The sequence below is a fragment of the Onthophagus taurus genome, chromosome 6 (assembly GCF_036711975.1).
Source record: "Onthophagus taurus isolate NC chromosome 6, IU_Otau_3.0, whole genome shotgun sequence".
NCBI classification, from domain to species: domain Eukaryota; kingdom Metazoa; phylum Arthropoda; class Insecta; order Coleoptera; family Scarabaeidae; genus Onthophagus; species Onthophagus taurus.
In genome coordinates this window covers 348,604-634,714 of record NC_091971.1, presented here as the reverse complement: position 1 = coordinate 634,714, position 286,111 = coordinate 348,604, and the positions used below count along the sequence as shown (strand labels likewise).

At 33.4% G+C, this 286,111-nt stretch overlaps 27 protein-coding genes, 4 long non-coding RNA genes and 1 other non-coding gene across 53 annotated transcripts in view; 15 read left to right on the top strand and 17 right to left on the bottom strand.

Annotated features, from left to right (window-relative positions):
* The window catches only part of LOC111419770 (calmodulin-regulated spectrin-associated protein patronin), a 22,048-nt gene extending 15,265 nt beyond the window's left edge, over window positions 1–6,783 (bottom strand). For 8 of the 10 annotated variants that reach the window (XM_071196658.1, XM_071196665.1, XM_071196660.1 and 5 more), the window contains exons 1-6: window positions 6,368–6,782; window positions 1,897–1,992; window positions 1,601–1,816; window positions 1,317–1,550; window positions 1,011–1,261; window positions 492–598 (exon numbers count right to left, since the gene is read on the bottom strand). In XM_071196658.1, the coding sequence (XP_071052759.1) occupies window positions 492–598; window positions 1,011–1,261; window positions 1,317–1,550; window positions 1,601–1,816; window positions 1,897–1,992; window positions 6,368–6,502 (1,039 nt within the window). In that variant the 5' untranslated portion in view covers window positions 6,503–6,782. Of the gene's footprint in view, window positions 1–491; window positions 599–1,010; window positions 1,262–1,316; window positions 1,551–1,600; window positions 1,817–1,896; window positions 1,993–5,427; window positions 6,071–6,367 lie in introns of those variants that run through there. The other 2 variants (XM_071196667.1, XM_071196659.1) reach the window with 2 other exon arrangements.
* A 501-nt stretch (window positions 6,784–7,284) lies between these two features.
* Window positions 7,285–9,501, bottom strand: LOC111419775 (glass bottom boat). The gene is made up of 5 exons (XM_023052640.2): window positions 8,778–9,501; window positions 8,232–8,424; window positions 8,025–8,179; window positions 7,780–7,962; window positions 7,285–7,720 (listed from the first exon to the last, which is right to left on the bottom strand). The coding sequence occupies exons 1-5, from the start codon at window positions 9,151–9,153 to the stop codon at window positions 7,389–7,391; spliced, it is 1,239 nt and encodes a 412-aa protein (XP_022908408.1). The 5' UTR covers window positions 9,154–9,501; the 3' UTR covers window positions 7,285–7,388.
* Window positions 9,502–9,742: 241 nt separating this feature from the next.
* On the top strand, window positions 9,743–11,951 carry LOC111419774 (Dihydrouridine synthase 3). The gene is made up of 4 exons (XM_023052639.2): window positions 9,743–10,052; window positions 10,108–10,403; window positions 10,456–11,246; window positions 11,324–11,951. The coding sequence occupies exons 1-4, from the start codon at window positions 10,018–10,020 to the stop codon at window positions 11,930–11,932; spliced, it is 1,731 nt and encodes a 576-aa protein (XP_022908407.2). The 5' UTR covers window positions 9,743–10,017; the 3' UTR covers window positions 11,933–11,951.
* LOC111419776 (transmembrane protein 242) lies at window positions 11,920–12,599 on the bottom strand. Its single transcript, XM_023052642.2, has 3 exons — window positions 12,459–12,599; window positions 12,158–12,396; window positions 11,920–12,099 (listed from the first exon to the last, which is right to left on the bottom strand). The coding sequence occupies exons 1-3, from the start codon at window positions 12,517–12,519 to the stop codon at window positions 11,974–11,976; spliced, it is 426 nt and encodes a 141-aa protein (XP_022908410.1). The 5' UTR covers window positions 12,520–12,599; the 3' UTR covers window positions 11,920–11,973.
* Window positions 12,600–12,876: 277 nt separating this feature from the next.
* On the top strand, window positions 12,877–14,411 carry LOC111419784 (WD repeat domain 82). Its single transcript, XM_023052650.2, has 2 exons — window positions 12,877–13,515; window positions 13,572–14,411. Exons 1-2 carry the CDS (start codon window positions 12,967–12,969, stop codon window positions 13,971–13,973), a joined length of 951 nt encoding a protein of 316 aa, XP_022908418.1. The 5' UTR covers window positions 12,877–12,966; the 3' UTR covers window positions 13,974–14,411.
* LOC111419783 (aspartyl-tRNA synthetase, mitochondrial) lies at window positions 14,118–22,118 on the bottom strand. Its single transcript, XM_023052649.2, has 7 exons — window positions 21,954–22,118; window positions 21,604–21,897; window positions 21,072–21,547; window positions 20,775–21,024; window positions 20,415–20,720; window positions 14,932–15,144; window positions 14,118–14,863 (listed from the first exon to the last, which is right to left on the bottom strand). The coding sequence occupies exons 1-7, from the start codon at window positions 22,002–22,004 to the stop codon at window positions 14,519–14,521; spliced, it is 1,935 nt and encodes a 644-aa protein (XP_022908417.2). The 5' UTR covers window positions 22,005–22,118; the 3' UTR covers window positions 14,118–14,518.
* Window positions 22,119–22,313: 195 nt separating this feature from the next.
* On the top strand, window positions 22,314–29,107 carry LOC111419785 (RNA polymerase II elongation factor). Its single transcript, XM_023052651.2, has 3 exons — window positions 22,314–22,563; window positions 22,971–23,358; window positions 23,408–29,107. Exons 1-3 carry the CDS (start codon window positions 22,495–22,497, stop codon window positions 23,830–23,832), a joined length of 882 nt encoding a protein of 293 aa, XP_022908419.1. The 5' UTR covers window positions 22,314–22,494; the 3' UTR covers window positions 23,833–29,107.
* On the bottom strand, window positions 24,224–28,901 carry LOC111419786 (lethal (2) 34Fc). Of its 2 annotated transcripts, XM_023052653.2 has the most exons (4): window positions 28,581–28,901; window positions 28,320–28,445; window positions 27,996–28,090; window positions 24,224–24,359 (listed from the first exon to the last, which is right to left on the bottom strand). In XM_023052653.2, the coding sequence occupies exons 1-4, from the start codon at window positions 28,899–28,901 to the stop codon at window positions 24,290–24,292; spliced, it is 612 nt and encodes a 203-aa protein (XP_022908421.2). In that variant the 3' UTR covers window positions 24,224–24,289. The 2 variants fall into 2 exon arrangements, with proteins under 2 accessions (XP_022908421.2, XP_022908423.2); XM_023052655.2 differs by lacking the exon at window positions 28,320–28,445.
* An 851-nt stretch (window positions 29,108–29,958) lies between the features above and the next one.
* LOC111419777 (RNA polymerase II subunit RpII18) lies at window positions 29,959–30,530 on the bottom strand. The gene has a single exon (XM_023052643.2). The coding sequence runs from the start codon at window positions 30,418–30,420 to the stop codon at window positions 30,025–30,027; it is 396 nt and encodes a 131-aa protein (XP_022908411.1). The 5' UTR covers window positions 30,421–30,530; the 3' UTR covers window positions 29,959–30,024.
* A 205-nt stretch (window positions 30,531–30,735) lies between these two features.
* LOC139430042 (putative protein MSS51 homolog, mitochondrial) lies at window positions 30,736–32,232 on the top strand. The gene has a single exon (XM_071196635.1). It carries the CDS (start codon window positions 30,827–30,829, stop codon window positions 32,150–32,152), a length of 1,326 nt encoding a protein of 441 aa, XP_071052736.1. The 5' UTR covers window positions 30,736–30,826; the 3' UTR covers window positions 32,153–32,232.
* LOC111419780 (DNA-directed RNA polymerase II subunit Rpb4-like) lies at window positions 32,224–38,473 on the bottom strand. 2 transcript variants are annotated; one of them, XM_023052647.2, is made up of 3 exons: window positions 38,202–38,473; window positions 32,508–32,688; window positions 32,224–32,445 (listed from the first exon to the last, which is right to left on the bottom strand). In XM_023052647.2, the coding sequence occupies exons 1-3, from the start codon at window positions 38,266–38,268 to the stop codon at window positions 32,271–32,273; spliced, it is 423 nt and encodes a 140-aa protein (XP_022908415.1). In that variant the 5' UTR covers window positions 38,269–38,473; the 3' UTR covers window positions 32,224–32,270. The 2 variants fall into 2 exon arrangements, with proteins under 2 accessions (XP_022908415.1, XP_022908414.1); XM_023052646.2 differs by lacking the exons at window positions 32,224–32,445; window positions 32,508–32,688 and adding exons at window positions 36,713–37,244; window positions 37,295–38,147 and having other exon boundaries at window positions 38,202–38,413.
* Window positions 38,474–38,704: 231 nt separating this feature from the next.
* On the top strand, window positions 38,705–46,227 carry LOC111419779 (uncharacterized). Its single transcript, XM_023052645.2, has 5 exons — window positions 38,705–39,062; window positions 39,135–39,755; window positions 39,860–40,027; window positions 40,088–40,309; window positions 44,536–46,227. Exons 2-5 carry the CDS (start codon window positions 39,174–39,176, stop codon window positions 45,253–45,255), a joined length of 1,692 nt encoding a protein of 563 aa, XP_022908413.1. The 5' UTR covers window positions 38,705–39,062; window positions 39,135–39,173; the 3' UTR covers window positions 45,256–46,227.
* Window positions 46,228–46,649: 422 nt separating this feature from the next.
* Window positions 46,650–48,345, bottom strand: LOC111419778 (regulatory particle non-ATPase 3). Its single transcript, XM_023052644.2, has one exon. It carries the CDS (start codon window positions 48,249–48,251, stop codon window positions 46,761–46,763), a length of 1,491 nt encoding a protein of 496 aa, XP_022908412.2. The 5' UTR covers window positions 48,252–48,345; the 3' UTR covers window positions 46,650–46,760.
* A 386-nt stretch (window positions 48,346–48,731) lies between these two features.
* On the bottom strand, window positions 48,732–50,263 carry LOC111421218 (uncharacterized). The gene is made up of 3 exons (XR_011640698.1): window positions 49,785–50,263; window positions 49,453–49,707; window positions 48,732–49,097 (listed from the first exon to the last, which is right to left on the bottom strand). It is a non-coding gene; the product is annotated as an uncharacterized lncRNA (long non-coding RNA).
* A 588-nt stretch (window positions 50,264–50,851) lies between these two features.
* Window positions 50,852–131,529, bottom strand: LOC111419771 (diacylglycerol kinase eta). Of its 5 annotated transcripts, none has more exons than XM_071196630.1 (14): window positions 131,199–131,529; window positions 129,181–129,291; window positions 73,838–73,918; window positions 69,722–69,864; window positions 69,464–69,659; window positions 66,378–66,469; window positions 66,109–66,311; window positions 62,548–62,744; window positions 61,462–62,471; window positions 59,838–61,144; window positions 55,375–55,747; window positions 55,129–55,316; window positions 54,297–55,078; window positions 50,852–54,242 (listed from the first exon to the last, which is right to left on the bottom strand). In XM_071196630.1, the coding sequence occupies exons 1-14, from the start codon at window positions 131,334–131,336 to the stop codon at window positions 53,946–53,948; spliced, it is 5,118 nt and encodes a 1,705-aa protein (XP_071052731.1). In that variant the 5' UTR covers window positions 131,337–131,529; the 3' UTR covers window positions 50,852–53,945. The 5 variants fall into 5 exon arrangements, with proteins under 5 accessions (XP_071052731.1, XP_071052732.1, XP_071052733.1 ...); XM_071196631.1 differs by having other exon boundaries at window positions 55,375–55,696; XM_071196632.1 differs by lacking the exon at window positions 73,838–73,918.
* On the top strand, window positions 78,400–78,938 carry LOC139430043 (uncharacterized). The gene is made up of 3 exons (XR_011640611.1): window positions 78,400–78,463; window positions 78,523–78,709; window positions 78,762–78,938. It is a non-coding gene; the product is annotated as an uncharacterized lncRNA (long non-coding RNA).
* A 546-nt stretch (window positions 131,530–132,075) lies between the features above and the next one.
* On the top strand, window positions 132,076–133,986 carry LOC111418470 (transducin beta like ebi). The gene is made up of 5 exons (XM_023051011.2): window positions 132,076–132,256; window positions 132,316–132,881; window positions 132,937–133,089; window positions 133,142–133,333; window positions 133,386–133,986. The coding sequence occupies exons 1-5, from the start codon at window positions 132,199–132,201 to the stop codon at window positions 133,884–133,886; spliced, it is 1,470 nt and encodes a 489-aa protein (XP_022906779.1). The 5' UTR covers window positions 132,076–132,198; the 3' UTR covers window positions 133,887–133,986.
* Window positions 133,959–135,031, bottom strand: LOC111418471 (tRNA-uridine aminocarboxypropyltransferase 1). The gene is made up of 2 exons (XM_023051012.2): window positions 134,767–135,031; window positions 133,959–134,712 (listed from the first exon to the last, which is right to left on the bottom strand). The coding sequence occupies exons 1-2, from the start codon at window positions 134,965–134,967 to the stop codon at window positions 133,978–133,980; spliced, it is 936 nt and encodes a 311-aa protein (XP_022906780.2). The 5' UTR covers window positions 134,968–135,031; the 3' UTR covers window positions 133,959–133,977.
* A 190-nt stretch (window positions 135,032–135,221) lies between these two features.
* On the top strand, window positions 135,222–143,532 carry LOC139429962 (uncharacterized). The gene is made up of 5 exons (XR_011640560.1): window positions 135,222–135,496; window positions 135,631–137,705; window positions 137,771–137,980; window positions 142,176–142,583; window positions 143,514–143,532. It is a non-coding gene; the product is annotated as an uncharacterized lncRNA (long non-coding RNA).
* A 13,073-nt stretch (window positions 143,533–156,605) lies between these two features.
* Window positions 156,606–156,677, top strand: TRNAM-CAU (transfer RNA methionine (anticodon CAU)). Its single transcript has one exon. It is a non-coding gene; the product is annotated as a tRNA-Met (tRNA).
* Window positions 156,678–163,602: 6,925 nt separating this feature from the next.
* LOC111418472 (zinc finger protein ichor) lies at window positions 163,603–173,959 on the top strand. 2 transcript variants are annotated; one of them, XM_023051015.2, is made up of 3 exons: window positions 163,603–163,960; window positions 168,355–168,424; window positions 170,905–173,959. In XM_023051015.2, exon 3 carries the CDS (start codon window positions 170,955–170,957, stop codon window positions 172,470–172,472), a length of 1,518 nt encoding a protein of 505 aa, XP_022906783.1. In that variant the 5' UTR covers window positions 163,603–163,960; window positions 168,355–168,424; window positions 170,905–170,954; the 3' UTR covers window positions 172,473–173,959. The 2 variants fall into 2 exon arrangements, with proteins under 2 accessions (XP_022906783.1, XP_071052746.1); XM_071196645.1 differs by lacking the exon at window positions 163,603–163,960 and adding an exon at window positions 164,241–165,938.
* A 13,533-nt stretch (window positions 173,960–187,492) lies between these two features.
* LOC111413949 (filamin-type immunoglobulin domains fbug) lies at window positions 187,493–224,104 on the bottom strand. Of its 2 annotated transcripts, XM_071196653.1 has the most exons (14): window positions 223,596–224,082; window positions 219,038–219,280; window positions 218,764–218,987; window positions 218,404–218,709; window positions 218,060–218,348; window positions 216,569–217,990; window positions 216,106–216,273; window positions 210,202–210,582; window positions 203,852–204,703; window positions 199,084–199,305; window positions 196,277–198,891; window positions 187,978–188,865; window positions 187,741–187,920; window positions 187,493–187,647 (listed from the first exon to the last, which is right to left on the bottom strand). In XM_071196653.1, exons 1-14 carry the CDS (start codon window positions 223,936–223,938, stop codon window positions 187,516–187,518), a joined length of 8,265 nt encoding a protein of 2,754 aa, XP_071052754.1. In that variant the 5' UTR covers window positions 223,939–224,082; the 3' UTR covers window positions 187,493–187,515. The 2 variants fall into 2 exon arrangements, with proteins under 2 accessions (XP_071052754.1, XP_071052756.1); XM_071196655.1 differs by lacking the exons at window positions 187,493–187,647; window positions 187,741–187,920; window positions 187,978–188,865; window positions 196,277–198,891 and having other exon boundaries at window positions 199,212–203,180; window positions 223,596–224,104.
* A 333-nt stretch (window positions 224,105–224,437) lies between these two features.
* LOC111413942 (alpha-tocopherol transfer protein-like) lies at window positions 224,438–228,997 on the bottom strand. Its single transcript, XM_023045089.2, has 3 exons — window positions 228,563–228,997; window positions 228,385–228,503; window positions 224,438–228,334 (listed from the first exon to the last, which is right to left on the bottom strand). Exons 1-3 carry the CDS (start codon window positions 228,856–228,858, stop codon window positions 227,835–227,837), a joined length of 915 nt encoding a protein of 304 aa, XP_022900857.2. The 5' UTR covers window positions 228,859–228,997; the 3' UTR covers window positions 224,438–227,834.
* Window positions 228,998–229,072: 75 nt separating this feature from the next.
* LOC111413941 (uncharacterized) lies at window positions 229,073–253,616 on the bottom strand. Of its 3 annotated transcripts, XM_071196657.1 has the most exons (7): window positions 253,038–253,616; window positions 252,938–252,982; window positions 247,238–250,798; window positions 229,904–230,063; window positions 229,727–229,845; window positions 229,437–229,675; window positions 229,073–229,389 (listed from the first exon to the last, which is right to left on the bottom strand). In XM_071196657.1, exons 1-7 carry the CDS (start codon window positions 253,462–253,464, stop codon window positions 229,135–229,137), a joined length of 4,806 nt encoding a protein of 1,601 aa, XP_071052758.1. In that variant the 5' UTR covers window positions 253,465–253,616; the 3' UTR covers window positions 229,073–229,134. The 3 variants fall into 3 exon arrangements, 2 of the variants coding, with proteins under 2 accessions (XP_071052758.1, XP_071052757.1); XM_071196656.1 differs by having other exon boundaries at window positions 247,238–252,982; XR_011640626.1 differs by lacking the exons at window positions 229,073–229,389; window positions 229,437–229,675; window positions 229,727–229,845; window positions 229,904–230,063 and adding exons at window positions 239,194–239,390; window positions 239,446–239,699 and having other exon boundaries at window positions 247,238–252,982.
* LOC111422179 (piggyBac transposable element-derived protein 3-like) lies at window positions 230,246–233,609 on the bottom strand. Its single transcript, XM_071196671.1, has 2 exons — window positions 232,443–233,609; window positions 230,246–232,312 (listed from the first exon to the last, which is right to left on the bottom strand). The coding sequence occupies exon 2, from the start codon at window positions 231,919–231,921 to the stop codon at window positions 230,680–230,682; it is 1,242 nt and encodes a 413-aa protein (XP_071052772.1). The 5' UTR covers window positions 231,922–232,312; window positions 232,443–233,609; the 3' UTR covers window positions 230,246–230,679.
* Window positions 238,470–239,878, top strand: LOC111413940 (alpha-tocopherol transfer protein-like). The gene is made up of 4 exons (XM_023045087.2): window positions 238,470–238,730; window positions 238,793–238,952; window positions 239,003–239,124; window positions 239,172–239,878. Exons 1-4 carry the CDS (start codon window positions 238,580–238,582, stop codon window positions 239,663–239,665), a joined length of 927 nt encoding a protein of 308 aa, XP_022900855.2. The 5' UTR covers window positions 238,470–238,579; the 3' UTR covers window positions 239,666–239,878.
* Window positions 253,617–254,110: 494 nt separating the features above from the next.
* Window positions 254,111–261,540, top strand: LOC111413939 (Zinc finger MYND-type containing 8). 3 transcript variants are annotated; one of them, XM_023045086.2, is made up of 9 exons: window positions 254,111–254,659; window positions 254,743–254,912; window positions 257,300–257,384; window positions 257,451–257,631; window positions 257,689–260,330; window positions 260,381–260,881; window positions 260,936–261,028; window positions 261,085–261,160; window positions 261,216–261,540. In XM_023045086.2, the coding sequence occupies exons 1-8, from the start codon at window positions 254,111–254,113 to the stop codon at window positions 261,091–261,093; spliced, it is 4,230 nt and encodes a 1,409-aa protein (XP_022900854.2). In that variant the 3' UTR covers window positions 261,094–261,160; window positions 261,216–261,540. The 3 variants fall into 3 exon arrangements, with proteins under 3 accessions (XP_022900854.2, XP_071052770.1, XP_022900853.2); XM_071196669.1 differs by having other exon boundaries at window positions 257,680–260,330; window positions 261,088–261,160; XM_023045085.2 differs by having other exon boundaries at window positions 257,680–260,330.
* A 4,021-nt stretch (window positions 261,541–265,561) lies between these two features.
* LOC111413936 (probable pseudouridine-5'-phosphatase) lies at window positions 265,562–266,515 on the top strand. Its single transcript, XM_023045079.2, has one exon. It carries the CDS (start codon window positions 265,666–265,668, stop codon window positions 266,452–266,454), a length of 789 nt encoding a protein of 262 aa, XP_022900847.2. The 5' UTR covers window positions 265,562–265,665; the 3' UTR covers window positions 266,455–266,515.
* A 557-nt stretch (window positions 266,516–267,072) lies between these two features.
* LOC111413934 (ATPase WRNIP1-like) lies at window positions 267,073–268,787 on the top strand. The gene is made up of 2 exons (XM_023045078.2): window positions 267,073–268,395; window positions 268,447–268,787. Exons 1-2 carry the CDS (start codon window positions 267,168–267,170, stop codon window positions 268,764–268,766), a joined length of 1,548 nt encoding a protein of 515 aa, XP_022900846.1. The 5' UTR covers window positions 267,073–267,167; the 3' UTR covers window positions 268,767–268,787.
* Window positions 268,788–271,327: 2,540 nt separating this feature from the next.
* On the top strand, window positions 271,328–272,602 carry LOC139430058 (uncharacterized). The gene is made up of 3 exons (XR_011640628.1): window positions 271,328–271,644; window positions 271,700–271,994; window positions 272,058–272,602. It is a non-coding gene; the product is annotated as an uncharacterized lncRNA (long non-coding RNA).
* A 770-nt stretch (window positions 272,603–273,372) lies between these two features.
* Window positions 273,373–274,669, bottom strand: LOC111413947 (isocitrate dehydrogenase [NAD] subunit gamma, mitochondrial-like). Its single transcript, XM_023045093.2, has 3 exons — window positions 273,996–274,669; window positions 273,667–273,947; window positions 273,373–273,616 (listed from the first exon to the last, which is right to left on the bottom strand). The coding sequence occupies exons 1-3, from the start codon at window positions 274,652–274,654 to the stop codon at window positions 273,381–273,383; spliced, it is 1,176 nt and encodes a 391-aa protein (XP_022900861.2). The 5' UTR covers window positions 274,655–274,669; the 3' UTR covers window positions 273,373–273,380.
* Window positions 274,670–274,729: 60 nt separating this feature from the next.
* On the bottom strand, window positions 274,730–280,844 carry LOC111413946 (pickpocket protein 28-like). Its single transcript, XM_071196449.1, has 9 exons — window positions 280,282–280,844; window positions 280,113–280,233; window positions 279,916–280,064; window positions 275,917–276,029; window positions 275,499–275,858; window positions 275,354–275,444; window positions 275,180–275,302; window positions 275,029–275,120; window positions 274,730–274,977 (listed from the first exon to the last, which is right to left on the bottom strand). The coding sequence occupies exons 1-9, from the start codon at window positions 280,842–280,844 to the stop codon at window positions 274,796–274,798; spliced, it is 1,794 nt and encodes a 597-aa protein (XP_071052550.1). The 3' UTR covers window positions 274,730–274,795.
* Between the last annotated feature and the right edge of the window lie 5,267 nt (window positions 280,845–286,111).

Genomic DNA, 286,111 nt, shown 5'->3' with positions numbered 1-286,111 from the left:
CACAATATTATACAAATAACCAAGATATCACAACATGTTTTTTAGTGACTTAAGAAAAAACTATTGTTGATTTTTTTTTACCTACTTAAATAATTCTAAAACATTGAAATCTTTTTTTTTCCTAACTTAATTGAAATTAAATTAAATTAATAAAAGAATTAAATAAAAAAAAACGTGTTTAAACAAATCTTAATAAATCAATAAACATAAATTACAATTTGTAAGCTAAACAACTAAGCTAATAAGCGTTTTTATGTTATAAAAGTTTTATTTGACCACCACCGAAAAAGTGTTTAATTTTCTTATAAAAATGTGGTAATTATTTTCAAAATTATTCAAACAAAAAAAACAAAAATAGAGGTAAAGAGATAAAAAGCTAAAAGAAATTTTTACTAAGCACAGAAATTAGCAAATTAACATAAAAAAGGGGTATTATAGCAAATTAATAACTATTATATTCATTATAAGGTGGTTAAATTATAATTTCTTACCCATTGACATTTTTTCAGATCCTGGATATCTTACACATTTAATTGGATGTATTTCTAAAACGTTAAAGAGATCCGCTAAAAAGGCTACTAGGGTGGTTTTCATTGACCTAAAATCAAAAATATAAATTAATATTTATCAATACACAAATAAGTCCACTAAGTGTATCAACTGGACAAATTTTCATACAAATTTTAACTTGATTTAATTTACTCAAAAATAACCAAACCGTTTTTACTCCAAAAAATCTATAGATTGTAATGGTAGGTCTTCAAATAATATTCTAATCATTGATAACCTTGTGATAATTGCAGACAATTAAATTTAATCGCTCCGTTACTGAATACTACATATTTACAATTTTAAATTAGCTTATTAGAGTATGCAACAGCAGTAATAACGCGGAGACGCTCTACATCCAACCAACAGGTTGCGTTAGAACGGTATATTGGTCCTTAAAATGAGCCACCTTGTCCTTTTGAAATACTTAGTGGATTCTCACAGGATATAAAAAAATATACCCTCTCATATATGTAATATCTTCTGGCAGCATATGAAACACCGAACTTTGCAAACACCTATTACAAAAATCTTGAACCAGACTTAAATTATGAAGACTTTCCGATATTGTGGGCAGTCGAGACACTTTTATTGCAGTCCAAGGAAGCTCATCAGGACAATAATACGATAATAAAGCAGCTAAAGCCACACCGTCGCATAAATCTTTCATATCTTTCAATTGGGGAAATTCCGGAGGTCTTAATCTATCTCCCTAAAAATAAAATAATGTTTAAAAATAATTGATTAGACGAAATTAATTTATTTACCTCTCCACCGTTCGTAACACCAACATTCAAATCTTGTTGTATTTTTTGTTGTAAAGCATCGCATGTATGCGAAACCCACATCAAAAGGCCTTGTTCATACGTGTCCGGTGTTTTAACTTGGGGATATTTTCCGCTGTGACTAAAACGTTGTATTGCCGCCAAAACTCTATCCGAAGTGATCACCTCTTTCGCGTATAAGGTCATTATTGATTCTATTACAGCCATGTGTGCGTTCTAAATAAAAAAAATATAATTACTGTATTAATTAAAAGAAACATGTTTACCAGTCTAAGTGGATTAGTTTGAATTAAAGTGGTTTCTGTAAGCGCTGAATTATTCGGTTCGGAAACATAAACACCTTTCCTAGCTAACGTTTGCAAAATTGACCAGTGATTGAGGTTGTGGTAATTTGGATCCGAATAAATATTACCCAATGCCATACAGTACATTTCCGCACTCGCTAAAGCTCCAACTATATGAGGTTTTAAATGTTCTTGATTCTACAAAAGAAACACGATAATTTACCGGTTAAAAAAGGAATCTTGAACCAAGGATTTTTCCTTTTTGTTTTAAATCTTACCTCGTAATCTCTGTAAAAAGGTTCGCTAAGATTCTCGGGTACTTTGTTGTTAAACGCTTTGGATAGTAACCATTTTATCGCAGCTCGTTGTTTCGCCTAAAAATAATTAAATCCATATTATTGTACTTTATTAATAAATTAATTAGTATCGATTAATAAACATAAATGATTTATTTAATCGCCGAAGGAATTGATTTTCTAAACCGCAACCATAGCTATCGTATTGCAAATCTTTAAAGAACTCGTCCGGCCGGTTAATTTGCACTTTTTTACATTAAAGCCATCCAACGTGGTGAGCTCATTGGAATAAATAAACTCCAAGAACTTTGCAGCGGTTAAACTTCTAACGATCAGGAAGTGTAGACTGGCAATGTATTTATAGAGATAACTACGGGAATGTTTAGCGTACGAGAAGAGTTTTGCGAAGAGGTCAACAAAATTTCCATTTTTCAAAAAACGTATTGCTTCCAATTCGTAACTAAAAATTAAAAAATTCCGAACAAAACATCATGACAAACACAAAAATAAGCAAAGAGAAATAATATCCAACAATAGGTAATAAGTACGCCCCCTTACGCATTCAACAATCCGCTCTTTATTCTTGTTTAGTAGAGATCTTAAGGCTTACATAACCTAGAAATTTCAAATTACCACCTGTTATAACCAGAGGCGAGAAATCAATAATTCATCTTCTCGAGTATCTTCGAAAGTTTTAATAGCTGTTGTGGATACAACAACTATTTATTGTCCAAGTTGAGTAAATAATATTTAACTTCAAGTTATAATCAAAAAGAAAATGATACAAAACATAAAACGTCAGTTAAAGTGGGCGCGATTACAGTTTTTTTTATTAAGAATTGACCAGATGTCGCGACCATAAACAGCGAGAACCTTCAAGGTGATGACCCGAAAATTTTCTCATTTGAATTAACGTGCCATTGTGATGACGTGCATTTGTATTGTGTCAAAGAAAAGAATTGCAATATGAAAAAGGAATGAAAGAACATTCGTTTCTTTAAGTATGGAGAGAATTTGGAGGAAAGATGTTTTTGGAGTGCTCAATTTGTTGACCTATTTCCGGTACATTCGATTCGATTTGAAATTGATGGGGAAACGACGTCGTTTTCGATCATGTTTATTTATTGACTGAAACGACGCGTGCAAAACTGGAAACGCCTCGGAATTTCAAGAATGTTTACGGAGAGTAAACGGAAAGTGTGAAAGCTACAGAATGGGCCAAAACTGGAAACTGACAATCCTTTTTTTTTTAATGGAATGATTTAAGAAAATCTTTTTCTTCAATTTGTTTCAAGAAAACTTCATTTACGTACGAAAAATTCTTTTAAAAATAAATCACAATTAACTTATTTTTGTTCAAACTTGAACGATTTATCGAGAGCGTCCTTTAAATTCCACAAACTCCAGTTTCGTGTCTTTCTTTTCAAAACTCTTAAGAATTAAGAGGGACTTAAATTATTACATCCTTACCAACGCTCATAGAATTTTACGTTTATAAAGAGCCAAAAATCTCAAACTATTTTTATAACTCTAGAATTAGAATTATATTTACATTTTGGTTATTCATTTTAATACAAAGAACGAAATTGTTTAATAAAAATAATACATGAAAAACTAATAATTTTCATACCCGTAGTTACGAAACTACTATACACTTGCACTGTTCGACATAAAATGTAACATAACTTAATAGTAGAGGCATTGGATAGTTTTATAAAGGAAAAGATTTGCTAGGAAAAGGAAACGTCCTTATGATAACTCTGAGTTTCAGTCTTATGAGAAGCAAGGCTATGGAGCCAGAAGGGGTCTTAAGCACAGAAAAATTTTCAATAATAATTTTTTATTTTCTGATGAGAATCAAAGGATTCCCTCAACATCAAAGCACGAAATTTTTTATAAGCACGGTTAAAATACATACTTTTCAACTTTACTATGGTGGTCATACTCAACAAAAGTTGAATTGTGTATAACCATTTTCTATAAAACACATTTTTTTTAAAAGCTTCAAACAACTAAACGTTTTCTCGCCAATTCGACGTGACAATTTACTAATGAATGGTTATAGTTACCTTATAGAGCCAATCTTCTTCTGCTACATTCATCTCATCATCTTTACGACCTCTACGTCGCCTAAAATTTGTCTTTAATCAAGACTATCATCGGTTTTATGACAATATACCGTCTAAGCGCAAAATAAGAATTTACTTAAACTACTTGTTTGTTGCATCTACTGTTTTCACAAACTTGTGCGCTGAATAGTATATTTCTTTATATGTATGTAGTAGAAGCTGCACTTTCTATGGCGACCATGTCAATAAGCAAACGAAGTGATCATCAATGACAAATAAGATAAGCGTAGACAATAGTAATAATATGTTTCTTCAAACATTAAATTGTACTGTTAAATTTAGTTATGACAAACTTATGAAACTATTATTTTTAGTCAAAAATTTTGAATATACTTGCTAAGTAGATTCGTAACTTTTATTAAACTATCATTCATTTTAGTAGCACTAATTTTTTTACCTTCTCTTGCTTCATCAAGAAAATTGTACAAAATTTTCTTATATCACCAACGAAGATTTAACGCAATGGGTTGATGACGTCATCGGTCGCATTAAGTCGCTTGGCGAGATGTCAATCTGAGTCAGTGATTTAAATGTAATTTTTGAAACATCGAAATTTATGACGTCAATTTGCTTTGATTCATTAAAGCAATAAGTAGATGTTTTAAATACCTTCATATAATTTTAGTCGTTAAAAATTGTAAGATGATATTTGTAACATGACAAGTGACATTTCTAACCTGTGATGTCAATTTTTTTTACATACATATAGTTCGTTTTTTTCTATAATACTTGTCAATGTAAATTATTTAGGGTTTCTATAAATTTTTAGATAAATACGATTTTAACGAAGTACATATTTGTTGTAAAAACGTGCTACAAAGTAATTAATAGAATAAAATACCTTTTCTAGGTAAATAAATGGCAAATAAACACCCCACAACACTTTTACTGCACCTTTTCTTTTTGAATAACGAAAGCTCAAACGTCAATGTGACATATTTACTTCAAAACATGATAAAACAAAACTCCCGGTTAATTTTGCCAACTTTACAACAAATTGATAGGTATTATAGAAAAAAAATGAACTATATGTAACTGTTATTTTAAAACATGAAATTCTGAAAAACAACTTCAATGCGAATTAATAGAAAGCACTGCGATGAGAAAGAAAGTAATTTTTACCAGCAATAAACTTCTCAAACTAAAGAGGAAAACTTAATTATAACAACCTATTGTTAATTATTATAGCGTAAGAGTGTACGGTGTGAACACAGCCGTTATTATCCACGATTTCCTAGCTATTAACCGCAAAATAGTTCTGCCTAAAGCCCAAGCTAACGGGATTTTAAAAAAATCATTTTTCTTTTCGTTAAATTTAACCGTACTCTATTTATTCATTAATTCAAAAACCGAATCTTATTAGAAATTCTAAAATCGGACTCACCGTGTACGTGATCAAAGAGACGCAAAGTTCCGATTTATTGTTATCGAATTGGGCAGAACACCCGGTCAAAGAACTCACAGTTGCCACACTCAACACCATTTTATAAGCAAGTTATTAATTTTTAACACCAAAAAGGAAATTCATGGTTGTCGTCTTAGTACAGTTGATACAATAACATTTTTACTTAGTTCCATTACACCTCCATTCGGTAACCAAGACATTTATCGACTGTAGAACGCGAATCGAGAGGTATACACATTTTCTTACTTGAATTCTGAGCTTGAATCAAGTGTATTTGGGTGGGGAGAAAAAGAATAATTTTAAATTTTCACCATTTTTAAAAAAAACGATTAAAGAATTTTTAATAAACAATTTAAACCGATCACGATAATTTATTGTGTTATACATCAAGATTAATATAATAAAAAAATACATTTATGTATTTGATTCATTTTTATTTTCAATAAAAAACAATAACTAAACTTTCTATGTAACTTTGAACAACGAAACTTGAAACACCTCGTGTGTGATACGACCCACGTGCTATTTATACGATCTCTGCATAAAAATTAACATAGAATTTTGTCCGGGATCAATTAATTTCTATTCGTCTTAAAAACGACGATCCCTTTTAATAAATATTACATCACATATATCGATTATTTACGCCAAGTGTGAGACCGGTGCCTTAAAAACCTAAGACTGTTAGTTTTTGAGTTGCGATAAGAAGATAACGGGAAGAGAAACACAATAAATAGCTTTGGGACCTTAGAGAATGACTCACAGATACATTTAGAATGAATTTTTGTGAAGGACGAATATATCGAATTAAATAGGGTTAGGAATGAGATAATTTTGGGTCAGCTGATTCTTATTTTACAACTTAAATATAGTTCTGCCGATATGTTTACTTAAAAATATTTAATTTCTTACTTCTTACCTGAGTGGTATCATAAGTATCAGGCATTTCATCGGACCGTTTCACCTCCGGTCGGTCCATTTCTTCTACGAATTTCGTTTCGCCACTTTGCTCGTTATTTCCTTTCTTGAATATCTTCGCAATAGCACTCCACATTCACAGAAAACCGTGCAGAAAACGAACCTGCCTACAGTTTCCAATGTCATAGCCCAACCTACGCAACTTCAGATACCTCTCCGAATAGACACTCACACACATGCAATATACGATTATTGGGACTTATTTTTTTTTCGCTTTAACGTACACTACATCTAAAAATTAATCGCGAGACAGTTTCCTGATTAAACATAACGGTTAAATCGGCGAGATGAACGTGTGTTTACGGCTAAAAATCGCCTATTTTTTTGACAAGTTCGGGTTGTCATTGTGAAAAAAAAAACCGATAGCGCACCTATCGGCAAAGTTGTCAAGTAATTTGGTGTCAACTTTGATTAAAAACAAAATTCCCTGTGATTTAATTTTAAACAAAAAGCATTTAAATGTTAATTATTAAAAAAAATGTTTTCTTTTAATTTTTATTTAAAGAAGTTAAAGGTTTATCTTATAATTAAAGGTTATTTATAATCGTTTGATTATTAAAAACTAATCGGTATCGGTAATACAGATTCCCATAATTTAACATCAAACTCAATTTTAAAATTAAATTACCGGGAAAGTCTCTCAAGACGGCTAAACCCGAATGATTCTAATTCTAGGTCTTGTGTTAGTTCTAAAGTTTTGCACTAACACTAGACCTAGAACTAGAAGCAATCGGGTTTAGCCATACGTCTGAAGACAGTTGCATTTTATGTGGGACAAAGTAAGTAGGTTTCTATGGAAATATATTTTTGTATATTGCATCTTAAATGACATTCACTGTATAAATAAACAATCTCAAAATTATTTTATTCTTTATTATACATCTAAAAAAATTAGTATATACATAAAACTTAAATATTAAGTAGTCAATTACAAATTAGATACAATACAAAAAAAATCCAAATTAATGACAACCGCAGCTTTTAACAACCATATTCTTGTATCGTTTAAGTGTAACATTCGTGAGATCTGTGTAATAAAGTACAGATATTGGGGTGAGTTTCGTAGGAGCGCAACACGGTTTTGGATATTTTACAGGATTTGTTAAATGGGCCAACGTTTGAACGATCGCGTGATTCGTTGCATTCATATGAGAATTTAAAGGAAATTTGCAATCTCCATCACAATAATGTGCGGCATAACCCACAGGAGCAATAATCCAATCTTTCCATTTTAATGTTTCAAAGCTGACATATAAAGTACGAATTTTACAATTTCTCCCATCGCTTGTTGTATCTAAAAACAAAGGATGGTTTTTGATAAACTTATTTTATTAAGCTGTTATTATTTATTACCGAAATTTTGAGCTGCTCTTTTCATTATAGAGCGATACTCAATTGTATCAACTTTTTTAATTGATCTGGTTGGTCTTACATTAATCGGTTTACTCGATTTAAAGAAGGCGACCATAAAAGGTTGGGATTCTTCCTCAGCTTTTGAAATTGTTAATCCTATATCTTCAGGACGCACATCATGACCTAAAATAAGAAATAAACAAAAATTTCTTTCTTTTGGGTTAAACTTTTTTTAAATTTTTTACCTGGTTTATCATGGGGATGAACAGACAGGTAAAATCCTTTATTTGATTGTGGTAGCGCCACCCAGGTAGACAAAGACTGAGTAACGTTTATAGCCACCCAACCTGAATAACCTGCTGTTACATTTACTGTGCCCACAAATTCCAATTCTCGTTCCCTATATAAAAAATAAACGATGAAAAAAATTCAATACAAAATTTTTTTATTACCCTTCTGATGATTTCGCCAATTGATAAGCAGTTACTGCGTAAATCGTTTCTGAATTGGTTATGTTTGCGTTGAAATTTGGTGTTTGAAATATTCTCAATTCCGCCCCAAGTATTGTGTTATCGAGAGGAACCGTTGACACATTAAACCAAAGACGTTTTCCTCTCTCATGACGAACCCCTGATATTCTACGATCTAAAAACAATAAATTTGGCGTTAAATGTGTTAAGGATAGAAATTAAATTAAAAAATAATAGATGGCACCATCTTTTTTTGGGACTAAATTTGACACCTAACATCAAATTTGACAGGTGTAATGACGTTTAAATTACTAATTTTACTTAATTATGTTAAAAAAATAACTTTGATGGAAATTTTGATCATATCTTAATGATTTAACAATAACTTCGATTGTATCCATTGATCTTTGACCCATTCTCTTTCATTTAAATTGTTATTTACTTTATATCAGTTAATAAATTCTACGAAGTTAAATCAACGTTTCGCTAGAATCTTCGCTTTATCCTTTCAATGTTATTTATACTTACTGCTATTTTCAAAAGTCATAATCACATCGCTTTCATCAATCGCTTTCTCCTCTTCTCCGCTCAAATTCAAATCGACGCTTCGTTCACGTCGTTCATGATGATCCTCGTAGTTTTCTTTATCCAAAATATTCTTATAAACGTCCATCATGAATTTTGACGCGGATTTTGTTAACGGCGTATTATTAGCACCGCGTCTTGGTCGATTTGGTAAACCGAGCATGTGTAAAATTTCCAATTCCATGTCGCGTTTTTCTTGTTTAGTTAATGCACGATCAATCGATGTCTGATCGTAACCGTTATCGATGTAAATTCCAGCGGGAACGTATGAAGAGACGTAACCAAATAAAAATATAGCGTTTAAGAGTATTTTAAACATTTTTCTTTGTAATTTTTTTTAAAAATGCCCTTTTTATTCTAGCACAAACTTTTAAGTGAAGAATACACACGACGAACGATTTTTTAATCGAATAAATTAACGCCAACGCACTGAAGCACGAGAGGAATTTTCTTTTCGCGTTTTATTATTTAAGACTTGAGTTGGACTGAGAAAGACTCTTGTTGAGAACTGCTCAGAGACTGGTTTTAGTGCCCGAAGCAACCAATGAGAGTTGGTATCCTTGGGATTTAATACACAGGAAACTATACCTGAGACTATTTCTTCTTTACAAAAAAAATATTATGAAGAAACGATTTTTCAAGAAATCCACTGTAAGAAGCGTTTCATGCAATGAACGAGAACTGAACATCAACGCTGCTCGATTAAAAATAGTCGCCTTTATTTATTTTGAAAAGAAGTTTGTTTATGCTAACCGATCGCTTATTTGATCGCCTTCATGGAAATGTTTGAAAACTTTCCGACTACTTTAAATTAGCGTTTAAAAATATCAAAAATTCTACTTAATTTTGACGTTTACTTTTTGACTCAAACGTCATTAAAATAAGATAATACCAATATAAATTAAACGAAATGATTCTGTTTTAACAATTCAACCGACATTTTTTTAAACCGTTATATATCATTTTTAAGCCACAAAACAGTTTGAATTCTACCCAAAAATCAAAATTAATTAATGACAAATTTAAATTTAATTTGACATATTTTAAAGTACCATTTTTGACTAATAGATGGCATAACCTTTAAAATCAAACTCGCGTGTTTTAATGTCAATTTAATTTTTTTGAGGTTATGTATTTACCTTAAAATCAAAATAGTATTTGAAGCGATTTATATTTTAAGATCATGTCAAGTGGAGGTGTTTGTAAAATAAAACCAGAGTAAGTAAAAAAAGTTAACAAAGATTTCTGCATTTATCTGTTTTGTAACTTGAAGATTTGTGATACGGGAACATCCCAAAGAAGTTGCAGAAGAATGTGTATCAATCCCTACATCTAATAATGAAGCGGAAGAACCCAGCGCAAAGCGTAAAAAATTATCGAAATATGAAAAGAAGAAATTAAAAGGGCAAAATAAATCAAGGCCTGCGTTTCGTTGCGATAAATCTTTAGAATTATGTAGCACACTTATGAATCTTCTTGACGGAGAAAATATTCCTGCATGCCCAAGAAAAAATTGTCCGACGTTACATGATATTGATGAATACTTGGAGAAGAAACCACAAGATATAAGTTCGAAAATTAAAAATTTTTTAGTTTAAGTTATTTTATGTAGATTTTTTAGATGAAACATGTTATAACTTTGAAATCCAAGGTGAATGCAGCCGAGGTTTAGGCTGTAGATTTGGGAAACAACACATAATTAATGGAAGAAATATAATTAATACTCCTAAAAAGTTAGAATGGCAAGAAACTGGATTGAAAACAATAAATCAACTTAAAAATGACGTTCAACAAGCATTGCGTAAAAGAACCTACAATTTCGAGATAGCTCAATCAATTGTTGAGTATAACAACAATAAATATCGTCAAGAAAGTAATGAAAGAAACGATCAAAAAGTTCAAACGTTAGGCGCAGTTACCGACGAAGACATCATTGCCCTTCTTAAACGAGAAAAGAAAAAAATTGATTTTAAAAATAAATTGGTTCTTAGCCCATTAACAACAGTGGGAAATCTTCCGTTTAGACGTATCTGTAAAGAATATGGTGCTGATGTTACTTGCGGAGAAATGGCTATGTGTTCGGCTCTTTTACAAGGAGCTCCTCAAGAATGGGCGTTGGTTAAACGACATCAAAGCGAAAATATTTTTGGGGTTCAATTATGCGCCAATAATCCATATTTATTCGCAAAATGTGGCCAATTATTAGAAAAAGAAATCGAAGTCGACTATATTGATGTTAATTTAGGTTGTCCGATTGACTTGGTTTACAGAGAAGGTGCTGGTTGTGGATTATTACGTAGACCCAAAGTTTTAGAAACATGTATTAGAAGCTTATGTGATGTTTTAACAATTCCTGTTACAGTTAAAACTCGAATGGGAATTTATAATAGTGAAAATATAGCTCATAATTTAGTAAGTAAAATAATTTTGAGGTTATGTAACATTTTAGGTTAGGTAACCATGGTAACTGTGTGATTTTGAATTTTTAGGTTCCTAAATTTCAAAGGTGGGGTGCAGCTGCAGTAACAATTCATGGACGAACCAAAGAACAACGTTACACAAAACAATCCGATTGGAATTACATAGAGGAATGTGCTAAATCTTCACCAGAGTTTCCAATAATTGGAAATGGTGATATTTTGTGTTACGAAGATTACAAAAACGCATTCATAACGAGCCCCAGTATATCCGCTGTCATGATAGGACGTGGTGCTTTAATAAAACCGTGGATTTTCCAAGAAATTAAGGAACAAAAACTTTTTGATATTTCTAGTTCAGAGCGATTTGAAGTTATTAAAAAATACGTAAATTATGGATTGGAACATTGGGGTTCAGATAATAAAGGCGTTGAAACAACGAGGAGATTTTTACTTGAATGGTTATCATTTTTGTATCGTTATATTCCCACTGGATTGTTGGAATGTCCTCCTCAAAAAATTAATGAGAGGCCACCATATTTTAAGGGAAGAGATGATTTAGAAACTTTGATGGTGTCACCTTCCGCTTCTGATTGGATTAAAATCAGTGAAATGTTACTTGGGAAAGTTCCGGAAGGATTTCAATTTTTACCAAAACACAAAGCTAATTCGTATAAATAAAAGATATATTCTAATTTTACTAACATTATTTTCATTTATTACTACTTCCTTGTTGATAAATATTCCATTAAATCATTTAATCCACTAAATTCAGTTCTACCTTGAGGAGGATTATTTTTTGGGATTGTTGGAAGAGCGGAACCAACTTTATGTCGAAAATCTTTCATCTAAAAATTATTAAAAATGATTACTTAATAAACGTAATAAATTTATTATTTTAAATACATCTTTTGCACCGGATATTTTCCAAATTGCATAACATAACAATCCACAACCGGTAAATGCATACAATGTCCCCCAACCTAAAGCTCTTAATGCTAAATTAGCCCCAGTTTCTTGCAATTCTATAGTCGCAACAACTCCTTTATTGAAATATTTGGGATCTCGTTTTCTAGCTGCCGCTAAAGTCGCTCCGAAACCTACAAAGGCAGAAACTCCACTCACGGTTGCTAAAAAAATCGCCGCTACAACAAAAATAATTGTTATTATTTAATTAATTATAAAAGTGAATGCTTATTTTTTTAACCTTTGACTCTAAATGCTTTATCTTCGCCTTTTTGTATTGATTCATTTTCATTTTGGGACATTTTTACGATATTTTAGGTTATGATTTATTAATTTAGGTTAAGTTTCATTCACATTGTTTTTGAATTAAAAAAATCATATTTTAGCATAATTGAGGTTTGAAATATTAATTATTAAACAGTTTTTTCAATTAAACATAAAAGATTATGCGAATTTAATGATTTAAAAGTAAAATGTAATAAATATTTTAAATGTATGCTTTGAAGTTAGTTACAAATAATTGTTGAAAATTGGCTATATAATAAATATATTGTTGAAATTGTATTTCTTAATGGTATTTATTAATGGCAAGAAATTAATCATAACAAATTAAGTAAAAAAGCGTTCCTTAATTGTGTTTAAAATTCGCACATATTCCACCAATTGTCGGCCATATTTGTTGTTTGTGTATAAAAGCGTGTTGTGACAAAATATAAATACTGGACTTTTAAACGAATTTCAATAAAGAGATGAAGATGAAACTGGTGGAGAACGTCGTAAGGAGTTTCCGAGTGGCGAAGGTGTTCCGTGAGAACACCGACAAAATAAACAGCATAGATTTTTCCCCAAACGGCGAAACATTGATATCTTGTAGTGAAGATGACCAAATTGTTATTTACGATTGCGAAAAAGGCACACAAGTCCGTACAGTTAATAGTAAAAAGTACGGGGTTGACCTCATACATTTCACCCATGCCAAAAACACAGCAATACACAGTTCAACGAAGGTTGATGATACAATTCGATACCTTTCTTTACATGATAATAAATACATCAGATACTTTCCTGGACATACAAAAAAGGTTACTTCCTTATGTTTATCACCTGTTGAAGATACCTTTTTATCAGGTTCATTGGATAAAACATTAAGGTTATGGGATTTACGATCACCGAATTGTCAAGGTTTAATGCATTTAGCAGGAAAACCTGTTGCTGCTTATGATCCTGAGGGGTTAATTTTTGCTGCCGGTGTAAATTCCGAATGCGTTAAATTATATGATTTAAGGTCGTTCGATAAGGTACAATAACGATAATATTAAAAATATAATTAATTAAAATAATAATTTTTTTTTAGGGACCTTTCGTTACTTTCAAATTAACCCAAGAAAAGGAATGTGATTGGACGGGTTTAAAATTTTCTAGAGATGGAAAAACGATATTAATCAGCACAAATGGCTCAATTATTCGTCTAATAGATGCTTTCCATGGAACCCCACTACAAACTTTTACAGGACATTTGAACAATAAAGGAATTCCAGTTGAAGCATCCTTCAGTCCAGACTCTCAGTTCATTTTTAGTGGATCAACAGATGGTCGAATACACGTTTGGAACGCTGATACAGGATACAAAGTTTGTGTATTAAATGCCGATCATCCAGGTCCTGTACAATGCGTTCAATTTAATCCAAAATATATGATGTTAGCATCTGCATGCACGAACATGGCGTTTTGGCTGCCTACTGTAGATGAAACTTAAATATAATTCTTTCAAAATGTTATGGGTCTGAAAGAAAAGCATTTTGATGATTTTTAGTTGTTGAACTGAATTAAGAATAAGAATATATTTTGTAAGAGATTTTATGGTATAAATATGTTTAGGATAGGATAATTTAAAAAAAAGTTTGATTTAATAATTACAATTATTATTGTATACATATATAATTATTGGTAATGTTATAAATTAATATTTTTTTGTGTTTTAATATTAATTTAGTTAATAATACGATAAGATGAATAACACACAGAATATTTAATGTCAAAATTGAGTTATCCGTATTATGTACTTTGTAGTTAGGAATAATTATTACTTTTAATTATTACTTCATGTGCTTTTCAATCAGACAACTCCGAATTTGCTGTTAAATAACTGCCAAAAGCCTCCCAATTTTAAAAATAAACTTCACATCTTTTATAATCTTATTTGTTTATATTTTGAGTCTAATCTTAAAAAAATCCTCACAATATTTGTACGAATGACATTTTAAAAGTGCACTTATTAAATTGGTTCCTAATTATTATTTTTTAATTATCTATACTTTTAATGTGATAAATACGTTTATCCTCATCACTGATAGAAGATGGAGCCCCCGATAAAGGATCGCGCCCCTCAAAAGTCTTTGGAAAGGCAATAACATCACGAATACTGGTTACGTTTAAAATAGTGGCTAAAAATCGATCCAAACCGAGGGCGATTCCACCATGAGGTGGACACCCAGATCCCAACATCTCAATAATATGCTTTAATGAATCTGGGTTGATATTTAGCATGGTAAAGATATCTTGTTGGAGTTGTGAGTTATGGATGCGAATTGATCCACCACCAATTTCGTTACCATTTAATACCAAATCATATGCAAGTGACCTAACCTAAAAAATTTAAAAAAAATCGTTTAAAAATGAATTTGAAAATAAAAACAAGATTTTTTTATGGTTACTTCTAATGGATTAGTTTGCAGTAAATCAATATCTTCTGGATGTGGCGCTGTAAAGGGGTGATGAACGCAATTCAAACTATTTTCTGTTTCACCTTCTTCGAAAAGAGGAAAGTCGTAAACCCACAACATATGCATTCCTTGTTTACGAATTTTGTGACCTTTTTCTTCCAAAGCATTTACATAATCCAAACGAATCTTTCCAAGTAATGATACCTTACACACAAAAAAAAGCGTTTATTAACGCTGATTAATGTTAAATTAATCATAATGTTAACGTAAAATTCTAGTTTTACACTAACACTCTTACTAAGTAGAACTAACACTATACCTAAAACTAGAATTAGCCGCACGTCTCTAAAGACGGCTAAACCCGAATGATTCTAGTTCTTGGTATAGTGTTAGTTCTAGTTTTACACTAAAATTAACACTATACAGTAAGACCTTGTTTAACGCTACCTCGATTAACGTTGATTTGGTATAACGCGGTTTGTTGAAAACCTTAAAAATGCTTAAAATATAGCCGGATTCAAATTATTGCAGCATTTCATTGATTCGTATACATTTGGGAAATCTTGGATCACAAGATTGGTTCCATTCAAAATTGATTTACCACACATTTTTGTCCATCTATAAAACGTTACTGTGAAATAAATAATTTTGAACCAAAAGCTCTATTACTACTGTAAGTCCAAGTCATCCCATCAACCTGTCGAACTTAAACACTTGCGTTCCAACACTACGTCGTTAATTCAGCTAAAGGACCAGGGAGTTATTGCAAATTTTAAGGCACATTATCTTCGTCGTACATTTCAACAATTTATTGATAAAACAAAAGGTGGTGATAAAGAAACAACCCAGTAAACAAGAAACCTCTGTGAAACATTTCAATTTTAACGTACAGTGAATTAAATGAAACATCTTAGAACTACGTTTCATATACGTGACAGATACGATTTTTACGAAACGTATCTAAAGATATGTATCAAATACATTTCAGTAGAAATATTTATGAAATATCATTAAAATATGTAGCAGAAACATTTCATTTGAAACATTTCGCTACAAATGTGTCTGAAACATGTCTGGAATATCTTCAGCACCGCCTGTGAACGTATGTACAAACATTAATTAATGTTTGTAAACAGAACTAACCTAAGGTAACATTCCTTCACGGTTTAATTGACAGTTCAAAAGAAAACTTCACGCTATAATTGCCATTACTAATTGCCAAAGAAAACTTCACGCTATGATTAATGTTTGTAAACAAAACTAACCTTACGTAACATTCCTTCACGGTTTAATTGACAGTTCAAAAGAAAACTTCACGCTATAATTGCCATTACTAATTGCCAAAGAAAACTTCACGCTATGATTAATGTTTGTAAACAAAACTAACCTTACGTAACATTCCTTCACGGTTTAATTGACAGTTCAAAAGAAAACTTCACGCTATGATTGGCATTACTAATTACTAAAGAAAACTTCACGCTATAATTAATGTTTGTAAACAAAACTAACCTTACTTAACATTCCTTCACGGTGTAATTGGCATTTCAAAAGAAAACTTCACGCTATAATTGGCATTACTAATTACTAAAGAAAACTTCACGCTATAATTAATGTTTGTAAACAGAACTAACCTTAAGTAACATTCCTTCACGGTTTAATTGGCATTTCAAAAGAAAACTTCACGCTATGATTGGCATTACTAATTACTAAAGAAAACTTCACGCTATAATTAATGTTTGTAAACAGAACTAACCTTACGTAACATTCCCGATCGTGACTACGCCAGAAAACATGAAAAAGCGGATAAGAAATGCATGCAGAAATAGTATCCAAGAAAACCTTTTAAGATGTAAAGAAAGTTTTAGTAGAAGGGTTAATAAATATATTGAAGTGGGTGGGGAAATATTTGAACATTTATTATAAATTTTATACTTGTTGATTAATAAACTATTTGAATAAAAAAATTATTTAGATTTTGTCTCACGTTAAATGGACCAACTGTATGTATGGATATGTAGTTTTGTACTTTTATGTAAGTTATTCAAATTTTAGTAAAATTTCTTAATCTTGAACAATCATAAAAAAATTCTCATCTCAAATTAAAGACTATGTTTCAATTAAAACACATAATAATGTGACTACAAGTAAAGAATACCTATTTATTTTTTAAAAATCTTATTGCTATAAGTGAGACCACATGTTGTAATATTCTTTTTATCAAGAAAAAAGTGTAGTACATCTTTTGTGGTTTTTCTTTATAAAAAGAATTTTACAACTAAGATAACCTATATCCTATAACCTACTCTTATAACTAATTGTAAGATAAAAAAAAATGTTAAATAGGTGTTCTTTACTTGTAGTCTGAAGAAGCTGGGGATCTCTGCGGAAACATCACAAATATATGTGTTTTAATTGGAACAATCTCGTTTGAGAAGAAAAATTTCTTTAGGTTAGTCAAACATAAACAGAGATAAAAAAATCAAAAATACCGCATTAATATGGCTTAAATTTAACTTTATATTTAAATGACCTACATAAATTATTAGAATGTTTATGTTTAATTTGTTTACAAATAAGAATTTTATTTTAGTTACCAATTTAATATATTTTGTATAAATATTTACTAAATATATTTAATGCATATCTACTCTTATACTTACTTTATTTGTCCTAATCAATGAGAAAACAGAATCGTAGAAATTATTGATTGATAATTATGAAATTTGGCACAGTAGGCGTAAGTAATAAGTATAGCACTTCCATTATTAGTTTTCCTACCTTAAGGTATGATTTTGTTGCAGCATCCACCGTCTGCGCCCCGGGTGGTATGCTCAGAAATGCTTCCTCAGCATATGCATGTGTTCTGATGAAGCATGTATGAGCATGTTGTCTGGGATGCAGATGCTAAAGGCCAACAAAATTATATCTTCAAGTTTTCTGATACTAGTAATGTAATGTAAACGTAAACAAAACATTTCAGAAATAATTCAAAACCGTTATTGAAACATTTTAGTAATGTACCGTAATTGTCAACTGTATGTTGCAGAAACATTTCAATAGAAACGTTTCAATGAAACATAAAAAGGGCCGGACATTAGCAATTTCAGAAACGTTTCACCTATGTTTCAGAAATATGTCGAAGAAACATTTCATGTTTCAATAATATGTATCAGAAATGTTTCTGAAACGCAAATTTGTTTACTGGGAAAAATTATGCAAATTTTAGAAAAAATATAACATCCTGGATGTCATAGGATCAGATATCAACAATTAATCATTGTCTTAAAATAAAATATCTAAAACAACTCGTTGCTATGGTTACGCATGGCTACTGATATTTTTCTACCTCAAATGAATGGAAAATGATGAAACTTTAAGCCAATTTTTCTCGAAAATTTTCTTATGCAACTAATATTAATTTTGACTGTACCAAATTCAGAAAAAAATCCTCTTTCATATTCCGTAATAAAAATGGGGGATTGCTATTTGAAAAAAATAGCAATGACGTCATAACTAGCTTAAAAATGGCGGAAAACATTTAAAATCTATACCAAAAAATTGAAATTCTTAGACCCGTCTCAGAGTTTCTCTATAAACCGTTTTTAATTGTTTTAACGAATTTATCCGCTACTTTCGGGAAGCACTGTACAGGGTGGTTCAAATTCGATGTCCGAATAGGCTAACTCGGAAACTATAAGAGTTAGAAAAAAAGTAGCTTACATGTCATGATCTCGTTTTAAAAGTTTAACATATTAGAATGTTACATATTAGAAAATAAAGTAAATTTTATATAAATTTTTAGTAGAATAATTTTTAGTTATAATACCGTAATTTACAGGAAACTGTAAATTTAATTTCGTCGACGACACTAGATGGAAATTTTATAAAAAAAGTTTATTTTTAGCTTTATTCTAAAACAATCAGAAATAGACCTATCTAACCCCATATTTTTGTAATCAGAAAAAAATAAAGAATTTAATAAACGAATAATCAGTGGTTGTTTCCATTTAAAAAAATGAAAATTGTCATGATATCTCAAAATCTAAAACCGAAAAAATTTTTTTGTCTACATCATCAAATTCTCTGTAAAAAAGTGTCCATATAATGTCTTAGTTATAATACTCCACCTAGAATAATAACGAAGATAATTGCACTTGCTGGTTTTACGATATTTTCAATTTTGGCCTCTAGGGGAAAAACAAAAGACAATAGCGCTATGAGGTTTTCGGCATTAGCAGTTTCTCGAAAAACGAGATCATGACATGGAAGCTACTTTTTTTCTAACTCTTATAGTTTCCGAGTTAGCCTATTCGGACATCGAATTTGAACCACCCGTACACAGGGTGATTCACATAAGAACCGACACAGAGCAGGGACATGTAGAGGACAATAAATTAAGATGATTTAGCGCAATTTATCTCTATACTAAGTTGTTCCCCTGAGGAGTTATAGGCCTTCAAAGTTGGGCCTTAAATTTTTAAATCATTGAATATCTTCGTAATACATTAAGCTAGAAACACCAAATTTGGTATACATTATGAGTGTACTGAAGGTATTAATTGGTAGCAAATTGAGACCAATTATGGCATTTCAAAGGGTTGATTAAGGGTGATGGTCTCCTAAATTTTGACAGATTTTTTTAACCTTTTTGGTGGATTTAACACATTATTCCTCATTTCATGTGAAATTTAATTCTAAAACTTTTTTTACTCTTATTATTTTTTAAAAAACATTGTCGTTTTCATAGAAAACTCAAATAACTAAAGACACGTATTTCGTTAATGCTACATAAATCATCGAAAATTCAGTAGTCGGCTGTGAAATTTTACGTCAAACTTGACAAATAGGTTATAAAATTATTTGACAACAAGGTTTTATAACCTATTTGTCATTTTAAGTTACATTACGAAATAAGTGTCTTTAGTTATTTAAGTTTTTTAAAAAATAATAAGAGTAAAAAAAGTTTTAGCATTAATTTCCACATGAAATGAAGTAGTAATGTATAAAATCCGTCAACAGGTTAAAAAGATCTGTCAAAATTTAAGGTACCATCACCCTTAATCAACACTTTGAAATGCCTCAATTGAGTTCAATTTGCTACCAATTAATACTCTTGGTACATTCATAACATATACCAAATTTGGTTTTTCTAGCTTAATTTATTACGAACATATTGAACTTTTTAAAAATTTAAGAGCCAACTTTGAAGTCCTATAACTCCTCAGGTGTATAACTCAGTATAGAGGTAAGTTACTTTAAATCAACTTAGTTTATTGTCCTCTACATGTCCCTGCTCTGTGTCGGTTCTTATGTGAATCACTCTGTATATTATATTTTTGCAAATGTTTATGTTATACAAAATAACATAAATTAATTTAAAATTAAAGTATAGCGCTCTTATCTTCAGGAACGCATCTACCGCGCTAAACGAGGTCTTACAGTATTTAACAATACATTATTATTATAATTCTTACCGCTGCCTTTTTTGGTCCATACACCAAAAACACAACACTTTCATCATCTAAAAAGTATCGATTATAAAAAGTGGTCGCAACCTCAGTACTCAATAAATTCGACATTTTCTCAATCCATTCATCCTTATTCGCAACTTTATTTTGCACAAATTTCACGTCGCGATAACCTTTCGCGAGATCTGCAAACTTTTCTTTTTGCGATTTCGTAAAAATATTTAATTGTCCAGGAAAAACCAAGCAAAATGAGTGCATATTCGGTGAGCGATACTTAATGTTGGCGTTTAAAACTTCCGTACAATTCTTCAACTACAAAAAAATCTTTTCATATTTTTATAAACCCACATTTTTAGATATGCTAACTTCATATCCAAACCTTATATCCGGCTTATCAGTTCCAAATCGTTCCATGGCATCTTTATAGGTGATTCTTCGAAACGCTCTTGGTAAAGTCGATAAGAAATTAGGCCAACAATGTTGAAATAAATCTTCGATAACAGACATAACACCTTCCGAGTCTGTGAAAGACATTTCAAGGTCTAATTGAGTAAATTCCGGTTGTCGATCTGGTCTGGAACCTTCATCCCGATAACATCTAGCTACCTGGAAATAACTATATTTCACTTTTTAAATTTTTTTATGTTAAGTTTTAAAATAAACCGATCAACAGCTCCAGCCATTAACATTTGTTTAAATTGTTGGGGGCTTTGAACAAGTGAATAAAATTGTCCGGGAAATCTCGTTGGAACAACAAATTCTTGAGCTCCACCTGGAGTGGCTTTAAATAACGTTGGAGTTTCAATTTCAACAAATCCAACTTTGTTGATTAAAAATTCTCGCATTTTCATTAATATTTCGGAACGAACACGTAAATTTCTTTGCATTTCATGAAATCTCAAGTCCAAGTAACGATATTGCATTCGAAGGGATTCTTTGGCTTTTTGAAACTCGCGAATATTAAACGGTAAATTATCTTTTGACTTGTTTAAGATAATTGCCTTATCGATTAAAACCTCGATTTCACCCGTTTCTTGATTTTTATTTATCATATCTTGGGGTCTTTTTATTACAATTCCTTCAACTTTAACAATTGATTCATACGGTAATGATTCAAATAAATCTTGTAAATCTGCTGCCTAAAATTAACGCATTTTAAATAATTATTAAGCTAATTTAATGTTTATTAAAATACTGTGTCTTTAATAATAATTTGAGTGTGCCCATATCCATCCCTAAGAACAACAAACTTTTTCATACGCTGATATTCAACCCAACCACATAAAATAACTCTTTCACCAACGTTTTCAATCCTTAATTCCCCACAAGAACAAGTCCTTTCTGTGTATTTATTGTAATTTTTAACCATTTCTTGAGGAATTTCATCATTTTCGTCGATTAAATACACTCCTTTTTTCGCTTTGAAATTTTTTTCGTTTAAAATAATCTTATTATGCAGTGTTCGGGTATAAATATTGGTGTTTAAAAGCTAAAAATTACGATTCAATTGAAATTTATCAAGTTAATTGGAAAATTAAGCTTTACCTTAATGGATTTGTTGAGGGAAAATAACCTAAAAACTTTTTTTATAATCATTATTAACGTGTTTTATTGTGGCTTAAGGTTTGTACTCATTTATTAATCAATAAAATTACACAATTTTATTATCACCGGTGATTGTTTATAACTGTCAAAAAAGATATTAAAAGTATCTAGTGATTTTTAATGTTTGTGTATTATTTCGATTGGCATCACTACTTGTTCTAATTTTGAGCAAATTTAACTTTTTATTTATAAATTAATTAATATTTTTTGTTAATAACTTTGAAATATAATCGGAAGAATCATAAATTTTAAATTTTTGTTATATAAACAATAATATTAATTTAAATCTTTGTTATGTAGTTCTTTTTTTCTTCTTATTGGGGAATTGTGTTGCGCATGCGTTGGCGTCCGGGAAGCGGCAGGCGGCGACTCTTGTCATTTTTGTCAGCCATTCTGGCATTTGCTCTTGGGGCTTTACGTGCCGATTATAAAAAAACCATTCGTTTCGATTCGTTTTTCTTGATAATAAAACGGAACAACAATGAGTGTCGAAGAGGAAGTGATGCGCATACAGAAAAAGCTCACGAAAATGACGTCGGCCGACGGTTCGGTACGTACACTTCCTCTTTAATAAAACGATACGAATTGTTTGTAGTTGCGATTTAAATCTTGGCGTAAATTTTTGAACATTTATCAATAAGTCAATTAAAAAATATTATTGCAAGGTTGTAATTATCGTTAAAATGAATAGAAAAGTAATATGATTAAGTAAAACTCATTGCCAACTTAATTAGAATATGTTATTTTCGGTTTATTTTTTTAGTTCGTTTTGTTTATGGTTTTGTTTGGCGGGAAATATAAAAGTTTTAAAAAATACTAATATAATTTTAATATTTCTGGCTTAATTGTTTTTTAATTTTGAGTTAAGTTATGAAACCGAGAATTTTGGTATAATCTAACCTTACTTTTTTTTGACATTTTAAAAATTAACCTAAAAAATTTTTTTTGTAATTTAAGGGTCAGGAACAAGCATTAGATTTATTAAGAGAACTACAAAAGTTAGACATTAATTTGGACGTTTTAACAAAAACGCGAATTGGAATGACCGTAAATGCTTTGAGAAAATCTAGCACAGATGAAGAAGTTATAACGCTGGCGAAGACGCTCATTAAAAATTGGAAAAAATTTATCTCCGGCTCGAATAAAGATACAAACAGCAGCAGCACCAGTAGTTCAACAAAGCCGAAGAAAGAAAAAGAAGATAATAAAGTTAAGGAGGATAAAGAAATCGGAAAAAAGTTACCTAGTCAATTTCCGAGCAGTTCAAACACAACAGATGCAGTTCGGTTGAAATGTAGGGAAATGTTAGCCGCTGCTTTGAGAGTTGATGGAAATGACTTTGAAGGTAAAAATATACTTAAATTATATAATTTTGTTAAAATTTTTACTTTTAGGATGTGCTAGTACTGAAGAATTGGCAGAAGAACTTGAAGAAGCAATATACCAAGAATTTAAAAACACAGATATGCGATATAAAAATCGTATAAGATCAAGAATTGCAAATTTAAAAGACGTAAAAAATCCAATGTTACGTACGAATTTCCGTGTGGGGGCATTGCCGGCAGCTCGATTAGCAGTGATGACAGCTGAGGAAATGGCAAATGATGAAATAAAATCGCTACGAGAACGATTTAAAAAAGAAGCGATAAATGACGCCCAATTGGCGACAGCGCAAGGTACAAAAACGGATCTTCTTAAATGTGGAAAATGCAAAAAACGTAATTGCACCTACAATCAAATTCAAACACGTTCCGCCGACGAACCAATGACCACGTTTGTTTTATGTAATGAGTGTGGAAATCGTTGGAAGTTCTGTTGAGATGAGAAAAAAGGAGGAGTAAGTTTCCGGTATCTTATATTTTTTAAGGTTTCTTTGAAAGTTTCGCACACGTTCTTTTGACGTGTTGTATATTGTTAAGTAAATTTAAATTGCGTTTAGCTTTATCCTATATTAATAAATCCAACAAAAAAAGATAATAGTAAATAAAGAAATGATGAAGACAAGAATTAAAGTCTAAATTTTCACTTTTTTTTTATGGATAAAGTGTACCTGAAGGTTTTTTTTTATTTGTTAAATACGTTTTGGTAAAATTTATGACTCATCATGAGAACTAAAAAATTATTTTCATGTTTTTTCCATATTTACTTTATGTATTTGGCTAATGAGATGTCAAGAAATGATTTTGGATTGAAAAGAAAAAAATAAAACATTTTTTCTTGTAAAAAGGAAAATATTCCATTTATTTCTGCAGAACGGGAAAAATTTATATAATAAATTATGCAACTTTAATAGTTTCTGTTGGTTGTCTAGCCCAGTAAACTTCACCATCGGTAGCAACAGTAACACTAAAAGCAAAAAAAAAGAATGTTAAACAGATTATAATCCTACTATTTTTCGATTTTAAAGATTTTTATTTTTGCATATAATATGTTTTACAAGAAATGAGTCCAAAAATAATCAGAACAAGATTATGAAATCTGAGAAAAAGTAACAAAGTTACATTTTTGTTGAATTAATTTGGTCCACAGTGAATTGAAGACCTTACGGCAACAACGGTACAAGCCACATATTTAAAAAAAGTGAGTTATTTAATTTTTTTATATCAGTAGGCTATGACTTTTACTTAAAAAACAAAAACTTCCGATAAAAAAACGTTGACAGGTTCGTAAATAGAGAAAATCGTTTTTACATTAAACTTAAAATACAGTTTTTTTAATGTAAAAAGGGTACAAGCCGTATTTAGCGTTATTAAATTAAATTATGGCGGCGTCAAACAGTTTTCCGACTCAAAAAAAAACGTTTCACAACGAAAACTCAGAAAGTGATAGTGACTTAGACCTTGGGTCTGACGATAGTGCAAATGAAACTTCTTCAGACGAATATAGACAGGTAAGTTTTAAAATATGTGGCTTATTCCCTTCTTCAGTTAAATTAATGTGACTTATTTTATTTTAGTTTTTTTTATATTTATTTTATATTTTCCTATTCTTTGGTTCAAAATGCTTTAAAAATTATACAGGGTGACTCAGGGGAGCAGAAGGCGCTTATGGTTCATAATAAAAACTGGCCTTAATTTTCGACAGAGAATCATCTGCTGAAGTTTGTCGCATCGATAGAGAATCACCCTATAGATACATAATATATTAGTAATAATTTTAAGAAATTTTAAAAATAATAATTTAGTAATAATATTGTGACTTATCCCTTTATGCCTTCGAAAATATCTGAAACTACTTAGTACTATTTTTAGGAAAATGGTTTTACTAATCTTGAAGGTCCGCGTTCTTTAAATAAAAGAATTTCTTTTCACACGCCACCTAAAGCTATTCCTTCAAGAAAGCGCAAGGCAAACTTTGCAAGGCAGGTTAGAAATAAAAGAAAGATTAAACGAAATTTGGGTCACAAATATGTGAATAAACGACAAAAGCAAGTAGCTGAACGAGAACTTGGACCTTCGTGCGACTGTCGCCGAAAATGTCGAAATGCTTTAGAAGGAAAAGAGATGCACATTTTCAACACTTTTTGGGACTTAGCGGATTACAACAAACAAAATATTTACCTTTTTTCGCAAATGAAATCTGTACCGAAAAAAAGGTTATACCCTAAGAAAACAAAAAAAGAAGTATCGTCACGCAAAGTTACTATACAATACTTTGTAAAAGTTAATGGCGTTGATATCAAGGTGTGCAAGCAAGAATTTCTTGCAGTGCATGGCTTACAAAAATCAAAAAAAAGAATTCAGCTTTTGTATGAACAAATTAGCAAAAGTGACCAACGTGGTAAACACCAGAACAGGGCAAATAAGATTAGTGATGCTGATCGTGATAATGTGAAGGCACACATCAATTCAATTCCTAAATACACCAGTCACTACAGTAGACAAAAAAATCCTGATAAAGTGTACATAGATCAAGACTTATCTTTCTGCTCTGTACCATGATTATTACCTTGAATGGTGTGAAGACAAAGGTTTACATGCCGTAAAAGAAAGTTACTACAGAAACGTGTTTTGTAATGAGTTCAATATTGGATTCAAACTCCCTAAAACCGACACTTGCAAAACATGTGACTTTCTCAACATACAAATAAAACACGCTTTAAGTAAAGGCGAATTAGCAGACACCTTTAAGACTGAACTTGAACTACATCATTGTAGGGCAGAAGAGCTACAAACATGTCTCAAAGAAGAAATAGAAAAAGCTAAAAACACACGAGATACCCTCGTCTTAAGTTTCGATTTACAGCAGGTTCTACCAGTACCAAATTTAACGGTTGGACCTGCTTTTTATCTAAGAAAAGCGTGGACTTACAACTTAGGAATACATGACTGTATAGAGGATATATGTACATGTGGCCTGAAAATGTAGCCAAGCGAGGCAGCGATGAAATTGCTAGCATTTTATACAAACATTTTAAGAAAAATTGCAATGATCAGTATACAAAGCTTATTGTATATAGCGATAATTGCGCAGGTCAAAATAAAAATTGGACCATTGTTTGTTTATGACAACAACTAATACGAGAAAATTTTTTTAAGAGCATAGAGCGCAGATTTTTAGTAGTCGGTCACACGCATCTTCCATCTGATCGTGATTTTGCAGTTATAGAAAAATACAAGCGCAACTATTTAAAACAAGTATATTGTCCTGAGGATTGGTACCAAGCTGTTTTAAAAGCAAAAAGGAAGAATCCTTTCAATGTTATTATACTTGAACAAGAAGACATTTTATCTTTTAAAGACCTACAGATGAAAATAACAAAAAAAACTGCGGCTGATAATAAGGATAAGCTGAATTTCAGTAAAATCTGTGCTTTTAAATTTGTACAAGACAATCCAAATGTAATGTTCTTTAAACACATTTGGAACGAAGAATATAAAACAGTAAATATAGGTAAAAGAGGTATAAGAAGATGTGTAAATATGTTAATAATAGATTTAAAAAAAAAATATGATGCTCCCATTCAATTAAACCAAAAGAAACTATCCAATCTTTTCGCACTTCTAAAGTATATACCTCCGATTTATCAAAATTTTTATAGGGAGATTGGTGTTGGTGAAAATAATAATGTAAATAGTGCACCGACTATAGATGATGACATAGAACATTTAGACAACTTCAGCGACATTGACGACGAAAAGTAAAATAAAATTCATCTTAATTTATTAGAAAATTTAATAATGTTTATTGTGTTATTTTTTGTTTTTTTGTTTGTTGTGACTATTTCATGAATTAAATGTGTTTTTGTTCTTATCTAGTTATTTTTATTTCAAATTTTCACTTATTCGGACTCTTTAGTGTTGCCATTATGAATTTGATGTCTTAGGTAATAGCTACTGGACTACCTTCTCGACTTATCATTTTTGAATACATTTTCGTGTAATAAGGGTCTAAGCCACACTATTTTGACATAAATTAAATTTTGTCATTGAAAGCGCTGTTTTTCAAAAAAAAATCTTCAGTTTTCATCGAAGAGAAATAAGCAAGTTTCAAATAGTAAATGTTATAGAATTTTTATCTTACTTCTTATTATTTCACGATTTAATTACAAATTAAAATGTTGATTTTCTCAAAAAGTTAGTTGTGTGGCATGTACCGTTGTTGCTCTAACGTCTTCAATTTCACTTAAGATGCAATATACTAAAATATATTTCCATAGAAACCACATAAAATGCAACATGTCAATATAATTTGCAATTAGAGTAAAACCTCGATATAATGGACTATTATGGGGAAGGCAATGTTCGTTATAGCTCAATAAAAATATACAATAATCTAGTGCTGAATAACAAATATAACTAGAGTAACACTGAAGACGCCAAAGCGTTAATTTAGAATACCCTAACGCCCGAAAATATGTGTGAATAGAATTCATATTTAATTCATTACATTAGCTATTTATGTTTATTACTACATAATGACATTGAAAATGTCAAAATCCTATAATAGGATTTTTAATCGTGCCATAAAAAGACAACTTACTAAATGACGTAATCTTTTCCTTTGGATCCACGCGGAGCTGTCCAATCCAAGGTTAATTCCTTCTTTGTGGCCGAGTTCTTATGCGTTGCTGCATTCTGAAAAGAAAAAAATAAAATAAAATTTAAATTTATACATTAATTAGACGTAAAAGTTACAAAATAAATGTAAAAGCTTGTTAAATTTTTGTAGCATGATTGAAATCACCCGATTTATTTTTGGCTTTAGTTTTAAAAATAGGTTTTTTTTTAATTAGGTGCTATGATAGGCATGGTGCACAAAAATGGCCTTCAAAAAACGCGCGATGTGACGAATTTTATGACTTACATTAAGCACTGTGGCCGAACCTTGAGGCCTCAGTTGAGGAAAAAGTGGACTGATGTCCAGTTTGATTATATTATGCATAAACTCTGCGAACATTTTACCAATCCTTACCAATAATGGTTCAAAATTCTGCAAGAATTCCTAAACTTCAATCCTAATCTTAATTTAATCCTTTTTTTTTAATCTTTTTCGAGAAAAGCCAATTTTCAACATTTGTGTGATAACCAACCACTATTTTAATGAATTTTACACTAAATATTTTACCCTTTTTCCTGAACAATTAATGGTTTTCGCATATCGATGATCATCCGGAATTTGGAAACTTCCCACAGGTTTATCCCCATCTCTAACTTGTAACAAAAATCCTTTATATCCGTCACCGGAAATGGTAATTTGCGTTCTTCCACCAGATTTAATCTCGTTTTCGCTTACGCTAACTTTGTAAGGGAACGTTTTTGGTGGTTGCGGCGGATTTGGATGTTTCGGTGTCATATCTTCACACACCGCTTCCGGTGCGCCACCCGAGTAACTTAATGTCACCGGAATTAACGCCAATAAAGGTATCAAAATTAATTTAGAACCCATTCTTGCTGGAAATAAAAAGCAACTTTGAGTCGATAAAATTGAACTAAAAGTGTGAAAGTTTTCTTTATTCTCTATTCTTGACCTTCTCATAAGAACGTATTAGGTTAGTAAAACCTTGAAATGATCTATTTTTTTTTGTTGTAAAGTCCATTGTATCACTTTGAACAGTGAAAGAAAGGAAGGAATTAAAGTAATTAATTATGTAATGGTTGTTTTTTTAAACAAGATTATTCTAAAATATAACCGGAAGTGATAAAATCTTGCTTTTTGAAAAAGTAAAAACAATCTTATAATCTTTGTGGTTTGAGCATCGTTTAAAATCTAAAGTTTTTTTTGTAATTTAACTGGAATCTGTGTCAGAGTGTTGCGAAAATTTGCAACCGAAGAATTAAAAGAGTTTAACGTCTTAACATTTACTTACCTTAAGTGGTTGACTCCAAGCCGAAGCGAAGCACTATTTGAAAAGGTATTTGTATTTGTTAGAATGTTATAGAGATACTTTCAATTTTCTTTTCCACTTCTTAACAGCAATTGGAAGGGGGGCGTTAGATAATTCATGATTAAGTGTGGAGCAACGATGTCAGGTTATTTGGCAATTTGATGGACGGCTGTTAATATCAACTCTGATTATGCAATAATTTTTAAATCAAATAGAAAAAAGTTGTTTGATAGTTAAAAAATCAAGTAGAAAAAAGTTATTAGATAATAAAGTTTAAAGAAATAAAAAAATTGAAATAAATTAATTTTAACATAAGTTATATTGAGTCTCATCGAGTTTTACTAGAGAAAGAATTGTAATTATACAAAAATTTATCGGAGATGTTTTTGACGTTTTACAAATATTGTTAGTATATCATCTAAACGTTGTTATATGCCATTATAAAAGTGTGAGAAAGATGAGTATAGGCCACATTGGAGAATTAAATAAAACATTTTAAATTTGAAATCAATTTTAAGTTCAAATTACCGCATAACCTCACTTTTCAATCACTAAAATCATTTCTAATATTGTAGCTATTTAAAAATTTAAAACAATCAAATTTACAAAAAGAAATAATTAGAATCAATAAAAATATAAATTTATTTTAAAAAATCATAAACTACAACCAATAAATCTTAAAAGTTAATGATCGATAATAATTAATTCATCAATCGCCCAATCTTCATACGAATGATCTGGCAAATATCTCCTAATAATAATCGGAATTTTCCTTTGTTTTAACTCTTTCATAGCGATTTGTAACGGATCCGTTTCACCCTCCAGCTCAACCATAACCGGGGCGCACATTGCAATTTGCAACGCGCGCGTCCCTAAAACCCTCGCCCTTTCATATTTCGTCATATACTTGGTCGTTATTCTTTTGTGTTTCGGAACACCTCCTCCTGCCTGTCCCGGCTGAAGAATATCAATGTTATCACCTTCTTCCTCATGTTGTTCTAAATCATCGATGTTTTCGTCGTCTACATCGTCATCGAATTCATCTTGAACGTCGTCCGCGTCATATTCGTCATCGGCCATCGTTTTAATAAGATTCTTTTAATGTTTAATGAAGCTTTATGATACAAAATTGTTAGAAACGATGATTCCAAGGTGATACTAAAAAGAACATAACCTTAAACAACATTGTCTAGTGGCATTTTGATTTATATTGTTACCAACTGAAACGGTGATCAAAATATATCAAGATTTAACGGTTTTTATGTGATATTTCATCACGTTCGGTTTGTTTGAAAATAAATATAATATATTTATTAAAATCAATAAGATAGTTTTATTGAATATAGTCATAATTCATGTTATGATTTTTAAAACATTTAGGTTGGTATCTGTGTATAAAAATCTTTTAGGTTAGGTTGGTTGGGTGTTTATCGAGTGTTTGAGAAATAAGTTATCCTTATTTATAATATAATAATAACCAAAAATTATGTTTTCAAAATCGGGATTATATTGCGATTCACCCGGAAAATATTCCCTAGTGACAAAGGAAGTTGATAGGAATAATGTAAAAATCTTTTACAATCAAGCTTGTTTAATATGTTTGAAAGCATCACCAACGATAAAACGTTGTTCGAAGTGTAAAATTGCAGCTTATTGTTCACATGAGCATCAATGTTTCGACTGGCGCTCATTTCACAAACCGTTTTGTCGGATAATTCGCAAATGTAAGATAAAATTAGAAGATTTTAAAGGTAATTTTGAGGACTTTTGTAATTTCAAAGTTGCGCTACAAATCGCATGGAAAACAGACTTAAATCGTGAGCTGTACGTACATGAAGAAATGATGACTTTGCATCCGAGGGTTTGTTCAGTGTGTTTTACAACAAAAGATCTTTATTGTTGTGAGAAATGTCTTAACGTTTGTTATTGCTCTAAAGAACATGAAGAAGAAGATTATAAGAAACATAATAAATATTGTAACGAATTAAGATTAGGTTTAATAACAGATCAATATTTGCGCACAAGAGATATAACTTATGTAGAATTTGAACCGGTTGATAACAATGAATTGAAATGTTGCAAAGACATTCAAAAACATCTCCAAACATCAGTTCATGAAGTATTATATGATTATTTAACACTGGAGGAAAAAGGAGAAGCTCTTCAAATAGCTAAAACTCTATGTGTAGTTTTAGGTTTAAACATTTTACATGCTTTAAAAGTCACAAAAACCATTAAATCTGATTTGATTATCCATATTGTTGGTGCGGATTTAAACGAATTGTTAACCGATTGGTTACTCGCTACAAAAATCATCCGACATTGGATACCTGAAATCGATGGTACCATTAAATATTATTTTATAGGACCAGCAATGTTAGATCAAAACATACAACAACAAAACACAAATGAAGATAAAATCATTATCAAATACTTTGGTAGTAAATATCACGACATCATTGATATTTTAGAAAAACCAGATATCGTTTTTGCGTTTAGTTGTGGTCTCCACGAATTTGCTGGTTTACCAGAAGATCAATGGAAATTATCAATCCCAACGTTAATTCATTACGAGGATGTTCCCGTTGTTCTTACTTCATATACAAAAAATGAAATGATAAAGGATAAAGAAATCTTAGCAAATGCGGAAAATAATATTGAAGTTATCATGGATATTTGTGAAAATCCTTTTTCTTCAATTAAAAGTTGCAGAGATTGGAATTCAAAAGAACCCGTTTTTTATATGTGCAAGTATATGTTTATTGCCAAAAAGAAATGTAAAAAAGATTCTGAAACAACACTATTAATTTAATTTTCCAATTTAATTGAAATATTTATTCATCTAATTTATTTTGAGGTTATGTTAATTAGAAATAAATAATAATTTCTTAACTTGTTTATTAAATCCAAACCAAAATCTTAACCTAAATTTAATACTGTATGCTTCGTTTTGTTTGGATATCCTCCAAAAGGGCCTGAAGATCTTCGTCCTCAAAGCGTCCCTCAAGCGATGGGATAAGCGATTTTGCTTCTTCCGCCGTTTCTGGGCACAAATTTGCTATAGCCGCCAATTCGAATTTATGTAATTTCTTTTGACTCAATAAACTAAAACGAAATAATAAAGGAAATTCATTAAAATATTATAAGTTTAAAGTTAGAAAACTTACTTTCGAACGGCAGAAATAACTTCTTTATTTTTAAACTTTCGAAATCGGTCGGTGTACGTTAAGGTTTTCATAAAAACGTCTGAGAATTCTTGTTCATCCTCCGCGGATTCGTTTTGAGCCTTTCGGTGCTCTAATAACATGTGGACTTCGGAGATTAATAAAGTTTCAGCGTTTTCAAATTCTGCAGAAAAATTATTTTATTTAGATTAAAATCTAATAAATTAGGTATCTTGGGTTTAAATTGTAATAAATAAAAAAAAGTTTGAATTTCATAATACGGGAGGGTGATTTATTAGCTCACCATCAAACTTTGACATATGATAGCTAATCCAATTACAAAAAAAAAAAATTACAGTTTTCTGCATCGAATTTATACATAGTCAGTAAAATCCTTTGATTATATATAATATGGATTGAGCTAACTGAATATAACTACTAACAAAAATGTTGCTCAAGGTGAATAGACGCAGATGGAAAGCGATAATGTGAAAGTGTAACAAAGATAGATATATTATATGTCAGTACGCTTCTATATCTATCTCACTTCTATCAGTACACCCATTATATGGCAGTACGCTTCTATGTCTATCTCGGTTCGATCACCTTGCGCAAGCTATCTCTCTCGTTGGCTCAATCCATATTATATATAATCAAAGGTAAAATCAAACATTCAACAAAAACAAGGTGTTGCTGTTAGATTTAATTATTACATACATGAAGAAACTCAAAATATACGCTTATAGCACTGAAGAGTATGCTGATATAATTTTCGTGTATGGTTTTTGCAATGGAAATGCTCGACAATCAGTACGAGAATATCAAGAAAGATTTCCACAGCGTCATTTGCCATATTATTCAGTTTTTAGCAATTCTTTCAGAAGACTTTGAGAAACAGGTAATCCTGCTCCAGCAAAAGCTATTCGACCGCATACAGTGCGTATGTCATTGATAATCCTTTCATCAACATACATGTAAGTCAAAATTTTGCATGGCTTGTATTGAACCGCGAAGTCCTTCATCCGTATCGCAAACAGAATGTTCAAGCTCTACAGCTAAGAGATAATCAGAAACGATTAGGATTTTGTGAATGGTTATTGCAGCAACTTGCCCAAAATAATGACTTCATTTCAAATGTTCTCTGGACAGATGAATCATGAGCTTTGTTCGTTGGGACTGCACTACTCTGCACGACATGGCACTCGTATGACGTCATAGTGCAACGAAGTGTAAGTCAGTGCAATGTCATGTCAACTTAGTGCAGGTTGGTGCAGGTCAGAAAAGTATATAAACCGTGGTCGCAACGAACAGATTTTTATAAAAAAAAGTGTATAATATTTGAAATGGACGAACAGGAGATTGTCAGCGAAATACTCGTGGAAAATGAAATCATTGCAGAATGTTTTTGTAGTAGCGATTCATCAATTATTATTATTATTTTTAAATTATTTCGAAAAAGTAGGGGTAGTTTTCTACTGCCTCTACTGGGATTGAATATACTGTGTTCTCTAATACAACAAATATTAATTATTATAAGGTTTTATTTCTTAATATTTAGTATTAATATTAATTATTACAAAACACGCTTTCAAATATTCCGCCATTTTAGTTACACTGCACTTATAGAACTTAATCGAAAGCAGGTGCAACAAAATCTGCACTAACTTGCACTGGCTGCACTAAATTGCACTGCACATGGCCCAACGAACAGTATGAGTGCAACTGCACTAAACTGCACTATCCCCAACGAACCTGCTTAGTGCAAGTAGTGCAGTCCCAACGAACAAAGCTATGGTTTGATTTCCTTGAAGATATACCTCTTAATGTAATTCAAAATATGTGGTACCAGCACGATGGTGCCCCACCTCATCGCGGAAGAGTGGTTAAACCAATACTTTTCAAACAAGAGGATTGGTAATAATGGTCCATTTGCTTGGCCACCTAGATCCCGCAACCTTAATCCATTGGATTTCTACTTATGGGGTTAAATGAAACAAATTGTGTATCAAGTGGAAATTAACACACGAGAACAGTTATTAAACAGAATACAAATGGCTGCTACTGAAATAAGAAATCAACCAGACATTTTAGATGGGCTGAAGAACTCTTTAATTCGTCGTTGTGAAGCATGTATTCTAGCAGAAGGAGTCTATTTTGAACAATATTTGTAATATTTATGTGTTTTAAAAAAAATATTGAAGTTAATTATGATGTAAAAATTAAAACTTTAAAGTGTTATAATTTCGTAAATAATTGAAATAGGACATATGTTCATTAACATTTTTTTTTGGTAATTGGATTAGCTATAATATGTCAAAGTTTGATGGTGAGCTAATAAATCACCCTCTATATTTGTTAGTTCTAGTTTTGCACTAGCACTAAGACAAGAACTATAACAGAATCATTCGGGTTTGGCCGTTTTGAGAGACGTGCGGCTAAACTCGAATGCTTCTAGTTCTAAGTCAAATGTTAGTTCTAGTGACAATGTTAGGTAGCGCTAGTTAGCATTAGGTATCACTGTGTTGCATATTCTTATTGAATTAAAACTAGAACTAACACAAGACCTAGAACTAAAAAGATTCGGGTTTATCCGTGCGTCTTCAGACCCGAATATTTCTAGTTCTACGTCTAGTGTTAGTTCTAGTTTTACATTAGCATTATCACTAGAAGTAAAACAAGACCTAGAATCATTCTGGTTTAGCCGTCTTGAGAGACGTGTGGCTAAACTCGAATGTTTCTAGTTCTAAGTCAAATGTTAGTTTTAGTGACAGTGCTAGGTAGCGCTAGTTAGCATTAGATATCACTGTGCTGCATATGTGCTGCAAAACTAGACCTAGAAAGTTACTAACTAGTTAGTTCTAGTGATAATGCTAGGTAGCGCTAGTTAGGATTAGGTCTACTATCCGTGCAAAAAGTCAAGGCCCCTCACTTTATAGATCGATATCTTCGCAACCGCTCGATAAAAAAAATTGCGACAAAGTTTGTTGTAATCACTGAACATTTCTACGTAACATATGTTAATTTGAAAATTTTCGGATCTACGATTTTCCTTTTATCGCGAATTAAATGCAAAAAGTACACGATTTTTTACGGTACCGGCAACTTTGTTAACTTTGCAATTTTTTTTCTCGAAAACTATCGTACGAAAAAATTTTAATTTTGAACAGGTGGTAGCCTGGTGTGTTCTTAATGAGTGGCATATTTTATTTTTTCGATATTTCATACATTTTCGCGGAAAATCGCGGTTTAGTAAGACGCTGTTATGTCGAAAACGGCTGGGTGGATTTCCTCGCTGATTTGACCAAAATATGTCAAATAATGTCGGTTATTGGATTCCCTTGTCAGTTTTTCAAAATTAGAGTTCCCTAATTTTTTAAGAGCGATTTAATGGAATGATAAATTAAAGAGAAACAGACATAAGCTCTGCGGGGTGACGGGGTTTCCGTCCAATCGGAACAGATGGTGCGTCCCAGACAGGACGTCGCGCCTTATTTCTTTATGTAGGTAAGATAAAAGCGCGACGTACTGTCTGGGACAAACCATCTGTTCCGATTGGACGGAACCCTTCTCTCCCCGCATAGCTTATTTCTGTTTCTCTTTAATTTGTAATTCCATTAAATCGCTCTTAAAATATTAGGGAGTCCTCATTTTGAAAATCTCATAATGGAATCCGACAACCGACATTATTTAACATATTTTGGTAAAAACAGCGTTGAAATCCGCCAGGTGGTTTTCGAAATAACCGCATCCTACTAATCTACGATTTTCCGCGAAACTATATGGAATATCGAAAAAATAAAATATGCCCCACATTAAGAACACATCGGTTTACCACCAATTCAAATTTGAATTTTTTTCGTCAAATAGTTTTGGAGAAAAAAAATCGCAAAATAGACAAGGTAGCTGGCACTTTCAAAAATCGGGTACTTTTTTCGCTTAACTCGTGATAAAAGAAAAATCGCGGACCCGAAAATTTCCAAATTAACATGTGATACGCAGAAATGTTCACTGATTACAATAAACTTGACCGCAATTTTTTCCATCGAGCGGTTACGAAGATATCGATCTCTAAAGTGAGGGGCCTTGACTTTTTGCATGGATAGTAGTGTTAGTTCTAGTTTTGAACTAGCACTATCACTAAAACTAACACAAGACCTAGAATCATTCGGATTTAGCCGTCTTGAGAGACGTGGGATAAATAAAAATAGTTTGAATTTCATAATATACATATATATTCTTTATATTCAAGTTCAGTAAAAACTTATTTAAGTTATATTACAATACTTTTTTTATCCTTTTGTAATATATCCTTCGTCAACTAAAAAATCATACAATCTCCTCGTTTTGTTAACATCAATTTTTAACAATCTCCTTGCAGTCAACAATTTTAAATACCCCAATTTATTATTTTCCCCAATCAACGTAGCTTTTAACTCCAAATAGCTCAGCGGCGCCAATCGACAGTTTCTACACAAATCCCGTTCTTTCGGTAATAATTTCTCCAAACCTGGCATACCAATCACATCAAGCGGGGTAAAAGTACCCCGTTTTTTCGCCGGTTGCGACACTCCGTGATGATGATGCCCGTCGGAAGATAAACCACGAAATTTAAAATTAAAAATTGGATTCGCATAAAACGTCTTTAAATCGCGCATATTTTCTTCCCGTTGTTGTTTCAAATTTAAGTAAAGTCGAGCTTCCTTTAACGATTTTATTCCGCGTTTATGAAAATCACATAACCTAAAAATTCGGTTCGATTAAAAATTTTTTTAATAAAATTAAATTTTTACCTTGCTATATGTATTTTGAGTTCCCCAGCTCGGTGTAATCCTTCCATAAGATACTCAAAATCTTGTCCATTATGGCATTGCATAAACTTTGTTAAACGATTATACACGGGTTGAGTAATCGTTGAATCATAACGGTGTAACCAAGCGGTAATTTTTCTTAATAGAATTAATCCGTGGTTGCGAATAATTTTGCGTCTCCGGAGACGTTCGCGTAACCGCCAATTATAAATTTGTATCAAGGCGCATTGTAAATCGGTTAAAATCTGATAATTTGGATCATCAGAATCGACAAAATCTAAATTTGCTATCAAATCTTCCGCATTCATATCATAATCTAATTCGAAATCAGATCTTGCTGCATTATAACCGGCAACAGAATGATACGAAGCCGAAGTGGCTGCGTATCTTGGGGGTTCTTCGATATCCACGACACGAAAACGAAATGGAACGGCGGGATTAATAAATTCTGAATTTTCATGCGAGGAAATTTCGGGTAAAGAAGAATGACCTTTTTTTAATAAATAAAAATATTCGTAATGGCTTTTTATATCATCTGGAGTACGATTTGTTAATTTTTTTGAAATATTCTTGTAATTTCCCAAGGATAATAAACCGTCTAATAAAAGCAACTCCTCCTGGGCTGTCCAATCAGAGTGTTCGTACAGCGGGAAATCGTATCGCATTACTCGATAGGGATGATCGTTTTTATGGCTATCGAACTCGACGCCAGATGCAAAACATGAACAGCATATGCACAAATCACATTTCGCACATAAAATGAACCGGTCATTTAAACTTTGGTAACAGTTTATACAATCGGCCGTTATTTTATTTGTAGTTACTAAACCATCGTCTGGAAATCATTTCCATTTCCAGTATTTATATTAACATTTTTAAATTTATTTACCTTTAGGAAATTGTAAATCAGCGGCATCCTCTTCGGTTAAATCGGTATTAGAACTCGGTGCAGCCATCGTTTAAGCCTGTTTATTATTATAAAGCACTAAATTACTTGACAAGTTTTTAGAGATATTTTGAGGTTAGAAAATAGGCATAAAATGGATTTGTTTGTGACGTTTATGATGGCACCATCTATTGATTGATAATTAGTAATTTAATGGCGGGAAATATCAATTCCTGTAATACAAATATTAATACAAATATGTTGAATTAGATAATATTTGAATTAAAATTTGTATAATAAAATAATATTGTTCAAGGTAACGTCATTAACATTTAAGAAAATTTTTAGGGATATTTAAGGGCTTTATTTAATTTATTTAATACAATAATCATTAAAAAATAAACATAATTTACAAATCCGCTTTAGAATATTATTACAAAATTGTTTAAAAAAAGTAGGTTAAAAGATGATAATTTCGCGTCACAGAAAACTGTAATATTTTACCATCCTCGAGTACCGTCGACTTTTGGGAGATAAAAAAAAGTTTCTAAAAATATTGCGGCTGTGCGTTCTTCGATAAGATATCAACGGGTTGAAAAAAAAATAGTGTGTCCTGAAGTGTTTCATAAATACAATTAGAAATATAACTATATTTTTTACGTGTACGTATAATGGTTTTGACAGATGATTGTCAATTCTCCAGTGCAGTTACTTTTTCCTGACTTTGTCAATGGTCAAATTTCTTTATCTTGTCAGTGTTTTATCGTACCATCGTAATTTTACTTGTTGATGGTATATTTTAAAACAAGGGACACAAACCTCTTGAGATCGGACCGTATTGTTATAGTTTCCGATACGCTTAATGTGGGTAGAAGTTTATAGGTTATGTTTTCTCGTATTACAATTAAGATAATATTACTTTTTAATTTTTTTTAGAAATCTATTTAAGAAAAATATCAATGGTGTTTTCTGGAAATGGTGTGTAAGGAGGACATTTTGTCATGGTTTAAGAACTTAGATTGTTATAAACGGATCGACGTAATGCACGATTTGTTAAACATTTGTATGCCATATGAATTACGTTTTATTGGCAGTTGCTTAGAAGAAATTGGTAAGCACACTTACCAAGAATTACGAGGGGTCACTCTAATCGCCAACGATGTCGATAAGTTAGCTAAAGACAATTTATTAAATTTATCAACCGGCCTCTTAGATGAGGTTACAAGGAATCGTGCTGTGCTTCATCTTTCCTTATTATCGTCAAGGAATTGTGTGGGTGCGGATTGGCTATTTAAATCATTATTTAGGACAGAAGTGTTTGAGGATTTTATAGTGAAGGGTAATTGTAAGGATGAATCTTTACAAAACGAATTTTTATTATTATTAACAATGGGAGTGCATCATCCAGCTTTCACTTTCGATCAAAAATACTTTCTGGGACGACTAATTGAGCGACTTTTAGAACAAAAGGAACACAGAAACGAAGCTACTCCTAAAATTAGTAATTTTTGTATACCACCAGGCTTTCCTTACCAACAACCACCGCCTGTTATATCAGTAAGTTTAAACACTTTGGAGTTGTGAGTTGTAATTATATTATTAACAGAAAAAATTAAAATAAATTGAGGTTATATAAATCATTTTTTTCATACATTTTTTAGTCACATTCTGAAATACATGTAATACCAAGTAATCAAACGATGGTAATTGGATCAGGTGAAGGTCCCCAACACCCCCCACCAGGTCTTCCAATACACACAGTACATCCACCTATGGATCTAATATGGCAAAGACCAACATTGGGCGGAAATATTTGTGTTCCATCTGAGGTAACCATATTGATATCATTAAAATTTTATGTTTTAATTCGTTTATGTTGCAATATTTAGGTACCACCGTTTCCAGCACCATCATTATCTCCGCTAGTCAGTCAACCAGGATCGCCGCCACCTAGTAGGGCAAACTCGCCCCATCGAAACTATACGTTACGACCCGTCGGAGGTATTCCCCTGACACACAATCTTGAGATGCAATCGAATCCTTCCCCAATGAATGTCGATACCATATCTACGTCTAGTCTTATACCAAAATATTTAATTAAAGAAGATGAGGTAAAATCTATTGTCTTGTAAAAATCTATGAAAAAGCAATTTGGTGGACATGGTCGAAATCAAAGGTTATAAATAGAGATGGCACCAAAATCCATCTTGATACTGATTATGGTTGATTCGCTAGAACTAGAAACATTTGGTCCTTGCCATCTCTAATTATGAATCTATTTACAGTGAATTTCACTTAATATGCAATATACTAAAATATATTTCCATAGAAACTTATTTACTTTCCACATAAAATGTAAATATGTCAATATAATTTGATACAAGGTGGGGCAAAAATAATGTCATAATGTGAATTGGCTGCCATTTTGTTAGAAATGAAAAAAATAGGGCTCTGTTTTCACGGAACGTTTATTTAAAAGTGTAAAATTTGTTACATTAACTTGAAAAAATTATATCGGTCAAATGACCCCCTACTGAGTTAATACACATTTGTGCTCGTTTTACGGCATTTAAAATTGTTGCTCGCAAAATATCAGGGTCCAAATTGGCGATTTCTTCTTTAATGTTAGCTTTTAAGAGTTGCAGGGTTTGTGGTTTATTGCGGTAAACGCGAGATTTCAAAAAGCCCCAAAGAAAGAAGTCTGGCGCCGTCAGATCTGGCGATCTGGCCGGCCAATTCAAATCGCCAAAACGGCCTGGAAATTGGCGTTTCAAAATCTCCATCGTTGCCCGAGCAGTGTGAGCGGTTGCTCCATCCTGTTGGAACCAACAATGCTCGAGACCCAATTCAGCGATTTGCGACAAAAAAAAATTGTTTAACATGTCTGTGTAACGCTCACCAGTTACGGTTACGGTGGTGCCGTCGCCGTCCTCAAAAAAATAAGGGCCAATCACTTTTTCACTGCATATGCCGCACCAAACAGTCACTTTGAGGGGATGCAATGGCTCTTCATGCATTTCATGTGGATTCTCCGTACCCCAGAAACGCATATTTTGTTTGTTCACATAACCGCTTAAGTGGAAATGGGCTTCGTCGCTCATTATGATTATGGATACGAAATCATCGTCTTCTTGCACCAGGTTTAAGAGAGCATGGGAGTAAGTTAACCTCACTTGACGGTCAGCAGGCAGCAATTGGTGAACGGTTTGGACTTTATACGGAAACAACTTCAGGTCTTTCACCAAAATTCGACGCAACGAACGTCTGCTAATACCGAATTGTATGCATCGTTGTCTCGTCGATGTTTGTGGACTCTCTCGGACGTCCTCGGCCAACGCAGCGATATTCTCAACCGAACGAGCATTACGGGGCCGGCCACTTCTTGCAGCAACTCTAGTGGACCCAGTTTGCACGAGACGCTCAGCCAAACGCTTAATTGTTCGCGCACAAGGTGTAGGACGACGAGGAAAATGACGACGAAATTCCCGCTGCGTTAAAACAACAGACTGAAAATTCGTCAAATAAGCAGTAACAATATTTCCGCGTTCTTCGAGCGTGTATCGCTCCATTGCTTATTGTCAACTAATTCTCTATCTGTCTACAACATAAATGTCAAAACACAATGATATTTAACTCCATTTGCAATAATTATGATACATTCACATTATGACATTACTTTTGCCCCACCTGTTATTACAGTAAAACCTCAATACAACTGATTAATACAGGAAAGGCAGTGTCTGTTATAGCGCTGTGATGAATAAGAAGTAAAACTAGACTAATACTAGCATTAAAATTAACACTTGACCTAGAACTAGAAACATTCCGTTTAGCTGTGCATCTCTTAAGATGGCTAAACCTGAATGTTTCTACTTTTAGATCAAATATTAGTTCTAGTGACTATTGACAATTGTTATTCAGCGTTAGATTGTGGTATATTTTTATTAAACGAAAAGTAGAACTAACACTAGACCTAGAAACATTCCGGTTTAGCCATGCGTCTCTTAATACGGCCGAAAACTCAAGGTTGTCATAAGGACTCATCTTTTTCCAATCAAAAGTTTTCCTTTGCACAACTACCCAATACTTGTACCATAATGCCCGGTTACATTATTCCAGTCCAATAGTCCAGCGAGTCAATCACGTCCAGTGCTGGACTAGATCATATCGTTCGCATTATTTCAGTCTAGTAATCCAGCTGGTCACTCCAGTCCACTGGATTCTTAATCGATTCGTTAAGAATTTGAATTTGCGCTGGATTGACGGTCTACACTATTCCAGTGGCGCTGGAATGAAAAAGTATACTGTCGATCCAGCCACTGGAGTGGATTGCTTACTCTAATGGGCAGTGATAGGCGTTGGGTAAATACCCGACGGGTAGGTATTTCTAAAATGGGTATTTATCCTGGTATTTACCACGGCCTAGGGTAAATACCCAAACAGTGGGTACAAAAGTGATACCAGTCAAAGTATATCAGATTCCAAAAAAATGAAGAGGAAGATGATAAGAACGTTGAAAACGAGGAATTGTCAATAATCAAAGACGTATTATCATTAAACGAATCTGTCGTAATTTAGATTAGATCAAGTTATTATGATTATTATCATCAAGCAGTCCTCTGCGTCCATTGTTGGACATAGACCTCCCCTATTCTGTCCCGTTCGATTCTATTCTGTGCTGTCTGAATCCAATTGTTGGTCATACTTTTCACGTCTACTTCGTCTGTTCACTCGCGGTGTCCACTCAAGTAACTGCTCATTCTTCATTCGCACGACATGACTCGCCAAGTTCCACTTAAGCTTTGCCACAATGTTGACCACCAGTTCATTTACGCCTATTCTTCTTCATAGGTCTTCATTTCGTATGTAGTACCTCAGAGTTAGACCCAGGATCGACTTCTCCATCTATCTTTGCATTACTTGGACCCTCTTGGCAGTGGCTACAATTAATGTTAAAGTTTCGGAGTCTTATGTTATAACCGGAAACACTCATTGATTGAAAGCCTTTCTTGGCCTTTTGGGTTGGTCTCACGAGTGTGATCCTTCTGTTTAGTTCGCTTGTTTGATTACCTCTCAATACACGAACCTCATAGCCAAGATATACATAGCTGTCAACCTTCTCAATCTCATTATCCCCAATTTCGATGTTATAGCTGGGAACAAGATTTATCATAAATTTTGATTTCTCCTCGTAGATATTTAGACCGACTCTTGCACACAACTCCTTTAAGTCGTTCAGCATTAGTTTAATCTCTCCAAGGCTATCCATGGCTATCTATTACTTAAGCATTTGCAATCAATGTTTAGGCCTTTTTGGGTCCAATCTAGTTGTCTAAATGCACTCTGAGGACTGTGATGAACAATTTGGGTTCAACAGTGTATCGCCTTATTTTACTCATAATCAGTACTTTACTACTTTTACCCTCTTCAATACTTTCATGCAATTGTACCGTCATTGTAGCATTCTTGGGGATGTTATAAATAAGTTTGGTATATCGATAATCGACTCTGCATTCTTGAAGTGCTTGCAAAACTGCCATCAACTCAATTTAAATTAAATTTTATAAATACCTCTAAATACCCATCTTGGGTAAATACCCTTGGGTATACAGCGTGTCCCCTATCTTCCGCATCAGAGCATTATACGGTTGTAGAATACATTATTCTGAAGCGATCTTTCTAATAACATTTTTTCGAAATGTTTATAATAACCGCACGGGAACTGTTTAACGACGACCAATAACGGACGACTTTGATTCATCGAAAAAGTTTATTTCTCTTTCCATGACGAATCTATTGGTGAGTACACGTGGGAAACGAGTTATCATCGGCGTAGCGAACCGGCCGAGGGTGGCACCGATTACCTGAGTCTGATTTGCGAAAAACGACGAAAAACAGTTCCTTTAAACAGTTCCCGTGCGGTTATTATAAACATTTCGAAAAAATTTTATTAGAAAGATCGCTTCAGAATAATGTATCCTACAACCGTATAATGCTCTGATGCGGAAGATACGGGACACGCTGTATATCCAGGAAATTTACCCTTGAAAGTAAATACCCGGCTATTTAACGACACTGCTAATGGGTACATTCCAGTGCCGGTTCACATTACTCTAGTAGCATTTCAGCGTAGGTTTCCAGCGCTGGACTGGAATGCTACTGGAACAATGTGAACCGGGCATTATAAGCTAAGTTGCATTTTATGCGGGACAGTGCAAGTACACAGTAGTTTCGTAACTTTGGTTACTGCATTCGTATATTGCGAGTTATATGAAATTCCCGGTATATTAAAGGAATGAAACTATTTTAATATATTACAACTTAATTTTTTTTATAGCCTAATCATATGCAAGAAGACAAACTCCGTTCCGATCAAAAATGGATGAAACCTCCAAACGGTTTAATCTCTTACATACGTGAGCCAAATTATTTTTGTCATCAAATGCAAGCGTTAAAACTTGAAGGTGAAAATTCATTGCATCGTTCCACCTCATCGAGCAATTCAAGTTTGAATCAATCACCACCGCAGACGCCCACGACGGCGATCGTTTCACAACACGGTCCTGGACGAGGTGTTGTAGTTCCCGATCAACAGAAGCCGCGTTTAAATGGAGTTCCTCCGTTTATGACGGCAGGTCCACCTCCTCCACCCGAATCCACCCCACCACCACCTCCGACGATGAGCAATGTGCCTTATATGAATTTTCCAGCTCCGCCTCCTCCAATTTCAATAACGATGCCAAACAGGTGTTTTATTTCCTATCCAAGACATCCACCGTATACACCCGGTGATACACCATTTACAACCCCTAATGATCAACAGCAACATTATACCACGGCTTCGCCGTATTTACAATTTCCGTTTCGTATTTCCAGTATGCAGCAACCGGCACAGCAGCAGCAACCGCAACATAGGAATCTTCCGACGACGAATTGTTATAACTGCGGAGCTTTAGGTCATAACGGAACTGAATGTACATCGCAAACGATAGATGATATCACCCAAAAACCTTATGCTTTAGAATACACCCAGATGTCATCGGATGGGGATAAATGATAAAAGGAGAGTTTTTTTTAATTGATTAATTAATTAATTAGTTTATAGTGAATGTTGGAAAATGTTTAAGGAAAAAAATGAGGAAATGTTAAAAAAAATGGTTTTACTAAATACTTATCGTTGGTCGATGTGCGTGTAAAAACTGTTAAAGAAGAGATTTTTTTACTTTTTTGTGGTTATCTTAAGAATGGAATTTGAAAAATAAGAAGATACCTATATTATAAAAGAACTAATTATATTTCTTTTTATTTGTGCGTTTGTGTATAATAAAATTTAAAAATATATATGTTAGGTATCAATTCTGTAAGATTTGTATAAAGGATACATTAATTAGTAATAACAAAACGTATTTTTTGATGGATTTCGTTATAACTAACTTTTAAAAAATTGAACAATTTTTTTATGGGATTGTTAGAGTGATTTGTTGTGAATTTCAACTTCGTGTAATTCTTTTTGGTTCTTAACCAAACATACGCGAAAAATCCTATTTTACACCATTTCATTTTACATTTAAACTACAGTTTAGGTATCTAGTGTTTAAAATAGAAATTAGCACCGTTTTATGAAACAATAATAAAGAATAGTTATTAATTTTTCTTATTAACATTATTTTAGTTAATTTTAAAGATCAAAAAAGTCATGATGTGTTAATAACAAAAAGAAATAAATATTTTTTAAATGCTAGATATCTATAAAAACGAACTGTGATAACACTACTACGTAAAGTAATTCTTATTTATTATAGTACTTCAACGCCTTTTACATTTTTTTATTAAATTGTCTTAATATTAATTCATTATTAGTGTTGTGTATCATTGAAAAGAAAAAGAAACATCTAGAGGCGTTGTTGTTATATTTATTCATTATTTCTTCTTATCGCTAAATTAATTATTTACACCGCATCGATGAAGAGTGTCTTGTCAAGAATTTTTTTGGGCACATTTCACCAAATAAAAGTAATTGTAAAAATTATATCATTACGCCCAGTGAAGATTTCAAATTTTTTATACAAACTCGTGTTAACTCTTTGGATTCGTTGAGAAAAGATTTAATTACAATAAGTAATTTGAATTAATTTTGTTCACTTTTTTTGATAATTATTGTATATAGTAATAAAATTAGTTCTTAGTTGATGGATATTAAATATGAATGATATATTTATAATACAATCAGTATAATGACTGAAAGTTAACTTAAAATTGAACTAAATAAATGCTGCAATTTTCTAACAAAAAATGTTTTTATTAAAAAATTTTTATTTTAGGTTAGAAAATATTAATATGACGTTTAACTCAAACGTCATATTTTATTTTAGGTTATGTTTTAAAATTTTATCGTTTATTTGATTTATCTTAATAAGTTTTATTTCTTAGAGGTTAAAATAAACAAATTCATAATTTTTTCACTAATTTTAATAAATACAAATGATTACAATGAAAAAAAAATAACCTTCAAAAATCAGTAAAACACTCAAATTTGCTTTATGTATCAATAAAAAATATATTTTAAGGGAATCCATCATCGTCTTCCTCAGCCATCTCTTTAGCCAGCTCCAAATCTTGTTGTTCTCTTTCACGTCTCTCCTCGGCAGACTCCAACTCTTTTCCATAAGCTTTTGGAGGATATCTCATCGCCTTAACACTTTGATTATGCAAATCAAGGCAAAAAGAAATTCTTTGATGGAAAGCCGAATGCGGTTCTTTAGTACAATAAATATCAGTACTCTCTTTACTCCTCATATACCCCCCTTCAGGATCTAATGTGGCTTCAATAACACCATCGCGAATTGCTTTAGCTACAATAAATTCAGCATCTTCAGCACTATCCAACCCTAATTTCTTGGCGATATCCTGAGGGGAAATTCTCGAATAAGACAAACCAATCGCCCTAATTGCTGTTTTAATAACATTGTGTCTAAGACGAAGAATTAAAGTGAAGGTGTGATCTTGACGGAATTGGGGGCCAAAATTTTCGAGTACTTCACCAAATCTTTGGAGGTTTCCCATACGAACTGCTTGCGTTAATTGGAAATATGGTGCCAAAGAATGGCGCATACTTGCTTGACGGAATATTTGTCGCTCGGGGATATCTCCAAGAAGGAGTTCAACAACAACCAAGAATTTTTGAACGGTCTGACGAAAACCAACTGCTGCATTTTGTGGTGCTTTTCTCATTGCTTGTACTAAATGTTTATGAGCAATACTGTATTCCAATCGAGCCGCTTTAATACGACCCAAATAATAAAGAAATCTCGCCCATTCATTATTACTTGCAGTTTCTGGAAAAACACATTTACTAACCAATTTATCAGATTGGTCGTATAAAGAATAATGAAGATAATTTCTTAATAAACAGTTTATCAAAACAGCTTGTCCTTCAAAATCGTTTCTTAATGTAGCGGTTCTTAACCGTGCATGTAAAAACGCTCGGATTCCATCTAAATTATTCGTTAATTCGGCTACTCTTGAATGATAAAAGTAACATTTTGCAGCAATTAAATCCAAAGTACGACGATTTTGCGAGGTAATTTTAGTTATTAAAGCTTGACAACATCTTGAAGCATCCTCCAATTTATTAACATCAATTAATCTTACCAAAATCAATAAGTGAACATAAGCATCCACTTCAGGAACCGGTGTTTTAATAGCCGAACGAACTCTCGATGTTCCAGGTTGTTCAATTTCCCCAACCGCCTCTTCAACAACAAAAGACAACAAAGAATCTCTTTCGGCAACCGGATAGATTTGGTTGATGAGACCTTTTAAGACAATCCCATTTAATTTACGACGCGTATTCGGCAAACATCTTAAAACGCGCGAAACGAAACGATTTTCTTTACTACTAACCGCCTTTTCAATTTGACGTAAATGTTCGCGTATTTCTTGAATACTTTGCAAGTCCGTATCACGTTTGCCATCGCCGCTTGCTTCTACACTATTCGGAGCTGCAGGGCTATCTGCATTTTTCATTTCAACATCCGTACTTTCTACACCCATTTTTAAAGAAATATCTCTCAATTCTTTTAACAATAATGTGATTGAGATTTTTTCTGAACGATGAGTCGCGTTGAAAGAAAATATTTTGTCGAGTAACGATGTTGAAGTTTTTACCACAAAATGAAGTGTACTGTAATTTCTTTTTGAGGTTATGTTTTTGACAGATTGTCATTAGCTTTCGCTATATATCGATAGATGGATTTTAATATGTTTAATCTGAAGGATTTTTTATTTATTTATTATGATGGATATAAAATTAAAAGAAAATTTTGTGCTTACCAAGGAATGGGACTCGTAATAATAAATGAATTAATAATGTTCTAACTTATTTATATTTATTTGTATCTTTTATTGTAGGTATAGTTTTAAAGGATTAACCGTTTAAAATATTTACATTAAAATCTCGTCTATTTGTAGTTTGGTTAATTTATTATTTTATTTATTGAGTGATTCATAGATCATAGATCTCAGTGATTATATTTAATTTAATTAATTAAATTGATAATTTAATCTATATATTTGTTATATTTCGTATAATTCTAGAGTTTACTTTGATTAAATTCTTAAATATTTAAATATATTGTAATAATTTTAACATTCTCTTAGTTCACCGAGAGAACATAACCTAGAATTTGTGACAGAGAGATTTTTTGTTGGTGAAAATCTTATCTTAAACCGTTTTGTTTACTTCCAAATGTATCAATTATTATAGTTCAGCTTCTAAAGCACATTTTTCATCCATCGTTTGAGGTTTTAACGTTATTTTGAGGAAGAAATCCTTGATTTAAATTTGAATTTTTCCAACTTTACTCATTGTTGAAATTTGGCGTGTACTCCAATGTATGTCTAAAAACAAGAAAAGACAACGTTGAATACAAAGTTTTATTACCTTTCATAAAGGAATAAGGGAGAAATCAACGAAAACAGAATTAAATTTTGAAGGTTAATTCCGAGAAAAATCAAGAGATGACGCTAGCTTCGAAGCAAGAATTTTGAATTTTGAAAAGGGCGCGAAGCTAAGGGCCAATCAGAAACGAGGAAAAAACAGTTGGAGTGCCGGGGTATATAAGGAGATCGCGAACAGGGAGTGAGAGAGTCGTCGTCGGACCAGCGTCGAATCCACGTCGTCAGATAGAAGAATTTTTGAAGAGATAACCTCAAAAATTAGATAATTTAAAAAAAAAAAGTCAAACCAACTTACAATATTAAAATAAAAAGAGAATCATCCTATAACCTATTCCGAGAACTACCGATACTTCTTCGAGATCATCCAAGACCCTATTTCCGAAGAACAAACAGTTCAAGTTCCCGTAAGAAGAATCCTGTAGACAATCCAGAAAATTAGTTGTGCCCCGAACACAAGAGACAATCCATAATCCAGATACCACATTGAACTCCAATCCATTATTTTTCACAGTGAGTCGGATGATAATTTTATTTTATTATTTAACATAACCTACAAAAAGAAAATTCAAAGAATCAAACTCAAAGAACAACCCGCAAGAGTTTCCTATAATTTTGATGAATACTTACTTGTGTGTAAAGATTTATTAGTTTTCTTGAATAACGTTCATTTATTTAATTCTATTTTGTTTTTAACGAGTTTGATGACAACTTAAGACATCGGCCATTTGTTATTTTCAAAGAACGGTTCTAACTAGTTTTTTGTAATTCGCTACGGTAATGGAAGCTATAACAGTACTCAAACGGGTGCTGTAATGAGACTCCTTACAGCATCCGATGCTGTAATGAGATTTTAGTAACATTTTATGGAACCAGTTCAAGTTGGTGACATTGGGTCATTAATTTTTCTAGTTGTCAATGTGACAATTTTTGTCTATGGATGTTTAAACACGTTCTTAGCATCGAATACAAGGTCCACAATGATGAGGACATTGACTCTGAGCAATTTCTCTTATTTTGGGAGGTGTACATCAAACATTTTTTTCAGGTGAATATATTTTGTGTTTTGACAGTTTCTAATTGTCAATTCAAAGTTTCTATTTTCAAGTGTTCCCGGGTTACCAACTGTTACATACCTATTTCCCTATATATTCCCTATATACCTAAACGTGAATTACAAAAAATAGCATAAAAACCACGTTTCATAAAACTTAAAGCACTCATTCATTAAAAATTCAACTTGAATTCGTGCATTTCAAGCGTGTCTTACGAAACTTGTTTTTTAATATACTATTTTATCTTACTCTCTCTCTCTCTCTCAAATAATAAACTGGTTCTCTCTAATATCGATATTTCAGTCGATAACCGCAGTTATCTATTTTATTTAAAAATTTATCTCTCGTAAATAAGCATTGTTATTAAAGTTAATTTAGGAAAACCATTTTTTTTTGTTACTCATAAAACGAGTTAATTTGATTTTGTGTTAATTAACTGAATTTTTTGTCGAACCTGATTAATATTCTTTTGAACCTGAACTTGCCCGAAACCCTGAGTATTTAATAAGAGTCTCTTAAAATTAAAGAAACCCAAATTTATAGATTAATAACTTGTGTATAAAACATCACACAAGTAAAACAACACAATATCTTCAATTAAGACTGTTTTATAAAAAAAATTAAAAGATTTTTTTAATAAGATTTGAGGTAAATATATATTTAATATCCTTCACAGTGTACACTCTTTGTAATTACATTCGAAAAATTGGTAAATATTTAATAAATTAGATTTAAAACTACAATAAATATTACAAAAAAAAATAGATTAAGAAATATGTACTTCTAATATACAAGTAAAATAGAATAAAAAGAGATGATTCGAATTTGAGGAACTAAAAAATGGTGTAAGTACTAAAAATATTGCGGAAATTTTTTTTCCACATAAATAGAAGTGAATATTGCTATTTCATGTAATCAATGTATGTTATTAAGTTTTTCTTATTATTTTTTTAAATGTATCGTTGACTGCTATTCTATATCACAGAAATTCGAAGCAGTCTTGGGTAAAAATACATAAAAGTGAGAGAAGAAAATAGTTTTAATAATAATAAAAATAACTTTGTTTATACTACTTAAAATGTTTAACATTTATTTTTACTAAATTCTTATTATTTTTTTAAGTTTCTGTAGGATTAAATTTTTTTGTTAATTTGGTCCACCGAAAATATAATGGAATGATTGAAATTTTTATTTTAAATAAAATAAAATCGATTTCATGAATTAAAAATTTTAATTATTAATAATTTATGAAATCGAATAATCCGAACGAAAAGAAACCGTTTTCTTTTCTTACAACAAATTTTGGGATTATTTTGATGATGAGTGAGATTTAAGATTAAAATCTACTTAATACAGAACTCAAATAAATATCTAAAAACGGAACTTAATTTTAATTAGGATATGCAAAATTACGTGCAATTTTTTATCGTTATTCTTGAAAACATTAACTATTACTACTAAATTTATATAAATTTTCAAATAAATGCGTAAACATTGAAAATTGTGACTTCTTAAACATTTTTTTTTTATTTAAACATTAAATGTGCTAATAAGAAACGTTGAAATTTAAATTAATTTAATGTTAAGTACTTGAGGTGTTTAGAATATTAAGGGAATCTAATTCTATCCATAATTTTTATTATAATGGCACAATAATAAATTTAATAACACTTTTTTTTGGTAGGTTTTCTAATGCTATAACATACAAAAAGGCAATACACAATGATTATCATAGTTTTCTATTAGGTTTTTTTTATTTCTTTTTTTTTATTAAAAAAAGAAAAAGGAAGAATTAGGTTAGTTATAACTAATCTATTATAACTATTATTACTAACTATTAGGAGGCCATATGGAGTACTTTTTTGGGAAAATTCTTTTTAACGGAACACGACGATAAAAAAAGTTTTTTATTTTTAATTTTTTTTATAGATTTTTTTGATCTAATTCTAGATATTTATCTTGAAATTTAACATTTATAGTTATTCTTTTTCGTCTCAACTATTTAGTATTAAAAAAATATATAGTGATAAAATTGCCAATTCACCTTTTTTTTAATAATTTCAATTTTGATATCTAACTGTTGATATTTTATTGAATTCAAAAGAAAATGTTTCTTAGGGTTAATTTTTTTGTTATTTCAAAAATACTATCGCAAAATTCTTATTATTATTTACTTATTCATAAAAAAAAGAACATTTTTAATAATTACGTTTATTTTTATTATTTTTTTACTTTTTTAGTATATGCTTTAAAATTCAATCCACAACCTTGCTGAATAGAAAGAATTTTATGTATTTTTTTGGTTTTAACTTGACCAGAAGTTTCAATCACGAGAATATCAATCAAATATCAAGTAATTATTATTCTATTCAGCAGATTTTTCTCTTTTTTTAACATTTCTTGTATTATTTTATTTTTTTAACTCTCTTTGTTTAATATTTTCGCAACTTTCTTTGTTAAATCCTAAAACTCATGCAACGACATCAATAAACTTTTACCCTTGCTTTTGCACCTAATTTAAAATCCGGATCTTTAGAAACCCAGATCTTTTCTTCATCTAAAACACCATCATCTTGTGGTGTTATATCTCTTGGTGAGATTTGGTCTCCTAAACCAACTTTACTCTATTAACTGTTGTCACTCTTTTAAATTTTGAACGCGCAGCTTTTTCATGTCGTTAGTCACGTAGGAGAGGACTGAGATAAGGGAGCAGATTTAGGTGTGGTAATCGAGGATATCCAGAGTCCTCTAGTTTATTTTAGACACTATTTGCCAGAGACAATCGTTGTCTCCGTCACCAAGAGACGAAAGTTGGGTGAAGAAATCCAAAGGAAGTCAAATATCTAGGAGTAATCCTAGACAAAACCCTCCCATGGAATGGACATCTGCAGGGAGCTACAGATAATCCTTGTGGACATGTTGTAGTCTTTGTGGAAAAAAATTTTGTGATATAATATAGTGCTATATTTAACATTTCGCCATCTCTAAAGACAACGAAGATATTGACTTGTAAATTAGATGAAAAAACAAGGCTAAAGCTTTGTTGCTATCGTCGCAGGAGTAATCCTATAATAATTTAAGGGAAGTTCACTTCTTATGATTTTAACACAGATAAAACGCTTAACAGTTACGTACACTTTAGTGATCCTTATTCGTAAATATATATATTTTTATGTTTGTATAACGGTAAGAGATGTGAAGACGTAATTGGATTCAAATAAGTTGTTCAAAGTATTGCTAGGAAAGGTAATTGCTTTGAATTTAGAATATTAGGTACGATTTCATTTTTATTCATTATTCATATTTAATTTGGAAAGATTATTATTCATTTTTAAATTATCATTTCGATGAAATGAAAGGATATAGTTTTTGTTTTAATAATTTGATATTAAAAACCCTGTTTCTTAACCATTAAGAAGATTTTTAAAAATTATATTTTCATTTTTCCTTACTTAATTCTTTCATAATTTCATAATTTTTTTCAAAATAAAAGGAAAGAAGCGATTTTATCAATCACAGTTAACAGGAGAACGATTTTCGTTTCGAATTAATTAAAATATGGAAGAACCACTTCTTATTAATTCATTTTTTGATAGAAGAAATTTAAAGCTATTGTACTTCTTCTTGTTATATGTATATCGTATTATTATTGCTGAGAAATGGGGTTAAAAAAAATGGATGGGGAAAGTTTCTGAGAAATCCAAAAATTTTAAAACTCTTCAAATCGTATTTCAATTTAACCTCCTTGAGTTAAATCTTTAATTGCCTGTAGGATCCTCTTGATGTGGCCAACTTTAGTTACCCCAATTTCCTTTAAATCTCTCCGAGCCAAAGTTAAAAGCTCTCGCCCCCTTATATCGTTCTTAATAAAACTATCAACGTATTCCGAAAGTTGAAGCGTTTCCAACCAAGTTGCAACCTCCATAGTGCCCCAAGAATCCACGTCTCTTGCTGATTTACTATTTGGAGTTTGTTGGGGACCCGAAACACTTTTACTCCTGAATTTCAACCCAAAAATACTCCTTCGTTTTTGCTAAAAACAAAACAAATTAAATTAATTTAGTTGAAGTTATCAATCGATTCTTACATGGTGTTCTGGAATATGTTGTAAGAAAGCTAAACTCCCTGATGCAGTATCATACATAACACATTTCCTTAATTCCAATTCCATATTAGTTAAACTAGCGCTTAACTTATTCTCTAAATCTTCTCTCAACCTCAATCGCTCACCTCTCACATGTAATAATTCGCATGTTTCTTCGTAAAGATGTCTTACGATTCCAACTAATTTTGTGAATTCAATTCGCAATCTTGGTCCTGCAAGAAGTTTTCCATTCGGATGAATATCCTCCAAAGCCTGATCGGTTTTTGTGGCCAAAGTGTACAAATCAACCTCTAAATTGTGACTAATCGCCAATAACTTAATCCATTTTACTAAAGTCGTTGAACACTCGATGAAATTAATTAATAAATAATGTTCTTCGTCGGTGAATAATATTTCAGGTTCGTTACTTGGTATCGGTTTTTCAACGAAACTAACAGTTGGGGGGGATCGCTCGTGAACTGGAATGTGGCCGCTAAAAGAATGCTGACGAATCTTCTCGATGTTAACCCCCAAAAATGATTTTTCTGGAGCAGCCGGCATACTTTGTCGGGTCAAACTTGATCTTCCCCTATCGTGCGATAACGATCCCCGTTTACAAGGAGTTCCAATCGCCGCTCTTTGTTTCTCCTCCCAAATTTTTAATGATGTCTCTAAAGCCTTGTTTCTACATAAAACTTGCATACGATTTTTATGGATTATTCGAATATTCCCAGGGGTTTGTACCCAAGCTTCCCCATCAACTTGAACTGGGACACCTTCATCACCTTTAAAAATACATTATTTAATCAAATTTTAACAAAAAAAAGTTTTGTACCTAAAATATTAATTTGTACACTTTGACACTGCGCGATTCTGTGATGACTCAAATTAATCAATCGAGAAGCTGCCATTTGCACCGAACCAAAAACGGCCACAACTTCGAGTATTTTATCATCCATCGAAGGTGCTAAAAAGATCTCATCCTCTTTGGTACCACCCCAAAAATTTGTACCGCCCATAAAACTAAACAAAAAAAAAATTTTACTTAAATCGAATCTATAAAACATACAATATACAAAACCTTGGAATATTTAATATCACAATCCCTTGTAAACTAGGTAAAGGAATTCTTTGCCCATCGCATTCTAATTGCACCCTTTGATCAAGATTCTTATAACTTTTTACAAACCATTGTTTACTGCCCAAAACGCCGTACCACATGTAATTTTTCGCACGCGATCGACACTTTTCCGGGTGTTCTTCCCGTTTATGATGGAAATCTAGCGAGATTTTCGCGTCGATTCCGATCCCGAAATAATTGTTCATAACGCATCGTTCAAAAAATCCTTCCATCAGCGTCTCCTCGGGATCTATTAGGGGACTTACCGCCGCGCAAAGTGTGTCTGCATTGGCCAAAAGACATTTACTGATAAAACCTGCTCCGCTATTCACATCTACGGGAAAACGGGGAAAATGAGAACTATTTATGGATAATAAAAACTGAGGAGGAAAAAGAGAAAAGTTAGGAAGACTAAAAGAAGTGGTGGGTGTTAAATATTTGTGGGAAGTCGCTTTTTTCAAATTATTCAAATTATTTAATATCTACCATTGATGACGTAATAGTATATTAAAAAACAAGTTAAGTCTTATGAAACGTGTTTTTTATGCTATTTTTTGTAATTCGCGTTTTTATACTTTTTTTTAACCAAAATAAAGTACATTTTGGCAATGTAAGGAAATAGGTATGTAGCAGTTGGTAACACCGGAACACTTGAAAATAGAAAATTTGAATTGACAATTAGAAACTGTCAAAACACAAAATATATTCACCTGAAAAAAATGTTTGATGTACACCTCCCAAAATAAGAGAAATTGCTCAGAGTCAATGTCCTCATCATTGTGGACCTTGTATTCGATGCTAAGAACGTGTTTAAACATCCATAGACAAAAATTGTCACATTGACAACTAGAAAAATTAATGACCCAATGTCACCAACTTGAACTGGTTCCATAAAATGTTACTAAAATCTCATTACAGCATCGGATGCTGTAAAGAGTGTCATTACAGCACTCGTTTGAGTACTGTAATAGCTTTCATTACCGTCGCGAATTACAAAATAGTATATTAAAAAACAAGTTTCGTAAGACACGCTTGAAATGCACGAATTCAAGTTGAAAAACGAGTGGCGAGGCCACGAGTCTTTTAATGAATGAGTGCTTTAAGTCTTATGAAACGTGTTTTTTATGCTATTTTTTGTAATTCGCGTTTTTATACTTTTTTTTAACAAAAATAAAGTAAATTTTGGCAATGTAGGGAAATAGGTATGTAGCAGTTGGTAACACCGGAACACTTGAAAATAGAAAATTTGAATTGACAATTAGAAACTGTCAAAACACAAAATATATTCACCTGAAAAAAATGTTTGATGTACACCTCCCAAAATAAGAGAAATTGCTCAGAGTCAATGTCCTCATCATTGTGGACCTTGTATTCGATGCTAAGAACGTGTTTAAACATCCATAGACAAAAATTGTCACATTGACAACTAGAAAAATTAATGACCCAATGTCACCAACTTGAACTGGTTCCATTTAATGTTACTAAAATCTCATTGCAGCATCGGATGCTGTAAGGAGTCTCATTACAGCACCCGTTTGAGTACTGTTATAGCTTCCATTATCGTAGCGAATTACAAAAAAATTTTTTTAAGTACATCATCAAATGGTAGATTGATCATAAATTTTGATATTATAATAAAATCTTATATTTACCGGGAATTTCATATAACTTGCAATATTTGAATGCAGTAACCATTGTTACGAAATTATTATGGTCCCACATAAAATGTAACATAGCTTAATATGTAGTACAGGCATTAGATAGTTTTACAAAGGAAAAGTTTAGCTTTTTGCACGGGTTTAGCCGTGCGCCTCTCAAGACGGTTAAACCCGAATGATTCTAGTTCTAGGTCTTGTGTTAGTTCTAGTGATAGTGCTGGTGCAAAACTAGAACTAACACTTGACCTAGAACTAGAAACATTCGGATTTAGCCGCACGTCTCTCAAGACGGCTAAACCCGGATGATTTTAGTTCTAGGTCTTGTGTTAGTTATAATGATAGTGCTAACTAGCGCTACCTATCACTGTCACTAGAACTAACATTAGACCTAGAACTAGAAACATTCAGGTTTAGACGTCTTGAGAGGCGCACAGCTAAAACGGTTATAACGGACACTGTCTTCCCCGTATTAATCCGTTATGTCGAGGTATTACTGTAATGTTAAATTATATTGAGATGTTGCATTTTATGTGAAATATATTTTTGTACAGGGTGTCCCGTTAAGCGTACGGAGCGGCTGTATCTCAATAACGGTAAGGCCTAGAGGTTTGGGAAAAAAATCCTTATAAGCAAAGTGGGCAAGAGAAATAGCTGGAAATTATTTTGAAGTTCGTAATTCGACCGCTAGGGAGCGTAACTGCCATAGAGAAACATAAAATTCCCGCTATCTCAGAAAGTTAGACGATGAGCTATAACGTTGACAACATCATTTAATAGCTTGGATAATACCGCATCGCTTTTGTTTTGCGATATTTCTCATATCTCTCATAATAAGGGAACCAATGCGTTTTCAAATGTTTACATTTTAATATCTCCTGGACCATTCAATCGATTTGAATATTTTTGGTCTTGTTTGAAAGAGCATTTCATGCTCTTTTAAAAGATATTTTTAGTAAGCCCGCTTGGTTTAAAACAAATAAGCTAGAGGGCGTAATCTGCAGCGGTTACATATTTTAGTGATTTTTGAAAAAAAGTTAAATGGAACGGTACTATTTACTTCACAGACCGTTAATCACCATAAAATTTGCTAAATATTAGTGAAAACCGCATCTCGATATCTCCATCCATTCACGAATTATAAAAGAAAATGTTAAAAATTCGTATATCTTAATCGGATCAAGTTACCTTAGGAAACAAATAAGAGAGAACAAAAATTTTATTATCTAGAACCTTCCTTCACACTTTATCCAAGCTTAGAACTGCTTCAAAACTACTTTTGAGGCGTGTTGAAAAGCCAACGGATCAATGAAACATCAACAATGATAATAAAACAAAATAAACCAAAACACTTAGAATAACTTAAATTTTTGGCAAAAATAACTCACTAATGTGCGAAATGCCTTCCATAACCCTCGATGCATTTATTTAATCTAGTTTCGACGAAAAAAAAGCGCTGCTTAAGTCTCGGCCCTGGACACGTTTCTACTGGTATTTAGTGTTTTGTCATATTTTTCCTGGTTATTGGTTTTTCTTGAAAAGTCAGGTCGTTTAGTCTACCCAATAGATAAAGGGGTGAAAGCAATGTGGGTTTTGCTCGAACCAAGAATGCATATTATGCAAGTTTACATCAGCTTGTGGACAGATGCTTCATGCATCCATAGCATTTGTGATAAAAGATTTGGATTTGCCCAAATAATATTTAAAAGTCAATGGTAATAGTTCAGTCTATTATCATAATCGGTATCTGTTAAGGCCTGATGTAAAACAACGTGGTGGAGATATTATTCTCTTGAGAACTCTTGTGGACAATTGTTTTCGGAGTTCCCAGATTATGTGGGATCACATTGCGCACCAATGTGATTTACGAATTCATAGAGATGTCTGAATGGGCTACACGTTGCCAGTTTTCCGTAATCGCTAAGTCAATCTTAAAAACACTTCTAGAGAAAAATGTCTTTCTTTGTCGTAATTGCATTGCACATTTTTGCCATGCAGTTGCATCGTATTCGAAACATTGAAAATAAATCATCATACGCTCTATCATACGCTTCTGCGTTAGTAAATGACATGTTTACAGTTACCATGGTTATGTGATTTGTTTTTCTTGATGAGGTAACTGGATCCGATTGATGGCACTCGAATTTTTAACATTTTCTTCTATAACTCGAGAACGGGTGGCGATATCGAGATGCGGTTTTCACTAAAATTTAGCAAATTTTAAGGTGACTAAGGGTCTGTGAAGTAAATAGTATCGTTCCATTTAACTTTTCTTCAAACATCACAAAAATATGTAATCGCTGCAGATAACGTCCTCTAGCTCATTTGTTTTAAAGTAGACGGTCTTACTGAAAATATCTTTAAAAAGAGCATAGAATGCTCTTTCAAACAACACCGAAAATATTCAAATCGGTTGAATGGTCTAGGAGATATTAAAATGTAAACATATGAAAACGCATTGGCCTCCCCCTCCCTTATTATGACAGATATGAGAAATATCGCAAAACAAAAGTGATGCTTTATGTTTCTCAATGGCAGTTACGCCCCCTAGCTGTAGAATTACGAACTTTAAAATAATTTCCAGCTATTTCTCTTGGTCACTTTGCTTATAAGGATTTTTTTCCCAAATCTCTAGGCCTTACCGTTCTAGAGATACAGCCGCTCCGTACGCTTAACGGGACACCCTGTATATTGCATCTTAAGTGAAATTCACTGTATTATAGATTCCCACAAATCACCCTTTAGAAAGAATTTAATTTAGACACATACTTGGCCAACTTGGAAGTCGTACTAAAGGATTAATAATCGGCAATTTCTTCTTTTCTTTTTCCTTAATACCCTCTTTATCTTCCTTTTTCTCTCTCGCTGAGGCCGCTGCTGCAGCAGCAACCATGGCAGCTTCGTTAGCGTTTAACATACTACAACAGGAAATTCTTCTGGTTGCCGCCGGCGAGCAACTCAAAAAATGTTCGTTGTCAATTCCCAAGAGATTCGAGTTACTACTATTGTTACTGGTCATATCGCTCGTTGATAGTTGCACATTTTTCCTGAAAGGTGTATCTTCTATTTCTATTTCTATGCTAATCTTATCCATTCGTTCCTGGCGAATAGTTTCGTTTAAATCCGGCGAAGGTGGTTCAACGATGACGCAAACTTGAGGAAATTGATGAAAATCATCTTTTTCCTCGCATTTTTTCTCGTTTAAACTTATTTGCGACCCGTTTAAACTACCCTCGCTCTCTTCAGTTAATGTGTTTTGTCGATGTAACGTCGATTCAGTTGTAACTTTTTGTAACTTGGATTGTCGGCCTCTTTTGAAGGATCTTCTAGCTATATCGTTGCCTTCAACAAATTGGGCTAAACTACAATATTTCGGCTGATCTACATTTTGAACTGACATAAAAACTCTGTTTTCAAAGCCGTATTGGGTGGTCTCATCGTTTTCAATGTTACTCCTGGAACATCGTCTTTTTCGTTCTAAAGAATCCCTTTTCATACTCTTCCTTCGTTCTTTTCCCATTTTACTCTCACTAAATTCGCTATGAAATAAAGTGGTATCGTCGGTGTATGTATTTTCCATGCTGTCATATCCGCATAGATCATTTCCCAACATTGAACTAATATCATCCATTAAGGATTCGCATCCTTGTAAAGCATCCGAATTTGGATAAGTATCGGTTTCCGGGGAATCAATGTGCCCAATATGACCATTCACATCTTCACCATCACTATTTTTTCGAGGACAAAACGATTTTTGATCACCAGCTACTTCCGAAACTATGCTGATTTCTTCGTTTGATATCGCCGAAATAATACTGCTACATTCTTTTTCATCTTCGTCGCCATTATTTTTTTCTTCTTCTTCAATAACAACGTCTATTTCAACTTCTTCTTTTCGTATCCCTTTCGAATAACGTCGTTTATCCGGCTCTTCTATTAATTCTTGATTATCTGTCGCGTGGACCGTTATCGATATAATTCGTTCGTTGCCTGTTGTTTCATCTTTTTGAATTGATTGTAATGTATTACAAGTTTCGATGAGAATCTTTTCGGTATCAGTTTTATTGGTATCGGATCTGTAAAAATTTATTGATTTAATTTAATTTAACGAATTTATATAGGGAGTGTCCGTAATATGAATAATTTTCAGAAATACAGATCAGAAATAATTTAATTATGAAATTACTTTTGTACGAGCCGGTACATCGATTCAAAAAATTGTTTTAATCGAAAATTGTTTCAAATAAAAATTGTTTCGAATCTGATTTAAAATCGATTTTGTTAATAATTTTTTTTCTATCTCCATTAGATGTTACAATAAATTGATATTTTTGAGATTATATTAATTATTGTTGAGGTTTATCGAGTTTTTACTGTAATTGTAATTACTCACATTGAATGTATTTGACTAGGTCTTCGACTATCAGCAAAATCGGGTGGTGCAGGTACATTAAGAAAATCGGGGCAATCTTCGCATGTTGATTCTCTTCTAACATCTGGTATAGGAGATATATTAACTAATCGTGTTGTCAAAATGGAACTATTACTTGTGGTTGAACTAACATCTGAAATAGATGCTGAATCGATTGTTGAAAGAACTTTCAAGGAGTCCATTTTTTGATGTTCTTTTTCCATACTATCTAAAGTGATTTTAATCGAAGTTTCATCGTTTTTTAATCGATTCTGAGCGTCGACGGCTTTCTCCGTGTGTTCCACCAGACTTCTAATGGCCCTTTTTAAACTATTCGCTCGCATAATCAGCGCGTCCTTTTCCCTCTCCATGAAACGCGATGTTCTTCGATGCTTTCTAAAGTTAAAGTTGCTAAGGTCCTTTTCAGTTTTCAATTTGGAGTCGTAAGATATCTCGCTCTCGGTGTCCTCCTTTTGGTTTGATTTCGTTATCGAGTCCTCATCGTCGCCAAATTCGATTTTGGTGGCGTCTATTTGTTCGCTGGTCAACGTTTGGAGGAGTAAATCTAATTTTTGTTGTAAAATATCACATTTTTTACTTAATTGCTCGTCGCCGCGTATCAATGAACTTTCGGATACTTGAGATGCAAACTCTTTTACGATTTCGCACAACCTCTTAGCGGATGATAAAACGACCGATGTTTCATCCGATTGGAGAATTTTATGCAAATGATCGACTAGATTCGTTTCGTATTCAGACATTTGACTGTGTAATTCTTCGCTTACACCCGGAACCAAAGATAATTTTGGCATCGCTATCGTTCGCTCGTGAATCATTATACTCCAACGATCTAAAATTTTTGTACTTGCTCTTTCGTATTTTTCTAAAAGTTGTGGTAAATGAGTATCGTCATCGCATGAAGATCCCCAACCTAATACTCTAGCTAAATCATTTCCTGTGCCCAATGGAAGTACTGCTAACTGACATTGCTTCTGTTAAAAAGAATTTTTTAATTTATTAATGTGACCTAATTTTTTTTTAAGTAAATATTTACGATCGCATACTTACGTGCATGTCCAATTTATCGATTTCGGAAAGAACCCATCCCACGGATCCGTCCCCACTACAAACTAAGATGCGGAATGGATCGAAGTGACGGAAAAGCCTTAGGCCAACCCTGGGTCCCGTTGTTATCAGGTCGAAAACCTGAGCTGGATTCAATAATTGTTTGAATCGGCGCAGGAATTTTACACCTTGATTATCACCTAAAACGAATTTTTAAATTTTTTATGGGTTTTAAACTGAATAAAGTGAAGTTGGATAAATTGAAATACTGTTCAAACCCAAAGGAACAGCAAAAACTAACAGTAAATATTTGATGAACACCCAGCATGGTGTGAACTCTGTTAAATATTTACCAGAAATTTCAGGAAAACAATTCTCTATAGAATAATACTTTTGTTTACGTGTGTTGGATGATATAAAGCTGTTCAAATATGAATTAATAGATATTTATGAGTAAAGAAGTTTACTGAATGTAACGTCTCGTTTAAATACTATGTTAACTTTGTATACAGGGTGTCCCGTTAAGCGTACGGAGCGGCTGTATCTCTAGAACGGTAAGGCCTAGAGGTTTGGGAAAAAAATCCTTATAAGTAAAGTGACTAAGAGAAATAGCTGGAAATTATTTTGAAGTTCGTAATTCGACCGCTAGGGGGCGTAACTGCCATTGAGAAACATAAAGTTCCCGCTATCTCAGAAACTTAGACGATGAGCTATAACTTTGACAACATCATTTAATAGCTTGGATAATACCGCATCGCTTTTGTTTTGCGATATTTCTCATATCTGTCATAATAAGGGAGGGGGAGGCCAATGCGTTTTCATGTTTACATTTTAATATCTCCTAGACCATTCAAACGATTTGAATGTTTTCGGTGTTGTTTGAAAGAGCATTTTATGCTCTTTTTAAAGATATTTTCAGTAAGACCGTCTGCTTTAAAACAAATGAGCTAGAGGACGTTATCTGCAGCGATTACATATTTTTGTGATTTTTAAAGAAAAGTTAAATGGAACGATACTATTTACTTCACAGACCCTTAGTCACCTTAAAATTTGCTAAATTTTGGTGAAAACCGCATCTCGATATCGCCACCCGTTCTCGAGTTATAGAAGAAAATGTTAAAAACTCGAGTGCCCTCAATCCGATCCAGTTACCTCATCGAGAAAAACAAATCACATAACCATGGTAACTGTAAACATGTCATTTACTAACGCAGAAGCGTATGATAGAGCGTATGATGATTTATTTTCAATGTTTCGAATACGATGCAACTGTATGGCAAAAATGTGCAATGCAATTACGACAAAGAAAGAAATTTTTCTCTAGAAGTGTTTTCAAGATTGACGTAGCGATTACGGAAAACTGGCAACGTGTAGCCCATTCAGACATCTCTATGAATTCGTAAATCATATTGGTGCGCAAAGTGATCCCACATAATCTGGGAACTCCGAAAACAATTGTCCACAAGAGTTCTCAAAAGAATAATATCGCCACCACGTTGTTACATCAGGCCTTAACAGATATCGATTATGATAACAGATTGGACTATTACCATTGACTTTTAAATATGATTTGGGCAAATCCAATCCTTTTATCACAAATGCTATGGATGCATGAAGCATCTGTCCACAAGCTGATGTAAACTTGCATAATATGCATTCTTGGTTCGAGCAAAACCCACATTGCTTTCACCTCTTTATCTATTGGGTAGACTAAACGACCTGACTTTTCAAAAAAAACCAATAACCAGGAAAAATATGACAAAACACTAAATACCAGTAAAAACGTGTCCAGGGCCGAGACTTAAGCAGCGCTCTTTTTTCGTCGAAACTAGATTAAATAAATGCATCGAGGTTTATGGAAGGCATTTCGCTCATTAGTGAGTTATTTTTGCCAAAAATTTAAGTTATTCTAAGTGTTTTGGTTTATTTTGTTTTATTATCATTGTTGATGTTTCATTGATCCGTTGGCTTTTCAACACGCCTCAAAAGTAGTTTTGAAGCAGTTCTATGCTTGGATAAAGTGTGAAGGAAGGTTCTAGATAATAAAATTTTTGTTCTCTCTTATTTGTTTCCTAAGGTAACTTGATCTGATTAAGATATACGAATTTTTAACATTTTCTTTTATAATTCGAGAATGGATGGAGATATCGAGATGCGGTTTTCACTAATATTTAGCAAATTTTATGATGATTAACGGTCTGTGAAGTAAATAGTACCGTTCCATTTAACTTTTTTTCAAAAATCACAAAAATATGTAACCGCTGCAGATAACGCCCTCTAGTTTTTTTGTTTTAAACCAAGCGGTCTTACTGAAAATATCTTTTAAAAGAGCATGATATGCTCTTTCAAACAAGACCAAAAATATTCAAATCGGTTGAATGGTCCAGGAGATATTAAAATGTAAACATTTGAAAACGCATTGGCCTCTCCCTCCCTTATTATGACAGATATAAAAAATGTTGCAAAACAAAAGCGATGCGGTTTTATCCAAGCTACTAAATGATGTTGTCAAAGTTATAGCTCATCGTCTAACTTTTTGAGATAGCGGGAATTTTATGTTTCTCTATGGCAGTTACGACCCCTAGCGGTCGAATTACGAACTTCAAAATAATTTCCAGCTATTTCTCTTGCCCACTTTGCTTATAAGGACTTTTTTCCCAAACCTCTAGGCCTTACCGTTGTTGAGATACAGCCGCTCCGTACGCTTAACGGGACACCCTGTATATAACGATGGATACAGCTTTATTTCAAAGGATCGTACAAAAGTTCAATTTTGAATAAAAAATATATTTTCTATTCATCTCATTTTACTGCCATTCACAACATAAAGTATACACTAAACTTTTACATTCACATTCATGCTAAATGTAACTATTCCTATTTATTGCTTTTCACCTCATCGAGCAGAACATTTTCAACTTCACACCACTTTTGACATTTTGTGTATAAACATGACAAACTGAATTTATTTGATAACTAAGATTCATCATGTACATTTCTTGGCGAAATTACAAGGTTCATTCGAGTCTATAGCTAGATACGAATATCGTATTTTGGGGACAAGTACGGGGAATGTCGAAGAGGATACCTACTTCAATGATTGATTTCGACGTTGTTTACAGACATGTATTGGAAATGGTCATGAATGCAATAGTGTAGGTGTTATTTTAGATAACGCCCACACATTTTATTTGAGTTCAAAATGGTGGAATATGTCATTGTATAAATGATAGATAATTCCTTAGAAGAGGTAGTAACACCAAGAGGTAGTTGTAATCATTTTTCCGTTTTTGTTGGTTTCAAGACTTCTATTGTTGCTAATTTTGTAGGCTTCAACAAAATTTATAGTGGATCATGTGACTCAATGGTTACGTTTCTGTATAATGAGTTTCCTTCATGTTGCATAATGAAACATATATAAGTGGTGATTTCTAAAAACTATGTAAAAACTCTGTTTCATCTACTTATCTACAACATCAGAAATGGTGGATGCGCCAGGATTTATATTCATATATTGTTGATATGACAACTAAAATGCTTAATTGAATTTAAAAAAATATATACCAGATTTGGAATTGACGAAAACTAGAAGTGGTGAAGACGCTTGAGGTCTTACACACTCCCAGGCTTCATCTTGAATGGAATGAAGCGCTGTCGGTGGAACGACGCTGACCCTGGCTGGGCCAAGAGGGCATGCTTTCGGTAAATGGGGTCTGCACTCGACGTGTACAGTCGTTCTACACCAGAGACATCTCCAACCTACCAATCTAAATATAACAAAAAAAAAATTAAGAATAACAATAAATCCATAAAAATATAACTATATAAATTACTTTAAAACGGATCCACATGGTTTATGACAAACACCACAACTCGCTGAAACGGGTAAATTTCCTTCCATCCATTGATGAGGCATTGTGATGCTCTTAAAAGAAAAACGAAAATTAAAAGAGGTCTAAAAATATTTTTTAATGCTTTTAATGATAATGTAGGTCAAGCTGCTAAGGAATTTCACGTCGTCGTTTACAACTCGACGGGATAAATATAGCTTAAATCGGTTAAACTGTGTCAAGAAATAAGAAAAGAAACAAATTTTGGGCGATTAAGACAATTTCAATCAAAATCAAGTAATTTTTAATAAATTAATAAAGAAAATGAATAAACAAACCATCTTAATTGTAATTAATCGATTTAACCTTTTTTAGGGCAGAGGTGATACTTTTACCACCATAATTTTTTTAAATTTTTTATAAGAAAATAATCAAATTTAATTTTCTTTTGTAAGTTGGCAACTTATTTAGTGATCTGTCAATAATATGACGTGAAGAAATGCATAACTGTCATAACATTGTTTTTTTGCTGTCACCTGTTGAATGTTCAAAAATAGTGTTTTTTCGTACCAAATTTTGTATAACGGTCTATTTTGTAGATCTTCGAGATTTTGAGGTAAGTTTTATTATTTACATGTTATATTGGATTTGTCCTAAGTATTTTGACACATATTTTTATCTTTGGGTATCCTGGTTTTTCAAATAAATTGCTTTTTGTGGTGGGAAGCATATTCCCTCTGCCTGCGAGTGGCTGCTATATTTTTTGCTTTGCTTTGGCAGATGAGTGCAAAAAGTGGCTTAGACAAAGGTTTATCAGAATTCGAAATAGAGCATGCGCTTGAAGAGCTTTTTGGGTTGCCTGATGACCCAGAAGTGTCTGACGATAACCTGGAAGCCGAAGAGGAAGAAGCTCCGTACAGCACCGCTCGGCTTCAAAAAATACTGGAAAATCCCGATGATCGGTCAATGTCTCCGCACCTCCTGCATAATCAGACCAGCCTACAATCATCAGAAATTATGGATACTGAAGCCATTCCACTAGCTGATTTACAAAGTGAAGACCTGTCCGTGTATGTAAGTCAACAAATTGAAAATAGTAGCTCAATTACTGTAAGGCCGGCTAGGCGGTTGACGCGATCTCGATATTCAACTTCCGAACTCAGTACCTCACCTGACGACACTGATGATTCTGATCTCGAAGAAGAGACATGGAAAAAAACATATTGGACTTCTCGGCCCGTTGCTGAAGATTTTGACAAGATTCCTTTGACTACTAAGCAAAGCTTCAATCCTAAAACTAGGCCCATCCGCTTTTTTGAAAAGTTTTTTACAAATGAAGCTATAGAACTTATTGTGTCGCAAACAAACTTATATGCCGACCAAATGAAAATAAAAGAGTGGACGCCCGTGACTACTGATAAAATAAAAGCCTTTTTAGGCATTCTCATAATAATGGGCTATAAAGTTCTGCCCATGATAGACCTGTATTGGTCGTCTGATCCAGGTTTTCGAGAAAATGACATAGCAGAAATAATGCCAGTAAAAAGGTTCAAGAAAATTATGCGCAGCCTACACTTGAATGATAACGCGCGACAACCTGAAAGAAATAGTCCCGAATACGATAGGTTGTTCAAACTAAGGCCATTGATAAATATTATTAACGAATCCTGTAAAAATAATGTCAATTTATCTAGTTCACAGAGTATTGATGAGTCAATGGTACTCTTCAAAGGACGGTCTTCGCTAAAGCAATACCTAACTCTCAAGCCCATCAAACGGGGATACAAAATTTGGTGTAGATGCAACAGTGAGACAGGATATTTGTATGCATTTAGTATTTATACTGGGAAAACGGATGGAGTGGAAAAAGGGCTGGGAGCAAAAGTCCCTGAAGAACTTGACGCAACATTTAATTGATAACAATATAAAGAATGTTCACGTTACATTTGACAACTTCTTCACAGATAACAAACTTTTAGAATATTTGTATGAACATAACATATATGCAACTGGCACCGTGCGTAGGCACAGAGAAGGATTACCTCAACTTACAAAAGGTCCAAACGCTAGAAAACTAAACCTATCTAAGGGTGAATTTAAATGGCGTGTGAAGGACAATGTTGCTTTTATAATTTGGCAGGATAATAAGGAGGTACTACTTTTGAGCAGTGCGTTCCATCCAAAAGTCGGAGTTTGTACTACTTTGAGGACTCAGAAAGACGGCAGTAAAGTGCCAATTCGCTGCCCTTTAGCCATTAAGCAGTATACTAAGCGAATGGGAGGCGTGGATAAATTCGACCAGATCAAAACCACATACACAGTTGGAAGAAGAAGCAAACGATGGTGGCTTCGCCTTTTTTACTTTCTCCTTGATGCTAGCATCATTAACGCTTTTATTATGAGCAAGATAAGTAAAGTAAATCTGACGCATTTGGAGTTTCGCGTAGCCCTAGCTCGAGGGCTTATTGGTGTATACTCCAGTCGAAAAAGACGATCCACCATTCCCACCTATGTGATCAGAAAAAAGTTGATACAGGCCGACACTCGCCAGAAAGCCATTCATGTGGTTACTGATGAAGTACGATTCTCGAATGTTGGAGATCATTTACCTTGTCCGTCGGAGACATATAAACGATGCAGACTTTGCAGTACGAAAACAAACGATAAACGCACTAAAATAATGTGCGAAAGATGTGCAGTACCTCTCTGCGTTGTCCCTTGCTTTACTGCATTTCACAGGCAGTAGGTAATTATTATTAATCAATATAATAATCAAGGATAAGCTATGGGTGTAATATATATATAATATATATATACATATATGCGAATAAATATGTTTTTTTTGTAAGTACTTTAGTTATTACTATGGAGGTAGTTGCACAGGCAAAGGGAATATAATTCCCACCATAGAAATAATAATAATAATAATAAAATATATGTATATTTTGGTTTCTTATCTCATAATGTAACTAAATCCAGGATTAGTTTTAAATTATCGCCTTTAAATCATTATACCCTATAAAGGGTTAAAAGGAAAAATCGAGAAAGTACTCGAGAGCGTGATGACGTCGCTCTTTAATAATACATACCCCATCGGGATCCTCGATAATTTCATTTCCAACCGACGATAACGTGGTCCATTTACAATTATTAATAGCTTTGGCAGCACATCTCTTGTGTACTTTGCATTTGCACACTTCACAGCTAAGCCCATGGCTAGTAACACCATGAAGAGCGTCTCTGCAAACATTGCAATATGTTGGTCTTGCATGTGAAGTAGCATACCTATATTTATTAAAAAAACGTAATTAAAAAGTTATTTATATCGTTATTATTATTATTGTTACCAATGATGACATCCCGATAAACAATCAGGTTGATCATTCTCATAATAACGTCGTTTACTCGCATTATGTAAAGCACTAACCCATTCCTCCATTTCGCGACGAGATTCAGCGCACAACACTAATGATCTATACGGCGTGATTACCTATTTTACAAAAGAAAGAAATTAGGTTATGAATAACAAAGCACTATTCAAAATTGTTCCTATTCACGTTACATTGCTATTTACCAAGGATTTAATATGAATCGTTTTCACGGAATCAATAAATCGGTGCTTTCAGAGAAAAACTAACGTTTCCTAAAACAAAAACATCGATTTCTACCAATATTTTATATTTAATACAGAATTTAATTGATGCAAATGTATTAATGAAAGGTGTTGACTTGTTGAAATTAAGTTTAAACTTTAAAATGGGTTCTAATTAACAAATTTTCCTTCTGCTCAATTTCCTGTTTGGAAAACTAATTTATACCAAGCTTGAAAACGTCGTGAATTCTATAAAGTTTTATCGGACGCTTTTGTACTTCGAAATTAATTCGGAGGCTTTGTTTTGCTCGTCGCCTTACACCGTTTTCGAACGGTTTATCTCTTCAACTGACGTGCTGTTATGGTGCTGTTATTGCAGGAAGTAGCAAAGTGAACAACATCAAAGGATGATCGCTTTAATGGATGGAATAAATGGTTAATTAATGAAAACAAATTTTTTTAACGTTCAAAATCTCTAAATTTCATTAGGGCTAATTTTAATGTCATGTCACTGTCAAACATCTAACGTCATTCTATTACTATAGTTCGTTTTTTTTCTATAATACTTGTCAATGTAAATTATTTAGGGTTTCTGTTGGTATTATCTAGGACTCTTATAAAATTTATGTTGTTTTCATGATTTTTAGTAACATTGTCAGTAACTAATTAGTTGAGGTTAAAATACTAATAAATTTTTAGATAAATACGATTTTGACGAAGTACATATTTGTTATAAAAATGTGCTACAAAGTAATTAAATAGAATAAAATACCTTTTCTAGGTAAGTAAATGGCAAATAAACACCCCACCACACTTTTTATGCACCTTTTCTTTTTGAATAACGAAAGCTCAAACGTCAATGTGACATATTTACTTCAAAACATGATAAAACAAAACTCCCTGTTAATTTTGCCAACTTTACAACAATTTGACAGGTATTATAGAAAAAAAATGAACTATACTATTTTTTTCATAAGAAAATACAGTGAATTTCACTTAAGATGTAATATACAAAAATATATTTCCATAGAAACCAGGTATGTATGTACTTTCTCTTACATAAAATGTAACATATCAATACATGTTTGAAGACGCACGGCTAATCCCGATACTTTTTAGTTCTAGGTTTAGTGTTAGTTCTAGTTTTGCTCTAGAAGTTAGTGCTGCGAGTTATATCAAAATTCCCGGTATATTTCAAAAGAATTAACCTTGCCCAACATTCCTCCACGGTATAATTGCAATGCAAAAGAAAACTAACCTTACTCAACATTTTTTCCCGAGGATGATTGACGTTTCAAAAGAAAATTAACCATATTTAACATTCCTTAGTTGCACACAAAACTAAATTACTTTCGATTTAAATAATTTAATTAAAAAGATAATCGTCACTGTCCATCTGGTCAAAATATAGGTTATAATTTTTAAAATCTCATTATGTCATTAAAACTAATTGACGTTAGAACTAATGTTAGTATTACTAAACGTCAAAAAATCTAATGTCATTGGAGTTTATTGTTAATTTACTTTTTAATTTTTTATTTAAAGGTCGTAAAAAATAAATAAGATGTATTAAAATGTTATATTACAATGTAGTATTACTTAATTGAGTGGAATATAACGAAACGGAACGTAAAAAAGACGTAAAACAGCCGTAGTTGTAACGTAAAAGATGTTGTAAAAGTTTAGATGTAAGGAAATAAAAAAAAATGTCGATACGATGTGGGTACGATTCAATACAAACTTTTTAGATTAACAATGTTATAAAATACGTTTGAAATATATACATTTTTATATTTTTCTTTGTTATAAAACGTTTTGAAACAAATTTTTATGTTATAGACGGAAATTGAATCATTTCCGAGGTTCCGGAAAATTTGCATGAAAATTGTTTCGGAATTGTGTAACATAGTCACGCAATTTTTCATTTTTTAGCCGAATTCATCTTTTATTTTTATCCCTAAATATAAATTTGATTTTATTTAATCACTTTGTGACTTTTATTGCTGCGTTAATTAGACATTTTCAGAAGAGTGTCTAAATTTCATGGTTGCGGAATATGCGTAGTAACTTCCAAATGAACAATTTCGTGACATTTATATGAATTTGCGATGTGTAATATCGTCGCTTCAAGGGGGATAAGTTTCAAGTTTAAAAGATAAATGTAGTTGTCGTGTTAAGCATGCTAAAATTAGTTAGGGTTGTTAACCACATTTTACATTTTCCAAGAAGTGTCTTGTAACTGCAATGAAGCTTTTGGGGAGGAAATTGAAATTATTGTAAGGAAAACTTATGGATGAGGGATTATCACAATATCTTCATATTGTGATAATTCTACACCTTCATGATATTTAAATCTCTGAACTAGAAATTTTGTCTTCCGATTTTATTTTGACAGTTATTAAAATTTTGCTTATTTCACTGTACAGGGTGGTTCAAATTCGATGTCCGAATAGGCTAACTCAACTATAAGAGTTAGAAAAAAAGTAGCTTACATGTCATGATCTCGTTTTTCGAGAAACTGCTAACGCCGAAAACCTCATAGCGCTACCGTCTTTTGTTTTTCCTCTAGAGGCCAAAATTGAAAATATCGTAAAACCAATAAGTGCAATTATCTTGGTTATTATTATAGGTGGAGTATTATAACTACGACATTATATGGACACTTTTTTACAGAGAATTTCATGACGTAGTCAAAAAAAAATTTTCGGTTTTAGATTTTGAGATATCATGAGAATTTTTTTTTTTAAATGGAAACAACCACTGATTATTCGCTTATTAAATTAGTTATTTTTTTCTGATTACAAAAATATAGGGTTCGACAGGTCTATTTCTTATTGTTTTAGAATAAAGCTAAAAATAAACTTTTTTTATAAAATTTCCATCTAGTGTCGTCTAGGAAATTAAATTTACAGTTTCCTGTAAGTTACGGGGCGGTAGGTAAAATCTAAAAAGTTAACAATTAAATACGAAGATAACTTCTGGTATTTAAAAACAAATATTTTTTTAATATGTAACATTCTAACATGTCAAACTTTTCAAAATTTTCGTAATTGATCTTAAAAACAGGATTTTTAAAGTGACGCTTCAGAAAATTTTTGAATACAAACAAATGTTGCTATGTTTATTTGAATTAAAAAAAAAACATGAGCGCCATCTATCGATAATTTATTAAGTAATTTAAAAATAATATTAAATCGTAATAAAAAATGTGAAATAATGCAATCTATTCCAATTTTTGTGTAAAACATATATAAATTAAACAGTTCAACAAATATATTTGTTTCAAATATCAGAAATATGTTTTTTTAATTTTTAGTTATAGAACCATAATTTACAGGAAACTGTAAATTTAATTTCTTCGACGACACTAAAAGAAAAGTTTATTTTTAGTTTTATTCTAAAACAATAAGAAATAGACCTGTCAAACCCTATATTTTTGTAATCAGAAAAAAATAACGAATTTATTAAGCGAATAATCAGTGGTTGTTTCCATTTAAAAAAACGAAAATTGTGATAATATCTCAAAATCTAAAGCCGACAAAATTTTTTTGACTACGTCATCAAATTCTCTGTAAAAAAGTGTCCATATAATGTTTTAGTTATAATACTCCACCTATAATAATAACAAAGATAATTACATTTGCGGGTTTTACGATATTTTCAATTTTGGCCTCTAGCGGAAAAACAAAAGACGATAGCGCTATGAGCTTTTCGGCATTAGCAATTTCTCGAAAAACGAGATCATGACATGTCAGCTACTTTTCTTCTAACTCTTATAGTTTTCAAGTTAGCCTATTCGGACATCGAATTTGAACCACCCTGTATATCTAATTATTTAAATTAATTGAAATATAAATGTTTTTAAACTTACCTGAAAACTATGATTTATGTTTTTTATGGAACACTCGGCTAGGCACAGGTCGGTGAGTTCGATTTCATCGAAAATCACAGCCTAAAATAATAAAAAGTCATAAATTAACAAAAAATGCCGACAAAAAAAAAGTCATGAAAATGTAGCATTGAAAAGCGGTCGGCTAGAAAATTGGACGATCTACGAACGAAAGTTGACCCGTTGCTGACTTTTTTTTCGATGAAATTTTCCAGAATATACCTCTGAATACCATTTTCCCTCCAATCCTTATCGGAAGAACATTTGTTCGCAAGCCTCATTGTTTATTCAAGGGATGAAAATGTTAGCGTTCCGGAAAACGAGATGGGAAATTGCATTCATGAAACGACACCAGATAACGTTGTTATCTAACAGAAATAACTTTTTTCTGTAATTTTAAGTTTATTCGATAACTTTATGAAAAAGTATTCCCTGATAAGATTAAATTGAGGTGTGATTTGAAAAAATTCATAAAAGTTTCAAAATGATTGATGGTGGGTGGGTAGTTTGCAAAATTAAGAAACTTACAAGGGAAAGTTTTTGTGAGGATAACGAAAATTTTGAAGTGAACGTAAAAATCCTTAAGAAGACTTTTGTTATTCTTCCGGACTCAGCTAAAAAGTTTTTGGGATAATTCATTCCAGTTACGGACAGATTTACTTTTACAACCTTCATAATGATGATTTATTTTACAGATTAATTTCTATTTCATCGATTTCTCAGCCAAGAGTTATTTTTTTTATATAGGAATCATTATTTGGGAAGTTTCAAGTTTTAAAGCACTTTGAAATCGTAATCTAGAACTAGGTACGTTAGCCAACAATTTAAAACGAGAATCCGGCTTAAATTAATTCCCAACATCGAAGCTTTCCAATTTCCATCAATTTCCAAAGCTTTCGAATCTGTTTTAAGGGAAATTGTTTATTTCCCTTGGAAATCGATTGGAATGGTTTCAGTATATCCGATTAGAAAATAAGATCGAAATGAATTAAGATATTAAAAAAAACGTTACGTTACAATGACGTTTAGTAGTCAATTTCTACAATTGAACTTATACCTTGACGTGGATATTGGATACGTTGCAGTTTGGTGGGGTACCTACATTAAAGTTATTGGAGCATGAAAAGGTCGATCGTAATACGTATTTGTAATGCGTCCTCGACAAATTTCTCTCTTAGTGACGTTATTGTTGCGAAAAGCGAGGAAATGTTCGTTCCGAATTTGAACGATCTCTTTGTATTCAATATACGATATTCCCTCGTAATTAATATTACAAAATAAAAATGATTTTGGCTCGGTTTTAACAAAGATATTCAATATTAATACTCTCGCAAAGTACTAGATTTTTATTACAAATAAAAATCATCTTCTAAACGAAAATAACTTTTACGACAACTCGTAAACACCATTTTTCCTTAAAAAAAACCTTAAACAAGAAAACTTTGAATTTAACAAGAAAAACCATAATAAAAATATTTTCTTGAAGAATCTTTTTTTTTAAATATAAATCCATCTTCGTTATTATAATAGATGATGGTTGTTGAGTATCAACCTTTTAGGCCTGAGATTAATACCCAGAGCAACTCATAAATCACCCAGCTAAAGGTATGCTGCCTGTTGTCCCCTTTTCCATTTACTACCAACAAGTAAAAAAAAGTTGATGAAAAATGGATGTACTTTTAGGAAACGTTGATAAATTCGTATTTTCTATGAAATCGCATTACACGTCGCCATTTATTTTCTCAGTTTAGGTACCTTGGAAGAAAGGAAAATGTGAACATTAATAAATCAAAGGTTATAACTTAAGGATTATGTCCAAGACTTTTTTACACATTATTTATACCTTTTTTGTCGTATTAACTAAGATATAATAACTAAAACCGTTGGAAAACTAACGTGTATTTAATATTATCTTAGCCACCTCAACCTTTACGGAAAATTTGTGAACATAATGTAAATGTTGTTGGAAGCTCGAATGTTTATTTGTCTTAACAACTTTGTTGCGACCTTGCGATGCATATAGGGCATATTTGATTATCGAAACTGAGCTGGTGACAAAAACGTCATATTTTTGGACTTTTAAATAAAGAAATTTACCACGCTTTTAGAGTAAGTTACCCTTCTATCAAAAGATAGGTTGTACACCTGTGTCAAATGTTAAATATTATATATATGTCAAATATTAATTGATAATCAGTGCTTAAAATAAAAGATTACACAAAATGCACTACCAGTTAATGGATTTAGCATAAAATTTGATAGAAATCCGAAATTTGGTATCATCACTGCAATTAGTGTCGTTTTCGAGTTCCTTTACATACACATATGTAACGCTAAAAATCTCTTATGCGACTGCGTAACCGTGCAAAGTCCGTAGTTAAACGTACACGCTCTAGTGCTAATCGGGAAAATTATCGAATTTTACGCAATCATAAATGCAAGTATGCTAAGAGATCTTATTTCTACCAGAGGTTGTCTGGAGTCGCGCCCAGAACATTTTGGAGGACTATGAGGTCTCTCGGAGTGATTGATTCTCCGTCTGTCCAGATGGATCTTGATTGTGAGTCGATGGCAAACTTTTTTGCAGAGCCTCCCCTGATCATCGATGACGTAACTAAGGCGGCTACAATTAATGAAATTCTTACTTCTCTTAAATCTTGCTCCTTCTCTCTTACGCTTGTGACCGCGATCGAAGTAGGCGATGCTTTGACTTATTCGAAGTCCCCTTGCGTGGGTTCTGATGGTATCGGTCTCAACCTTCTTCTTCCTATCCTGGATATAGTGCTTCCTCCCTTAACTCATATCTTCAACTTTTCTTTTGAGCGGTCTTTATTTCCCTCTGTCTGGAAGGTTGCTCATGTCGTTCCCATACCCAAATCCAAGTCCTCTTCATGTAACACTGATTTCCGTCCGATTTCAATTTTATCCGTACTATCAAAAGTTCTTGAACGCTTAGTTTATTTACAAGTCCAAGGATTTCTAGAGAGGTTTAATTTACACAATGAGTTGCAATCGGGTTTTCGCAGTGGGCATAGTACAACTACTGCTCTCATTAAAGTTACTGATGATATTAGGTATGCCTGCGACAGCAGATGTGTTACTGTGCTGGTACTGCTCGATTTCAGCAAGGCTTTTGATTCTGTCGACCACAGCCTTCTTTTAGCGTCTCTTTCTGCCTACGGATTCACTCCCCCCTGTGTTTCTTGGTTTCAATCCTACCTTTCCCATCGCTCCTTGTGCAATCAAATGTGGTGTTCCTCAGGGCAGTGTATTGGGTCCGTTACTTTTTTCTTTGTTCGTTAATAGTGTTACTAATTATATCTCGTGTAATTATCATTTGTATGCCGACGACCTGCAGATATATACTACCACTACTGTTGCTGAATTTCCGGCAGCTATTGCGCGACTTAATAACGATCTATCTAACGTCTTGAACTGGTCTCGGAGATACGGACTTAAGTTGAACTCAGTTAAAACGCAAGCTATTGTGTTTGGAACTCGTCAATTACTTGGTAAGATTAATCCATCTGCCTGCAGTGATCTGATGCTGGATGGTAATGTCATACGGTTTTCTAACACAGTTAAAAATCTTGGAGTCCTTCCACTGTCTTGGAAACCGCAAATTCAACATGTTTGCAGAAAAGTTCCACTCTTTAAAAAGACTTCGCTGCTCTCTTCCTCCTGTGGTGCGTCGTAATCTTTGTTACTCTCTTATATTTCCTCACTTCGACTATGCGGACGCGGTTTATCCCGATCTCTCGGTGACTCTTCTGAGTAAATTGCAGCGGCTACAAAATAATTGTATCCGGTTCATATTTGACCTAAATAGATTTGAGCATGTAACGCCGTATCGCAATTACATTCAGATGTTAACCTATGAGAGACGTAGATCCTTTCGTTTATTAACCATTTTATTTAAAATCCTTCATAACTGCACCCCAAAGTACTTATCAGATAGGTTCCAGCAATTATTAACTCATGAGCTTGCTACTCGTTCACGTTCTGATACTATTCTTACATTTCCCGTTCATAGCACTGAAATTTATCATAGATCATTTACTGTACAGTCGATTGCGCTGTGGAATGGACCGCCTTCTGAAATTCGTAGTATTTCTAGAATTACTAATTTTAGACATGTTTTAAAGAGCCACTTGCTTGCCCTTCAACTGGCTGTTTCCTGATATCTTTGTTCTTTGTCTTTCTCTTTTTTTCCTCTCTTCAACTGCTCTCACTTGTTGGCAACTGATATCCGGCAGATTCTTTTAGTTTCTTTTAGTCGCTCTCTATCTCTCTTTTTGTGTCTTTTCTTTGTTTTTCTTTTCTTGCTTAATCTTATTTGGTGATGTTAATAATATCTAATTATCACTACTTGCCATATTCAGCAAATACTATTTTTATTTTTGTTTGTTCTGTTGGGTCATTTGGCAGAGATCGCTTGTGCGATAAAATGATCCATTTGCTGATACTGTTTAAGTTAAGTGTATCTTATGTAATTTTGTATTTTTGTCTGTGGCAATAAATGATAAATAAATAAATAAATAAAATAAAAATATTCGAAATGGATTCAATGCCCCTCAATATGACGATCCTTCTTAATAATAAATTTTTGTACAATTACAGTCTTCCTCTTAAATGACTTTTATAATATTAAATATTTTTCTTTCTAGGTTAATGCAACAATTCCTAATTGGAATTATATCGTATTATAGTATACGTGTATTTCCTGCTAGAGCCACGAAACAATTAGACATTTAATTGGTATAGGTTTATTACCGAATGTTCGAATCAATATTGGTCTAACTCCACGAGTTTCTCATAATACACAATTATGGGTGAAGTTCACTTAGCCGTCGAGTATAATTAGTTCGAGTAAATTAGGGATTAAAAAATAATAAATTAATTATAGGAAAATTTCTGTTGAGAAGAAATGATTCAATACGAAGTAAAGATGATTTCAACGAAGATTTTCTGCTACTTACAAAAAGGTTTTAGGAGTTTTTGTTGGAAAATGGTGTAATATGAGTTATTATTAGAGGGTGAAAACATCAAAGAAGTTTCGCTGACAAACATAGAAACTGTTTTGCTATCAATATAAGTTGGTCTTTTGATATTTTTGGCTTTTATAGCTACTATTTATTAATAGATAAGTATTTTTAGGACTTATGAAAATGATTTGATCTCTTTAAAATCTTTTTGATTTATTTTTTTTAATTACATCATTTCATAGGTTCAGGATCTTGTTTAAAACCTAATCTTTTATATAATTTTGGAACAGAAGTATCCCATTCGGCTATATAAAAGTTCCCCGCGGTAGGTTTTTCCAATTTATATTTATCCGCAAATTTCCTAATCGAAAAATTATTTCGATAATCTGTTGAACTACTCGTTAAAATTTTCTCGCTATACGGAATTTTATCTATTTGTCTATAAATAAGATAAACATATCGACGAAACCCACTACCTTTCGATGGCCCAGCGCCGATGTAATCCGCTAAAATTTCTCCTTTAGCGATTTCATTTCCCGGTATATTTCCAACTAACCAATGTAGCCATTCTCTCATTCTTGGAATATCCCGATGCGGTACGTCCGGATTGCTAACGCAAAGAGTGTAAAAACTATTTTTGTCAGCTACCCATTTTACCATTGGCTTATCTTTCACCTGTGTTGGAGTCAAGATATTTCCTAAATTTGCTTTTGCACCGCTTGGAAAAATCACTTCGCAAATTTTTTCTGGTGGAGAATCTATTACATCCGGTATTACTTTATATTGTCTCATACTATTTGCTATTGTTGAAAAATCTCTTATAATTACTTCTCCAGATTTTAAACTAAACATTTTTTATCTATAACCCCCAAAATATAACGGTTAATGTCAAAGTCGGTAGGTACATAAGTTACAATTTTGTGTTCCAACTTGTGACTTACGTCAAAATTGACATTTGTTTTCATAATTAATAATAAATTTTAAAGTATCAACTGGACGTTTGAGTCCGTACTTAATAGTCTTGTAATATTTGTAAAACTACCGGCACAATGGAACGTTGGAGAAGTGTATTTGAACCAGTTTCTGAAGAAGGTTGCAACATGGCATCCGAAACGTCAAACCTTTTCTTAAAAGACGCACGGCAAAAGCCGAAGGTTTCTATACGCTGTTTTTAAACCAGGAGGAGTAAACGCGAAAGTCAGATTTACACTAGGAAAAATCACCAGAAAATATTACTCTAGAGGATATGAAAATACACTTGATGAGAGTTTTTAAGGCCTGCTTAGCCTTTAACTACGTTCCCATCAGCTGGAGGAAGGTTACAGTAACCTTTATACCAAAGAATGGAAAAAAGGACCCAACGGATCCTAAAGCCTTTCGACCAATTAGTCTCTCATCATTTCTTTTAAAGACGCTTGAAAGACTATGTGTTTCCTTTGCATTTCAACCAACATGCATATATCAAAGGTAAATCTGTGGATAGCGCCCTACACATGGTAGTGGGGCGCATCGAACAAGCATTTGATTCGAAAGAGTCCATTCTGGGAACTTTCCTTGACATAGAGGGAGCGTTTGACAAAACCACCTTTAGTAGCATTAACCTGGCACTGGAATCTCGAAGAGTGCCATCGGTCATCGCGGGCTGGATTAAAACAATGCTAGCAAGCAGAGTTGTTCAGACTAAGGCGAAAAGACACATAGTACAGAGAGCTGTTGTTAAGGGTTGCCCACAAGGTGGGGTACTCTCACCGCTTCTCTGGTGCTTAATAGTTGATGATCTCATTCGTGAGTTAATTAATTAAGTTTATTGCTACAAAATCAGCATTACATTCCACAAACAATTAAATTTTAACAATACTACAATTACATATATCACATTACAATACAATACATTTTATTTCCTATTCCACCCCTCCCCATCTCCTCCCCACATCTCCCTACGCTGCCTTGTCGCCACCACCTTCCTCATCCATTCTCTTCCCTCTGCCCTCTCCCCCAGCACCTGCTTCCAGCCGATCACCTCCTCTCTTAGCTCGTCACACTCCCTCAGTAGGTGCTCCAACGACTCCCACTCCCCCCCACATAGCCTACAGCCCCTCTCATCATCTCTCATCCAATACCTATTCGCTCTCTCCTCATTGCCGCATCTGAATCTTGCAACCATCCTCTTCCCCTCCTCATCCCCCTCCACCGACAGGTACTTCGGCAATCCCTCCGTTATTATTTCCTCGTACTTAGGGTTGTACCTGCTCTCCCTTATCTGCCCCCTTCTTTCTTGCCTCTGTACATCTCTATCCCTGCTCTCCAGCTCTTTCCACATCTCAATCCCTTCCCTCCTTCTATCGTCTACCGCTTTCACTGAGTACCCCACCCTTCTGAAATATTCCTCCCTTCCTCGTTGCCCGTAACCCCCTTTCCCTGCCTTAATCTCTTTCCAGCACTCCCCCAAAATTTTACATTGAGACCTCCCTTCAACCCTCTCCTCAAAACGTACCGCCCTTTTACCCGCCTCCACTCTTAACTTATCAACCTTCACCTCTTCTCTGACTATGTACTCCGGCGTCTCTTTTGCCAACCCCAAAACCCATCTCCAATACCTAGCCTGTACGCCTTCCAACAGCCCTTGCTCTTTCCACCCCCAAAGCTGCGCCCCGTACATCATAACACTTCTAATCAAGCACTCGAATATCATCTTCCTTTTTCCTATATCCCTTCCAAATAATCTCTCTCCCCACCCCCAGACCTGCCCCATCACCTTATTCGCCTTCTTGGCCATTGCCCTCACATGCGCGCCTTCCTTGTTGTCCTCTCTAAATCTGTACCCCAGATATGAGTACTCCCTCACCTCCTCTATCTCCTTCCCTTCCCACCTCCAATCTTCGCTCTTCCTTCTACCCCCTTTACAGAACTTCATAACCTTTGTCTTTCCTACATTCACCTCCAGAGCCTTCCCCCTAAAGTAACTCTCCAAACTCCGCATCATCGCCTTCATCTCCTTCGCCTCTCTCGCCACTACCACCAAATCGTCCGCGTAAGCCAGTGAATGCACCTTCCTCCTCCCTACAACCACACCTCCCATCTGCCCACCGGTCAATCTGTCTTCCATGTCTGCGGTATACAAGGCAAACAGAGCGGGACTAAGTGGACATCCCTGCCTCAAACCTCTCGTTGTCCAGAACCTATCCGTTAACTCGTCCCCCACCTTTACCCTAGCTATCGTCTCTGCGTATATCTCCCTCACCCTGTTTATTGTCCCACCAGTAATCCCTCTCCTCCTCATCTCCTCCCATAACTTCCCTCTATTCACTTTAGTCCCCCCAACGCCGCCTCCATTTGTTCCCCGGCCATCTCCTCTCCTCTCCGTCCCCCTGTATCTACCTCCTCTACCCGCCTCTCTTCTTCCCCCTCCAGCAGACCCTTGAAGTAATCTCTCCACTCCGTCATTTGTATTTCACTGGTAATTTCCTCTCGTACCTTCCTTATTTTGTTTATATATTTCCAAACTTCACCCTCTTGTCTCACCCTTCTAATCTCTTCCGCCTCCCTCTCCCTCAATTCTTTCTTTTTTCTTTTGCATATCTCTTTATATCCCCTCAATGCTTCCCTATATTCTTCCACCCCCACCAACCCTCTCCGCCACTGTCTCAACTTCCTTCTCGCCTCTCTCTTCGCCCCCATGCACTCACCATCCCACCATTCGTTCCTGCCTATCTTTGCACTGCCCCCTCGTACGTACTCTTTCTTCGATATCGCTTCCCCCACCACCCGCGCCAGCTCGTCCACCCCCCTTGACATCTCCACTCTCCGTCGCCACCCTTCCAACTTTTCCCTAAAGTATTCTATCCCTCTTTCCGACCAGTCAGCCCTTATACTTTTTCTTTCCCGATTCAAACTCCCTCTCCCCCACGCGCCCTTTATTACCAATTCCAGCGGTTGGTGATCCGATTCTACTGATTCTCCCACCCTGAAGCTTTCCACCCTATCCCACATCTCTTGGTCCACCACCACGTAATCTATTACCGACGCCCCCCTTGCCCCTGTATATGTGTACTCCCCTTCTTCTCCCTCCTCCTTATTGCCGTTCAGTATCTCCCATCCGTTCTTCTCCACCCACTGCAACAATTCTCTTCCTTCCCCATTCTGCACCTTATCCTTCGACCCTCGCCCCCTCTCCTCTCCCCATGTCCCCAGCCTTCCTCCCCCTTCTCCCACTCTCGCGTTGAAGTCTCCTCCCATTATTATATTACCCCTCCTTCCCTTCCATTCGTGAGTTAAATAATAAATATCTCTTCACAGTTGGTTACGCAGACGACGTGGCTATCTTGTTAAGAGGTAAACCTGACAATTTTCTTTGTTACAGAATGCAGCAGGCACTTAAACTCGTTGAACGATGGTGTGAAGAACATACCCTCTCTGTCAATCCTAAAAAGACAGAGACTGTTCTCTTCACTAAACAGAAGAAACTGGGACACTTAACGCCACCCAATTTCTGCAATAATCCATTAACCTTTGCTCCAGAGGTGAAATATGTGGGTGTTATCTTGGACAAAGGACTAACTTGGACATCAGACATTAGTTGCAAAATCAAAAAAGCAACGATTGTACTGACCCAGTGCCGAAGGGCTATTGGGAATACTTGGGGATTAAATCCGAAAGTTACAATGTGGATCTACACTTCTGCGATAAGACCCATGGTAGCTCACGGAGCCATAGTCTGGTGCTCATGCATATAAAGCTACATTGCTGCATCAATTGCAACGACTGGCTAATCTGCTAATCATAGGCGCTATGAGATCTACACCTACGATTGCAATGGAGACTATGTTAAACGTGCTGCCCCTAGATATTTTTATCAGGGAGGTGGCCGTGATGGCATTACTTCGGTTGCGATCAGTAAATGAAAAGCAGGTTGTTAAAATGGGAATAGTCCGGAGCAAGCTCTGGAGTGAGGCTGTTAGTAAACAATCCCTCCTTAAAGCTCGCATAGACTACATTACACCTACTTTCTTAGGCAAGCCTCACTTTTGCATTGAAACGATACCCCAGAGCAACTCAAGCTCGGGCAAAACGCTGACCATCTACACTGATGGATCAAAGAAGGCTGGAGGTTCCGGAGCGGGAATCTTCTCGCACGATCTCCAGCTGCACCTTTCCACTTATCGTATTGCACGACTGCTCAAGCCGAATTAATTGCTATAAACATAGCAGCCGATGCGATTATCGACTCCAAAAAAGTCGGCAGAAACGTTGTAATCTGTACTGATAGCAGACAGGCTATGCTGGCGGTTGGCAGGCATCATACTGCATCATCGTTGGTGAAGTCCTGTCGGCAATCACTCGAAGAGGCAAACGTATACAACAACGTCACGATAAAATGGCGAAAAGGACACATCGGAATTAAAGGACATGATCATGCGGACAGGTTGGCGAAACGGGCGGCTAACAAGTCACCGATCTCCCCTGAACCGTTTGTACCACTAGCTGTTAATACAGCATCAAAACTGATAAACTCCATCTCCCACCGAGCTTTTTGCGATTGATGGGATGGGACAGCAGTAGGTGCCTTTGCTAAGAAAACTCTGCTCTACCCTGACCGGAAGACATCCACTCAGTTTCTGGGAAAATCGAAAAGTGACTTGAGGCTTCTCACCCACTTCCTGACCGGACACTGCAGGTTACGTAAGCACATGTTTTACATGAAGCTGGCGAATACACCCCTCTGTAGAGGGTATGAAATGGAATACGAGACGGTAAGTCATATTGTTTGTGACTGTCCAAACCTCGTGTACTTAAGGGAATCTATTTTCGGAGTACCATGGCTCCAAATTTCGGATATAAGGAACATACCTTTCTGTTCTATATTAACGTTCATGAAAAGATTGGGCTGGTTTTCTGACCCTTGAATGAACAGTAAATTGTGGGGACGTACAAAGGGTCCGCTGGGGCCTAAGTGCTGTGAGTAACTCACCCCCACGTGAAACTACATACATACATCACTAGATATTTTGGCGGTAAATTTAAATTAATAATTATTATTTATTTATTTACTTATTATTGTATTTATTTTCGTTTATTATCGTCAACACTAAACATACAAATTAACATTGAAGTTATGAGTGTATTTATTTCAAAATGTAATAAAGAAGGGTTTAAGAACACAAAATTTACAATAATGACACGAAACTGTCGAATTGTCAATAACCTAACCTTCAAATTCAAAATTGCCTGTGTGTGAACCTTCCTCGCATTCAACCAATCACGTGCAAGCTCAATCTGGTGACAAATTTAATATACTCCTCCTGGTTTAAAAACAGAGTATAATTGCCAAAGAAAACTTCAAGGTATAATTAATGTTTGTAAACAAAACTAACCTTACCTAACATTCCTTCACGCTATAATTGACATTACAAAAGAAAACTTCATGGTATAATTAATGTTTGTAAACAAAACTAACCTTACCTCACATTCCTTCACGCTATAATTGACATTACAAAAGAATACTTCACGCTATAATTGGCATTACTAATTGCCAAAGAAAACTTCATGGTATAATTAATGTTTGTAAACAAAACTAACCTTACCTCACATTCCTTCACGCTATAATTGACATTACAAAAGAACACTTCACGCTATAATTGCCATTACTAATTGCCAAAGAAAACTTCATGGTATAATTAATGTTTGTAAACAAAACTAACCTTACCTCACATTCCTTCACGCTATAATTGACATTACAAAAGAACACTTCACGCTATAATTGCCATTACTAATTGCCAAAGAAAACTTCATGGTATAATTAATGTTTGTAAACAAAACTAACCTTACCTCACATTCCTTCACGCTATAATTGACATTACAAAAGAACACTTCACGCTATAATTGCCATTACTAATTGCCAAAGAAAACTTCATGGTATAATTAATGTTTGTAAACAAAACTAACCTTACCTTACATTCCTTCACGCTATAATTGACATTACAAAAGAAAACTTCACGCTATAATTGCCATTACTAATTGCCAAAGAATACTTCATGGTATAATTAATGTTTGTAAACAAAACTAACCTTGCCTAATATTCAGCGTCTGAAGACACAGGGCTAAACCCGAAACTTAAAAATATACAACTTAGCGCTGAATAACAATTAAAACTAGAACTAACACTTGCACTAAAACTATACTCTGTTTTTAAACCAGGAGGAGTAAACGCGAAAGTCAGATTTACACTGGAAAAAATCACCAGAAAATATCACTAGATATTTTGGCGGTAAATTTAAATTAATAATTATTATTTATTTATTTACTCATTATTGTATTTATTTTCGTTTGTTATCGTCAACACTGTACAGGGTGGGCAAATTTGGGTGTTATTATAGGCTATCTCAGAAACTATAAGAGATACAAAAAAAGTAGGTGCCATGTCCCGGTCTCTTTTTCCGAGACTAATCCAATCCCGTAAAGACCAAATCTCTATCTTCTTTTGTTTTTAAGTTATAGCCAAAAAGTCAAATTCTAGTGATTTCAAAAAATGCTCATATTTCGTTTATTTTTCAAATTAGAGAAATGGGGTTAATGCATTCTTAAGACACTTTTTTGAGTAGAATATACTGCCGTTGAAAAAGTTTTAACATAGCTGATAATTTTTGAGATATAACATAAAGTTGTATTTTTTTAAATACAAACTATACTTTATTATGATATTACTGAAAAGAGCATATTTTTAGCTTTCCAATGATGTATCGCACGCATGATGTTTCTGCGGAAAATAAGCGTTATTTTTCAATTTTTAAAATATTAAAGATTAAAATTAAAATTTTTAATTATAGTAGGCGAGGAAAACGTTAAATACTACTTAGTTACTATAGCAACGTGAGTTTACTTGTCATTTCATTCATGAATTTTGCGAAACGAGTTTCCCGTTTAAGAAGTTCCGCATTATCTTTAAATAAAACGATAAAATTAAATATAGAATATATTGGAGTCCGCTTTGAAGATGACACATAAGTCTTCATATCCCCATTCAAACGGTGTTTCTCCGAAAGTCCGCTCCCAGTTTATGATTCCTAATTTTCCTCTATCTCACTCAATTTCAAAAGAAAAGATTGCTGATATCAAAAAACTTCTACATCTTATGTTTGGGGAAAACTGGGAAAATACTACCGAAGATTTCATTCATTGATACCGAACTGTTCTAATCTTACAACCAGTAAATTGAGTAGAAGAAGATGACAGTTTATGACTGTTTAGTTCCTGAAGTTGTCCATATTTAATTATTCATTAATTAATACATTTCTTGTATTTTTAATAAACAAACTTTAAATGCTAATCATTTTTTATTGGTAAACAAAGTCAGGGATAAGATGCTGAGAAATTTAAATTAACTATTCAAAGTTTTTATTCGTTGGTACAAAACCAACTTATCCTGAATAATGGTACAAAACCAACTTTATTCTGTCATATTCGTGCAAAACCATATATTATAGCCACTAGGTAGTATTTACTGTCCGGACACGCCTACTATAATCAAAATTTTGAACTTTAGCGCTTACTATTTTCGAATTGAAAATTAACGCTTATTTTCTGCAAATACACCATATATGCGATACATCATTGGAAAGCTAAAAATATGCTCTTTCCTTTAACATCATAATCAAGTATAGTTTGTATTTAAAAAAACACAACTTTGTGTTATATCTCAAAAATCATCAAGTATATTTAAAACTTTTCAACGGCAGTATATTCTACTTAAAAAAGTGTCTTAAGAACGTATCAACCCCATTTCTCTAATTTCAAAAATAAACGAAATATGAGCATTTTTTAAAATCACGAAAATTTGACTTTTTGGCTATAACTTAAAAACAAAAGAAGATAGAGGTTTGGTGTTTGCGGGATTGGCTTAGTCTCGAAAAAAGACACCGGGACATGGCACCTACTTTTTTCGTATCTCTTATAGTTTCTGAGATAGCCTATAATAACACCCAAATTTGCCCACCCTGTACATACAAATTAACATTGAAGTTATGAGTGTATTTATTTCAAAATATAATAAAAAAGGGTTTAAGAACACAAAATATACAATAATGACACGAAACTGTCGAATTATCAATTACCTAACCTTCAAATTCAAAATCAAAATTCAAAATTGCCTGTGTGTGAACCTTCCTCGCATTCAACCAATCACGTGCAAGCTCAATCTGGTGACAAATTTAAAATACTCCTCCTGGTTTAAAAACAGAGTATAGTATTTGTGATTAATGCCACGACTTACAGAAACACCCTGTATATAATTATACAGGATGTCCCGCAACGATTGTACAAAACTGTATCAGTGTATTCTATGATCAAAAATAAACAAAAAAAGCCTAATAAACATAGGTCCGAAAACGGACCATTTTCGAGATATTCAAAGATTTAGTTTCATAAGTTGATATTGTTAACATCATGAATTTAAATTTGTTTTTATAATAATTAAGTCGTTACTATGATTACGATAAGTTGTCTAATCAAAAAAAAAATAATAATACTTCACGAAATTATTATTTTACTATTTAATTTAATAAAACTATTAAGTATGGCTCCTATTAATTACTCCAAGGAAGAGATGGCGGATATGGTGTATTGTTACGGACTAGCTGATGGAAATGCGTCGTTAGCAGCTCGTCATTACGCGCAAAGGTTCCCGAACAGACGATTGCCTAATAGTCACACCTTTAGCAGACTATTTCTCAGATTAAAAGAAACGGGAAGCGTTCCACGGAGTGACATTACACAAGGCCGGTGGAATTAGAAGAAGCAGTTTTGAGAAGACTCGATGAAAATGCCTCAACCAGCATTAGAAGAATTTCTGCACAAGAAAACATTAACAAAACAACCGTTCACCGCATTTTAAGGGAGCAGTTGCTTTATCCTTATCATTACAACACCGTTCAAGCTCTAACAGAAAATGATGGCGAAAAAAGAGAGTTTTTTTGTAGGTGGGCCATACAGGAAGAGGTAGCAAACGTCGACTTTCCCATAAACATTGTATTTACGGATGAAGCAACATTTACTCAAAGCGGAATTTTTAATATTCATAATGCGCACGTTTGAGCGATGAAAATCCCTATGCAATACTAGAAACTCATCATCAGTGGCGATTCAGTGTTAATGTATGGGCTGGAGTTATAGGTGATCAGTTATTAGGTCCATTTTGTGTTCCAAAGAGATTGACAGTTGATGCCTACATACATTTTTTACAAAATGACCTTACACAGGCATTTGATGAATTACCTCAACAAATTCTAGAAGATTGCTACTTTATGCACGATTATGCACGCGCTACTCGAGCATACTTAAATAACAGATTTGGCAATAAGTGGATTGGCCGAGGAGGGCCACCTCGTTCACCAGATTTAAATCCGTTAGATTTTTGGTTTTGGGGACATTTAAAACAATTTGTTTATTCTGAAGACGTTCAAAATGTGCAAGATTTGAAGAATAAAATTAGTAACGCATTTGACACAGTAAAACAAATTCTTGGTATCTTTGGACGCATTAGAAGTTCATTTAGAAAACGTATCCGTTTGTGTTTAGATTTGTTTAGACATTTATTATGACATGAATCTTTTCCAATTTGTTAAATATTCGTTGTTTTTATGCTGGTTGAACGATTTTCTTCGACAATCTTTGTTACTTATTTTGTTAAATTATTAAAGAACTGTATTAATTAACTTAATATTATCTTATTATTTATTAAACTTTATTTTAACCATCGTAACCATGGTAATCATATAATTACTGCATCTAAATCGTTAGAATTAATGATGTTTACAATACGATGTTGAATATCTCGAAATTGGACCTATGTTTATTAGATTTTTCTTGTCTGTTTTTGATCAGAGAATACGCTGATGCAGTATTGTACAATCGTTGCGGGACACCCTGTATAACTTGGTAATATATTCAAAATTTAATATTCAACATTTTCATCTTTTTTTATTCTTCTCACTAGATTTTTTTTATTAGACCAACACCGTTCGGAAAAAATTCTCTCGAAAGCGTTCGTAAAGGACGGTCTCGAGGTTCCTTTGAGCTTTTATCGCATATCGACTTCTCGGGAGCTTTTCTCGTCGGCGAGGTGCTGAAATTTCATGGCAAAGGAAATATTTTCGTAAAAACTCACCTTTTTACATTAAACCTTATACCCTACCAAGACCGTTTTGAGAGAAGTTTGAGCTTTAATTCGATTTAAATCCACATACGCCTTGAAAAATTTGTCTTTACGCTGAATTTGCGAATACGATAACAATTTAAATCACCCGTAAATCGAAAAAAAACGTTCATTCGTTCATTCGAAAACTAAGATGGGACTTCGCTTCAACTATTGTTTAAAGAAATAAGTGGTACTTGTACGTCAAGGCATTTTCATTGTAAAATTATAAGCAATATAACTTCGTTCCATTAATATTATGATATTAAATATTTCATCTCACGTTTATTTACCGAGAGGAATTTATAAAGTATTCCAATGAAGTGTTTTTTTAAATTTAATTTTACAACTCAACCAAGATTATATATTTTTAAAGAAATAATAATAAGAAAATGTAAATAAATTTGATTTCACACTTAATTTCCTTTAAATTATAGACAAAGATTCTCTTTTTGTAAACAATTTATCATAAACTATGCAGAATAATTTAAATTTCGAATTGTGACTAAGCCTTCTGTAATTTTCAATTTAAAACGGATTCATTTAAACGCGAATTGGTTAATTAATTAATGCGATTTAATTTTGAGCATCACAAAATCAATCGAACCCAATAAATTTCCGATTTGATATTTTTTGTTTTCATTTAATGAAACTTTTCAGTGTAATTTTATGTGGACAAAAAAATTCGATAAGAATTAAATTCCTTTAAAAATCCCATTACTGGACCTGATCCGGATACCGCACAATTTCGAGTCTTTCAAAGTATTCGTTGATACGGGGATGGATGAAAGGGATTAATCGAGAGAAGTTAGGGAGATCGATTCCCGAAATACAAGGGGGTGGAAAATGGAAAATACCAACGAAAGAATGTGTACGAGAGAAAATCGATACTACTCTTCTCACAATTCGAGGTGGATCGAATTTAATCCGGCACCAGGTGTTTCAAATCTTATAAAAAAACTAAATATAAAGGAAAATGAAAAAATGAAATAAAAATATCTTTGTTAAAGCAGCCCGTTGCTTTCATTCGAAACTCTGCGCCAAATAGCACTTCTCTAAGGTTTTGTTAATGACACCACCCGAACCCTCCTCTTGTGACGTACGTCACTGGTTTGTGGATTATCCTACACATTATTCAAACCTCTGAAACGGTGTGGTTTATCGATTTTCTGGTTGTGTTCATAATTACCAGACAGAGCCCATTGTTTCACCGACAATATAAGATCGGTTAACAGATTAATTAAAACACCTCAACAAATCATTACATTACACATAAAATGAGTGCTAATTCTATTCTTTACTTTATTGAAAATAACAATTTTCAAGCAATAACATTTCCATATTTTATATCAGATTTTCAAACTAATTAATATTGCTACACTAACTTTTTAATCCAATTTTATCCCGATGTGGTTATTCCCAGATTATAATTTCGATAGTTAATACTTAAATAATAAACTAGTAATAATAACTAACACTAGACCTAGAAGTAAAAACATTTAGATTAGCCCCATGTCTCTCAAGTTTTTACTTTACTACAATAAATAATTATACTTTTTATTAAACTAGGATAAACCTGATAAAACGGAATATGTCAAAAACTAATAAAGTTCGGAATAAAATTTGATCGGTTGGAAGGGAGCCTATCTGAGGATGATAAAAATGATCGCACTCCACGCCTTGAGGGCGAAACGTGCGATAACTTTAAAACTTCAAATGGGAACCTTCCCTTTTTGATTGCAGATTTTGGGTTTTCCAAGAAAAGTCTTTTTCGTCACGCACAAAACTTAACTTTACACTTAAATAACTTTACAAGAAAATATTGACAGATTTAGCGTAAAAAAGATGTATACCACTTAGATTAAGTTTGATTAAGTAAAACTGACAATTTTACTTCAAATTATGTTATTCCAGTCAATTCCAATAATTAGGTTCTGTACGTTTATCACAATTTTGAAAATATTGGAACTTGTCAGAATTTAGTTCCAACAGTTATCTTGTGTTGGAGAATTCTTTTTGCTACATTTGTAACAAGGAACAAGTTACCGATTACTTCTTGTTAACCCTTTGTGTCCCAAGAAGTAAAAAATGTTGAAACTTTGTGACAGTATTAAAACGCTATCAAAATACACTCAGTAAAGGCCTTTGGAATCAATTTTAGCAAAATATGCAATCCCCCTATTTTCGCATAATTCCAAATTTTCTGGAAGCCGTGTTTATTGCAATTAAGAAATGAAACTTATTTTAAATTGAAGCTTAAAGCTTTCTGTTTAAATCGATGTATATTAATCGTTGGGTTGAATTAGAAAAATATGGAGAAAAAGAGTATTGAGTTAAAACTAACATTTTCGTGTAACCTAAAAGTGTTAAAAATGATGCTAATTTAAAGATTCCTGGAAATCGTATTAATTGAAATTAAGGAATGAAATTTATTCTAAATTAAAGCTCAAAGCTTTCTCTTTAGAATGATATATAATAATCGTCGGGTTGGATTGGAGAAATATTGAGAAAAAAAAAGTTGAAATAAATCTTACATTTTCGTATAACCTAAAAGTGTGAAGAAAGATGCTAATTTAAAAATTCCTGGAAGCCGTATTGATTGAAATTAAGGAATGAGACTTATTCTAAATTAAAGCTTAAAGCTTTCTCTTTAAAATCATGTATAATAATTGATGGGTTGGATTGGAAAAATATTAAGAAAAAGAATGTTGAAACAACACTTACATTTTCATATAACCTAAAAGTGTCAAAAAAGATGCTAATTTAAAAGTTCCTGGAAGCCGTATTTATTGAAATTAAGGAATGAGACTTATTATAAATTAAAGCTCAAAGCTTTCTCTTTAAAATGATGTATAATAATTGTAGGGTTCGATTGGAAAAATATAGAGAAAATAAATGTTGAAATAAAACTTACATTTTCGTATAACCTAAAAGTGTCAAAAAAGATGCTACTTTAAAAGTTCCTGGAAGCCGTATTGATTGAAATTAAGGAATGAGACTTATTTTAAAGTAAAGCTCAAAGCTTTCCTTTTAAAATGATGTATAATAATTGATGGGTTGGATTGGAAAAATATTGAGAAAAAAAAAGTTGAAATAAAACTTACATTTTCGTATAACCTAAAAGTATCAAAAAAGATGCTAATTTAACAATTCCTAGAAGCCGTATTGATTGAAATTAAGGACTGAGACTTATTTTAAATTAAAGCTCAAAGCTTTCCTTTTAAAATGATGTATAATAATTGATGGGTTGGATTGGACAAATATTGAGAAAAAAAAAGTTGAAATAAAACTTACATTTTCGTATAACCTAAAAGTGTAAAAAAAAGATGCTAATTTAAAAATTCCTGGAAGCCGTATTGATTGAAATTAAGGAATGAGACTTATTCTAAATTAAAGCTTAAAGCTTTCTCTTTAAAATGATGTATAATAATTGATGGGTTGGATAGGAAAAATATTAAGAAAAAGAATGTTGAAACAACACTTACATTTTCATATAACCTAAAAGTGTCAAAAAAGATGCTAATTTAAAAGTTCCTGGAAGCCGTATTTATTGAAATTAAGGAATGAGACTTATTCTAAATTAAAGCTCAAAGCTTTCTCTTTAAAATGATGTATAATAATTGTAGGGTTCGATTGGAAAAATATAGAGAAAATAAATGTTGAAATAAAACTTACATTTTCGTATAACCTAAAAGTATCAAAAAAGATGCTAATTTAACAATTCCTAGAAGCCGTATTGATTGAAATTAAGGACTGAGACTTATTTTAAATTAAAGCTCAAAGCTTTCCTTTTAAAATGATGTATAATAATTGATGGGTTGGATTGGACAAATATTGAGAAAAAAAAAGTTGAAATAAAACTTACATTTTCGTATAACCTAAAAGTGTAAAAAAAAGATGCTAATTTAAAAATTCCTGGAAGCCGTATTGATTGAAATTAAGGAATGAGACTTATTCTAAATTAAAGCTTAAAGCTTTCTCTTTAAAATGATGTATAATAATTGATGGGTTGGATAGGAAAAATATTAAGAAAAAGAATGTTGAAACAACACTTACATTTTCATATAACCTAAAAGTGTCAAAAAAGATGCTAATTTAAAAGTTCCTGGAAGCCGTATTTATTGAAATTAAGGAATGAGACTTATTCTAAATTAAAGCTCAAAGCTTTCTCTTTAAAATGATATATAATAATTGTTGGGTTAGATTGGAAAAATATAGAGAAAAAAAAAGTTGAAACAAAACTTACATTTTCGTATAACCTAAAAGTATCAAAAAAGATGCTAATTTAACAATTCCTAGAAGCCGTATTGATTGAAATTAAGGACTGAGACTTATTTTAAATTAAAGCTCAAAGCTTTCCTTTTAAAATGATGTATAATAATTGATGGGTTGGATTGGAAAAATATTGAGAAAAAAAAAGTTGAAATAAAACTTACATTTTCGTATAACCTAAAAGTGTAAAAAAAAGATGCTAATTTAAAAATTTCTGGAAGCCGTATTGATTGAAATTAAGGAATGAGACTTATTCTAAATTAAAGCTTAAAGCTTTCTCTTTAAAATGATGTATAATAATTGATGGGTTGGATTGGAAAAATATTAAGAAAAAGAATGTTGAAACAACACTTACATTTTCATATAACCTAAAAGTGTCAAAAAAGATGCTAATTTAAAAATTCCTGGAAGTCATATTGATTGAAATTAAGGAATGAGACTTATTTTAAATTAAAGCTCAAAGCTTTCTCTTTAAAATGATGTATAATAATTGTAGGGTTCGATTGGAAAAATATAGAGAAAATAAATGTTGAAATAAAACTTACATTTTCGTATAACCTAAAAGTGTCAAAAAAGATGCTACTTTAAAAGTTCCTGGAAGCCGTATTGATTGAAATTAAGGAATGAGACTTATTTTAAAGTAAAGCTCAAAGCTTTCCTTTTAAAATGATGTATAATAATTGATGGGTTGGATTGGAAAAATATTGAGAAAAAAAAAGTTGAAATAAAACTTACATTTTCGTATAACCTAAAAGTATCAAAAAAGATGCTAATTTAACAATTCCTAGAAGCCGTATTGATTGAAATTAAGGACTGAGACTTATTTTAAATTAAAGCTCAAAGCTTTCCTTTTAAAATGATGTATAATAATTGATGGGTTGGATTGGAAAAATATTGAGAAAAAAAAAGTTGAAATAAAACTTACATTTTCGTATAACCTAAAAGTGTAAAAAAAAGATGCTAATTTAAAAATTCCTGGAAGCCGTATTGATTGAAATTAAGGAATGAGACTTATTCTAAATTAAAGCTCAAAGCTTTCTCTTTAAAATGATATATAATAATTGTTGGGTTAGATTGGAAAAATATAGAGAAAAAAAAAGTTGAAACAAAACTTACATTTTCGTATAACCTAAAAGTGTCAAAAAAGATGCTAATTTAAAAGTTCCTGGAAGGCGTATTTATTGAAATTAAGGAATGAGACTTATTCTAAATTAAAGCTTAAAGCTTTCTCTTTAAAATGATGTATAATAATTGATGGGTTGGATAGGAAAAATATTAAGAAAAAGAATGTTGAAACAACACTTACATTTTCATATAACCTAAAAGTGTCAAAAAAGATGCTAATTTAAAAGTTCCTGGAAGCCGTATTTATTGAAATTAAGGAATGAGACTTATTCTAAATTAAAGCTCAAAGCTTTCTCTTTAAAATGATATATAATAATTGTTGGGTTAGATTGGAAAAATATAGAGAAAAAAAAAGTTGAAACAAAACTTACATTTTCGTATAACCTAAAAGTGTCAAAAAAGATGCTAATTTAAAAATTCTACAGTTTAAAATGAGTGTTTAAAACTACCGTATTTTAAAGTACCGTCGGGACACAAAGGGTTAAAAAAGACACCATTGGCTTCTTAAATCCAAGATATTTAGCCGAACTTTAACTAAATAAAATACAAACTGAGAAGATAAAAACATATACCAGATTATTATTGTGTGGTTTCTTTTTATTTAACCCTGTATAAAATTAATCTTGTTATCGATATGATCGAATCACACACGTCAAGGTGAGTCATCTTTGGCGACAAATGTTCTGGAAAATCTTGCGGAAAGTATATAAGCTAGCGTTGTTGGCTTGATTCAGCTCGATTCAGTTCGCTTCATATAAGTAGTGACATAAATTTGATAAATTTTGTCATTTTTCGTTCTTGTGTAACGGACCGATTTTTAACAATAATAAACTTAGTAAGGCACAAGTATGATGAAAGAGATGGAGAGAGACAACTTTGATATCATCTTATAAGGTGGCTTAAAGAATAGTGACCAGCTGCTACTAGATATTGTAAACATCACGATTAATGAGTCTGATGGGAGTCTGCTTTTAAAGTAATAATAATAAAGAAAACCTCCTTGTAGAAGCGAAGGATCAAGAAGTTTTCTTGATATTTCAGAATTTAATTAGAAATTATAATCATCTTCTAAAGTCTTCAATTATTAAATTGTATAAATGTTTTGACTTTAAAAAGTAAAAAGGTTTTTCGTTTTGGATGAAAAAAGGAATATTATATCACGATAGCGTAAGTACGAAAAGCTCCATCAATCTTCCACGGGGTATTGCTCTGATCTCTGTCGTTGCACCCGGAGAGAACTTTTCCGGGAAATTGAAATTCACAACAGGCAAACCTACAATAGTTTTACCAGAACGTATCATAATTTTTCACAGCTGGACAACTTTAATGGAATTGTTACCGCATTGGTTTCAAACGTCAACAATTAGGTCAGACATTTTGCTTTTTTATTTCCAATTGAAAAAATCAATACAAAATTATTAAATTACATAATAAAACAGCTAAAAATTGGTATTTCATGTTTAGTTTTAGCTCTTTATCTTCTACAATTTCCTCTATATTACACTACAATTTTAATTAGAATTTAATAGATACTAATAAAACTTTATTACCATATTAGCACAAAAATGTTATTAAAAGCAATCATTTTCTATTTCAATCTCAACTCTTTTAATATGAATGGAATAATTTGTTATTATTACGTTTCGCCTTGCCATAATTGGTTTTACACACCCGATTGGTTACAAGGGTTGGGTCTTCGTTCAATACACAAAATCCCTTGTTAAATTTAACCCTTGCCCTTTGCCTCTATAAATTGCACAGGAAATTTCTACGGAGATGCTATATCGGTTACGTAATTTAATTAAAAGTAATAATGATATTTACTCCATTTTATAGTTTTGATGGAAAATTTTCTATTAGTAGACAAAATGGCGAGGGCGGCGTCTAATAGGATTAACCAAAGAAGTAGTTATACAGATGAAAGGATCACGATGGTAAAAGCAATTTTATAATGGAAGCATAAATGTTGTTCTTTAGAAATGGTTTTATAATCGCATTAGTTTTTTATTTACTCGCATACAACGAGATATAATCGTACACCAACGATTTTCTGTGTTGACCTCATGATTCTGTTGTTTCACTTCAAAACTCAAAAATCTTCATTTTCTTAATTTATAAATCCCACATCAAGAATTTAAATTTTCAATTATAAAATATCTAAATTAAATCTGAGAGAAAGAGAGGGAAAATTCATTTTGGATGGTTTCGAACCGTTTTGGGCCTTCTATTAAAGCGCTGATAAATCGTTTGTCTTTTTGAAGTCAAAGGAATCCCCCTGTAAATGTAAATTGAAGTCGGAGGTTTCCGTCTTCGTCACAATATAGGATGGAATCTCATTGAATCGGATCTTTCCTAGTTAATTTACATACCAATAAATCTAGAGAAGCTGTTCAGGATTTGCAATATGAGTGAATTAATTAAGAAAATTTTTTTATCTTAAAGTTACGATGTTTATAAAAAAATCATAATTAAGTAGAACATTAAGCAAATAAAAGTAGAACTAGATTTAGAATTAAAAACATTCGGATTTAGCCGTACGTTTTAAATAAAACTCCTTCAAAATTACATTATTAACGATTTTTCTAAATTTTTCCCAAAAGAAACATAAATATTTAAATTATGAAGTAACTTATGTATGAGCCGGTACATCTATTCAAAAAATCGTTTTAATCGAAAATTATTTCAAATAAAAGTTGTTTCGAATCTGATTTAAAACACATTTTGTTAATAGAATTTTTTCTATCTCCATTAAATGGTGCTGTATACTACTATAAAATTGATATTTTTGAGGTTATATCAATAATTATTAAGGTTTTAAATAAAACTCCTTCAAAATTACATTATTAACGATTTTCCTAAATTTTTCCCAAAAAAACAAATATTTTCATTATGATATAACTTTTGTACGAGTCGGTACATCGATTCAAAAAATCGCTTTAATCAAAAATTGTTTCAAATAAAAGTTGTTTCGAATCTGATTTAAAAGAGATTTTGTTAATAGAATTTTTTCCATCTCCATTAAATGGTGCTGTATACTACTACAAAACTGATATTTTTGAGGTTATATCAATTATTATTAAGGTTTTAAATAAAAGTCCTTCAAAATTACATTATTAACGATTTTTCTAAATTTTTCCCAAAAGAAACATAAATATTTAAATTATGAAGTAACTTATGTATGAGCCGGTACATCTATTCAAAAAATCGTTTTAATCGAAAATTATTTCAAATAAAAGTTGTTTCGAATCCGATTTAAAAGACATTTTGTTAATAGAATTTTTTCTATCTCCATTAAATGGTGCTGTATACTACTATAAAATTGATATTTTTGAGGTTATATCAATAATTATTAAAGTTTTAAATAAAACTCCTTCAAAATTACATTATTAACGATTTTTCTAAATTTTTCCCAAAAAAACAAATATTTTCATTATGATATAACTTTTGTACGAGCCGGTACATCGATTCAAAATATCGCTTTAATCAAAAATTGTTTCAAATAAAAGTTGTTTCGAATCTGATTTAAAAGAGATTTTGTTAATAGAATTTTTTCTATCTCCATTAAATGGTGCTGTATACTACTATAAAATTGATATTTTTGAGGTTATATCAATTATTATTAAGGTTTTAAATAAAACTCCTTCAAAATTACATTATTAACGATTTTTCTAAATTTTTCCCAAAAGAAACATAAATATTTAAATTATGAAGTAACTTATGTATGAGCCGGTACATCTATTCAAAAAATCGTTTTAATCGAAAATTGTTTCAAATAAAAACTGTTTCGAATCTGATTTAAAATCGATTTTCTTAATAACATTTTTTTTTATCTCCATTAGATGGTGCTGTATACTACTATAAAATTGATATTTTTGAGGTTATATCAATTATTATTAAGGTTTTAAATAAAACTCCTTCAAAATTACATTATTAACGATTTTTCTAAATTTTTCCCAAAAAAACAAATATTTTCATTATTATATAACTTTTGTACGAGCCGGTACATCGATTCAAAAAATCGCTTTCATCAAAAATTGTTTCAAATAAAAACTGTTTCGAATCTGATTTAAAATCGATTTTCTTAATAACATTTTTTTTTATCTCCATTAGATGGTGCTGTATACTACTATAAAATTGATATTTTTGAGGTTATATCAATTATTATTAAGGTTTTAAATAAAACTCCTTCAAAATTACATTATTAACGATTTTTCAAAATTTTTCCCAAAAAAACAAATATTTTCATTATTATATAACTTTTGTACGAGCCGATACATCGATTCAAAAAATCGCTTTAATCAAAAATTGTTTCAAATAAAAACTGTTTCGAATCTGATTTAAAATCGATTTTCTTAATAACATTTTTTTTTATCTCCATTAGATGGTGCTGTATACTACAATAAAATTGATATTTTTGAGGTTATATCAATTATTATTAAGGTTTTAAATAAAACTCCTTCAAAATTACATTATTAACGATTTTCCTAAATTTTTCCCAAAAAAACAAATATTTTCATTATGATATAACTTTTGTACGAGTCGGTACATCGATTCAAAAAATCGCTTTAATCAAAAATTGTTTCAAATAAAAGTTGTTTCGAATCTGATTTAAAAGAGATTTTGTTAATAGAATTTTTTTCTATCTCCATTAAATGGTGCTGTATACTACTATAAAATTGATATTTTTGAGGTTATATCAATTATTATTAAGGTTTTAAATAAAACTCCTTCAAAATTACATTATTAACGATTTTTCAAAATTTTTCCCAAAAGAAACATAAATATTTAAATTATGAAGTAACTTATGTATGAGCCGGTACATCTATTCAAAAAATCGTTTTAATCGAAAATTATTTCAAATAAAAGTTGTTTCGAATCTGATTTAAAAGAGATTTTGTTAATAGAATTTTTTCTATCTCCATTAAATGCTGCTGTATACTACTATAAAATTGATATTTTTGAGGTTATATCAATTATTATTAAGGTTTTAAATAAAACTCCTTCAAAATTACATTATTAACGATTTTTCTAAATTTTTCCCAAAAAAACAAATATTTTCATTATGATATAACTTTTGTACGAGCCGGTACATCGATTCAAAAAATCGCTTTAATCAAAAATTGTTTCAAATAAAAGTTGTTTCGAATCTGATTTAAAAGAGATTTTGTTAATAGAATTTTTTCTATCTCCATTAAATGGTGCTGTATACTACTATAAAATTGATATTTTTGAGGTTATATCAATTATTATTAAGGTTTTAAATAAAACTCCTTCAAAATTACATTATTAACGATTTTTCTAAATTTTTCCCAAAAAAACAAATATTATCATTATGATATAACTTTTGTACGAGTCGGTACATCGATTCAAAAAATCGCTTTAATCAAAAATTGTTTCAAATAAAAGTTGTTTCGAATCTGATTTAAAAGAGATTTTGTTAATAGAATTTTTTTCTATCTCCATTAAATGGTGCTGTATACTACTATAAAATTGATATTTTTGAGGTTATATCAATTATTATTAAGGTTTTAAATAAAACTCCTTCAAAATTACATTATTAACGATTTTCCTAAATTTTTCCCAAAAAAACAAATATTTTCATTATGATATAACTTTTGTACGCGTCGGTACATCGATTCAAAAAATCGCTTTAATCAAAAATTGTTTCAAATAAAAGTTGTTTCGAATCTGATTTAAAAGAGATTTTGTTAATAGAATTTTTTTCTATCTCCATTAAATGGTGCTGTATACTACTATAAAATTGATATTTTTGAGGTTATATCAATAATTATTAAGGTTTTAAATAAAACTCCTTCAAAATTACATTATTAACGATTTTCCTAAATTTTTCCCAAAAAAACAAATATTTTCATTATGATATAACTTTTGTACGAGTCGGTACATCGATTCAAAAAATCGCTTTAATCAAAAATTGTTTCAAATAAAAGTTGTTTCGAATCTGATTTAAAAGAGATTTTCTTAATAACATTTTTTTTTATCTCCATTAGATGGTGCTGTACACTACTATAAAATTAATATTTTTGAAATTATTTTTTAGCCTCACGTCTCTTAAGACGGCTAAACCTGAATATTTCTAGTTCTAGCTCTAATGCTAGTGTTAGTTGTAGTTTTAGGTGTTATTATTATAAGTTTTCCGTAAATATGAAAATATTCAATATTAAATCCAACCCGGCGCATCCGCCAAAATTGCGCATTCAATAAATCACTCTAAATATACGCACCTATTTCAACCCAATTTATTATTTATCATTATTCCAATAATTAATTGATTTAATAATACCACAAATAAGTTTTATTTTCCATTAAGCCTCTTAACAATGAAAAATTTTATCGGCAAAACCGGATATTGCAAACACAATAAATCTTCGATCGCATTACCAAGCACATTAAAATAAGAGTACGCTCGAATAATTTCGCTTTTTTAAAACGAAACGCATATTTATCGCTTTTGACATTCCGAAATCCGCAAAAAGTTTATTTGGTTTTGTTATATTTTGGAATAGGTCATTGTTTCCGTTCGCGGCGACTAAAAAGCGATGTTTTCCTATTAGTAACAAAACGAGTTATGACCTAAACAATAATTCCATCAACATTTTAAAATTTGAAACCAACCGATGTTATTGTTTTAAGAGGAAGTTAAAGATTTTTGTTTATACAAACCAATTTCTTTGTGAACACGCCGGGTTTTTATATCACTCACCTGTAACAATAAGAAAATTACTTTAAAATCTTTTTTTCTAATGTTTAAATATCAAAACATACCTGGCCTAGCAAAACAAAATTGAAAAGAAAAAAAAGAAATAAAGTTGAACTTTATTTATTTACGATGATCGAAATAAAAAATATCACTACAACAAATCGTAGTAAGCGTAGCCAACGTAGAGAGTAATTTGTAGTTAGTGGTGGGGGATGAGCAACATCGTAGTGATCGCAGACGTTGTTGAACGTCGGGGAAGAACAGGTTGCAACCAAATCGACGACGACCGCGCCAATACTGACGCTGGAACCCGGGTTTCCACGAGTGACGTAAGCCGCGATTAGGAGACGGTGGCGCCGCGTCGCGACGCGACGAGAGAGAGTGCGTAGCTTCCCCCCCTTCTTCTCTTAACTCCCGACGCTCACAGCTTTGTTTATTCAAATTTACACTCATTTTACACATATTTATGTTATGATGAAAGAAAAATAAAGAGGATATAAGGTATTCCTTGTATAAAAAATTTCTAATAATCTTTTACGAAAATTTAAAATAAACATTGGGGAAAGAGCCTATCTTCATTATGGGATAACTCCAAACAACTTAATATATACAACAATTATAAAGTTATTTGACGACAAGGTTTTATAAGCTATTTGTCAAGTTTGACGTACAATTTCACAGCCCTTAATCAACCCTTTGAAATGCCTCAATTGGTCTCAACTTGCTACCAATTAATACCCTTGGTACAGTCATAATGTATACCAAATTTGGTTTTTTTAACTTAATGTATTACGAAGATATTCAATGTTTTAAAAAGTTAAGACCCAACTTTGAAAGCCTATAACTTCTCAGGGGTACAACTTACTATAGAGATAAGGTGCGTTAAATCAAATTAATTTATTGTCCTCTACATGTCCCTGTGTCGGTTCTTATGTGAATCATCCTGTATAATATAATTTTTGTATACATATACAGTGATGGGTGCTGGGTAAATACCCGGCGGGTAGGTATTTAAAAAATGGGTATTTACCCCGGCCTAGGGTAAATACAACAGTACATACAAAAGTGATACAAGTAAAAATATAACAGATTCGGACAAAAATGTACAGGAACATGATGAAATGGGCGTTGAAGACGAAGAATTGTCAACGATCGAAGACGTATTATAATCAGGTAACCACTGCTCATTCTTCATTCTTGCGACGATGATCCGCCCAGTTCGTAGGTCTTCATTTCGTATGTGGTCCCTCAGGGTTACACCCAGTATCGACCTCTCCATCTTTCTTTGCGTTACGTTAAGCCTCCTGGTAATGGCCACCGTTAATGTTAAAGTTTCGGAACCGTACATCATAACCAAAGGAGGAACCACGCATTGATTGACAGCCTTTCTTTTCAAATATACAGGAATATCGCCCATGAAAATGTCTCTAAGTTTCCTGTAGGCTGCCTTTGATTATTATCTCTCGATACACGAACCTCATGGCCAAGATATATGGCTGCGATGCGAACCAACTGAGATGAGTATTTTAAGAACAATAGTGGAAAAGACAAGAAAAGATAGAGTTAGGAACAAAATTGTAAGAGAATTTTAATAACCTGGCTGATTAAGACAAAAGAGACCAAAGATTAGCTAGAAAGAGATCTCGGGAGACCAGGAAGTTGGATTTCCAGCTCTAATGAAACACAATGAATGATGCGTAAACAGGTTACAACCTGAATAAAAGAAGAAGAATAATAAGATCTTAAACGAACTACTTAATTTAAAATTGGAAATCAACAATCTCATGGATCTTGGAATCTTGGATTTGATGGAAGTGTAATATGACTAGAAAAGAGTCAAACAACAAGAATTAATGAAGCATAAAAACTGAATTTAGTCATTAATATTAGACTTATACTCAATTCAGGACATTCAAAGTTGTTTTTCAAGCATTAAAGAAATCGTTAAATATTTTCGAAGAGTATTACGTAAACGAGAATGGTCGGTAGTGAAAATATAAACTTTCCCGAAATATATGTACACTTTAAAGCTAATAACACCAGGAATGTGTATACATTTGTTAGACAGTTAAGATAAAGGCACAAATCGCACACAGCTCTATGCTGAGATGGAACAGGAAAAATAATATGTGATAGTGAAATGAATGACATTTGAAAAAATTATTTCCAAAACCTATTAAGCATAGAGAAACTGATTTGGAAACAGACAGCAGTCCGTCACACCATAGAAAGGATAGTGTCATGGCACCTATATCACTCAGTGAGGTTCAAAACGCAATCTCTGCGGCAAAATATGGAAAGGCATCAGAGATTAATAACATACCATCGAAAGTATTCTAGATGGAATATTGATATTGATGTTACAGTTTGGAACAAGATTTGTCCTAAATTTTGTTGATATTTAGCCCAACTCTTGCACACGCCTCCTGTATACGTTCAGCATCAGTCTCATCTCTCCAAGGATACCGAAATAAGGACCATATCGTCCGCGTAGCGCAAATTACTTAGGTATTGCTATCAATTTTTATACCTTTTTGAGTCCAATCCAGTTATTTAAATGCACTCTCCAGGACTGTGATAAACAATTTGGGTTCAACATTATATCGTCTTGTCTTACCCCACGCTCATTGTAGCATTCTTGTAAATGTTATAAATAAGTTTGGTGTATCGATAATGGACTCTGTATTCTTGAAGTACTTGCAAAACTGCCATCAACTCAATTTAAATCAAACTTTATAAATACCTCTAAATATCCATTTTGGGTAAATACCCCAGGGTATATATCCAGGGAATTTTCCCTTGAAAATAAATACCCGGGTATCTAACAACACTGTACAGGGTGGTTCAAATTTGATGTCCAAATAGGCTAACTCGGAAACTATAAGAGTTAGAAAAAAAGTAGCTTACATGTCATGATCTCGTTTTTCGAGAAACTGCTAATGCCGAAAACCTCATAGCGCTATCATCTTTTGTTTTTCCCCTAGAGGCCAAAATTGAAAATGTAGTAAAACCAATAAGTGCAATTATCTTGGTTATTATTATAGGTGGAGTATTATAACTACGACATTATATGGACACTTTTTTACAGAGAATTTCATGACGTAGTCAAAAAAAATTTTTCGGTTTTAGATTTTGAGATATCATGAGAATTTTCGTTTTTTTAAATGGTAACAACCACTGATTATTAGCTTATTAAATTCGTTATTTTTTTCTGATTACAAAAATATAGGGTTCGACAGGTCTATTTGTTATTGTTTTAGAATAAAGCTAAAAATAAACTTTTTTTATAAAATTTTCATCTAGTGTCGTCGAGGAAATTAAATTTACAGTTTCCTGTAAGTTACGGGGCGGTAGGTAAAATCTAAAAAGTTAACAATTAAATACGAAGATAACTTCTGGTATTTAAAAACCAATAATTTCTTAATATGTAACATTCTAACATGTCAAACTTTTCAAAATTTTCGTAATTGATCTTAAAAACAGGATTTTTAAAGTGACACTTCAGAGAATTTTTTAATACAAACAAATGTTGCTATGTTTATTTGAATTAAAAAAAAAACATGCCATCTATCGATAATTTATTAAATCATTTAAAAATAATATTAAATCGTAATAAAAAATGTGAAATAATGAAATCTATTCCAACTTTTGTGTAAAACATAGATAAATTAAACAGTTCAACAAATATATTTGTTTCAAATATCAGAAATATGTTTTTTTAGTTATAGAACAGTAATTTACAGGAAACTGTAAATTTAATTTCTTGGACGACACTAAGAAAAGTTTATTTTTAGTTTTATTCTAAAACAATAAGAAATAGACCTGTCAAACCTTATATTTTTGTAATCAGAAAAAAATAACGAATTTATTAAGCGAATAATCAGTGGTTGTTTCCATTTAAAAAAACGAAAATTGTGATAATATCTCAAAATCTAAACCAGAAAATTTTTTTTTGACTACGTCATCAAATTCTCTGTAAAAAAGTGTCCATATAATGTCTTAGTTATAATACACCAGCTATAATAATAACCAAGATAATTGCGTTTGCTGGTTTTACGATATTTTCAATTTTAGCCTCTAGCGGAAAAACAAAAGACGATAGCGCTATGAGGTTTTCGGCATTAGCAGTTTCTCGAAAAACGAGATCATGACATGTAAGCTACTTTTTTTCTAACTCTTATAGCTTCCGAGTTAGCCTATTCGGACATCGAATTTGAACCACCCTGTACATATAAGAAAAAAAGAGAGCAACTGGATATACAGTATTTCCCAAAAGTAACGAAACAGCAACCAATAGTTTTTGATATCTGATATTTGATACCTGGTTACGCATGTCTACTACTATATTTCTATCTCAAATGTCTCAATGTTGTTAACGATTTTAGAACGGAAGCGAGCATTAATCTTTTTACATGGCCGCAAATTTCAACAGCTTTTCGACTCGCCCAAGGGAGAAAAGAGAATCCGTTCGTGAAATCCCCCGTTGGTTTGGGGAAAAGCAGCACTCTGGTAGTGCTATTAGTAATGGTTGTGGGGAAAATGGGTCGACCACTTAAGAGCTACGTTTTTATAGGAAAACTACCATCCCTTTTTGGAAACACCTCCAGAGACTAGACACTTCAAATAGAAAAATATCACACTTCAAATTAAAATTAAAAGGAACTCCCATAATCAAAATTAATATAACAGAAACACAATTAGGACTTATAAAGAATTATTGGAGATGGGTACTATAAATCGATTACGATCTATAAAGTAATAACCATTTGAGACCCGCTTTCAAGTAAAGTGCATTTAAAGGCGTCGTCGTAAACTACATTACTCTAGCTTTTAACTCACAATTAAGTTTCCGTATCACTTCCAATACCGCATTTCAGATTTAAAAAGTTTTTATTTTTGCGTATTAGATATTAATATTTTCTCATTCATCAGTTAACCAAACCACCCACTCAATAAACCCTTTCTAATCCAAGAGTCACGCATACTAATGACATGGCTCGCTTCACCTCTCTATATTTAGCTCAACGGGAACATTTAATTTATTTACGGGTAAAGCTTCGACGGGACTAAAAGCTCACGAGCTTTGAAAAGCTCTCTCTGTCGACAACGACGACGTCGAAAATCGAGCGAATTGTAAATAAGCGATTACCGAGTTGAATTAAGGCGACTTACGTCAACGATGACGTCAATTTTGATAGCTATTTAAATAAAAGAAAATTTATTTTTCTTCTTATTAGAATAAAAAAGCTTCTTTTTGTGTTAATCATATCTATGATGCATCGGACATATCCATTCCGACTGGAAACACCGCAAAGCCGGATAACAACGGTTTGGAGGCCGTCTTGAATATTTTAGATGAAATTCGTGCTCGAGAGTTTGAAAGAGCGAGTCAAAACGAGTAAAGTCAGGACAAGGTTGAAATCGTTCGTTCGTAACAGATGTTTATTATACTATATACAGCTACCAACAACAGAGAAAGCCTTGCTTTTATTGTTATTGTTGTTTTTATAATGGTTTTAGAACTTTTCATTTAAATTTTATATTTACGGTATTAAAAAAATATGTGAAAAAGTTATTTATCAACAGGACGTAAATTTCTATTTTTAATAAACCGTGGACAAAATACAACTTTAAATACATCTGCAGATACAAATAATGCAATTTTCTTGTTGCATATAAAATAAATTTCACTTAAAATGCAATACAGGTACAAAAAAATATTTCCATACAAACCAGGGCGTACCTACTTGCTTTGTCCCACATAAAATGCAACATATACAGTGCGCGGCAAAATTATGGAACATATTCAATAAATTGATAACAAATTTTTTTTTGCAAAAATGCCGAAACGGGTCAATTTTGGTTAATCATAACACACATTATGACACCATATTCACTTCCTGATAATCATTTTTTTATGAGATGACGTCATCGACATTTTTTTTAAATGGCACCATATGCATTTGTTTACAGAATCTGAAAGGATATTTTTTTCTGCGACCAACGATGTAAATATCGATATGGGTTACATAAGGAAAATTTTGAGAAAATTAGCTTTAAAGGTACAAATTTTATTTCTTTTTGTGAACGTAAAAATAGCCTTACACATGGGTAACCATGGAAACGCTTTGTTTGGTTTTAATAATGTCTATTCAAAAACGTCAAAATTAGTTTTGTGAGTGTTTAATTGAATTGAAACAATTTTTATAGCGATTAATTCGTGTATTTTTGGATTGTTTTCTGTGTTGTAATTGTTTGTATTTTTTTTTCTGTTTTATGTTGTTTAGTTTTGTATTAGTTATTTTACAAATTTTATTTTTTTCCAACAAAAATATAGTATTACCCTTGCGTAACCATGTACGTTGTCATGGTTCTTTAATTTTTTATTCTCTATTAAAAAACACTAATAATTTAAGTTTTAATGTGCAAGGTTTTAAGTTTTAATATTTAAAGTTATTTAATGTCCGTAGAATATAAATTATGTTATAAAAAAGAAATAAATTCTGATTCAAATCATTTAATCAATTGTTCGAAATGCCCTCCACCCACTTCTTGACAATAAGCAAACCTATTCATACATTCTTTCAAAGTATTATAAATAAATTGCGGACTAATATTACGAATTTCAGCGCTAATACAATTTTTTAATGCGTCTACATTGAGTGGTTTCTCAGCGTACACTTTTGATTTTAGATAACCCCATAGAAAAAAATCAAGGGGTGTAAGATCTGGGGATCTGGGGGGCCATTCTATCGGCCCCCGTCTGCCAATCTACCGCTCAGGGAAACTATTATTCAGAAATTCGCGAACAGGATGTGCAAAGTGCGGAGGTGCACCATCCTGCTGAAACCAAATATTGTCGTCCAGTAAGTTGAGTTATTATTATTTGGGAATGCTTCTAAAAGGACAGGCATCAGTTCATTCCTCAAAAACTCCAGATATCGTTGACCTGTCAGAATTTGTTCAAAGAAGAAAGGGCCAATGATTTTATTGTGAATTATGCCTGCCCATACATTCACTTTTTGAGGGTATTGGGTATGTACCTCGCTTATCCAATGAGGATTTTCGTTACTCCAGTATCTGCAATTTTGTCGGTTTACTGTGCCATTCAGGCAAAATGTAGCTTCATCCGAAAATAAAACGTAAATAAAGAGTGGATTACGGTCACATCGATTCTGCATAATTTCACAGAATTCCATGCGGCGATCTGTGTCATCTTCATTGAGTTCTTGCACTAACTGCACTTTGTAGGGATGGTACTTCTCTGCTCGTAGCACACGTAGTACAGATCGCTGAGAAACTTGATGATCCGCTGCAATTTGTCTCGAATTACTATGGGGATCATCTTCAACAGCTAACAAAATATTAAGTTTCACATTTTCGTTGATTTTAGGACGTCCAGCATGTGCAATGTGCTTAACATGTCCAGTTTCTCTAAATTTCTTGTCAATTTTGCTAACTGTTGATCTACTAATAACTCTGTCAGGGTACTTTGCATTAAACAAATTGCATACCTCTTGTTGTGTTCGGGTTTTATCTCCACATCCAATAAGAATTAAAATTTCTATGCGTTGGGTTTCACTTAAATGAGCCATAATTATTTTAAAATAAATACGTAACAACAAATGCTCAAAAATAAAAACAAATCAGTAACAAATATTGAACAAAACTGGACTAATGAACACAGACCACGGCAAAAAAATAACAACAAATAACAATCTCAATCAGAATATAACGCAAAATAACTAATACAAAACTAAACAATATAAAACAGAAAAAAAATACAAACAAGCAATTACAACACAGAAAACAATGCAAAAATACAAGAATTAATCGCTATAAAAATTGTTTCAATTCAATTAAACACTCACTAAACTAATTTTGACGTTTTTGAATAGACATTATTAAAACCAAACAAAGCGTTTCCATGGTTACCCATGGGTAATGCTATTTTTACGTTCAGAAAAAAAAATAAAATTTGTACCTTTAAAGCTAATTTTATCAAAATTTTCCTTATGTAACCCATATCGATATTTACATCGTTAGTCGCAGAGAAATATATACTTTCAGATTTTGTAAACAAATGCATATGGTGCCATTTAAAAAAAATGTCGATGACGTCATAACTCATAAAAAAATGATTATTAGGAAGTGAATATGGTGTCATAATGTGTGTTATGATTAACCAAAATTGACCCGTTTCGGCATTTTTGCAAAAAAAAATTTGTTATCAATTTATTGAATATGTTCCATAATTTTGCCGCGCACTGTATGAATGTTTCTGGTTCTAGGTCTAATGTTAGATCTAGTGACTATGTTGCATATTTTTTTGAACTAAAACTAGAACTATCGCTAGAAGTAACACAAGACCTAGAACTACAATGATTCGGGTTTAACCGTCTTGAGAGACGTGCGGCTAAATCCGAATGTTTTTAGTTTTCGGTCTAGTGTTAGTTATAGTTTTGTACTAGAAGTACAAAACTGTACAATCTGTGGCTGAGGATCTAACAAACTTATAACTAAAGTTTATTAAACGTTTGTTGTTAAATTCGGATTTACAATAATTTGCCCAAAAGGTATTTTGTAACTTATGGTTGTAATCACGATTAAAGTATAACGTTTTTATAACAATGGGTCAACTAACATGCAAAAAAATAAAGAAATTAAAAAAATTAGTTTTTTTGGCAGAAGATTACAACAAATTTTTAAAACAAATATCAATCTTGCCACATTTGAGGTTTGTCACACAACCTTATCACAATTAATTAGAAACCACAATACAGAAATGGTGCATTCAATTTCAGAAGCACAACAAAACTTCTATAGCAACAACTTCTCGGTACGTAGGCAAGATCTCATTTCAGGACACTCACACACACACAAACTTACATCCACAAGTCACACATACACACGATCTTTAAATTATATCGCCGCATTCTAAGGAAAAGTTGGTTCGGCACGAAACTTGTCCTTCGGGAACGAGGTCCGTACGTTTATTCAATTACACGAGTGTAGGTAGACGTACACAGTCAAGGATAACGATGTGGAAAAGGGTCCGTAATTGAACATATTACACGTTCGTAAAAGATTGAAAACATTTTTCTATCTTTTTCTAATTTCCAACAAATAAAGAAGTGACGAATTCGAGGGGTGCTTAGAGGCGATGTGAATTAACAGTGAGAGGACACAAAATGCGTTTTAACTTGTCACTACCAATTGGTATAAGGTTGAAAATCCGGGATGGTGGAAACCTGTCGGTAGTAGTTATGCAGTGGAGTAGTCGAATTTTGTTGGAAAGGGCTGACATTATGGAAAATTAGATTGGAGGTGATTGCTGTCGTGGTGAAGAACTAATTGAATTTTATTGCGAATAACATATTAAATTATATATATTAAATATATAAAAAGTAGTTCAACGCAAAAAAATCATATTTTATCAAAATAAATTGATTTTCCTTTAATATCTTATTTAATATACAATTTGAGTGACGTTTACATATGAACTACTTCACCTTTTCTTGACGTGTATATCTTGAAAATCTCGTGTTAGATGACGTTTTTGACAGAAACAATATCGGGGATATATACTAGAAAAGGCTGTGAAAGAAGAGGAGGTGGAATTTTTATTCTTTTATTACCCAATGAAAATCTTTTCGTTTTTGAGACAATTTTCATATTGTTAAGGTTAAAAAAACATAATATACGGTTTAAGAGTTTTCTCTGCGGTGGAGATTTAATTGATATTTATGATGGCGCAAGAGAATAACGAGGTGTCTTTGTTATATTGTTAGGGGATAAGAACTTAACTCAAATTGAATTGGAAAAATAACAAGAGTGATGAGATAATTTTTCTGGGGGGTATTTATATTTGTAAATTTAATAAAATTTGCATATAAATAATGTTTGCTCTTAAAAGGGTTGACGCGAACATAGCAGACACTGGACGTTGTTAAAATAAATTGCCCACGGCCATCATGTCCGGTAGTGTTCATTATTAACGGTATGAAATTATTAACTTTCCTTGTTACAAAGTTTAATTTAATTTCGCATTTTTTTTTATAAACAATTAACCAACTTCATCTATATTCAAATTTCCAATTTCTTAATCCACCATTCGCCTTACGCCATTAATTATCATTAATTATATCGTTGTCGATGTAAAATCAGTATAAACCGAAACTGTTTGAGGTCGCAGGTGTACACAATAGTGCTCGGGAGGCTGAATACGCGCAGGCTCCCATTGATTGGGGGAACGCCAAAACGGTGGCCGGAGGGTGTCAGAGGGGTAAAGGACCCCCAAAAAGGACCGCTCGAAAATGCCCTGGTTCTATAACCTGTTTCACTCTCCTATATAAAAACACAACCTCAATACTTATTCAATATAACCTTGATGTTTTTGTCCTACGTTGGCTTTATTATTATTAACACACAAAAGATATTTTCTAGAAACTTTATCAAGAGGGTTAATAAGCTTCTTCTAACATAAAGTAGTGTTGCTCTTGTTCATAATTTATACCTAGTTTATATTTGGACAAAACTTTTATATTCAATTTTAAATTTAGACTGGAGGAAATTGCCGCCGTTCCATAACAAACTTTTTAATGATATTCAGGCCTATGTCAGTGGGTAAGTCAACCTACGTCACCGTTTTGTGTGAACGAACACGATGGATGCTATAATTCAGGTCAAAACAAGGTTAAGGGGCACCCTCAATATTGCTTTTAATGCAAACCGAGCAGCATCTAAATATAGGTAGTAGCAACCTGAAGGGGTCTCCACCTTTGGAAAGTTTACGATGGAGGGTGGCCCCCCACGTGTTCATCACCTGTGATGTCACGAGGATCCAATTTGACGAGCTAAAGTTAGTCCTTTTGGGGGGGAAAGTAAATTTAGGTAATCAATTGTACAACCTTTGCCCTATGATCCTTAAAGCGAATGCAATACGATCCGTGAAGGTCAATTATCTTCAAAATTCAGAATCTTTATTAATAGTATATTAAAAAACAAGTTTCGTAAGACACGTTTGAAATGCACGAATTCAAGTTGAAAAACGAGTGGCGAAGCCACGAGTTTTTTAATGAATGAGTGCTTTAAGTCTTATGAAACGTGTTTTTTATGCTATTTTTTGTAATTCGCGTTTTTATCCTTTTTTTTCTCAAAAATAAAATAAATTTTGACAATGTAGGGAAATAGGTATATAGCAGTTGATAACACCGTAACACTTGAATATAGAAATTTGAATTGACAATTAGAAACTGTCAAAACACAAAATATATTCACCTGAAAAAAATGTTTGATGTACACCTCCCAAAATAAGAGAAATTGCTCAGAGTCAAAGTCCTCATCATTGTGGACCTTGTATTCGATGCTAAGAACGTGTTTAAACATCCATAGACAAAAATTGTCACATTGACAACTAGAAAAATTAATGACCCAATGTCACCAACTTGAACTGGTTCCATAAAATGTTACTAAAATCTCATTACAGCATCGGATGCTGTAAAGAGTCTCATTATAGCACCCGTTTGAGTACTGTTAGAGCTTTCATTACCGTCGCGAATTACAAAATAGTGTATTAAAAAACAAGTTTCGTAAGACACGCTTGAAATGCACGAATTCAAGTTGAAAAACGAGTGGCGAAGCCACGAGTTTTTTAATGAATGAGTGCTTTAAGTCTTATGAAACGTGTTTTTTATGCTATTTTTTGTAATTCGCGTTTTTATCCTTTTTTTTCTCAAAAATAAAATAAATTTTGACAATGTAGGGAAATAGGTATGTAGCAGTTGGTAACACCGTAACACTTGAATATAGAAATTTGAATTGACAATTAGAAACTGTCAAAACACAAAATATATTCACCTGAAAAAAATGTTTGATGTACACCTCCCAAAATAAGAGAAATTGCTCAGAGTCAAAGTCCTCATCATTGTGGACCTTGTATTCGATGCTAAGAACGTGTTTAAACATCCATAGACAAAAATTGTCACATTGACAACTAGAAAAATTAATGACCCAATGTCACCAACTTGAACTGGTTCCATAAAATGTTACTAAAATCTCATTACAGCATCAGATGCTGTAAGGAGTCTCATTACAGCACCCGTTTGAGTACTGTTAGAGCTTTCATTACCGTCGCGAATTACAAAATAATGTATTAAAAAACAAGTTTCGTAAGACACGCTTGAAATGCACGAATTCAAGTTGAAAAACGAGTGGCGAAGCCACGAGTTTTTTAATGAATGAGTGCTTTAAGTCTTATGAAACGTGTTTTTTATGCTATTTTTTGTAATTCGCGTTTTTATACTTTTTTTTTTAATAAAATAAAGTAAATTTTGGCAATGTAGGGAAATAGGTATGTAGCAGTTGGTAACACCGTAACACTTGAATATAGAAATTTGAATTGACAATTAGAAGCTGTCAAAACACAAAATATATTCACCTGAAAAAAATGTTTGATGTACACCTCCCAAAATAAGAGAAATTGCTCAGAGTCAATGTCCTCATCATTGTGGACCTTGTATTCGATGCTAAGAACGTGTTTAAACATCCATAGACAAAAATTGTTACATTGACAACTAGAAAAATTAATGACCCAATGTCACCAACTTGAACTGGTTCCATAAAATGTTACTAAAATCTCATTACAGCATCGGATGCTGTAAAGAGTCTCATTACAGCACCCGTTTGAGTACTGTTAGAGTTTTCATTACCGTCGCGAATTACAAAAAAATAATTTTAATATTGTTAGGAATACGAGAGGGGTCGTGACGTCATCGCCGATGACCCGGGATCGACCGAGGGAAACTGTTTGGACACGTGATCGTGACAAAGGTGAGTTCTACCTTTGTCGTGCACCCCCTGAAGTTTCTTCGACGTTAACATGGACGTAATAGAGACGATGATCGCATGGGTTCATTATAGTACATGTTCCGAGTGAATACGAAATACATGCGGTAATAGTTTCGGAAATTAATTAAGAAATATCGTCCATTACAAAATTCTTGTTATATTGAAATTTATACATGCATAGTTGTATACATGTAGTACTCGTAATAGCCTACGGGGTTTGTTGCTTTTCAACCGATCCGTTAATTATACGTTGACAGTGTGTGAATACCGCCAGATGCAGGAAATACGCAATTTAATTGCTATCTGCTCGTAATTAAGCTATAATCTCAATGTTCGTTTTCTAGTTCAAACGATACGATCAAATATATAACGATAAAATTACGTTTTTATTTTTGTTTTAATAAATTTTACACGACAAAGTTATAAAATAAAACCACACAAAGTAAAAAATCGTTAATGCTTATAAAGGAAAGTGTATAATTGAATTTATAAGAGAATTATCGAACGGTTGCGAAAATATATATTGAACATTTGGCACGGAGAGTAGAGTACTAAAATCCTTATACATTTTTTTAGACAACTCGATTTCGATTAAGTTTTGGACAGCGCAGAATGGCTCAACGTAAGATTGCCGTATTTTTTGTATCTGCTGAAAAAAGCTCCTAGATCGAGTTATAAGGGTTGGAAATTGATTATATTTTCGCTTATATCTCATAAACGAGAAGTGATATTGGAAAATTATAAAAATAGACTAATATTTATGTTTACAAAACATTTTATTGATATGCTGCACTTCGCTCAGATGGTTAGTGTTGGAACAAAAATGTAGTAAAGAACAACTCCATCGATTTTTATTTATAGTACGTGAAAAAATTCACAATTATTCAATATATATCATCGATAATGATAACAAGTGGAAGTCCATAAAATTTTATTCAATTCGAATCTAATTAAGCAGTTGTGAAATTTGATTGAATTTTATAGGTATAATTATCTACACTTTCGTTGTATGAAAATAATTATTTGAATTGGTAATATAAAACATTTATTAAGTTCATTGTTTCGATAAAACGCTGTTTATAGCGAATATATTTCGAATAATTGAAATGAATAAAATTTGAAAATTTTAAACAATTATAAAATTGCTTTTAACGATTATTTATGATTTGCTGGATATATTTGTTATTAAAAAATAGATAATATAACAATTAAGAAAGATGAGCGGCAAAAACAAGCTGGTGCGTTAACATATTATATCTACTTAGAGTTGTACCAAAACAAATGATGAATTTCAAGATCAAACGTACACAGTTTAACCACAAAATAACCAGAATGTCGATTCCTTTAAAGTTGGAGGAGCCGCATTTTTGGCCTCGATTTAAATTCTGCAATCTTTAAGAAGGGAACCCAACGATCCGGCACACCAATAACAGCAAGGTGCTCTTTCTAAAACATGGCATAGCCACACAGACAGAGCTTTGGCGGGATATGCCCAGTCTCCTTTTTGGGTTATTCTGTGGTTGGTTAAACTTTGACTTTAAGGTTCCAGGAGAAGGACTTGAATCTGACTATAAGGTTCAACCTCAAACCACGACATTATCTTGATGTTAAGATCTCTAAGAGCAGGAAGATTCTTGAATTTTTGAAATGGTTGACCTTGCCGCACATATTCATCTTTTCAATATGACAAATCGTTAATTTTATATGATAAAAACGAGAATTACAAAAAAAAATAGAAAACACGTTTCATAAGACACTCGTTTTTCAGCTTGAATTCGTGCATTTCAAACGTATCTTACGAAACTTGTTTTTTAATATACTATTAAAGCATTAATTTCTATTTATAAGACATAATCAGTTCAATTTATTGTTTTATATGACCAAAATTGGGTTATTACTTTTCTGATTTGTTAGAAATATGCCATAAATATCGTTGTAAAACCTCTCCCGGTTCCGATCATAAATCATAAGGTTTTGGGACTGGTTGGAAGCGTACTACTGTCTAAATTACAATCTTTAGGGACATAAATCGAAATTGTGTTGTAGACCGGATTTTCGAAATGGCTGTAGGAATGTAATTTTCAATTTTTAGCGTGACCAACAGAATAATTAATGCCTTCGACATATTCAATTTAAATATCACATATCAAAATTTCGCAATTAATTATTTTGAATGGGAAAATGTTAATGCTAACTAAAACTCGGAATTTATTGGAGCAAAAGTATAAAGGTCATTTTTACTGCAGTCGAATTAGGGCGTTAATTAAAGTACGAACCGGGATCAAAAGCAATTTGCAATTTAGTGAGAGTAGGTTTCTTCTAATTACTTTTTTGCGAGAATATTTAAACTTTAAAGTTCTATTTTGAATATTAAAATCGGATGTTTTATGAATTGAAAAAGTTTTTCTTTCAATTCGGTTCGGAAATGTGCGAAAGAGAACCGGTTGAAAACGTTTCAGTTCTTTACAGGTAGGTAAATCTTTGGAAGGGCCAACAAGCGTACGTCAACACAAAGACTTTTTTTTTAATATTTGATATGTAAATTGACGCCCCCGCAGGCTCTGCCGGATGAATTATTCAAAATAGAACCGGTGAATAATTGAAACCGGCTCTTGGTAATGGAAATTTTCTATAATTGAGGTCTTATTGACAAAAAACATTTTCACAAAACAACTTTTCGAGAAAAACTTTAAAGTATTTTTAAAAAACTGTTAACACCAAAACGTTATTTTTAAATTAAGTGCACTATTTTTTCGTATAAATTTGTACGTAAAAAGCAAATGAAATAAAAAGGTTTGGTACTTTTGTATGTTTCTAGGAAAATCGGATTATTTAAAATTTTATTTTAGACCTTTTTTCGGACCCTTTCTTTCTGTTTAATTATGTAATGAACACAGCACGTTTATATTATGGAAATTTCAAAGACAGCGATAAGATACATTTTTTATATAAAGCCGCCTTGGGAATCATTTCAAGGGGCTTAGAGCAATGAATAGAAGCAATTAATTCACCTGATCGCAGAAATATACATGAAATGGAGAATCTCATCACCTGAAAATATTATATACATTATATACATATATATATAATCAATATGCAAAGATATTTAAAAAATAAATACCATTCCAATAATCTGACAGGAAATTCAATAATTCCACGAATAACAAGAATAGAATGTTCCACGAATAAATGTTGTCTTGAAGTAGGATTGAGCTCCACCATATTATGCAACTATAGCAAGAATGTATCTTAATACCAACGTTAATCTGAATAATCTGATCGTAAACCTTCCATCAACTAATCGTATGACAGCCCCGATCTCCAGATTTAACACCAACCTGGTTTTGTTATGGGGATATTTAAAATCAAAAGTGTACATAAAAACCGCTGGAAACCATTGAGGAATTGAAAGAAAAAACTATTTAAGTCTGGGGAAACATCGATTGTGAGATACTAAGTTGGTTGAGGGGGGAAACATTGCAAAAGTGATATTACCGTCAAGAAGATGCATTTGACGCGCACTGTATATTCTTGAGTGCAATGACATTAAAAACATATAAAATGGCAAAACCATCATAATTAAGTTTAAAATTTTTCACCACTTGCTACCACCACTATTCTATTCTATTTATGTCAACAGATTCATCATTAACTGAAATACATTCTAAATTCTTGTCTATTTTTGTAGCAATTCTTTGAGTGGTATTCAAATGAATCATATATTTTATATTTGTCGAATTGAATTTGATGAATCTGAAGTTCAAAGTCACTCCTCCTAACTTTAACTTGGAAATTCTAGAGAATTAACGATTTGTCATATTGAAAAGATGAATATGTGCGGCAAGGTAAACCATTTCAAAAATTCAAGAATCTTCCTGCTCTTAGAGATCTTAACATCAAGATAATGTCGTGGTTTGAGGTTGAACCTTATAGTCAGATTCAAGTCCTTCTAAAAACGCATCCATTTTTTTCTCAAAAATAAAATAAATTTTGACAATGTAGCGAAATAGGCATGTAATAAGCAGTTGGTAACACCGTAACACTTGAAAATAGAAATTTTAATTGACAATTAGACACTGTCAAAACACAAAATGTATTCACCTGACAAAAATGTTTCATGTACACCTCCCAAAATAAGAGAAATTGCTCAGAGTTCAATGTCCTCATTATTGTGGACCTTGTATTCGATGCTAAGAACGTGTTTAAACATCCATAGACAAACATTGTCACATTGACAACCAGAAAAATTAATGATCCAATGTCACCAACTTGAACTGCTTCCATAAAATGTTACTAAAATCTCATTACAGCATCGGATGCTCTAAAGAGTCTCATTACAGCACCCACTTGAGTACTGTTATAGCTTTCATTACCGTCGCGAATTACAAAAAATAAATTTTAGCGCCCTGTATACAATTTATTTCTTTTTCTTGCTTCATTAAATTTTCTTTTACCTTCGTAAAGTATCCTATATTAATGGATATTCGAAAAAAAATAATAGCATATCCCGCGGCGAATTCTGTCGCAAATTGGATTATTGAGTTAAGGAGATACGTCTTCGTCAAAAATAATGAAAAAAAAATTGTCCACAGCTTTCAACACTTTGGTTGTTTTTACCACAGAAAAGTACTAGAACTAAACTTACATACAATAAAATCTCGATATTTAATACATCAGTGTATTTAAATATAAAAAATATTAGCGCTCATAAATAGAATATAACTCGGGGTATTCTCTGAGTTGTGCCAGGTCTTAGAACTAGAAACATTCGGGTTTAGCCTCACGTCTCTTAAGACGGCTAAACCCGAAACGTTCTAGTTCTAGGTCTAGTGTTAGTTTAGGTGTATTACACCAAAAACATACGTAAGGCAAAAAGAGAGTCTTGGAGGAGGTTCTGTGAGGGAGTGAAAGACACACCCAGCAGTGCAAGAATTCACAAGATTCTCGCTAGAGATCCGGCACTACCCCTGGGCTCACTTAGGCGGCCTGACGGTAGTTTTACGGACTCTAGCAGAGCCTCGTTGGAGCTTCTCATGCAGACTCACTTCCCAGGAAGCCTGATGATGAGGGCCGATAATGCCACAGCGGGCTATTCCTGCAAGGCAAAGAAAGGCTAGAAAAGTCGTCACTTACACATCCGTGGACCAGGCAATTCAAACGTTTAAGCCGTTCAAATCGCCTGGAGAAGACAATATCTTTCCTGCTTTGTTACAGCAGGGGAGGTCTTTGTTGTTGCCAATTTTGGTAAAAATTTTCAGAGCGAGTGTCGCCTGGAAATATGTGCCGGCAGAATGGACTAAGGTACGGGTATCTTACACACCCAAAGCGGGCCGTTCGGTCCCTACTTCTAATGCCTTTCGACCCATCAGCCTAACGTAAAACCCTTGAAAAAGTTCTGGAACGGTATATCCGTACGGTGCCATTGGTATCTGGTCCACTGAGTCGCCACCAGTATGCTTATCAAGCGGGAAAATCAGCAGAATTGGCTCTACACAACTTAGTTGGTAGAGTATCCAGGACGCTGCAGGATAAAGAAATCTTGGTTTGTGCGTTTCTGGATATAGAGGGAGCGTTCAACAACGCAATACCACAATCTCTTGAAAGAACTGCACTTGACAGGGGAGTGGAACCAACTATAGCGGGTTGGATCCGCAATATGCTAGATAGTAGAATAGTTTCTACTTCACTCCACGGTGATACGATACGCTTCAGGCCGGGAGGTGGCTGCCCGCGGGAAGAGGTGTTATCTCCCCTGCTTTGGTCCCTCCTAGTTGGCGATCTGATTGCGATAGTCGAAGCCGTTGGTGTGGAAATACAAGCTTATGCTGATGACATTGTCGTTATGGTCAAAGGCACCTGTTTGCCGAGGATATCTAAAGTCCTCCAGGTGACCCTAGATACCATTTGCGCTTGGTGTAAGGGAGAGAACCTTTCAATAAACCCGCAAAAAGCAATTGTTGTGCCCTTCACCAGGAAGCGAAAGTTGGATGGACTAATCCGCCCAACTATCCAAGGTGAAGAAATTCCTTTCTCAAAGGAAGTCAAATATCTAGGAGTAATCCTAGACAAAACCCTGTCATGGAATGGACATTTGCAGGGAGTTTTGCACAAAGCTAGACTATCCTTGTGGACTTGTCGCAGTCTTTGTGGAAAAAATTGGGGTCTTACCCCTGAAAGACTGTACTGGCTCTATGTGACTGTGGTTAGACCTATGATCACATACGGAGCAGCAGCCTGGTATAGGAAAGTCCGACAGACTTCAGTTATCAGTAAACTTTCACGAATTCAACGTGTAGCTGGATTGGCAATCTTTGGTGCGATAGGCACAACGCCAACTCTAGCAATGGAGGTTCTGCTTGGCCTATCTCCTCTGCATTTGCATATAGAGAAAGTGGCTAGAACAACCATTTACAGATTTAAGCAATATGCTCAAAACTGTTCCGACATGTCCTACCAATGGGCTGCGGAAGACATTATAAGCACTGATACTGTGCTATCAATGCCGTCAGATTTGGCGGTATCACTATCAGTGATTAATGCTCGATACCAGATTGTACTGCCTGAGCGGCAGTCCTGGATCGAAAATGAAAATTCTCTGGTTCGGGCAGACAATTGCTTGTACACAGATGGATCAAAAACGCCTGAAGGGGTAGGAGCAGGAGTATACTGCCAGACACCTCGAATTAAGCAAGCCTACAGCCTGGGTACGTACTGTACTGTATTCCAGGCGGAAGTATTTGCTATTGACATGGGTGCTAAAATCCTTCTTGAAAGAGGGGTGAAGAACATGACAGTACGAATTTTCTCAGACAGTCAAGCCGCTCTCCAGGCGCTGCAAGCCGTGAAAACAGTGTCGGCTCTGGTTAATGATTGTAAGAGAACATTAAACACACTGAGTTGTGATAACAGAGTCTCTCTGATTTGGGTCCCGGGTCACTCTGGGGTTGCTGGCAATGAAGCGGCAGATAAGCTAGCACGAGATGGCAGCGCTGAAGCGTTTGTGGGACCAGAACCAGCAGTTGGTGTATCATTTGCGATGGCTAAATATAGGATTGGACTGTGGGCTGAAGAGAGACTTCGCCTACTGTGGACCAGTTCTCCTGGAATGAGACATGCTAAGGTGTTTATTAACATCGCCACTGTCAAGCCCGGGAATATTTTAGGACTTGCCCGTAGTAGCATAAAAGTTCTAATGGGCACTGCCGATTAAAAGCACACTTCAACTTGTTGGGTTTAGCCGACGATGTTGAATGCCGACTATGTGCGGAGGAAGCAGAGACGGTTGAGCATGTTTTTTTCCCTGCCGTTAACCGTATCAGTTTCTCGATTTTTGGGTCGCAGTTTATCTCCTCAAAAGATCTGAATGACCTTTCGCCGAGCAAGGTATTAATGTTCGTTAAGAGCATTGGACTGCACGGTGAAATTTGATAACGATATCTATCGGGGTACAATAGATCCTTAGGGTCGCGGTGCAAGGTTGGTTGGTCCGCCTACCCGATATGTATTCTATGTAATGTAATGTAGTTTAGGTGCTAGAACTAAAACTAGAACTAACACTAGACCTAGAACTAGAAACATTTTTATTGAAGCCGTGCGTTTCTATGACGGCTAAACCCAAATGTTTCTAGTTCTAAGAAAATTTTTCATATAACGGACACTTCCTTGCCCGTATTAATCCATAATTATCGATGTACATATTCAAGATGAAAGTTATTCAGAACTAAAATCAATATGTTTCGGTCTAGCTACAAAATAATGCCGTCGGTGCGAAAGTAAAGTTTTCGAATTTCCTGTGACGTCAATGAAATTTTAAGTAAATTTCGTCTCAACAACTTACCTAGTTCGGTAAGTAACTACGTATTAACTGTCAGCTTTAATCCTTTACCAGTTTGTAACGTTAAAGTTTTATCAAAGGCGGGGATTTAAATGGAGATTTACTAAAAACTTTTTGTTGTGAAAAGGAAACGACGCGACGAATACAAGCTTGGTGTACTATAACGATCACGTCACCAATTTAACTTTTTTCGCTACAACAAGATGTAAAATAAATTTTAATTAATACTTTTTTTATTGTTAACAAATAATTCAGAATTACTTTAAATTTAAATTTGGATTTAATTAATTAAAAACGTGACCGTATTCTGTTCGAATATTTGAACGATAATTCGTATTTCTCGTTATGTATTTAGTGTTAAATCCATGATTCGTGATATAAATATAACCGAACCTATTAAATCAGATTAAACACTTTTGTTGTTGTATCTCATGAAACTAAATCTGTGAGATTATTAACTGTTATTGGATTAGCGATAAAAGCTTTAAATTAATTTGGTGGCTTAAAAGATTTTATTTTGAAAACGGTTTCACAACACATTGTAATGTCAAGTACCTCATCACTGAGATAATAATGCGTGAATTTTCGACGAAATGGGTTGTCTCGGAAAACATGTAAAGATCATATCAGAACCAGAACATTTTTGGAGAATTCATTTGGTTTCATTTCACTATTTCCAGCATTTTTGCTTCTGACACATTTTTTTCTCTTTACTATTGATTTTTCGGTAATTCTATAGAAACTATCATTTTTGCTGTTACCGGTAACAATTTCGACAAAAAATTACTTTCTACAAATATCGTATTGTTTCTAGAAAAGTATAGACCAGCTATATTGAGTTCTTAAAGAGTTAATGAAATCATACTTATTATTATTAAATTATAGTAAAAAATCATGTCAAAATATCATTCCTCTGGCATGTTATAACTGGAGACGTCTAACATTATGTACAGGGTGTCCAAATTTCGATGGGTTTGCAGGAAATCTCAGTTATTATGAAAGATAGAAAGTTGCGGTTTTCGCGAACCTGAGCTACTTTTTTGTGAAACTTATAATCCCTCAAACCAAATTTTCATAGACCTCTTCGTTTTTGATATACAGGGAGTATTTCAAAATTTACGATTTTCAGACACCCCCCCTATCTCGGCTATCCGGAAACTTAGTAAAAAAGTAAAAACGGGTTCTAATAGATTTTTTTACGGAGAATCCAATGGTGCACGTAGAATTTTTCTAGTCATCACGGTTTTGAGTTATAAACACAACTTAGGTTTTTTTAAATGGAACCAGCTATATTTTATTTTTTTATTGAACTGGATTTTTTTCAAGCTTTTCAATGATATATAATACTCTATACTTACCGTTATAATTAACCTTGAAATTGAATAAAATACATTATTTTATAAGTAGGCAATGATAAATAGACTGCCTAGCCTGACGTCACAGAGATGGGCGGAGCTTATATCGACTCCAAACAATTTCGTTGCTAACCACAGTTGCTAATGATAAACCGTAATAAAAATGTCATTTGAAATGTCATAAAAAGTCACTTAGTTTATTTTATTTTAACACTAGTTGAAAAATTGCATATGGTGATTTACCGTTAGCAACACACTTAGCTATGAAAATATTTGGAGTCGATATAAGCTCCGCCCATCTCTGTTACGTCAAGGCTTAGGTTGTCTATTAAGTGATCGCGTTGCTAGGATACCGGAATAAACAAAGTAAATATAGTTAATTACTGTCAAACTTAATTTTGAATTTTGTGCTAACAATAAGTCGTGTGTTACTTAATTACCTTTAATTAACTTAACTTAATTATCTTTTTCTTGAAATGGAGCGCTATGAAAATTATGAAAAATATGACATGCTAGCATTTTACATTCATGCAAATGAAAATGTTAATCAAGCTGCTGAATTATACATAAATAGGTAGAATGCAACATTTATCAGCAATAACATTTTATTAGCAGATTGTTTCACTTCAGATATCCAGAAAGAGCGCAACCAAATTCAAAAATTTTTTTGCGAATAAAGCGTAATTTGATCAATTATGCAAGTTTTTTGATGCCCAGGCCAAAAAAATATAATAAAGAAAATCGGAATAACAATGAAATTACCGTGTTAGGATGTGTGGAAGGCGCGCCTAAAACATCATGTAGGGAAATTGAATGTCAAGTTGGAATTAAAAAATCGACAGCCTGTGCGATTCTAAAAAAGTATAAATATAAATCCTACAAAGAACAAATAGTTCACCACTTACACCCGGGAGATGCCGAACGACGTTTGGAATTCTGTAACTGGTATTTGAACCATGCACAAAATAATATTGAATTTAGTTCCTCTATTATATGGTCTGATGAGGCATATTTTACCAGCACAGGAATCTATAATCGTCATAATAACAGGCATTGGCATCAAGAAAACCAACATATTGTAATTGAGCGGGAGCGTCAAGGAAAATTTGGTTTTAGCGTGGCATGTTTTATTATTGGGCCACGAATGTTGTTTACAAAATATTTGAAGGAAACCTTTGCGCTAATCGCTATTTGGCCATCTTGTCAGAGATTTTGGATGATATTCCTCTTATTCGGCTAAATAATATTTATTTTCAGCAGGACGGAGCTCCCGCTCATAATGCATAAGTAGTGAGTCGCTACCTAACTGCAGAATTTCCTGGTAGGTGGATAGGCACACATGGTACAACGCGATGGCCAGCAAGATCACCTGATTTATCTATTTTGGACTTCTTTTTATGGGGATATATCAAGAATCGGGTATATAGTACCCAGAATCGAACAAAATTGGAATTGAAAATTGCTTGAACTGATGCTTTTTCACATTTACAGCAACATCCCATAACTATTCTAAATGCAATTAAACGCATTACTAAACTTTGTGAACAATGTGTGCATCAAAATGGTAACAACTTTGAACAATTCTTGTAACTTGAAGCCATATTTGCATAATGTTTAGTTTTTAATAATTTTTCGTTTTTAGCAAACAAAATTTAATAGATACATTTTTTTAGTAAGTCAATAATTAATATTATAGTATTTTCAAAATTCTTTGTTTATTCTGGTATCCTAGCAACGCGATCACTTAATTGATCATAGCCTACTTATAAAATAATGTGGTTTTTTTAATTTCGAGGTTAATTATAAAGATAAGTATAGAGTATTATATATCATTGAAAAGCTTGAAAAAATTCTAGTTCAATAAAAAAATAAAATATAGATGGTTCCATTTAAAAAAACCTAAGTTGTGTTTATAACTCAAAAACCGTGATGTCTAGAAAAATTCTACGTGCATCATTGGATTCTACGTGAAAAAATCTATTAGAACCCGTTTTTACTTTTTTACTAAGTTTCCGGATAGCCGAGATACGGGGGGTGTCTGAAAATCGTAAATTTTGAAATACTCCCTGTATATCAAAAACGAAGAGGTCTATGAAAATTTGGTTCACGGCATTGTAAGTTTCACAAAAAAGTAGCTCAGGTTCGCGAAAACCGCAACTTTCTATCTTTCATAATAACTGAGATACCCTGCAAACCCATCGAAATTTGGACACCCTGTATATATTAGACAAAAATCTATTAACATTCTTCATTTGTAATTTTACATTTTGATTAAGCAAACCTGAACTTTCAGTAAAACTAATATAAAAATATGTTTCACGTTAAAACTCCCCTCAAAAAGATGATAGAAACTATGTTACCACCTTTAGCGGTCATTCCTCTGGCTCGCAAGAAGTACGTAAATAATATGATGGTAGATGGCAATATGTCTTCGCACGCAACCAGATATGTTTTTCCTAACCTAGTTCTTGCAGAGTGTCAGTAAGCAAATGTTGTCGAACTAAAACAATACGTATTCTTTTTAACGTTAATTTGTTAATTTCACACACAGATTGACCATTCCTCTGGTAAGTGTATTTACTTTATTTATATTTTTGTTGCATCCATTCCCTCATTGAAATACGAAATAATGAGTTTCCTTTCCGTGGACCAATTTGTAGGTTAGGATTCATTCAATTTCCTAAACTAAAAACTAATAAACGAAGTCGTCATTCCTCGGGCACCATTCCTCTGGATTATTGAGACCCAGAGGACTGATGACAGGCACAGAGGAATCAAAGAAGAAAGTTGAATGCCAGGTTTCTGATATTATAGCTGATTTTAAACAAAGTATTATACCATTTCTGAAGCACAAAGGCAGATCCTTACATCAGTACAGATAACTCAAAGAACTTAAAGAGAATCTTCGAATTACAGAGGCGGTTATTCACATGGATTTTAGTGAAAACTACAACATGAAATATGCAGAAGAGATACAAGCATTCCACTTCGGAGGATCAAGAAAACAGATATCTCTATATACCAAACAAGATGAGGTACAGCAACAATGCTTTTGCACTTTATCAGAATCGCTTTTACATAATGTCCCGGCCATTTGGGCGCATTTAGACCCAATAATAAAGTGCATAACAAACTCTTACCCAACAGTTGATACGCTTCACTTTATTAGTGACTCACCGTCGACTCAATACCGTAATAAAACCATGTTTTATTTCCTAGCAATCGAGTTGCCAAAATTGCACCCAAAAGTAAAAAATTTTACTTGGAACTATTTAGAAGCTGGTCACGGAAAGGGGGTACCTGACGGGATAGGAGGAGTTACTAAAAGGACGTTGGATAGATTGGTTGGTCAAGGAGCAGATATGGTCAAAATAAAAGCTATGTTGAATAACCTGTGCCAAAACATTCAGAACATAACTTACTATCAGATTGATGCAGACAAAATTGATGAAATGTCCCAAAAACTTAAGAATGGTTTGCTACAAACTTTTAGAGGAACAATGAAAGTACACCAAATAAAAAAAGAAGATTATGAAAGTAGCATCAGATTAAACTTTTATGAACTTAGCACTTTCATAAACGGCAATAAAAAATACTTCATTGGTTCCCTTGAATTCAACAAAATTGGGCTTAATGATGAACTATCTTCTAGTGACACGTCTAGTGATGATGAGGACACTCCTTTAAGCAGATATATCAGCGGTTCCATAAAAGTTCAAAACAAGCTACAGTTTGAAGACGTTTAATCTGACGAAGATGAAGAAGCTGCTTGTTCAAGTGTAAAACGTTAACGTTTTTTCGTTATTGCATTGAATATTCTTTTGTTTTAAGCAAGTTTGTATTTTAGTTTTCCCTATTCACTGTTTTGGTTTTAACATGCATATTATGCCTAATATTGTATTATTTTGCCGTATCAAATTAAAAAATCATTCCTCTGCTTATCTCGTCATTCCTCTGCATATCGTTTTTACAAAAACAAGTCAATTCTGGCTAGAAAATAATTGAACTGTTTGATCTTGAACGTTGCAAGGTTCATTTTGAACAAAAGTTCTTGTTTGTGTATTAAAAAACAAAATTTGGAACAAAAAAACTCTTTTTCATTTCTTCTCTCTAACTTTGTGTGATATTATTCAGACTTTTTTGTTGGTTTCATCCCAGCTTCTTACTTCTCCCTAATTTTGTAGACTACTTTCTTTTAAATTCTTCCTAATTTTTACGTTTTTATCATAACTCTCTTTTCTTCAGACATCCCTCGAGCTAATTGCTGCTTTTCTTGCTGATATCCTTCTGGTACCTTATGTAATAGGGTCTCTTAGCTACTCCGAAGTTCATAGTTTCTATCTCATTTCTTTTCCTTGTTATAGTTCTAAATAGACTTAAACTGAACCATTAAAGTTTATTAATAATAATACTTAAATTTTAATACTTTAATACTTAAATTAAAATAATTGCTTAAACAAAATTATTAAAATAGAAATTTGGCCAAGGACTTAAAATAAACTTCAGAAATGAAGTAGTAACTAACTTAAATAGAGTTATAATTGAATGTGGAATCTGTTATGAAGAGTTAATAAAGAGCGACGAGGTCGTGCTAAGAGGGTAACAAATATTTATCTAATAATCCTTGAAAACGTTTCCTTCACATACTTCGTCGTTATTATTATTAGTAATAACTTATTACGGAGCATAACAAAATGATGAAGATATTCTTTCTGATAAAAGGAATATATTTAGAACTTAAAAGGATTTATTTTTTTCAGTAGAAATTTCACATCGTTTTCCCTGGTTGTTAGTATTAATCGAAAACGTCCGTAATGACGTGAATTAGTGAAATTCGAATCGTTTCGAATGGCTTTTGGTAACGAGAGGAATGACACAAGCCTGTGTGGGTGTTTGGATTTGAAATTCTATTCAATTATTTAAACGGTAAATAAGGGAGCAACAATATATATTAAATCTGTTTATAGAGAGCTTTTTAAATTAAAATGTTGAATAAACTTACCTTAGTATCTTTGGCATAATATAGTTTGCGTCCACGTAACTTGAAATATCTTCTTCTCCAACGTTGAAAAGACCATGTTTGTTTCAATAAGAACCCTTCTTTAATTGAGGTCTAAAAAAATATATAGAAAATTAAATTAAAAAATTGAACTTTTTTATCAAAGGCTTTTAATTAAAATGAGTTTACACGATTAAACTCGTTAAAAATTTGAAATTCGTAAATTTTCTTTTGAAATACAAAAGATCACGATTTAATGAACCCTTCGTTCGTTTCGAAACAGAAACTTTATACACGAAATAAACTCGCTCTTAAATACCATCGACAGTTTCGTCTCCGTCCCATCTCTCTCTCTAGTTAATCCTCAACAGCACAGAACTTGGCAATTTATTTACGTTTTATGCCCCTGTAATTAAGATTTGTTAGGAGCCGTAGGGTATTTAATAAAATTACCTTAGGAGGGGTGTAATAAAAGGTGAAAAAAGGATAAAAAAATTGTTTTTGACTCATACAAAATAAAAATAAATTCAATGTTTTGCTTAAAAAAGGAGATTTTAACGGTATTCGTCGAGGAATTAACAGATAAAGGTTTTTTTAGGGTGGAATAGCTTTTATCATTCAAAATCGTAACCGTCAAATAACCCAAGGGATTTGCTGACAGCGAAATTCGAAATCCGCTTGTAGAAGCAATCCCTCGATTGTGGGGGTGATTTCGAATAAAATGCTGACTTTTAAACGTAGAAATTTTTCGGTTCTTATTTAGGTAATTAGATTTTGTCGAAAAATGTTACTATACTTGATCCAAGATCCAGATTTAGAAGGAACGCGTTACCGATGGCAGGATAACTTAATTAGATGTTGAGTGTCTTCTGATATGCATGTATGGACGACCGAAAGGAAAAAGACCACAAAGACGACCGCCCAAGAGATGGGCAGAGAGCTGGTTCTGCTCGTCTGCGGAGTAAAGTTTAAACATGAAGCTCGAAACATGAAGTCGAAAGTAGAAGATATTTTGTAAGCGAATAATTTTCACTTAAAAAAGTAGGTAACATTGCGACATCTGTAGGCGCATAGCCAAACTGAGGTTATCGGTAAAATAGATACCGTTTATTTTTTGATTTTTAAATAAATAATCCCAAAAAGAATAACAATATAAAAATGATAATGAATTGTCCGTTAATATTAAAATTATTTTAATGTTTAAATATTAAATATTTAATAAAAATATGTTTTTATGACGGTATTAAATTGATAATTGATAACTAAAATTGTATTAAAGTGGTATTAAAGATTAAAATGAAACGTGTTAAACGTTTAATTGACGTTGGGATTAAGATAACTTTAGTTATTAATAAATTTCCAGGTGCACGAACGAGCAACATGTGGCGCGCACATTCGACAATAATGTGCAACAAGTAAAAATCAATAACTTGAAAATTTCCTGAGATATACAAGGTTGAAACTGTATAATTATTTCTTTTTGTTAAAAAAAAAAAAGCGATAAAAGATTTTTGGGGAAACGTTATTTTTTTACATAAAAATAGCGAAATTTGAAAGAATTAATAATAGATTATTGGTAAACAATAAAAATAAATAAGCTTATGCGCGTGCAGAACGAACACAGATCAAAGAAACCACTTAATTCGGTAGCCTTTATTATCTAAAATCTTAAAAAACAAACATACATTACAAATACATAGAGTAAATAGTAATAAAAAGTATTCAAATACAAAAAGAATAAAAATAATGATTATAAAACAAAAAAGTAGTCGTTAAATTAAAAAAAAAAACAAAAAAAAAACAAATGAATATGTATTATAAACGCAAAGATGCACCACGCCTACTTATCAAAAAGAAAAAAATTAAATAAATAAACAAAAAACCATAAAATAATAAATCCATGCTATCTTTTCCAGCAAAACTAGTCAAAAGAAAAATAAATAAATAAAAAAAATAAATAAATTTAGGCCTTTTTGCTGTTTTTTCCACACAATAGTATTCGTATTAGAAACAGAACATACCGAACATTTTATATCACGATTTGTCGATAGACGTCTATGGAATGAAACGGCCGGCTCAGTTTCTGCATCACTCTCCGAGGAATCCTCTCCGGCGGCCGGCGAAACACTTCCTTTAGCACTTTTACCTCCCGACGCCATACTATGCCAACATTATTCGCGTCTATAGTATAAATTCTTTATTTTATAAAATTTACCCAACAGACGACGTGTCTCGACCGGTTTCCCATAGATGGCGTCTCGACTTCCAACAAACCGGCCCTCTTGGATGAAACGACGGCGAGGTCACTGGCACTATACGCATTCTTTACGCGCTGTTGCCAAATACACGCCCACCCAACTCGTCTACACCACTGTTTACGACACGTGATCACAAAAAACAGCTGGATTTCTTGCTTTAATCACTTTAATATCAACATAACCTACTTTTACATATCTTTTTATTAAATTAAAAATTATTTAGAATTTTTACATGTAATTGATTAATAATGAATCAATTGTACTCTTTAAAAAGCATCAAAGTAATAATTTTAAATTATCTCTATCATATAGGCAACTCAATCTACAGCAATTTTAAAAACTTAAATTAAAATTAAATTTATATTAATAAATCGATTATTTCTTAAAAAACAATAATAAATAAAATGAACTAAATAAATAAAAGCAATTTTTAACTAAATTATAAAGAAACACCTAAAACACACGCGAATATGGCAACCAATTTTACTTCTATTTTAACCATCACATTTACAAATCCACATTTATTATTAATTAAACCCTAAATTAATCGATTAATTAATATAATATTTAACAATTAAAATTGATTGGATACATTCAATATTAAGTAAATAATTAAATTAATCCCACCGTTTTGATGTTTTAAACATTTGACAACCCCGCATAAGACGCAACCTAACCCTATTCTTAAGCATCTTTGTTGTTTTTCCAAAATAAATCTATATAATAAATATGCTAATCCGTTTTTATTTATTATAATATCACAATGAGTTTTACAAGTGACGAAGTAAATTTTCTCGTTTACCGGTACCTCCAAGAATCGGGTAAGTAACGTAACCTCAAAATTTTAAGCGTCAAACTAACTTTAAATGATGTCGTTTAGGCTTTCAACACTCTGCGTATACTTTTGGTATTGAATCCCATATTTCTCAATCGAACATAAATGGGGCTTTGGTTCCGCCGGCGGCGTTACTGAATATTATACAGAAAGGGCTTCAGTACACAGAAGCTGAAATAAGTATAGGGGAAGATGGAACGGAGCATCGTGTCGTAGAAAGTTTGAGTCTTATTGATGCTGTTATGCCTGATGTTGTAGCAAGTAGACAAAATCAACAGAATCAACAAAAACAAGCCAGTCAAACGGATGGCGCTGACACAAATGGGGAAGAAGTTGTTTCCACGCAGAGTGAAAATATGGAAGTTGATACTTCAATTGAAATCCCACCATCGAAAGCAACCGTTTTAAGAGGACATGAATCGGAAGTGTTTATTTGCGCTTGGAATCCAACAACGGATTTATTAGCAAGCGGATCAGGAGATAGCACGGCGAGGATATGGGATATGTCGGATAACACGGCAAGTCCTAACCAGTTAGTTTTAAGACATTGTATTCAAAAAGGTGGCGCTGAAGTACCTAGTAATAAAGATGTAACTTCGTTGGATTGGAATGTAACTTTTAAGATTATTAATTCTTTTCTGTATATTTATTTTTATTTTGTTTTAGTGTGATGGAAGTTTATTGGCGACGGGAAGTTACGATGGTTATGCTCGAATATGGACTACTGATGGAAGACTTGCGAGTACATTAGGGCAACATAAAGGACCAATTTTTGCGTTGAAATGGAATAAAAGGGGGAATTACATATTATCAGCCGGAGTAAGATTTAATAAATAAGTTAGTAATTATTTTATTCATATCTTTTTTGTAGGTTGATAAGACAACCATAATATGGGATGCAGCAAGTGGACAATGTACTCAACAATTCAGCTATCATTCAGCCCCCGCTTTAGATGTTGATTGGCAAACAAATAATTCCTTTGCAAGTTGTTCCACGGATCAATGTATACATGTTTGCAAATTAAGTATGGATAAACCGATTAAATCATTCCAAGGACATACAGTAAGATATAAATAATAATAAAGTTAATTAACCTCAAAAAAAATTTTTTTAGAATGAAGTTAATGCAATTAAATGGGATCCTCAAGGAATATTATTAGCTAGTTGTTCTGATGATATGACATTAAAAATTTGGTCAATGAAACAAGATACTTGCGTTCACGATCTACAAGCTCATTCGAAAGAGATTTATACAATAAAATGGAGCCCAACTGGGCCTGGAACACAAAATCCCAATATGAATTTGATATTAGCATCGGCCAGTTTTGATTCAACAGTTCGATTATGGGATGTAGAACGAGGGGCTTGTATACATACCTTAACAAAACACACTGAACCTGTGTATTCGGTAGCTTTTAGTCCTGATGGAAAATATTTAGCAAGTGGTAGCTTCGATAAATGCGTTCATATTTGGTCGACGCAATCGGGGCAATTAGTACATAGTTATAAAGGGACAGGAGGAATTTTTGAGGTGTGTTGGAACTCTCGCGGGGATAAAGTGGGAGCAAGTGCTTCTGATGGAAGTGTTTTTGTATTAGATTTACGTAAATTGTAGTTTTTTTCTTTTTTATTCATTTGTGGAGAATTTTTTTTTTAAGTACTAATCTTTATTTTAATTCTTAAAATATATATTTAGAATAAAAATTTTAATTCAATCTCCTTTTATAAGCGTACAAACTATCATGTTCATAATAAGTATGAATTAAATAATACATGTGTTTGAAAAAGAATAACAAATTATCATATTGACCGTTATAAGCCTCCTCATTATTTACTATTAATTCTTCAAAATGAATTATACTTTTTTCATTAAAACATTTAGCAAGTCCTTTATAATCGGGATGTACACCCCATGCATTTAGATGAATCTCTAAAACGAATTGATGGATTGCTTCTATCGTGGCTAGGTACCATCTGGGGCTACCTTTTTGATGCCTCCAAAACTGGGAAATTCTATTTTGTAAGACTACGCAAGATAATTTTCTTATCCGTTCATCTTTGTATATTCCTTTACTTTGATTCCATGTACTATCAATAAATACAGCCCTTTTAATTGGAAGGCTATTGGCCCCTTTGTAATTGCAATAATTCTTTGTGGTGGAGACTTGTTTTAAAAGTGTACCAGCATTATAACCCTTTGGAAGATCTATTTTTATTTCAGATTTAATATCCGATATGTTTCCATTATGTGAAAATAATTGACTTATTTCTAAAGCTTTACAAGTCGGGTATATTAATACAGTTTGATCTTCTTCATATTCAGGTATGTCGGGGTAAGTATACACTCGTACATCATCAGGGGCTATTAACGCTGCATGAGCCGAGGTGCTTTTGCCATCAATTTCTTGTTTATGCTTGATTATATCAATTTTTACAGGTAACTAAAAACTTTATTATTAATAATAAGTGTTAAGTAAATTATTTCTATTAATTACCGTAACTTTAGGTAAAACGTTCTTTAATTCTGGTATGGGAACATAGCAGGAATAACAGTAAAATTTACGTGATTTCCCACACTTTGGGCACGCATACCTTCCTTCTAAAGCATATAAAATATTATCGTTTTGAATTATTAAACCATCAAAAGGATTTTTATCGAGACTTAAAATGTTTTCTTCCGAATTTGGATGAGACATTGAAAATTATATTTTTGAGGTTAAGAAAGTTAGGTTAAAATGTGTTAGTGATTAATAAATAAGTGGTAAGCAAACATAATAAAATAAAAAGTCACTAGGTATAAATTAATTACATTTTAATTTTTGAATATTAAATTAATATATCAAATCAATAAATCTTATATAATCATAACTTATGTACAATTATATATTTCATAAACATAACAATTTTAAGTCATAATTCTTTTTTAGGACTTTTTTACAGTTGCTTTATTTTTTGACAGATTGTCAAATTAAATTTGGCATTTCTTAACGAAATAGTTTTATTATAAAATAGATAGATAAATCGCCTGGAGCATAGCGCACGATAGCGGTGTACAGAGGCGGATACGGCGATGTTGGCACGGGTTTTAAGACATGTTTAACCATCAGCAGCCAGCCATAGACAAGAACTAAGAACGTAGTTAGTAGAGCGTGCAAATGGAAAGAGAAAGCACTTATTATTTTGTGTGCATTGCAAAAAAATAAGACCTCTACGTGCTACGAGGAGGTTAGTATTTTGTCAGATTATTATTTATAACCATAACTTTGCATTAACATTAACAATCCACGTCTTAAATTTTTTGAATTTCATAAAAATTTATCTTGAAATGAAAGCTGTAAAGTTGTAATATTTAATCGTAGACGTCAACAGATGTCGTTACCGGAGTACCTTAGAAGCAATGGTGTGTGGTAAAACGCAAAACCTGACCGGAATCTCTGTATCCGGAAGTGGGTCAACCGGACATAAACGCGCAGCCAATGACAGTGAAACAATCCGAAATAGATACAGTGTACACCGTGATACATTTCTAGTTGTGTGGACATTTTCTTCGTCTCGTATACTGTTAATACGCATGAATGCTACAACATTTTTTTTATTTGTAAATAGGTATAAAATTTATTGAGTATACGAAGGGATGTGACGTCATCGAGATGTTAATAGCATCGTAATTCTTGAGACGAGGATGTTACGAGGAGTACTCAACCCAAATTTGAATCGGCCAAATAAAAAGAAGAAAAAGATTGCCGCCGCCGCTTCTGAAGAACAAGAGCCGAAGAAAAGGAAGGGGCAGAAGTAGGTCTCTACGCGGACGTGGTTTTTGGATGGTCCAAAAAAATTACATCTACCGATATTTAATACCTAAAGATAATTCTCAAGCTTCGCTTATTTTTTAAGCTTGAATGATTAATCATTAAATTTTATTGGCAAAAAATATTAATATTTTAAGTTAAATAATTTTTCATCTACTGTAACAGGTTCCCCAAAAAATGATATTAAGTGAGGAGAAATGAACTGGAGGAGGACGTGATAAAGAAAGAAGAGGGGGCGAAGGACCCCGACCGTAGTCGTCGTCGGCGTCTTCGTCGTGAACGCAAAAAAAAAACAGCCGAAAAAAATACGCCGAAGTAACGGCACTTTTGTTGCGGTGTTTCACAAGGTTGCGCCGGCTCTTTGTTAGACCTTACCAAGGATGGTCGTCGAATGAGGTTAAGTTCACCGTTACCGAAAGCAAAACGCATCCGTGTCTTTTTTTTCTGTTTTTATTTTTATTTTCACCTATTTTCGGAACGGCAAGTTCCGTTTTCACTTAAAATTCCAATTTGAAGACGTCAACAAAATTATAAAAAAAAAGACTAGCCTCACTTTTTAATAACATTATGGACTTTTTTGTTGGCAACGTGTTTTCCATTTAACTTTCTAAAGAGATGGAAATTCAGATTGATTACAATTAAGACTTCTTAATTTAACTGTATAGGTATATTTTTTTTGTTTCTTGTTTTCGGCTAAAAACTACAAAGAACAAACTTTCTCCTTTTCGGAAACTGTGAAGAATTCTAAACAAAGTTATAAATCAGGTTTTTTGCTACTTCGAGGGCATAAATTTAAATAAATTTGCGTTTTGTTCAAATTTCGACACAGTTTGACGACTCGGTGATTTATTACCCATACCCTTCCCGGTACCCAAAGGATTGTTGAAAATTTTAAGTCTACAATGTCCAGTAGACATTTTTTGTTGCTTTTCAAAAAAAGAAAAACAACTAGATTGGATTCGTTCCGCAGTTTTAGTTCGCTATTTTGAATTGTACATGAGTACTGCGTCCATTGTGCTGTCAATGATTTGCCGTTCTGTGACTAGGAAATGAGCAGAACGGCACCATTTTTGTATGTATCGCCAGCGGTCGCATACACGACAGTGACCCAAATATTACACTCACCACACACACAGCCAGCCAACGGACCAGTCTGGGCAACCAGTTTTTTTTTTCTTTTTTTTGCGCTGTCTCCTTTTCAATATAAACGACACGACGCAACAACGACAGCAGATCAAAGAACTTTGATGGTGATCTTAAAAAATAATTCCAAATTTGTTTGGTAGGTATTTCAATTTATGGTTTTGTCTCATTTTATGTATAATTAATAATTTGTGAATGCAAATTTTTTAAATATATCTGCATGTTGTTGCGCAAGTTTTAACACGATAATATATCTGGATAACTTTGTGGTAGAGTAATTAACTAGATGACATTTTAATAGAAAACAACGTTCGAAATTTAGCAAATAATTTGGGACCTAAGCCGATCAGCATCACTTTTACTAGCACTAAGCCAACCATTTTAGACGCCGAACTTAATAAGCGTTCCATTAGGATGGTTATCAACATGTATCTGCCATTTCTTTATTGGCATTTTCTTTTATTTGCAAACAACTAAAAAAAGTACTAGAAAACTGATGATGTAGTAATGTACCTAAATTAATGAGGCTGTTATATTTTTATTATAGAAAACATGATGAAAAGCTCAATAATGTAGTAATTAAGGTACAAGATCAAAAAAATTTATATAAATAGGATGTGATAATTTATTTTGTTGTCACCAAAGTGACTACAAACAAATCTGTGGTGAATACAGAAGAGAATTTGAGAAGGTCGGCCAGAATAAAGTTTTGCAAAACAGAAATTGACGTCGTTGTCAGGGGAATACCTAACCCAAGGTGAGTTAGAACAAAGTAATGAACATTAATCAGATAGTACTTGAATATATAGTATATATCGTATATACAGGGTGATTCATAAGTAATGGGCCAAATTGTAAATGTACGTTCAGGAGGCCAAAATAATAATATTTTCATTAACAATAATGGGTCTTAGTCTGCTCCTTACTGAGATACAGGATGTTAAAGCGAAAAAAATAAAATAGATTTTTGTTAATAGATCAGCTACTTTTCTACATAATGACTCATAGTTGACTTATAGTTACATCTGAATGAAACATTCCCTCACCGTTGGATTGGACGTGGTAGTGCATTTCAGTGGCCACCTCGCAGTCCCGATTTTAATCCACTTGATTTTTATGTGTGGGGTTACATGAAATCAATGGTCTATGCTGAACCTACTATAAATACACGAGACGAGTTATGGAATAGAATTCAAGATGCAGCCAACTCAATACGAAATAATCCTGCTACATTTTTTAAAGTCAGACAATCCTTAACCAAACGGTTAAATGCGTTAAATGCTGGTGGTGGTCATGTTGAAAACCTTTTGCAGTAGCTCATAATTAAGCTTAAATTTAATTTAACTTCGCACAACATCAACATGTAGGTTTTGATAACAGTTGTCGTAAGTGGTCTTAGTTCAAGTCTGTTCTAATGTTGTATTTCGTTTTATTAACTGGCGTACAATAAATTGTTTTATTACGTAATTTTTTTATGGTTTCAGTTTAATATTGTTATCAATTATCAATTACGGTTAGGTAAATGTCAACATTCCATGCCATGCTTGTGTCTTAACAGATTAATGCTACGTCGACCACCGTGAAATGTAGTGTAGTGAATTAGTAAAATTCAAATATTTCGAAAATCGTTAATATTTTCAAGATCAAAGAAGTATAGCTTTTTTCTACAGAAATGATGGGGCTATCCAAATTAAACAAGTATGTTGTAAAATAATGAGCGATAAAAAATTTGTAGCTGATTTCATCTAATTCATATGGCGCATGTGGCGACATCTACGAGTTAACTCAAATCCTCTCACACATTATTGTTTACCCTTACAAAAACTATAAGTCAACTATGAGTCATTATGTAGAAAAGTAGCTGATCTATTAACAAAAATCTATTTTATTTTTTTCGCTTTAACATCCTGTATCTCAGTAAGGAGCAGACTAAGACCCATTATTGTTAATGAAAATATTATTATTTTGGCCTCCTGAACGTACATTTACAATTTGGCCCATTACTTATGAATCACCCTGTATATATACAGGTGTCCCGTTAAGCGTACGGAGCGGCTGTATCTCTAGAACGGTAAGGCCTAGAGGTTTGGGAAAAAAATCCTTATAAGCAAAGTGACCAAGAGAAAAAGCTGGAAATTATTTTGAAGTTCGTACTTCGACCGCTAGGGGGCGTAACTGCCATTGAGAAACATAAAGTTCCCGCTATCTCAGAAACTTAGACGATGAGCTATAACTTTGACAACATCATTTAATAGCTTGGATAATACCGCATCACTTTTGTTTTGCGATATTTCTCATATCTGTCATAATAAGGGAGGGGGAGGCCAATGCGTTTTCATATGTTTACATTTTAATATCTCCTAGACCATTCAACCGATTTGAATGTTTTCGGTGTTGTTTGAAAGAGCATTTTATGCTGTTTTTAAAGATATTTTCAGTAAGGCCGTCTGCTTTAAAACAAATGAGCTAGAGGATGTAATCTGCAGCGATTACATATTTTTGTGATTTTTGAAGAAAAGTTAAATGGAATGATACTATTTACTTCACAGACCCTTAGTAACCTTAAAATTTGCAAAATTTTAGTGAAAACCGCATCTCGATATCGCCACCCGTTCTCGAGTTATAGAAGAAAATGTTAAAAACTCGAGTGCCATCAATCGGATCCAGTTACCTCATCGAGAAAACCAAATCACATAACCATGGTAACTGTAAACATGTCATTTACTAACGCAGAAGCGTGTGATAGAGAGTTGATTTATTTTCAATGTTTCGAATACGATGCAATTGCATGGTAAAAATGGGCAATGCAATTACGACAAAGAAAGACATTTTTCTGCAGAAGTGTTTTTAAGATTGACTTAGCGATTACGGAAAACTGGCAACGTGTAGCCCATTCAGACATCTCTATGAATTCGTAAATCATATTGGTGCGCAATGTGATCCCACATAATCTGGGAACTCCGAAAACAATTGTCCACAAGAGTTCTCAAGAGAATAATATCTCCACCACGTTGTTTTACATCAGGCCTTAACAGATACCGATTATGATACCAGACTGAACTATTACCATTGACTTTTAAATATGATTTGGGCAAATCCAAACCTTTTATTACAAATGCTATGGATGTATGAAGCATCTGTCCACAAGCTGATGTAAACTTGCATAATATGCATTCTTGGTTCGAGCAAAACTCGCATTGCTTTCACCCCTTTATCTATTGGGTAGACTAAACGACCTGAGTTTTCAAGAAAAACCAATAAACAGGGAAAATATGACAAAACACTAAACTAGTACCGTTCCATTTAACTTTTTTTCAAAAATCACAAAAGTATGTAACCGCTACAGATAACCCCCTCTAGCTTATTTGTTTTAAACGAAGCGGTCTTACTGAAAATATCTTTTAAAAGAGCATGAAATGCTCTTTCAAACAAGACCAAAAATATTCAAATCGGTTGAATGGTCCAGGAGATATTAAAATGTAAAAATTTGAAAACGCATTGGCCTCCCCCTCCCTTATTATGACAGATATGAGAAATATCGCAAAACAAAAGCGATGCGGTATTATCCAAGCTACTAAACGATGTTGTCAACGTTATAGCTCATCGTCTAACTTTTTGAGATAGCGGGAATTTTATGTTTCTCTATGGCAGTTACGCCCCCTGGCGGTCGAATTACGAACTTCAAAATAATTTCCAGCTATTTCTCTTGCACACTTTGTTTGTAAGGATTTTTTTCCCAAACCTCTAGGCCTTATCGTCGTTGCGATACAGTCGCTCCGTACTCTTAACGGGACACCCTGTATAGTATATATATATATATATATATATAAATATATACTTTCTATATTATCTATCTATATCTATATACAGTGTGTCCCCGGATAGGTGAAACGACTCTTATAAAATGTAAATTTTTTTCGATATTAGCTGTCATCTTTTGGGGTTCAGGCCTGCTTGATTAAAGACTAATTTTGAACATATTTTAAAATTTTAAAAAACAAGTGAGTGTTGATACTGAAGCTAAAACTTCTTGTGTGTCAGGTAAAGTACCTTTTCTGTTTACAGTATGGTAAAATGTTACTAAAAAAATTTATTCAGAATGAAAAGTTATGGCCATATGCAAATTTTCATCAGCCTACTTTGATAAAACCCATTATTTATTATTTTCGTTAATAGTACTTTATTACGACTTTTTGTTTTGAGATTCAGATATTCGGGAGAAATAAACAAAGCGTTCTGAAAATCTTCACAAGAAATTAAGTGTGTGTTCGCCCACAAAGGAAAACAGTTAATCATAGTTAATCAGTTTCATCATAATTTTTTTTTCTTAGAGTGAATACTTCCTGCTGTAAGAAATCTTTTGATTAAACGCCAACAAGTACTTCTTTTAATTCCAGTATTTGGAAATTTTTCACAAAATAAAGCAATAATCGGTTTTTTCCCGGTTCCATAACACTGAATCACGTAAACTTTTTCCTCTAATGTTAACATTCTGTTTAAAAAACACTTTAAGTTTACTAAATTACAGTTTGAGAGATTAACAGTGACAGGAAAGCAATTTTGTTTTTCCATGGCAGTCTTTGTTAGAAATAAAATTGTTTGATATGGATTTTTCAAAGTAGGTCGATCAATCCGAAAATTTGCATATGCCCATAGTTTTTCATTCTGAACAAAACTTCTTAGTAACAATTTCACGTACTGTAAACAGAAAAGGTACTTTACCTGCCACAAAAGGAGTTTTTCTTTCACTGTCAAGGCTCACTTGTTTTTTAAAAATTGATAATATGTTCAAAATTAGTCGTTAATCAAGCAGGGCTAAACCCCAAAAGATGACAATTAATATCGAAAAAATTTTACCTTTTATAAGAGTCGTTTCACCTATCCGGGGACACACTGTATATATTCCAGGATCGTCATTTAATTTATTTGAGTAAATGTTGGCTACTTTTTAGAAATGAAAAAATACTGGAATTAGCAAATCGTCTTTGTGGAATTGTTGAGGAACGTCAAAAATCAAAAATGATACTGTAAAATTGCAAATATCCTTTTAGTGTTAAATATGTTACATAATAAGTATTTAATTATAAAACTGCTTTGTTTTTAATTCTTATAATTGATATCTTTATATGTATCTATATCGACTGTAACTACTGGAACATGCAAATTGAAACGGTAGTTATATTTGAGTCTGTCATGCGATGAACGGAAACATAGCAAAAAAAGCTTGGAAAAGAGACGGAAATCGATGGACGGTGTGAAGATAGAGAGCGAGATGGTATTCTTGTCATGCGGCGTGAACATCGGTTGTTTGGCCGTCGACGTCGCCGTAGTCGTCGTCGCAGTGGCTGCTTCTAAGAAGGGTAATTATTGTTAAATATTTTCGCTTTCTAATGTTCACTGCCGGTGCCAAACGGATTTAGGTTAGTTGCGCGTTCTTCGCGGATGGAATTCCACTGAGTGTGTAAACCAACAAAAAAAAAACCTTATTAAATAAATGAGAACAACCTTTTCGAAGGTCGTTAAAAATAAGGCGAAAATCACAATATCTCTTTAGCTACGATATAAATTAATACAAATTAAAACATAAAATGAATCAAAAGAAACCGAAACGAATAACAGTCTAAGTTTTAACCTTTTAGAAGATCTAACGAGAAACAGTTTGACACTTTCGAATCAGGCTAATGCAAATTTTACGGCCGGTGAAAGCTACGAAATAAAACGTAAATAAAAATAATAGCCTCCGATACACGTCGTTTCGATGAAGAAGTTTTCTGCAAACACGCGTTATGGGTGAACAATCTGCGCGCACGGAAGATACCGCACCAGGTCGATGTGTATTTTATTTAGGTCTACGCGGAGATATGACCACCATACTGGTAACCCATACTCACGACAATCTCTTTTGTTACAATTAAAATACTTTAAATAAAAGTATATACATTGTAAGCGTGCGCGTGCATTATGTAAATGAACGAACATACTTTTTAATCTTTATCTATAATAATGGAATAGTGAAATTTTTTTTATACAGAGTGTTTTATTAATTGTGGTAGTACTAAATTTAATCTGACAATAAGACGATTCATATACAGGTGTTTCATTATGGGTAAATTGGAAACGGAATTATATAACTATAAAAAACGAAAAAAAAATTTTTTTCTTATGACTTCTTTGTTGACTTAGTACATTTATTTTGTAATTTATCTTTTTCTCAAAACGAAATAAATAGGTCTTGTCGTGTAATTGTGGTTTGCGCAGAACGGTGAGTTGAATATCGTGCGTTGTTGCAGTCGTCGATACACGTCGATCGTCATCGTCGTCGTCGAGCAGAAGAAGTTGAGGCGGCGAGTAACTGGGGGAGTAGGTTAGTAGGTCTTCAGCGCTTCACAGATGTTAACTAAGCATTGCCCTCCCCTCCAATAACAACACCACGATTCCTTACTCTTCTTATCTTGGATTAAATCAACTAAAATCTGCAGTATCACCAGTCATTTGCTCGAGGAAATTCAAACGGTTTATTATTGATGTAATTTTTACTTTTTTGCTATTGTTTAATTTGAAATCATTTTCTAAGCTAAATCTAAATAGGTATATTTCGACCATGAGATGCCACTTAATATTCACAATCATGTGGCTATATGAAAATTGGGAAATCCCCGGTGATATAACGCAGTTTTGGAGACCGGCGAGACGATAGCAACAAACCGCTCAGCAACAAACTTTTTCCTTTATATTTCCACCTACTTCTAGGGCCCATATCTTTGTTATCTAGAAAGATAGCGAAAAGCTATCTATGTACTTTTCGGATGGATATCTTTGTTATTTATAATACTAGCGAAAAACTAAGTACACAGTTGGAAAGCTTGGTCGTTTCTTTATCATAAACCGAGTTTTCGTCCGCCGATATGTTGATAATGAGAGCAAGAAAAAATAAGAAACGTCGCGCTGCCACGAATTTTTGCCGCGGCTAAACCACGCTTGGGTCAATAACTCTCTTATATGACGGGGAGAAAACTCTAGAACTATATTCATCTTATGGGAAATTTTCTGCTCTTTCCAAGGGTGTGCGACGCACTTCGCTTACGCATTTGCATACGCGTTTTTTAAATTGATAAACTAAATAACTTAAAATGCAAAGGTTGGTAACGTTACCAGATTCAAAACCATCAAAACACAATTTCAGATTCTGATAATATAGGTGTAACATGAAATAATCTTTCCGTTTTGAACAGTTTAACATGTTTCTAAACGTAAAACTAAAACTAGAACTAACACTAGCACTATCACTAGAACTAACACTAGACCTAGAACTAGAAACTTTCGGGTTCGCTTCAAACTTGTTTTCTGAAGAAGGTTGCAATATGACATCCGACACGTCAAACATTTTATTAACACCGGCCGTAAAAGCCTTCGTACTTATGTATATGTTTTTAAATGATTTTAAATAAATTAAGAGTGAATGAAAAATTATCTGTCAACATGAAATGAAGTTAGGATTCTCTCTCGGGTAAAACTTTGTCCCAATTTTTCTTTCATCAAATAAGAAAGTTAGGATAAGAAGTGATTGCATTCTGCTACCTGCAGGTTGTCTGTAGGCTATCGGTAGGTTGATAACGGCTGCACACAGCCTAAGTGGAGCAATTTTGAGGTGATTTAAATGCAGTGTGTCGTTTCTTATTTTTTTCTGCTCTTATTATTAATATATCGGCGGACGAAAACATGGTTTAAGATATGGAAAAGACCAAGCTTTCCAACCGTGTGCTTAGTTTTTCGCTATCTTTCTAGATAACGAAAATGTTGGCCCGAAAAGTAGACGGAAATACAAGGGAAAAGTTTGTTGCTGGGCTGAAAAACGATTGTGCAAACGTGTGATTGAGATGTGTTATATACCGATGAAAAGAGCAGAAAATTTCCCATAAGATGAATATAGTTCTAGAGTTTTCTCCCCGTCATATAAGAGAGTTATTGACCCAAGCGTGGTTTAGCCGCGGCAAAAATTCGTGGCAGCGCGACGTTTCTTATTTTTTCTTGCTCTCATTATCAACATATCGGCGGACAAAAACTCGGTTTAAGATAGAGAAACGACAAAGCTTTCCAACCGTGTGCTTAGTTTTCCGCTAGCGTTATAAATAAGAAAGATATCCGTCCGAAAAGTATACAGATGGAAATACAAAAGTAAAGTTTGTTGCCAACTGTAGGCTCTTTTTCAGGAGCGTTTTTTTACAGACGCCGACAGATATTGACGGACGAAAACTCGGAATAAGATAGTCCAAGGTCAGCTCTTTCCGAATATGTAAACCATTTGTTGAATTTCCATCTGGCAACGGCTGCACAAGGCCGTGATGTTTGATAATTTTGAGGTAATTTAAATGCAGCGAGACGTTTCTTATTTTTTCTTGCTCTTATTATCAACATATCGGCGGACGAAAACGGAATCGGTTTATGATAGAGAAAAGTCCAAGCTTTCCAACCGTGTGGTTAGTTTTTCGCTATCTTTCTAGATAACGAAGATATGGGCCCTAGAAGTAGGTGGAAATATAAAGGAAAAAGTTTGTTGCTGAGTGATTTGTTGCTATCGTCTCGCCGGTGTTTTGGAGTTATTTTAATTTATATCTAATTATAGGAACGTCCAGAATTTCAACAATCAAATGGGGTTTATAAGAAATTAATACAAGTGAAGAATGCTCTCATGATGAAGGCTTACAATTATATAAAGCAGTCCACAAACCATTTGGGATGAAAAAATTACATACAGAGTGGTGTCAGGGTTACTGGGATGTATCCTACAAGATATTCTTGATAAGGCTTTTTTTGCTCCTTTAGCTGTATCCCACACAACAGATGAGGTACAGACTTCATTGTGTGCTATTCCAAGAGAAGAAGACTCACCTTCTGATTTCAGTAACAAAATCAACTAACAACAGTTTTATCCAGAATGGCAACAGATCGATGTCTGATTAAAACAAAAAGAAAGATAGTAGCCAAGATAGCTTGCGGCGAGAGTGTTATTACCACAATAACGCAATTTCACGCGTTGGAGTAGCTTTCTTTCCAGGTTGGTGTATTTCTAGTAAGATCTATTTAGTAAATGTATTTCAGTCCTTATAATTATGTTTTTGGAAGGTTCATGTTCTTGCAGTTTAAAAGTTCAGCCTTTACCAAGGAAAGATGATTGCTCATTAGAATGCATTGAAGTTAATAATAATATTACTTGTTTAATTATTAAATACAAAGAGTAGTGTTAAAAGGATGAACTAAAGAGTCTAAAAAATAAAAGAAAGAATTTGCAGCATCTGCGTATTTTGGTGAACAATCATCCCTGATTATATCTTTTTGTTTCATTTCTTTGTTTATTGACTTTTTCAAACAAAAAGGAAAAACTAACTTTGAGTGGTACTTCACGCATATTTTTTTAAATTCTTTTCTGTTTATTGTTAGATCACGTTTTTTTTGGTATGTTTTAACAAAAAAAAAACAAATGTGCGAACGATCAGTAAAGTATAATACACTTTAAAAAGAAGTCAACTGTTGCAGATGTTTTTTCTCTTTCAAATGTACAAATGCATTTAAGAGAATTTTCCAGAACCCTAAAAAAGGTATTATATCGAGTAAACTCGTCTAATTAAACTTGGTAAATAAAGCTTGTTTAAAATATGTAAAGGGATTATAATATGTACAGGACTTTTTTTACTTTGTATAATGATCGTTGAAGAAACTCGGCGTTTTAAAGATAATTGCCCATGTCTAACATCGAAAAAGAGGCCCCCATTCAGTTGCGTAACGAGGAGTTATAAATTACGACGAGGTAATAATTTTTCTTTAAATGTAGATGGCAGTAAATTGAGTCGTCACAATTCTTGCGCTAACACGCTTTAAAAAGCGAACAACTTTTAGTTCACATCTTTTAATTACGACTTAAAGTTAAAAAGTACTCTATTTTTTATATTTATGTTGCTTATTTATTCAATTAAAGTTGTAATGTAGAAAATCTGAAAATTATTAATTCGAATAGGAAACGTTACAGGATATGGGGTGTGTTCACGAAAACTGGGTCATCTACTATTAATAGAGGTTACTAAAAAAATGTGTGAAAGAAGAAAAAATGGAAGAACACGCGCGTTTGAGTAGAAAGTGAAAATAAAGAAGAACGAGCTCGCCTACGTTTTAAAATGTTTAAAAGAAACCGTGTATAATGAAACCGCTAAATTGAATCTAACCGCTAATACTTAATTTATAATCCTGACAAACCCAAAGATCTTTTTTATTCTTTATCTATAAAGTTTTATTATCACTACTCAAACCGATTAGATCATAAATAAATCAAAATTTCGATACGCCCCCGACAAGAAAAGAACACAAACGTTTTAAACCATCAAAATAAACCACACACATTGCTCTTATCCTCATTTCTGAAAAACTCAAAACACAAAAACCACAACTCTTCGTCAATCTGTCGCGGTTGCGTCACATGCTGCAAAGAACAAAAAAGGAGTAACCACAAAAGGAGGTGGTTCAACAGCAACAAAAAAAAAAGATATATTTCGAACGGAAAAAACGACCATTTCTAAAAGAGTCAGCTTAAAAAGACATTTTTTACCGGTAGCAGAAACATTGAAAAGCGTTCAAACTGTGCTAAAAGCCACAGGACTCGTGCGTGACAGGTTAACACAACACCTGAGAAGCTTTGATTTTTTTTTTTCTTTGATTGCAACCCGAAGTTTCGTCTCGACAATTTTTTTTTGTCGGGGTTCTAACAGCATGGGGTTGTGCTCCTTGAATTTTATCTCTTTTTAAATATCCCGCTGCAGGTATTTATTCTTTTTCGGAAACTTCTGTTTAGACACGGTTTATTGAGAGCTTTTCGTCCTTTTTGTTTAACAGGAAGGTGACGAGACAGAAGTTACGAGAATATTTATTGCCTTTTAGATTTTTTTCTTCCCTACTTAGAAAAGTAAACGTTGGAAGTTGTAAAAATAGGTTTGAAAAAGGTAACAAAAAAATGTAATTTACATAATATTATGATTATTAACATTCTTTTCTTTGGAATTTTAATAAAGGTTTTGTACAGACGATGTAAATTTAAGAAATACAACTAAGTAAAATCAGTTTTAAAATGAGGTGATTTAAAATTAGACAAGACGTCGCCGTTAATTTAGATCTCGCGTCTGCTGGTTTGACCTTAATTAGAATATCGCATACAACGTGACCCCGAATCGAGAAGACTGAAAACGAGAAGATGAAGTAGGAGAAGAAAAAGAACCATCTTAGTTCTCATATATAAAACAAACAAAAGGTCGACACAATCCATAATTAACGTGTGTCTTAAGTGGTAGTGGTATCGTTGTGCGAACGAACCGTACAAATAACACAGTCTCTCTTCTATACGCTATGAAGACTTCTTCGGTTGTTTTAAGTAGGTTAAGACTTGCATTTTCAACAGAGGTTTTGTTTCGTCCTGAATAGACCTCCTCTGACACAGTTCTTCAACCGTCGCATAACGGAAACTCAAACCACCGACGCTGCCGCCTCCGAATGATGACTGTTTACATTTTTGCATCGATGCTAAATGGAACTAATTGATCCGTTACCTAGATATTTTTTCGTTAAAGAAAAAAAAAAACTGCTTGAAACGAAATTGTGACATGATTCATAACGCGGGGAATTTGAAATGGTGAATCATAATGGTTATAAAGACACTCAGCTGGAAAGAAGAAGAGAGCGTCGAGATTTGACCAAGTAAAAGTAGTCTTTGAGTCTTGGATCACGTGGTTGTTTCAATGGAAAAACAACATCTGTGTTGCGTCAGGTGTGTCGTTGACAATGGTACTATTTTAATTTATGATTTTAAAAGTATTTTTTACTTTTGGAACACCTCTATAAAATCGCACCACTTTCGATTAACCAATAACAATTCAGAATCATTTTTGGTAGACAAGAAAACAAGACTCAGGCTTCCTTACAAAACGACGGCTCATTAAGATTTTTAGTTAGCAAATTCTGAATTCCTGAATTCTTTGAATTACTGATAGATTGTCCATTTGATACGATTAAAGTTGATGAACTTGAAGTTTATTATGCAGAATTTTCAGACAGTAGTCGTTTCCAGTGGTATATATTTTTCTGCCATAAGAATCTAGACCTCTGGCAGCAGTACATAGTCTTCTGGAAGCAATATGTAACCTTTTGTTAGTAGTATTAAGTCTCCTTTTAACAGTAACTAGTTTTTTTCGATAGTATCTAGTCGTTTCCAGTAATATATAGTTTTCTGCCATCAGAATCTAACCTCTAGCAATATGTAGCAGTATGTAGTCATCTGGCAACAGTATGTAGTAATTGTGTTGGTAGTATTTAGTCTCCTATTAGCAGGAACTAGTCTATTTTTAACAGTATCTAGTCTTTTCCAGCTATATGCGGTTTTCTGCCAGATACTTATGTAGTACCGATACTTATACAGGGTGTTCCGGTGACTCGGGGCATAAAATTAACCTCATATATTAGAGTAAAAATGATGACGATTCGTGAAAAAAAATTATTATAAAAGTCTTCAAATGGCCAAGATATGGGCCATCAAAGTTCAGAAATTTTAACACATTTTTCTAAATATTTTCAATACCATTTATGGTAGAGTGTTGAAATTGGGTACAGGGTAAACAAATATCAAGCAAAATCATTGAACCAATTTTGATCGGGCGGCAGCAACCATGCTATACAGGTGTCCCTAAAATTTGTTTGCTCAGAACTTTTTTGTTCGCTCGTAACTCTACATTTATTTTTGTACTTTTTAATAGAAAATTTATTTTAGAAACTTTTATCACTCTTTGAAAATTTTGATAACATTGACCGTTTTCGAGTTATACGCGAAAATGTTAAGCTTTGATTTCAATCGTAACAAACAAAAAAAAGGAAACATATTCCGCAAGATCCGAGTTGGCGATGACAATTGAAAAACGATCTAAGCTAATAACCATTATTTGCATAAATTTCTAAATGTAGATTTAGTTAAATCCAGTGTTAATTTATTTTAGTTGAATAAAAAAAGTAATTTCAACAAACAAGAACATAACAAAAATTCTAACAAAAATATTAACGGGAACAATAAAATTATAAACAAATAGTAATAAATAAAAAAGAAGAAAAAAATACTAAAGCCTGATATCGCCGTTTTAAATTAAAGCGCACTCTGCGGAGAACATTAATCTCAGTTCGAAGTTGATCAAATGAATCAACAATTCGCAACCTCAGTTGATCAACTGAAGTTATTTCAACGCAGTAAACTAGCGATTTAACGCGTCTCCATAAATAAAAATCTACAGGTGTAAGATCCAGCGATCGGGGGGGCCAACTTATCGGTGCACTTACTCCTCGTCCAATCCACCGTCCCGGAAAACGTTCTTTCAGAAATTCTTGGACAGCCTGTGTGCTATGCGCAGGAACACCATCATGCATATACCACATTGCTTGCCTTGTGTTTAAAGGAACGTTATCTAAAAAATCATCTAATTCCTCTAAATGTCGCCTGTATGTATGTCCATCCAGCCTTGATGGCAAGAAAACGGGTCCAATAATTACATCGCCCACAATGCCAGCCCAAACGTTAAGAGAAAATCTCCATTGTGATTTCTAAGTTTCCTTAAATCTTGGATTTTCGTCCGCCTAACTATGTAAATTTCTCAAATTGGTGATTCCATCTTTAGAAAAAGTGGATTCATCTGTAAAAAACACTTTTTCTTAAAACTGATCATCAATTTGGATTTTGTGCTGCATTATTTGGCAATATTGCAGTCGCAGTGGGTAATCAGCCAGTCGAACTTCCTGAACTTTGTAACAATGAAATGGATAAAGCTGTTGCTCGTGAAGAACACTCCAGACAGTTGTTTTTGAAGTTAAAAAGTGCCTCGCCATATCCAAAGTACTAGCTGCAGTATTTTCTTCTACGTAGTCTATTTCCATGACATTCCCTTAATGTCAAAATCATGTCAGTTTGTTCACTAAATGTGTAACTCTCCATTTTGGACACTTAAAATTAATAAAAACTTAACTAACAAAAAACTATCGTTTGTGTTTAAACGACATAAGCAAGTTGACAGCTCAATTTGTTTTTTTTAATTGCCAACCTTGACTTTTTCGAAGATTCTTGTTTTTTAGTGTTATTGAAATCGAAGCTTAATATTTTCGCGTATAACTCGAAAACGGTCAATGTTATCAAAATTTTCAAAGAGTGACAAAAGTTGCTAAAATAAATTTTCTATTAAAAAGTACAAAAATAAATGTAGGGTTACGAGCGAACAAAAAAGTTCTGAGCAAACAAATTTTAGGGACATCCTGAAATTTCAACGCTCTACCATAAATGGTATTGAAAATATTTAGAAAAATGTGTTAAAATTTCTGAACTTTGATGGCCCATATCTTGGCCATTTGAAGACTTTTATAATAATTTTTTTTCACGAATCGTCATCACTTTTGCTCTAGTATGTGAGGTTAATTTTATGCCCCGAGTCACCGGAACACCCTGTATATTTGGGTGGGGATAAAGCTTTTTATTGGATTTTTATTGGAACACCCTGTATTTTATTGGCATATAGTAAAATGGCTTGTGCCTAACTATCTTAACAACAACGAAGTAATTCTATGCATATTCTATAAAAAGTTGACATTTTCTCATTCGTGCAGAAATGAAGCAGTTCACGAGTGGTATCCGTAGTTCTTTGACAGTTTACGCAAGAAGATTGGGGACACATATATAAAAAACTACTCAGTGAGCTTTCAATATACAATTCCATGAATTTTTCATTCTGATAATGGCAGACAATTTTTAAAGTATATAAAAACTTAATAACGACATTATACAATACTGATTTAAGTGATTTGAATAATTATATTCACCAATATTTAGCATTACTGTTATTAAAAAATTAATTGGTCATAATAAACTTTAAATTGAAAGCAAATAAAAATAGAATATTTTTAAAAATAATAATCGCTTTAACGGCCAATAACCTCGCTCACATTGCATACCACGGTGATCAGTATCCCATCAAAAACAACGCAAGGAGATATTTCGCAACCAGCCGGTGACGATTTATATAACAAACGACAACTTCTTCGTTCTTTAAGCAAAATTACGTAATTGTGCCAAATAAAAAAATAAAAATTTCATCATATACAAGAACAAAAAAAGGACCACATTTAATTGTGGTCAAATTCGCGATTGTGTGCGTGTATGTTTTTTTGTTGTTGTTGAAAGGAAGCGACGACCACGGTATATAAACACGCCTTTATTTCGCAAGCTCAAGCGCTACCAGTCACGAAAACCAAAGATCTGTTCGAGTTATTAAAATCTTTCCGTTCACCGCGGGTACGAATTCTCGAAGAAACCAAACTGCTGCGAGGTCTTTTCGAAGAGAATGAACTTACAACGCGAGCCACACGATTTCCAACAACAGCACTCTCCGCTTGCTGTTCTCTGTCGTAACATAGGAAGTTCTCCGTCGCCGTCGTCGACGTCGTCGTCCTTGCAAGGACGTCCGCAACAACGACAGATCTTTCACCTTTTATGCGAAACACCTTACGGCTATAACTTTAATGATATAAATCTAACTCAAAGAAATGATTTTTGCATAAATTCTAATACAAATATTATAGATTGGAAGCAATTATACTAAATTGCTTCTATGAACGTTAAAAATTAGTACCCTTGAGCATAGATAAGAAAAAAAAGTAGTTAATTAACTATGTAAGTATATTGAAATATGTACACATAAGATTGGAATCCGTAAATTGAATGGTCGTTCGCGTTTCGTTCAAGGTTCTTGGTTTAAGCGTCACCACGTCAACGACTGATTCATTCACAACCAAGACCTCAAGGTCGGGATTGTTTACTACGGAAGTTCGATAAGAAAAACGAATGGTAAGCGACCGACGTGAGCTTGAATAGTACAGTTGTAATACTTCGGAAGCCTCATACAACAAAAGGTTTCTTTTATGATGAGTTTTTCGAAAAATCAAGTTTGATTTCGGTTTTGTTCTTGTGTAGCTACTTTAGGTGTATAGAAAAAGAAGATTTATTTTTAGAATCTGTTCTTATTTTGTGGACCTCCTAGTGGTGTTAATAGTTTTACCTGAAACTCTAAAAAAGAAGTCAAAATGTAGCATTTATTGACCTACTTTTTTACAAGTCTAGTATTAGTTTTAATGCAAGTGTTAGTTCTAGTTTAAGTTGTTATTCAGCGTTAGATTGTTGCATATTTTTATTGACCTAACACTAGACCAGTGTTTCTCAAAGTTTTTTCTCTCGCGACACATTTTCGAAAAAAAATTTTATTGAGGGCACACCAACTTTAAAAAAATTACTTTTAACTATAAATAAATAAATAGAAAAGAATTTAAAAGAAAGATTTATTATAATATGAATATAAGAACAATATAGAAACATTTCCTATAATAAAATAAAAAATGAGTAATAATTAATAGTATAAATACAAAATAAAGAAACCTGTAATAAACATGTATTTTAGTGAAAAATATGTGATTGACGATGTTTTGTTATCTCTTCTATATTTGGTTTTATTGTTGAGAGAGCAACTCTCAATTCGTCCTCAACATTTTTCAATTGTGATCGTTTATTATTTTTTATGGTTGTTAATGTTGAAAATCCTAATTCGCACAAATAGGATGTTGAAAACTGGAGCAAAATACTTATTGCTCTTTTAAATAATTTTGGATATTCATCATGAATTGATATCCAAAATGTATCGAGTGGAAGTTCTGAATATTTTAATTTTAATGTTCGGTCAGAAGAGAGAGAGATTAGTTCTTCCTCCTCTTCAAGACAAAGATTGCTATCTGATGTATTACCAGTAAAAGGGTTTCGAATCCAGTCATGTTTTTCTATATGGATGGATGGAAAATATTTGGCAACTGCTTGCTGAAGAGTGTCTAAATGACTTTTCACCAAAGGTACCAGTAAATTTCTCTTAGCGTCAGGAATTTTGGCAAACATCTCTAAATTGTTCTCGCCGACTTTTTTTGACCATAAACATAACTTATTACTAAATGCAGTTAATTTGTCCGTTGATGTTAAAATATTTTCGTGTCGTCCTTGCAAACTTGAATTTAAATGGTTAAGATGTGAAAAGATATGTTCTAGGTAACACACCACAATTCATTGCTCAAACAGTCATAAAATTGTTGTGTTTTCAAAATTCTTATTTTCTCCTTTTCTCCCATAGTCGTTTCTTCTTTAAAGAATACACAAAGTTCTTCTCTTAACTCATACACACGAGCTAAAACTCGTACTCTAGAAAGCCATCGAACTTCACTATGCAATAATAAGCAATTGTAATTAGCTTCCATGCTGTCACATAATTCTTTGAATAACCGTGATTTTAATGGTCTGCTTTTAATATAATTGACTATTTTTATCACATCTTCCAAAACAGATATTAGTTCCGTAGGAAGAGTTTTGGCTACTAAAGCTTCTCGATGTATAATACAATGAGTAGTAATAATATCAGCATTTTTTTGTTTCGCGTATGTCCAGAACCCTTTCTCATTACCGACCATTGCAGGAGCACCGTCTGTACAAATTCCTGTACAAAAGTTCCAGGAGAGATTGGAATTTTTGAAAAAATTGTCGACGCAATCAAATATTTCTTTACCCGTTGTCCTCCCCGACAATTCTTGACAAAATAAAAATTGATTTATAATTGAATCCCCGTTAATTAAGCGTACAAATCCCATTAATTGTGCTTTTCCGCTAATGTCTGTTGATTCATCTATTTGTAGGGCAAATATTTTATTGTTAAGTTTTTGGTGAACATTTTTTGACATATCAGCAATTCGTCGACTAATGGTGTCGTTGGAGAGAGGGATTTTGTTTATTTCAGTTTCTGCTTCTTTCCCTAACATACATTTCACCATTATTCGACAAGCAGGGCCAATTAACGTTTCCCCAATTGAATGAGGTTTCATCTTCTGTGCAATAAGTTGGGCTACCTCGTAAGACGCAATTTGTGCTTTATCTGACACCCTTACTGCTTTTTCGAATTTTTGGGATTGTTTGGCACTATTAGTTATTAATCGTTCAAAATAATTTTTGCATTTGGACACCAAACTTGGGTGAACTTTTTCCAAATGCCGTTTTAGTTTGCTAGGAACCATTGCTCCGTTTGTTTTTGTATTCCCACAAACAACACATAAAGGCAATGGGGTATCTACGCTTCCTGTCCATGTAAAACCATAATTAAGGTAATCTTCACTATACTTTCTTGAATTAATTTTCGCCTTTTTTGCCGGAGGTTCATCCATGCTGGAACTACTACTAAAATTAGCCTCGTCAGCAGCTGTAGTGGATATGTTAAAATTTATTAATTCTAATTATTATTATTTCATTAATTTGAAAATTTTATTATAAATTTTTGCTTATTGACTATTAGTACATACAAGATTCCGATATAAATTCGATACCCCTCATCTGTTTTCGTGATAAAATATATATATTTTTTTACAATAAAATGTATAAATAAAGGAAACCTAGACTATATTAATTTTTTAAGTAAATTGGATAATTACATTATTTGTCAAAAATCTGCAAACTCTATAACAGTTCTAAGTTATAAAACATGTAAATTTCGTTAAGATCGCATTTATGTTATTAATATAAACAATTAAGTAAATAAATAATCTTACCTTATTTTTCCTGAGAAATCCTAATTATTCAATAAATAGCACGAAAACACAATAACAATTGAATAACATAAAGAAAAGCCCAAAACGTTTTACAGTCCTAGAGGACCTAACCTAGAGAGGATATACAGTATTTTCGGGGAATAACCTAATACGCTTTACCGATGGTTTTTCGGAAACTTCCTCTTTAGTCAATAGATGGCTTTACGAGAGTACGGCGCACAGTAGAAATTTAATTTAAATTAATAAATTTAAAAGACTTTCAAAATTTCGCGGCACACTTTAAGATATTCACGGCACACTAATGTGCCGCGGCACACCTTTTGAGAAACACTGCACTAGACCAAGAATTAAAAACATTCGGGTTTAGCCGTACGTCTCTTAAGTCGACTGAACCCTAATGTTTCTAGTTCTAAGTCTAGTGTTAGTTCTAATTTTAATTGTTATTCGGCTTTAGATTGTTGTATGTTTTTATTGAGCGAAAAGTACAACTAACACTAGAACTAGAAAGTTTCGGGTCGTGCATCTTCAGACGTTCGTACTTTTAAAGCTCAAATTAAGAATTTTTCATATAACGGACACTCCCTTCCTCGTATTAATCCGTTATCGAGGTTTTGCTCTATTAACATATAGATTTATTAGATTGAAATAAAATAAGTGGTAGTTGGCGTTGTAAAGGGAAGGGGGTGATTTTCAAGAGCAGAGTGGCGCAGTGGAAGCGTGCTGGGCCCATAACCCAGAGGTCCGTGGATCGAAACCACGCTCTGCTAATTACTTTTTATTTTAATTTTTTTAACTAAAATAATTTCAAATTTGCTTGTTTTACCAAAAGATTCTCCTGCAAAAACAACCTGAAAAAAAGGGAAACCAGGTATCACCGTAATAAATAGAGCAATAAAGCAATTTGGATTTACGATGGAACCCATAAAAATATAAGTTTACCTTAAAATCCGACCCTTTTTTCCCGAGTAAACGGCATATGCCCAATAGTACCGTTTACCATTGCTACAAATTGAGGCAGTTTCAAAGGAAAACCCCGTTTTAAAATTGTAATATTTACAACCGTTTTACAGGTATCGAGAACAATCTGTTTATAACCACCCCATAGAACATATGTCTAACGGAAGAGGTGGGTTAACGTGATTTAACTTAAAAAAGAAAAAGGTTTCTTATAAAAACTGTGGTCCAATTTTAAAGATTTGAAAAGATTAATTTAAATAAATCACAAAAAAGGGTTAAGTTATTATTTGGAATACAAAGATCATTAACAATTCTTTATAAAGAAACATATCGATAAGAACAATTTTATTTGATGGAAGAAAACTGTTTTTTTATTAAAATCCCTAAATTGCCTTATGGCTTGTTATAACGCTTCGACAGTCCAGGTTCTGCTTCTCTTGAGATACTGAGGTTTAGCTCTTGCTTTGACGGTCTTCGTATCAGTCTTTTTGTGTATATTTTGCCATCTCTTACATTTAGTCAAACATTTCATGTTCATTCCATTCTTGTCCTCTTTCCGGGCCTATCTGGCTGATGTTGTTATGTTTAAGAATATAATAATCTTATCTAATCTATCAGGCATACAATGTGTTATAATATGTTAACATATGTTTAAGAACAAATCGACGCTGCTTACAGTTCCTTTTGGCAACATGAATATATATATGTATATATATATATTCCGATTGATATAGTCAATGCTTTCGATTCCTATTTTTCATCTGTTTATTCTGACAATTCCAGGGATTTTACTGACGCAGTTCCCACGTTGCCAATGTTTAATATCCATCAGGTAACCGAGGAGGAGATAATTGCTGTAATGAGGGGTTTTAGCTCCAAACTCACAGCGGGTGAAGACCAAATACCTAGTTTTCTGGTACGTGATGTACGATTTGCGTTAGCTAAACCGTTGATGTACATTATTAATCGCTCTATAACTGCTTCGATTTTCCCTCAGAGATGGAAGTCAGCTAGAATCACGCCCGTATTTAAGAAAGGTGACAAGTCCTTGGTAACCAACTATAGACCAATTGCTATTCTATCTAATTTTGCAAAGGTATATGAGCAGATAATTTTTAATACAATTTATCGTCACACACAATCATATGTATCGCCTCACCAACATGGTTTTGTGCCTAAACGCTCGACAATAACTAATTTATGTTGTCTTACCCAGTACGTCGCAGAGGTAATGGATGTTGGTGGACAAGTCGACGTAGTTTATACCGATTTTGAGAAGGCCTTTGATCGCATTGATCACAGTATGTTGCTACAGAAATTGAGCTATTTTGGTATGTCTTCTAATTCATTAAATTTGATGAAATCGTACCTTGCTGATAGAGTATGTCGTGTTTTTTACAATGGATTTTATTCCGACGGCTACTCGCCTACATCTGGAGTTCCTCAAGGATCCAATCTGGGACCGCTGCTATTTGTTCTATATATAAACGATTTATTAGACTCGCTTACCTGTCCAGTGCTTGCTTATGCTGATGATTTGAAAATTTTTGTGGAGGTCAGATCATTGGATGACTCTAGGATGCTGCAGAACAACCTGGACATTATTCAGAAGTGGTGCAATTTCAATGCCCTTTCTTTAAGTGTCAGTAAATGTACTTATATATCATTTACAAAGAAGTTAAATAAAATCGACACAGTTTATATTGCGGCTTCCATACCTCTAACAAGGGTCTCTACGGTGAAGGATCTGGGAGTGCTGTTTGACTCAGAACTTTCTTTCTTGCCCTATATTGAGGAGATGTGCTCTCAGGCTTGGAGAACTTTGGGTTTCATACTAAGGATCATGGGTCGATTTGCTGATTTTGGTACCCTGAAAACGCTATTTATGGCTCTGGTGATCTCTCGCCTCCAGTATGCCTCTGTAATATGGTACCCTATTTACACGTCACAACAACTAATGGTTGAGAAAGTCCAGCGTCGATTTCTCAAATTTTTGTCATATCGTATGGATGGTCAATATCCGCCTAAAGGAGTGAACTACTTAGATCTACTGCATCGCCACAAGCTTCCTTCTTTGCAGGATAGAAGAATGGTCCAAAGTGGTCCTCGTTCTTGCAAAAGTTGATGTGTGGTGAGATCGACTGTGCGTGGTTGTTGTCGCGAGTGAATATAGTGGTGCTGCGCATAAATTCTCGGTCCCATTTGTATTTTTATCCACCTTTATGCAGAACAAATGTCAAAAAAAGGGCGCCGATAACACATATTATAATTAATTATAATTATAATTTTATTCATGCTCGATATTTCAGTATACAATACATTATAATATGTCACACTTGTCATAATTCATATTAAACAATACATGTTAAAAACTACTTGAAATAAAACAAACAATCTACGGCGTAACAAACACAGCATAACAACTGATCGTTAATTAACTTTAATAACAGGTTCAAAATCACCCACATTTACAACATCATCCAAATACTCGAGGCACGAATAATAAGCCCTCTGAATAAGAAAAGATTTCATTTTTAGTTTAAAAAGCCTATGTGATAGCCTTGTAACTTCTGCAGGAATTTTATTGAAAAATTTTATTGCCACAAAATTAAAATGGCGTTGACTTCTGGTAAGCCTGCAGAAATTAGGTATCAAGTGTGCTCCATTCCTAGTTTCATATCCGTGCACACTATCGTGGGTAACACACTTGTGAAGGTTTTGCCTGACATAGATCACACATTCCAGGATGTACAATCCCGGGAAGGTTAAAATTTTTTGCTTTATGAAAGAGTTACGACAATCATCTCTGTATTTTAAGTTGTCTAAAATTCTTATTGCTCTTCTCTGAAGTCGAAATATTCTATCGCAGCTTGAGGCACCCCCCCAAACCAGGAGTGCATATGTCATTATACTTTGACACAGCGAAAAATACGCACATTTTAATACTTGTTTTGACACATTATTGCTTAAGAGACGAAGCAGATATATACTACTAGATAGTTTATTAAATACATATTGGATATGTTTGTCCCAAGTTAATTTAGGATCCAGATAAACGCCTAGAAATTTAACACAATCAGAATTCAAGGTAGACCGCATTGAAAAAGCAGTAACTGTTGTCTTTTCAGTATTTAGTTTCAGTTTGTTTGACGTAAATCACATTTCGGCATTATTTAGTGCAGTATGCGCCTTCGACTGTGTCATTTCATGGTTATTTCCAAAGTTTATTATGGTTGTGTCATCGGCGTACATTATTACATCCAACTGACTTATATTTTGAGCAAGATCATTGATATAAATTAAGAATAATAACGGTCCCAGAATTGACCCTTGTGGGACACCCACGGTTATTAATTTCTTTTCTGAAAAGCTATTTCCACATTTAACAGTTTGAGTTCTACCTGTAAGATAAGATTTGATTAGTTTCAAACTGAGATTATCAAAATTATATTTATTTAATTTTTCAATCAAAAGGTCATGTTGTACACAGTCGAAAGCTTTACTCAAATTACAAAAACTTCCAACAAGATACTGCCCCTGTTCAAAGCATTCAACAGTTCTTTCAACAAAGTCAGCTATTGCCTCAGATGTGCATTTACCCTTACGAAATCCGTATTGTGTGGCAGCAAACAAGGAATTACCCTCAAAGTAATCAGCAATCCTACTGCTCAGCACCCTTTCAAATATCTTCGAGAACACCGGCAAGAGTGAGATTGGCCTAAAATTCTCTAACTGGTCAGGACTTCCCTTTTTAAAGACGGGAACTATTAAACCTGTTTTCAAAGCATTTGGAAATACTCCTTCACATATAGCAAAATTAATAAGTTTAGTAAGAGGTTCAATTATTAAATTTTTAACTTGTTTAATTAATTTTACACTTAGGCCATATATATCTTTAGTTGACTTTGGCTTAAGAGAATCAATAATGTCACGTACCTCAATAAAAGATGCTTTCCCAAATGAAAAACTACAATGTTTTGCGTCAATTTTATTAAGAAAATAAGTAAATTTATTTTCTAAATGGGAGCTATTTAAGTTATTAATTATATCAACGGGTACATTTAGAAAAAAATCATTAACTTCGTTAGGGTCAAATTCGGCTTTAATTTTATTAAGGGTGTTGGGCCGATTTTGATTAATAATTTGCCACATTATTTTCCCTGAACATTGAGACTCCTTGATAAGTCTATCATTATATTCTATTTTAGCTACTTTAATTTTTTTATTATATTGAGCATGGACTATATTTCTCATATTTTTTACTTCGTTAGTATTCATTACTTTATAAATTGTATTGAGAACATTTAGCCTATTGCGTAGCATACATAGTTCAGGAGTAAACCAGTTATCAGAGGACCCCAGCTGTTTCTCACCAACCTGTTTCACGGGAAAAGCCATTTTAAAGCCCTCCAGTACAGCGCTCAAAAACATTTGAAACTTTTTGTCAATATCCAAGTCATTGTAGGAAACAAAGTCCCAGTCAATATTTGACACAGATTCATAAAAGACAAATTTGCCTCTCTCCGTCATAGGCCTACAAGTAATTTTATTCAACCGTGACTCCTGATTTAGTGTGCACCTCACCGCGATACTGTTGTGATCAGACAACTGGTCACTTACTACTGCTGCAACACATGTGGAGTCAAAATTAATAAAAATGTTATCTATACAATTTTTTCAATATGATCACGAACGTGAACGATAGTTGTAGGCTAGAATAAACATTGTATTTTCTGTCTCTTTTCTTGCCTCTTTTATTTGATTGTATTATTATTTAGGTATGTATTATATGCATTTTAATTTCACTTGTAATTATATTGATGTACAATTTGTAATAATTTGTATATTTTTTGTATTTTGCCCTAAGCCGCTGTTGGGCAATAAAGTTTATTATTTAATATGTTATTTCATCATATCTCAATTCAACTTTGAGTTATGGGAGTGATATAGTTTAAAATTGTTCGCAAAACTTGGTTACTTGTATCAACTATGAAACGGTTTAATATCATATTCGGGTTAACTAAGATAAATATATTTAAATCATACTATAAATGAAACTTTAATAGCAGTTTAAATTAGAAACGGAGTTTGTGTCTTCATGAAGATAGTGCATTAATAGAAAATTTTATGTTGCAATTGAAACCCACATGTATTCTTCTCGTTTTAAGTTTGTATATCGAGAACGCTGCCAACGATAAATAAATCAAAAGATGACGTTCGAAGCTAGCGGCAAGTAATTTTGGAAAGTGCTTCTGTTGAATACAGAACACGCACGTCACGTGTATGTTGTACCCATACACAACCTTGCCACGATTATACACAATTTTTTTAAAAAATTTTCAACAATTCAAAAAGTAGTTTGTTAAATACATGCTATGTCGAAAAGATGGAACCTACAACGATAGATAAAGCGACAAAACCTTTTAGTGGTGTAAATTTTTTGCTTCCATCAAGTCTTGGAGACTTTAACGGTTCGGGACCAATTAATCCTCATTGTATTGTCGTTGGTGACCGTTTTCTTGCGCAATACTATAACGCTGCATTTGCACACAATGCGACATACAACCAACTGGATCACGTATTATAGAACTCGTTTATGTATTCATCTTTTAGTTCATATATTTTTCCCTTCCATTTCCTTCTTGAGTTAAATCCGTGGGTGTTTCTTTATTTTTCTGTATTTTATAAATAAAAATTGAGCTTTTTTTTAAGTTGTTCTCGATGTTTTAAGGATTTGATGGTTGAGGTACTTCAACGCACCATTAACCATAAAGACGAAAAATCGGTCAAATCAATGAAACAAATTGAAAATCGAATTACTTACCTTAGTTCGCAGTAAAGACATCATCTGAAAGACTGTTAAACAACACTCTTAAGACAGCGGTTCTAAGTCTAATGTTAATTCTAATGCTAGTGTATATTGATGTATATTTTTCATTGAATGTCTGAAGAAGCACGGCTAAACCAGAAACTTTCTAGTTCTAGGTCTAGTGTTAATTCTAGTTTTAATTGTTATTCGGCATTAGATTGTTGTAAATTTTTATTGAACGAAAACACTAGAACTAGAAAGTTTCGGGTTTTGCCTTTACTTTTTACTTACCGTTTTAAATAGAAGTAAAAAAAAACTGTACTTAGTTCGCAGTAAAGACATCATCAAATTATTATTCGTGGTTTTTCGTTAATTACCTTTACCTGTTAACCACATTAAGTAATAAGACGCATTATTAACACAGGGTCGATTCAACCGTAATTAGTTTATAACAACAGGTATATAGGTATTTAGCTAATTACTTTTCAAATTGTAAGAACTCAATTATTATAAAAGATTTTTATTTAATGATTTATTGTATATGAATCATAACCTAAAAAAAAATTAACGCGATAATTATTTTCTTTATCTTTAATTGAATCATTTATTGTTGTTAATATAAATTTTTTGGCTTCATCGACATCTTAAACAATTTCGAACGGTACCAGTTTCATAGCATGCCAAAAAAAAAAGAATTAAAAGAATCGATTCATCTCGATGGCCCCAAATTTCGAATGCAGCAAAAGACGTCTTCGATGGTATAGCGTGGTTCATCCGTGGTAGCAGAAAGAGACAACAGAAGCTGAAGCCCGAGACCAGCGCCCCCACCATCGTACCAACGTTATGTAGGTTACAGCGGTATGGGTCTACAACAGGTACAGTTATTCTTTGAGGAGGGGTGTTGGTGAGGCCTCAGCTTTTGGTAGGGCCTCCGCGGCTGCCAGTGCGCTGTCTTCAGTCTCCGGTTGTGCACCATTCCAGTGACGGAGGTTTTCGACTCTTTTTTTAAATTTTTTTTGGGGGGACTTTTTTTCCGTTCGTTCGGCTTCTGTGTGACACAGTGTAAAGAAGAAAAGAGGGGACGAAGAACTTAACAGTGACTTATCTAAAGATATATAACTAAAGTTATAAGAAGAGGATCAAATTTTATTTTGATTAGTGTTAAATGATAAGTGACACTAAAAGATATTTTCTGCATCTTCGTCTTCAACCTCAGTGGTGATTTCAATGGGAAGTGTTTGTGCCTTTGGATATGACCTAGAAGATTAGGATTCCAAAAAGCATGTAAGTTATATTTTGATTAAATTAATGAATAATGTGGTGGTGTTAAAAATTCTTCGACCTCTTTGAAAATTACTTCTTCGTGTCTTGTATGTACCATCTTCAAGGTGGTACCGAAGATATTCTTCGTAAGTATGCGTCGCTGGCAAAGTAGGTCAGTGGTCTACATTGCCCCCCTCGGCCTCACCGCCGCCCGCCGTCATACCCCCCCTTTTACAGCCGCCCAATCGAAGAGACACTGGCTCTTCCGGTTTCCTCAACAAAGACTCCGTCTATCTACAGAGCGCGCTCTCAACACCAGAAACTACAATAATATTATTTTTTTTATTTTAAGATTTATTTAAAAAAAATTCGATTTCAACACTTTGATGGCAAATAATTGATGAAGAAGAATTATGTTATTACGAGTTTATTTACTTTTAAATCGAAAGACGTAACAACGAAATTCTAGATTTTCGAGTCAGGGTCCTTGCATAACCGAAAATTCCGAGCTTTCGCAATGTTGCGAGTTGCGCGGGACATTGCCTCGAAGAGAATAAGGAAAAAGTATCGAAGGATCGGTGTACTAAAGTGCTCGGCACGTAAGTAGTTAATCGACGACGGTCCCGTGACCACGACGAAGAAATTCTCGAAACAACGTCTACTTTCTCCTTGCTAAAACGATCTTTGAATGGTGTGGTTGCACTTCGACGTCATCGACTTTAATTTAAAACGTCAAATTAATATATTACTATAAATTCAAATAAAATTAAGTTAGGATTCTTTTAACTTTCTGTTCTTCGACAAGAAACGACTCGTATAGTGTATACGCACTGCCGGCGCTAGTTCAACATTTTATTCAGGGACGGTCAGTAACCTTAGCTCTGTGTGTGTGAAGCTTTCCCCGTCGTATTATTATAGATGAGACAAGTTCCACTAAAAAAAGTGATTTTAATTTATTATAAATAAAGGATATGTTGTGGTTCAATCACCAGGCGTGGGATGTCTCTTTTGAGGTCGATCTGTGAAAGGTTATGACCTAGAAGCCAGCATCGTCGTCGTCGCAGGGTGAATGACAATTGCGAGAGACTCAAACCGATTTAAAAACGTAACTGTTCATTCGGACGTGGGCGCACGTCTCTTCTAAAACCGACCCAGCACGGAGATGGTATCGTCCCGTCACAGAATTCCTCTCTTCCTGGACCCGTTACATCGAGATTATTATCAAAGTGATTTTTTTTTGACGACGAGAAAATTTGCATTCTATCAGAATCCAATTTAGTATTCACTTAAATTTACTTTATATGTTTTTGAAGAAGAAGTAAATGTTGGCCCCTATGAAATATCTATATCAGGCTAACTAGATCGTAGCTAACGGTATGGAGGCGTATTTAAATTTCAAAAAACCGCCAGTTTGCGTTGCGCTTAACATTTCAGACCGTTATCCATAACGTTGCCATTGATAATTTGTCAGCAGTCTCAGCTATTGTTTGTAAATCGTTCGGAGATCGGGACGACGCGGTCCTGGTAAAATACTCTTGGTGGGCATTGTTCCTTCATGTCATTACCTCCCACGAGTACAAGACTTAAAGTCTTGTCATATATGTAATAGGCACAAAAAGAAATTTCTTTTATTTTTATCCTAAACTGAATAATCTTATAATTGATGATATGATTATTGTTTTGGGAAGAACCATGAAGATGAGACGGCTTGGTGTCAGAATCAGTAATAAGAAGTGGTGGGGAGACACTGCTAACACACTTTACGTGATCAAGCAGTTAGGAAAAGGAGGGGGATACAAGACTTATTTAGTTATAGTCGTGGGGAGAAGCAGCTTCGTCCGCCGTTCCTAGCGGTACCAAGTGCGTCATGGCGCGCGCGGGCCGACACCGTTACTGGCGGAAAGTGAAGCTGACGCTGCCGCTGTGCCAATTTCCGCACTCGCCACACTCGTGGCCTACTCCCGTTCGAAACCAAGCTGAGTCTCTATTACTATACTATGTGAGTGTATCAGCGCCCCCTACGATTATCTTTGAAAATTACTACCAGTTTCCCACGGCCGACTATGTAGTCATACAAATCAGGAGGAGGAGATGAATCAGGATGCAGTAAAATCCCGATATAACGAACTTTATTTAATTCTGATATAGCGGACAAAATAGTTTTAAATATTCTCAAAGTTGTCTATACGATGTATAAATAAAGGATGGTAGTTTTAGTTTTAATTATTGTTATTCAACGCTAGATTGTTGTATATTTTTATTGAACTAAAACAAGAATATTAGTTTTCAGCCGTCTTAAGAGACGTGCAGCTAAACCCGAATGTTTCTAGTTCTAAATCTAGTGTTAGTCTAGTTTTGGTTTCATCTGTTCATATGTCTGGTCATAGTTAGTACTGGAATAAAAACTAAAACCTAGAACTAGAAACATTCGGCTTTAGCCTCACGTCTCTTAAGACGACTAACCTCGAATGTATCTAGTTACAGGTCTGGTCATAGTATTAGTGATAGAACTAAAACTAGAACTAACACTAGACCTAGAACTAAAAAGTTTCGGCTTTAGCTGTACGTCTGAAGAAACCTAAGAAACTAACCCCAATCTTTCTAGTTGTATGTCTACTATCCGTGCAAAAAGTCAAAGCCCCTCACTTTAGAGATCAATATCTTCGTAACCGCTCGATGGAAAAAATTGCTGTAAAGTTTATTGTAATCAGTGAACATTTCTGCGTATCACATGTTAATTTGGAAATTTTCGGGTCCGCGGTTTTACTTTTATCGCGAGTTAAGTGAAAAAAGTACCCGATTTTTGCCAGCAACTTTGTCTACTTTGCCATTTTTCTCCAAATATATAGATTATTCCATATAGTTAGAAGATATTCCATATAGTTTCGCGGAAAATCGCGGTTTAGTAGGATGCTGTTATTTCGAAAACGACCTGGCGAATTTCAACGCGGTTTTTACCAAAATATGTCAAATAACGCGGATTTTCGGATTCCGTTATCAGTTTTTCAAAAATAAGGCTCCCTAATTTTTTAAGAGGTATTTAATGGAATTACAAATTAAAGAGAGACAGAAATCAGCTATGCGGGGAGAGGAAGGTTCCGTCCAATCGGAACAGATGGTGCGTCCCAGACAGTACGTCGCGCCTTTATCTTGCCTACATAAAGAAATAAGGCGCGACGTCCTGCCTGGAACGCACCATCTGTTCCGATCGGCCGGAACCCTCGTCACCCCGCAGAGCTTATTTCTGTTTCTTTTTAATTTGTAATTCCATTAAATCACTCTTAAAAAAATAGAGAGCCTTAATATTGAAAAACTGATAACGGAATCCGACAACCAACATTATTTGACATATTTTGGTCAAATCCGCGAAGAAATCCACCCAACCGTTTTCGACATAACGGCGTCTTACTAAACCGCGATTTTCCGCGAAACTGTATGAAATATCGAAAATATAAAACAAGCCACTCATTGAGAACACATCAGACTACCACCTGTTCAAAATTAAAATTTTTTCGTACGATAGTTTTCGAGAAAAAAAATCGCAAAGTTGATAAAGTTGCCAATTCCGTAAAAAATCGGGTACATTTTTCATTTAACTCGCGGTAACAAGAAAACCGTGGATCCGAAAATTTTCAGATTAACATAAGTTACGTAGAAATGTTCAGTGATTACAACAAATTTTGTTGCAATTTTTTTTATGGAGCGGTTGCGAAGATATCGATCTCTAAAGTGAGGGGCCTTGACTTTTTGCACAGATAGTAGTGTTATCTTTAGTGCTGGAACTAAAACTGGAACTAACACTCGATTTAGAACAAGAGACATTCGGGTTTAGCCGTGTGTCTTCAGGGTCTTCAAAATCTTTCTTCAGGGACTTTTAGCTATAATTAACACTCTTCCTCGTATTAATTCTTTATATCGAGGTTTTACTGTATTGCCTAAACAAGAAATTAAATTTAGGTTTTATTTTAAGAATATAAATAAATAATTTTTTTTTAATTAAATCATTACGATACAATTAATTTATTATTTATCTAATACTTTAATCTATAATTGAAATAACAAAAAAAGCTAATATCAGCAGCTGAGGGTAATTGATCTTAAAACCGGAACGAGTTAAGATTACGTAATCAACGAAAAGATTCTAAAATAACAATAATAACAAAAGCAATTTAAGTTGCAAGTTGAGAAAGACAATCTCCGGTGGTTCGGTGCTGTTGCCGGCGGTTGCCGCTGTTGTCCCATTCCAAGAATGTCACGCACCTTGGTTATATAGCGTAATGGGCCAGTAAAGCGGTAAATCTTTTTATAAAACAATTTCATTTGTGTTCGTTTTAATCGAAGAATCTTTAACATGTATCGTATAAAAAGTAAAATGTTTTGTGTTGAAACTTTTAATTTTGTTTTTTTTTTTGCAGATGCATCTCTTTAAGTTTCATCAAAGTAAGAAGAAAATCAACGGATAGTTTATTCAAGTCAATTAAAATAGTAAGTTAATTTTCATTAACAAAAATAACTTTCATATAAATCTAATAAGATATCCATTTCGTATAACTAATAGAAACGTTATTAGATGATGAAGATTATACAATATCCAGTATTTTGTAGATATAATACATTTCAATTAATAGGTAAATATGTCACTATTTTTTAAAATTACTTGAATATGTAAGAGAGGTTGCCTAACTTGAATTAGATATATTTTTGAACAAAAAAATGATTCTTCACTATATTTTACTACAAATATGAGTGGTTCCTTGGACTGGACCCTAGCACTCCCTCAGTACAAGACTTCTGCTTGTTAACTCTCATCATCTTCACAGATTAGCCTTTACTTAAGCTGTTAATCTTATCCTCTTTTTCATATTGCTTGATTTGATCTTAAGGATAAAGGGGCATATGCTGCATGACTTGCAGGTATATGATGTAGCTCTAAGCAATAACTCTTTGTCCATTAATAAATTTTGATATAATTAAATACTATGTATTTTGATGACAAGATTAGTCAGTTTAATAATAATAATAATAATTCACTTTATTGCCCAACAAAGATCAATTACAGGACAATATTACAAGAAAAAGAAAATAAGAAATAACACATGCCATAAAACAAATATAATTTACATAAACACTCTTACACTATTATTGATTGTTAGTTAGTTTACACATCCTCTGCACCGGGGAGTTGGCTAAAACATTGGATCTGCAATTCCTCAAATAAAACTGATTTGTATTACGTGTTGCACGCGTAGGCACCGCGAAAATGATCCGCGACAACAACCAACCACAATCCAATTCACCTTGCACTAACTTCTGCAAAAACTTGATGCACTGGTCATTTCTTCTTACGTCTAGTGCAGAAAAATTGTGACGCCGCAGCAGGGATGCGTAATCCATTCCACGATCCGGGTATGATCCGTCCAGGCGTAGAGACAAATATTTGAGAAATCTCCTCTGAATTCTCTCCAATATAAGTCTATGACACACATAATGTGGCGACCAAATTACAGAGCCATATTCCAATTTGGACAATACAAAGGTCGAAAATAGGGTCTTGTACACACCGATATCAGAAAAAGCACGCGAGGTGCGCAAAACGAAACCAAGCATCCTCGCTGCAGAAGATGCAATATTTTCGATGTGAGGTACAAAAGACAATTTGCGGTCAAAAGTTACTCCCAGATCCTTGATTGTAGATAGTTTCTCAAGAAGAACACCTTCTATATAATAAGAAGATGGAAGAGGAGACAGCTTGCGTGTAAAACTAACCGCACCGCACTTATTGGCATTAATCTTTAGCTGATAACGGTTACACCATTCCACCAAGACGTCCAAATCTGACTGAAGACTGACAACATCACGGTCCGCAAAAATAGGTCGGAATAGTTTCAGATCATCCGCATAAGCTAGTACGCTTGATGAAAATTTGTCTAGAAGGTCATTCAAGAAGATAACAAATAGTAGATTTGAGCCCTGAGGAACACCAGACCTAGCCGTAAACTCCATAGACGCATAACCGTTGTAGTACACATAATTTATACGACCCGATAGGTAAGAGGCAAATAGTTTCATAAACTTAGGAGATAAGCCAAAAGCACTAAGTTTATACAAGAGGACGTCATGATGAATCATGTCGAATGCTTTAGAAAAATCAGTGTATACCACATCTACCTGACCGCCCCTATCCAAAGATTCACAAATTACCTCAGTAACCACCGCGAGGTTGGTAATGGTCGAACGACGCTTGATAAACCCATGCTGATATGGTGACACAAATGACTGAACCTGTGGATAAATCATCTTGTAAATAATCCGTTCAAATACCTTAGCGAAATTGGACAATAACGATATTGGTCGATAATCAGTAATGTTGGTACGTTCGCCATGCTTGAATACAGGAACAATGCGTGAGCGCTTCCAAAGTTTAGGAAACGAGCAAGTGCTTAAGGATAGGTTAATTATTAAATGAAGCGGAACTGCAAAAACTGCACAGCAATCACGAATGAAAAATGCAGGAAGATCATCATCACCAGCAGTAAATTTATTAGGCAACCTTTTTAGGAAATGAAGAACCTCTTCTTCGGTGACATCGGCAACAAATACTGGAGGATACGTAGAGTGTACATCAACCATGTTATAAGCAGAGACACCAGAATATACTCCAGAGAATTGATCTGCAAAAGCATTAACTATTTTTTCAGGATCAGTGTAGGTGGACATATTTATCCTCTAATTAAGTTAATACCGCAAATGCGACCGTAGTAACCTCGGCTAAATTAGGCCACCGCGAAGTAAACACGTTTTATACACTTCTATGAGATGTTTGCAAATGAGTTTTTCATCGTTTATCATAAGTCTGTTGGTTGACATAACAGCTACGATAAATACAGTTTATTTTGAAGTGACGTTACAAATTGATCAAAATTTTAAATTGTATTTTAATTTCTAATAATAATTTTTTGTTTCAGTGGTTATGACAATTCAATTAATATCCTGACACCACGACCACAATCATCAGATGGAAACGATGAAATACCCGAACGTACCAGGGGGAAATAACATGGCGGTCAGCGGAAACGGTGGTTCTCACGTAGAGGACGTTGAAACGGTCTTCTCGTCTTCGTGCTGGTCGAATTCGAGTACAAACCTTCACAATGAATTCATCGATCAAAAACTGATGTCGTTGGAGTCTCCGATAAGTAATTTGAGTGCTGCGGATAAGATGCTTGAAGCCTCAATAACCGAAAGCGAATCGGACGCGTTGGACAGTTTCTTAATGAATACTCAACCGATTAATAGTAGTTTGGCTGAATTGAAACCGTTACCTCCGTTTGCTGGTTACACGGCGAATTTAAGTATAAACGGTATACAGGGTCATCATTATCACGCGTTAGCTCAACGGATAACCGAAGAAAATAATAATTCTTATAATAATTTTAACGAGCAAAATATCGTTTCTAGTTCGACGTGTAACGTTTCGAATGATAACGATTGCGATACTAAAGAGGTTTTGTTCGCGGAGAACGAGTTCGAGGTGAAATTGTCTTACGATATGGTGGACTCGGTTGTGACGAGCGGTAAAGTTTATGACGAGTGCGGACAACAACAGAATAGTGCAGTGGATTCGGTGACGCATATAAAAACAGAAGTGGCGCATTATGATGTTTCGGCGATTGATGATATAGCCGCGATTATTTCTTCCGCGATTTCAGCTGACACTTCAGCAGCCCAACAACAACAACAGCAACAAAATAACAACGCGACCTCGCATTGTGGCGAATCAGAACATAATCCAACATCACGGGATAGTTGGATGGATTTGGATTCGTGGATTAATAGAGCTTGCGTTGATGAACAAAAAAATTTAATAGTCACTCAAGAAGGTTTATCGGAATTTGTTGTTCCAACAACGACAAATCAAACATCGGAAGAATTTAAAAGTCCGAACAGTTTAGCAACTCCCACTTTACAAAATTTATTATCGTACATGCCTTTACTACAGAATCGATTACAAAATGGCCCACCACCGAAACAAGAACTTCCTAGTTCGACAAATTACACGGGCGACATCATTTCAACGTCTTCACCTCCCGCAAACGTTGTATCCACAACCGAAAATTTATTATTAACCGTAAACGGAAGATTCGTTCCTAATTACGGGATACAACATTTAAACGCCGCTCAAGATGATCGGATGCAAAGTCCGGATATGTTACAGAATTATCCTCACACGACGACGACAACCACAACAGTTACGCCGAAAAAATCTCGGAATCGAACGCAAAAGAAGCAAACAAATAATAGTGCTAGCGTTTACCCATCGGAACAAAACTTAGGATTACTCGGTAAAGAGAAACCTGTTCATCGATGTACAATATGCAATCGGGGATTTTTAAATAAATCGAACATTAAGGTACACCTTAGAACGCATACGGGGGAAAAACCGTTTAGATGTGACACCTGCGCGAAAGCTTTCCGTCAAAAAGCACATCTACTTAAACATCAACAGATTCATAAACGCATAGGGAGAGACTGATATAGTTACAACTATGTTTTTACAATTTTAGTTGAAACTGTATTGGTTTGTTTTATGTTATCAATACAATAATTATACGATAATAATATTGCAATTAAAACTGATTTGGCCATGATTATTGGAATTCTAATATATCAGTAAAATATTAGTTGATTTCACCTCCAAAATAAATTTGTTTGAAAGTAGGAGCAACTAAATCAACTCCTAAGTTTCTATTATATCAAATGAGCAAATTAGCGTCATAAAGTAGATTTGCCAATGAATAAGCTAGCTCAATTTATTTAAAACTTTGAATCTACTTTCCCCTGGAAATCCCTAGAATGAGGAGTTTTAAGGCAAATGTTAACACACTGTAGAGAAATTTCTTTTTGACATAATTATGGTAAATATTCTAACCTCTAAAGATGTTAAAACGTCAAATAGATGACACGTGACGTTTTAAAGATTATATTATTTTTTAATAAAAGTCAACACCACAGTTATAAAATTAATTCTATCAAACATATTTGAATTTGATATAATTCACTTTTAAATAATGATATGAATCATAAAACACGTTTGTTATCTTTGTATTCGGTCTGATAGATGGATCTTGACTCGTTTGACGTATTTATTAATATGATATTGGCAACAAATCGCAAAGGTCTTTTTTTAATTAATTTTTAAATGTGAGGATTAAACATAATAATTTTTAATCCCTGATAATCTGATTAAATAAGAATAAATTTGTTACAATTAGCAACAGTTAATTTTGTGAATGTTAATAGACTTTACACTATAAGGGTTTATAATATCAGTTTATAAGTTTATGATGGAATTCTTTTTAAATAGCACAATGACAATTGATTTTTAATCAAATTCGGTGTCATTGATTTATTATAAAAAGAACAAAGTAAATATGTAAAGTTTAATTTTAAATTTGAAAGAAATGAATGGACAAGTTATTTGAGTTGCCTATGTTTTCGGTGATAACATGAAAATTTATTATTTTTAGTAAGAAATCGGAAGTATACCGTGTAAATGAGTCATTTTAATTCTTCATTTACATTTATAAACTGAAAATTATTATAAACACCTCAATTCACTAAATTATTAATTTGTTTTGAAAATTAATCTTTCCAAGGTCATCTTTTTGACTGACCATGTAATAAATTAACTGTGGTTTTACTCTCAAAAATATCATGTTACAACAAAGATATACACCCTGTATATCTTAAAGTGAGTTATAATAAGATAAAATAAAGAAAAAGATTTTTTTATAGTAATTATTAATTAATGAAGAATACTTATGTATACAAGAGCCGCAATATGTTAGAAAGGTGATAAATCTGAATGTTGAATCAATTTTTTAAGGTTTTTGAGGCATTTAATAAAAAAAACAGTTTAATTTGTTAAATTCAAATGATAATCGTGTGACAGTTATAATGACAAGCACAATGTTGCCAACATATAAAAATCAATTTGTTTAAAATTTATAGTTTTGAGTTTTTTATTGAAACTTCCAATAATCATGGCAAACATTTTTATTTAAGGAGGAACGTGTTTTTTTAAGAGTTTTGGTCAAAAAGTATTATTTGATTACTAAAAAGAAAGAAAACCTCCGTCACCAAAACCCAATGAAAATTCTTTTCATTCAATTAAGTTCCTAAATCTTAGAATGAATGGTAAATTATCGTTAATTCGTTGTATTGTTTGATAACAAAACTGAAATACCAATTAAAAATAAACTATAAAGTTTATTTGATTGAGTAATTCTCATCCCAAACGTGCTATAAGAAAGGTACCTCAAAAAAATTAACTAATGCATTTAAAATATGCGATTTATTTAAAAAAGTAAATATATGAGAAAGAGAGATGATCGAGTATTCCTAATTTTGTGGACAAAGTGCAATGACCGGTATCGTGCAGGTGCATTCTTTCACATTTTGATCTATTTTTTTTTAATTCTATTAATATTCCCTTCTTTTTTGTTATTTATATTTATACGTCCTTTTTTCCTACTTGAATAAGAAAAATTATCGAAAATTAATTGATGCTTTTTTACTTAAAATGAGTTTTTACCTCTCAGGTATAATTATATTTCAAGCTTAAACAGTATGTTCAATAAAAATCATTTTTGACAAGTTAAAATTGATATTTGACAATTAAAAATAACCTAAAATAGTATTTTAAATGTCAAAATTTTTTCTATCTTATTGAGCATACTTTACATAAATATATTATAATGATTTCTTGTGATAGTTTTTTGTGCATTGTACTTAATATTTAAGTATTGTAATTGTAATTTTCTACAAGAAAAGTTCTATAGAAATTTCGTAAAGAATTTCTGAAACAGTCACTAAAAGTATAATAATTTTTTTTATATAATTATAAATAAAGAAACGTCCCCGTCCAATAAATTGTACAAATTTCGCCACATCGAACATTGTAAACATTTTTTTTGTATATTTTTGTATAGATCTAATTAAATTATTGATTTTAGTTTTAAATCTTGTGTGTAACTAGTAATCTTGTTTTTTTTTTGTAATAATCCTTTTTTCTCTTTGTAAATTATAGAGATCTCAAGTCTTTTTGAAAGATTTTCTCGCAATCGATTCCGTCTTGAAAAAAAAATATTTTTTATTAATTATTTTCTTATATAACATCGATTCTTTTATTTGTACTTATTACACAACTTGCCAAGATTTTTCGTTTTTATTATTATGAATCATATTTTGTTTTTTCGTAATGTACAAAAAAGATCGTGTGTGATACTATTTTTATTTACTGAAGAAAAAAATAAAATAATCTCCTAAAAAAAAATTAACTTTCTTTTTGAAATTCGCACACTTCAAGAAATAAATCCAAGAAGCATCCAAAAAATCCTTTCAAAATCAAAATTTATTGAAATTATTATTATATATATTTTTTTTTAATTTTTCGAAATGAGATTGTATTTTTTTTTCATCGCTAGCTAACCTATTGTATTTAATTATTTTGTTATTCGTTATTGTTGATTATTGTCATATCGTAAATCGTAAATATTTTGTAATATAGAAACCATTACTTTTTAAAGAAATCTTTGTAAAACATTGAATTGTTTCATTTTTCCCCCTTACATTCAATAAAGGTAAGTTTCTTTATTTTATTCACAAAAATTTGTTATCTAAGAGGTCGTTGTATATTCAAATAAGTAACTAGTAATGCCTAGTTTGGAATGTCTTTGTATGCTAATTTCGAAGCACAAATCAAAACTGCTCACCCTGTAGGTATGCACAAGATATTTTACAATTACAAATTACAAAATAAAACACCCTAAATAAGATTAAATTCAACTGATTGAGTAAACTTATTCTTATTTACTCATGATTAATTAAAACGAGATCTCATTTATCACTTTCAAAGTAGGTTTTCATTGGCAACACATCGACTAGACTCTTAATTAATTATTATTATATTTTTCAACGTCAAGTTTCGTTAAGTGCTAACACTTAAATTGGCTCCTTAATTAATTTAACCTTAATTTAATTAAAAATTGTTAATTTGAGTCAAATCAATTTGGGTAAAAAACCGTTTCATCCAACTTAACCTTTTTAAATTTTTTAATACCTAATTCTTTTAACATAATTTCTTGTTAGTGTCCCAATTTGTGGTTTCCCTCCATCTTGTAGGAAGCGTGTCCGCATAGTTACCAAGCAAAATCGTCGTCGTCGACTTCTTTTCCTTCCCCGCGTTCCTCGTCGACTCGATGGTCTCGGAAGTGTGCCAACGTGCCACTTCTTGCGCCGACGTGCATTTGAATACCGGTGGCGTGCGACCCACTGCTGGTCGTCGTCGTTGGTCCATTTGCTATCTACGTTCTCGAGGCGAAAACCGCTCCTCTTCTTCTTCTTGTTCTTCTTCAAACCTAAACCAACAATAATAACGAGAAGAAGGAGGTGAACCTCCTTCTTCGAAATAAGGAAAAGAAAGGTGAATAGTGGTGGGATTAAAGAAGGATATGATCATCTCGGCATCTTGATACGATGTCGAAGAATTGTGCAATTACTTTCCTCTGCTAGTAACTAGTTTAATAGGTATTTGAATTGCGCAAGATTTAAGATCGTTTTGATTTAAAATAAAGAAAGAATTAAACGAGGAGAGCCTTTATGTTTATCATTTAAATATTACAACAAAAGAGAACTAAAGAGAACTAAAAGGATACTAAGACAGAAGAAAAGAAGTGGAGAAAGATTTCAAAAGAGGATATAAACTAAGGAACTGCTTTACCAAATCCAGATATGGAGAGTGGCTAACAGAAAAATAGGAGATCATGAATCGATGGATACAATTCTTCCAAAAACTCCAAAAAAACCATAATACATCTAGGGCTCAGGCTCAATACGTGTTAAACTTAGAAGCACGCGAAGATGAACCAAATATCGATCCGCCATCAATTGCGGACACGCACTCAAAAAATGAAAAAAACAAATAAATCGCTTGGCATAAACAATAAGTTGCCAGGCTATTAAAATATGGAAAAGAACAATTTACAACCACCCTACATACACTGATATTGATTATAGGGGAATAACGTTGCTTAGCACAGCATATAGTCAACAACTAATTGAAAAGTTCTGGGAGTTTGAGACTGCTAGCATATGAGGCTGGTCAAATACACAATGTTATACAGCACATGCAACTCGAATTATATATTCAAATTGGAAGGGCCGCTCTCAAACGAGTTCAAACTGTGTACAAGACAGAAACAAAGTGACAGATTAGCGCTCATACTCTTCAAGATATGCAGATGACCTTAACATTCTTGGCACATCATTGCACACGGTCAATGACACCTTTGAAAAAGTCGAAACTGCTGAACGAGAGGTTAGGTTAAGGATAAAGGAAGACAAAATTAAACTCCTGATTTAGAGTGAAAGACGGAGAGAGATATCGTATCGAGCAGTGTTACAATTGAAGACATCAACTAATAAAAAAGAGAACTTCAAAAATTTAAAACTTACATGACATAGTGATAGGGCAACGTTAGTGATAATCAATATTGGAAAGTTATCTGTTAGGGTTCCTTGTATCAGATTAATTGGAATAGCCATGTTGAATAGCTATGAGCCAAATCAACCTGATGAAATTGGTGTTCTTCAATGTTTAGGGCTTCGACAAATGCACGCCATCGTGTTTCATAATTCTTGTTGCCTTTATCTCTTTCATAATAGATCTCCGCCACGTTTCCTTCTCCCTCTTGTGCGGTCTTGTGGGTTCCAGTCCAATGCTGTCCTCGCAAGTAGGCTATTTCATACCTATTTCAGCATTGAAGAAGCTGCTTTAAGTTTATTTGTGTAGTTTATTATGTCTTCTTCAATGCCTCCTCTATTGGTTACTACTATTGGTCTCTTTTGACTCTCATCTTAGGTTCTTTGACTTTTGAAACAATTTTGAGAAATGCTTTCAGCAACTTCGCCCTGCAAAACTTTCAGTACATAGTCACAGCTATGACGTTCTGTCTTCAGTTTGCAGCTATAATTTATAATAAACAGGTGTGATTTGTAATCTGCAAACTTAGCTTGCAGTATGAGGAAAATACACGATCCAAGAATGTAAAAATTATCACATATTTATGTATTATTGTCCGAGATACATGGAAGAAGGTATCATATATTGGAAAGTGAGGTATATCTCATGGAAGAATATTTTTTAAGTTTATTGCTCTTTCCTGCAGATGCCGACCCTGAAGTAATGGACATAACCCGTCCATCAGGTAGGGTTCGCAGCACAGGTGGGAATATTTTCACACCCAACAGAGTAAGGTGGGCTATCTCGAATTTCAAGCCCCTAAAATCACCTGGAGGAAATGGAATTCTGCCTATCTTTCTGCCAAAAGGCTTAGAAGAACTTCTCCCAATAATAATATCGCTATATATAGCTAGCTACAGCTTTAGCTATATACCCACTCTATGGAGGAAAGTAAAGGTGGTGTTCATACCTAAAGGTGGTAGGCGTTCAAACGCGGACCCCAAGGCGTACAGACCAATTAGCCTAACTTCATTTCTCCTCAAAGGGATGGAAAAGGTAATCGATCAATACCTAAGGAATGGAGTGCTTCTCACAAATCCACTCCATCCTAGCCAACATGCTTACCAGAAAGCAAAATCAACAATTACCGCTCTCCATGCTTTGACTAGCACCTTAGAGGAGGCAATTGCAACCAAAGAGATAGCCCTTTGTGCTTTCATAGATATAGAGGGTGCGTTTGACAACACCTCATATGAATCCATAGAGAAGGCTTTAAACGTAAAAGACATACATCCGTCGACAATCAAGTGGTGTATAGCCATGTTGAAAAGTCGGCAGACTATAAAGGCGCTAAGAGGATGTCCCCAAGGGGGAGTGCTATCACCTCTATTATGGTGCCTGGTAGTTGATGACTTGATGAACACCGTAACTAAAAACGGATTTAAGATACAAGGGTATGCTGATGACCTGGTAATCGCAATCCGAGGTAAATATGATTCAATCATGACTCAGCTAATGCAGAAAGCCCTACTACTCACCAGTACTTGGTGCAGAAGCAATGGGCTCAGCATCAATCCCAATAAAATCGAAATAGTCCCTTTCACTCGGAGAAGGAAGCTACAAATAAAAGCACCCTCCATTGAAAGTAGAACTATTAACCTCAAAACAGAAACTAAATACCTAGGGGTAATACTTGACAGTAAATTAAACTGGAACTCACACTTAGATAAGGTGAGGAAAAAGGCCATCATGGCAAACCAGATCTGCCGCAGGCTCCTAGGAAGGAACTGGGGTCTCAAACCACGAATGGCTCATTGTGCCTACGTAGCAATAATCAGACCCATGGTCGCCTACGCCTCATTGGTTTGGTGGCCAAAAACAAAACATAAGACAGCTCAACAACAGCTGGCACAAATCCAGCGGTTAGCATGTCTTAACATAACGGGTGCAATGAGATCCTGTCCGACGGCTGCTTTGGAAGCCCTACTTGGTCTCACACCACTCCACATATATATACAAAAGGAGGCAGCCGTAAGTGCCTTGTCACTGAAAACTGTTTCTTCACTCAAGTTGATGCAGGGTAATCTCAGAGGACAACTCGAGATCCTCAAAGACCCATGTCTAAATCACCTGATTGAAATTAAAACGGACCTTATACCGACGGATTACAATTTCAACCAACCGTATAAGGTCATATTTAGTAGCAGGGATGATTGGGCCTCAACTAAAAAGAGGAGCCCTAGCCTGGTACACCGATGCTTCAAAGACAGTAAGATCTGGAGTAGGCATGGGCATCAGTGGACCAAATAGCCACATCAAATTGCCCCTCGGCTCGGACTTAACAATTTTCCAAGCAGAAGTTCTTGCTATAAACTTCTGCACCGCTTTGAACCTACAGAAGGGACAAAAAGGTGCATCCATAAACATTTTCACAGACAGTCGGGCCGCCTTAAACGCAATTCAGGCCTACACGTGTGGCTCCGCACTGATCAGAGAGTGCACCAACAACCTGAGAGAACTCGCTAGGGGCAATGATGTTACCCTATGGTGGGTTCCAGGTCACAGCAACATTGAGGGCAATGAGAAGGCCGATAAGCTGGCCAAAGAGGCAGCAAACACGCCCTTCATTGGACCCCAACCTGGATGTGGACTACAAAAAAGCCACCTAAAACAAATAATCAACAACTGGGAGGCTTCAAAGATAGCCTTACGCTGGAAAGAACTTCCAGGTCACAGACAAGCGAAGAGTATGATAACTCCGTCGCAAAACAAAACCAAAGAGGTTTTATGCCTCAGCAAAGGGGATCTAAGAACGCTCTCAGGCTACCTAACAGGCCATGTGCCCCTAAAATACCACCTCTTCCACATTGGACAAGCTGAGGATCAAACTTGTCGACTATGCAACGATGAGTCAGAAACTGCTGAACATATACTGTGCAATTGCGTCGCCAGAGGACGTCTAAGGCACAACGTCTTCGGTAAAACTACCCTGTTACCTACCGACATAAAGGTTCAAGACTTCAGGACAATACTAAGGTTCATTAAGGACCTACATTTGCCCTAAACCTTTGGAGGGCTAAAGATATTAATAACACGACAATGATTTCCTATTCAATAAATAATAAAATATATATGGTATATTAATTTTTATTACATTGGTAATTTATTTCTCCTTAACCAATCTGTTTTTATACAAAACTTTCCGTTTTAATTTTATTTTATGCTTAATAAATAGCAATCTTCACTTTCTAACCGTAACATATCGGTAAATAATCATGTCAATAAAATTCATCTTGTCTTTTGATTGTAGTTGTACTATACATATCTATTTTAACAATTGCACCACTTTCACCAACAACTCCTTTTTTTCTTTTTTGACCCACATACATGCATGAATTATCTTTTAACTGCCGCCGTTTCTTCTAGTCAATGAACCATTTCTTCAAATAGCGCGAGATCGAAAATAATTATTTTGATACAACTCAATTAAATAAATCGAGAAATGTTGATAAGTCTCTTTTTTTAACCAATAGGAGTAGGTTTCGATTGTGTTTTCTGACCTTAATTGGTCAATTATCTTCTTCAGGAAAATGTTCGCTAAGTGAGTTGCTAAGTACCATACCGTTGTATCTTTCTTTCTACAGACGACGAAGACTTCTTTTTTTTTTTAATTTCTATCTCTTTTCAACGACGACAACAACCAGAGCTGTATCTAGTTTCTATAAAAGAGCATGTGTACGTTCAGCGTTTTTTTATGTCGGTTTCTCTTTTGGCTTATTCTTAGTACAAGATCGTTTGTTGTCGTCGTCGTCGCCAAACAGGAACTGGAACGTTTTATGACGTTTTCTATTACCACCGTTTCTTGTTGTCGTTGTCGTAGTCGTCAACGATTCCCCGCAAAATTTATGCAAGGTCAAGAACGTCCCACAATACTCCTCCTCCGACTTGAACTGTACCAAGAAGTATGTCATGTTGTTAAAAGAGATGATGTCACAATTTGCATTTTACAAAATTAACAAAATCTCAAAAGATTTATTTATGATTTATTCTTTTTTTTGAGGTGGTGAGACAACATTTACCTTCAATTCCCTAGAGAAAAAATGCGTACTAAATAACAGTTTCGACACAACACGACAACGTTCATTGTATTCAGACCTAAGCCTGAATATATCAAAAAATATGACTTGGTTTAGTCACGGCAATTTTTGTTTTGCATCTGCATACTTAATTTGAAACGTGGTCGCAACAGATTCATTTACGACATCAACTTTATAATTACACTCTCATTGTGAATTGTAATTTTAAAATTGTATTTTTTTTTTATTTATTAATAAATAAAATAAAATCTGTAAGTTTATGATTCGTTCCGTCTCTGCCTCTCTAACGTCCTTGTCTCCGGTGTGTATGTATGTCTTCGGCGGCATTTTCTGGGTCAAGTAACAAGGCCAATAATTTCTCCTTGCGCTTGGTCTCCGCGCGGCTCAGCTACGGCGACTCCAATATAGCGGTGTGCTTTTGCTTGTCTTGTCTTTTTGGTTAACTCGTTGATTTTCTTTCTCTTAGTTATATAGGAATTATTACTAAATTATATAGCATAAAGTTAGATTATGTATATTGATAGTTTTGTAGTGCAATGAAAAATATATAACGCTTCTAGGTCTAGTGTTAGTTCTACTTTTAGTTCTAGTACTAAAACTAACACTAGACCTAGAACTAGAACCATTCGGGTTTCACCGTCTTAAGAGACGTGAGGCTAAACCTAACTATTTCTAGTTGTAGGTCTAGTGTTAGTTGTAGTTTTAGTTCCAGCACTAAAACTATCACTAAACCTAGAACTAGAAACATTTGGGTTTAGCCATTTTAAGAGACGCACGGCTAACCCGGAATTGTTAGTTCTAATGCTAATGTTAATTCTACTTTTAATTATTATTCAGTGCTAAATTCCCGTATTAGTCCGTTATATCGAGATTTTACAGTAAATACAAAATGTGTCATAACGAGATAAACCAGAAAGATAATCTTCGTATATAAAGTCTATTACAACAGCATAAACGTTCAATTAAATCGATATTTATTGACGCAATTTGTATGAAACGCCTTCACCGTCAAAAAGCAATAGATCACGATATTCGCCTACGTGCAAAACTCGAAACGTGTTTAACTTAAGTACGGGAGTCAGCCCACGTGAGCTTTTTAACGTTTTGAAGTTTATTTAAATAAAAAAAATTATTCCTACAAGAATATGTAGGTTTTCCTGAAAACTTAGGACGGATACTGCTAATAACAAGAGATTAACATATTTGAGTCGACTCGGTTTGCGTACGGCAAAAGAAGGTTTCTGGGTTTGTAGTCGCTCGAAGAATCGAAGACGAAAACTGTTTATTTTGTATTCAACGTTTTGTTGAAGTATTTTTTTAAAGTAAATTTATTTTTTGGTTATGATTTATTTTATTTTTCATAAAATTATTATTATTTTGTTGAAAGCAAACGAAAATGGTGATTAAAAACGTTCTAACCAGAGAAAGTTTTACTAATAGTAGATATGACCTTATCAACTAAAATGTCATCCCAAGACTATAAGAGAAAGTGCGCAAGCATGGATTCGAAGTAAATTAGACATTGAGTTAACCGGATGAGGGTTAAATTAAGGAAATTAATAAAATTTGTTTTTCAAATGTAAATTTAACGGTTTTCTTTTTGGATGTTTAAGAACCATACCGAAAAATCTGGGTCGTATTTTGGAATGCGTGCGACCCGGTTGTTGCGTTTCGGAGGCCCCGCTACGTGCGTAGACCACCACGGGTCGTAACTGTAGCCAAATTAATTGGCCCAATTCTTTTTTTCTTAACGCGATGATCAACGAGCGATCTGTTCCACTTAAAACCGTTTGGTTCTTGAAATCAACTCAATCTCGACCTCCTCTTCACTAATTTTTAATTGCCACTATTTTATTTATCATGATTACGACAATTTTCTCTAAATTGGATAGTAATTTACCTCTCAATTATAAACTACCTATAAAAATTGTATTTTTAGTAAAAAAAGTATTTGAAAATATCAAGAATGCCATCCCTTGCTGATACTCCATTGGTATTGTCAAAAGAAGTTAAATATCTGGGCATCACACTTGACAATAAAATGACATGGAGAGCCCACCTAGATAATAGAGTAAAAAAAGCGTACGTTGCATTCGCTTTGTCACCCAGAAATGCCCTCTGGATTTACACGGCTGTAATCCGACCTATGCTTACTTATGGTGCAGTAGTATGGTGGTCAAAGACCCTACAGTCTACATCCACTACTGCACTTAATAAAGTACAGAGACTTGCGTGTTTGTATGTTACAGGTGCGCTGCGGACTACCCCCACTGCAGCCATGGAAAACATGTTAAACCTAACGCCACTTCATTTGTTCATCCAAGAGGTGGCATTGGTGATCATGACTCGACTGCGAGCAGCAGGAATTCTAATGGGTGAGAGATATAGTAAAAATGCCAATCTCTGGAATGAAATGGTGGATTACTCACCAATTCTGGAGTGTGTAACGGACTTTACACCCCTACAACACATTTTTACGAAGAAATATCTCACTCACCCAAGCTCCACAGAAGTAGAGGTAAAAAACGGCCTTAAAATCTACACTGATGGTTCAAAGAGACGGGAAGGAGCTGGAGCCGGAGTCTTCTCGTACGATCTCCGACTCCACGTATCTGAACCTTTAGGTATAAGTACCACCGTCATACAGGCGGAGTTAATCGCCATACAACTTGCCGCTGACGTTATTGTCAGATCCAACTTGGTAGGTAAGACTTTTACAATTTATACTGACAGTAGACAAGCTATTTTAGCCCTGAGTAGAATAACAATTACCTCAGGACTTGTTATGGGTTGTCATCTGACATTGGAGAAGGTTGCAGTGCATAACTGTGTCATACTTCAATGGATAAAAGGACACTCGACTTGTTCAGGTAACAAGCACCCTGATAGGCTTGCCAAAAGGGCTGCCAAGCGAGCGCCATGTTCGCCTGAACCGGTAATCGCTCCGTCCTTATCAACTCAGATTGAGATAATTAAAGATTTTACCCACAAAAAGTTCATGAACTGGTGGGATAGGGTTAAGGGTTGCCATCTGTCTAAGGAAGTATTACATTATCCTTCAGCAGAGGCAGCCTTGTCTTTCGTAAGGCTTGGTAGAAACGCTCTACGAACTGTAACGGGACTTGTCACGGGTCACTGTAAGGTAAACAAGCATCTTTATAACCTTATTATTATTATTATTATTATTGCTGCCGGGCTGAGGAGAGCGGCCCCTCTCGTTACCGCGACCTATAAGATCTATTGTAACTTTAGCCCTCCAAAGGTTTAGGGCAAATGTAGGTCCTTAATGAACCTTAGTACTGTCCTGAGGTCTTGAACCTTTATGTCGGTAGGTAACAGGGGAGTTTTACCGAAGACGTTGTGCCTTAGACGGCCTCTGGCGACGCAATTGCACAGTATATGTTCAGCAGTTTCTGACATAGTCGACAAGTTTGATCCTCAGCTTGTCCAATATGGAAGAGGTGGTATTTTAGGGGCACATGGCCGGTTAGGTAGCCTGAGAGCGTTTTTAGATCCCCTTTGCTGAAGCATAAAACCTCTTTGGTTTTGTTTTGCGACGGTGTTATCATACTCTTCGCTTGTCTGTGACCTGGAAGTTCTTTCCAGCGTAAGGCTATCTTTGAAGCCTCCCAGTTGTTGATTATTTGTTTTAGGTGGCTTTTTTGTAGTCCACATCCAGGTTGGGGTCCAATGAAGGGCGTGTTTGCTGCCTCTTTGGCCAGCTTGTCGGCCTTCTCATTGCCCTCAATGTTGCTGTGACCTGGAACCCACCATAGGGTAACATCATTACCCCTAGCGAGTTCTCTCAGGTTGTTGGTGCACTCTCTGATCAGTGCGGAGCCACACGTGTAGGCCTGAATTGCCTTTAAGGCGGCCCGACTGTCTGTGAAAATGTTTATGGATGCACCTTTTTGTCCCTTCTGTAGGTTCAAAGCGGTGCAGAAGTTTATAGCAAGAACTTCTGCTTGGAAAATTGTTAAGTCCGAGCTGAGGGGCAATTTGATGTGGCTATTTGGTCCACTGATGCCCATGCCTACTCCAGATCTTACTGTCTTTGAAGCATCGGTGTACCAGGCTAGGGCTCCTCTTTTTAGTTGAGGCCCAATCATCCCTGCTACTAAATATGACCTTATACGGTTGGTTGAAATTGTATTCCGTCGGTATAAGGTCCGTTTTAATTTCAGTCAGGTGATTTAGACATGGGTCTTTGAGGATCTCGAGGTGTCCTCTGAGATTACCCTGCATCAATTTGAGTGAAGAAACTGTTTTCAGTGATAGAGTAGGGCTTCCAAAGCAGCCGTCGGACAGGATCTCATTGCACCCGTTATGTTAAGACATGCTAACCGCTGGATTTGTGCCAGCTGTTGTTGAGCTGTCTTATGTTTTGTTTTTGGTCACCAAACCAATGAGGCGTAGGCGACCATGGGTCTGATTATTGCTACGTAGGCCCAATGAGCCATTCGTGGTTTGAGACCCCAGTTCCTTCCTAGGAGCTTGCGGCAGATCTGGTTTGCCATGATGGCCTTTTTCCTCACCTTATCTAGGTGTGAGTTCCAGTTTAGTTTACTGTCAAGTATTACCCCTAGGTATTTAGTTTCTGTTTTGAGATTAATAGTTCTGCTTTCAATGGAGGGTGCTTTTATTTGTAGCTTCCTTCTCCGAGTGAAAGGGACTATTTCGATTTTATTGGGATTGATGCTGAGCCCATTGCTTCTGCACCAAGTACTGGTGAGTAGTAGGGCTTTCTGCATTAGCTGAGTTATGATTGAATCATATTTACCTCGGATTGTGATTACCAGGTCATCAGCATACCCTTGTATCTTAAATCCGTTTTTAGTTAGGATGTTCATCAAGTCATCAACTACCAGGCACCATAATAGAGGTGATAGCACTCCCCCTTGGGGACATCCTCTTAGCGCCTTTATAGTCAGCGACTCGCCTCCCAGACTGGCTGTGATCTGCCGACTTTTCAACATGGCTATACACCACTTGATTGTCGACGGATGTATGTCTTTTGCGTTTAAAGCCTTCTCTATGGATTCATATGAGGTGTTATCAAACGCACCCTCTATATCTATGAAAGCACAAAGGGCTATCTCTTTGGTTGCAATTGCCTCCTCTAAGGTGCTAGTCAAAGCATGGAGAGCGGTAATTGTTGATTTTGCTTTCTGGTAAGCATGTTGGCTAGGGTGGAGTGGATTTGTGAGAAGCACTCCGTTCCTTAGGTATTGATCGATTACCTTTTCCATCCCTTTGAGGAGAAATGAAGTTAGGCTAATTGGTCTGTACGCCTTGGGGTCCGCGTTTGAACGCCTACCACCTTTGGGTATGAAGACCACCTTTACTTTCCTCCATAGAGTGGGTATATAGCTAAAGCTGTAGCTAGCTATATATAGGGATATTATTATTGGGAGAAGTTCTTCTAAGCCTTTTTGCAGAAAGATAGGCTTTATAACCTTAAGCTTGTTGTTAGTCCTCTCTGTCGCCTCTGTAAAGAGAGCGAGGAGACGGTCCGACACATCTTGTGTGAATGCCCCACTCTGCAAGACCTCAGAATGAGAGACTTCGGAGAGGAATGGCCGACCACAGATGGCATCAGGAACACACCTCTGAGCTGTATCCTAGCCTTCGGAAATTCCTTAGGCTGGTTGATGTAGCTGGAGACAGTGTAGGAGGATGTACAAGGGGCCCGTTGGGGCCTAGGTGCTGTGTGCGTAGCATACCCTCCGCTTTCCTACATACATATCAAAAATAAATAAAAATAATTTTTTGTAACATCATTTTAATTAAAATTGTATACACAAACATTACAACTACAATATAAAAAAATGTAATAATAGTAAATCTAATTAAACAAATTCGTTAGTAAATAGAACAATAATTAATAACAATGAGAAAATAGATAAAAAAAGGTTTTAAATAAAAATAGTTCCGTTCCCATTGTGATATACTGATGTCTACATTGTATTGATGTAGCGTCTAAGTTCTTCTTGAGTATCGAAAATCATAACGTGGAATGGTGAACCTGGAACTAATTCTCCAGCCCATTTTACTTCTACCCTGTAATCGCCAGGTTCCGTTGGATCATACTAAAAAAATTAATTGTTTAAAATATTATCATTTAAAACTTCTAACGGACGTGAGCGTGTCTCATGAAGACAAAAAGAGATATTTTTACTTACTTTACAAAGAATTGTTCTATCTTTTTGACTTTCCCTTTGCATTTCAACTCTAAAAGCTCCTTTGGGACCACGAACCCTAACAGTTAATTGACCGGCACCAGCACCTCGAGTATCGCAAATGAATCTCGATTGAAACGTTGCTAAAACTCCATGTTCAATTCCCGGACCATACACTTTCACCTAAAACCACATAAAAAATTATTTAATTAATAAAAAAATTAAGATTATCAATCTTACTTTGCTAGCATCTGGAGCACCGGCAACCCTTAAAGTGAATGGTGATCCAGGGACGTGTTGACCAGCGTATTTAATTGTTAACGCATGTTTTCCGGGTTCTTGCGGTTTGACGTTTAATGTAAAAGTAGCATCTCCGTGATCGTACAATTCGCAGTAAGCAACTTTTCTTGGCCCGGTACAATGAGCTGTTAATTCTCCTGGTCCAGCTCTTCTAGTGTCAATCCACGATCGGATTTCTCGCCCAACCACTCCTTGTCTTAAACCTTCCCCGGAACATAATACTTTTGAAGCGTCAGCTCCTCCTTTCGCTTCGACCATCAACGGGCATCCTTTAACAGGTCTTCCAGCCCATAAAACAGATAACATATAATTTCCAGGTTGGTTTATTGTATAAGTAGCCCTCCATATTTTTTCGCCAGCTAAACTTATCATAACGGGAATTGGAAGATTTGTATCAGCGGCGTGTAAAGTAACCTCGGGATTTCCAGTACCCGCTTTCGATCCGTCGATGTTAAATATAGCAGGTTCCCCGCATTGAGCTTGCGCTAATCCACGCCCAGTAAGAACAACTTGATCTCCTAAAGAAACGACATGTTTCGGCGCATCGGGAAGTTCAAAATTTGAAAAAGTCATTTCTAATTCGTGTTCGCCCGCGTTTAAACCTTCAGAGGATAAATCAAAACGAATTCTTGAACCGGATTTTTCAGCATTTATTTTTCTCCCTTCAATTTTACATTCTAAGTTTCCTGGACCTGCGTTTGATACGTCAAATGCCAATTTTGCTGGTAACTTAATTCTTCCAGAATCGTCTAAATATTGATTCCAACCACCTATTAATCTTACAGATGATGGATCTACTGAAATTGGTCTAAATGGACATCCTGGAAGCTAAAAAAGAAATTTTATTAGATTTTGATTTGAATTTGTTAGTAGAGTAAAATCTCAATATAATATTTATTGAACGAAAAGTAGAAAACCGTCTTAAGAGACGTGAGGCTAAACCCGAATGATTCTAGTTTTAAGTATAGTGTTGGTTCTACTAACAGTGCTAGTGTAAAACTGCTCTCAAGACTTTGACATTTGACAGTTTCTAACATAACTTTTTAATTGTTTAAAATCAGTTACATACAACTTATTGCATTTTTTCACATAAGAATTTTTTTTGGATGAGTCGGATGTAGTCATATTTATCTATTTCTTAATAAGCATCAACTTAGAAAAATTTTTTAATTATAATGGTACTCTTTTTTTAACATAAATGGATAAAAAATTAAAAATTCTTTAAAATGAACCCAAACTCGATCTCTTTATCTCCAACCGTTATCGAGATATCTTAATTTTTAACAAAAAAAAATGGCGATTATTTGACATTTGACAGTTACATATAACCTAGCTTTTTCATTTTTTAACCCAAAGATATCGTGTTTGGTATCAAATTAAAGCATTTTTGATTCTTATTAAGATCATTTCAATAGTTATCAAAAAATCGTTACATTTAATTTTGACATTTGACAGTTTCTAACCTAACTTTTTAATTGTTTAAAATCAGTTACATGCAACTTATTGCATTTTTTCACATAAGAATTTTTTTTGGAAGAGTCGGATGTAGTCATATTTATCTATTTCTTAATAAGCATCAACTCAGAAAAATTTTTTAGTTATAATGGTACTCTTTTTTTAACATAAATGGATAGAAAATTAAAAATTCTTTAAAATGAACCCAAACTCGATCTCTTTATCTCCAACCGTTATCGAGATATCTTAATTTTTAACAAAAAAAAATGGCGATTATTTGACATTTGACAGTTACATATAACCTAGCTTTTTCATTTTTTAACCCAAAGATATCGTGTTTGGTATCAAATTAAAGCATTTTTGATTCTTATTAAGATCATTTCAATAGTTATCAAAAAATCGTTACATTTAATTTTGACATTTGACAGTTTCTAACCTAACTTTTTAATTGTTTAAAATCAGTTACATGCAACTTATTGCATTTTTTCACATAAGAATTTTTTTTGGAAGAGTCGGATGTATTCATATTTATCTATTTCTTAATAAGCATCAACCCAGAAAATTTTTTTAGTTATAATGGTACTCTTTTTTTAACATAAATGGATAGAAAATTAAAAATTCTTTAAAATGAACCCAAACTCGATCTCTTTATCTCCAACCGTTATCGAGATATCTTAATTTTTAACAAAAAAAAATGGCGATTATTTGACATTTGACAGTTACATATAACCTAGCTTTTTCATTTTTTAACCCAAAGATATCGTGTTTGGTATCAAATTAAAGCATTTTTGATTCTTATTAAGATCATTTCAATAGTTATCAAAAAATCGTTACATTTAATTTTGACATTTGACAGTTTCTAACCTAACTTTTTAATTGTTTAAAATCAGTTACATGCAACTTATTGCATTTTTTCACATAAGAATTTTTTTTGGAAGAGTCGGATGTATTCATATTTATCTATTTCTTAATAAGCATCAACCCAGAAAATTTTTTTAGTTATAATGGTACTCTTTTTTTAACATAAATGGATAGAAAATTAAAAATTCTTTAAAATGAACCCAAACTCGATCTCTTTATCTCCAACCGTTATCGAGATATCTTAATTTTTAACAAAAAAAAATGGCGATTATTTGACATTTGACAGTTACATATAACCTAGCTTTTTCATTTTTTAACCCAAAGATATCGTGTTTGGTATCAAATTAAAGCATTTTTGATTCTTATTAAGATCATTTCAATAGTTATCAAAAAATCGTTACATTTAATTTTGACATTTGACAGTTTCTAACCTAACTTTTTAATTGTTTAAAATCAGTTACATGCAACTTATTGCATTTTTTCACATAAGAATTTTTTTTGGAAGAGTCGGATGTATTCATATTTATCTATTTCTTAATAAGCATCAACCCAGAAAATTTTTTTAGTTATAATGGTACTCTTTTTTTAACATAAATGGATAGAAAATTAAAAATTCTTTAAAATGAACCCAAACTCGATCTCTTTATCTCCAACCGTTATCGAGATATCTTAATTTTTAACAAAAAAAAATGGCGATTATTTGACATTTGACAGTTACATATAACCTAGCATTTTCATTTTTTAACCCAAAGATATCGTGTTTGGTATCAAATTAAAGCATTTTTGATTCTTATTAAGATCATTTCAATAGTTATCAAAAAATCGTTACATTTAATTTTGACATTTGACAGTTTCTAACCTAACTTTTTAATTGTTTAAAATCAGTTACATGCAACTTATTGCATTTTTTCACATAAGAAATTTTTTTGGATGAGTCGGATGTAGTCATATTTATCTATTTCTTAATAAGCATCAACTCAGAAAAATTTTTTAATTATAATGGTACTCTTTTTTTAACATAAATGGATAGAAAATTAAAAATTCTTTAAAATGAACCCAAACTCGATCTCTTTATCTCCAACCGTTATCGAGATATCTTAATTTTTAACAAAAAAAAATGGCGATTATTTGACATTTGACAGTTACATATAACCTAGCTTTTTCATTTTTTAACCCAAAGATATCGTGTTTGGTATCAAATGAAAGCATTTTTGATTCTTATTAAGATCATTTCAATAGTTATCAAAAAATCGTTACATTTAATTTTGACATTTGACAGTTTCTAACCTAACTTTTTAATTGTTTAAAATCAGTTACATGCAACTTATTGCATTTTTTCACATAAGAATTTTTTTTGGATGAGTCGGATGTAGTCATATTTATCTATTTCTTAATAAGCATCAACTCAGAAAAATTTTTTTGTTATAATGGTACTCCTTTTTTAACATAAATGGATAGAAAATTAAAAATTCTTTAAAATGAACCCAAACTCGATCTCTTTATCTCCAATCGTTATCGAGATATCTTAATTTTTAACAAAAAAAAATGGCGATTATTTGAAATTTGACAGTTACATATAACCTAGCTTTTTCATTTTTTAACCCAAAGATATCGTGTTTGGTATCAAATTAAAGCATTTTTGATTCTTATTAAGATCATTTCAATAGTTATCAAAAAATCGTTACATTTAATTTTGACATTTGACAGTTTCTAACCTAACTTTTTAATTGTTTAAAATCAGTTACATGCAACTTATTGCATTTTTTCACATAAGAATTTTTTTTGGATGAGTCGGATGTAGTCATATTTATCTATTTCTTAATAAGCATCAACTCAGAAAATTTTTTTAGTTATAATGGTACTCTTTTTTTAACATAAATGGATAGAAAATTAAAAATTCTTTAAAATGAACCCGAACTCGATCTCTTTATCTCCAACCGTTATCGAGATATCTTAATTTTTAACAAAAAAAAATGGCGATTATTTGACATCTGACAGTTACATATCACCTAGCTTTTTCATTTTTTAACCCAAAGATATCGTGTTTGGTATCAAATTAAAGCATTTTTGATTCTTATTAAGATCATTTCAATAGTTATCAAAAAATCGTTACATTTAATTTTGACATTTGACAGTTTCTAACCTAACTTTTTAATTGTTTAAAATCAGTTACATGCAACTTATTGCATTTTTTCACATAAGAATTTTTTTTGGAAGAGTCGGATGTAGTCATATTTATCTATTTCTTAATAAGCATCAACTCAGAAAAATTTTTTAGTTATAATGGTACTCTTTTTTTAACATAAATGGATAGAAAATTAAAAATTCTTTAAAATGAACCCAAACTCGATCTCTTTATCTCCAACCGTTATCGAGATATCTTAATTTTTAACAAAAAAAAATGGCGATTATTTGACATTTGACAGTTACATATAACCTAGCTTTTTCATTTTTTAACCCAAAGATATCGTGTTTGGTATCAAATTAAAGCATTTTTGATTCTTATTAAGATCATTTCAATAGTTATCAAAAAATCGTTACATTTAATTTTGACATTTGACAGTTTCTAACCTAACTTTTTAATTGTTTAAAATCAGTTACATGCAACTTATTGCATTTTTTCACATAAGAATTTTTTTTGGAAGAGTCGGATGTATTCATATTTATCTATTTCTTAATAAGCATCAACCCAGAAAATTTTTTTAGTTATAATGGTACTCTTTTTTTAACATAAATGGATAGAAAATTAAAAATTCTTTAAAATGAACCCAAACTCGATCTCTTTATCTCCAACCGTTATCGAGATATCTTAATTTTTAACAAAAAAAAATGGCGATTATTTGACATTTGACAGTTACATATAACCTAGCTTTTTCATTTTTTAACCCAAAGATATCGTGTTTGGTATCAAATTAAAGCATTTTTGATTCTTATTAAGATCATTTCAATAGTTATCAAAAAATCGTTACATTTAATTTTGACATTTGACAGTTTCTAACCTAACTTTTTAATTGTTTAAAATCAGTTACATGCAACTTATTGCATTTTTTCACATAAGAATTTTTTTTGGAAGAGTCGGATGTATTCATATTTATCTATTTCTTAATAAGCATCAACCCAGAAAATTTTTTTAGTTATAATGGTACTCTTTTTTTAACATAAATGGATAGAAAATTAAAAATTCTTTAAAATGAACCCAAACTCGATCTCTTTATCTCCAACCGTTATCGAGATATCTTAATTTTTAACAAAAAAAAATGGCGATTATTTGACATTTGACAGTTACATATAACCTAGCTTTTTCATTTTTTAACCCAAAGATATCGTGTTTGGTATCAAATTAAAGCATTTTTGATTCTTATTAAGATCATTTCAATAGTTATCAAAAAATCGTTACATTTAATTTTGACATTTGACAGTTTCTAACCTAACTTTTTAATTGTTTAAAATCAGTTACATGCAACTTATTGCATTTTTTCACATAAGAATTTTTTTTGGAAGAGTCGGATGTATTCATATTTATCTATTTCTTAATAAGCATCAACCCAGAAAATTTTTTTAGTTATAATGGTACTCTTTTTTTAACATAAATGGATAGAAAATTAAAAATTCTTTAAAATGAACCCAAACTCGATCTCTTTATCTCCAACCGTTATCGAGATATCTTAATTTTTAACAAAAAAAAATGGCGATTATTTGACATTTGACAGTTACATATAACCTAGCATTTTCATTTTTTAACCCAAAGATATCGTGTTTGGTATCAAATTAAAGCATTTTTGATTCTTATTAAGATCATTTCAATAGTTATCAAAAAATCGTTACATTTAATTTTGACATTTGACAGTTTCTAACCTAACTTTTTAATTGTTTAAAATCAGTTACATGCAACTTATTGCATTTTTTCACATAAGAAATTTTTTTGGATGAGTCGGATGTAGTCATATTTATCTATTTCTTAATAAGCATCAACTCAGAAAAATTTTTTAATTATAATGGTACTCTTTTTTTAACATAAATGGATAGAAAATTAAAAATTCTTTAAAATGAACCCAAACTCGATCTCTTTATCTCCAACCGTTATCGAGATATCTTAATTTTTAACAAAAAAAAATGGCGATTATTTGACATTTGACAGTTACATATAACCTAGCTTTTTCATTTTTTAACCCAAAGATATCGTGTTTGGTATCAAATGAAAGCATTTTTGATTCTTATTAAGATCATTTCAATAGTTATCAAAAAATCGTTACATTTAATTTTGACATTTGACAGTTTCTAACCTAACTTTTTAATTGTTTAAAATCAGTTACATGCAACTTATTGCATTTTTTCACATAAGAATTTTTTTTGGATGAGTCGGATGTAGTCATATTTATCTATTTCTTAATAAGCATCAACTCAGAAAAATTTTTTTGTTATAATGGTACTCCTTTTTTAACATAAATGGATAGAAAATTAAAAATTCTTTAAAATGAACCCAAACTCGATCTCTTTATCTCCAATCGTTATCGAGATATCTTAATTTTTAACAAAAAAAAATGGCGATTATTTGAAATTTGACAGTTACATATAACCTAGCTTTTTCATTTTTTAACCCAAAGATATCGTGTTTGGTATCAAATTAAAGCATTTTTGATTCTTATTAAGATCATTTCAATAGTTATCAAAAAATCGTTACATTTAATTTTGACATTTGACAGTTTCTAACCTAACTTTTTAATTGTTTAAAATCAGTTACATGCAACTTATTGCATTTTTTCACATAAGAATTTTTTTTGGATGAGTCGGATGTAGTCATATTTATCTATTTCTTAATAAGCATCAACTCAGAAAATTTTTTTAGTTATAATGGTACTCTTTTTTTAACATAAATGGATAGAAAATTAAAAATTCTTTAAAATGAACCCGAACTCGATCTCTTTATCTCCAACCGTTATCGAGATATCTTAATTTTTAACAAAAAAAAATGGCGATTATTTGACATCTGACAGTTACATATCACCTAGCTTTTTCATTTTTTAACCCAAAGATATCGTGTTTGGTATCAAATTAAAGCATTTTTGATTCTTATTAAGATCATTTCAATAGTTATCAAAAAATCGTTACATTTAATTTTGACATTTGACAGTTTCTAACCTAACTTTTTAATTGTTTAAAATCAGTTACATGCAACTTATTGCATTTTTTCACAAAAGAATTTTTTTTGGATGAGTCGGATGTAGTCATATTTATCTATTTCTTAATAAGCATCAACTCAGAAAAATTTTTTAGTTATAATGGTACTCTTTTTTTAACATAAATGGATAGAAAATTAAAAATTCTTTAAAATGAACCCAAACTCGATCTCTTTATCTCCAACCGTTATCGAGATATCTTAATTTTTAACAAAAAAAAAAGGCGATTATTTGACATTTGACAGTTACATATAACCTAGCTTTTTCATTTTTTAACCCAAAGATATCGTGTTTGGTATCAAATTAAAGCATTTTTGATTCTTATTAAGACCATTTCTATAGTTATCAAAAAATCGTTACATTTAATTTTGACATTTGACAGGTTCTAACCTAACTTTTTTATTTTTTAACCAAAATATATCGAGTTTGGTATCAAATGAAAGCATTTTTGATTCTTATTAAGATCATTTCAATATTTATCAAAAAATCGTTATATTTAATTTTGACATTTGACTTTTTTAACCTAACTTTTTTACTTTTTAACCCAAACAGATCGTGTTTGGTATCAAATTAAAACATTTTTGATTTTTATTAAGATCATTTCGGCCGAAAACTCTTTTCTTTTGCGAGTTATTTATTGCGTTAGTTATTACTGCGAGTTAAGCAGTCTAAGATGTTTCCAAATATCCAGATTTTACTGTATTATAAAATTTTTTCATTTTTTGAAATTGAATCATTTAACTTACATCATTCAATCCGATACTAATGATAACATCATAAATTCCAACCCATTTCGGAGTATAACTAACAAGATATTCTCCAGGTTTTGGCGATTGAATCTGCGCATCAATACTTCCTTCAACTGCTTCTATTTGTACACGAGGTTGCACAACGCTGCTAACCGTAAAATTAGTTCTTTCTCCGACTTGAACGCATTCCAAACCTTTTCCAACGGCTCTCGGAGGCGGGGTAGGTCCAACAGGACCGACACCCAAAGCTAATGGTGATCCCTTAACTGGGCTACCTCCGTAAGTAACGACGACTTGATACAACCCCGGTAACAGTGGCAAGAAAGAAATTTGTGTGACGTTTTCTTCGACGATAATTTGTTGTACATTTAACCATTGACCAAGAGGGTTGGTTACTGTTATTTCTAAATCGGCTTCTCCCGCGTTTTTATTTACAACGTTAAAGATGACTTTTTCGCCTACGTTTCCTTGAGTTGTTGGAATATCGATTATTTTAACGCAATCGGGATCGTAAGCTTGGCAAAGAAATGGACTTCCCGTAACCGGTTTTGCTTGATGAAGTACTTCAACTTGATGTGGGCCGACATCTCTTGATGTGAATTCGGCTTGGAGTTTTCCTGTTTTCGTTTGATAGCATCTAACCGGAAGAGCCGATCCGGTTGGTCCACTAACAACTACGTCGAATTCTCTTGCTGATCTTCCTAAAGTGTCTATATGGAATGATGTGACTTTACCTAAACGAGCTTGATACAATCCGAGTCCTGCAGCCCATGGTTCATTTCCGGGTGCTTTAACGGGAATTTCTAAAACTCCTGGTTTAGGAACACCGTTATATAAAAGTGTGACTCGATGGGGAGCGGCGTAAATTGGATGAAAAACGATTTCCCATATGCTTGGATTTGATGGGCTTTGCCTTACACTGTATGGAATCTCACGGTTACCAACTTTAACGATTGCTGATAATTTTCCGGGTCCCACTCGATTCAAATTAACTCCAATAACCGCGGGGCGATTACAAGTACATTCAGGTGCGTTAACAACATCGATTTTATTTGTATCATAAACGTGTAATGTTCTTGTTGTTATTAATTCTAAGCTTCTAAAAATTTGTATTCGATAGGTTCCGGTTTGGGAAGCTGTAAATTCTGCTTTTCCATTTGTTGCAACATATTTAACACTATGATTATTGTTATCGATTATTTCTAAACGATGTTGATCGGTTGGTAAATCAATATAAACCATTGATCCAATTTGTATGTATTGAGTTGCTTCGATGACGGAGCAATGAAATGGACTTCCGATTACTGACATATCATTAAATGTGATATTAACAAAATGATCTTCGCTACTTTGCGGTACAAAAGTGACGTCGTATAATCCTCTTGCGCACGCAACAACTTCCGCTTTTATCGTTGTATGTTGCGTTGAAACGACTAATTCTAAAGTACCTTCACCCGCTTGGGCAGCATCTACACTAAACGTTACTGGTTTTCCTACTTCTGCAGGAGGAGAATCTTTTAAAGATAATTCAGATAACGCACGGGTTATATCAGATTTTTGCCCAGGTAACCCGCTAACCATCACTTTATTTACATCGTAAACGTTACAACTAAATGGAGATCCAATAACGTGTTGATCATTTATTAAAATCGCAACGGAATGTCTTCCAACCATTTCCGGTGTGAATTTAGCGACGAATCCATCAGATGCAGGTATGATTCTGGATGATAAAATCTTTCCCGTTGGCGCTGTTGCGATAACTTGCGGTTCGGATGTTGATGTATTTCCGGGATTTTCAATTTTAATTTCTGCAGGATGTCCAACTGCGGCTAATTCAATTCCAGTGCCGGAAACGGGAACTCTCGGTTGGGTGTTTCCGGGACTTACTTTACAACTAAATGGTGACCCGGGAACCGCTTGCCCGTTAAATCGAACGCTTAAAGTGTGAACGGCTGCTTCTGTTGGTTTAAAGTTAACTTTAAATCTCGCGTTTCCCTCGCTTTGTACAAAATTTGGTACATTTCTACCATTAACGGCTACTATTATTTCTAAATTCCCGGCTCCAGCTTGCGAAGCGTTTATACTAAAAGATACGGGTTTTCCAACTATTCCATCGTTTATATCGGTTACACTAACTCGATTTGCATCATATGCTTTAACCAAAAAAGGACTTCCTTCGATGTGGAAACCTGGTAGTCTAACTTCGACGCTGTGATCTCCCACATCCATCGGGGTAAAACTAACATCGTATTTTCCGGCGGTGTTTCCGACTTGAGGTGTTACTTGCGTTGAAAGAGATCGTCGCGCAGGGCCTAAAACTTCGACAACGGGTGGATTGGGGCTTTCGACGGAAAATGTACAAGCTCGTCCAACAGAAACTTTATCTAAAGCTTCCGGGGCTATTATTCGAGCCGCGGGGGCTACTATACATTTAAATGGACTTCCGGGTACATCTTGCCCATTAAATCTTAAATCAACCGAGTGCGGTGTTGCGTCTCTCGGCGTAAAAGATATTGCGTAAGTATGGGGACCTTGAGCTTGCGCGGATGTTGGTACTCTTCCGCCGTTCACCGTTACTTCTAAATTTCCGGGACCTGCTTGACTGGTCTCAACTAAAAATTAAGAAATGATTAAGGCCCACTTTTACCACCTCTTGATAAATTTAACCGATAGATAAATTGGAGCTCTTAACCAATGAGAGCGCTTAAAACCGCTGTAACCATGGTAATTATCTATCGGATAAATTTATCAAGAGGTGGTAAAAGTGGGCATTAGATTAAGTAATTATGAAAAAAGAAACAAACCTAAGAATGTTACTGGTTTTCCAATAATTCCCATAGTGGCTTCTTTGACCTTGATGGCTTGGACATCGTAAACTTTCGCAGCGTAAGGACTTCCGGCAGTGGGCACCCCATTAACACTGACGCTAATTCGGTGTTCTCCGACTACTCTAGGAACGAATTCGGCGCGAAATTGATTGTTACCAAGCGGTTGGACTTGCGTTGGAACCGATTGTCCTCCGGGGCCTAATTTAATCCAATTTTTGGATTGGGATTTAAGGATGGAAATTGATTAATTTTTTTAATTAGTTATGACTAATTTAAATCAATTTTTTTAATGTAAAGATTACTGCATTTTTTGGGGTTACGCATATGGCACAAATTCCTTTCTTTTTTGTATATTATTATGGCACTTAAATGGCCTTGATTACGAATAATAACAACACATTAATGCATTACGATGTTGTTATGAAACTCCACTTCTTATTCGAATTCATTAATATGGAGTTAATAAAGCGAATTGCGTAACGTTTTTTTTTTCTTTTAATTTATGCAAAAAAAAGGAAAGTATACTCTATTCGGTGTGTAATTAAAATTATCTCGATTCTTTAGTACTTTTAATACGTAAGTTATAATGTGTGGGTGGTTAAATAATATCGGTGAAATACGGGAATGAAAATTACTACTTAAAAGTTAAATTAAACAACATGCAGTGTATTAAGAAGTTTCGAGGTTAACCTTAATTATGTAAGATGATTAATTTGCATGGTAGTGATGAAACAATTTTAAAAATTGTATATGAAGGTTGAATTATTTTGTACTATATCGATGTTATATGTTTCTTTTATTCTCTACATGTTTCGAGGATACGAGTCCTCATCTTCAGGAAGAATTCGTCAATCTTATAAATATAAATTTCACCATGCTTTATTTCTGTTATTTGTAATCGCTGATGGTTTCTGATTATTTCTGTAATCCTTTGATGTATTCCTGTTGTTGCGGCGTGTTTGTCTTGGCAATGGAGGATTGTGACGATTGCCAAGAAAAAAATGTAAATATCACACAAATAACAGAATGGTGAAATTTATATTTATAAGATTGACGAATTCTTCCTGAAGATGAGGACTCGTATCCTCGAAACATGTAGAGAATAAAATAAACATATAACATCGATAAAGTACAAAATAATTCAACCTTCATATACAATATTTACACGATGTCAAGAAAAGAAAACAACAATTATAATTTTAAAAATGTTAGAAATTAGGTAAGAATGTTTTTATATTGCGAGGTCCAATATGTTTATGATTATGATCAAGTACTGCATTGACGCTGCTAAGCCAAAACATTTACTACTTGATTTGTCAGAAAACACAAAAAAAATTGTCATCATATTATAGCGTTTTGTAGTTTGTTTGATATTATTTCGCTTTAACTATTGGATACAGAAAAATCCTGTTCAACCCAACCATCCCATCGAAAAAAGCTAAAATACGATCTATCTTAAAAACAGTTGATAATACCACTTAATAAATGATACTAGGCGTAGAATGAAGATATACAGGGTGTATCTGAATGACTGCAACAAACTTCAAGGGGTGATTCTTTAGTGAATTTTAAGGGTACTTTGATATATGAACCATGGGCGACTTCGGCTCCCCTAAGGAGCTACATCCCTTCAAAAATGGCAGAAAATTTTGGTATAATTTTTTTTTCTCAAAAACCATAGACGCTAGGAAAATGAAATTTGGGGAATATGTTTAACTCATACTTCTAAACTACTAAACGCAACCACCCCTGTTCAATTTATGCCTAGATTTTTGTATGAAGATGATAAATACATCGGAAAAATTTCAGTTAGATAGATAAAATTATTCTAAAACTTTTTTGTCTCTCTGATGTTCTTCTAAAATTTAATAATTTCTGAGAAAAAAAATAATTAAGCAAACACTAACTGTTAAGTTGTAGGGTTGTTAATCGAAAGTTGGAATGAATTTTTAATGAAAAAATCTTAGTAGGCTTTGCAATCTGTCGTAAATATTTTTGACGTTTAAATGTCAGTGGTTTTCTTACTATTATTACTGTTTCATTTAAAATTTTGAAACGTCGAGTGAACGAGCGTAAATGCGATAGAACTTGATTTAAAAATTAATTTGAAAAACAATAATAATAGTAAGAAAAACACCGACATTTAAACGTCAAAAATATTTCTGACAAAGATTGCAAAGCCTACTAAGATTTTTTCATTAAAAATTCATTCCACCTTTTGATCGACAACCCCGTTGTTTAACGGTCAGTGTTTGCTTTATTATTCTTTTTCTCAAAAATTAGTCGTTTTTGGAAAAAATTTAGAGAGACAAAAAAGTTTTAGGATACTTTCATCTACCTATGTACAGGGTGTCCAAATTTCGATGGGTTTGCAGAGTATCTCAGTTATTATGAAAGATAGAAAGTTGCGGCTTTCGCGAACCTGAGCTACTTTTTTGTAAAACTTACAATGGCGCAAACCAAATTGTCATAGCCCTCTTCGTTTTTGATATACAGGAAGTGTTTGAAATTTACCATTTTCAGACACCTCCTGTATCTCGGCTATCCGGAAACTTAGTAAAAAAGTAAAAACTGGTTTTAATAGATTTTTTCACGTGGAATCCAATGGTGCATGTAGAATTTTTCTAGTCATCACGGTTTTTGAGTTATAAACACAACTCAAATACTGAATACTCAACTTCTAAAATACTCAGCTCTTTATAACTCAAAAACCGTGATGACTAGAAAAATTTGACGTGCACCATTGGATTCTACGTGAAAAAATCTATTAGAACTCGTTCTTACGTTTACGGATAGCCGAGATACAGGAGGTGTCTGAAAATCGTAAATTTTGAAACACTCCCTGAATATCAAACACGAAGAGGGCTATGAAAATTTGGTTTGCGCCATTGTAAGTTTCACAAAAAAGTAGCTCAGGTTCGCGAAAGCCGCAACATTCTATCTTTCATAATAACTGAGATATCCTGCAAACCCATCGAAATTTGGACACCCTGTACATTTTTTCTAATGTATTTATCATCTGCATACAAAAAATTTTAGCAAAAATGTAAAGGGGGTGGTTATGTTTAGTAGTTTAAAAGGGTAGGTTGAAAGTACAAATAGGGTCAAAACGTGCCCTATTATCAGTTAAACATATTCCCCAAATTTCATTTTTCTAACGTTTATGGTTTTTGAGAAAAAAGAATTAAACCAAAATTTTCCGCCATTTTTGGAGGGGTGTAGCTCCTTAGGGGGGCCGAAGTCGCCCATGGTTCATATATCAAAGTACCCTTAAAATTCACTAAAGAATCACCCCTTGAAGTTTGTTGCAGTCATTCAGATACACCTGTATATAGTTTTTAAAATTACTTAGCACTTACTCTTATTTTAAGAACGGTTAGAGATACAAGTTAAAACTAAGAGTATCTTGATACTAGCAGTGGAATTGATGCTGATATTACTGATATTACTCCAAATGTATAATTTTCTTAGTTTTACTTTTTTGTACTGCACGAATATGGTTTTTGTTGTGAGCTGTGATTAAAATGCCCTTCAGTATTTAGATTTTGCATACTGTAAGTAAAAAGTGACAATTTTGCCATGTATACCGTTTTTTTCTTAGCAGCATCAACATATTGGATCTCACATAAATATTATTATTATATCAAATATATTGTTTATGTTTATTATGACATTAACGGTTATAATAAATTAATAAGAAAAAGTTGGTGTATACAGTTACAGTGATTTAAGCGGATGTGTGCATGTAAATGAGAATCTATAATTGAATCCAGCAAATAACAGTAATTTTGAAATTTACAGTTTGATTTTAGACAAAAAAAATTAAAAACGAAAATTATGATTTTGATGTTAAAGTATAGATAAGATGAAAATGAATAAAAATGTCCCCATAAAATAAATACAGCAATATGTACATTTTTCTTTTCGATTTTATTAATAAAAATTAAAGACACAAAAAAGGAGATTAAGGATTTTTTTTGTGTGTGGAAAAGTTAGTAAGAGTAGATAATAAAAATAGATGGGGTTAATGAGTAGAGAGACAAGTCGGTCCTAATACAACAGTTTCCTGTGACCTGAAAATGAAACAGAAAGTGCAAAAATGATGGTCGCGATTACGAACAGGAAAGAAAACAACAAAAGGAAAATTGCCACACATGCATATATTTCTTACGTATAAGTTTCTATATCGTTTTTTTAAGTTTCAATCACAGAATAGAGTACACATTTTATTTTCCTTACTATACAAGTAACTACATACTAAAAACGAACTAAAATAAGCATTCTAAGTAGAAAAGAAAAACAGTTGGAGAAGTTTCTTTTTAATTAACAAAAATGATTTTAATTTAATTCCTTAAATATATTTAAGGAAGTGATAAAAATTCGAAAGTTTAGCAACAATTCACAGGAATGTGATCTCAACCACGCCTGTTGCATAAATTTAAAGGTCAGCGTTATACAATTTCTTCGCGTACTTTATCTTACTCAAATAGAATACTAAGAAGCAAGAATTTCTATATCTCATTTAAATCGTTCATTAATTTCAACATTTATTTCTAGATCAAACGAAGAAATCTTTTATGACCCAGCATTTCGCTTTTAGAAAGCTAACATCTGTTATTTACCTCTAAATTTCTTTTTCTCCAACCGGTTGAAAGAAAAAAAGATCTAATTTAAACCTTAAATACAAAAAAAAACTTCTCCATCATTTTTTTTTTTTGAATAAATAAATTTCTTGTATCCTCACCCTCAACATTAATTTCAATATCTTCCAACCTCCCCGGATGATTAATCAATAAAGTGCTGGGCCTATGAATAGGTCCCGGTCCTGGTAATGTAACGCTCGGTCCACTTCCTGTACCACCTCCAACCCCAACGATTAATGGACACCCAACCACAGGTCGTTTATTAAATGCTACATTAACCACGTGATCACACGCTTCCGCCGGGACAAAACTAACAGCGAATCTTGCATTTCCTTGGGGATGGACTTGAGTTGGAATGTTCATTCCTCTCGCTGAAATGGTGATTTCTAAGTTTCCCTCGCCCGCTTCGCTAGCGTCTACTGAAAAAGTAACCGGTCTTCCAACAGTTCCACGTGCCACATGACCCACAGTTACTCGAGAAGAATCAAACGCTTTCGCAATAAATGGAGTTCCTTGAACGGGTCTTCCATTATAATCGACTGTAATTTGATGGGCTCCAACTTGACTCGGAGTAAATTCTGCCGTAAATCCGGAATGTATATCACCGATAACTTTAACCGGTAATTCACCGATTGGGCCGCGAACGGCCACAGCTAATTCTGCTGCTCCTCCGCCGGCTACTCCCATATGAAAGGAGCTTGGTTGGTTTACGGGAATTAATTCTAAATGTGTTAAGCTTAAAGTTACTCTGCTGGTATCGGCCACCGAACAAACAAACGGACATCCTCGAACGGTTTCTCCGTTGAATTTTATATCGATTAAGTGCGGTTTGGCGTGATCGGGGGTGAATGATACTAAACATCTTCCACCACCAACCACTTGAACGTGATTTGGAACTTCTCCTTCGTTTATTGAAATTTCTAGTTGACCTTCTCCAGCTTGACTTGCATCAACTGAAATTAAATGGAAAAGAAAAATTATTATTTTAAAATTAAAATAATATTATAATAATATTAAATTCTTACGTATTATTTATTATAAATTTTCTTGAAATTTAAAAACGTCAGATTAAACGTCATAATGTTTTCATATGTCATTTTTAAACGTCAAATGTCATTAGACTCAATGGCTTCATCTATCGGTGAAATCATTAAACGTTTAATGTTCAGAAATATTTCATGAAATTTCTGATTATAATAAAGTAATGATAATTAATACGATCTATATTTACGTCAGGGTTGGCGATTTAGAAAAAACGAACTTAGTTTTGCATCTCAATGTCTGTAGCATAGAGGTAAACTGTCGTATGTCCATATTTGAGCAAATTTTAGATTATATCATTTTACCTCTCAAAAATCTTCAAATTTTACTGTGGCAAATTTTGGTATGTCCAACTCTGCTAGTTTTCCATATATTTACGTTAGAAACAGTAGCATCTCCTGTAATGCAATGAAGTAAACAATATTATGTCCTTTCGCGGTAGTATGCATGACTGGCGTGTCTTATTTTCGTTAATAAAAAAAAAAGAAATTTCTGAAACCAGCTTGCCGATCCTGTAAGAAAAAATGTTCAGAACAAATAAATGAAGATGACCGAAAAGAAATATTTCGCAATTACTGGGATGAGCCGAAAACTTGGGATCTGAAAAGACAGTTCATACAGAGCCATGTAAGAAGTGAACCCATTAGGCGAGAAAGGCGAAAAGATTTTAGCAGGTCTGGCAAAAAACAAACAATTCGATATCATTTTGATGCGAATGGGAAAAGAGTTGAAGTTTGCAAAGTGTTTTTTCTGAATACATTAGAGGTTTCAGAAACAGTAGTAAGGACGGCTCTAAGAAAAGGAACAACCGGAGGTTTTGTTCATCAGGATATGCGAGGTAGGCATACACCTCCAAACAAACTTCAGGAAAGTGTCCTTGACCAAGTTAGAGCTCATATAACTTCGTTTTCAGTATATGAAAGTCACTATACACGAGAAAAAAGTGCAAAAAAATATTTGGGAACTGAACTTAATACTAAAAAAATGTACGAACTCTATAAGCGAAAGTGTCTTGAAGATGGTACTCCAAAAAATGAAGTAGTCAAGCATTGGGCTTACAAACGCATTTTTGATAGAGAGTTTAATTTAGGTTTTAAGAAACCCTCTAATGACACATGTAATGCTTGTAATAGTTTCATTTTAAAACTAAAGGACGATTCTCTAGACCAAAACAACAAGGAAGATGTTCAGCAGGCGTACCGTGATCATCATCACGAAGCCGAGAGACGCTACCTAGAAAAAAGGAATGACAAACTCATGAGCAGAAGCACCAACAAAACAAAAGTAATAATGTTGGACTTGCAAAAATGCTTACCTACACCGTATCTGTCAAATTTTCTACTTGTTAAAATTGTGGACACTCAATCTGACAATATATGATGTTACAGAAAAAAAATCATACTGTGTAACTTGGGACGAGTCAAAAGCTGGAAGAGGCGGAAACGAAATAGCCTCGGCGTTATTGAAATGGGCTGCTAGTGTTCTTTCTGGAAGTGAGTTAGAACATTTGATAATATGGTCCGATAACTGCCCAAGCCAAAACAGAAACATAATGGTGTTAATCAGTTACTTTTGGCTTTTAAATGTATGCCCTTCCCTAAGAACTGTTACTCATAAATTTTTATTGCGTGGACATACCCACATGGAAGCCGACCATACGCATGCATTAATTGAAAGAACCGTCAAAAAACAATCACCAATGCAAATTGTGACTCCTTGGGATTGGAAGCAGCTGATTCGAAGTTCTGGTGCGACAGTCTTTAGTATGGAAGTAGAGGATTTTAAAAATTTTGCTGCATTATGTAGCTTTCCAGGGGCTCCCTTTAAAAATAAAAAAATAAATACCAATAAGGAAAACTTTCTGATATCTACCGTTGTTTGGATGGAAGCACGTGCTGAGACACCATCAAATATTTTCTACAAAACAAAATTGGAAGAAGAAACTTTCAAGATAATGAATTTTTCCAGCTCCGTTAGACAGCGTTTAACATTACCTGCTTGCTTACCTACAATACGAGACACTCCAAAAGGTGTAAGCAAAAAGAAAAAGGAACATTTGGTCACCTTACTCAAGTGGGTCCCGACCACCAAATCGACCACGTTGTCGATTTTTTTAATGAATTTTTTCTTGCTGTTGTACTTTCTAAAGTTTTTTTTAAGTTTAATATAATACTTTGCAACACAAAATGAGTAATAAGTTTTTGAGGGTCTGTTTTTTAATCGAGGTAAATAACCTTATGTCCACTAAATCATATTTTATGACTAGTGCATAAAAGTTTAATGTACATGATTGTGTAGCCCAGATAATATTTAGATTAAGTTCAAAAGGTCTGTTTTGTATAAGCTTTTGTAAACTTGTAAACTTCATTCATTCATGCAAAAAATCTTTAAAATTGATTTTCTCAGCTTTTCATAAATTGGACATACGACAGTTTACCTCTATGCTACAGATCACTACTCAAATCATTGAAAATATTTACAAGGAAGCAAGAATGTACAGGGTGGTTCAAATTCGATGTCCGAATAGACTAACTCGGAAACTATAAGATTTAGAAAAAAAGTAGCTTACATGTCATGATCTCGTTTTTCGAGAAACTGCTAATGCCGAAAACCTCATAGCGCTATCGTCTTTTGTTTTCCCCTAGAGGCCAAAATTGAAAATATCGTAAAACCAATAAGTGCAATTATCTTGGTTATTATTATAGGTGGAGTATTATAACTAGGACATTATATGGACATTTTTTTACAGAGAATTTCATGACATAGTCAAAAGAAATTTTTCGGTTTTAGATTTTGAGATATCATGAGAATTTTCGTTTTTTTAAATGGAAACAACCACTGATTATTCGCTTATTAAATTCGTTATTTTTTTCTTATTACAAAAATATAGGGTTCGACAGGTCTATTTCTTATTGTTTTAGAATAAAGCTAAAAATAAACTTTTTTTATAAAATTTCCATCTAGTGTCGTCGACGAAATTAAATTTACAGTTTCCTGTAAGTTATGGGGCGGTAGGTAAAATCTAAAAAGTTAACAACTAAATAAGAAAATAACTTCTGGTATTTAAAAACAAATCATTTTTTAATGTGTAACATTCTAACATGTCAAACTTTTCAAAATTTTCGCAATTCATCTTAAAAACAGGATTTTTAAAGTGACACTTCAGAAAATTTTTGAATACAAACAAATGTTGCTATGTTTATTTGAAATTAAAAAAAAAAAAATAAGCGCCATCTATCGATAATTTATTAAGTCATTTAAAAATAATATTAAATCGTAATAAACAATGTGAAATAATGCAATCTATTCCAACTTTTGTGTAAAACATATATAAATTAAACAGTTTAACAAATATATTTGTTTCAAATATCAGAAATATGTTTTTTTTAATTTTTAGTTATAGAACCGTAATTTACAGGAAACTGTAAATTTAATTTCTTTGACGACACTAAAAGAAAAGTTTATTTTTAGTTTTATTTTAAAACAATAAGAAATAGACCTGTCAAACCCTATATTTTTGTAATCAGAAAAAAATAACGAATTTATTAAGCGAATAATCAGTGGTTGTTTCCATTAAAAAAAACGAAAATTGTGATAATATCTCAAAATCTAAAACCGACAAAACTTTTTTGACTACGTCATCAAATTCTCTGTAAAAAAGTGTCCATATAATGTCTTAGTTATAATACTCCACCTATAATAATAACCAAGATAATTACATTTGCGGGTTTTACGATATTTTCAATTTTGGCCTCTAGCGGAAAAACAAAAGACGATAGCGCTATGAGGTTTTCAGCATTAGCAGCTTCTCGAAAAACGAGATCATGACATGTCAGTTACTTTTCTTCTAACTCTTATAGTTTTCGAGTTAGCCTATTCGGACATCGAATTTGAACCACCCTGTACATCAAATAGATGAAACAACAACGACCAACACAATAACATTGAAGAGAGGTGTAAGAAAGGAGACTCCATTTCACCAACACTGTTCACACTAGCTCTGAAGGAAGTATTTTAAGCGAATTCACATAGTTAGGCCACACTATTAGATTGGAAAAGAAATCCAACACATAAAAGTCACAAGGCGTATAGGACTGGCGTAGATAGTTTTTGGTAAACTGAGACACATTCTAAGAAATAATAGGATTCCTATAAATCTGAAGCGAAAGGTATACTAATATAAGGACCGGAAACAACCAGTCTAACAAAAGCATGTGCAAATTCTTAACAACTCAAAGAGCTATGAAGCGATGCATGCTAGACGGCTCACTACATGACAAAATAAGAAACAAAAACGTTAAGAGACAAATAAAGTTACTGATATAACTCATCAAGTGGCCAAGATGAAATGGAATAAAAGGGCATGTAGCCGAGTACTCTAGTAACAGGTGGGCATATAGAGTAGCAGTGTGAAGGTTTAGACAAATTAAAACAAGTGTTGGATATTCTCAAAACTGTTGGGCGGAATAGAACACAGAACATCCACTTATTTACTTTAGGGAGTTTATACTACAGCAAGAAAGTTATTAACTTAAGAACTAACAAACATAATCATCTTCTAATACCAATCTAATTATTAAAAAAAGTTGGAAAACAATTTGATTTGTATTCAAATCATTTTAATACAATTATCTGCGTTTTCCAACCGAGAAAATCGTTTGTAATTGCAAATCTTTTAAGAATAGGCGATCAAACAAATCGTCTTATTGTTCTTACACGATAAAAGGTCGTTAATAATAGGTGAAAGTCGTTTGCCTTTTTTTTTTTACATTCACTTTTGTTATCGAACGCATTCTTTGATAGTAATTGCATATACAATATACATAACATTTCCATTCCAACCACCTTTATGTTTAATTCAAAACAAAGTTGCACGATTTCCTTTTTTTTATTCCTTTAAATCACTTTCTCTCATTAAAAAAAAACTGATTAATTTAGTTACAAATTTTATTTATATAGCTCGAGCGTAGTTTTAATCATTTGGTTAACGAAGCGAAACGGTATTTAATTCAACCACGTTTTCAAGATAACGTGGTATTTTATTCTTTAACGGAGTAGGTCATTACAGAACTACGTTTATTCGCTTGAATTGAATGTGGGAGTATATCATAGTGTCGTGTCAAAAACACAATTTAATGATTTCACCTTATGGAATTAACGCCACGTCATCGAATTTAGTAATTGCAGTCGATATCAACAGAAATTTGAAGGACATTTGACTATCTACTTGAAAAGTTGTTAGCTTGAATGTTAATGACATAATTAATGGGAAAAGTTGATGATTTTAACTGTAAAATATATTTAAGAACCGTGACGGTTAAAATAGTTTCTTTGATTCAAAACGGAAATAGAGCTTATCTAAATCAACAATTTTTTTTGTTAGTAATGAATTAATAGAAACTTGTCTTACCTCTAAATTGTACTGGTTGACCAACAACTCCGCCACTGACGTCCGCGACCTGTATCAATCCAGCATCATACACTTTCGCGATCAACGGCCCCGAGGGCAGTTTTTCGCCGTTCACCGCGACCTCGACGATGTGCGTTCCGACCTCCGTTGGAACGAACTCAACACTCTGCACGCCGGTTCGACTTCCGGGCAAAACCCGCGCCTGAACCGATCGTTTACTAGGCGACAAAACATGCACCGTTAAATCGTCCGGAGCGATATTTGTACTCGTTATTATTTCAAAAACGGCGGCGGCATTTGCCGCTACCAATCTCGTTGCTTCCCCGAGCACTGACAGCGAAGAATTCGACGACATGACGACGTTCACCTGCCACGGACTCCCTTCAAGAAACAATAACACAAAACCCGAGGATAACAACTACGTTAAAACATTTTTAAATCAAAAAATTCTACGAGTTTAAATCCGAAAAAGTTTAAAGTTTAATGTTTTCAAACAAAAAAGAGTGTTGATGCGAAGTCGGTCGTTCTAAATGAAAGACTGAGCGGTGAAGACTGAGTTTGGGTCTCTTTGGTTGGTTCTCTATGTTGTTACACTCTCTCTCTTTCTCCCAAGTTGCGGTGCTCACCGAGTTTCATGCGGAAAGAGAGATACAAGAAAAGAAAAGTTGTAGAGGGAAAAGGACGTAGGCGCGATTGTTGGTTGAATTGGGAGGTGGAGTGAGACGGCAGCGGTTGCATTCCATGGGTTGCCGACACTCCCAAATGAGTACGCGGAGAATGTATAGTGAGTTGTATGGGGATACCTATACCTACCTGGAACAGGACCGGAATCGAATATTATAAATCACGATATATCCTTAAATGTTATTATATGAAAGATATATTATAAAATTTACAATAAAATTCCCTAAAAATGACATAACATTTCTAATAGAATACTTTTTCTCATATCCATATACAGCGTGTCCCGTATCTTCCGCATCAGAGCATTATACGATTGTACGATACATTATTCTGAAGCGATCTTTCTAATAAAATTTTTTCGAAATGTTTATAATAACCGCACGGGAACTGTTTAAACGAACTGTTTTTCGTCTAATCAGCAGATCGCAAATCAGGTAGTCGGTGCCTCCTTCGGCCGGTCCGCTACGCCGATGATAACTCGTTTCCCACGTGTACTCACCAATAGATTCGTCACGGAAAGAGAAATAAACTTTTTCGGTGAATCAAAGTCGTCCGTTATTGGTCGTTGTTAAACAGTTCCCGTGCGGTTATTATAAACATTTCGAAAAAAATTTATTAGAAAGATCGCTTCAGAATAATGTATTCTACAACCGTATAATGCTCTGATGCGGAAGATACGGGACACGCTGTATAAGATATACAGCCTGATTCAGAGTAAGCGCCTTATTTTTTTTAACCACACTGTGGGTACTACTTTCAAAATATTTGGCAGTAATATGTTTTAGGACACTCTCTACACGATGGTGATATCATATTTTCAATTGGACGAATTATTTCAAAATGGCGACTGTCAACTTTCTTTTTTTAAATGGAATGCCAAAATTTTTTTTTTATTATTGAGATCTTAAAAGCATTCTTGTTACGACAGTATTTTGTTTTTCTTAATAATTCATTTCTTTCCCCATCCAAAAGGAACCTAATATTTTAATCTATACTCTGTTTTTAAACCAGGAGGAGTATTTTAAATTTGTCACCAGATTGACCTTGCACGTGATTGGTTGAATGCGAGGAAGGTTCACACACAGGCAATTTTGAAATTTGATTTTGAATTTGAAGGTTAGGTAATTGATAATTCGACAGTTTCGTGTCATTATTGTATATTTTGTGTTCTTAAACCCTTTTTTATTATATTTTGAAATAAATATACTCATAACTTCAATATTAATTTGTATGTATAGTGTTGACGATAACAAATGAAAATAAATACAATAATAAGTAAATAAATAAATAATAATTATTAATTTAAATTTACCGCCAAAATATCTAGTGATATTTTCTGGTGATTTTTTCCAGTGTAAATCTGACTTTCGCGTTTACTCCTCCTGGTTTAAAAACAGAGTATAGTTCTAGTGCAAGTATTAGTTCTAGTTTTAATTGTTATTCAGCGCTAAGTTGTATATTTTTAAGTTTCGGGTTTAGCTCTGTGTCTTCAGACGCTGAATGTTAGGTAAGGTTAGTTTTGTTTACAAACATTAATTATACCATGAAGTATTCTTTGGCAATTTGTAATGGCAATTATAGCGAGAAGTGAGTTGTCTGGTTTCAATATCCCCTAAATCCATTTTTGGGCAAAAATGAGATATATACGCCATCTGTTAGAAAAAGTTGTTTTCTATAAAATACTCAATGATTTGTATTAAAAAACGCGCGAATCCCTTAAAAATTCAAATCAAATAGACAGCCTTTAGATATTAAAGAGAGCTACTTTCGATTTATTTTTAATACTTCCTTCAACATCGGCTTTGGATCTCCTAGCACCGATGTTTGCTCTAAGTGTCTTGAACTCCGGGAAAAAATTAAAAATGAAAAGGTTGCATCTATTAAAACAGTGCTAACTACAGAATACCGAATACATAAGCTCAGGGCCAAAGCATTTTTTGAACAGCTAAAAGGGAAACGGGACGGCCTTCTGACAATTTCTTTTGATTGTCAGAAAAACTTGGTATTGCCCAAAATACCAGATCAAAGTACCTATTATAGTAGACAACTGTACATTTACAACTTCACTACTGTAGTGGGGCACTCACATATTCCGTTAACAAAAGATAATGTTAAAATTTTCACGTGGACTGAAGATGAACATGCCAAGGGCGCCAACGAAATTGCAAGCTGCGTCTTTTACACTTTAAACAATAGTAACTTAGAGGGAATAGATACACTTCGATTGGTCGCCGATGGATACGGCGGCCAAAATAAAAATACCATTATGATATGTATGTTGTTCAAATGGCTAAGCAGTAAAAGCAGTTCTATTAGAACAATCGAGCTGGTATTCCCAGTGGTTGGGCACTCCTACATTCCACCTGACAGGGTTTTTGCTACTATCGAAAAAGAAATAAGAAAGAAAGAAGAAATTGTAATGCCAGAAGAATACATAAATATTTTTCAAGAACATGCTACTGTTTGTAAACTTGGAAAAGATGTTCCCGATAGTGATTGGAAAGGTGCTGGTCAAAAAATCCTGAAGCCAGTGTCTCAGTGGCATTTTAAATTTAACCAATGTAAGAGATATATTATACGACGTGGCAAAAAAAACGCCATCACCATTCGAGGTGAGTTATCTTACCGTTCAGACACCGGAACATTCAAAGGAGTTTTTAGGAAAAACCAAACCGCCATGAATATCCAGCCAAAAGAAATTCCTACCGGAGTGAAACCAAAAGATCTGAAAATGAGAGATGTAAATAACTGGTTAAGCAAACATTATGGAAAGAACTGGAGAGCGGTAGAAAATTTGGCTTTTTATAGAGATGTGTTGGGAAAATTTCAGAACAATAATATTCCTGGCGATTCTCGAGAAGACAGTGGGGACGAAGAGCCTAGTTTATGTGAATCAACCGAAAATATACCTGATGTTACAGTTTAAGAGTTTTTTAAGTACAGCTTTTAAATAACATATCTTTCAAAAAATAAAGTTTCCTGTTATTAGCTACAAAGAGATTTGATTCACTTTCAATTCATGCCTAATCCATTTTGTTCAGATTCAAATGAGCCTTAATCCACAGTTTGGTAGCAAACGCAACCAAACACCATTTTTAAATCCACTTTGTGATTTTTATATCTATTTCAAAAGACGTGGTTATAGAATTTTTGAAACTTCAGTAAGTCTTCTAATAACAAATAAATTATGTTTGAATTATTAACGCCAAAATCATCCCAAAATACTTTTTTGCCGTTTTCTCAAAATCGAAAAATTTGGACTTAAGGGTATTTGAAACCAAACAACTCAAGTTTTCTTTTGTAATGTCAATTATAGCGTGAAGGAATGTGAGGTAAGGTTAGTTTTGTTTACAAACATTAATTATACCATGAAGTATTCTTTGGCAATTTGTAATGGCAATTATAGCGTGAAGTTTTCTTTTGTAATGTCAATTATAGCGTGAAGGAATGTGAGGTAAGGTTAGTTTTGTTTACAAACATTAATTATACCATGAAGTTTTCTTTGGCAATTAGTAATGGCAATTATAGCGTGAAGTTTTCTTTTGTAATGTCAATTATAGCGTGAAGGAATGTTCGGTAAGGTTAGTTTTGTTTACAAACATTAATTATACCATGAAGTTTTCTTTGGCAATTAGTAATGGCAATTATAGCGTGAAGTTTTCTTTTGTAATGTCAATTATAGCGTGAAGGAATGTGAGGTAAGGTTAGTTTTGTTTACAAACATTAATTATACCTTGAAGTTTTCTTTGGCAATTATATTCTGTTTTTAAACCAGGAGGAGTATTTTAAATTTGTCACCAGATTGAGCTTGCACGTGATTGGTTGAATGCGAGGAAGGTTCACACAAGGCAGTTTTGAATTTGAAGGTTAGGTTATTGACAATTCGACAGTTTCGTGTCATTATTGTAAATTTTGTGTTCTTAAACCCTTCTTTATTATATTTTGAAATAAATACACTCATAACTTCAATGTTAATTTGTATGTTTAGTGTTGACGATAACAAACGAAAATAAATACAATAATAAGTAAATAAATAAATAATAATAATTATTAATTTAAATTTACCGCCAAAATATCTAGTGATATTTTCTGGTGATTTTTCCTAGTGTAAATCTGACTTTCGCGTTTCCTCCTCCTGGTTTAAAAACAGAGTATAGTAGCGCATGAATGTTTTACACTCGATGTTATTTTTGTCAAAATAAATAAATAAGTAGATGTTTATTACAAAATAAAGTTTAATTGTTTCTTTTGTGTCTAGCGCTACTTGATATTTGGACAAAAATAACATCGAGTGTAAAACATTCATGCGCTACTAGACTAAAATGTGTGCTTTTTGATGGGGAAAGAAATGAATTTTTAAGAAAAACAAAATACTATCGTATAAAGAATGTTTTTAGGACCTCAATAATAAAAAAAAAATTTTGGCATTCCATTTAAAAAAAAAAAGTTAACAGTCGCCATTTTGAAATAATTCTTCCAATTGAAAATGTGGCATCACCATCGTGTAGAGAATGACCCAAAACATATTACTGCCAAATATTTTGAAAGTAGTACCCATAGTGTGGCTAAAAAAAAATAAGGCACTTACTCTGAATCAGGCTGTATATAAAACATTGCCTAAATCCGGTCCTGTTAATAAACTCAAGACAACGTAAGTCGATTTACACTCCATCCAAAGTACAGCTATCGATACCGATACCAAAGAATCTTTCGCGCGCGCACTACAACACGTTAAGAAAAAAAAAACTTTAAAGAGCCCCGCGCCCGAAAACGAAGACCTCATTAATGTCAGTAGGACATAGCTGGAAGGCAAACGTCCAGACTGAATCGTCTATATCACGACGATTTTCTCTTTAAAAGAACCAACCAAATCGAAACCGTATCTTCACTAATTGCAATTAAAAATAAAGCTTACAAAGCGAAAGCAAAATTAAGATGTCATTGCATAAATATAAATACCGCCTAAAAGATATATTGGAAAATAAAATCGTACATCACCAACATACTTTCTTAAACAATTTAAATACGACCACGTGAATTGTCTTGTGTAGGTGTTTTATGCAAAAACTCAAATAGACGTTTTCACATATCTTAACGAGAAAGACGCCTCGTTGTACACATGGTCTCAAGTAAGTATTTATATGCAATAACATCGACATTTCGAAAACTTGGGGAAGAGAGAAAAATAAGCTTGCGCAAAACTTTATGAATGGTACTTACCCGGAACTGTGTCCCCGTTAAATCTGATATCAACTCGGTGCGGAAGAGCTTGGTGTGGGGTAAAAGCCGCTTTAAATCTTTGTCCACCCAAACTTCTTACGCTCGATGTTACTCTGCCACCTTCAACAAGTATTTCAAGATCGCCAGAACCAGCACCAGAACCATCAACTGAAAAATATGTGTGTATTAAAACTTCAGAATTTTGTATTAGTTTAGTGATTCCCAAATAGGGGTTGCTATGAATTATTGAAGAAGTTTCATAATTACAAGATATTTACAATGTTGATGTATTTAGACTCATTGGGATAGATTTTGGATGATGTACTTGAGTGATCAGAAACTATAAAGGAGAGGGGCATGATGTTGAACAAGATGGAGAGTCAAGTGATGGTGGTGGAGGAGAAGGTAAATAACATCCAAATCGAGCAGAGTTACTTTTGACATACATTTCTTAATCACTTACTTTCAAATTCGACTGGTTGCCCCAAAATACCATCAGGTACTGGCTGAACTTTCACAGCACTTGCACCCCCGCCTTTACCACCAACGCGATAAGAATAATTTTCCCCTGAAGAATATTTATTGGTACTATAATTTTGAGAAGAACCATAATTGTACTCATTAAAATCTTCTTCTTTTTTATGATGATACACCCTTGAATTTAATTGTTCTTCAGTCAAATTAGCAATTGATTCCAAACTTCTTCGCGATAAAATATTCTTTGTTTTTGCTATAGCATCCCAAGAATCCCTTCTCGCGCCCTTATCATATTGGGAAACTTTAACGATAGGGGAAGTATCGACTCCGTCGTCGGTTCTATCGTAAGAATTAAATCTCGATTCGGTTTTTTGCGTGCTGTATTTCGAAGAGGAATAAACGTTTTCTGGACTTGGTCGCTCAACGGGAATAAAATTTTGACTTTTGCTGGGTGCATCAGAAATTTTCATCGAAGACATTTTATTAACGTAACTGCTTTCGTAATCGTTGGATTGTTTCGTAAAAGATGATGGACTAGAACTTTCAAAACGAGTGTTACTATTTAATTTCCTGCTGGTGATATAATCAGGACTTTGAGCTCTCCCAAAAGCGGGACTTGGAATTCTAGCGAAACCGGGACTTTGCGCTCTCGGTGCTAAAGAAGGACTACTAGCCCTTGGAATATATCCAGGACTACTTGTTCTTTCATCGAAAATTGGCGAATTTGACATTCGCTTCTCTAATAAGCTTTTAGCTCGGTATTCTTGAGTGTATTTCGTGTTGTTTAATTCTTTTAATTCTTCAACCGGACTAGAAAAATTATAACTTTTCGTAATGTAACGTTCTGAGTTAGGACTAGGCGAATTTAATTTAGGGCTGTGCCTAACGTAAGTCGCATTCGGGCTATTATTAGTTGAAGAAGATTTCGATCGTCTTTGAGTACCAACTCTCATCATAAACGGGGATCCTTTAACATCGTAACCATTAAAATAAACATAAACCCGGTGTTTACCAGCTTCTTTAGGTATAAAGTGAATTCGATATAAAAATCCGGAATTGTCAACTTTCTCTAAACGACAATGAACGGAGCGTTTATCATGAACAACGTCCGCAAATACTTCGCCAGGCACTCCAACTCTTCTACAATCCAAATCGATTGCGTGAGGAATCATGGGTAAAGCTCTTTCCAAACCGGATACTTGAACTCCGTTTGGATCAAAAACTGAGCAAGTAAATGGACCACCTTGTATTTGTTTTCCTTGATATGTTATTTCGATTCTCCATTCTCCTGGTTCGTCAGGTTTAAATGTTGCGCTATTTGTGCCATCGACTGTTGTTAATGGGCACTCTAATGGACGTCCATTTGGGCTATAAGCTGTTACTAGAATGTCTTCACGTCGTGGTGCTCCTAAAAATTAATTGTTTTAAATCAAAATGTGATTCAATTAAGATATGAATATAGTAATAATTATTGTACCTGTTGCATTAACTAAAACTTGAACGAGTGAACCAAGAGCACAAGGTGCCATTCCAGGTGGAGCTACATCAACCATCCTGGGTAACACCCTAAAAAAGTTTCCAGTGGAAACTTCTTCGCCGTCATACAAAACAACGAGTTCGTGCATGCCCACTTTTAACGGAACATAAATTCCTTGACCATTCTTGTAATTGTTACATCTATATACTTTGTTGTCTGGTCCTCTAACTTCAATGGTGACGTTTCTGTGTGATAGTTGGGGGTCTAATAATTGGCATTGAAATCTAGTCTAAAATTAAAATTAAAAATTAAAAATGAATCATTTTATTTTAATGATTTTATACCGGTTCTCCAACTCTTCCTGATGTTGATTCTAATCGAACGTTAATCATATCTTGTAAAGGAGGTCTTTCCGGGACCCATTGATAATACGCAGCGTAAGCCATCACTCCAAGATGTTCCACATTATAATCGGCCATATCTTTAGGTGATAAAACCGGTTGGACTCCTAATCGTTTTCCGGCTTCAATTGCTTGAGTCCAATTCGTTTCCCAATAAGCGGGATCACTCCGCATTTTCTCCGGAGCAGGCCCAGATCCTCCTAAAGATCTAATAATTTCACTAACAACTTTTCCATCATTCCAATGAGTCTAAAAATCAAATCCCATCAGAATAAATAATAACAGAAAAAATTTAGAATTTACAGTAAAATTTTCAACGGGTTTTTCTAATCTTGAATTAACCCATCTTAATGTGGCATAAAATCCCGGTGATCCCGGTTTCATAAAATACGATAAATAAGTCATTCCTGATAATTCATCCAACCAGGGTGAAGCTAAATATTCTGGCTCTAAAACGGCGGGAATTCCCAAATCGCGTTGGGCAATCTCCATGGCTCTCCTACAATTTTCGATGCCATTGTGTTTATCTAAAAAAAGACCAATTTATGTGATAGAAGAGTATGATAGGAAGATTTACCAAGCTTTCTCCAATGTGAAAATAAACCAGGTCTGCAATAATCAATTAGCGCGGATAAAAGAATACCCGAATTCCAATCGGTTGTAAAGTTGGAAACTTTGCATTCGGGAAGAACAGCTTGAAGCCAGGCGAGCATAAGTTTTCTGGGCGGAAATTTGGATTTTCCGATTTGGTATCGAACGATTAACGACCAAATTAGACCAAGAATTAATTTTAAGTTACCATTTACGATATCCACGTTTCCTAAAATAAATAAGAAAATAATTTTATCAATACACAAATTTTATTTGTTACGGTCGCTTACAAGATAAATTGTGCAAAAAACTGTTAATTCACGAATTTCTTTTTTTCTTTGTATAAAAGCAACAATAAAACGGTTCGTACTCTAAGCCTGAATGAACACAACCAGCCTTGAGAATGTTACTGTAATTAAAACGTTTTCTTTGAAACGTTAATAACGACTTCTTTAATTAAAAAAATCTCGTACAACGAAAATCGAATGTACAGTAAAACCTCGATATAACGGATTAATACAGGGAAGGGAGTGTCCGTTATATGAATAATTTTAATGCACACAATTTCGTATAACTATCCACACCGTTTTATATTTATACCAAGGACGGTAGAATCTGAGACAGCTACATCACGGGAATAGGTGCATATATTAAAGGCCCGTTTGTGACGTCAACACTGAATAACAATTAAAACTAGAACTAACACTAGACCTAGAACTAAAAACATTCGGGTTTAGCCGAGCGTTTCTTAAAACATATACAGGGTGTCTCAGCGAGATCGGTCATTAGACGTTTCTGGGGTTCTCACGAAAATAAAAATTTGAGAATTCAGACTTAAGTATTATCAATTACGATCTCTTCGTCTAAAATATTTTCAGATTTCTTGCACTTCCGGTTATACCGGAAGTCGCCACCAACTTTACTTTTTTAAATGGAACATCCTGTATATTTTTACATATTTGGATTTGTCTGTTTTTAAGGTTTGTAAATAACTTTACTTTTTGCAATTTGATTCGGTCGTTCTCGAGTTATTCAAATTTTTCTAGAAAAATTTGCGCCAGCAGACATTTGTCCAAAAAATCAGAAAACAGTCAATTTTTGGGATATCAATTTAGGATTGAGAACATGCTTAAGCAACATGATGGAGTATGTTTTGGTGCCGAGAACTGCGGTCTAGAACGTTTGATCACTTTACTATGGCACGTTAACTTTTCAAAATTTGGAAATACCATAACTTAATTTTTTTAAATGGTACCCCGCATATTTTATTTCTTAGTCGTCTTCGGTAGTTCATTCTACATCTTTTATATCCCATATACCTAATATTAATAGTTTGGGAGATAATTAGGGTTTTTTGAAAAATGCACACATATCATATGGATATTTAGCCTAGTGTGCCATGAAAAACAAGCCTTCTCAATGAGTTCTTGTCAAAGACTCACTTGTTTACGTCACTTGATGCATGTGAGCTAATATTTATCTGTTATGTCCCTTAATATTAGTACTGAAACGAGTTAAAATCGATAACAATAACGAAAGTAATATTTACACAAATCAAGAAATTCTTAATTTAATTTTTTTGCATGAAAAGCGCGACAAAGGTCGTAGTATTATTCCCAGATCTTCTTTGGCAGTTCGAATTGAGGTGTTGGGATTGGCCTCGAAATAAGACAAGGTATTCACCTCTTCCGTTGCATTATCTACTACATTTTTTGGTCAGTTTAACACGTGATTAATTCGTCCAAAATGCAAAAAATGCTTCTATTCTTCTAAATTTACCTTTTGTCATTGGAAATAAATGTGGATAATTTTCATTAAACATTCTGCAAGTTCTACTAAGAACTTTGTCGCACTTTTCGTGCACAAAAAATAAATTATGGATTTCTTAATTTGTATAAACATTATTTACGTTATTAATATCCATTTTAACTGGTTTTAGACTCACAAGCATCAAACAACCTAAATTAGACTTTGACGTTTATCAATAAGTCATTAAACATTTGTTTTCCATGGCACACTAGGTTAATATCGATATGATATGTGAGCATTTTTCAAAAAACTCTAATTATTTCTCAAACTATTAATGTTAGGCATAGGACGTATGGAATATAAAAGATGTAAAATGAGACGCCGAAGACGACTAAGTAATAAAATATGGGGGGTGTCATTTAAAAAAATGAAGTTATGGTACTTCCAAATTTCGAAAAGTTAACGTGCCATAGTAAAGTGACCAAACGATCTAGACAGCCGTTCTCGGCACCAAAACGTACTCCATCATGTTGTTTAAGCATGTTCTGAATCCTAAATTGATATCTCAAAAATTGAGTGTTCTATGATTTTTTTAACAAATGTCCGCTGGAGCAGATTTTTCTAGAAAAATTCGAATAACTCGAGAACGGCGAAATCAAATTGCAAAAAGTAAAGTTATTTATAAACCTTCAAAACAGACAAATCCAAATATGTAAAAATATACAGGGTGTTCCATTTAAAAAAATAAAGTAGGTGGCGACTTCCGGTATAAAAGAAGTGCTAGAAATCTGAAAATATTTTAGATGAAGGGAACGTAATTGATAATACTTAAGTCTACATTCTCAAATTTTTGTTTGGCCAGAACCCCAGAAACGTCTAATGACCGGTCTCGCTGAGACACCTGTATATTATACCTATACCTAACATATAAAATAATTAAATAAAATGTGTCACATAACTTTTAAATTTTTTTTAATGTGCGTTCACGTTTAGAATATTTACGTTGGAAGAAAAAAAGAAGGAATCTCAACGGGCTATTTAAACGGTAATAAATCTTCATTAATAAAACAGCGTGTTAAAAAAGATCCGCTATTCAAGATGCTCGATTAAAATACTCCGGGATCTTATTATTTCGCCATAAAAAATTCCAAGTTAGCCTTATTATTCTTTAACGATCACAACGACTTTGATCACAAGCTGTGCTACCAAAAAAGGATACACAACCTGGTGACCAAGATATTATAATACTGCTTATTCCTGTTGTAGTGTAGGTGGTCTTTCGATTTGAATATTTATCAGGATTAAATTTTGATATGACTTCGAAAGGAGGAAAACATATTTATAACAGCGATTGTAATTAAGTTTAATAAAAATTTATTGATGTTAAGAAAACAATTCACCGATTTGTATTAAAATTATTTAATTATGGGAAGTGATTCCTGCATGCTTTCGCACCGCACTTATTCCGCGATTTCTCTTTTGTTTGCCTCCTTTTGTTTAATATTAACTATAAATTGCGGGATTAAACGGTTTATTTAAATTTTATTTATACTTCACGTGCTGTTTTGTCACTTAAAAATTTATGTCGTTCAAGTTATGCGGTTTCAAGGACAAATTTATGTAGGTACACGGCGCGGCGTGAACACAATTATTTTTTTAATTAAACATCTTTGTATTCTCATTTAATTCTATATCAAACAATCCACAAAATCTTTTATTTTTGGAAATACGTTTAAGTCACGATATGCAAAGAATGATGCAGTGTTAATCTTTACGAACACAACGAAATCTTTGTTTTTAAAAAACAATTTGTTTTAATTTGATTTTCTGTTATTCCGTCATGGAAAATGGTACCGTTAAGGTTTTTTTAGACCACAAAAGACGTTATTTGTCGTGAGAATTCAGTTAGCAGTAGAGAAACATTGTAATAACGAATACTGCAAATACCAATGACGTAAATTATTAGAAGGAAACAATGAGAATATAAAAAAATGTGTTTTTAATAAATTTAGAAGAAAATAAAATATAGATCTGTTTGTTAACCTATCGAGAGAGTATATTTTTATTACACATGTCATGTAATGCTTGTTGGTATACGTAATCTCTGAGTCATAACACTTAATGTAGTTGTTTTGATAAATTAAGACCGTATACAGGTGTTTTAGAATTGTCTATGCGAAGTAAATTAATAATGCTTTATTGATGTTGTATTTAGAAAAGTTTGTGTAATCAACGTAGTAAATCACACCTTTTAAGGTTTCCAAGACAACCTCTAAGTAAATCTATAATAATTTGTTTATTCAACAAAGCTACTACTCCCTAGTACTTAGAGAAAAGTAAATTCAAATATTAAGTACTTAGGGAAGAAATTCTAACAAATCTTGAATCGTACATAGATTTCTTTTGGTATCATGTAATATTTATCAGTTCCTGCGTCTTTGCTTATAAGTAAGGTATGAAACAGAAATGACAGAAATCGTGTCGATTGATGATTTGAAAATTCAAACAAAAAGTTGTTTTTTAAATTAATTTAAATATAAAACTTGCAACATAGATACAGCTACTTATAGGAAGCTTATGTAACAAGCAAATTATAAATCGTAAAAAAATTGATTTATTTAAATGTCCTCGAATACCTTATTTACCTTTAAATACTTTTGTCCCCAATAGTTTCTTAAATAATCAAAGGTATACGCAATTTCTATATTTAGCCAGAAGACTACCTTTATTTGTATTGCTTTTTTTCTTTAACCTTGACCGTTTTATACTTGTAAGGAATCAAAAATAAACCTTACCAATATTAACCAATTTAACACCATCTTGTTCAATTGCATTTAAAGCCGCAGTAACATTTTCCAAATAATGATGTTGATTCATCGGTCTTTTATTCCATGCGGGCCTAATCGCGTGTCCCTGAAGATTTTCAACCAGTGTGCATAGCCGAACACCTGTACATAAATCTTGCGAAAGATCTTGCACGCGTAAATTCATCGGGAGATTTTCGTTCACCCAATTCCTAAAGGTATTTGCCTGAATCTCTACCCAGACGTCCTCGTTCCCTTTAATCTGCATACCCCTTGCAGCATGTCCTTCAGTACTTCTCGCCAAAAGACCACTATGAGATATTTTTTCAGCCATAATTTTTTTAAATCACTTCAACAAATACTTTAAATAATAATTCTTTTTTTTCAGTTGATAACTTAATTGGTAATAACTTATATGAAGAAACGCACTGGATGACGCGCGAACATGGTTTGTTTTGGTGTTGTTGGGTTTGGTTCGAACTGAAAAAACTCTCCTGGTGCTGCTGCCAACGCGACCGTTGGTTGCGCAAGACTGTTGTGGTACCTGTGTATGGTGATCTGATGCCGGTCGTGTTGCTAGAAAGTGAGAGCCCGATTTGAAACGAAACGCGAAATATGGCACGCCTCTGCTTCCTCTGTTAATACGTAAATACGTGAGTGTCATGTAAAATCATTCAATATTTCTACGTCACATCGTAAATTGTTACAAATTCCCAATTTGATAATTTAGAATTAAGTCTTAATTCCATTTTAAGTTGGTGATTCGAAATTTTCAAATATATTGACATTTTGCGAATTGCAATTTGCGGTGTTAGTTGTCTAAGTTGCAAGGTAAAAATAGTTTTGAAGAAACTTACCAGATCTTATAAATAGCGCCTATTTATGACTTTGTACTTACCTTAAAAGATGTTAAACTACATTGGATTATGATAAGTTAAGGTTAATGTGACTTAAAATTGGACTGTCGGTAAGGTAGAAAACTATTTTAATGAACTAACGAAGAAAACTTTAATATTTATATAAGCATTTACTTAATTAGTGTAAAAAAATGTGAAAGCGGGTTCATTATGTGACGAAATAGGGCTGAAATAATTTCCAGATTGGAGAATGAGTTAAAAAATATTACTATTAAATGTCAAATTTAGATTAAAACATGTAAAAAATTTTCGTATAAATTCGAGATTTGAGGCAAATAACACTCTTTGCAGGTTTTTTAGGGTTAAATATATTATTATAATACTTGAATGTATTGTTAATTACGACTATTATGACAAAGAAATCAGTGATATCAAATTAGTTTGGAGGCGATTGGATAGATGGCGGATGTAGCGGATTGGCATCTATTTTAGCGACGAATTTTGGGACTTACTTGACAACCTTAACAGTGACAGTTGACAGTACAAATATCAACGAATATATTTCGTTGTGTATCGTTTTTCTTTTTGGTATTAAGTGTTTCAATGGTGTAATGAGAACAATCTTATTGAAGAATTTTTACTTCGTATGAAGGTTACTCTCGGTAAGTCATGGTTATGATAATATTATAGCTTTAGCGAAAAATTTTTGAAGTTACTTTACAATGACAGTTGACAGTACAAACATCATCGAATATTTCGTCACACTGTATATTATTTTTTTTTGGGGTGAAGTATTTCAATAACACAATAAGAACAATCTTATTGAAGAATTTTTATTTCATTGGAAGTTTACTCTTGGTAAGTACATGTTATGGTATTGTTATAGCCACTCTAATTGTATATGTAGCTACTTTAAGATGGTTACTAATATTAATGTACCAGCTGATTATACTGGCATGGTCGCAAATCGCCAAAACCACGATAATATCATCTAAGTAAATCTGTAATAATTTGTTTATTCAACAAAGCTGTTACATATTATGTCATTAGATTACATATGTAATCTACCTTGACACTTTGGATGGCAAAAAGCTTAAGATCTTACTGACACAGATATGAGATCTTAAATGTGACTTTGATGACATTCTGTAACATTTTGTCAAAGTATTTTACCTGCCCCAAATATTTGACCTTTGTTAAATGTCACAAATGTGATATCACTGATAAATTACAAAATCTTAAAATTTTGCGGTTGACGTAAAAATGTTTGCACCACGTCTGCAAAATATCTTTATCGAACTCGCCAGTTATTCGCTTCGGTCCATAAAGAATCACTTTGCTGACTTGGCACATAGATAACTATTATTACCGTTAAATTAGTTTTGTTTATAACATTTAATCATTAATTTAAGTATTAATACAGCATTTTTCTGAAACTTCAAACGTCATTGACTGCTTTATTGATGTATAAATTTTGTCATTTTCTACATAAAACAAGTTTTCTAATTATACCTATAGTTCGTTTTTTTTCTATAATACTTGTCAATGTAAATTATTTAGGGTTTCTGTTGGTATTATCTAGGAACCTTATAAAATTTATGTTGTTTTCATGATTTTTAGTAACATTTTCGGTAACTAATTAGTTGAGGTTAAAATACTAATAAATTTTTAGATAAATACGATTTTGACGAAGTACAGGGTGGTTCAAATTCGATGTCCGAATAGGCTAACTCGAAAACTATAAGAGTTAGAAAAAAAGTAGCTGACATGTCATGATCTCGTTTTTCGAGAAACTGCTAATGCCGAAAACCTCATAGCGCTATCGTCTTTTGTTTTTCCCCTAGAGGCCAAAATTGAAAATATCGTAAAACCAATAAGTGCAATTATCTTGGTTATTATTATAGGTGGAGTATTATAACTACGACATTATATGGACACTTTTTTACAGAGAATTTCATGACATAGTCAAAAAAAAATTTTCGATTTTAGATTTTGAGATGTAATGAGAATTTTCGTTTTTTTAAATGGAAACAACCACTGATTATTAGCTTATTAAATTCGTTATTTTTTTCTGATTACAAAAATATAGGGTTCGACAGGTCTATTTCTTATTGTTTTAGAATAAAGCTAAAAATAAACTTTTTTTATAAAATTTCCATCTAGTGTCGTCGAGGAAATTAAATTTACAGTTTCCTGTAAGTTACGGGGCGGTAGGTAAAATCTAAAAAGTTAACAATTAAATACGAAGATAACTTCTAGTATTTAAAAATAAATAATTTTTTAATATGTAACGTTCTAACATGTCAAACTTTTCAAAATTTTCGTAATTGATCTTAAAAACAGGATTTTTAAAGTGACACTTCAGAAAATTTTCGAATACAAACAAATGTTGCTATGTTTATTTGAATTTAAAAAAAACATATCAGCGCCATCTATCGATAATTTATTAAGTCATTTAAAAATAATATTAAATCGTAATAAAAAATATGAAATAATGCAATCTATTCCAACTTTTGTGTAAAACATATATAAATTAAACAGTTCCACAAATATATTTGTTTCAAATATCAGAAATATGTTTTTTTATTTTTTAGTTATAGAACCGTAATTTACAGGAAACTGTAAATTTAATTTCTTCGACGGCACTAAAAGAAAAGTTTATTTTTAGTTTTATTCTAAAATAATAAGAAATAGACCTGTCAAACCCTATATTTTTGTAATCAGAAAAAAATAACGAATTTATTAAGCGAATAATCAGTGCTTGTTTCCATTTAAAAAAACGAAAATTGTGATAATATCTCAAAATCTAAAATCGACAAAATTTTTTTGACTACTTCATCAAATTCTCTGTAAAAAAGTGTCCATATAATGCCTTAGTTATAATACTCCACCTATAATAATAACCAAGATAATTACATTTGCGGGTTTTACGATATTTTCAATTTTGGCCTCTAGCGGAAAAACAAAAGACGATAGCGGTATGAGGTTTTCGGCATTAGCAGTTTCTCGAAAAACGAGATCATGACATGTCAGCTACTTTTCTTCTAACTCTTATAGTTTTCGAGTTAGCCTATTCGGACATCGAATTTGAACCACTCTGTACATATTTGTTGTAAAAACGTGCTACAAAATAATTAAATAGAATAAAATACCTTTTCTAGATAAGTAAATGGCAAATAAACACCCCACAACACTTTTTATGCACCTTTTCTTTTTGAATAACGAAAGCTCAAACGTCAATGTGACATATTTACTTCAAAACATGATAAAACAAAACTCCCTGTTAATTTTGCCAACTTCATAACAATTTGACAGGTATTATAGAAAAAAAATGAACTATATACATAATTATTGCTATTAATGTAGAAAAAATTTAATCTACTTGTAAATTACGGAATGATCCATCAAGTCCAAAGCTGAAACTAGAATCCCAAGACATTTTTTCTTTGGGTATTTGACCTTGAACACGAACTTTGCTTAGTTTACTTGTCAATGTCAAATGATTTTCTTGAAAATATTTTTTCCAATTATTAGCTAAATCGTTCAAGCTGAAACTATTTCCTCCGCATTCAATGGGTAAATGTGTTATCGGGAGGTAATTTAATAAATCTTCAGGTTGGTTATGTATTAAAAACCTGTTTTTTAATTTATCAGTTAACACCGATTTCATTAATATTAACCCCGGTTTAATAATTGGTTTACAGTTGATAATATGAAAATTTTTTAGTCGGTGTGGAAAACTACTTAATAGGAATTTCATGAATTCTACAAAGGTACTAAAATCAACTTTAGTAACAATTTCGGCTGAACTGTTTTTAAAATCAATAATTATAATTGCCCCACTACAATTATCTTCAAAAAGTAAAATATCAGCTAGAAAACCAGAATTAGTTGCAAATATCTTAGCAAATATAATTACCTACTTAAATTTAATGCATAATTTAAAAGAGAAATTAAATTGAATTCTTCCATAACTTCCGGAATAGAACAAAAAACGAGTCTGCAACCATTTTCGGTTAAATAAGGTAATATAAGACTTTGCCTGTACAAACAAATTGTTTAAATTAATTAATAAAGAAAAATATTTATAAAAGTAATTACCTGATTACGTTAAAATCAATAATTCCAGGTTTAAACTTCATTTTAGAAAGCAGCTGCGAACTTCTATTTATTAAATTAGTTTCAAATTTGATTTTGGCTTTCGATAAATCATCTTTGCATAACAACAAAAAATTAGATAAATAAGCCTCATCGAATTCTTGAGGTAAATATTTTTCGGTACTCAACCAATTTTTAAAACGATTTAAAAGGTGTTGGTGGCGCGCTTCATCCACACCAAGAACATTATAAATTTGTTGTAATTGAATTTCGCTGGGTAAAACTAAGGGGAAAGACATTTTAGTAAAAACAAAGTAAGTAAATGGAAAACGCGAGGATTGAAACAAACTAATAGTACTAGGTTTAGATTATCGGCCTTTTTATATGTATAGTGCAAATTATCGTAATTTTCAAGGTTTTGGTGTTATCAACTGCATTAAAGAGCGAAATAGGATTCTAATTCTATACGGCTGGTTTAAAAGTCATCGAAATTAATTAAAAGTAAAAAAAAAGTTGTTTCAAAATTGAATTTTATTGTCTATCCGATTAGAAACGATTTTTCTTATTATTCGTAGTCAATCAACTTGTATATTTCTAAATGTTCCATCTGTTCCAAAACCAGAATTCTGATCTAAATGAAGTTTTCCTTTAGGAATTTCCCCTGTTAATTTAAGTTTGGAGAGATTCGTTTTCCATTCGTTGTTTTCTTTCCAATAATTTAACCATTCGTTAGCTACACTTTCAATGTTTATGGTACCACCATATTGCACCGGAATAAAATCTTTTGAGAGATAATCCAAAACGTTTTCGGGTTTATCATGAAAAAGGAACTTTAAAACAACAAAAAATATTTTTTTAGTGTTTTTTTTCATCTTACCCTTTTCTTTAATTTTTCTGACATAACAGATTTTACCATAGCTATTATCGGTTTTGCAAACGATGTTACGTTTATCATATGGTAATGCATCAATCGCTGAGGAATTGCTTGCAAGTAAAAATGTACAAAATTCATTACTACAGAAATTTCGGTTTTAGTTAGTATATCTGATGTACAATTAATAAAATCTGCCACGACAACCACTCCGGAAAATGGCTCGCCCATCGTTAATCTGTCAACTTAAACAAAAACTAATTATAACTGAATTATTTTTTGGTTTATTTATTTACGAATCATTCCTTCATATTTGATTTGATTTGTTGTATCAAAATGTTTTGGATCTTTCGGTAATGAAACATAAATAACTCTGTATCCTTCAGCTGTTAGTCTTTTTGATGGAACAAAAGTTCTAAATTAAAGGTATTATTAAGATAAAGAAGAAATGTTTGGATCATTTTCAATATTACCTTGCCAAATTCGTTTCTTCTATACAATCCATTGAGAGTTCCAAATCGTAATTAAAAATCAGCGTGCTTTTTCTAGCGATGATATTCGTTTCGAATTTTTCTTTAGTTTTTGCCAAATCATCTTTACACAACAGCAAGAAATTTGAGTAATATCCATTTTCTAAAAGAAATGTACGATTAAACTAAAAGTAGAAGTAATAGTAGCAATATCGCTAGAATTAACACTAGACCTAGAACTAGAAACTTTCGGGTGAAGCCGTTTCAAGAGACGCACGGCTAAATCCGCATGCTAATCCAACATAGGGTTAGGAGGGGGGGGAGTTGTTATTGACAAGGTCTAGGGTCTTCTGTTGATCTTGGACTTTAACCCATATTATCCCAGATCTACAAAAATATGCCAGGTTCTTATAAAATTTACATCCGTTCATCTTACGTCGTTCAGAAATACAGTAGTGAACAAAAAAAATGTATACGACATTTAGTTTTATATTTTTAGAATTAAATAATATTACCCGGTTCGATACGTAAGACTAAATGAAAAACTATTTTTTGTAACTTTTATTATAGTAATTAATAACTCAACAATAAACACCATACTTGAAACTAAAACATACATATGAACTTATTACTATTCGGGTGTTATTTCGTGTGAAAATTAGTTGAACATTTATGATGCAAAGCAACACTACATTTTATACATTTCATTGTGGTGTTCTTATGACACAGTGCACATCGGCTTTGTTTATTTTGTTTCCCAATGAAATGATTACTGCCATCTAATAACTATCAGCAACTCTTTTTATGACTGCCAAAGTCGATTTAGGCACTAGAATCTTTGTGGGTGATGTTGAGTTTGTTGTATCTTTCAACATAAAGTATGTAGTCACAATGTACCTTGTAAAAGATAAAAGATCGTGGCGATTATTTTTGTATTCTGGAGAAATTTTGTAAAGCTGAAAGGCGTTGTTCACTGAAACATTCAATGGAAACATCAGAAGCTGCCAGTACCATCTTTTCAGCCAAATCGCAACTCTATAACACCCCACATTTTGATCTAAGCGATCAACTCCACCCATATACTTATTATAATTGACGATACAACAGGGTTGGTCGACAGCTTTTTTTTGTTTATTGCAGTATCGCTTTACGGTACCAATAGGTCTGACACCGGACTCGGTGGATGCAACCGTAACGATATTATTATCGTTGTATCGGACCAGTGTTATTCCAGATAATACATCTGTGCATTGATGGTAGCTGCCTATTTTCATTTTTTTCATTTCTTTCTTATCTTTTAGTGGTGCTTTTTCCACTCTATTTTCTCGAATTGTTCCAGTAGCATCATGACCTAATTTCTTTAGTTCGTTCAGCAATGGTAAAGACGTAAAAAAATTATCCATATATAAAGTATAGTTAGCTGGAGGTAGTCTTGATAGTAGGTCTAAGACAACTGATCCACCGACACCAAATTCTGGATGAGTGTTTCCGGTGCTTGCTCCTTGATAAAGTTCGCCGTGTATCAAATAACCTAGACTCGTACATATAGACCAAGTTTTATAACCAAACCTTATTGGTTTTCCATGAATATGTTGCTTAGCTCCATGCTTCCCATAGTATGGAATCATTGACTCGTCGATACTCAAGTTTCTATCGCCAGGGTAATATTTCAACCACCTTTTATTCAGCAAATCCCAAAGTGGACGAACTTTTGCAAACCTATCACCTTGAGTAAGATTAGCATTGTCAGCAACGTGAAAATAACGTAATAGTTCTTCAAATCGATTTCGGGACATAAGGGATGAAATTCCTTGATAGTTGCAGTCGATACTTTTCTCCCAATACATCCTGTATCTGGCAACACTGTTATATCCACTCATCAACAGGATTCCAATAAAATGCTTTATTTCAATCGTTGTAACCCTAAATGCATGATTACCTTTCTCAATAGCATTCCTTTCTGTTTCCGAACGCAAAAGTTCATAAACATTACTATCAAAAAATAATTCGAAACAGTTCATAGGATTTTCTATGTTTTCCAAAAAATAGGGATATTCAGTTACTTTTTCTTCTTTTTCCGGAATATCTATGAACTTCCATTTCCTGGTAACATCGATTCACCTTCTCTTTGTTGGAGGTTTTGCTGTAGAAGCGGAAGCGACTGAAAATTCAAATGATTCGTTTTCATTCGTGACATCATGCACATATTGTACTCCGTTTTTTGATGATATTGTAGCGCGATATTCGGCTTCTGCTAACAACTGACCCCTGGATAAGTGATTTATATTTACTGACTCTTCATCACCACTATCTTCTTCACTTATTTCCCCATCAGGTGGTGTTATAAAAATGTCTCCACTCAACAGTTCATCGTTTTCTGCTATTAGTGTGATTATGTCGCCTACTGATAATCTAGAATAAAATAACAGAATTCTCCAAATAAAAGGATCAAATTGGAATATTTTACACAGGCATATTATCCTACTGTTCCAAAAACGGAACGGTATCAGATTTATTTGTTATATAAATAGAAAATACTTACTTTTTACGGCGATCCATATTTTGGAAGAAACTTTCGGTTTTTATACTTGTTTTTTACAAATGTTGATGCGAAACGTACAACGTCAAATATTGAATTTGACAGCTAACAATCCCGGTAGTACCAACGTATAAGAACAAATAATGAACGGCGATCCATATTTTCAAAGAAACTTTCGGTTTTTATACTTGTTTTTTACAAATGTTGATGCGAAACGTACAACGTCAAATATTGAATTTGACAGCTAACAATCCCGGTAGTACCAACGTATAAGAACAAATAATGAACGGCGATCCATATTTTCAAAGAAACTTTCGGTTTTTATACTTGTTTTTTACAAATGTTGATGCGAAACGTACAACGTCAAATATTGAATTTGACAGCTAACAATCCCGGTAGTACCAACGTATAAGAACAAATAATGAACGGCGATCCATATTTTGAACGAAACTTTCGGTTTTTATACTTGTTTTTTACAAATGTTGATGCGAAACGTACAACGTCAAATATTAAATTTGACAGCTAACAATCCCGGTAGTACCAACGTATAAGAACAAATAATGAACATTCTCGAAAATATGTTAAAAATATTAATAAGTTAACCGTTCCAATAATGGAACACTGGGAAGATATGGGTTAAAGCCTGTTAAAGAATCTTTTTAAGAAGAACGACGAGATTAAACAAGAGGATCTTGGAAGATGCAAACTTGTAAGTATTTAATCGCTGAGTTAGTCGCAGTCCTATATAGAGCTTGGTAAATGTTTAGGTAATTGTAGATCTCCTTGCTAGATACTACAAGGTATACAAGTATCTTTATAACATGAAACTTGTTGATACCTATCTTTAACTTTACTGGTTAACCCCAGGTGGTATCAGAAACACCTCTTGAGACATATCTTAGCCTTTTGGTAATCCTTGGGATGGTTGATGCCACTAAATATGGGAATTATGCGCACGAACAATACACAAAAATACTTTTTTTATAAAGATTGGGTTATAAGGACTGATGTTTATAAGGATTGTGGCATTTGGGTTGCCTACTCGCATCTAGCTGATAACAAATGAAAGATAACAATGATTGTTAATAATTTTTCTTACCAATATTATCCGGTAAATGTGGTTGGCATTTTATCCAATCTATAAAAACCTCCAAAATTCTTTGATGTCTTTCTTCATTTATTCCAAGATTTTTATAAATTGCTTTTAATTCTGTTTTGGTAATAGGATTTATAGGATACGACATTTTTTCTCGATCCGATCAGGAAGAGATCTTAAATGCAAATAGTATTTTATGATATGAACTTGTAACTTGTAGTTTTTATATCGCATCCATCAATTTTTAAGTTAAATAATTGACTTTTTTTAAATGTAATTAATTGCACTTGATTTTAACACTTTATTGACGCAAGCAACTTTTGAACTACAATGTAAGGTTAAAATTACTTTAATATACAAAAATTACTTTTCAACCAACAAATTGAATACAAATTAATCGATATTCAATTTTCTGAAACTACCGTCTAAAGAAGCAGTATCAAAATCTCCAATTTGATTCTTTCTGTCTTTCGGTAAAGGACCCAAAAGTTTGTTATCAACCATATCTTGAACAAGTCGCTGATTCGCCATAAAAAATTTTCGAAAATCTTCCCCAATTTCATCTAAGCTATACGATTCGCCACCGAACTCTTTCGGCAAATCATCAACATCGATGTAATCAGTTAATGTAGAGGTATTTTTGTGATAAACAATTTTTTTGCGCGTTTTTTCCCCTAACATCGTAACAATTACGTTCACCAGAATTTTAGAGGCTGCTGTTAAGCCGCAAAAATGGATTGCTTTAATTCTAAATGGCATAACTCTAGCAAAAACTTCCACGCACATTTTGAAAGTTTTCATGTTCGTGTTGGCTAAAAATTCTGTGTAGAAATCGTTCAAATCGATGATGAAAATGACTCCCGATGAAAAATCTTTACATATTAAGTATTCTCCTTTGAAAAAATTAAAAATATAAAGGATATTATTACTATTTTAATAAAATAATTTGTTACCTAAAAGATACGCATAAGAAAGGAAATGTTCTACGCAAACATTTGGGGCGTCATCGCTGTTAAATCTTGTAAAACAAATTCTGTAACCGTCGTTAGTTAAACGTCTAGAAGTGTTAATTCTCCTATAAAATAAATTTATTGAAAATATTTCAAATATATCGAGATATAAAAAGAAACCTGTGCATTGGAAATTTGAAGACATCATCCTTTAAAAGTCTTGTGTAATCAAAAAATTTCGTCCAACTGTATTTTGCATATAAGAAAGTTTCCACTTTCTTCCTGGCTTTCAAAATGTCGAATTTCGATGAGCGAATCATATTTTTGATAAACATTTGATCTAAAAAATGTATTAATAAAGTTGTTAATTAATTAAAATAAAAGCTAATTTAATTACCGATATCTTTAGAAAGATGATCTTGCGAAAAAATCCATTCTTTCATCAAATCGAATCGATTTTGTAACTTTTCATCAGTTTCCGCAGTTTTTTCTTTAATCATTTTCGATTGAGCTTCATTAGCGAAAAGGATAACGTAAGGAAACATTTTATAAAGAGTTTTTCTTTATGTTTATAAATTTTTTCTACTTTTTTCACTATTTATAGTAAATTGATTGAAAAAAATTCATTAAATAGTGGTTCATTTATAAATAATGATACGCTATTAGGATGTTTAATTATATTGTTATATAATTTATTTAATTAAATTTGTTAAACGATAGCTTATAAATTTAAATTTAATTCCGTTTCAAGACGTGGAAATAATAAAATTCTTTGATAAAAATGGAAAAACCTTCCAATATACGCGCGTGGGTTTTACTTAAATAAAAATATATAACTAGCTATCTAGCGCTAAATAACAATTAAAACTAGAAGTAACACTAGACCTTACGGATTCTTACGGACTCTAGCAGAGCCTCGTTGGAGCTTCTCATGCAGACTCACTTCCCAGGAAGCCTGATGATGAGGGCCGATAATGCCACAGCGGGCTATTCCTGCAAGGCAAAGCGCCCCTCAAATACGGATTGGAGTGTGGCTAGAAAAGTCGTCACTTACACATCCGTGGACCAGGCAATTCAAACGTTTAAGCCGTTCAAATCGCCTGGAGAAGACAATATCTTTCCTGCTTTGTTACAGCAGGGGAGGTCTTTGTTGTTGCCAATTTTGGTAAAAATTTTCAGAGCGAGTGTCGCCTGGAAATATGTGCCGGCAGAATGGACTAAGGTACGGGTATCTTACATACCTAAAGCGGGCCGTTCGGTCCCTACTTCTAATGCCTTTCGACCCATCAGCCTAACGTCATTTCTGCTGAAAACCCTTGAAAAAGTTCTGGAACGGTATATCCGTACGGTGCCATTGGTATCTGGTCCACTGAGTCGCCACCAGTATGCTTATCAAGCGGAAAAATCAGCAGAATTGGCTCTACACAACTTAGTTGGTAGAGTATCCAGGATAAAGAAATCTTGGTTTGTGCGTTTCTGGATATAGAGGGAGCGTTCAACAACGCAATACCACAATCTCTTGAAAGAGCTGCTCTTGACAGGGGAGTGGAAGCAACTATAGCGGGTTGGATCCGCAATATGCTAGATAGTAGAATAGTTTCTACTTCACTCCACGGTGATACGATACGCTTCAGGCCGGGAGGTAGCTGCCCGCAGGGAGGGGTGTTATCTCCCCTGCTTTGGTCCCGCCTAGTTGACGATCTGATTGCGATAGTCGAAGCCGTTGGTGTGGAAATACAAGCTTATGCTGATGACATTGTCGTTATGGTCAAAGGAACCTGTTTGCCGAGGATATCTAAAGTCCTCCAGGTGACCCTAGATACCATTTGCGCTTGGTGTAAGGGAGAGAACCTCTCAATAAACCAGCAAAAGACAATTGTTGTGCCCTTCACCAGGAAGCGAAAGTTGGATGGACTAATCCGCCCAACTATCCAAGGTGAAGAAATTCCTTTCTCAAAGGAAGTCAAATATCTAGGAGTAATCCTAGACAAAACCCTGTCATGGAATGGACATTTGCAGGGAGTTTTGCACAAAGCTAGACTATCCTTGTGGACTTGTCGCAGTCTTTGTGGAAAAAGTTGGGGTCTTACCCCTGAAAGACTGTACTGGCTCTATGTGACTGTGGTTAGACCTATGATCACATACGGAGCAGCAGCCTGGTATAGGAAAGTCCGACAGACTTCAGCTATCAGTAAACTTTCACGAATTCAACGAGTAGCTGGATTGGCAATCTCTGGTGCGATAGGCACAACGCCAACTCTAGCAATGGAGGTTCTGCTTGGCCTATCTCCTCTGCATTTGCATATAGAGAAAGTGGCTAGAACAACCATTTACAGATTTAAGAAATATGCTCAAAACTGTTCCGACATGTCCTACCAATGGGCTGCGGAAGACATTATAAGCACTGATACTGTGCTATCAATGCCGTCAGATTTGGCGGTATCACTATCAGTGATTAATGCTCGATACCAGATTGTACTGCCTGAGCGGCAGTCCTGGATCGAAAATGAAAATTCTCTGGTTCGTGCAGACATTTGCTTGTACACAGATGGATCAAAAACGCCTGAAGGGGTAGGAGCAGGAGTATACTGCCAGACACCTCGAATTAAGCAAGCCTACAGCCTGGGTACGTACTGTACTGTATTCCAGGCGGAAGTATTTGCTATTGACATGGGTGCTAAAATCCTTCTTGAAAGAGGGGTGAAGAACATGACAGTACGAATCTTCTCAGACAGTCAAGCCGCTCTCCAGGCGCTGCAAGCCGTGAAAACGGTGTCGGCTCTGGTTAATGATTGTAAGAAAACATTAAACACACTGAGTTGTGATAACAGAGTCTCTCTGATCTGGGTCCCGGGTCACTCTGGGGTTGCTGGCAATGAAGCGGCAGATAAGCTAGCACGAGATGGCAGCGCTGAAGCGTTTGTGGGACCGGAACCAGCAGTTGGTGTATCATTTGCGATGGCCAAATATAGGATTGGACTGTGGGCTGAAGAGAGACTTCGCCTACTGTGGACCAGTTCTCCTGGAATGAGACATGCTAAGGTGTTTATTAACATCACCACTGTCAAACCCGGGAATATTTTGGGACTTGCCCGTAGTAGCATAAAAGTTCTAATGGGTGTTTTTACTGGGCACTGCCGATTAAAAGCACACCTCAACTTGTTGGGTTTAGCCGACGATGTTGAATGCCGACTATGTGCGGAGGAAGCAGAGACGGTTGAGCATGTTTTATGCCACTGCCCTGCCGTTAACCGTATCAGATTCTCGATTTTTGGGTCGCAATTTATCTCCTCAAAAGATCTGAATGACCTTTCGCCGAGCAAGGTATTAATGTTCGTTAAGAGCATTGGACTGCACGGTGAAATTTGATAACGATATCTATCGGGGTACAATAGATCCTTAGGGTCGCGGTGCAAGGTTGGTTGGTCCGCCTACCCGATATGTATTCTATGTAATGTAATGTAATGTAATGTAACACTAGACCTAGAAAGTTTCGAGTTTAGCCGTCTCTTAAGACGGCTAAACCCGAATGTTTCTAGTTCTAGGGTTTGTTTTAGTTCCAGCACTAAAACTAACACTAAACCAAGAAACCAAATGTTGGAGCTAAAGCTAGACTAACACTAGACCTAGAATTATACAATTTTAATAATAAAAGTAACAATTTTTCCCTAGAAAAATGGAATTTAGTTTTGATTAATGAATGATGTATGTTTGGTTGCCTGCATTTAACTTTAAAATATATTTTTTATGTTTTATTTTTATCGTTCGTTTTAATCATTTTCAATATTTTATTACATAATATTTTCTGCTAAAACCTGCTTCGGGTCAAGGATAAATCTGGTTAAAAACCAAAATGAAAAAAATAATAAAAAAGTAAAAATAATTATTTATAACTTTAAAATGCAAATTCCTTGATAATATTGAATTTTTGTGATAATACTAAAGACGTAAATAGATAATTAACAACAGCAAAACATGTGTATATATATGTATACAGTAAAATTATAAAAAAAAAACCGGTTGAATAAATATAGGTTCATTCTCCTCGATTTGAATCTCCGTCTTCGCAGCATTCTGCAACTGTTGCTTAAAAGATGTCCACCGATTTAGTATTAAATCCACCGACTTTAAACGAATTGGAAATAATCCACAAAGATTTAGGAATTGATCAAGATAAAATCCAATATAATTTGGATTTATTAAAAAAGTGGTTGCAGAGCGAAAGTTATTTACCGAAAAATATTGGTAAGAAAAGATATAAAAAAGATTTAAATAAAAATTTATAAAAATTGTTATTAATATTATAGATGACTCATTATTAACGAACTTTCTAAGAGGATGTAAAGGAAATTTAGAGAAAACTAAACAAAAACTGGAAAAATATTTTGCAGTCAAAACTAAAATTCCTAATTTATTTATGCAAAAAGCAATAATCGAAGATGATTTCATCTTATACGAAATGCAAAAGTATTAATTAACATTAATTTATTAAAAAAAGTTATAATTTTTTCTTTTAGGTGTGTTTTTATATCAACAAATTACACTATAAGTGGAAACAGGATAATAATTTTTAGATTACCAACTCAAGATGTAACTTATTTTGATCATGCAAAAATTATAAAATACGTTCTTTTAATAAGTAAGTTTTAACACAAAGAAATTTAATTTAATTTTCATTTTTTTCAGTCGAATTTCTTTTATACAATGATTTGACATCAGGATACGATTTTATTTACGACGCTAATCACGTTACAGGACAAACAATAAGTAAATTAAATCTAACAGGAACAAAACATATGTTCAATTTATTTTACAATATCCTTCCGATTCGCACCAGATCTCTTTTTATGTTAAATTCCAACAAATTTTTTGAAATAGCTATGGAATTAGCAAGAACTGTAATGCCTAAGAAAATTAAGGATAGAGTAAAATATGGAAATTTACAAGATTTAAAGCGTACCTATCCAATAAATTGTCTTCCCATAGAATATGGTGGAACTGATCGATGTATTGATGATCTTTCTAAACAATATTTACAGTTATTTAAAAATGATCCAGGTTGGATTGAAAGAATCGGCAATGTTAAAATGATCGGACAATTACCAGAACATAAAAAGAAATTGTATTCTTTTGACGATTTTAATATGGATGGTAGTTTTCGTAAATTAAATATTGATTAATCATCGAATAAAAATTATTTTGAATAATAATACTCTAAAATCAAAAAATTATTGAATTAAAATGAAAATATGTATATTTTGACATAACATCAATTATTTTTTTTGGTTAGAGATGACATTATTAACACATTAACCATAATAAATTGGTTTAATTAAAAATTGTATTGATTTACCTTCACATGCATCCAGTGATGGGCGCTGGGTAAATACCCGGCGGGTAGGTATTTATAAAATGGGTATTTATCCCAGCCCAGGGTAAATACCCAAACAGAGTACGTATAAAAGTGATACAAGTAAAAATATATCAAAATAAATGAATAAAAATGAAGAGGAAGATGATGAAATGGGCGTTGAAGACGAGGAATTGCCGACGATCCAAAACGTATTATCATCAGACGAATCTGTCGTAATTTAGATTAGATCAAGTTATTATGATTATTATCATCAAGCTTTGCCACAATGATGACCACATCGTTTACGCCAGTTCTTCTTCATAGGTCTTCATTTAGTACGTGGTCCCTTAGGGTTATACCCAGCATCGACTTCTCCATCTATCTTTGCGTCACTTTGAGCCTCCTGTCAAATCGCCATGTTTGATGGCGCATAGGAAACGTACAATTTTAACCACATATAGAACGTGCTGAAATTGTGAAATTTTATATCCATAAAAGTTCCTCTGTTACGCTTGCTCAACGCGTGTACAGAGCAAAATATCGCGGTCGGCTTTAGCAACATCGAAGCCCACAGTTAAGGCTATAGCTGCTGTAAGTGTTGATATTCAAAAGCGTGACAATGGCGCGACGGTGACGGTCAACTGAACTCAAAGAAAATGGCATGGAGGACTACTGGTTCCAGAAAGATGGTGTAACTATTGATGGCTCTATTGATAGATACCGAAAAGTGGCGATTATGACTGGCTGGTGCGTTCGCCTGATTTAACGCCTCCTGGCTTTTCCTGTGGGGATACCTTAAGAGCCAGGTTTATGTCAACATGCCAGACACTCTCGAGCAACTTAAGGCCAAGAAATCGCCGAAATAACTCCCGAAACACTCGCAAAAGTGATGAAAAACGTCAAAAAAAGAGCCGATTTTGTGGTGACAGCTGGGGTAAGCCACCTACTAGTCATCATTTTCAAAAAGTGGCTTAACAAATTGTACAAGTCCAAATTGCAATAAAATGATAGAATTCAAACAAAACATTGAGTTGGTTTCAAGTTATTCAAAAAATATCGCTTACAACAAAATGACACCTTGTATACAGGTGTACAGGTGTCCCAATTTCGATGTCCGCATAGGCCATCTCCGAAACTAAAAGAGATAGAAAAAAAGTAGCTTACATGTCATGATCTCGTTTTTCGAGAAAATGCTAATGCCGAAAACTCCGAACAGCTATCGTCTTTTGTTTTCGCCCTATCGGCAAAAACTGAAAATTTTGCAAAAACGACAATCGCGAATATCTCACTTATTATCAAAGATGGAGTATTATAAATACAACATTATATGGGCAATTTTTTACGAAGAATTCGTAGGTAGAATTTTTTTCCCATCTTTTATTTTCGAGATTTTAGACGTAACTTTACTTTTTTAAATGGAAACCATAGTTGGCTATGACTTAAAATAATTTGTTATTTTCTTCTGATAACAAATATATATAGTTTGTGGGGTATATTTCTTATAGTTATTGAATAATTAACAAAAATTCATTTTGTTCCATCTAAATCTAATGTATGTATTTAAAAGTTAATGTTGCTATGGTGATAACTAAGGCACGGAACTTTTGTAACAAAAGAATACGATTTCCCCCCTCCACTTGTTCTCAGTGGCTTCCTAGAAAATTAGCCAATGAGAACAAGTGGAGGGGGGAAATCGTATCGTTTTGTTACAAAAGTTTCGTGCCCTAGTGATAACCATACATACTATGATGGAATATAATGTATCAATTTTTTTTGTTCTTTCTAAAACTATTGTATTATGTATTTAAAACTTAATGTTGTTATGGTGATAACCATACCATGAGGGAAAGCATTGTTTCCAATTATTGCCAAAGTTTGTAGCAAGGAGTTTGTAGTAGTATTTAAAAATTCACTACCAACTCTGGCATTATGTGCTGGTGCTCCGTCATATTGAAAATATATCATTTGAGACATATTTAGTGCCAAATTGTCGACCAAAGGCTCAAGTGCTGCCTTAATATATTGAGGTATTTCTCTGAGTTTAAGTTTTTATGGTAGATACTATATGGCAAAATTCTATTATCTAAAAGGGCACACCATACATTGAACCCCAAGCTTCTTTGAACACTCAGAGACATCTTCGGTCCAGATAACATTTTGAACAAACAGCAGACTATTTAATTTTTCTAAATATCATCTACAAAATTCTAATCTTCGATTGACATCTCCGGCACGTAAATAAGGAGTTAGCCCCGCTTTGTATGGTTTATACTTATTTTTCTTTCATATTCGGGAGCAACGGCTTTTGGGTCTTGTTGCAATTTCTCTTGCAGGTCATTTTGGTATGTTTTTGTATGTGGTTTGGGGAAGGACCAAATATCTATTAAATTTTCTGCTAACCGGCTGAAGGTTCTTACGTGCGGTTCTTCTTTCTGAATATCTTGTGAAATAAAATTCCGCGGCTAACGTCGCATTCTTATCTGATAACATATAGCATTCCATCATGTTACATTTTTCATAATTTTCGAAATTCATTGTAAAGTTTTATTCAGTTTTGTTATATTTTGACACTTAATACATTATGTTGATACATAATGCATAATACATTATGTTATTACAATATGTAAATGTTATTACAATACATTATGTTATTACATAATACATTATGTTGTTATTTGATACATTATGTTGCATCATATGTATGGTTATCACCATAGCAACATTAACTTTTAAATACATACATTAGTTTTAGATAGAACAAAATGAATTTTTGTTAATTATTCAATAACTATAAGAAATATATCCCACAAACTATATATATTTGTTATCAGAAGAAAATAACAAATTATTTTAAGCCATAGCCAACTATGATTTCCATTTAAAAAAATAAAGTTACGTCTAAAATCTCGAAAATAAAAGATGGGAAAAAAATTCTACCTACGCCACTGAATTCTTCGTAAAAAGTTGCCCATATAATGTTTTATTTATAATACTCCATCTTTGATGATAAGTGAGATATTCGCGATTGTCGTTTTTGCAAAATTTTCAGTTTTTGCCGATAGGGCGAAAACAAAAGACGATAGCTGTTCGGAGTTTTCGGAATTAGCATTCTCTCGAAAAACGAGATCATGACATATAAGCTACTTTTCTTCTATCTCTTTTAGTTTCGGAGATAGCCTATGCGGACATCGAAATTGGGACACCCTGTACAGGTATACAGGGTCTCAGCGAGACCGGTCATTAGACGTTTCTGGGGTTCTGGCCAAACAAAAAATTTGAGAATGCAGACTTAAGTATTATCAATTACGTTCTCTTCATCTAAAATATTTTGATTTCTAGCACTTCCGGTTATACCGGAAGTCGCCATCTACTTTATTTTTTTAAATGGAACATCCTGTATATTTTTACATATTTGGATTTGTCTGTTTTGAAGGTTTATAAATAAGTTTACTTTTTGCAATTTGATTCGGCCGTTCTCGAGTTATTCGATTTTTTCTAGAAAGATCTGCTCCAGCGGACATTTGTTAAAAAAATCATAGAACACTCAATTTTTGAGATATCAATTTAGGATTCAGAACATGCTTAAACAACATGATAACGGCTGTCTAGATCGTTTGGTCACTTTACCATGACACGTTAACTTTTCGAAATTGGGAAGCACCATAACTTCATTTTTTTAAATGGTACCCCCCATATTTTATTACTTAGTCGTCTTCGGCGTCTCATTTTACATCTTTTATATTCCATATGTGCTATGCCTAACATTAATAGTTTGAGAAATAATTAGGGTTTTTTGAAAAATGCTCACATCGAAGAGATCGTAATTGATAATACTTAAGTCTGAATTCTCAAATTTTTATTTTCGCCAGAAACGTCTAATGACCGGTCTCGCTGAGACACCCTGTATAGGAATATAGCTCTTGAAGATGTCTTTAAATTTCCCGTAGGCTGACCATGCGAGTGTGATCATTCTGTTTAGTTCGCTTGTTTAATTGAAGACGCGAGTGGATGAAGGTGCTATGTAACACGGGAACAATTTTAAGTTATTCGCGTTTAAAGTTTTTTGTTTGGAACTTTTTACTATTTATTTCTTTTTTCATATTATTCAATTTATTTCAACAACAAAATATATGAGAGTATAATAACTTTACAAAATGAAAATAAGTTAAGGAATTACAAGAAAGAATATGTACATGGCACTTTTATCCACTAAATGAGAGACAAATTTAAAATTTATTACGAATGAAAGATGTCATCTAAAGTATTTTATTATCGCGTAAAATATTTTCGTAATATTTGTATTCTTCATGTACAAATTGCAACTGTTGTTTCAAATTCAGTAACTTTTCTTTAGAAATATTGCTATATTTTTCCGAAAATCTGTCTGGATAAACACATATTTCTGTAGTCTTTTTATTTTTTAAGCAATTGACAATTTCAAATTTGGTATTTTCATCCAGACATTCCTTGTACGAATACTCCCCAAACTTTTCCACCCTAATCCACCTGATACCATCTCTAAAATGTATTTTTTTATCCGATTTATTTTTTTTTCTGTTATATAAACCGAGTTTTAGAGGCAATTGATCAAACTTTTTAAAATGGTTTTCCATATTCATAACATGTGCATTTTTCGTGCTTGAAGTTCTTATGATGTCTCTGTATGTACTGATCGGGTACAAAAACCCGTTCACATTTTTTTTAAGTTTTTTCAATTCTTCCGAAATCTCTATCAGAGTCCAAATAAGAATGTCCAACCTCTGGGAATTTATGATCAATTTTTCTAAACATGCCCTTCAAAATTAGGAGCTGATATAAAGCAATGATATTAAAATTTTTGTTTTGGCCGGTACAAGAATCTGACCAAATTATTAGGTGATTAATATCAAGGTTGGGTTGGGTCAGGGTTACTTTCTTTAATCATTTGGGCGAAATAATACAAACAGCTCGCAATTTCGCTGCTCCCTCTATTGGCAACGTCTTTAGTCCACGTAAAAAAATAAGGTTGTTCTTCTTTTGATATGAAATGTATACCAAAATTGTAAAACCACATCTGTCTCAGATAGAAAGCCTTAGATGTGGTTATTCTTGGCAAAGGCATGGTTTGTTGTAGATCCATGGTGAGATAACCAATTTCGTTGTTGCTTTTAGCTTTTAACCTATCCTTTTTCTGTTCTTCAAACGCCTTTCTGTACCTCTCTTTATGTTCTTCATTGCTTTCACCGCTGTCGCAAGTGCTGCAAGTGTCGCTCTTAGGTTGTCTAAAAGATAAATTAAATTTTGTAGAAAAAATGTTGCTATATGAACATAATTTTACTATGTACTCTTCTGGAAATTTTTTGGTGCGACATTCGTTTATATACAACCTGTACATTTTAGCTATATTTAGCAGCGGAGAAAGATACATCTTATTAATATTTTTATTTCTTGAATAATGTGATTGTTCGGCAGGAAATCTTTTTATGTGGTCAACAATGGATTCAACAACTTCAGCTGGCAATTTATGGGGCCTTTTATCATGGCAGCCTCTTCCGTCTGGACTTGGAGCTACCTCACCTGATTTCAGCTTTCTCTGAATAACAGCAACTTTTTTTCTACCAATTTGATATAATGACATAAAAGCAAGTTTGCAAACTTGCGTTTGTGTTGCATTATAAGTTATAAAATATTTAAATGAAAACTGTTTTGGATTTTTAGCTGAAGATCTATGGCGCTGAACTGGGCCAATTTTTATACTTTTGAAAAGTAAAATATTTTTGGAATTCTGATTTAACTTGTAGAAACTTTTAAATATATTTTCTCTTGAGTTGACTTCAAACTTCTCATCGCAATTTAATCTGCAACTATCCGTACACAGTACATTTTTTAGATTTGAACTCTTAGCGGCAATTTCTTTTCCCGTTTGAGAAATATATTTTTCCCCTCGATCTCTTGCAATCCTTGCCGTTTCCCTTTTCCACTTACTTGGATCTCTCTTCCTTTTCCTAGCAATCTTTTCTGAAGGATATCTTCTCCCATTGTGTGTTTAGGTGTGCCAATGTGTGCCAATACATTTCCTTTGAATTTCATTGTCACATCACTTGAATTATTCTCTTGTACCGCAATACTATGTTTATTTAAATCAGTGCTTATACATTCGTCTTGGCCAATACAGAACTCAAATCCCATACCTGAATCTAAAGATAAATGAACCCAATATTCATGTTACTTAACCATACAAAAAGAGGAAAACGCATACCACCATTAACCGGACGTAATTCAGCCATTTGAAACATAAATTAGCATGTGGAATTTATTTTTAGTACCTGTCAAAATTTAGTTAAATACAAACAAATCACGGTAACTTGATCTGCACTATCGAAGGAAACAAAATGGATAAAGGTGTTAAAGTCACATAGCACCTTTATCCATTAACTTAATTTAGATTGTGAAACTCATAGCACCTTTATCAACCGGTATTTTGCAAAAAAGTAAGAATTAATCTGCAAAACATCTTTAGACGTTTAAATTACTGCATAAAACACTTCAAAAGCCAAAAATCCTAAAATTCTCAAAATTGTTACATAACACCTTTATCCACTCGCGTCTTCAATTATCTCTCGATACACGAACCTCATGGCCAAGATATACATAGCTGTCAACCCTCTCAATCTCATTATCCCCAATGTTGATGTTAAAGTTGGGAACAAGATTTGTCATAAATTTTTATTTGCGCCAGACTCTTGCGCACACCTCCTTTAAGTTGTTCAGCATTAGTTTCATCTCCAAGGTTATCCGAAATAAGAACTCTATCGTCCGCGTAGCACAAATTACTTAGGCATTTACCATCAATGTTTATGCCTTTTTGGGACCAATCCAGTTGTTTAAATGCACCCTCCAGGACTGTGATGAACAATTTAGGTTCACCATTGTATCGCCTTGTTTTACTCATAATCAGTACTTTAATACTTCTACTCTCTTCACTACTTTCGTGCAATTTTACTATCATTGTAGCATTCTTGCAGATGTTATAAATGAGTTTGAATGACTGTCACCAACTCAATTTTAATTAAATTTTATAAATACCCATCTTGGGTAAATACCCCCGGGTATATATCCAGGAAATTTACCCTTGAAAATAAATACCCGGATATTTAACAACACTGCATGCATCAAATATCATTCGTGTTGATGCTGGATAACAATCTAGCGCTAAATAACAATTAAAACTAGAAGTAAGACGGCTAAACCCGAATATTTCTAGTTCTAGGTTTAATGATAACTAACACTAAAACTAGACGTATGTAGAACTCGAAACATTCGGGTTTAGCTTCATGTCTCTAAACCCGAATGTTTTTTTGGTCAAAAATGTCATTAACCATAATAACTTGGTTTAATTAAAAATTGTATATTAACTTACCTTCACATGCTTCAAATATCATTCGTGTTGATGCTGGAAAGAAATCGAGTAAATGAATCCAGTCTTCTCGATTGAGTACAATTAAAAATGAGTAACTGATACATCGATAAGTGTACTCGTGTCCAATTCTTGGATACAATCCTTGTATCAATCCGAACATATCACCATCTTGTAAAACAATATCTTTAACTTCAGAGTACATTGTATCTTCAATTAACCCATGAATTTCACCTTCTTGTATAAAATACATGCAACTATCAATATCTCCGACATACGCCACAACATCACCGGGAAAGAACACCAAAGTTTTCATGTATGAACAGATTTGTCTGGTTAAATCTTTATGGCAATAACTCAAAACGGGATGTTTCATTAAATGGTTACCAAACATCGAATATAAAACACCTTCTTTAAGATAACAAGGTGAATCTTCGAGTAATTGTGGAAAAAGCACACCTTTATGATGGGCCCATAATAAATTCATATAATTTTCAACTCTTCTTATTAACGGAGCTGAAATGTTTTCAATTTCCATAAATTGTTTCGTGTATAAAACGAAATGTTTATATTTTGATGATGTGTGAGTTAATAATAATAAGATAGCACAGCATTCGGCCATAAAAGCGTAACTTATAATAGTCGTTCCTAATAACACCACATTTAAAACGAATAATCTTTTTATATTCTGTTCATACTTTAAATCTGAACTGGCCACATTTCGACAGGTATTAATTATTACGTGTAGATATTCTCGAAATAAAAGTACTGCTTGTATCCCATCGGAATCATGAGCTCGATCGGACATTTTTAAAACCACAGCCAAATTGTATAGAGCCAAAAATACCCATAAAAATAAATATCGAAAACGAACGTAAATCACGTTTACGTTTAATTTATGCATTGATTTTTTACAAGATAGGAATGTGTGTAAAACTCTTGGTAAACGATTTATTCGAGATAAAGGTAAAATTAATTCAAAATAAGACGAGGATATAAATGCTAGGGATATTAATTCCAAAGGAAAAATTGTTGCTAAATCAAAATATAATCCCAAACGCTTTTTTTTATATCGTTTAAAAATCATTTTTCGGATAAAAATGTTTCTTCCATATTCATCTTCATAACTTGTATGTAATTCTAAGTAAATCTTGAAAATGTGTAGAATATCAAAAAAATATAAAAATGGGTATAAGGAATAATAATTTACGCTTGACATGTTAAACGATTCAAGCATATAATGTAATAAATAGACGATATGTATAACGTATCTATTCCAAATTTTAATCAGCATGTTATTTTTAAAAATTTTTGTATCGCAAGTTCCCTTTTGTTGGATTTTGTATAATTTTTTTAAATTTTCTGTTGGAATTCGATAAACGTTTTCAAACTCACTTAGTAATTCCTGCGCGAAATATTCTTCTTTAATAAAATCAACGTGAAATCGAGTTAACTTTCGAAAATGTTTAAGCATAATCGGGAATTTCGATAAATGTTTATACAAAGTTAACGAATCAATTTTAAGTACTTCAACATGCCCGGAAGTTATAGCAGATAAAGTTCTTCGCCCCATTTTAACATTATCTAAGTTACCAAACACAGAACCAACATATAGCGTTTCCAAGCGGTTTAAATCAGCACCAACAATCTCAACTTTTCCTTTTATTAAAATAAAAACATCCCCGCTGATATCATTGACTTGATAAATAATTCCCGTTTTTAAATAAAGTTCGTGTTTTGCTTCAATGAGTAATCCCCGGAAAAAATTTTCATTCGGCTGTAAAAATATTGAGGATTTCTTCAAGTTTTTCGCATAAATATTGTAGAGCACATCGACTTTGAAGTACGATTTAAAAACGGAGAATGTTTGGAAAATTCTTTTCCCTTTGGTCGTTTCCCAAATATATTCAAAGTGCTTTATCGTTTCCCATTTCAATTTTTTATCGATTTTTAAATAATTTAAGAACTTAATCAAACTTTGCATCGCCTCTTGATATCTGCACAGATCTTTGTTTATCGCCAAATGCGACGCGACGATTTTCGCCGAAAAAATAATGTTCAATAAGAATTGGAGTAAAGTTAACACTAAAAATACGTGCATTTCAATTGGCGTGTTAATACTTATTATACCGTTATTACTCCCGGTTAAAACAACAATCACGAAATTCAAATTATACATGTAAATTAAAATCGGCGATTTAGTGTCAATCTTTGATAACCAAGTTCCATTTGTGCAAACGTAACTATGATTGGTGCTAACACAAAACGATTTTAAAACCGCATAACTAACTATATTTATGATTAAAATAATTAAAGGCAAATATAACAATAATTTCCAAAAATCGCGAAAATGAGTTTTGCCTTTAACGATGTATGAAACGAAAGCGAACACCCTGTATAGTTGTAAAAGGCGATTTAAACGCCACATCATAGAGTAAATGTCGGTTTGAAATAAAATCCATTCAAAGGGAAACCAAGCTATTAAATCAATTAAAAAGGCGTGTTTCCAGTAATAAATAGCGGTTTTGTAAGGGTGGGTGATATGTAAATTATCTTTGTTGTAATAAGAAAAATGATGACGTAAATAAATGTCGAAAATACCAAAAAATTCTAAAACGCCACGGGCTATAAACCAACCGTAAACCGTTTGGCTTTCATCGACCACTATAGAAATATATAAAACGAAAATATAAGCCACAACACAAATACAATGGAAAAGTTCCCAATAAAAAACGAATTTTCCGCTCGAAAAGAAACAAACATGCATTAAAAAATATCGTAATAATCGGGCGGAATGTGGAAACCCTAAGTGATACTCATAAAACAATTTAGTCCTCCTCCTAAAATAATAACGATAATATTTCAATCCAGGTTCTTTAACAAAGCTATAAGTTGATTTTTCCAATAAAAACGTAGCCTCTTGTTGGTTCAATCTATCTAAATCGTCCCAATACGGAAAATATTTGACCGTCTCAATTAAATGATTATAATCCTTAGGAAACTTAAACAAAATCCCCTTCAAAACCGAATAATCAATCGATAAAATCCTACATGTAGTCACCGTTGTTATCCGAACCAAAGATTTCATTTCGAAAGCTGCCTCTAAAACGCAAAAAGTCTCCCCGGGTCCAACAATTTTCTTCACCCCACTTCGATAACGAATCTCACAAAAACCATTCATTAAAATATAAAATTCGTAACAAGTTTCATTGTTTGGTTTAAAAGTTTCATTCGGCATTACGATATCGACGGATCCGGAAGCTGCTATTAAATGAAAAGCTCGATCATCAATTCGATAAAAAAAAGGCAAATTTTTCATATAAAATCCGGGATAAATCCCTTTCGAAATCATAAATAAATCTTTCGGGATCATTTTAAAAAGATCACTTTCGAACAAAAACGAATTCCCCAAAGCCGTTCTATGTAAATCAATGTATTTCATAATACGTTCCCTTAAAGACTTTTCTAATTCATAAACTTCAATTGTAATCTCAACGTTTCTCATAAATTCATCTGAGGCGTGCTCATCGATACATCTCATCGTTTCAATTGCGATTGTGTGACCTAAAACAAAAAATAAAAACGTTTCAAAACAAACAACAATGATAATTAATGGAATCGATGTAATAAAAGTCGGATTTAAGGGGAATTTAAATAAAAGAATATCTCTTAGGAACGATATCGCTAAAATGAAGCTATAATAAGCAGACTCAATATTTGAGAAAGTCCCTGATTGAGAAAAATTAGAAATATACTCTCTATATAAGTCGAAATTCGATTCCAAACTACCCAAAACGTACAAAATCGAAGCTGTATAATAACAAAGTAAACAAAAATACAAAAAATATTTAAAATACATAACCAAAACGATTCCTTTCGCGGTTGTTTGAACGTTCCTGAAAAACATCTCAATCCTATACGCTTTCAATAATCGATTAGAATAAGAAATTATAGCATCGGAATGTGAAAATTTTCCGTTTAAAATACTAAAAACCCATTCTAACGGTACGGACGATAATAAATCAATTAAAAACGATAATTTAGACAATTTATAAAGAAAAATATCAATAATCGTATTACATTGAACAAACTTTCCGTGAACAGCAGTTGATGATACAATATAAGCGTCTAAAACCCAAATAAGTGTGATATAAAATTGAAATATTTCATAAACAAAAGGGATTTCTTCCACGAAAATAAGAGCAATCGGATAAAAAATTAACAACAATAAAGCGTGTAACATAATATTGCATTCCCAAATTTTAATTAAAAGCGAATTTGGTCGGAAGATAACCGGAAATTTCGTTGTAACAAAAGTTGAGTTAGTTGTAACCCCCATAAATTCACTTTGAACCAATAAATCTAAATAACGAGTACAAAAAGCTCTCTCCTCCATCTCATACATCATTTCTTTACTGTAATAAGCTAAATCTTCACTTTCCGTTTTATCGTCGTACAATAATTTCCTTAAAGTCAACTTCATCCATTTTAACGCTAAAACGCCAATTCTTTCATGACAATAACTTGAATTTTCGTGTTGATATTCGGATATTCGGCGAAAAATTTTCGCCCTTTCATAACGCCTTTTAATTCCAGAAGTTACTTTTCTCACTTCATCGGGATATTGTGCAGCCAATCGCACGAAGTCTTTTCGTTTTAATATCGCAACATCAGCAATATCTTTACTGATAACGGTACTAACAGAGGAGTAACCTAAAGCTAAAGTTGATTCGCCCAAACAGGTCCCCGATGTAAACGTTGCTATCGGAGTTTCACCATCTTCTTCAGATAAAACATCGATATTTCCGGCAATTACATAAACGAAAGCTGATTTAATTCTATTTTTTTTATAAACCACTTCTCCAGGACACAAAAATTTAAAAATCATTTTCTTTGAGATGGCTCTTAAAAAGCATATTTCTGCTCCGGAAAAAAGATGAGTATGTTTTAAAGCAACCCAAGAAATATCTAACATAATATCGTTATGGATAATTGGAGGGAGAATTTTATTGCGTTGTTCTGGTACGATTCCATTTATTTTACTTTTACTAACTTCAAAGTATTCATCAACTAACCGTTGAAAATTTATGTAATAAGCGCTCCATTCAATACGCGTCTTCCAAGAATCGATTCGTTTGCGATACCTTTGATAAGTTCTAATCAAAGCAAAACGTGGAAACAACATTTGCAAAATATCACAAGCAAAAAAGCTCGTAAAAATAAAAGATAAAAAGAAGAATATTATTGAAGCATAAGCAGTGTTTAAAATCGAATCGGAACTTTTTAACTTAGTTTCCATTACTCCACTGAAAAGTACCATCGCAACTGCGTTATAAATAGCGTCGCTTAAAACATCCATATTAGCATAACCACATTTTTCTTCGCAAAAAGTTATATAATGAATTCCACTTGCCGTAATGACCACCAAAACGAGAATTCCAAAGTAAGTTAACAAATAAATTATAACTGAATAATTCCCTACGTATTCTTTCGAATGTTTATAGTAAACTAACAATCTGATTAAACGTAAAGTGTAACGTAAACGCAAACAATGATAAACTCTCATATTCGGTTCAACAAGAATGCCATAAATTGGTTCGTACGGAATTAAGGAAACCATTTCGATAAATAATATAAAACCATGTCTTGGTTTATACACTACATTTATATCGGGCCATTTGACATTTTTAAATATTATCATACTTATCCAATCAATGAAGTATCCCACATCACCGGCATATAAAACACCTAAAACAACATTCATTATTTTAGTTGATTTGATTTATTTAGATTTATTTCTTACCAATAAAAAGGGACGCCTTATCGTGGGGTAATTCTTCAATGGGACAACCAAGAGCAAAAGCGACCATAAACACCGCCATACCATACCATAAGAATAAATACAAAAGGATCAAGATATACATTTGTGGTTGGAATTGAAGAAGTAATAATGTTTGCCATCCAGCGATTGTGTTAAATTTTAAATAATAATCTTCATCATCATCGTAAAGCTGTTGGGAACCGTTCAGGTGGGAACTGTATGTAACACTCCGAGCTTTTTGAGTCGTTGTTTTTCTAGAAGAACCTGAAGTGGAGCTACCATATGAACTCAAAGATATAGCAGCTGAAAGTTTTGGACGCAATATGTGCGGCTTGTCCATAATATCACATAATATTGAATTGAACAGCAACGTCAATTTGTAATTGTTTTTATTTTTTTTTAATTTCATAGCTGGCTATGATTATTCACAGAATATAAATAATTTTTGTATAATTAATAATATTAATTATACAAATTAATTTAATAATATAATTAATTAATTAAATTAATTAATTAATAATAATTATAATTCAAAATTTAAAAGAGGTTAACTTCCTAACTATAACAAAGTGGGTTCCGCACTTCCTTTAAGTTGACCTTGAATACTCTCATTTGATTGGTTGCAAAGAACACCTCCATAAGCTATTCAATAGATGGCGCTATAAACAGTGGAGCAACAAGGTATTTTAGCACAACGGAAATCGTTACAAAAAGGTAAATTAAAAAGTTGAAACTACTTATTAACTACTTACCCCTTGTTATAATGAATATTTAATAAATTAATTTTCATTAAATAAAGTAATAATGTTGTTTCTTTTTTTTAATAGAATTTTAAGAGAAAGGTCAACATACACAGAGACAGAAAATATAGGAGTTTGCGTCTTCAACGGCTTTTGGCGAAATCAGCTGCGCTGCGCATGTAATTTTATAACTAAAAGAGGTAAGAATCACGTCAAATTGCGTTGTTATTGTTACTATTTTAGAAACAAATTTGTACTTATTTTTTAGGTTATGTACTTTTCCGGTTTTTCAACTTAATACAAATACAATAAACAATGAGTGAAGATAGAGAAAGAAATATCACCCAACCTGATGATGCTCTAGCAGAAAAAGCGCCTGACGTTGTTACAACTCTCCCGGAATCAATCCCAATTACTCCTAAATCTATTCTCAATGTTAATGAACAAAAAGAAATAACCGTTAATGATCCAGACATTAAAAATGATAATGTGGAAGAGCCGAAGGAATCACAACAATCAGATTTAAACGATACTTCTAACGGAGATTCCGAGTCGAATATTAAAAATAAAGAGTTAAAATCGCTGATGCAATTAACGAAGGAAGCTAATTTAAATATGAGTATACCGGAAAAGCTTGAATCAAAACGATTAATGCGTTCCCATATCGCTGAAATAGGGGTAAATAAACCTAAAGGGAAGCCAGGGCAAGGCCCCAATATCCTTGAGAAGGATGACGACGCGTCATTTATAGAAGGAGGTGGAGGTAAAAAGAGAAAGAGAGATAGTTCATCTGATTCAATGATAGGTGGCGCTGTCGACGGTCAAAATAAGGAGTTATTAAAGGCTACAATGGAACTTGTTGAGGTAAGTCAATAAACGAAAAAAACTAGAAAATGTAAGAATAAATCGGTTTTAAATTTTAAAATGTTATTTTTAAACTTATGTAGAAAAATAAGGATGGTTTTTGTTGGAAATGCCATCGTGATGGGATCACGATTTCATGTACGACTTGTCCGAGGTCTTACCATTCTAAGTGTCTTAAGAATATCTCCACAACAACTCATTGGATTTGTCCGGAATGTACGAGTATCTTAACAGCTGAAAATACGAAAACTAGGTAGGTATTTGAGGTTAGATTTTCAGTTTTTGAAGGAATCAATAAAATGTTTTTGCTTTGGGGCTTTATGCTAAAGATTCTCAAACTAATTTCTTCTACTACCCACTTTGAAAATCTAATATTTTTTAGCACCCCTTTAAATTTTTAACTTTATTCCAATTAGAAAATCACTGCAATTATTATTAGTATATTACTAATATATTCTAGTAACGAACTGTTCTAATAAGACTTTTAGAAACTTTTATTCAAATTAAAGCAAATATTCCAATTTAAATTTTAAAACTAATCTAATGTCAATGATGAATCTGATGTTTTTTAACAAGTTTATTGATATCAGGCTCGAATTTAGTCAAAAATAACCTAAAATAAATTAGCGAAATTTTTTAATATCTGCTGCTGGTTTAGGAAGCACAGTGGTTATAACTTCTTTTACAGCTGGTCAAATTAGCTCCTCTCCAGTTATGTGTGGATTTCCTATTTGAGCAATTAACAAAGAGATTTTGTACGGGGCTCTAATTCCGTCATCGACTTGTTTAAAAGCCGCTAAAAAAAGTTTTTGGACTTAGCTCTTAAAAATGGGCCACATTTTTTTGATCAGAATACGTTTTTTGCAAACAAGGCACGTAGGCAGAGAGGGACTTTCTATAAATCCATATTTAATACCGTATTTTCTCGAATCTAATCCGCACCCCGATTTAAAAAATGCATAGTGGTAAAAAAATTTAGTTTGCGAATGTAATCCGCATCTTTCTTTGAGCAATTCGACAACACCAAAACGATGCGATGCTTGTTGTTAACCATAAATATATATTTTTTCTGTTGACTGACGCTGATGTACCTAAAGAAACCTTGCTTACGACGAGTTTTTATTAGACTAGACTTTAAATTTACCAAGCCAGAAAAAATTGGAAAATAAATATAATTTTAAAAATAAATAGTAATGCGTAGCACGAATTCCGTTCAAATACTGCCCTCGTAGTAGCTCGAACGTGGTGTGTGCTTAATTATACATATAATAGCGTAATTATAAAAAAAAGTAGCAAAAATCTAAAAGGTTCTTCTATACAACAAAGTTTAAAGAGATGTTATTAAGTTAGCGTTAAGGAAATCGAAAAGCTGGTACAATTTTTGCTGTTAATGAGAGTAACGTTGCGGCTCTTGCGGAAAGACAAGGTAGCTATTGTAGACTGTGAGGCATCGTGCAAAAAATTTACCGGGCCGAAGAAGAGATGATTTCATAAAATTGACGAGGCAGTTTTCTAGTTCTCTCAAGAAAAACGAAAGGAGGGACTACAAAATTTTTAATACTAGCTAAGGTTGGACTGTGGGATTTAGGCGCCGAATGGTGTTATCGTTGAGGCGCAGAACTACAATTTTCCAAAAGCTCCTAATGATTTTCAAGAAAATTTCAATTTGTCTCAAACTTAATTACACACTGGAAAGAAGAGGTGTGTGGGAAATTTCTTTATAAACGAGTGGTTCCGACAAATTGCGCATAACATTGATGCTAGCAGTAACAAGTGATAGGGAAAAATTGTCGACATTATTAATATTCAGAAAAAAACCATTCTGAAATCTGAAAGACTTCCTGAATGACGTCCTAGTTAGGGCACAACAAAAAGAATGGATAATGGAAAAGCTGATGATGGAATGATTAAGACAAGTATGGAGTCTTAGACCAGGAGTCTTAGACCATCATAGACTGATTGCCCTTGGTTTAGACTTCTTGTCATAATAATAATACCTGGTGAGATAACATCCATACTACAACCTGTGTATGTATATGTATATTAACAAACTCGAGAATTAACAAAACCGAGAGCAATTAAAGGAGCTTCTGAACTTGTTCAGTGAGTGTAGGCGACATGGAAAACGATCCCTGAAAACAATATTATAACATCATTTAAGAAGTTTTGTATAATCCGAAGATGACGTAATATGGGAAGAAAATGATACATAAAAATTAAATATCGTTCTAAAACCCTTAATAAAGTGTTATTGTTATAATGTGATTTTATTTTACTATTTTCCAAATTGCAACTATTTTCCGCATTTGATTTTAGAGCATATAAAATTTGTAAAAAAGGTGCGGATTACATTCGAGAAAATACGGTATATTCCGGATTGTATTGCTGTCTCTTCCTTTTTGCTTCCGACATAGTAATTTTGCCGTCACAAATTTCTTGAAAAATAGACATATGCGCGTTTTTATAGGTTTAAAATATTATTTTATAGGCTTCAGGACCCTCTATTTTCTCTGTGTCGTTTACCGCCCCCTGTAGGCCTCTAGTGTTCACAAGGGGGTGTTATTGCCCACTTTGAGAAAGACTGCTTTATGTTAAAAACGAATTGTTTCAAATTTTATTTTAACATATTTTTCGTTTAAGGTCGCCAGCTTTAAAAGATATGCCTCTGGGACATCTATGTAAATTATTAAAATTTGCACTTAAACGAATGGTCCAAATTAACGATGTAAGTTTTTTTATATTTGCGTTGTTTTAAATAAATTAACGTTATCATATTGTTTTCTGTTTTTAGTCGGAGCCGTTCGTCTCCCCAGTAAATGAAAGCGAATTCCCCGATTATCGTAATTACATCGTTCAACCAATGGATTTTACAATGTTAGAGAAAAACATTAAGTCAAATTCGTATGGAAGTACAAAAGCTTTTGAAGCGGATTCAAAATGGTTATTACATAACAGCATTGTTTTCAATTCGAGTAAAATAATTTTTTATTAATTTTTTTGTAATCACTCAAAATGTTAAGTTATTTTAGGCCAATCAAAATTAACAACTGTGGCTAAATCGATAATAAAAATTTGCAAACAAGAGATGATTGAAATCGAAAATTGCCCAACATGTTATTTAAATGCAAATACAAAAAAATCGTGGTTCGTTGAAGTTTGCCCAAAACCGCATCTTTTAGTTTGGGCGAAATTAAAAGGCTTCCCGTACTGGCCAGCAAAAGTAATGTGTACAAATAATCAAGGATCGGTGGACGTTCGATTTTTTGGGGCCCATGATCGCGCCTGGGTCTCCGTAAAAGATTGTTATTTATATTCAGTAAAAGATCCGAACGCAACACACCATAAAAAAGATGAAATTAATGAATGCGTCAAAGAAGTTGAAACATATATTAATAATTTAAAAAATGTTTATGGCAAATTTAATTATCCACCATATAGAACGCCGTATCAACCTGAAAAAAATATGGAACAACTTGAAATGTTTCTCCCCAGCTACAAAAATGAAACTAAAGCCGAGGAAAATTCCCAACATAAGTTGCAAAGTGATGAAGAAGATTGGGAGGTGAGAAAATATATTGAAGAGGGTCGAAATATTAAGTCGCCTTCTCCAGAAGATATGACACCGAAAAGAGTGCCAAAAAAACCTTTAAAAACTTATTCTTCTGAAGATATAATTTCAAATAAACGATCAAGAAGAAATAGCTTACAAAGTAATTCAAGTAGAATTTCGAATATTTCAGATAAAACAATAACTAAAATGGAAATTGAAAGCGAAGATGAAAAAAAGGAAATTGGAAAGATAAAAATAAGCGATAAATTAATTAAAAAATTTGCACCGGAAATTGACATTAATAAAAAAGAAGAAAATTTTGCACCAAAAGAAACGATTTTAGGAACAATCGATAATGATTTAATGGAAATAAAAGAAAAAGAAAAAATTAGTACAACAAGGAAAGAAGAAAAAATAAATCCAATTCAAATTAAGATTAAAGCTATTACAAATATGAGAAAGCCGAAAAAGAAATATCAAAATGTTTTAAAAGTAGCTAAACCTAAGTATAAAATTGAAATGGTTAATTTGAAACAAGATACTTTTGGTGATGATGATGATGAAGATGAAGAAGATAGTTTATTAGAAGAAATGTATTCGATTGAGGAGAATCAAATTGGAAAAGTGTCGAAATCTAAAGTTATAAATGGAACTCCAAAGAGAAAAAGAAATCAAAATGTTCTCGAGTTTTCATCGCCCATTGAAAGTAAACTTTTAAAACTTGTTGATGTTGATTTAATTAAAAATCCTAAATTACATCCGTTGGATATACCTGGACATACAATAACACCGATTATTAAAGAAAGAAATAAAGATGATGTTGAAAAAAATAAAGATAAAGATGAGGAAATTCAAATAAAAACTGAAATTGAATCGGAAGATGATGATTATAATGAATCAACGGAGAATTTTTTAAATTTAAATAATGAAAAAGATACGAAAATTCAAAAATGTAACGAAGATATTGTTAAAAGAGGATCTGAAAATTTAAATAAAAAAGGAAATGAAAATTTTCCTAAACGAATGACTGAAAATTTAATTAAAAAAGGCGCTGAAAATATAGTTAAAAAAGGAGTTGAAAATGCTACTAAAAAGTTAACCGAAAATATTACTAAAAAAGTAATCGAACAAAATGATATTGAAAAAATAATAACGAAAGGATCTGAAAAAGTATTAAAACCTACATCATTATTAAAACTCCCCATGAAAATTCCACAAACATCTTTATTAAAAACAAAACAACCTCAAAAATCAACCGAAACAACCCCTACAAGTCTAAATAGCGCTTCGAAAATAACTACAACACCCGGAATTGATTCTGGGGGGATGATGATTCTAACTCAACCGAAACCATTTTTAAATAACCAATTGGTTTTGCCACCGAATCAAAATATAACATACGGGGCGAATTCGATATCGTTCGTGCAACACCCGCAATTTCAAAATTATCTTATCCCCACATCGGCTATAAATGTCAGTTCGATATCACTTCCGGTTTCAAATTCTTCAATAACTACCACAACATTGATAACTAATTTAACAACGACTTCAACATCAACATCATTAATAGCATCAACAACCCCGACTTTTATCATTTCAAAACCGATATCGTCTTTAAATCCTTCAAAAAGTAATGTAAATAATAAATCTTCGCCTGTTACAATTTCAACGAAACCTTTACCACCTTTATGTAGACCTCAAGTTTCGTTATCTTCTCAAATAACTTTAACAGCGATTTCAAATCCAACTACTACAAGTAATATCAATAATAATAATAGTAATCCAGTTTCTGGTTCAATTCCACCACCTTTATGTAGTTTAACAACAACAACAGCTTCGAATATGTCGACCCAAGTTATTTCGAGTGCTGCAACAAATTCCTCTTTGATAAATACTACAAATAACGGTGCTGTTTCACAAAAAGATGATGGTGTTGATGATTTTAATTATTTGAGTGGTTATATTCCGGAAAAGTTGATGAAAGCGCTAACGGAAACGACTAGTCGACCTCCGCCGCCGTTGTTAACAGCAAAACCAACAACTAATAATACTTCGATTTGTGAACGGATTACAAATTCAACTGGACCAATTGCTATGAAAATAAATTCTGCAACTCATAAGGTAAATTATAAATTTTAATAATGTATCATTATATAAACCTTACTCTATAGTTAACAGATTATTTTCGTGAAACTATGATAAAATTCTTATCCGAATTCTCAACAACATCTGATTCCTCTTCGACTGTAGAAGCTGAAATAGCTCTCCTAAAACTCGAATTGGAGAATTTAAAACAACAACATAGTATGGAAATATTAGAGATGAAACAAAATCTTCAAACGATTTTAAAAGAGGTTCATCGAAATTTCACGGAAGAACGACAAAGGGCTGTTGATGAAACACGGAGAGAGTGCGAATTGGACGCTCAAAAACGGATCGAGGACGCCAAATCGAAACAGTGGTGTTCCGTTTGTGGGAAAGAAGCTCAATTTTATTGTTGCTGGAATACGAGTTATTGCGATTATCCCTGTCAAATAAAACATTGGCCCACACATATTGATAGGTGTACGCAAAGTTGTGTTAAAACCGATGCTGCGACGACCGGAAATGGAAAACAAAGCGTTGCTGGTAAGAAAAGCGGTGGGTTGAGTAAACTTACAGTTTCAACAGAGGTAAATTTTTAATTAGTTTGAAAATTATGATTTATATCTTTTTTTATGTTATAGAGCAATTTTACCAGTGCCAATAAACCGAAAGTTTATTCAAATCCTAAAACATCTGTACAAAATAAAACATCAAATTCATCTAAAGTGGTCACTGTAAATATTTTAAATTTGTTATATATTTTTTTTACTTTAAAAAATTTCTTTTTTAGCAGCTATAATTTTGTTTGTAATGTTAAGTTCAAAACCATACTTCTTTTTCTTCGACTTTCATACAATTCATATAAGGTAGGCAAAGTTATAAATATAATAAACATATTTTCTTTATTTATTTTTATTGCAGAGTTTAAGAATACCTGAACTGTACCAAGTTTTAGCGTGAAAAATGCTGAAATGAAAACCAAGATTGATTTCTTTGTTTAAAACATTTTTATAAGCGATTTATAATCGCCAATTGGAAAAAGAAATAAACATAAACGGTGATATTAGGATTAGGCACTGAAGGCTTCTTTCAACATTGTAAATATTACACTTAATGCTATATGTTTAGATAAACATAATGATTAAATGAAATGTTGTTCATTTTTTAGAATAATTGATTTATTTTCTAAAAACAACATAATTTTTGTTTATAATATTACATCAAAATAAAACGGTATTCTCTTGTATATATTTTTTATCTTAGATTTTAATTTATTTATTCAAAATGTTTTGGGATGATTTAAGAGAAACATTAATGAAAATGAATTGAGTGGGTCAGAAGGAAAGTGAACCAAGTCTATTTTTTTCTAAAATTTAGTTAAGAGCATACTTAGGTCCGTTTGAATAGTTATAATTTTATGTGCTGACTTATTCAATACTCCTAATGTCTTTCGACCCATCAGCCTAACGTCATTTCTGCTGAAAACCCTTGGCTCTACACAACTTAGTTGGTAGAGTATCCAGGACGCTGCAGGATAAAGAAATCTTGGTTTGTGCGTTTCTGGATATAGAGGGAGCGTTCAACAACGCAATACCACAATCTCTTGAAAGAGCTGCTCTTGACAGGGGAGTGGAAACAACTATAGCGGGTTGGATCCGCAATATACTAGATAGTAGAATAGTTTTTACTTCACTCCACGGTGATACGATACGCTTCAGGCCGGGAGGTGGCTGCCCGCAGGGAGGGGTGTTATCTCCCCTGCTTTGGTCCCTCCTAGTTGACGATCTGATTGCGATAGTCGAAGCCGTTGGTGTGGAAATACAAGCTTATGCTGATGACATTGTCGTTATGGTCAAAGGAACCTGTTTGCCAAGGATATCTAAAGTCCTCCAGGTGACCCTAGATACCATTTGCGCTTGGTGTAAGGGAGAGAACCTCTCAATAAACCCGCAAAAGACAATTGTTGTGCCCTTCACCAGGAAGCGAAAGTTGGATGGACTAATCCGCCCAACTATCCAAGGTGAAGAAATTCCTTTCTCAAAGGAAGTCAAATATCTAGGAGTAATCCTAGACAAAACCCTGTCATGGAATGGACATTTGCAGGGAGTTTTGCACAAAGCTAGACTATCCTTGTGGACTTGTCGCAGTCTTTGTGGAAAAAGTTGGGGTCTTACCCCTGAAAGACTGTACTGGCTCTATGTGACTGTGGTTAGACCTATGATCACATACGGAGCAGCAGCCTGGTATAGGAAAGTCCGACAGACTTCAGCTATCAGTAAACTTTCATGAATTCAACGAGTAGCTGGATTGGCAATCTCTGGTGCGATAGGCACAACGCCAACTCTAGCAATGGAGGTTCTGCTTGGCCTATCTCCTCTGCATTTGCATATAGAGAAAGTGGCTAGAACAACCATTTACAGATTTAAGCAATATGCTCAAAACTGTTCCGACATGTCCTACCAATGGGCTGCGGAAGACATTATAAGCACTGATACTGTGCTATCAATGCCGTCAGATTTGGCGGTATCACTATCAGTGATTAATGCTCGATACCAGATTGTACTGCCTGAGCGGCAGTCCTGGATCGAAAATGAAAATTCTCTGGTTCGGGCAGACATTTGCTTGTACACAGATGGATCAAAAACGCCTGAAGGAGTAGGAGCAGGAGTATACTGCCAGACACCTCGAATTAAGCAAGCCTACAGCCTGGGTACGTACTGTACTGTATTCCAGGCGGAAGTATTTGCTATTGACATGGGTGCTAAAATCCTTCTTGAAAGAGGGGTGAAGAACATGACAGTACGAATCTTCTCAGACAGTCAAGCCGCTCTCCAGGCGCTGCAAGCCGTGAAAACGGTGTCGGCTCTGGTTAATGATTGTAAGAGAACATTAAACACACTGAGTTGTGATAACACAGTCTCTCTGATCTGGGTCCCGGGTCACTCTGGTGTTGCTGGCAATGAAGCGGCAGATAAGCTAGCACGAGATGGCAGCGCTGAAGCGTTTGTGGGACCGGAACCAGCAGTTGGTGTATCATTTGCGATGGCCAAATATATTATTGGACTGTGGGCTGAAGAGAGACTTCGCCTACTGTGGACCAGTTCTCCTGGAATGAGACATGCTAAGGTGTTTATTAACATCGCCACTGTCAAACCCGGGAATATTTTAGGACTTGCCCGTAGTAGCATAAAAGTTCTAATGGGTGTTTTTACTGGGCACTGCCGATTAAAAGCACACCTCAACTTGTTGGGTTTAGCCGACGATGTTGAATGCCGACTATGTGCGGAGGAAGCAGAGACGGTTGAGCATGTTTTATGCCACTGCCCTGCCGTTAACCGTATCAGATTCTCGATTTTTGGGTCGCAGTTTATCTCCTCAAAAGATCTGAATGACCTTTCGCCGAGTAAGGTATTAATGTTCGTTAAGAGCATTGGACTGCACGGTGAAATTTGATAATGATATCTATCGGGGTACAATAGATCCTTAGGGTCGCGGTGCAAGGTTGGTTGGTCCGCCTACCCGATATGTATTCTATGTAATGTAACGATGTTACCAATAATGTACGCTAGTTCACTTTAATACTGAATGATTCGCACCATTTTTCATTGAAAAAATGAACTAAGTCCAAGTAGCTTAAGATTCTGTGATAAAGTGGGCTAAGTCAGAACTCTCAACTGTCGCTGACAGCTCTTTTTATAATCCGTCATTGCAATCTTCATGTGAATTTCTTGTGTGGTTAATTTAGTGATGGATTTGAACACAGGTTCTAATAAAGAATTCGAAGACTTAAGTCTTTCTGACCATGGTATGTACATAAACAGTAAAAATTCGTTATAACACTCTTCTAAGGACATAAGAAAAAGAGCGCCAAAAGAAGCTAAAACTTACTTTTAAATTTCTATCCGTTTAAACAAAAAGTTTACTTTTGTAAAATCCGAAAACCACAACAGATATGTTTATTTTCAAAAAGAGACATGAAGAGAAATGAGTTGAAGAATGAGGCTTCACAAGTTTCAGAAAATTATTATGCTTGTACATTTGACTTGCAGAAGGCTCTAGCATTTCCAAAACTAACCACGTCAGTCGCTTATTATAAACGAAATTTGTACATGTATAATTGCGGTGTTCATCCAATTAATTCCGGACCACCTGAAATGTTTGTATGGAATGAAACAGAGGGAGGCAGTGGTTCGCAAGAAATATCTAAATTGTACTGAAATAACTTTATACTGCGACACTTGCGGAGGGCAAAATCGAAATATTAATTTATCAGTGCAATTACTGAAGCTGTGCAATGAAGCGTTTACTGCAGCCAAGACAATTAATGTGATATTCATGATATCTGGGCATTCCTATCTGCCTAATGACGCTTTATGAATGCTTTATGGCCCAGATGACTGGATTAAAATAATTAAAAGCTCAAGAAAGAAAACGCCATATAAGGTCACTGAGCTTAAATTCAATGATTTTTTGTCAACCAAAGATTTATTAGAGCACATTACTAATAGAAAAATAAATACCAACAAAGAACCTGTAAATTGGTTGAAGATTCAACGACTTCAGTTCAAAAGAGGACACCCATTTTCAATATTTTATAAGGACACAGCTGATAACTTACTTCCATTCAAAGAAATTAACATAAAAAGAAACAACAAAAATGGTAGAAATCTTTCTTCGTTGGCATCAATAACCGCTGTACAACGCTAGGCGCTGTATAACTGATATTAAGAAAAAAGATATGATTTCATTACTTCCTTTCATACCTCCAATCTACCACAACTTTTATAAGTCATTACCTGTTCAAACGAATACTAGATCGAGTGAAATTCCAGAGGAAACCGAACAATATGACGTTATTTATGAATGATTGTGCACATACGTTATGAATAAAATTGTTGTTTTTTCTAGTATTTTAATTTCTTTTGTGAGGTTAACTCTTATAAACTGTACTACTTTTCTTACATTTTCCTTAAGAAAAATGTTTCTATAAAAGAAATTGTTATTACTTTTTCACACCGTATTAATAGTTGGAATTGATCGAATTGTGGTAAAAAAAAATCAGAGTAAAAGTAAACTAAGTCCACATTTCTTTCTTTTAACCGGTTGTATAGCTAAAATAATAAAGTTTCTTTTAAATAACACCTATATTAAGTAACAATAGTGCAGATACTTATTTATAAAAAATATCAACTTTAAAAATTTCGTTGCCTATTACAAAAAATTAGTAAATGGATCGAAACCAAACGGTCCGTTTTCTCGAAACGAACTTAAGTGGACTTGGTTCACTTTACTTCTGACCCACTCAATTAAAAGTTCATGACAAAATGATGACATTTGTTACAAATAAGTTTTAAATTCATTAATTTTAGACATGAACCCATCAAAATTTATTATTACTAATCTGTTCATATCAAAAAAACTCCCAGTTTATTTAAATTGTAGAACAAAATCAACAGCACGTTACAATCTATATGCTGCGGTGACCCATTGTATCTTTGATTTAGATGGAACAATACTCGATAATCAACAATCAATAGATATGGCAAATAAAGAGATTTTTGATATGTATCATTTACAATACACACCTGAATGGAGATATAAATTAATGGGAAAAACATGCAAATCAATGTGGGAAACAGTAATAAACGAGCTAAGTCTCGAGGAATGTACATGGCAGAAATTGGATCTTGAACATTCCCAATTATATGATAAATACTTAATGGGTGCTCAATTAAAACCGGGTGTTGCAACATTATTACAACATTTACACAAAAATAATATACCCATGGCTGCAGTTACATCATCATCTCAATTAATGATGAAGAAAAAAACTTCACATATCAAAGAACTCATGGCAATGTTTTCGTTTATTGTGTGCGGTGATGATCCTAAATTAATAAACTCAAAACCAAGCGGTGAAATTTTTACAATTTGTAAAGGATGTTTCAAAGATAACCCCCCATCTCAATCTTGTTTGGTGTTTGAGAACACCCCAGTTGGAGTTTTAGCAGCTGAAAATGCTTCTATGAAAGTTGTTGGAATTTCAAGCGTTTTAACACCTTTCTCATCACTTAGACGTGCCGATAAAGTACTTAATCATTTTAGTGAGTTTAAACCGGAAGATTATGGATTACCTTCATTCTCAGAAGTAATTCATTGAATAAATGTAACAAAGAACTTTCTGAAATAAATAAATTTTTATAATCTTATAAAAAATGTAATATAACCACAGAATAACCAGAACTGACAGCTTTGTCGGAACGTTTGATGTTTTAGATTGGCGAGTTTGGGACCTCGATGCTTTGGCGCCATGTATGGCTCCACTGTTTCAGCCATTTTATTGGAGTTTATAATACAGGTTCACACGCTCAAATTTGTATCGTAAAAGAATTATTTATACACAGCATTTTTTTTTGTGTTTATACTATTATTTTATTTAATAATATAATATATACACAATTTATATATAAAAGTAGAATTGCAATATAAATTTTTTTAATCCATCGTTATTGATAATTTTAAGGACAGAACTACACGTTCTTAGTAATTTACCCAAACAGTTAATGATAAGAAACATTATTTAATTATTTGAGATACACGTACTTATATAAACTTATGTATATATCATAAATAGACTTTAGGTTGGAGTCAATATGTCAAACTTTTATTAGTAAATAATAAACCGATGTGATATTAGCTCAAAATAAACTCCAATAAAATGGCGATTCACAAGGCCCGATTTTGTCTAGACGGGTTCACTGTCATTTCTGGTTATTCTGTGATATAACATTGACATAACCTCACTTTTATCTGTCAAAAAAAGTTTGTAAAGGTTATGTTTGGAATATTTACAATTTTTAAATTAATCTAAAAATGTGTGATTCTGAAATGAAATCAACGGAGTGTCCGATTTGCAATAAAAATTTTCCATTAAATAAAATAGAACAACACGTCAATACATGTTTATTTTTAAATTCAAAGGAAAATGTGCCACATTCGAAAAGAAAAAGAACACCTTCACCGGAATCCAAATTAAACGCACAAAAATCGCCTAAATTCACGTTTAAAAGTTCACCAAAATCATCTAAATTAGCAAATATTTTTGTACGACCCAAAGATGAAGTACCTTCAACTTCGGTGAAACCGAACAACGAGCAAAAATTAAAAGAAAAAACCGAATGCGATTTAAACTTTATGGTACCGTTAGCAAAACAAGTTGTTCCAAAAACTTTAAATGACTTCTTGGGTCAACAACATATCTTGGGAGATGAATCGGTTTTAAAAAATCTTTTAGAAAAACAAGAAATCCCAAATATGATCCTTTGGGGACCACCCGGTTGTGGAAAAACCTCTTTGGCTACAGTTATTCAAGAGATTTGTAAAGCAAATAGCACCAAATTTAAATTTGTATCTTTATGTGCTACAAATTGCGGCGTTAAGGATGTCCAAAACATTGTTTCTTCTGCAAAATTAGAATCAAAATTCAAAAAAAGAACCATTCTCTTCATGGACGAAGTTCACAGATTTAATAAAAAACAACAAGATACTTTTTTACCTCACGTTGAAAAAGGTGAAATTATTCTAATTGGGGCAACCACAGAGAATCCTTCTTTTACAATAAACAACGCACTTTTAAGTCGATGTCGAGTTATTGTATTTCAAAAATTAACTGATGAGGATCTTTTAACAATCTTAATAAATGCGGCGAGACGATTTAACGTTCAAGTTATTCAGGGGGGTTTTGATGATCGAGGTGTATTAGATACGGTTTGTATTGAAAAAACTGCTTTGAAATGGCTCGCTGATGTAAGCGATGGAGATGCTAGAATCGCGTTGACTAATTTACAATTAGTTTTACAAAACAATCGTGATAAAAAAACGATTATAAACGTTGAAGATATAAAAGAGGGGATTCAAAAATCTCATTTACTTTACGATAGAAAAGGGGAAGAACATTACAATATCATTTCAGCCATGCATAAATCTATAAGAGGATCTGATGCGGATGCCGCGCTTTATTGGACCACAAGAATGATTGTAAGTGGAGAAGATCCAATGTTTATAGCTCGAAGAATGGTTAGAGCAGCTAGCGAAGATATAGGTAATGTTTGTATTATTTTAAAATATATTAAATTTAACTTTTTTCCTAAAGGTAATGCAGATCCGAACGCTCTTCAATTAGCTATTTCAACAATGCAAGGGTGCCATTTACTCGGAATGCCGGAATGCGATGTATTGTTGGCGCAATGCGCGATTTATTTGGCAAGGGCCCCGAAGTCGCGCGAAGCCGATTCCGCTTTGGCAGAAGCGAAACGAGTCATTTCGGAATGCCGCGGATCTCAACCCGAAGTTCCTATGCATATTAGAAACGCACCGACGAAATTAATGAAAGATTTGGGGTATGGGAAGTTAAAGCCGGGGGAAATTCCATCGTTTATGCCAAAGGGATTAGAAGATGTTTCATTTTTTTAAGATTAAAAATATTATTATTAATTTTTTTTGTTTTATTACATTGGTTATTTATTTAATAGTATATTAAAAAACAAGTTTCGTAAGACACGCTTGAAATGCACGAATTCAAGTTGAAAAACGAGTGGCGAAGCCACGAGTTTTTTAATGAATAGGTGCTTTAAGTCTTATGAAACGTGTTTTTTATGCTATTTTTTGTAATTCGCCTTTTTATCCTTTTTTTTTAACAAAAATAAAATAAATTTTGACAATGTAGGGAAATAGGTATGTAGCAGTTGGTAACAAAGTAACACTTGAAAATAGAAATTTGAATGACAAATAGAAACTGTCAAAACACAAAACGTATTCACCTGATAAAAATGTTTCATGTACACCTCCCAAAATAAGAGAAATTGCTCAATGTTCAATGTCCTCATCATTGTGGACCTTGTATTCGATGTTAAGAACGCGTTTAAACATCCATAGACAATATATATACTATCTCCTATATCGCTGACTAAGGCAGCAAAAGAGTGTAAACACTAGAGTGCAGATATATATATATCTGTCTCTGTCGTGCCCCCGTCTACTCAAGAGACATGCGTGAACACGTGGTGAGTACGCTTTTATCTTATTGGACGGTGAATTAAAAATTAATAGCAGCTGATGACCTTGATGTTTATAAATCACCAAATAAATGTTTGACATAAACATAACCTAAAATCTAAATATTTAATTATGTATATTATAGGTTTCATGTGTATAATAACATAATTATTAACATATTTTAGGACTAAGCAATTTAAAATATAATTATTATTTGTTAAGAAAGTGAAGAAAATTTGTTAAAAGATATTTTTGGGGCCTAAAAATTGGTTGAGTAGGTAGAAGGAACGATCTCAGTGTAATAAAAAAGAATTCAAAGCCCTCCTTTTCTTGAAACATTTTTCTTAAAAATTTAATTAAGAATTACATCGATATGATGAAAATTTTATGATAGAATATTATGTACATTAAATAGTAAGTACCCTTAGTACATATTTTATATCTTTAATTAATGTAACAACTTCATTAAAGAGCGTGAACTCACAAATTATGTTAAAAATTAATAACTATATTTTGGTACACATTTTTAATAATTTCTACATATGTATATATGTATTAATTTAATTTTAAAGAATATAATGTTTAATGAACAACCTACATAAAGTTGATATTTAAAGCAATATTCAACGTCAATTTCACACAAAAGTACATATATTCTAATTTATTTGATGCATCTATGATAATTTATAATTAAAGTCAATTATCTACAATAATTGCATTTCAAAGCTGCATAAAATACGCGCGAACCACTTCAAACTCTTTAAAATTTACGATTCGCGCAAGCACCTTCGCGACATGGGGGCACGACAAAGACAAAACATATATCATTCCGTCTGCTTTTGATGGAAACGCTCGCCACTCATTGCTTAGATAGGGAGTCAGCGATATAGGAGATAGTATATATATGCCATAGACAAACACTGTCACATTGACAACTAGAAAAATTAATGACCCAATGTCACCAACTTGAACTGATTCCATAAAATGTTACTAAAATCTCATTACAGCATCGGATGCTGTAAAGAGCGTCATTACAGCACCCGTTTGAGTACTGTAATAGCTTTCATTACCGTCGCGATTTACAAAAAAATTATTACAAGTGATTAGATTTTGCGAATATTGTGCTGTTCGCAAATGTCACCAAATTTACCATTAGAGATGGTTCTCTAATAAAAATCTCCAGGTTAATTTGCATCTATGCTCTAGGACTAGAAACATTCGGGTTTAGCCGTCTTAAGAGACGTACAACTAAACCAGAATGTTTCTAGGTCTAGTGTTAGTTTCCGTTTTAATGGGGTCATACACACTTATTAAATTTAGAGAAAATTTTTATGTCAAACGATATATGCAAGTATATGCATGAACACAAAGTAAAAGAAATATTTTGATTAATTTTATATTTTGCGTAATTTGAAGTGAAAAATAGCAAATATTCAAACGAAATAAGTTCGCGGCTTTTCTGTGACGTAGGAACCGCACTGTCTAAAACAAGTTAAATTGTCCGTTAGATAGCGCTTGCGGTGTGACAGTGTCAAAATAAAACCATGGATGTAATACAGTGTCTCTATTACATCCATGAACAAAACATAATAAACATAACCTACAAACACTCTATCTCTTTTCAATACAACCTAAATGACGTTCATCTCTTTCTCGCATTTGAGCGGGGAGCAGGGGATGCAAAAGTGAGAATCGTACGTCATAAACGCGGGAATTTTAAAAGCGCAAATGGGTATATAAATTTTCAATAATTTTTTTAACAATGACTTTGTTCGAAAATATAAAAAAAAAATAACGGTAACTATATTTTTATATAAACTTTCGGAAAATATAATAAAAAAAAAATCGTGTATGACCCCATTGTGATTCAGTGCTATGTTGTTGTATATTTTTATTGAACTAACACTGGAACTAGAAATATTCGGGTTCGGCCTCATTTCTCTTAAGTCAGCTAAACCCGAATGTTTCTAGTTGTAAAATTTGTTTTTTATTTAAATCAATTGTCATTGCCAAATTTTTATAAAAAAACGGTCTGTACCACCCTAGATACCATGTTCTATGACCACGCTTTATAATATTTTCCACTAAATAATAAGTAAGGTTGTGTATATTCTAAACGAAGTTGTCACTTTAAAGACGAAGCCACTAATCTCTCGTCACTTGGCTAATATCTACATTTTGAAATTAAAACTCGTGAGCAATATATTAAGATAACATAATTAAAATTTGAATATTGTTTAAAAATCAGAATTACTGGAAGAATCTGAGTCTTCCTCTAGTTGGATGATGACAGGAGGTAAATCAGTTATTAATGAATTTCCCATTAATGTTGTCCAGTCTTTTTTAATTAGTTCTTCACAGTGGCGAACACTATTTGCCCACATCTCCGGAGTGTAATGACCAAGAGCTTTTTGCCAAGTCTCCTTGACACGACAGATCTTTTTCTCCGAGCTGGACTGAACATGTTTATTGTAATAAGTTTTTAAGAACGCCCAACATAGTTCAATGGGATTATATTGGCAATTGTATGGAGGAAGGCGAAGAACAGTATGGCCATGGTCTCTTATTAATTTGTCAATTTCAAAGGATTTTTCAATTTGAGGCTTGTAATAACAGATTATTTCCCATAACGATTTTTTATTTAAGGTTGGTTCAAACTGTATATTATGTTCAGTTAACCATTTTTTCATATCATTTTTTGTTGTGCAGAAACTTGGAGCTTTCTCGATTTGTTTTGAGTGATATGGAGCATTATCCATTACTACCGCACACTTCGCACCCAAATTATTTAATGCCGGAAGTAATTGATTTTTCACCCATTCCATAAAAATAATTGACGTCATATTTTTATGATAATCTCTGTGCTCCGTGTTGTCACTGAGCAAGAGATCGCAATTTGGCAAAAACCCTGACGAAGTGCCTGCGTGCAAGATTGTAAATCTTTTTCCTTCGCCTTCTGCTCTTTGCGGAATACCGAATCTTTCATTTTCATTTACCCATTGATAAACTTGGGTGCCATTTTCGTAAATCCAAGTTTCGTCAAGAAAAACAAAAGTATACTCTCCGGATTCTAGGTATTGCAAGTATGTCTTTAAAAATGTAATTCTTTTTGAAACTGTATGTGGTTGTTCAATTAACACTTTTCTATTGCTAATCTTTTTATATCTATATCCCATAGATTTTATAATTTTATGTAATTTTGATCTACCATTAGTAAAATCACATTCATTTCTTGCTAAATTAAGTAAATCATTAAGATTAAAATACTGTTTCTTTTCATGCAATTTTTGTATTTGTCTTCCTAACTCTTCTTTAATAAAATATAAATTGTTATCCGTTTTGTAGTTCATTTTACAACGCCCTTGTGTTTTTGGTTTTTTTACAGTTTGATATTTTTTGTAGGTTTGAATAATTTTAAAAACCGTCGTGCTGTGAACCTAATACAATTATGTTGAATACAAATTTAATTTTAAAACTCAAGTGCAATACACATACATCAAAAATACGTGAAGCTTTATCACATATATATTTTAAATTCGTATTTGGTGTCTGTACTTCTTCACAATACCTAATTATAGAGTTTTTTTCGCGTTTAGACAGTTGACATCCCGTTCCACCCTTTCTTAACATTTTTATGGTAGATTTAGCAGCAAAAAAATTATATGAAAATTGTTTTTTAATCAATCTTAACAAATTTGATAGACAGTGGTGGCACACAATTAAAGTAAAAGTCACGACATGCGCTTTTACTTTCAATACCAACTTGACGACACTTTGACAATTGATTTAAATAAAAAACAGATTATAGTTCTAGTTTTAAATGCTACCAACAAGACGAGATTTTCATCGCAACCTCTACTCTCGTCTCGTCTCGCTTCTTGTACGAGAGTCTCATAAAAGTACCGAAATCACGTCATGCATTATCTTATTGTTTCAGTGCCAGATTAATTACATGTCCAAAATATCGAAAATTGCAGTCCTCTAGATTTAAATCAAAATTGGTACGTTAATTTTAAACATTTTTAAGTTAATTTATTTTTGATATCCAGCATATTTTTCGCAATACAACAAGCTAATATTTTCTTTTAAATAATCTATCATATCACTTGTATGCAAATCACCTCCAATATCCATCGTTCTTTGATTATCTATACAAATTGTCTTATAAATTGCTTCGGAGATAATTCTCGCGTAAATATCGCGTTTTAAATGGTACAATAAACTGACCGTGGCGTTTAACATAGCAACTGGATTTGCTATGTTTTTGTCTACAAATTAAAATAAGTAAGATTGAATAAAAAAATTGTTAGTCGAGCACTTTGCAAAGTTTTTCCTAGTGTTCTACAAGCTGGTTCAAAAATGGCATATTTCGAGCCATAATTTGAACCGGAAGTTAAACCTGCACCTCCCGTTATGCCACAAATAACGTTATTTATTATAGTTCCATATAAATTTGGCATTATTAGCATATCGAAATCGTAGGGATTCGAAACTATTTTCATAGTTGTAGCATCAACGATGATATCGTTACATTTTATGTGAGGGTAGCTTTTGCTAACTTCTTTAACTGTTTTTAAAAATAACCCATCGGAAAGTTTCCTGCAAAAAGAAATTTGTATAGATTTTTCTCCGATTATTTTTTCTTACATAATATTCGCTTTATGTACAACGGTAATTTTTCTTCTACGAAATCTCGTTGCAAAATCAAACGCAAATTTAGCAACTCGCATCGTATTCTTTTGCGTAATTATTTTTAAACTCTCAATAACGCCCTTTCTACATTCATGCTCCAACATTGCGTATTCTCCCTCGGTGTTTTGTCGAACAACAACGACATCAACATTTTTGTATTTCGCCGTGATACCCGGATAAGATTTGCAAACCGTTAAATTAACGAACAAATCTAATTTATTCCTGATTTCGACGTTGGGATTTTTAAAATTTAAAGAATTCAAATTCGGCTCGATCGTTCCTTTAATTCCAACTCCGTTTCTTTTAATCGATATGATAGCGTTTCTTAGATCCTCGTCTAAAGTGGGGCCGTCTTTAATTTCACATTTTTCGAAATCAATCGGGGCGTTTACAAATTTAACGACGTCTTCGACGTAATTCATTAATTCGGGGCCGATTCCTCCACCGGGGAGCATTGTTACAATGTGACGACCACCGTAAGGTTTATGAGGGATTTCTTCGTTACCTAAAGGTGGTTGATGATTATGATAATTACGTTGTGATGATAATGGTGTAAAATTAATTTTTTTTTTGAAATGTGAGTTTGAATAAATGATTTTTGAGGATCTTAACATTTTTTTTTGAGTGACAATGTTTTGACAAAGAGAATTTGAGGCTATTTTTATTTATTTACTTAATCTAATTAAACTAATTACTTATTTAACAACAGTTCAATAACATCACCTAAAACTAGAAATTCCACAAATACAACGATTTTATTTAAGAAAAGGATAAATAGTATCCTTGTCATCGCTTTGTACAACATTTTTAATCTTATTTTTATTTTGATGTCGTTTAAATAACTTAACCAAAGTTTTTATAACAATGTAATATCCGATTTCAACTGCGCTTAAGAAGCTAAATCCCAAAAATAAACCAAGCAAACCACCTGTATTCGCTAAAAAAGCACAATTTTAAAATCAAAGTCCAATTTTCTTTTTGTACTCACATAAAAACTCCGAAAATCCGTATATTTCACTTTTAATGCGCTTGTTAAAGCTGTTTTCGTTATAATAAAAATGAACAATTGCGACATTTTCTCTAAAACATAAAAATAAATATATTTTAACAATTAAAATAAATAAAATAATTTCATTTACGAGAAATATTCTAAAGAATCCGATTTTAATACATCATCTCGTAGTTTAGCTTTTACAGAAATCGTATTGTAAGAGTTCGATTTTTCGTAAGAAAGTTCAAAACATGAAGGTAAACAATTACATCTAAAACAAAAATTATTAATCCAAAAAAATTAACGAATCTTTAAGTACTACTCCGGTGTTAACGATGGCTTCTCCAGTTGTGCTTTAACTTTTTGCACACAAACTTCGTGTTTCTTCCCACAAATTCTCGCCGTTCGATTTTCTAAAAACCACAAAATTAATAAAAAATCCCATAAAAAATATTAATCTAATTGACTTGGTAAAAAATATGGTACACAATTACAAAGTCCCAAAGTTTTATTCGCTTGACACTCCGATTTGCAATTTCTTTCGGTGTAGGTACGATAAAGTTGTAAATATCGTTCACGCGGAAAAAAACATTGCCTCTTCACGATATCGATGCTTTGTAACGTAGCCGTTGAATCGACTTTTCTCGGTTTAACAACGATTCTAGCTTCGATTCCCGGACGAACAAAGAATCCAAAATCGGCCATTTTTGGCGTTTCAATCGGGTTTGATAATAAAACTTTAAAACCGATGCTGCTTGTTGTTGTACAATAGTAACTGTCGACTTGTGCGTCTAAAATTACAGTTAAACCAAGATGTGCTCCTGCACCTAAAAACAAAACAAAAAATATTATTTAAAAATTAATTAATCTAAAAAGTAAAAGTACCAGCTGATCGTAAAGGAAGTGCTTCTAATGATACTGATGAATTATATCCTTTCTCAGGTGTCCAATCATGAACATATTTTGGATAGGTTTCATTAAGATCATTTAATTCTTTACTACAAAACAAATAGAAATTATTTTTTGTTATTTGATTTAATTTGTGATTATTGGAAAAAGAATTTCATCTTTAATTACGCCATCTTTAACCTAATTAATCCAAAAGAACTCATCCCAACCTTATTCTCAATGCGAGTATGTCTCATTACAACTTTATAAACAATGTCTCAACCTGATCTAAGTTTTCGTAGTGACATAAACTAATTTTAAATTGAGCTAAAACTTTTTTGTCGTGGTATATCTCCAGCCGTTCTGGTTCTTTCTCCAGCAATTTACCATATGCTCCCCACAGCTCTGCTTCATCCCAAGACGTTTTTCCTGCGCATATCTCACTTACTGTTTTGTCACACTCTAGCTATGACCCATGTTGATCTAGCTAGCTATGATCTAATTTTATGTGTTAGTAGCAAATGACCTGACACCAGATGATTCGTAGTGAACACAGTTCAAGCAAATATACCATCACAAATTCAGGTTGCCATAGCCTCGATTGATTATGATCGCATCATATCCCTAAGACAATGTACCCTATGATTAAAGTCACCCACAAGTTTAGCCGTTTACCCATACATTTCTTCACTATGACATTTAAAGTATAGGGCAGAAATCACATTGCATCAACTTTATCATAGTGTCAAATTAGTTTCCAGACTGTACAGGGTGTCCAAATTTCGATGGGTTTGCAGGGTATCTTAGTTATTATGAAAGATAGAAAGTTGCGGCTTTCGCGAACCTGAGCTACTTTTTTGTGAAACTTACAATGGCGCAAATCAAATTTTCATAGCCCTCGTCGTTTTTGATATACAGGGAGTGTTTCTAGTCGTCACGGTTTTTGAGTTATAAAGAGTTAAGTATTTTAGAAGTTGAGTATTCAGTATTTGAGTTGTGTTTATAACTCAAAAACCGTAGTGACTAGAAAAATTCTACGTGCACCGTTGGCTTCTACATGAAAAAATCTATTAGAACCCGTTTTTACTTTTTTACTAAGTTTCCGGATAGCCGAGATACAGGAGGTGTTTGAAAATCATAAATTTCAAACACTCCCTGTATATCAAAAACAAAGAGGGCTATGAAAATTTGGTTTGCGCCATTGTTTCACAAAAAAGTAGTTCAGGTTCGCGAAAGCCGCAACTTTCTATCTTTCATAATAACTGAGATACCCTGCAAACCCATCGAAATTTGGACATCCTGTACATACTTCAAATTCCAAGAAAAAGTTTGGAATTGTATTGGACATATATTGGACTCCAAAAAGGAATTACTTTGAACAGACGCCAGACTCCGTGAAGTATGGAATTATATTGTGCTATTTTCAATCTCAAGAAGAAATCTGGTATTATACTTAACATTCAAATCAATACAGAATTATATTGGACAAAAACAAGACTACAGAAAGACACCGGACATTATATTGTACAGTGTTTAGACTACAAGAAGAATTCAGGAATTGCGCTTAGCATATGCAAGAATCCAAAAAGAAATCTTGAGTTACCCTGGATATACTTGAGGAGAATTACATTGCGCAGTTTCCAGAAATTACATTGTACAATCTTCAGATTCCAAAAAGGAATTTGGTATTGTACTAAACAGGTTCTAGATTCCAAATAGCTTCCAAACACCAAGAAGAAGTTTGTAAATAATCCAACCTCCAAAGAGAATCTGAAATTACAGTGGCTAAACACCAACGATTAAGGTGTAGAAAAGGTGCAAAAGTTTACAGCAAGTATTTCTGCTTGACAAATGGTTATGTCCGAGCTGAGGGGCAATTAAATTTGGTCCACTAATGCCTATGCCTACTTCGGATCCAACTGTCTGTGAAGCATCTGTGTACCAGGCAAGTGTAGTTGAGGACCACTCTTCGTCCAATCATACCTGCTTCGAAATATGACCTTATACGGCTGGTCGAAATTGTATTATTGTTTTTGATAATTACAATTTTCCCCTTAATACATCCTAATATAATATATGTCATTAGTATATTATTTTCACCCTCCACCCTCTTCCTCCATTTCCATACCCTCGGCTCCTCGGCCCAATCCTCCCCTCATCCATCCCTTTGTCTCCTCACCCCCACAACCATTCTCATCCATCGTTTCCCCTCTCCCCCCTCTCCTAAGATCTGCCCTCGGTCCAACTCCTCCTCCCTCAACTCACTGCACCCATTCAACATATGTTCCAACGTTTCCCATTCCTCCCTGCATAGCCTACACCACCTCGCCTCATCGGCCATCCAGTATCTGTTCGCTCTCTCCTCGTTTCCACAACGGAACCTAGCCACCAACTTCTTCCCTTCCTCATCTCCTTCCAATAACAAGTATCTAGGCAGCCCCTCCGTAATTATGTCCCTATACCTTTCGTTATACCTCCCCTCTTTTATTTGTGTCCTTCTTTCCTGTCTCTGCACATCTCGGTCCCTATCTCTCAACTCCCTCCACATCTCCCTACCCACCCGTCGTTTACTATTTATCTCAGTTACCGAGTAGCCCGCTCGTCTATAATAGTTGTCTCTGTCTCCTTTCCCATATTTGATCTTTCCCTCTCTAATTTCCCTCCAACACTCCCCCAAGATCCCGCAGCTTGGCCTCCCTTCTATTCTTTCTTCATATTTCACTGCTCTCCTGCCCCCCTCCACTCTGACTTTATCCACCTTTACCTCTTCCCTCACTATATACCCCGGTGTTTCTCTCGCCACCCCAAGCACCCATCTCCAGTATCTAGCTTGCACGTCTTCCAGCATTGCCTGCTCTCTCCATCCCCATACCTCTGCTCCATACATCATCACACTGCTAACCAGACCTTCAAACATAATCTTCCTCACTTGTCCCATCACCTTATTCGCCTTTTTTGCCATAGCTATCACATGCGACCCCTCCCTGTTGTCCTCCCTGAACACATACCCCAAGTAAGTATACTCCCTAACCTCCTCGATCTCTTTTCCCTCCCATCTCCAGTTTTCTGTTCTTTTTCTCCCCCCCTTACAAAACTTCATCATCCTTGTCTTCCCCACATTTACTTCCAGCCCCTTCCCCCTAAAATATCTTTCCAATGTCTTTATCATATCTTTCATCTCCGCCGCTTCTCTCGCCATGACCACGATGTCATCCGCGTATGCTAACATATGCACCTTTCTACCTCCCACCACCAACCCTCCCATTTGCCCCTTCCCCAATCTATCCTCCAGGTCCGCCGTATACAGTGCAAACAGACTTGGGCTCAGCGGACATCCCTGCCTCAGTCCCTTCGTCGTCCAAAACACGTCGCTCAGCTTATCTCCCACTTTTATCCTAGCCATAGTCTCCATGTATATTTCCTTCACTCTCGCAATTAGGTGTTCCGTGATCCCCCTCCTCCTCATCTCCTCCCACATCTTTCCCCTATCTACCTTATCAAAAGCCGCCTTCAAATCTATAAACAGGCCGTACAATTTCCCTCCCTTCTTATCCAGCTCTCTATCTGCCAGATGCTTCAACACGTACACGTTGTCGATTACTCCCCTTCCCTTCCGAAAGCCTGCCTGCCCATCCGGCAAAATTCCCCCCAACTCCATCTCCTCCTCCAGTCTTCTCAGCAGTATCTTCGTGTATACCTTGTATGCCGAGTCTAGTAGGTTAATTCCTCTGTAGCTTTCTACCCTTCCCTTATTACCCTTTTTATATACTGGGCAAATTACCCCCACTTTCCATCCCTCCGGAATCCCCCCCCCTCTCCATACGCTATTCATCCCCTCCTGGTCGAAATTGTATTCTGTCGGTATAAGGTCCGTTTTAATTTCAATGAGGATTTAAAGATAAAAAAGAATACTTTGTTAGTCATGCAAAAAATACATCACTAAAAAAATCATTTTCCAATAATCATAATAAATAACATAAAGAAAAAAGTTCTTACAGATTTCTAAATATATAACTTAATGGTAACCTATTAAAAGTGCAACAATATCCATCATCTGTCAAAATTGCATTGAAAATATCGTTACAATTCTTTTCTTTTTGTTTCCATTCACACATCTTTAACATTTCTGGGCAAGATTGAGTCACCTAAAACGAATTGTAAAAATATTTTTTTTGGACATTTTTAAAAATTACATTTAAAATAAAAGATTTTAACGTTTCCCAATCACCAACATCATCAATATCTTCCGATGTTTTTCCAGCTGTGTAATTTGTGTGGCAATAATCGTCGAGAAGTATTCTTTCAGTGTCAGTTCTAAATAAAGGTTATTAAAATGAGCCCAATATTAACTCAAAATTTTACCCTGATTTTAAAATTCGTTCTCCTTCTTTCTTTTTAACAACATTAACGCTGCAAATTGTAATCGCCGGAAAAGGTATTTCACTAACACTAACAACCGTCGGGCTAAAACTAATAATAACCGGGCTGTTATTAAATTTAGCGTAAATAATGTTGATGAAATAAGCTGCGAATGCGATTGCCGTTAAAAACGAGAGTAACCAAAAAATTCTTTCGCCCAAAGTTAAAGTGTTATCTCCGACGTATCTTAATCCATGCAAAGTACTTTTGTCGAAATAATTGTCTAAATTATTAAAAATTAATTTTCTTATTGGGTTTTTCTTTTTTATTTTTTTCTCAGTATCGATATTTTCTTTATTTTCGAAACCATAGAATCGATCATTTTTATTAATCGTAAAAATTGGCCGATTTAAATTCGTTGTTATAACAGTTAATTGCTTTCTGTTTTTAAATTTTTTATTATTTTCTTTTTCTTTATTATAATACATCCAGGGAGAATTTATTTTAACTCTTTTAATGTAATCGCTTTTCGTTGGTAAATCTTTTTCGGTTAATATTTCTGGCATAGTTTTCAGAAAATTAAAACAACAACTAACTTCTTCTCGATTTTTTTTTGTTTAAGTACTCAAAGATAGCAGATCTTTTAATAACAAAAAGAGAATTCTTCGCGTGTACAAACTGAGTTTCCCGTTAATCTTAGCTCAACATCTAAAACGTGAACGTGTTTTAGAACGTGTTTATTCACGTTAGTATTATCGAGGACTCATATACCGTTTTCAGCAACGTTATCACACCATTTAAAAACCATTCGTTCAGGGACACCTATTTATTTACCCATCAAGTTTTTTTTCTTTTTAAATGCCAAGTTCAGTGGCGTAGACGTTCAATATTTACTTTTCTATTATTTATTTCACAAAAACCTTTTCTTTTACACAGAATATTTTTAATTAACTTACAACGGGTTTATAAATTAATTTTATAAACCAACTTACACGATTCTACACTTTATGAGTTTCATAATTTTTAGTTACGCCTCTGAAACTTAACTAACACCGTTATTTTTTCTTAAAGAAAAAGTAATTATGTTATTTTTAGGCGAGGTTTGTTTTGATTTGAAATACTCATTTGGGTTAATTGAGCGGAGGCGGTTTTAATGAATGGCCCGTCGAATAATTCGACATGATGTAATAATGACCCCGCAACTGAACGATTAATCGGGGAGCGAATAACTTGATTGTTTTACATCCGTTTCCCCGAAATGGGGGGACCATTAAAACGCAATCAACTCGCGCTTAATTGGTATAATGATTATTGAACGAAACGATGCAAGCTGGAACGTTTAATTTTCATTTCCAAAATCACTGTAGAACCACAACTACAAGTTTATTGTATTACGCTTGATGAAAACGTTTAAATTTCAGTGATTTTAAAGAGATTAATTTGAAAATTTGAGTGAATATTTGGTGTCATTATGGTGGAGGTGCTACAAATAAAAGCACCCTCCATTGAAAGCAGAACTATTAACCTCAAAACAGAAACTAAATACCTAGGGGTAATACTTGACAGTAAACTAAACTGGAACTCACACTTAGATAAGGTGAGGAAAAAGGCCATCATGACAAACCAGATCTGCCGCAGGCTCCGAGGAAGGAACAAACCACGAATGACTCATTGGGCCTACGTAGCAATAATCAGACCCATGGTCGCCTACGCCTCATTGGTTTGGTGGCCAAAAACAAAACATAAGACAGCTCAACAACAGCTGGCACAAATCCAGCGGTTAGCACGTCTTAACATAACGGGTGCAATGAGATCCTGTCCGACGGCTGCTTTGGAAGCCCTACTCAGTCTCACGCCGCTCCACATATATATACAAAAGGAGGCAGCCTTAAGTGCCTTATCACTGAAAACAGTTTCTTCACTCAAGTTGATGCAGGGTAATCTCAGAGGACACCTCGAGATCCTCAAAGACCCATGTCTAAATCACCTGATTGAAATTAAAACGTACCTTATACCGACGGAATACAATTTCAACCAACCGTATAAGGTCATATTTAGTAGCAGGGATGATTGGGCCTCAACTAAAAAGAGGAGCCCTAGCCTGGTACACCGATGCTTCAAAGACAGTAAGATCTGGAGTAGGCATGGGCATCAGTGGACCAAATAGCCACATCAAATTGCCCCTCAGCTCGGACTTAACAATTTTCCAAGCAGAAGTTCTTGCTATAAACTTCTACACCGCTTTGAACCTACAGAAGGGACAAAAAGGTGCATCCATAAACATTTTCACAGACAGTCGGGCCGCCTTAAAGGCAATTCAGGCCTACACGTGTGGCTCCGCACTGATCAGAGAGTGCACCAACAACCTATGTTACCCTATGGTGGGTTCCAGGTCACAGCAACATTGAGGGCAATGAGAAGGCCGACAAGCTGGCCAAAGAGGCAGCAAACACGCCCTTCATTGGACCCCAACCTGGATGTGGACTACAAAAAAGCCACCTAAAACAAATAATCAACAACTGGGAGGCTTCAAAGATAGCCTTACGCTGGAAAGAACTTCCAGGTCACAGACAAGCGAAGAGTATGATAACTCCGTCGCAAAACAAAACCAAAGAGGTTTTATGCCTCAGCAAAGGGGATCTAAGAACGCTCTCAGGCTACCTAACCGGCCATGTGCCCCTAAAATACCACCTCTTCCACATTGGACAAGCTGAGGATCAAACTTGTCGACTATGCAACGACGAGTCAAAAACTGCTGAACATATACGGTGCAATTGCGTCGCCAGAGGACGTCTAAGGCACTAAGACTCCCCTGTTACCTACCGACATAAAGGTTCAAGACCTCAGGACAATACTAAGGTTCATTAAGGACCTACATTTGCCCTAAACCTTTGGAGGGCTAAAGTTACAATAGATCTTATAGGTCGCGGTAACGAGAGGGGCCGCCCTCCTCAGCCCGGCAGCAATAATAATAATAATGGTGGAGGTGCTGGAAATTACAAAAAAAAATTAGAAGTGAAAATTATTAAAAACAATAATCCCAAACAAATTTAAAAAGTTTGCTTGTGATTTTGCAAAATACAATAATAAACGAATTCCAACATCATGGGAAGAAAAGAGAGGGGCCAGCTTGCACTTTCCAAATTTTTAGAAGAAATCTAGTATTATATTTAACAGTTATTAAACTTTACGAATCAATCTAAAACTACACTGGGCAGAAAACTGAATCAATCAATCAAAATTCTTCTGTAACCAATTTTGAGCAACATTTTAGTGATACTTGAACGTTTTCATAGAATCAAGGAAGCTGCCATTAACTCCGACTTGTTGTTGCTTCAAAATTTCGATAATCATATAAATTTCAAAGGATTTTATGGCTCCACCAAGGAATGCTGAGCGATTAATAACAATATTTGATGTTGCTAAACTAGTGGGCAAATACTACTTCAATGCTTTTATTCCTGCAAACATCACGAACGATTTAAAGTTAGTGGGATACATCCAGTGTATTGTTGTGGATGTATTCCATGATCATGAATTTTTTGTGGTGATATGTCGTCTTCCGTTCACAAACAAAGAGAAAATGATATCATCGAAAGCATTGAAGAAATCTGTTCAGAAAAGAGCTTGCAGAATCGAACATTTTGATGTTGATGTCCATTTTTTCTTAGGTTATGAGATATGTTAAAAATTAGTGCCATAACTATAACTTTTTAAAATAAAATTAAGTTAAGTTAAAAGTAATTTTTTATAGTATGATTTTAAAAAGCATTTTACATTTCTATCTCATACACATTTCTTAGGCATGGAGTTATTTCAGTTCTGTAAGCACAAACATCCCTTTGAAACACCTACAACAATAAGAACGGTGGTGGCGTCGACGTTTTGGTGGAATTTTGGGGCCCCAGGTCTCAAAGGCGCTTTCAAAACAAGATGCCTCGTCTTTGCGATCGGGAATTTAATAAAGTACCCTCGCGAAACGCGGGGTGTCCGTTAATCCGCGATGCAATATCAACATGAAGTGGGGGCGTTGTCGCGTCGACCCCCTATCTACAACGCTACTGATTTATAACACACCTGAACAACACCCTGGTGTGTTACAAAATTTTATTATTATATGAAATCGACCTCCTGGTGGTGTAATGAAAATAATTTTAAAACATTACTCAATAAATCATTTTGATTTTAAAATTTTGGATCTTCATCAATCGTTGCACTAAAAATAAGTCCATATAGTACTTGAGAAAGAAAAATGGAATAAACAGCACGAGTCGCTAAAAGCAGTTTTTCATCCGTCAAGAGTTTGTGGTACTTAGCCCTCTTTGGCTCTTGTTCTTTTCCGCCGTTAGGATTTCACGGCAAATAATTTTTGGCATGGGGGGCGCCGCATATTTCGCAGCGGCGGGTCCGTTTTGTCATCCGCGGGTGGCCCCCGTTTGACAATAGAGGGCGAAGTCTCGCCGCGAAGACTCGATGACGACTTGTTTGGAGGTCCGCACGGGCGGTCTCCAGACTCCCCTAATGAAGGGGCACGGCGATGTGGTCCGAATCAATGGGGCCACCGCCACCGTATGTATACCACCTTTTATAGCAGTTCCCTTCTTTTATTTTTTTTTACTCTTCATTGAACCGGTGTTTTCGTTTCATCGCACGTTTTTTTGCTTTCTACAAACAATAAATTCATATATTGGATAATTTCGGTTAAAAATGATTTTAAAAAATTTAAGGTTATGTTAAAACAATTTGACGTTTATGGAGCTTTATAACCTCAAATTTATTTTTTCAAATCACAAATAATTTTTTTCAGATACCATCAATTGAAGTAAAGGAATGAAAGGGTACCAAAGCGTACCAGGGATTTGATTGAAGCGAAACAGCAGCGATTCCTTCTGGTGCTTTGATGTAGGGGCGGCCGCCGACGACCTCCTATCGTTGTTGGACGTCGTTATTACACAAAGACGCCGACCGTTCTTCGTCGGTCATCAAATGATTTGCACATTCGCCTTTTCCCTTTACAAAATTATAATACGAGTATAAATCAATCTTATTTTCGATTTAATTTCTTATATTGATGACAATTTCTGAAAGTTTTTTTATTAAAATTCATTTAAGTTGGTAACATTTGAAATCCCTCATTTCGTTTGACGTTTTTAGGTTAAGAATTTGAAAATTCGTTTAAATTGTTAATAAACGATTATTTTATTAATTGATTTAAGTGTTACGTTTTGGTGGTCGCAAAATATGTTCGTCTGTCTGTGCAGATATTGTCTCGATTAATTATCTCGGTGTTTAATGGGCCCCATCCGTGTAGCTGGTAATAACGACCATCATCCCCAATAATTAATTTAATTGCTTAAGTGCGGAAACGTACACTTTTCTCGTTCCCTAAACAAAAGAAAAAAAGTAAGAGCCGTTCGCGTTCATCAATTACATAAATGAGTTATTAATTAAGTAGGATTAATAAAGAAATTGAAACGATAAGGAATGTTAGAGACCCAAAAATTATTTCGATTCATTTTTAATTTATAATTTTGCATTAATTCAATATTGTTTAATAAAAGTCAAGATGTAAAGTCGAAAGAAACGTAAATATTAATTAAAATTTCATTTGTTCGCTAGCGTTAAATTAAGAGTTTCTTTTCGACCCCTGAGCGAGTTTTTTAATTAGTATTCTTTAATTACCGCCGGCGTCCAAGGCAATGTTATTATTTTTTTGTTTTAATGAAAATTTACTCGCAACATAAAGTAAAAATAACGTTAAAACATTAAAAAAGTCGCGTACTTAATAAAGGCATGGGGATTTGTTTAAAAATAACCCCTATAAATTAATAAA

What these genes read in the sequence shown, in the direction of transcription:
- LOC111419775 (XM_023052640.2), bottom strand. Translation starts at nt 9,153, where the DNA reads ATGTTTAAAATACTCTTAAACGCTATATTTTTATTTGGTTACGTCTCT. An exon ending in TTGGCGAAATCATCAGAAGG is followed by an intron (nt 8,180 to 8,231) that starts GTAATAAAAAAA and finishes TTTTTTATATAG; the next exon opens with GGAACGAGAATTGGAATTTG. An exon ending in TCATCCCCATGATAAACCAG is followed by an intron (nt 7,963 to 8,024) that starts GTAAAAAATTTA and finishes TTCTTATTTTAG; the next exon opens with GTCATGATGTGCGTCCTGAA.
- LOC111419774 (XM_023052639.2), top strand. Translation starts at nt 10,018, where the DNA reads ATGTCAAGTGGAGGTGTTTGTAAAATAAAACCAGA. An exon ending in GAAGAAACCACAAGATATAA is followed by an intron (nt 10,404 to 10,455) that starts GTTCGAAAATTA and finishes TAGATTTTTTAG; the next exon opens with ATGAAACATGTTATAACTTT. An exon ending in AAAATATAGCTCATAATTTA is followed by an intron (nt 11,247 to 11,323) that starts GTAAGTAAAATA and finishes TTGAATTTTTAG; the next exon opens with GTTCCTAAATTTCAAAGGTG.
- LOC111419776 (XM_023052642.2), bottom strand. Translation starts at nt 12,519, where the DNA reads ATGTCCCAAAATGAAAATGAATCAATACAAAAAGGCGAAGATAAAGCA. An exon ending in TAAAGCATTTAGAGTCAAAG is followed by an intron (nt 12,397 to 12,458) that starts GTTAAAAAAATA and finishes TTTTTGTTGTAG; the next exon opens with CGGCGATTTTTTTAGCAACC. An exon ending in AAATATCCGGTGCAAAAGAT is followed by an intron (nt 12,100 to 12,157) that starts GTATTTAAAATA and finishes AATAATTTTTAG; the next exon opens with ATGAAAGATTTTCGACATAA.
- LOC111419784 (XM_023052650.2), top strand. Translation starts at nt 12,967, where the DNA reads ATGAAGATGAAACTGGTGGAGAACGTCGTAAGGAGTTTCCGAGTGGCG. An exon ending in ATTTAAGGTCGTTCGATAAG is followed by an intron (nt 13,516 to 13,571) that starts GTACAATAACGA and finishes ATTTTTTTTTAG; the next exon opens with GGACCTTTCGTTACTTTCAA.
- LOC111419783 (XM_023052649.2), bottom strand. Translation starts at nt 22,004, where the DNA reads ATGATTATAAAAAAAGTTTTTAGGTTATTTTCCCTCAACAAATCCATT. An exon ending in ATATAAGGTTTGGATATGAA is followed by an intron (nt 20,721 to 20,774) that starts GTTAGCATATCT and finishes ATTTTTTTGTAG; the next exon opens with TTGAAGAATTGTACGGAAGT. An exon ending in ATGGACCAAAAAAGGCAGCG is followed by an intron (nt 15,145 to 20,414) that starts GTAAGAATTATA and finishes TTTGTGTGTAAG; the next exon opens with GTATCATTACTTGGAAAGAT.
- LOC111419785 (XM_023052651.2), top strand. Translation starts at nt 22,495, where the DNA reads ATGAGTGTCGAAGAGGAAGTGATGCGCATACAGAAAAAGCTCACGAAA. An exon ending in TGACGTCGGCCGACGGTTCG is followed by an intron (nt 22,564 to 22,970) that starts GTACGTACACTT and finishes TTGTAATTTAAG; the next exon opens with GGTCAGGAACAAGCATTAGA. An exon ending in TGATGGAAATGACTTTGAAG is followed by an intron (nt 23,359 to 23,407) that starts GTAAAAATATAC and finishes TTTTACTTTTAG; the next exon opens with GATGTGCTAGTACTGAAGAA.
- LOC111419786 (XM_023052653.2), bottom strand. Translation starts at nt 28,901, where the DNA reads ATGGGTTCTAAATTAATTTTGATACCTTTATTGGCGTTAATTCCGGTG. An exon ending in GTTCGGCCACAGTGCTTAAT is followed by an intron (nt 28,091 to 28,319) that starts GTAAGTCATAAA and finishes TTTTCTTTTCAG; the next exon opens with AATGCAGCAACGCATAAGAA. An exon ending in GGAAAAGATTACGTCATTTA is followed by an intron (nt 24,360 to 27,995) that starts GTAAGTTGTCTT and finishes TTTTGCTTTTAG; the next exon opens with TGTTACTGTTGCTACCGATG.
- LOC111419777 (XM_023052643.2), bottom strand. Translation starts at nt 30,420, where the DNA reads ATGGCCGATGACGAATATGACGCGGACGACGTTCAAGATGAATTCGAT.
- LOC139430042 (XM_071196635.1), top strand. Translation starts at nt 30,827, where the DNA reads ATGTTTTCAAAATCGGGATTATATTGCGATTCACCCGGAAAATATTCC.
- LOC111419780 (XM_023052646.2), bottom strand. Translation starts at nt 38,268, where the DNA reads ATGGCTGCACCGAGTTCTAATACCGATTTAACCGAAGAGGATGCCGCT. An exon ending in TGATTTACAATTTCCTAAAG is followed by an intron (nt 38,148 to 38,201) that starts GTAAATAAATTT and finishes AATGATTTCCAG; the next exon opens with ACGATGGTTTAGTAACTACA. An exon ending in CTCAAAATACATATAGCAAG is followed by an intron (nt 37,245 to 37,294) that starts GTAAAAATTTAA and finishes CCGAATTTTTAG; the next exon opens with GTTATGTGATTTTCATAAAC.
- LOC111419779 (XM_023052645.2), top strand. Translation starts at nt 39,174, where the DNA reads ATGGTGTGTAAGGAGGACATTTTGTCATGGTTTAAGAACTTAGATTGT. An exon ending in ATATTTGTGTTCCATCTGAG is followed by an intron (nt 40,028 to 40,087) that starts GTAACCATATTG and finishes TGCAATATTTAG; the next exon opens with GTACCACCGTTTCCAGCACC. An exon ending in ATTTAATTAAAGAAGATGAG is followed by an intron (nt 40,310 to 44,535) that starts GTAAAATCTATT and finishes TTTTTTTTATAG; the next exon opens with CCTAATCATATGCAAGAAGA.
- LOC111419778 (XM_023052644.2), bottom strand. Translation starts at nt 48,251, where the DNA reads ATGGGTGTAGAAAGTACGGATGTTGAAATGAAAAATGCAGATAGCCCT.
- LOC111419771 (XM_071196630.1), bottom strand. Translation starts at nt 131,336, where the DNA reads ATGGCGTCGGGAGGTAAAAGTGCTAAAGGAAGTGTTTCGCCGGCCGCC. An exon ending in ATCGTGATATAAAATGTTCG is followed by an intron (nt 129,292 to 131,198) that starts GTATGTTCTGTT and finishes ATATTTTTTTAG; the next exon opens with ACCTCAATTAAAGAAGGGTT. An exon ending in ATTATGCCAAAGATACTAAG is followed by an intron (nt 73,919 to 129,180) that starts GTAAGTTTATTC and finishes TTATTATTTTAG; the next exon opens with GCTGTGATTTTCGATGAAAT.
- LOC111418470 (XM_023051011.2), top strand. Translation starts at nt 132,199, where the DNA reads ATGAGTTTTACAAGTGACGAAGTAAATTTTCTCGTTTACCGGTACCTC. An exon ending in CCGGTACCTCCAAGAATCGG is followed by an intron (nt 132,257 to 132,315) that starts GTAAGTAACGTA and finishes GATGTCGTTTAG; the next exon opens with GCTTTCAACACTCTGCGTAT. An exon ending in ATTACATATTATCAGCCGGA is followed by an intron (nt 133,090 to 133,141) that starts GTAAGATTTAAT and finishes TCTTTTTTGTAG; the next exon opens with GTTGATAAGACAACCATAAT.
- LOC111418471 (XM_023051012.2), bottom strand. Translation starts at nt 134,967, where the DNA reads ATGTCTCATCCAAATTCGGAAGAAAACATTTTAAGTCTCGATAAAAAT. An exon ending in ACGTTTTACCTAAAGTTACG is followed by an intron (nt 134,713 to 134,766) that starts GTAATTAATAGA and finishes TAAAGTTTTTAG; the next exon opens with TTACCTGTAAAAATTGATAT.
- LOC111418472 (XM_023051015.2), top strand. Translation starts at nt 170,955, where the DNA reads ATGGAAACGATGAAATACCCGAACGTACCAGGGGGAAATAACATGGCG.
- LOC111413949 (XM_071196653.1), bottom strand. Translation starts at nt 223,938, where the DNA reads ATGGCTGAAAAAATATCTCATAGTGGTCTTTTGGCGAGAAGTACTGAA. An exon ending in GCAACCAGTCGAATTTGAAA is followed by an intron (nt 216,274 to 216,568) that starts GTAAGTGATTAA and finishes CATATTTTTCAG; the next exon opens with TTGATGGTTCTGGTGCTGGT. An exon ending in ATAGAACAATTCTTTGTAAA is followed by an intron (nt 187,648 to 187,740) that starts GTAAGTAAAAAT and finishes TAATTTTTTTAG; the next exon opens with TATGATCCAACGGAACCTGG.
- LOC111413942 (XM_023045089.2), bottom strand. Translation starts at nt 228,858, where the DNA reads ATGTCTTTCCCCTTAGTTTTACCCAGCGAAATTCAATTACAACAAATT. An exon ending in ATTGATTTTAACGTAATCAG is followed by an intron (nt 228,504 to 228,562) that starts GTAATTACTTTT and finishes TTGTTTGTACAG; the next exon opens with GCAAAGTCTTATATTACCTT. An exon ending in AAATTATGCATTAAATTTAA is followed by an intron (nt 228,335 to 228,384) that starts GTAGGTAATTAT and finishes CTGGTTTTCTAG; the next exon opens with CTGATATTTTACTTTTTGAA.
- LOC111422179 (XM_071196671.1), bottom strand. Translation starts at nt 231,921, where the DNA reads ATGAACTGTTTCGAATTATTTTTTGATAGTAATGTTTATGAACTTTTG.
- LOC111413940 (XM_023045087.2), top strand. Translation starts at nt 238,580, where the DNA reads ATGTCCACCGATTTAGTATTAAATCCACCGACTTTAAACGAATTGGAA. An exon ending in TTATTTACCGAAAAATATTG is followed by an intron (nt 238,731 to 238,792) that starts GTAAGAAAAGAT and finishes TTAATATTATAG; the next exon opens with ATGACTCATTATTAACGAAC. An exon ending in ATCTTATACGAAATGCAAAA is followed by an intron (nt 238,953 to 239,002) that starts GTATTAATTAAC and finishes TTTTTCTTTTAG; the next exon opens with GTGTGTTTTTATATCAACAA.
- LOC111413941 (XM_071196656.1), bottom strand. Translation starts at nt 253,464, where the DNA reads ATGAAATTAAAAAAAAATAAAAACAATTACAAATTGACGTTGCTGTTC. An exon ending in TAAGGCGTCCCTTTTTATTG is followed by an intron (nt 252,983 to 253,037) that starts GTAAGAAATAAA and finishes ATGTTGTTTTAG; the next exon opens with GTGTTTTATATGCCGGTGAT. An exon ending in CAGAAAAATTAAAGAAAAGG is followed by an intron (nt 229,390 to 229,436) that starts GTAAGATGAAAA and finishes GTTGTTTTAAAG; the next exon opens with TTCCTTTTTCATGATAAACC.
- LOC111413939 (XM_023045085.2), top strand. Translation starts at nt 254,111, where the DNA reads ATGAGTGAAGATAGAGAAAGAAATATCACCCAACCTGATGATGCTCTA. An exon ending in GCTGAAAATACGAAAACTAG is followed by an intron (nt 254,913 to 257,299) that starts GTAGGTATTTGA and finishes TTTTCGTTTAAG; the next exon opens with GTCGCCAGCTTTAAAAGATA. An exon ending in AACTTACAGTTTCAACAGAG is followed by an intron (nt 260,882 to 260,935) that starts GTAAATTTTTAA and finishes TTTATGTTATAG; the next exon opens with AGCAATTTTACCAGTGCCAA.
- LOC111413936 (XM_023045079.2), top strand. Translation starts at nt 265,666, where the DNA reads ATGAACCCATCAAAATTTATTATTACTAATCTGTTCATATCAAAAAAA.
- LOC111413934 (XM_023045078.2), top strand. Translation starts at nt 267,168, where the DNA reads ATGTGTGATTCTGAAATGAAATCAACGGAGTGTCCGATTTGCAATAAA. An exon ending in AGCAGCTAGCGAAGATATAG is followed by an intron (nt 268,396 to 268,446) that starts GTAATGTTTGTA and finishes TTTTTCCTAAAG; the next exon opens with GTAATGCAGATCCGAACGCT.
- LOC111413947 (XM_023045093.2), bottom strand. Translation starts at nt 274,654, where the DNA reads ATGTTAAGATCCTCAAAAATCATTTATTCAAACTCACATTTCAAAAAA. An exon ending in GTACATAAAGCGAATATTAT is followed by an intron (nt 273,948 to 273,995) that starts GTAAGAAAAAAT and finishes TTCTTTTTGCAG; the next exon opens with GAAACTTTCCGATGGGTTAT. An exon ending in ACTAGGAAAAACTTTGCAAA is followed by an intron (nt 273,617 to 273,666) that starts GTGCTCGACTAA and finishes TTTAATTTGTAG; the next exon opens with ACAAAAACATAGCAAATCCA.
- LOC111413946 (XM_071196449.1), bottom strand. Translation starts at nt 280,844, where the DNA reads ATGCCAGAAATATTAACCGAAAAAGATTTACCAACGAAAAGCGATTAC. An exon ending in TGTACCATATTTTTTACCAA is followed by an intron (nt 275,445 to 275,498) that starts GTCAATTAGATT and finishes TGTGGTTTTTAG; the next exon opens with AAAATCGAACGGCGAGAATT. An exon ending in AAGCCATCGTTAACACCGGA is followed by an intron (nt 275,303 to 275,353) that starts GTAGTACTTAAA and finishes TTTTTGTTTTAG; the next exon opens with ATGTAATTGTTTACCTTCAT.